The sequence below is a fragment of the Desmodus rotundus genome, chromosome 2, assembly GCF_022682495.2.
Source record: "Desmodus rotundus isolate HL8 chromosome 2, HLdesRot8A.1, whole genome shotgun sequence".
Lineage (NCBI taxonomy): Eukaryota > Metazoa > Chordata > Mammalia > Chiroptera > Phyllostomidae > Desmodus > Desmodus rotundus.
In genome coordinates, this window is record NC_071388.1 from 23029613 (window position 1) to 23317970 (window position 288358).

Sequence of the window (288358 nt, forward strand, 5' to 3'; positions counted from 1 at the left end):
CAGGAAGAGGAAGGGAGGGAAGTGGTCAAATAAACACACCCTGATTTTCTTCTCATACCTTCATGGTCAAAGAAGAGAGGGAGTTAACAAAAATGTCTTTAAAGGTGGGTGACCCCAGAGCAAGAAGGTTTGTTTCTAGTTTCTCTAGACACGGGCTGAGACAATTTCAAGACATCTAAGAGAGTCACAATAGCCAATATGGAACCACCCAGGCAACACAGTAGAAGTGGCTAAAGGTAACATCTAAGCAAAGAGAGGGTCCCAAGAATCCCTTGGCTTCTGTGTGATGTGGAAGGATCCAGAAAGCCTTACGTACCCTAACGCAGAAATTGAAACCACAGGCCTGCTGAGGTTGTGGTAGCAACAGGTGGGACCACCCCAGCCTTTCAGGGCTGCTGGAAGCTGAGGTGGATATTAGAGAATTTGCAGGGCTGGCCTGGGCTAAGATGGAACCACTTGACAGAGGAAAAGCCCCCCCGAGACCTTCAGCTCTGACCACTAATGTCACCACTAATGTCAGAAGGTATGACTGGGTAGCACAGGGGACATCTCTAAGGAGGCCAGCCCTGGGACCAACTTTCCCCTTCAGCTGCCCCCAGAGAAAGGTCATCTCTGCCCCAAAACAAGTCTTAGAGGGAGTTTGAAGTTTGAACTCATTGTGTATTTATCTGGAAGGGACTGTGTAAGCCAAAGTATCTGATCGATTCTCAACTGGCGAGTCTGTATCTTTCCTTATCCCACTTCATCTCATCACCTCAGAAAGTGCATTTAGAGGCACACTGGTCAGCTCAGGGTGCCATAGCAAAGTATCACGGGCTGGTGGCTTAAAAAAACACAAATTTATTTTCTCATTATTCTGGAGACTGGAAGTTCAAAATTAGGTGCCAGCAGATGTGGTACCTGGTGAGAACCCTTTGCTTCTCACTATGCCCTTCCTTGGCAGAGAAAGAGAGAGCTCTGGTGTCATTTCCTCTTGAATAAGGACGCTAATCCCATCATGGGGGCCCCACCCTCATGGCCTCATCTAAGGCTTCCTATGGTCTCATCTCTAAATGTCATCGCAACTGAAGGCTCGGGCTTTAACATATGAATTTTGTGGGGGAACCGATTCAATCCATTGCATGGGGCTTGTGAGGAAGTTTATATCATTTATGGAAAAGCACAATCTCTTGGCATGTACAAATTAAAGTGTGCCATTAAAAAACCGGTTGTACTACACGTGTATATTCAGTTCCCCACCTCCTCACGCACAGGGATGGTGTGTGTGTTGGTGGAGAAATAGACTGAGAGAATGGAGGGAGGCGGAAGGGAGGAATAAAAAGAGTGTAGGAGGGAGGAAAAGAGAAAAATAGAGGGAGATGAAGAAGGAGAGAGGGAACGACCTGGAGACAGAGAGGGAGTGGGAAGGAGGGAGGAAGACAGAGGGGACGGTGAGGGGAGAGGGAGTTGGTGCTCACTGGAGCACTGGAGTGGGGAGTTTGCCAGAAAGACTGGAATTGGGGCGGAAATTGGAATTAAGGAGGGTTCTTAGGGAGCCTTGCTCTGTGATATGACACTCTCCTGCATTTCTCAAACACCTTCTATCAAGAAACACATTCCCATTCTTCCTTTTTACGTTTGCTTTCCTGCTTTTATTCTGAAACTTTGTTGTGTTGGGACCTGTGGGGAGGGAGTGGCCTTAGGGTCACACACTGTTCAAACAGTGGGGACTCAGGCTGAAATTTAACAGGCCCCCACTATTATGGAGTCTGTCTTGTATCTAATCCCATCTACGACATCCCCTTCTGTTTTGTCCCCTTGGAGAGCGTCTGTCCCTGGTGTGCCCAACAGTCACTGTGAAATGAAGTCTGATAGGAGAGCAGCCTCCAGGGCTTTCTTTCCGAGCTGGAATAACCTTGGCTTCTTTATTTTTTTTTTCTCCCAGGCTGCAGTAGACTTTCCTTCTGAATCATTTAATCGTCTTGAGCCTTCCTCGGGTTTGCCATGTGCTTCTCCGGCTAATAAGCCTGGAGTAGGGTTAGCAAATACCACCAAGTGGTGCTTGGCTCATGTATTTCTGAATCATGCTCTATTTCTTTCAACAACTTTACATTTATTTCTTCAGATTATTTGCTTAATTAAATAAACAGTCATATTTTAGTTGTGATAGTCCCAATGATTTCAACTGTTTGCTGACTTACTCCGACTCCTTCAGCCTCAGCGATGACATTGGGTAGAGGACACCGCTGCTATATGATTCTTTTCTGATAGTCTGTGTTCAGTGTAAAACTCTTAGTGAATATTTAGAAGTTTGGTTTATCACAGAATTTAGAGTGCGTGCTTACTTAAAATGAGAGAGCCTAAGTCTGTCATAAATGTCTATTTTGGTTGACTACTTGCCTAATGAGGCATAATATACAAAAATGCTGAACATTCCATTCAACCCCATGGGACAAACCAGGAATTCTGAAGGATTGAATTTCAGCATTAAAAAAACGAGACAGTTCCATACAATTAAGAGGAGACTGGAAGAAGGAAATGGTAAGTTTGTAATTTTCTGGAAAAAAAATACTAAAGGACTTTTTTCCTGGGTAGAGAAGTAGGGGAAAGAGTTTCAGAATTTATGAAATATATAAACTGACTTTATGTCTCAGGGTAGATTTTGTGGTCCACTTTAAGGCTGAAAATAATGTTTGCAAAAGTCGATTGGATTCAGTGTACTGAGGGTGTCTGTCACAGCTAAATGTTACCTAGAGAAAGCCCTAGGTATTTGAGAATATTAATAAACACTTCAGTACTCAGGATCCCAAGCACTGAGTAATCGAAGAATTGGGTTGGCCAAAAAGTCCATTATGTTTTTTCCATAATATAAAAGACACATTTTTCATTTTCACCAATAACTTTGTCGATTTGGATATCTTGCATTTGTCAACTCTCTCCCACTAGTGGCTTCTAGTGGGTAGAGGCTGGGGTGCTGCTAAACATCTTCCAATGCATATGATAGCCCCACAGCAAAGAATTATTTGGCCAATATGTCAACAGTACCAAGGAACTTCACAACCACTTTCAACACATTCGATCAGTCAGAACATCTTCTCCATACACTGCACAAATCGTTTGTGTGTGTATGTTTCAGTTGTTTTCACTTTTCTTGAATTAATAAAGCATAATACATCACAAATATTGCATATTTTCTTCATCTTCAAAATTAAAATGGCTGCACAAAAATTCACCAATTTTGATAAGTTTCTTTTAAATACATGCTGATATGACAGTTGTTAGATATAACACAATGTAACAAAATTGTTTCAAAGGAAGTTAAAGACAACTAAGCACTACTAGAGCCATCGTACGGAAAAAACATAATGAACTTTTTGGCCAACCCAATGGTTTTAAAGTCTTCCTGGAAGCGATGTAGACATTTTTTGGACAAGGTCAGAGGTATTTTCAAATATCAAGTACATTGTTTTATTTTTGACCCCCCAAATTAGAAAAATAAAGCCATGCTTAATTAAATAAAAAGTAGCAAATTTGAAAAATAGGACATGCTAAACGTCTGGATTATTTAAGAACAGTGTCTTGAAAGAATGACTGTTGTAGCTGTGTAACTTCACCTGTATTCCCTTCGGTAAATACAAGAGGAAACGTTTGCTGGGAGACAATAGCAGAGTTCATGTTTACATGATCACGTATCTCAAAATGGAAATAGAAATCTGTTGATTGTTCCAAGAATTTGTCAGTTTCCATTTGATTTATTCTTGTTAATAAGGGACAATATATTAAATTAAAGTTTTGTATCAAACCTATGTCCTAAAGGATTTAAAATAAACCATTCTGAATGACAGAGGAGTATGATGCAAAAAAAGCACTAATGAAAATGAGGCAGGATTCCAAGTGTATTAGATGTCCACGTTTGTGCATGTTACATATTAAAATAATGGATTTGTGATATCATAAACCTTTCCTTGGTTTAAGATTTTGATATTTTAATGACCCATCCAGACCCTTTCTTCATCATTCCTTGACTATTTCAAAGCCTCTGCTTCTCCACTTCCACCAACTCTTGGTGTGCTCATACCCTAGACCTTGTTGTCCCCTGGAAATACTTCACTACCACATTTTTTTCCCCTTTGGTCACAACCTTTTTCCCCCTCAAACTCCCCCATTCTCAACTCCTCTGAAATGGGTCTTTCTCCCACGCCAACCCTGGTGCTCTGCCGTAGAGCCTGTGGCAGGCTCGCTCCAGCCTCTTGTCTCCCCTGACTCACTCGGGGGCCTGGAATCTTGTCTGGGCCAGACTTGGTCCTTGAGAACTTGTTTTTAGAAAGGTGAACAGCTTTGATCTCATTGTGATGTTCTTTTCCTTAATACCTCCCTCTTTTTCCAGTCTGTTGGCCCCCCATTTCTTTTGCTTCAGCTACATGTTGGGAAGAGTGTAGGGAAGGCACAACCTGGTAACCACCTTAGGTCAGAAGTGACCCACGTCACATCTGCTCACATTCAACTGTCCAGAAGAACTGAGAGGGGGGCAGGAAAATGTAGAGGTACGGAGATATCAATGAGCTCTAACGCTCATTGGTAAGAGCATTGGTAACGCTCTTTGACTTCTACCTTGCAATTGTTTTGAGAATTAAATTTGTTAACATTGGTAAAGTATTTAGCTCAGTGCTTGGTAGATACTTTTCTCAATAATTATTTGGTATTCCAGTTCAATAAAAGTAGTCTTTCTCATTGTAAGTTGATGGATTAGCATTTTCCTTTATATTTCTGTATTTCTGTGAGTTTGTTTAATACAAGCAAAAGAGAGAGAGGTCACTTCAGACCGAGTGTATGAATAAAATAACCTTTCTGGGTCTGCATATACAACAACTACCTAGAAACCACCTCGAAACACCACCTTGTGGAGTCACATCCTGGGGCCAGTCAGCGCAGAGGTAAAACTGCTCAGTCACAGCTGGCGCCTTTTGTGGAGTTGCACCAGCTTCTAGAATATATTTTTTCCTTTTGATTTTAGCCGGGCTTTCAATATTAAGAGCTGTGGGTGGAGTATCTATCTATCCACATGAATTTTTTTGTGTCATTCTTAGTTATCTTTGCTAGGTTCCTTTTCCTACTCCTGACAGCAGTTTCTGAGCTTTTTCTATGGGTGCCTGCTATGGAGTTTGCTCCTGGTGTAGCCTGGAGTGGCCACTCTGTAACCACTGATACTCCCACTAGTTTATCCTTTAACACTGACCCTGAACATGTTGCTCTTTTTAATAATTCCATATAATCATTCTTCTACCACTTGCTTCCCAGGTTAGGGCATGTCCTACCCACAAGAGATGCATGGCACACTGGCCTCAATATCGTTTTTACTGGTGATAAATAAAAACTATTATTTTGTTTTGGAACAAACATAAATATGTTAGGGAATAGAGTGTAAACTCTTCTTAAATTTTAAATCTAGAACTGCAAGAAAATTTCTTCTATAAATTGGGTGTAACCCTTGCTCCATGTCTAGTTTGGTTTCCTTTGCATTTTGGATATAGTAGGGGAAGAGTTTAAGGACCACCACTTCTCTCACTTGCCCATCTGATTAACTTGGGCTTGGTCTTACTGAGTCTAATATGGACCCTCTTTCAGCATGGCATCTTTTTATTTTTAACCTTTTTTTTTTTTTGAAGATTTTAGTTATTTATTTTTAGAGAGAGAGAAGGGAGGGAGAAAGAGAGGGAGTGAAACACTAATGTGTGGTTGTCACTCAACACGCCACCAACCAGGGACCTGGCCTGCAACCCAGGCATGTGCCTTGACTGGGAATCAAACACACAACCCTTTGGTTCATAGGCTGGCAGTCAATCCAATGATCCACACCAACCAGGGCTCAGCATGGCATCTTCTGATAGGCCATTCCTGATATCCTTTGGCTGGATATCAGGAGTTGTGCATGGTTCTCTTAAGGCCCTTGTTCTTATTTTATTAATTATGTAGTTGTTTAACAAACACTTATAGCACTTATTAGGGGCAAAGCAATCTTCTCAGTGATAAACATGTTTGAATTCTTATAACTACTATATGAGGGAGGTACTGACTTGTGTGTGTGTAATATACACAGTTGACCCTTGAACAACATGGGGTGAGGAGGTGGTTAGGGGTGTCAATCTCTATGCAGCTGAAAGTCCCCATACAATGTTTGGTTCTAAAGTCAGCTTCTTGCATCTGCAGATTCAACTAACTGTGCATGGAAAACAGTATTTGGGACAGAAAATAGTTTTCCATCTGTGATTGGTTGAACTTGTGGATGTGAAACCCATAGATATGAAGGGCTGACAATATTTATTAAAAGAAATATTTGCATATAAGTGGACCCACACAGTTCCAACTTGTGTTGTTCAAGAGTTAACTGTACTGTATGTACATACAGGCGAATGTATACATACACATATGTGAGTGTGTGCGTGTATGCAACACTGAGGCACAGAAGTTAAACACCGTTCTCAAAGTTATACAGCCAATATAAGTTATAAACCAAAGTCGGGATTTGAACTCGGATATCACATGTCTAAGTCCATATGCTGAGTCACTACGTTATGCTGCCTCTTGCATTCACTGCTGGTTAATTTTTCTCCTCTTTAGACTCTATAAGGGCCTTGATGAGAGTTTTATTTGTCTCTATTCATCAAGCTTAGCATGAGGCCAGGCACACAATAACAGTGCTAAGTGGAACAAGGTGTGAAACTTTTGTATAAAATGTCTTTAGATGTTTTCCTAGAATATTCAAACAATTTCTTTGTTAATGCCTGAATGGGAATTCTAAGACTTCAATTTTCTTCTACACTCTGTTGTTTGATTCTAGGAAATATGTTTTAGTTGTGCCCATTCACGATTTGTGGAAGTTTGGAAACCTTTGTGCCAAGATCTGAGATTTCAGTCTGTACTCTCTGTGTTAGAGAGGCAGACTCTACCAAAAACAAACAACCTCCCCCCACCCCAAAACACCCTAACATTATCGAAGCTTTGAAAGTAGAAGCAAATGCCGCTACCTACCATATCAGCAGTTTCCCCTGGCATCTTTCCTAAGCCACAGGTCAGAAAGGTGGTTTGGGATCATAATTTTATATTCCCTGTGAGCTAAAGCATTTTGAAAACATACTCATCACAAGTGATGACTGGTTAGAAATAAATCTACTGAGTATCAGCTTGATGTAGGAGCAATCATCAGAGTTTAAGCAATTAAAACCATGTTTTTCTTAGAAATTATTTTCTTCTTGAATATTAAGCTAGGGATCTTCCTTATTTTGTTTATAAATCAAAGGGAGGACTTTTCATGAAAGCAAATTTTGACTCTCTTGTGGTCCTCGTTTTCCCTGACTGGCCCCCCTTATTACACACACACATTTCTTGTTTGTTTGTTTGTCTGTTTTTGTTTGAAATATTTTGAGAAAATATGGTCTCCCTGCAGTCAGTCCCCAGGTCCACACTTATTGACTCTAATATGACATACAGTTTTTACTGTGACCTTGAGGCAGGCTAGTAAGAAACCAGGAAAATTCCTTGGCAAGTTGAATGGGGAAACTGAGACAGATAACTAAACAAGGCCAAACAATCCACAGCCAGATAATAAATTTCCAGGTCTTATCTTCCCTAACCAAGAACACTTAGGAGCAAATGGTTTACACATTCCAGACCATGCCAGGGAGGACCTGCCCTGGTCCTTGTTTCTCTCCTGTGACATTATTTGAAGGTGAGACTGACCAGAGAATGACCCTGACCCCTCTAAACACTAAGTTTGATGAATCAGCATATTACAGGACACACCTGGAAAGCTGATGAATATTCTGTTGAGATCCTCCCCTGAGATCTCCCCTAACATTCCCGCCTTTAGAAAACAGATAAAAGCACTCCAGACAAAGAACCCAGGGTGCTCACTCTCTCTTGAGCACACCTGCACCTCCCCCCACTTCTTTCCTCAGGCATTATCTTTGCTTTCCCTCTCCTAGGCTCTAAGGGTTCCCATGAGACTTGCAACCAGGGGAGCAGTGGGCAGTAGCAGCTTGTGCTGGGCTCACCCCTCACCTGTCTCTAAGGGCCTACTTTTACCTCTGTAACTTGTTTCCTGAGTCCACCCAGCCCAGGGGGCTCACTTCTGCCTCTGTGGCTTTCTTTCCAAAGGGCCAAGGCAACTCCACCTAGGCTCACTCCTGTTGCTATGATCTTGCCTCTTCTACCTCAAACATTTCCTTTGTTTCATTTTCCTCAGCTTTAATAAACCTTAAAAATCACCTGGACTCAGATTGTGAAGTCTTTTCTGTTGGAAGTCAAGAACTCACACATTCCAGACCATGCTGGGGCAGACCCACCTTTGTTCCAATCCCTTTCTGGTGACAACCGAACTTGCATCTGATTTGCCATTTCAAAAAGTGGGAATAGTTACACATGTCTTTCTATGATTAGATAGGTAGAATAATATCAAAATTATTCATTCTCCCTCTGCTCCTCTTACCCTTGTCTGCTCTCTTCCCCTACCTCCAACTTTGAAAACAAACCATTGATATTTTTATAGTCAGGGAGTACCTTGAAGGAGGAAATACTTCTATTTCCTCTGGAGGACATTTTAGCAAATTCTGCTAACACACTAAGAGGTGTGAACCCGTCCGGCAAGGTCAAAGGTATCATATGGCTGAATTCAGACCTGAAGTATTTACTTTGGATATAAATGACCTTGTCACTGATTACTTATGATATATTAAGGGCCATGGGCTGCAGAAAGTATAAAATAAAAAGAATTTAGGGTAGTATATTTGAATTACTTGTTGAGTATTACCTGGGGTGGGTGTACATGATGTGAAAAGACAGTGCTTCACGGAGAAAAGGGAACCCTAGTGCACTGTTGGTGGGAACGCAGACTGGTGAGGCCACTGTGGAAAACAGTATGGAATTTCCTCAGAAAACTAAAAATGGAACTGCCCTTTGACCCAGCAATTCTGCTGCTGGGACTATACTCTAAGAACCCTGAAACACCAATCCAAAAGAACCTGTGCACACCAATGTTCATAGCAGCACAATTTATAATAGCCAAGTACTGGAAGCAACCTAAGTGCCCATCAGCAAATGAGTGGATCCAAAAACTATGGTATATTTACACAATGGAATTCTACGCAGCAGAGAGAAAGAAGGAGCTTATACCCTTTGCAACAGCATGGATGGAACTGGAGAGCATTATGTTAAGTGAAATAAGCCAGACGGTGAGGGGCAAATACCATATGATCTCACCTTTAACTGGAACATAATAAATAGAAGAAAAAAGGAAACAAAATATAACCAGAGACATTGAAATTAAGAACAATCTAACAATGGTCAGGGGGGAGTGGGGAGGGGACAGAGAGGAGAGGGGATTACAGGAACTACTATAAAGGACACATGGACAAAATTAAGGGGGAGGGTGGAGGTGGGGGAGGGAGGGGGGTTCGGCTGGGGTGGGGTGGAGGGATGGGGAGAAAAGGCACACAACTGTAATTGGATAACAATACAAAATTAAAATTAAAAAAAAGACAGTGCTTCACATATTCACAATTAGAATGTGTATGGACACATATTTATTTATTTATTTATGGCTTTTCTTATCCCAGAAAGGACTTAAGATTATTTACCAAACTATACATGATACAAAGAGGTAAATGAAATAGAAAGCAAGTGGATGAGGGTACTGGGCCCTCACCGAGGGCAGAACAGAGACAGGGGCCTTTGCGTGGGGAGAGACTCTGTGGTTTTAATGCCCCTGGTACTTTTGGCAGCTAAAATGAAATAATTCTTAATTAGGCCTTTGCACACATGGTAACTGCTCCTCCTGCTCAACCACTTTTGTCCTCACTACTGTAGACATAAGTTACTGATGTGAGGTCTCTTTATCAAGCAGGAGATAACTTCAGGGTCACCCTGAGAATTTATAAGTTTGTTTTGCAGAAGGAAAGAATGTCTTCAAGGTAGCTGTGACCAGCTGCGGACGCCCAGGAGTGTGATGTGAGAAAGCGTTATCTGTGACTAAAGAAACACAGACTTCTCTCTCAGTTTCCTGGAACTCTCTCTTTCTTACTTTTGTCGACATAAGAAATGTCCAAACCTGTAGAGAAATTTTATGAATTTATTTGAGTCAAACTGACCACAGTTGCTGGGACTGAGACAATGCTCCAGAAAATGGAAGTTTTACTACTTATTTTCTACATCAGAATCAAAAGGGAAGACATAAGGGGGTTACATGAAATCCATTGGTGAGAGATGAGGGAGGCGGGAGAAAGCAAAGATGAGGGGGGAATCTCTGGGATTGGGTAAAAAGTAAAATGAATAGACACATATTTCTTTTGCATTGGTGGGTATAGGACAGTTACCAGTTAATTAATGTGATAAGAACAATGAGGGGTTCTCTGGTCTCATGGTCTGGTGCTGTGATGGTGCTCTGGGGGGTCTGAAAAAAGGAAATTACCCAGTGCCATTGCTGAGGGTGAGGGTGACATCTCATGGACACATGGATGTTTGCCCTCGGTGGCTGCTGAAAATTACAGCTCCAGAAAAGTTGTCTGAAAATTTGGCAGCGGAGTTGACTTTTTCATGTGTGAACAGTATATAGGCAGTCTGCTACTTTCACACATAAAACCTCCCTGAATGCGTGAAAGAAAATGGAATACTAGATAAATACAGGGTGGGGCAAAGGAACTTTACAGTTCTGGGTGCACGAAACACAGAGTCTATTCTTCTTGTATTATTTTCCATATGAATAACTGTAAACCTACTTTTGCACCTTCCTGTATTATAAGGTAAGTCTATTTATATCAACTTAAACATAGTCTTCGAAAGAGTATTTCTAACATATCATATCTGTGTTCAAAATTTGATTTCCCCCCCCCCCCCCCTTAAAATAGCCCACACTGTCTCCTGGGTTAAGTCCAGTAAACATGTGACTACGGATGAAATCTACCGCTTTTGGCATGTCCCCTGGTTTCCATCTTTGTCTCAATAGTATTACTTTTATGAAACCTATTTTTCCACTAAGAGCAACCATTCTATTTTCCCATTTTCCACTCCTTTTTATAAAATTCTAATGGCAAAATATACTAAAACAGTGAAACTCTTTCTACACCACTACCCACTGACCAAGGCGGCTGGGCTGGCCACAGTGAGCAGCTGACTGGCCTCAGGCAGCCCCTAAATTATGGCTCAAAATGTTTGTCTGGAAGCCAAGAAGAAAATTCAGAATGTGGCTGACAACAGTTAGTTTAAGGCTCCTCATATATAATGTATGTAAAAAAGATGTGGGTTCTATGAAGTTGAATTTAGGAAAATAGGAAGTAAGAGAAGGTGGATAAGGTGGAAAAAAATAGCCTAAAGCTAACATCCAAACAATAACAACAAATGACTAAATTGTATGCACAATAAAGACTTATTGTTTAGGGTACAGGTTGCTGTTACTCAATTTCATTTTTGGGGGGGAATGAGATGTGTGTTGAGGAAAGGAGAAAAGTGAGAAATATTTCTGAGGCATTGCCATTTTAATATTTTTCCCTGAAGCATCATTCCAGTGGACAGGAAAAAGTAACAACAAATAGACGTGTAAATAAGGAGGCTGATGGAGGTGTATGTTCGTTCTGAGTCCTGGTGGCACCCAGTGCCTGCTGTGTTCCAGGCACTTGGGGCTGAAAAGACAATTGAGATTCGGTCTTTGCCATCCAGATTCATTTCCCATAATCCTGAGAGCACAAAAAAGAAAAACTGGCAGGAATTCAAATTGGATAATGAGATTTACTTTTAAAAATAAAAACCTTATTTTATATATTTGACAAATATAATATATTGTGTTTTAAACTTTGGAACCTCGATACACTTTTAGAAAAGCTGTAAGAACAGTGCAGGACAGGCCATGTTTTGTTTTCCTGAATCATCTGAGAGTCAGTGGCTGACCTGACGTTTCATTATCCCTAAATACTTCAGTGTGTTTCCCTGTAAACACACTCTCCCTCCAGAACCACAAAATAACCATCAGCTTCAGGAAGTGCACACTAAATCGTTGCTAACTTTTAATCCTCAGGTCCCATTTACGTTTTACCATTCATCCTAATTACGTACTTCATAGCACAAGGATCCTGTTCAGAACCCCATGTGGTATTTAGTTGTCATTGGTCTCCTTCAGCCTTGAAGATGTCCTCAGTCTTCTTTTCACTTTTACAACCTTGACACTTTTAAGAATCGCAGGCCAATTATTTTGTATAATATCCCTTAATTCGGGGTTGTCTGACATTTCTTCACGATGCCCTGCAGGTTGTTCATGTCGGTGGGAACATCACAGCGTTCTCTTTACTGCCGGTCCGGCGAGACAGAGTTTCGATTTGTCCATTACTAGTGAAGTTCACTGTGAGCACCTGAGTAAGGTACTAGGCTTTTCCATTGAAACTCACTCTTTACTCCCTTTGGTACTTTGAAACTATGTTTCTCATCAAGCTCCAATTCATCCACTGTTTAAATCTGTTAGGACTCATGGTTTCCTATTTTATTCAATAGGTTGTAATTATTATTTTTATTTTGATGCTCAAATCATCCCTCATTTGGTCAGTGACAGCCCCTTCAAGCAGGCTTCTATGTCCTTTTGACATTTCCTCATTATTCTTTGAGCTCTTTCCTGCTTTTTGATATAAGATATTATAGGCTAGTCTTTCACTTACCCTGGCCCAGCCCCAGAATCATGCATTCCTCCAAGAAATCTAGTGGAGAATTGTATTTATAACCTAAGATCTGGGTGCTTGGTGTTACTGCTTGGTTAATAGCTGGGCGTTGCCATTAGAGTTTGGCTGCTGCCAGGCCCTCTCAGGATAGAGAGCACACATATGATACAACACATTTGATACAAATGTGTCTTTAGACACATATGGTTTTATTTATTTGCGTATGCTTGCAAATATAAAGATACACTTGCATCTATATGCTTTTCTATATGTCTGTACCCATATGTATTGAAAATGATGAGTTCATACTGATCTCTCCAATTCCACTCCAACACCATGGGGTTCATTCTGGTTTTCTTTCCACGGATGCACCTTCTTTCTCTGGTAATGAGGAACCTGGCTTTCCATATCCTTAATTCACCCACTCATTCCCTCAATCTCCTCGTATGGAACCTATCTTTGCAGCTGCCCTTGGCCATGTGGACACTCACCTCACTCAGAGACACCCGGTGCCTGGCTGGCCCTACTCCGTGGATACTTGTTTACTCCGCTCAGGTTTCAACACTCTGTGCTGGGTGATGTCATGCCCGGATGCCCTCCACACCCTGTCTGGGCTCTCACAGTCTGTACTGGGTGGCCCTTGTAAGGACACGCAGCTCCACCTCTGACCCGCATGTGGGGCAGCCATCCTGGGAGGTCACGCCCTTGCTTGATTTGAGCTCTGACACCCTGCTCTGGGACGTTATGGTTCTCTCCTTTGAGGGCAGATGCCCACTTCACTCTGCCCTACTTCCTGTCTTCAGGATTGTGCTGTTGGGAAGGGAAAGCCAGGGGCAGGGGGAAGGTGAGGGGAGAAAAAGAAGAGTAAGGTCTATTTTAAATTATACAATTTAAAATGGAAATGAAACAATATATACAATATATTTGTTTTCCATACCAACAAGAAGTGAGGCTTTTTTCTAGGTCTTTTAAAAAGACTGAAAGATTAAAAAAAGGACTAAAAGATTAAATATGTTTTTAAATTTTACACTTATTTTTTTCTGGGGACTAATGTAATGCTGGATACCTAGACTCAGGTTTCTTATTTATATTCTTATTTGGGGCCAGAAGGGATGTCTCTTTTAATATACAATCTTTCCTTTTTTTAATATGCCCATAAGGACTGGAAAATATTGGGAATGAATAATTATTGGCGAAGAGACTAGATTGTACAGCTATTGTAGTTCAGAATAAGGGCCAGGATTGCTCCCTCTAATCACGTCTTGCAATTTCGCCCATAGGCATTTATTCTTGTCTTTATCTGTTGAAATGCATTGTAAACCTTATTAATTTTATCCAGATGGAGTCAAACAGTTATTTTTTACTCCATTTTGCCATTCTATTGAGGTAATTACTACCAAGTGATCAGTGATTGAATCTGAAAAAGTACATTTAATTATTATTAATTGAAAAACCACTGAGTTAATTAAACTGTCTTAGGATATTATACTGGAAATTAATTGAATATGATACATCTATCTACCACCGAGAAATTATATTTGAGGGACATAAGATAGGAGGAGTAATTCTTTCCACATAGATAAAAAGACACACTAAATGCTCATTAAAAATATTTTCTTAATATTTGAGAGCTGAGATGGCTTGGGAGAGATAAATAACAATTTTATTTATGCAAATTCTTATATGGCAAAGATCTCAAATTAATTAACAAAGTTGGAAAATCCAGTGCTTTGTCTGAGAATCTTAATATCTAGCCAATAAGCTGGATTTTAAAAATGTGTCTACATCGTCAGTTTTTAATTTTAATTTTTGTAAAAGCTAGTAATGGTCAGGTTAAATTAAGGTAAATAACATAAAGTCAAAAGGCTTAAAAATGGCCACAAGCCCGTTCCTTTCTTTTTCTTTTAAAACTGAAGAAGCCAAGCAATTTTCCTAAATAATAATAGAGCATAAAGTACAGGTTTTCTGTCTCCGACTGGCTTAGCCTTGCATTGTTCCATGATTCTGGCTCAGGATTCCTGCTAACCATAAATGTGGAAGAAATGCAGGGCCTTAATGCAAGCCATGATTCTGGAATGACTGTCCCATAAATTCACAGATCAAAAAAGAAGTGAGATGTTTTGCAGTTGGTAATGCAATGAGAGGGTCTGAGGGGTTTTTGTAAGTAAGTTACATGCCTCTAGGGAATACAGAATCCAGGAAGCTAAATTACTCACTGAAAAAGAAAGATGACCAAAATACCCAACTATACGTTCAGTGATTGACCATGACCTTCAAAACACATTTCACTTTTCTTTACATGAATGCATGTTTAAATACATTAAACAGAGTCTGAGGGCAGTTTCAAGAATGCAGGAATCTTTGGAGAGCAGTGAATAGCGGAATCAATAGGAGCAAACTGGAAGAGCCTGTGAGCAAAGATGAAAAGAACGAGGTCTCTGGAAATCGTCAAGAGAGAAGATTCCCGAGCACTGAGTGGGACCCCTGTTTGAGTTCTGAGAAGATAGAAAAGCAATAAAGTGTTGAATCAATAGGAAAAGTATATATAGTTTTCTAAGAGGAAGGAACAACACCTTTGCTTTCAGAAGCAAACAACTCTGAGACTTCAAAGAAAACCTTTCTTTTCTGTCTTCCTTTTTCATTATTATTATAATTTTTGTTTAAATCTTTAAGAACCCAGTGACAGAACTGTTTCTGATAATAACATAGTGGACTTTGGGAAGTGCTGCCTCATGTCCACTATGTTGTCTGTCACCTGCAACTTCCCTTGTAAGTCCCTGCCCACCTCCGCAACCCCTGGACCATTTCAGGCAGACTCCATTCTAAAGCAATAATGGAATTTTAAAAGCTTGCCTGAGAAAATGGAGTTCTTTTACATTGATAGAGCTTAAGGATCTTAAACATAGGAGGGAAGGAAGGGCTGTGTTTCTGAGCACTAGTTTATGTCAAATTCAAAAATACAAAAACATGGGGCCCATTTCACAACAATTTAAAACTAGTTTAGGAGATAAGGAAAGGCATAGATGGGAGTAGCTGCGGCCCCTTCAGCCTGGGCCTTGGAAAGACCCAAGGAGCAGACCTGAACCCAGCTGAAAGCTTCAAGTTCAGCCTGGTCCCTGCTGAGCCCAGCCAACTTGCAGACTCAGGTAGGGGTGTGTGAAGGATTTTCTGTAAGTCGCTGACTAATACACTATTTCACAAGCCGGCTCTCAAAATTTACTTCTTAGTGTAAATCCCGAAGATCAAATGACATTACAAATGACATCATCATCCTTACATATTTCTAATGTTCTTTCAAAATAAATAGCCTCAAAGTCTCCAAATTATAAAAATAGAATTTTATCCTAGACTGAGTTATGCTTAATATCACTTAAACATTACAGCTCACTTTCTTAGTATGATGGATAAATAAACCATACCTGAACCCCCAAATCTAAAACTTGAAATCATTTACCTGCAGAAAATACATTACCACGCAGCCATTATAAAGGGAAGCCAACACGCTGGGTTAACTTAATTCTCCACCTACTCCACCCCTGCACCTGAGCAGCTGAATGTGGAGAGAGGGAGCTGGTCGAGAAACTCCGCTCTCCTGGCTGATCTCACTTAAGATCTATTGTTACCGCAGTCCGACGGTTATACCACCCGTTTATGGTAAGCAGTCTTTTCCTTTGTGCACAGGGACTACTTCACATATTCTCTTCTCCTCTAAGACCACCAACACGTTTCCCCCTGGCCTCACTCTCAGCTGATGACACTGCTTCTTAGTTTACTGAGAAAATAGAGGCAGCTAAGAGAAATCTACCTTACCTTCCCACCTGGAACTCTACCAGCCTCTCTGTCTGAACCGTCACCCCTCCTGTTGTACCGTCCCAACGGTCTCTGGGCCTGTATGGGACAGCGTCTCCTCAGTGCGCTGACTCACCGGAGCCCGTCCTGTCCTGCCTCTTTGAGAACTTTGCCTCTGCAGTCACGCCCTCCCCTTTCTGGACCATCAGTTTTCACCGCTCAGAGATAATCTTCATCAGCATACAAATGTCTCTTATACTAAAAATCTTCTCTTTATCCAAGTTCTACCCCATGGTAGTTGTTCATCGTAAAACTTCTTTAAACAGTTGCCTGTATTCACTCTCTTCACTTCATCACCTCCCATCCTCTCTATGTAACTCACTGTAGTCAGGTTTTTGTTCTCACTGCTTCATTGACACTATTCTAATCAGTCACTAGGGACTTCTGTGCTGCCAAGTTCTTGGTCAACAATATATGATGTTGCTGATTACTCTTTTTTCCTTGAAATACTCTTTTCACTTGAGTTAAAGTTCACCATCTTCTTTCAGTTATGTCCTACTTTACTGGACACTTCCCCGTTTTCTCTGCTGACTTGATCTCATCTCCTAGGACTCTAGTTGGAGGTCTAGGAGACAGAGCATCCTTGATCGTGTTTGCTTATTTGTCACACCCTTTCTAGGTGATATTAACCAGCTTCATGGTCATCTATCTGTAGATTAATTCCAAATTTGTATCTCTCCTAAGCTCCAATCTCATACACCTATCTGCCTACTAGTCGTCTCCACGTGTATGTCAGGCCTCTCAAACCAGACATGTCCAAGGCCAGACACTTAACTTTCATGACCTGCTTCTTCCCCAGCCACCCTCGTCTCAATAACTAGCTCTATTCAATCAGTAGCTCAGGCCAAAAACCGAGATGTCATCTTGGTACTTTTCTTTCCTTCACTCCCCACATCCAATAAAAAAACCTATTGGATCCACCTTCAAATGATCTGAAATCTGACTACTTCTGACCACTTCCCACGATCTCCGGGTCCCTTTTGGGTTCTGCCAATGGCCGGCACCAGCAGGACAGCAGGATGACAGTGTGTGGGAACCGAGAACGGCCAGGGTACTTCTTCCCCACTCCCTCTTTGCCTCAGGCTTGTGTGTCTGGCAGTAGCTGTACCCCCACAACTTCAGGGAACCCTTCTCCCTGGCTCTGCTGGCACCGGGCTCTTCTGTGACTCTGTTCCTTCCTCTCTTTGCCTCTTTAGTCCTTGAGACAGTACCTGCTTTCCTCTTTTGCCTTGCATCCCTCTGTAAACAGCCGCTTCATTGAAGTCTCTTCATGTGAAACAACTCAGGATAAAGTTTTTCTCTTGCTGGGTGGGATGCTGCTGATCGACACACCATCTAAAATACCATTTCCCTCCCTTTTTTACCCCACTAACTATATTTTATAGTACATACTATTAAATAAAATTTATTATCTCTTTCTTTTCTTTTTATTTTCTCAGTTCCCTCCTCTAAAATGTAAGCTTTCCAAAAGCTTTTCTTTCTACTTTCACATTTGTATCCCTAGACCTTAGAGGAATGGCTGGTATACAGGATCATGTAAATATGTTCCTAGGAAAGATGTTCCTGACCTGTTATTTTTTAAAAAGCAAATTGAAAAAGAATATTATGGTGTGGTTCTATTTAAAAAAAAAATCTACCTAACGAGATATGATAACTAAGTAGTAAAAAGAAAAGTGTGGAAGCATATAAACCAAAATATTAACAGGGGTTACTCTCCAGGAAGTAGATGGCAGGGTTTGGTTTTAGCTTGGGACATGTCTGTATAGTTTGCATCTGCAGGACAGCCCACAGGACCACTGGAGACCTACACGAAGTCTGTGGGGAAGTCAGAAAAATTCGTGTCCCCACCGCAGGGCAGACAGAGTCCCGCTGGCACTAGGAGAGCAGATTTTATCTGTCACTTCTCATCATTTCGAAAATACAACTTTACCTGTTGGCTTGGGGAATAAATATTATTTTTTAAGGCCAGAAAACATTGATTTAGATATTTCTTTGCCCTCAATTTCTTTTCCAGCCCCTCTTTTACATTTTTTTTTGAAAAATTCTTGGTATTACAGACCCAAAGTGAAGCATGTTAATAGTCCCTATGACCTTTTCATGACAAAGCAGAGCCAATGTTCTGAGTGACAGGGCTTACTAAACAACTCAGTTAAGCAGTGGACAAAAAGCTCATAAAACCAAGCTGGGAACTCAGTGTTAACAGCTGAACATAGAAAGCTATTACAATATTTTTAAAAAAATCACAACTTAACAATAAAGTAATACAGAAACTGAAAATTTATCTACTTCTTAAACCTGGAGGCGCTGGCTGCTCAGCAACCCCACAGAGGGGTCATGAGTGGTGAGCGGCAGAAGGGGCCCTGGGTGTCCTCTGTGAGCCAGTGTAATGTTGGCAGCAGGTCTAATTTGATTTTGGCAGATCTCATTGAGTTTTGATGACTTGACTCCTGATTATGCAGCCAACTAACTATTTTGGAAAAAATGGGTTTATGGGAACTTGAAGGCAGAAGCACCTAATTAGGCCCGATAGCTTTTCACACCTGCAGAGCTAGAGTAGGTGCCACAGAATCTGGTATAGTCACCTAACATAAAGAAACAAGACTTTGACATTTCCATTTGGTTCAGCTCGGTCAACTCCAGAGGCGTCCCTCCAGGTCAGAGTTGAGGCCCCTGGCTGGTGCCTCGTGTGTGGTGTGGGGAAACCGCACCTTATTGCCTGGGCTATGTATGTCTTGACACCTGCAAAGTTGACCAGAAAGCTGAATAGCTTGGGCTGATACTGGACAGTCGTGCCTGACAGGGGACCAGAGAGAGTCTGCAAAAAGACCACGGGAATCTGGTCCACGGAATTGGTGATGGATGGTGACGTGTGCGCAGTATGACAGCTTACTTGTGAGTTGTCTCTGATCTGCCCTGCCACCTGGTCACGAGCCTTGCACTCTCATATGTCCTTCATCTTGCATCCACCTTTGTTAAAGCGTGAGCCACATAGGTTAGAAGGGCCATGTATTTTGAAAAAAGTGAGTTCATATGAACTCAAATGCAGAAGCATCCAGGTGGACCTTAGGGTAATGGAGTCAATTGTGCCACTGGTCTTAGAGTGGCCGATCTCTTCTTTTAGATTCTCTATGATCACAGCAAATGCTTTACAGATGGCACCAGTGGATCTCTCCAAAGCAATGATTCTCTCAGGAAGTTCCCTTCCGAGATGTCACATGCATTATTCTCCCCATGCATCTTCTTAACCACTTCTCCTCTCCCCCATGATTCTGCCAACTTCCTTTCCACGTAATCTGCTTCCAGTCACACTAGAGTCCACTACGCAGTGCCTGAGGAGTGGGATCTGGTCAAGTGGTTAAACGTTTGGTCACTGGTGGTAGTAAAGGCCAATACTGTGGGCTCAGAGTGACTGAGAGGAAAGGAGACAAGAAGGGAAGGAAAAGGTAAGATTCTAACACCATATAAGGGATAGCCTCATTGAAGGTCACCTGCTCTAGCTTTGTTTGAGTGATAAACTGTGTGTAAAGTTACTGAGGTTTGGGAATTGTTTGTTACCACAGCCTAAATTGGCTTATCCTCCCTAATGTGCTTGCTTGTAAATATTGTATAGTTATATTGCTTGTACAGTGTTACGTACTTTGACAATAAATACTAGTCAGTTAAATAAGTTGAATGAAGAATGAATTTGACATTCAATCAAGAAACTCATTTAACTGTGGGAGGAGACCAGCTACGTTAGCTCAGTTCAGCAAACACTTATGAACTGGGACTGTAATGTACATTGGGGATACGAAGATGAGTTAGATACAATTTCTAATCTGAAGGATTTTGATTGGAATATAAACTTGGTCAGGTTTATTACTGTCAAGGTGTGGGGGACCTTGAATTAAAGACTAAATAATTTTATTTCATCTTGTAGACAATGGTAGGGGGAGTGTCAATGGATTTTGAGTAGGGAAGCACTACTATTAAACTATTATTCATTTTAGAAAAATTAATCTTCTGATGGTGGAGGAGGTACAGGAAGCCCAATTGAGAGGCTATTTTAATAATCCAGGTGTGAGAAGATGAGCACCCAGGCTACATAGCGAGCGCGCTAGTGAATGGAATGAAAGGGCATAATCAGAAAGGAATAAGATTAGAAAATAAAAACAGGATATTGGGTATGTGGGGGGCAAGGAGGTGAGAAGAATGGCTTAAGAATGACTCCCAGTCCCATGTCTGTGTCTGTGATGCCACTGGGGGAGGTTGGAGGAGGTAGAAGACAAGATCCTTTACATGTTGAATTTGAGAGATGACAGCTCACATGCAGGGAAATAGACTTAGGGGCAGTTTGTGAAGTGGGATCAGATGGGACTTGACAGGGCAGAGTTACAGTGTGTGGTCACACTGGAGACGAGGAGCGGATGAGGTGAGGTATTTAAGAGAGAGCTTGAACAGAGAGGACAGCACAGGGCTTTGAGAGAAATCCACATTTGGGGACAGAAGAATGGGGAAGAGTCAGCAAGGGAGCCTGGGGAATAATCAGAAAAGTGGGGTAAATAGCACGGGTAATATTTATTGAGCACTTACTATGTCCCGAGAATTTTACATGTGTCCTCTTATCTAAGCCTCACAGCGTTCCCTGGGAAAGGAGTTATCCAATTTTACAGATGAGCAAACTGAGACTGAGAGATGTTTAAGAGTTTTCCCTTCAGGTCAAATAGCTACTAAATAGCAATGCCTGTTCTGCTTGACAACAAATTCATATCCTTAACCATTGCAAAATGTCAAATGATCTCAGTTTTACCAGTACTAATGCATAGAAAGTTGCCACTGAGGAAGGGCTGACCACCAGGCCACATGCTGTAGAGTTCAAGAGGAATGCTGTTTGAGAAAAGTCCTTGATTTGATGAACAGGCAGTGACTGTTTGAGCAGGACTGTGGAGCAGGAGCCCCAGTGAAGGCAAAGGGGTGGGTGGGTGGAGTCACATGGAAGGAACTGGTGGAGACAACCAATCAAGAAACGTCTAGTGAAAGGAACAAGGGAAAGGATTAGATCCTAGAGGGATATCGGGGCTAAATTAATGTTAATTCATTTTCATGTGATTATTTCCAACAGAGAGAGATCACTTACAGACAAAATGAAATGATACAGTAGAACCAGAAAATGAAGGTTTCACAAAGAGCGTGCCGACAAAGTTGGTAACTTTTTGAGGAGAATGGAAAGACTGGGATCTAAAGTCTGGGGCCCACAGGGCCAGCTCTGGAAGGGAGAGGAACAACGGCTTGCTTCAAGAAAGGCCTGCTGAGTGAAGGTATTTATTTAATTTATTTGAGTTGACTGAAGTTTCCTTTACTACACTGATCCCAAATATAGCCAGTTTTAATTTAGATTAGGTCAGAGTTAAATTTTCAAGTTATTAAAATATCTGAGAGTTTGTGAAAATGTGAGGGCTGGTCTTTAAACTTATAAATATTTGATTTATAAAACAAAATTATAATAATTCTTCCAAGTTATGCTCCAGAGTCCTTAGTACTTTATTTTAGGAAACAACTGTTCCTTCACCTGCTGAGCTCACTTCCAGTGCCTGCTCTGTATTCTGACTCTAAAAAAACAAAAAAGAAAAAAAGAAAAAGAAAAAAGCTATTTAATAACATACTCATTTTGAATACATCTCCTGTAGCTGTTTTTGAAACCATTATTAAAAACACCTTTGTATCTTAAGTTTGTTTTGGCAGCTTTAAGTCACAATATACAGATCTGCATTGTTTTTGTAATAACTTATTGGTTTCTTATATAAATTCCAAGGCATGTGTAAGAGTCTGTCATTGCAACCCAAATCAATTCTTTTTCTGAGCAAACAATCAGAAGGGCTTTAGGATGAACTACACGCTTAAACATTTAGTAACTCCCCAGAAAATTAGTGAAATAAAGTGTCAAGAAGTCGTCCCCTCTGTATGCCAACTAAAGCCAGCCTTGAGGAATGTCCTTGGCTTTGGTAGGATTTAAGGAACACGAAGATTGTTAGGAAATTCTTACAAGATTTAAAAAGGAACAGGAACATGCTACAAAAAAAGTAGGAAAGGAATTCAGTACTTTTGTCTGAAGTAAGTTTCCTCATAAAAAGGAACAATAAATGTAATTTAATTTGCATGACTTTTTGTCCACTGTGGTTTATTTTTTTGCTTTTGTTTATTTATTTGCTTGGAAGGTTTTGGCTGGTGGGCCCTCGGACTAAGGCCCAAAGAACTCTGAGCCCCATTACCCTTGACCTGCCAAGTGGTGCAGGGAAATTGCATCTTTTTATATTTGTGAGTCTTGGGACAGAAGGGATTATTATGCCACTTACATTTTAGGAAACACTGAGATTTGAAATTATATTTCAATAGTCCTTTTGTTTTCTGAATTATCTGACATTTGATTTGTTTTCTTAATGAGAAACAATTTCTGTGAAAACATGTGGACTAGGGATAAAGAAACCAGTTCTCTGTACCCGTAAGTGTTGAGAGCTGAACGGACACCTCCTGATGACGACAAGGAAGGGGCTTCTCCCTGGGGTGGGGGTGTTGGACCCCACAGGCTCTAAGGTTCTTCACACTCCAACAGCCCCTGACACTGTGAACTGCTGCGCCCCTTACTTGGAAGAAATTGGTCTTAGAAGAAATTCTTGGCTGCTTTCCATTCTGCTGGTGGCTTCTTTATACTGGAACCTCAGTGTGGCAGTGTTGGCTGCAGTGGAATGTGATTTGTATTCACCCGAAGCTGATACAACAGCAGGATTTCAGGAGACAACACCATGACAGTGTTGCTGAGAACATGAATATGTAGCTGAGGGAGTTTGCGGAGGAAAAGCATTAGGCAACCCTGTATGAACGGTTTCAGTGAGGTCTGATTAAAATGCCCTCATCAGTACTTAAAGCACGCATACCCTAGATATTATATTTAATGGTTAATTTTTCTAGACAGACATTTCCCATCTGTGGTTTTGGTTACATTAAAAAGATAGGCCCAAGAGGAATGGCGGGGGGGAATGGGGACAACTATTACTGAACAATAATAAAAAAAAGATGGGCCCTATTCTGATTTTTGTTTTTATGATCTGGTTTGATAAACAAGATCATTGTTTTTCTTTCTTAAGAGAAAAGACATTGACCATTTCCTCCAAATTATAATCGCTCTGAATTGAGAGGGAACAGAACACTCCCAGGGCAAGTCTGGTGTGTAGAAGTAGATCTCTGTTAAGAACAGTGCAACACACAGTGAGTTCTTACTGACTGCACGAAATCCCAGCCTAGACAGACACAGGAGGGGGACTCTAATATAAAATAATGAAAGAATAAGGTCAATTTCTACAAAGTAACATGAAAACAATTGTTGTCATAACTCCTGTGTAAAAATATGTGCATGTATATAACTATAAATGTGTACTATCCTGACAAATATGTATTATTCTGACATACGTGCACTGGTATTTAAAAAATAAAATAAGGCAAAAAAGAATTCAAAAAGAAAAGTTAGAATTTACTATTACTCAGCCCCACCTCCATTCCCAGGGAGGTCTCATGGAACAGTTATTCCCATAAGCAAGTAAGCCTGTCATTTGCTTGAATACTTTATATTTTCACATTATTTGAATACTTTATAAGTCTTCTAAGTTTTCAGTATTGAAGTGAATGCTAATGATTTTATTGATCGAAAAACAGGTGACATACATTTCTTTTTGTTTGATGCAAGCTTTAAAAAGGTTTGTCCAGGAGGCATAAGGGACTATGTAAACACAACATGTCTGATTATCATCTGACAGAAAAACACACAGGGAAGTTCCCGGATACCCAGCTCCTCTCCCCATGCCCCGCAAAGTTTTTCTTTGGAGTAAACACACGCAGTATGCACTGGGTTGGGCGTGTAGGATGAGGAGACTGTCACTTTGAGAAGTGCTCTGCCGGGCGGGGTTCTCACAACAGGCCCGGGAGCCAAGGCCTCTGCGGGAGCCGGTTGCTATTCTGCCAAGTAGGTGACCAAGGCCTTGTGTAACCTGGTGATGGAAGCACGTGCTTGAGGAGGTCGAAACCTGTCTCATTAAAGCACATTGACCAGAACTCTCCACACCTCGGCAAGTACTGGAAAAAGTACTTGGGAATGGTCCTGCTCCTGTAAAGTTCACACGGCCTGCGACCCATTCCACCCACTCTGCTCTGTGCCTCCCTCTGTCCGCTCTTTCCTGGTTCCCCAGCTTCCAACTTGGCTGCAGTTGTTGCCTCCCAGCTGTTGTCTCTGGTATGGCTGACCTGGAGGGTGTCTTCCGGAAATGCGCCTCCTACCTGGTAAGAATTCCCCCTCGGGCATCATCCCGATTTCACCTCCAGGGTCCCCAGTCAGACAGTGGGGGCAAGACACAGCACGTGCCCCCCACCCTCACCCCTGGCAACCTTGGCTCCTTCTCTATCTAACTCCCCGCTGGGGAAGGGGACTTGCATAAAGGGGAGCATGGCAAGAGGGGTACAGAGGCACCAGGAACATGCCTTGTGTGTGAACATTAGCCATTTTTATTTCTATCAAAAGAGAGAGTCTGATGGTTAGTTTTGTACTTTGACTCCACTACCCTGAGGGATGCCCAGTGCTGGTAAAACATTATCTCTTGATGCGTTTGTGAGGGCGTATCTGGAAGAGATTAGCATTTCACTTGGTAGATGGAGTAAAGAGATCCACCGTCACCAATGTGGAGGGACGTCATCCAACCCATCTGGGGCCTGAAAGGAACAAAAAGGTGAAGGAAGGATGAATTCTTTCTTTCTTCTTGAGCTGGGATGTCCATCTTCATCTGCTCTCGGACATCAGAACTCCTGGTTTCCGGCCTTCAGACTCCAAGACTCACCCCAGCAGCTCCTGGTTCTCAGGCCTTCAACTTGGACTAATTTACACCACTGGCTTTCCTGGTTCTCCAGCTTGCAGACAGCAGACTGTGGGACTTCCTGGCCCGCACAACCGTGTGAGCCGATTCCTATATAAATCCCCATATATCCTATTGGCTCTGTTTCTCCAGAGAACCCTGACTAACACAGAGGGTAAGCACTCACAGAAATGGTTCCTCAAATACTTCTGAGAATGGATGCACCAGAAGCATTTTACCATTTTAATGGATTTTAAATTTTCTTACATTTGCCATATGCTTTATTGTTCACAAAACCTTTTATGTTACGGTTTTGATTATTGTGAAACAAACTCCTGTGGAACTCTTCAATTAATTATTTTTCTTATTTATTTACACTTTTTTCTCCCCTATTTTAACGGTTCCGAAGTTGGGATGTGTCTTACAATTGTCATCCACTGGGAATGACCGGGACCGGATACCACTCAGGCTCGGTGCCAGCTCTTCGTGTTTTCACTTCAGTTAGTCACGTGACAGTCAGCACTACATGTGTTAACTGATGTTTAGTAGGTCTTTAAAAATTATGTAATTTGCCTTTGAAAAAGGTAAAGTTATTATGTATACAGAAAAGCACAGAAACAGAGGATTAGGATAAAATGTGACATTAGTGAGCCGAGGAGCCATTTTTGGAGGAACTGACCACAGTTCCATGTGGTGTTACAAAGCAGCTGCTAAATGTTTTACCCAAGAAAAAAAGTCGTCACCGTGTGGACAGGTCCGCATTTCACTGTGTGACTGACCCACCTGTCACATACCACGTAAAGTACCTAAAGTCAGAAGAAACTGCCAAACCCTTCAGATGACAGACAAAAGACATTTTGAAGCAACACACTACTCATTGGACATTATTAAGGCATCACATCATAATCTCATTGGCAGGATTTTTTTCCTTCCTTACTGGAGTGTCATTACCTAGCACCTGTTAAGTTAAAGGTTCTCTGCTAGATGCTTTTACCATTCTGTTCCATCTTAGCTCAACTTAGACGTGAGAGATGCACATTTTGCTCAGGTTGGTAACTTAGTTTGGTAGAGCTAGGACTTGAATCCTCATGTATCCATGCCCAGATCCTGTGCCACCTTCTCTAGATTCCACAGTCCTGGTAGAAATCTCCCTGATTTGCCAACCCCTTTGTCTTTCAGAAGAATCTTTGGGGAAGATTGGAACCAAAAGGTCTACACACAAGATGATATTTTAGGTTTTTCTTGGTTCTTCATCTGAAAACTTAGAGTTTGGGGATGGGAAATCCTGATGAGGGCATTTATGGAATTTACTTCTCTTCGGTGCACCTGGAACTCGGCTCACGTAGCCTCCTACCCCATCTCACAACTGTTTCCTGAAGTGGGAAACACTTTTCAACCAGGTAATCGTTACCTGTGCCTGAGGATGTCGCAGTCAATGGGCCCCTAAAAAGCATCTTCAATTTAAAGTAGGTAAATTGAAGATGATCCAGGAAATGTGCCTGAACATCAACAGCTAAGGGTTTTCTAGAAAACACCATATTAGAAAAGTATTAAATATTTATTTTTACCAAATTCCAGATTCTCAAGAAATAATCAGATGAGATTCTCACACAAACATTTATATTTCCACAGCTATCTGGGTGGGAAAAATAATTAACATGAAATAAAAAATAAAAACCACTTGAATTTTTGTCCATGATTATAATTGTATTCATACCAACATTTTTAAAGTTTTACACATGTTTAGAAAAGCGGTTTCTTCTTAGATCAGGATAGAGAACGGCAGCCCTCCTGGGAAAGGCCAGCCTGTGGTAAGCCAGCTGGGAACAGGGGTGGAAGTGCCAGAAATTTCAGTGGGAAGCTGATGATTCTGAAATTCCTGGTGTGATTCTGAACCCAGAAGAATTTGCCTGCATTTGAAATTAATGCATCATGATATAAAAACAGAAAGATCATTATTTAGACTTCACACATTTACTTCTTTTTATATCCGGTTCCAAGGCTCTGAGAATTATGTTATAAACTAGAGGCATTCCATTAATTAAGTAACAAGAGCTTTGTAACAAGCAGCAAAGATACGTGTTACAAAGATACTAAACTGAGCTGGTAGGACCATTCTCTCTCCTTTTTTTTTTTAGGACAGCATTTAATGAAAACAGAATGAGTACATAACCAGTGTTTTTACTGTAACCTCTCTGCTATGAAAGGTTCAAGCACATTATTGGTGTTTCAATAACTAATGACAAATGCAATGTCACTTAATGTTTTATTTCTATTCATTAGTTACCAGTTTTTCCTAATTGATCAAACCAGCTAGGGTTACTCCCTGACTCTTAAGAAAGAGATAGTAGATATTAAAATAATATTTAGAGAATCATTTATAACTATTCCTGTTCTCACCCTTTTCCTGCCCACCTTCATAGGAGGAAGGGTCCATGTAGTCCACGGTAAATCACTTATTTATACTCTGAATGTATACATTAAAATTAAATTTGCCATCTGCCCCCTCTCTCAAACTGTTGCTAGAAATTTCCTATCTCAGTGGATGCTGCCATCATGCATTAAATTTCCCAAGAAAGCATTAGGGGTCAGAGAGTCCTCCCCATTCCTCCACCCCAGCTCCACCCAACTCTCCAGTGTTGTCCGTTTTACTGGTTCAATATATTTGTCCTGCACTTTCATTTTCCTCTGTCTCCCTAGCTACTATATCAGTCCAGGTGCTCACCATCTTTCAAGACCCTGCCAAATCATCTCCCTGCTCTAATGTGTGATATACCTACAATCAATTCTTTATATCACTATCCAAATTATTTCTTTACATGCAAATCTTCTTAAAACTTTATTTATATATTTATTTATTTATTTATTTATTTATTTATTTATTAGACAAAAGGGAAGGGAGGGAGAAAGAGAGGGAGAGAAACATCAATGTGTGGTTGCTTCTCACGTGCCCCCGACTGGGGAGCTGGCCTGCAACCCAGGTATGTGCCCCGACTGGGAATTGAACCGGTGACCCTTTGGCTCTCAGGTTGGCACTCAATCCACTGAGCCACACCAGCCAGGGCTTCTTAAAACTTTTTAATGATGTTTCTCCATCTTAAGGAAAAAGCTCAAGACCCTTAGCATGGAACCAAACCCTTTATGCTGTGGCTCTGCAGGCCTGCCTATCATGATTCTGCCCCATTTCCCAACAGGCCCCCTCTGGTCCAGCCCTAGGTAAGGACTCACTGTTTTGCAAATGGACCATGTTCCCTCTCTCTCCTTTGCTTTTGTGAGGTGGTTCCCTCTACTGACCATTTGCTCCTTGTCTGCCTACAACATTCCTTAGTTCTTTAAGGCAAAGCTCATTCTTTGACAACTCTGGGAAACAGGGAGGGAGCCCACACTGAGTTCAAAGTCAACTGCAGTGGTGCCTTCTCCTGTGTTTCCCCAAACCTCCATCAAGGTACTTGCCAGCTAGCATTTTAGTTTCTGTTGATATCTCTGTCTCCTCTGCTACACTGTAGATTCCTTGAATGGAGGAGTTGGGTGTTCTGTTTTTGTCTTTCTAGGCCAAGCACTGTGCCTGTTGCTTGGTAGCTGCTCCAAAAATTGCTGCAGCATAAGGGAGCTTAATCTTTTTTCATCACTGCTGAAAACTCTGCTAAAGCAAAGTTATTTTCCCTTTGTCTTTCTGTATTCTAAACTTTTGTTGTTTAAGTCTAATTCATCTATAAAACAAGCAGCAAAACACTTTGTCCACCTTAGCCCCTTCATCTTCTCCCTTTTGTTGAAAGAATAGTCCAATTATTGCTTTTAATGCCTAACCTCCTGCTGATTTTTCAACCCACTGAAATCTGACTTACTTTATCACTTCAATGAAATTGTTTTTTCCCCAATGATATCAATTACTTTCTAATTGCAAAAGTCATTCTTCATATTAAGTGATTATTCTTGACAATTTCACATTGTTGATCTGTCTCTTATATCCTGAAAACCTTCCTTATTTGGCTATTGTGATATCATTTCCCCTGGTCCACGACATCTCTGAACACTAATCAGCCCACCAAGCCTGCCTTTGTTTAAGTGCTGGGTGCCCCAAGGAAGCCCTTATTAGGTCTTTTGCCTTATTTATCCTGAGTGATTTCACCTCGTTCCATATATTCAGTGACTATCTATATATCCAGTGAGCCCAAATTTTGACATTGAGAACTCTATTTCCCCACTAGTAATAATTTCTGTGTCTCAAATGCCCTTAAATGTTATATATGAAAGGTGCATTGTTTCCTTCCTCAACTGGCCTCTTTAATATATCCTATCTTAATGAGTTAGCAATAGTCAAGGTAGAATTAAGGGTATTGATTACTGGTAATCTTTCTCCAGGTTTCTATACTAAATCACATAGTTAATAAATTTTAAGGAAAAAAAATTATCCTCTATGTATAGTCCAAGTTAGCTTTTGTATCAGCTATCTATTGCTACATAACAAATCACCGCACACTAAGCAACTTAAAAAAGCATATATTTATTATCTAAAAGTTTCCACGGGTCCGGAGTCCAAGCGTGGCTCAGCTGGGTCTCTTGCTCAGGGTTTCGTAAGCTGCAGTGAAGGTGTTGGCTGGGTCTGGGCTCTCGTGTGAGGCTCAGGATCCAATTCCAAACTCACGGTTTGCGGATTGCTGGCAAAACTCGTTTCCTCGTTTCCTCTGAGCTGTAGACCTCACCGCAGCTTGCTTACTCAAGACCAATGGGAGAGAGTCTCCGACTTGTTTTTCCTCTTTTAAAGGGCTTATCTGATCAGGTCAGGCTTACCCTTTGAATAAACTCAAAGCCAACTGATTACAGACTTTAATTGTATCTGCAAAATCTCTTTACCTTTGCCTTGTAATGTTAACATAATCGCTGGAGAGACCTGTCTATCTCTTTTGCCATATCCTATTAGTTAGAAGCAAGTTACGGGTTGCCCCACACGGAGGGGAGAGGTTGTACCAGGGTGTGGGTCACCGGGAGTCATTGTAGAGTTCCGCTCACCACAGCTTAATTCTTAAGAAAAAGTATGGATAATGGCAAAAGCCAATAAATGTTTCTAATTTGGAGGCATTAAAAGGTTGAATACAAAGAAGAAAAGTACAGGATTTTAAACCTCAAGTTAAAAACAAATAAAATGAAATCTTAAGTATAAATAGGAGTGGCACATATTTTGAAGATGGAGAAAATGGTTTCCTGTGCTTATCCTAGCTTAGACCTAATGCTGTGAGTGGGAGATACATGAAAGTATCTAAACTTTAGATCATATTATATAAACCAGAAAGGAACAATCAGATAAGTAGCTCCAAAGACAGACATTTAATTACGTAATTATGTAACTGGCTTAACTATTTAATTATGGTTACTGCATTTGCATTAAGAGAGGATAAATGTAATAATGACTATAAGTAAGTTATATGGTTTTCCTCAGTGTCCTAAATTTGATTTTTCCTAATAGTTATTTTTTCTTTTAATACTTTTAACATGCTGTGGTTTTCATTGGAAATGGCTAATCTTTCCTCAGGATATGTATGCAGTTCAGGCATCTTTTAAAAGTGTTTTCTTGAAATGTATGATGACATAGCCGCAGAAGTTCCTAGATCCCGACTCTCCGTGTTCTGGCCCCATCCCACCTGTAGCTCCTTTTCCTTACTTCATGCACCACCCGGATGTTCTGAAATTAATGCAATGCCATTAGGGTATGAAATGTACTAAGAATCCTGCTATTTTTGGGTCTTGCTTCTGAGGAAAAACTCTTCCACTGGTATTTAGTAAAAAACATGACTTGGTGGATTTCTATCTTTTTCTTGACATTGGTAATGATATTGCAATGCCATTGTACACAGACGGTGTGAGGTCGCCTTGCAAATCCCTATAGGTATGTGGTTACTTCTCTGCTTTCCCTCTCTTTTGCTTGGGCAACTGCCACATTGATGCACTGGAGCCACTCTTCTGCATTCTTCTCATCCTTGGCCTTGAAAACATAGGTTTTATTGTCTGTGAAGATTTCAAAAGCCCGAGGGAGAGAGCGATCCCTGCGTTTTCTGGCCACAACTTTCACGCTCTGTACTTTGCTGAGTTCTATTGGTGAGTCATCAGGATCATCTTTCTGAAATGCATATGGGAAGTAAAAAACATGAGCTGGTTCCCAGAGTATGAAAAGACCTCTGGGTACTGGAGAATTTTCCAGGAGGATCAGAATCCTTTCACTTCCTATGGCTCAAGAACTTTGCTATTTTGGGCGTTGATGTCTCAACAACCTGTTAGAACAACGAAAGAGCGAGCGATTTGCTCTTTGTTATTGTATCATAAATTGGCACGAGTAGCCAATTTATAGAAGTTACTGTATATTGCCATGTATGATGTGCACTTTTTTCCCCAAATTTTTGAAGGGAAAAATAAGGATGCACATTATACATGGGTAGTACTAATTCTGTATCTATATAAATGTTTTTAATTCTTTTATTTATGCTTATATGTTAAAAGTGTGACTCTAGAAAGCAATAATGGTATCTGTATGCAAAATAATACTCTGGAATATGAAAATTTTATTTTGTTTCTAAATATAAATAAATTAAAAATTGAATTAAAAAATTTAAATGAAAGATTTTTTTTCCTGAAAGTTTGGGCCAAAAATGTAGGTGCACATTGTACGCAGCAAAATATGGTATACAGCAGGATTGGGAAAAATGCTTAATTCATCATTCTTTGATTTTATCTCATTTTCTATTGATATTAACACTGTATTAATAGAGAAAGATGCAACAGTACAATTTGGAGCACTATTAACTCAGAATGAGATAGTCCATAAGGCATGAAATTTAATTTTACTTTGTGCTATCTCTGAGAAAAGGGTATTAATTGAATAAAAAGGGTTTCAATGTTCAAGTAGATCAAACTCTGTTTGAAACTCTGTGGAACTTTGGAAGCATGATTTGTCTACAAACATTAAGTGAAGAAATGTTTAATGACTTAGATTTTTCTTGCATCAAAGCAGAAGCCTAAGGATCTCTACAACACAGGTCATCACAACAGGCTAGCATGCATAGTGTTAAGGGATCAGATACTTCTTTTAAGCAACTTCAGGTCTTCAACATCCCTGAATCCATTTTGTCTACTGGATAATGCACCTGTGGTTGAGGATCCTGTCAATTCCCCTTTCCCATCTTTCCTACACAATTTCCCTTGTTTCACTTTGCAATGAGAAGACACCCTTCTTACTCATCCCAAACTTTCTATGGTATATTATGCAACTTGGAAATATCTCAAGAGCAAGAAACAAAAAACCAAAAAAGCAATTCAGAATATTGATGTCAGGAAAGCATTCTTCAAACAAGGTAACATACTCACTTCTCATCTATTTCTAACAGCATTTCACTTTTATATGTTTAATAATTAATAATATAATAATACATTCTGTATTATGTATTTTATCATTTATGTATTATATCATTTATGTATTTTCATAAATGATATAATATTTTTAAAAGATAAAAAATCTTAACATTTGGACACTGATGGTCACAAGAAATTAAAATTAAATTTTAATTTATATTCATAGTTTTATTGCAGTGAAAAATGATAGGGTGATTACAATGAAATGCTGTGGGAGAGGTAGAACAAAAATATGATTTCAGAGAAAAAAATGAAACAATGTAAATATTTCTACTTAGAAGAACTGATTTTAAATTTTTAAAAAATTTTATTTATTTATTTACTTTTAGAGAGGGGAAGGAAGGGAGAAAGAGAGGGAGAGAAACATCAATGTGTGGTTGCCTCTTGGATACCCCTTACTGGGGACCTGGCCTACAATCTGGGCATGTGCCCTAGATTGGGAATCGAACCAGTGACCCTTTGGTTCTCAGGCCCATGCTCAATCCCCTGAGCCACACCAGCCAGGGCAAGAAGAAGAATTAATTTATGTAATTTTTTAAATGGATAGTGTAGGTGTCAAATTGCTATGATATTTTATTTCAATGGTTACATTTAAAGGAAATGTGTAATCTTTTTATTTAAAGCTGACAATATTCATAGTTCAACAGAAACTGCAATTGTGTAACTGTTTAAACTTATGATAAAAGGGTGGATACAAGTTAAAATGCTGTAGGGTAATATAGATCTTCCAACATTCCTTTAGGGGGTGTATAGGATAAAGTTTGAAGATATCTGTACTAGACAATCCTTTGCCAGCTTACTTTGGTTTATGGTGTCTGCCAGTAATAAAATGATATTTTTGGGGTTAGTTTATAATGCAGAAATTGATACCGATCAAGAAAGAAATGAAACCATAGTAATCTAAAAAGGGACAGTGAGTTAACCAAGATAGAAATGGACAGGAAGTCAAAGGACACCACTGCCTAGCTGGCTGGTAGAGATTAAGACCTTAAGAATGCAATGGTGTTCTTAACAGTAGAAAATAATGCTATGGTCTTTTAGTTTTTATTTTAAAGTGCACGTTTTTCTCATTTACAAGAAAGGCCCTTTACGACATGGCTGAAGCTTTGGCTAGACTGCTAATCACTGCCTGGTTGCTGTGTGCCCGGGGGTGAAGGTGATTTCGCTGTGGTCCTCATACCGCATTGTACTATTTCCCAATGTTCGAGCCATATGTTTCGTCAGATTTCGGGAATGTCAAGCCATTATTTCCCGATAAAGATGTTAAACAAGTCAGCCAATTATAAAATAGCTTATTCTTTAAACTTTATTAAAAAGCTCTGAGTCAAGAAGTATTAAAGGTCATTGTTTAAGTTCAGGAAAAACACTCTTTTATACTGACTCTGCTTTGTCTCAAGGGATCTGAGAAATCACTACATCTTAGCTTCTGTTCCTGATTTCTTTACTAAACCCAGGAAATTCAGATGGCCATTTTTAACACTTTAAAAATGCTTCAAGGTGAACCTATGCTAAAAAAGTTTCTTAAAATCTCGAATAACTGTCTAAATTGAATACACCATTACCCTTCTCTTTTAAAAAGATATTTGTCTACAGAAAAATCCATCTGTATATTTTATAATACACACAGATGAAGAAAGTAACATGAATTCAGAGTAGGTATCATCCACGTCTCTTTTTTTACTCGAAAAGTTAATATGAAGTTTTATTGATTAAAAGAGCACTGATCAGAATTTGTCAAATTCAGATATACCATTCTTGATTCTTGTTGGGTAATAAATGCAAATAAACTTTATAATGGGCACTCCAAAGATACAATGCATATGTATGCTCTCAGTGCATCATAGTTTTAAGAAATTTAACACCTTTCATTAATTAATTCCGACACAGTCTGGTTTGCCACTGGCTCTGCATTTAGTGAACATGGGAAGCAGGGCTTCGGTGTCAGGCTTACTGCCCGAGCCTGACTCCAGCTTCACCCTCTTACTGGCTCCATCGTTGGTCAAGCCCATCAGTCTCTTTGAGCCTTGTTTCCCTGTCTGGAAAACAGCAATGGTAATAGTGCTGACCTCACAGGATTGTGACAGGCAATCCAGTGGGCATGTGATAAGCAGTGATGAGCTATCATTATTATATTTCAGAATAGCCAAGAAGTAGGTCAAGATTTCATTTCCCCTGATCCTGAATGAGTAGAGGTTAATGATAAATAAAACTGCTTTGACAAGAAGGGGGTGACTTTACATTGTTAGTGGGAGATAAGTTTCTCACTGAAAATTCAGAACACAGACTTTATTGAGCATCCTAGTTCAGATGGAAAATTCTATTAAATATTTATTAATTCTTTTAGAGTCTCATTTTGTTCATTAACTGAATATTATGGGAATGAAAGACAGTAGTCTTTTTTCCCTAATCAAATTGAACTTGTTGATTTCAAAAGTTACTTAAAATAAGTCAGCCTTGCCCTGGCTGGTGTGGCTCAATGGATTCAGTGCCGGCCTGCGATCCAGAGTGTCACCGGTTCAATTCCCAGTCAGGGCACATGCCTGGGTTGCAGACCAGGTCCCCAGAAGGGGGCATGCAAGAGGCAACCACACATTGATGTTTCTCTCCTTCTCTTTCTCCCTCCTTTCCTCTCTCTCTAAAAACTAATAAATAAAATATTAAAAAAAATTAAATCAGCCTTTATTTCTTCTTCCCTGCCTAAGCTCCCCCTTCCTTAGGTCCCCATGTCTAAATATAATCTGTAGTCATAAAAGCAATCACTGTCCAAATGATGAGCCATACATTTATGTAGGGGATCCACGAGGAAACAAGAGGTACAGTATTTCAGTCAAGAGCAGTTTATCTTCTACAACTTTAAGTCAACAAAACAGTCCCCATAATAAACCTAAGAGGCGTAGTGGACTAGCTAACATAGAATTCAACAGAATAGACAGTGAAAGGAATGTGGGTAATAAAATAACACTGTAAAATTGTAAAATGGAGGAGGAAAAATATATTGGTATTTTAACTCAAGACAAAATGCCTACCGAGCTGGTTGGTGCCAATCAAGACCTTAAAAATGCAAGTGTAATAACAGAGGAACTTACAGACTTTCCTTTTTGAAATAGAAGTTGATTTCCAGCCAGAGTGAAATAACGGGTTTTCCACCTTTTGATGAACTTCCATCTGACTTGCTTCTCTTTAAGTTTTCCTTCTATGAGAGGCTGGCCATCTTGATTTACAACTGTTGACGGTAACAGAATGATCAGGCCATTTATTTTCCATTATTTATTTGGCAATTGATCAAAAGTCAGAATTGTCCAGTGAACCAGAATCCAGTACGCATGTTTGGAAAGAGGGCTTATAAATTATGAATTTTGTTAACCTCTCCCCCTTTGTCCCTAAAATAATGTGCAGTTTAGATATGATGATGGGAAAGTGTTGAAAGACCTCATAGAGATTTTCAAAAGAAATACAGTTCACAAAAAGAGCATCTGGTTAGCAGTTTCTAAGGTTCATCCAGCCAGCCAGCTTTTCTGTGCTTCTTAATTCCTTTGCTTCATGATATTCTGTTCACATGAACTGCCTAGAAATATAACTTCATAAATAATCACAAACCAAGTATATTTAGCTATTTGGCAGCAAAAGTCAATACAGTGCTCCAAAAGACATGTTTTCCTAAAGCCATAACAGCTGCAAGGCAAATTCACCCAGTTCTTTTGAACATGATATTTCCACCGTCTGGAACACACATACTCTCTTCACTCTCCATATTCCCATCTTCGCCTAGTCAACAACTAATCATGCATGTTTCAACTCCAATGTTGCTTCCTTTGGTAGACCTTCCCCAAACCCAGACCAGGGTGGCTTTGCCTGTTATATGTTCTCATAGCATCTGACATGTTTCTTTTATATCTGGCATCGTCATCTGTAGATTGTTATTGGTGTTTATCTGATTAATGTCTTCCTTTCTTGTTTAACCAAAAGCTCTGTGAGGGCCGTGTGTCTGCTTTGTTCACTGGTGCCTCACCAGGCAAAATACGGTGCCTCACCAGGCAAAATACAGTGCCTGGCAAATAACAGGGAGTCTGTAACTATTTGCTGAATGAATAGATTAATTTGACATTGAAGTAGAGTGTATATGATTACACATAGTCATAGAATTAGCAGATCTGTTACCACGTCAGAAGTTTAGATGTCAAACTGAAGAATTTCATTTCTTTAATCAATAATATAATATTCACTCTTCAAATTCATATAAATACACCTGATTTCTGGGGAGTATGACAATATTTACTTATGTAGATTTATGTTCAATTTTCACAGCACCTTGAAAGTGATCAAATTTGTTTCTATCACTTGGAAATTTGGATAGTGCCTGTTTGACCATATGAACATAACTGATCCTTCTTATCCTACCATTTCTATTTTCTCATGTAGGTTGTCCAAAGTATCTCAGAGGAGGATTTGTCCACATTGACTGCATTTTCAAGGTAAGAATAATGAAATGTGTAGTTTTCATAAACAAAGTTCTAATGAGGCTGGTTTGGCTTCTTTTTCCTTGTCTAATAATTATTCAACTGGATTTTCATTGTCAATCCCAAATTAAATCTAAACAGAGAAAAAAATCAAACATATTGTTTGATAGTGATGGGGCTATCATAAAAATAGAATGGAGAGTGAGTGAGTGACTTGGGGTTGGTACACATCCATTTGGGTGGTCAGAAAAGGGCTTGGATGTTCAAGGTGACATTTGATCTTGAGACGTCAGTGTTGAGAAGTGACTCCTATCTCCTGAGAAGCTTCATGGTGGTTAGCATTGTGCATAAGAGAGAATGGGGAAAGCAGGAACTCAAGAAGTATTGACACTCAAGTCAGGAAAATGATTTCAGTGCTCTGCTTTGTTTTACTAGGAATCATCGGACTCAGACCATTCTTTTTCATTTATTTATTTGTTTAGAGAGAAGGGGATGGAGGGAGAAAGGAAGGGGGAGAAACATCAGTCGCCTCTCCTACACGCCCCCACTGGGGAACAACCCACACCTGTGCTCTGGCTTTTTTCCTTGTGGGATGACACCCAACCAACTGAGCCACAGCGGTCAGGGCTGACACAGATCATTCTTAAAACTAGTAATGTTCTTTGCAACATTAAATTTTCCATCAACAAGGGGCTTCCTCTGGGCAGCCTCTACTCTGCAGTTACCTTAGGGAAAGCACTTAGGATGCCAATTCTTCTCCAGGTGCTCTGCTGTGCAAGAGCAGGAGCAGCCTCACCCAGTGTCTACCTGCCTGAGCTGCCGTGTTCAGTGGGTGTTTACTAACAGTGTGCTGTGCTGTGGAGTCTTGAATGAAGGCTACAGCTGCTTATCTGGGAAGAGGAAGGAAAGTTCCAAGGGGAGATCTAAGAGGAGAGAAAAGGAAACAAAAAACCCAGCAACAACAAAAAACCCAAGCCAAGATTAGATTTAATAAAATTTTAACACCCATTTCTCATGCTTTCCAATTAGAAAAAAAATTGCTAATCTAACTGTAATGTTCAAAGATTTTGAATAAAGTTTCAGAAGAGTTAGATTTGAGTCCTGTGAACTAGTTTTCTGATCAGCAATGGGAAAAAATAATAGTTTTCTCCTGCTTAACAAGGATGCCAAGAGATCAAAATCAAAATGGAGAAATTTATGTGAGGACACTAGGTAAGTGGCAAAGTCCTCCCCCCACCCCATCACTACTTTTATTAAAGACTTTACTTCACAGTTTGTAATCACATTGCTTTTTTCCATGGTTTTCATGGAAAGATGATCTAATGCAATGCCACGTACTAAAGTTTCCTGTTTTAGTTTTCCTTATTTATTCAAAGGAGCATTTGAAATAACCATGTGATTTGAGCTGCTTTGAAAACATGATTGATTTAGGTAATATGTAAGCACGTGGGTTCCTCTGGATCTGGGACAGGAGATTAACTACAAGTATTTCTCCTCAAGGCAGATCTGAATGTTTCAATTGAAAAGTACATGTCAAAAGTTTTTGAGGAGCACTTGGCAAAGTAGTTGAAAGGATTGTTTGAGACAAAGCAGGGAGGGGATATTATACCCACATACCCACATGCCCATAACAACAGTGAAGAACTCCAGACAAAACGGTAGGTTCACTTGAGAACAAAGGAAAAAGGACTGCAGAGAAATGCTGCAAAGCAAGGGCTTTTCATTGTAGCCTGGAGAAAATTAACTCCTGAAGAAAATTAACTCCAGGAGAAAAGTCCATGGAAAGGGTTTTAGGAAGGAAATGTTAGCAGAACTTTAATGTAGCTACATGTGAGGGCTCTAATTTAGGCATCAGAGTTAGCTTTAGATAATTCTGTAAAAGCCAGGTTATTTGTAGCTGTAGGATTAATTTAAAAATAGTTTTGACAGGCAAAAAAAAAGAGAAAAACTTAAAAATTTTTGCAGTTATGCCTAGCATATGCATGACTGATCATGTGTCACTTTAATAGTCTGTTGTCCATCGCACATCTTTGTAATCAATAATTCTTATATGATATCATAGTCTCTTCATGGGTAAAACATGGAACTAATTCTTTCTAAGCATGATCACACTTCATTTGAAAGATGCAATATGCAATGAGACCATGAGGGACTGAGCATGTGTCTGAAACTACCTTGTATGCATGTAATGCATACAGGATATTTAAATATTTTCTCACTTGAAAATAAGCACATTATTTGATTGAAAGCACCACAATCTGGCTAAGACATTCTCCACCAAGATGGATCTACTCCTTTCTTTAATTATCAGTTGGCTCAAAAAACTATGGAATATTAAACTGAATTATTTAGTGTGATTGGAACCCAAACTGTTACCATTTTTATCAACATTAAAGTCTTTCAGAATGCTAATACAAATGTTTGTATAGTAATTGTATTTCTTTTTTTAAAAAAGATTTTATTTATTTATTTTTACACAGAGGGGAAGGGAAGGAGAAAAAGAGGGAGAGAAACATTAATGTGTGGTTGCCTCTTGCATGCCCCCTACTGGGGACCTGGCCCATAACCCAGGCATGTGCCTTGACTGGGAATCGAACCAGCAACCCTTTGGTTCACCGGTGCTCAATCCACTAAGCCACACCAACCAGGGTGTACAGTAATTGTATTTCTTTTGTGCACCAAGCGTTGAAAATATTTGTTAATAAAAGGTGAATTTTGATCATTTTAACAGGAAACTGGTGAAGAAGAATGAAATAATATCAGACAGACATCTGAAAGCTCAGAAACTCCATAGCTGGAAGAGTAAGGCAATAAAGAATATCCCTCTGTTCCTCGGTCAACAATCCAGCCCTCCCACACACACCTTTGAGCATAGACAAGCTGTAAGGCGCTGTGCTGGGATCTGAAGCCCGGTTCAGAGGGAGACTGAATTTTTCATCTTATGGGGAGATAAAGTATTTTACAAATTCTACAGCTCAGTGTAGATAGAGTTTGGAGAATGCCACCGGAGAAGTAGAAGCCAAGCACTCAAAAAAGGAAATTCTGCTTCTAGCTGTGAGGAGGTAACATGGGAGTGGGGCCCCTGCTGAAGAAGGAGAAAGAATATTCTAGGAAGAGCACAGAAAAGGGCTGAGGTAGCAAGAGGGATGTGTGAGGGAAAGCACATGAAAAGAAAAAAAAAACAAAACTAAACAAGCTGGAAGAAGCCATGAGCTTAGAAGCAGTTGTATTGGAACATAGTTATGAGCTGAAGGCTGAGGGCATGAGGGTGATTCATGGTTTCCTAGGTGTAAGGTCCAGGAAGGAGACTAGGTATCAAACAGTCATGGAAAGGTCATACTGGGCTTTATTTGAAAGTTCTTCTGAAGCCCCATTAGGGAGGATCTTGCTTTTTTTAAGGACCGAGGGGCCTAGGGCCTGTGAAGGTCCAGCCAGCACAGCTATGCAGCCTCATGGACCCCAGATGGGATCGGCTATATTTCATGCAGGGTCCTGGCAGGAAACAGATGGCACCTTGAGCTGGGAAGTTGGGTGAGTTAATAAAGGGACTGTCTACACAGATGTGGGCAAGGTATAGGAAAAGCACCGTGGTACTCTGGGCCCAGAAACTATGAGGAGGCATCATAAACACTCCTCTGCCTGAAAAGGGAAAGGTAGAGAGAACACTTAGCATCCAGAGGCAGACCTGTATGGAGAGAGCTGCCTGACAGGAGCTGTGGCCATGGGCAGAGGACACAGTCAGCCTGCAGTGACCAGGCAGAGAAGAAGCTGGGAATTAATAACCTGATCTCACTCTTCTTCTCTCTCATCTCCTGTCCATATCCCTGGTGGTTGAATGTAGCTGAAAGCCAGAGATAGGGGGACTGGAACACACAGGAGAGGTACCTACCTCATAGTCTAAACTGGGGTGTAGGAAGCATGAAAACCTCCTGGGGCAGGTGTTGACTGAGCTAAATTCTGAGGGACATGTAGCAGATTCTGAAGACAAAGGGAGGAAGGGTATTCTAGAAAGTATAATCATGCAAAGGGCCAAGGCTTACAGAGGGGGTATCAAATGCATTTTAGGAACTGTCACTCATTCTATGTGATGGAACCTAGAGGGACTTGGAGAGCAGGAGATGAGGCATGAGATTCAAGGAGAAACCAATCCTAATGATCCTTGGACATCAGGGATGCAGAGTGGAACCTAAAATTTTATAATGTAACAGAATGAAAAATAATAATTTCTGTAGTTACACACCTCCTTTTATCTCAAGAGCATAAACATTCATCAATTCAAGGTTTCTATCTTGTTCTAAGATTTCTTACAATTCTGCATATGTCTTTGGCCAAATTTAATTTATTTAAACATGGCATGTTTTAATTCATGTTTAGTCCTTATTATAATAGATCATTTAGGGCTGTACCTGAAACTTTCTCTGGTATTGGCCTATAGGTTATGGGGCAAGGGCAGTGCCTTTGGAGCCAGATGTCAGTTGAAGCCCAGAGGTTGCTACTTAACAGCTGACTGGTCTTGTGCAAGTCACTGAGCTTCAGTTTCCTTGAGAGTTGTCGTGCTTAACAACAGGGCCACCAAAAATGGCTGTGCAGATTGTTCACTGCATAGGAGCACTCAGCCAAAGTGGTGAGTAGGGGCTCAAAGTCAGCCCGAATTTTGCTCCCAAAGCCATGCACCTCTAAGTGGGCTTCAACCACCATAAACGAAGGCATATACAAGTGCCATAAAAGCTAACAGTGGCCTTGCTTAGCGAAGTGCCTGGTACATAGTATTATTTACTATTATTTATTTACTATTAATAAATAGTAGTTACTATCATCATGATCATGATCATGATCATCATAACATAAAATGATCATCCTCATCCTTTTATTGTGATGATGAACAGTTAGTTTTTATACATACCCTATCCTCACAGCTCTAGGACAAAACCCATCTCTCTCCCTCCACTCTAGAATGTAATGGAACATGTATGAAAGTATTAGGCATGGCAAGAGAGTTTAGAGTGAGACGAGAATGCGTTCAAGGTTCAAGGACTGAAGGTTTTTAACTTCAGGTGTGACAGGCAATTCAGAGTCCCCAAAGGGAGATAAACTCCTGTTTTTGAGTAACTGATACGTTTATTCACCAAGACTTCCATCTTCAAGCCAGTCCAATGGGCTGGGCTGCATTGGGAACGTTTTTCACTCTCTCTGTGGTTTATCCCTTTCCTCCAGACTTCCCACTTGTTCTTATGACCGTAGATAGTGACCCCCAAATAACTATTATTCATATTGCACACCAACTTCCAGATTCAGAAATTCCTTACACTGTGAATGTTCTGGCTCATGCAACTTTGTTTGAAAGCATTGCATTGGGCATAAATATCTCACCATTAACACTGTGATCAATCTAACTTATGATATTTTATTTCTTAGATATTCTTTCTCGATTGTGAAAAATAAATACCTTCAAAAGAAGACAAATTCTGAAAGAAAAATTATAAATTTCACACACATAGGTTTTAAGTAAAAGTTGAGAAAAAAGACGTCTGGCCAAGATGTAGGCATAGGTAGACACACTTCACCTCACTGCACAATCATAAGAAGAATTACAACTAACCTTAAAATAAAAAACAACTTCCAGAACTGCCAGAAAATTGAACTGCATGGATGTCCAACAACAAAGGATTTAAAGAAGAAATATTCACCCAGACAAGTAGGAAGGGTGGAGATGGGGAGCCAGGGCAGAGAGGACACGGTGTGGCAGTGGTAAGGTGGCACTGGAGAAGCAGCAGTGGTGGCTGGTGGAACCAGCAGTCCCACATTCATGTGTGGTAGATAAAAACTAGGAGCAATATGTGGGGAACAAGAGATCCCAGCCTAGGATAAAGTCTTTAAAAATAAAAAAAACGGGGGATTGGGATGGTGGGAGAAACTGCTGGTCTCTCAGGTGAGTCTGTTCAGAGGGTCCCCATGGTCCTAGAATGTACACAAAGCCACCCACTCTGGGAACCACCACCAAGGCAACAGCTAGAGGGGTGCCAGTCATATAAGGGAAGTGGGTGAAGTGACTGGAAATGGGACAAGGGCTGAGCAAGTGGCATTATTACCTCTCCAAGCCCTCCCCTACGTATAGTACCACAAAGCAAGTGAAGTAGGTTGCTCTGTCCTGGTGAATACCTAAGGGTCTGCTTCTTACAACGTAACAGGTGTGCCAAGAGAGGGAGTCAAAGCAGCTCTACCTAATAAACAGAATCAAACAGAGGGAGGCTGCCAAATTGAGGAGACAAAGAAATATGGCCCAAATGAAAGAACAGATCAAAACTCCGGAAAAAGAACTAAGCAAAACAGAGATAACCAACCTATCAAAAGCAGAGTTCAAAACACTGGTGATAAGGATACTCAGAGAACTCACTGAGTATGGGAAGCACATAAGAGTAGAAAGGAGGAGAGAATAAAAAAACTCTGGGAAATCTCCAAAAGTGTCACCATCCAAATCATAGGGGTGCCAGAAGGAGAAGAGGAAGAGAAGATATTGAAAACTTATTTGAAAAAATAATGAAAGAAAACTTCTCTAACTTGATCAAGGAAACAGACATACAAGTCCAGGAAGCACAGAGAACCCCAAACAAGTTGGACCCAAAGAGGACAACACCAAGACCCATCATAATTTAAATGACAAAGGTTAAAGATAAAGAGGGAATCTTAAAAGCAGCAAGAGAAAAGGCGACAGTTACCTACAAAGGAGTTCCCATAAGACTGTCAGCTGATTTCTCAAAAGAAACTTTGCAGGCAAGCAGGGGCTGAAAGAAGTATTCAAAGTGATGAAAAGCAAGGACCTACAACCAAGATTACTCTATCCAGCAAAACTATCAGAATTGACGGGCAGATAAAGTGCTTCCCAGACAAGGTAAAGCTAAAGGAGTTCATTATCACCAAGCCCTTATTATATGAAATGTTAAAGGAACTTATTTAAGAAAAGAGGGAGATCAAAACTATGAAGAGTAAAATGATAAAAAACTCACAACTATCAACAACTGAATCTAAAAAAAAACAAGAACAGAAGGGGTAGAAGGGGTAGAATGGTGGAAAAGTTACAGGGATTAGAAGCATAATTGGTAGGTACAAAACAGACAGGGGGATGCTAAGAATTATATAGGGAATGGAGAAACCAAAAAACTTATATGCACGACCCACGGACATGAACTAAGGGGAGAGGATTGCTGGAGGGAAGGGGTGTACTGGGTGGACAGGGGCAAAGGGGAAAATAATGGGACAACTGTAACAGCATAACCAATATAGGATACTTAAAATTTGAGAAAAGTATGTCTTAAAAATTTTTTGTCTCTTGAAATCCCTACTTCTGGGATTTACAACTCCTATGTAGTCTGTGGGGAATTTTTTTGTATGTATCAAGAGTCTCAAATTTACTTTAATTTCCTCCCATGTTTTTACTGATTTGTGTGTGTATGTGCCAGTTGTAATAAAGCCAACTATGATTACAGAGAATATGTTTAAGGAGGGATAGAAGCATTAAATGAGGAGGTCACAGGAGCCACATTTAGCAGACTGAGCGTCTGTGGTTTTTGAAACCACCAAGGATTGTAATGAATGGCATGTTTGTTACGACTATGCAGGCAGTGTTTTCGAGTGCCATACCTTGTCAGCAGTGAATAAGGGAGGAGGCATAACCCAGCATAGATTCTGTAACATCCTACAAGATGCTGTGGGTCCAAAATAGTACAGACAAACTTAATTTGACAACAGATCCTTGAGGGTACTTTTACATGGGCCTGAATGGCTTATTTTCTCAATAATTTCATACCAATCAAAATGTGATATGTTTTCCAGGCTTCTCTATCAATCATTAAAATATTGATCTAAAAAGTCTCAGAGCTCCTATTTTATAAGCCTGTGGAGGAATGTTTTCCAAACTGTTCTGAGGGCCACCTACATTGGAATACCTGCGGGCTTGTTAAAATGCACATTCCAAGGCACCACTCCAAATTCACTGGATCACAATTTTTGGATAGGGTGAGGTACCCACCTTTTTAAACAAGATTCCTAGATGATTCTTATGTAGCTCAAGAACTTCTAGGAAATGATAGTAGCCTCATGATAAATCACAGTAAGAGTGCATATAATATATAAAATAATAAAACTGGAAAACCAATAGTGGAAGAACATTTTTATGACCTTTTCATGAAATTAAACAATAAGATAGCAGTCTAAGATCATAGGCATGTCCTTGGCTTAAGTCAACAGAGTTACAGAAAAAAAAAATGCTCAGAATCAATAGAATTTGGCTTGTTATATCATCTGTGAAACAAAAATTCTAAAGTCACCTGCCAAGAAGGTAACCTATTCAGTAGTTCTGAGCAGTAAGTATGGTCACTTTTGTGCTTTTATGGGAAACTATCAAGGAAGATTCATCCAGTCTTCCCAAGCAGTGACTGATAGGGACCAAGGGGAAAAGATCAGGGATGGTGGAAATGAATGGAGATAATTGTTCAATCTTACGATCGACCGTTGAATAAGAAAGAGTTCTACACACATTTCCCATGTTGGTCTCACATTGTCATCTCATTAGTATGACCTCATGGATAGGTATTACAGGCAACATCTGGCCATAGGGTTTTAGGCAGTTTCAAATGTGGAGTGCTTTCCTACACTGTCTGCACTGTAGAGCTTTCCTCGCACTGGGGAAAATAGATCTGACATACTTGTTCCATAAGCAGGGTCACCCTGTTTGGGTTATAAAAGTTGAGCACATCTTACCCATTGTCCTGCCTGCCTGTACATTCTTGTTATTTTAGAATATTCTAAGGTGTTGTCTACAATGCTTTTGTGAAATCAGTTTACGCAAGTTCTATCTGTTGTGGTTGAACACTTGGTCTCAAACCTTTTAACAATAAATAGAAGTTTTATGATGTCTGCTTTGGAAGGTTTATCTATAATATATACACCATTACACTCTGTGTGTATTTAATTATATACATACACCAGAATAGCTTATTCTCTGTTAAATAAAACAGATCTGTCATAATACTTTTCAAAAGAACATGTATAAGAAGTTATTGTTTATATGAAAAATATATTTGGCACAAAAAGTACACTGGAAACATCACCATGTGAATATGTTTATTTCTCTTAAAATGTATCACTGTGAATTCATTAATTTTTTTTGTCAGCACTTGCCTAAGAAAAGTTTTACTGAAAATTTTCTGAGAAGATACAAATTTGGATGTTCACTTATTTGGTAAATATTTATTGAGCATGTACAGTGTGCCAAGGTCTGAGGATGAATGAGGGGAGCTTCCTTCATAGAACTTGTGTTGACTGGAGAAAATAGACATTCGTTAAATACTCACACATTAAAAAAAAGATGTAACAAGTGTTATGAGGAGAGGTATGAGGTGGTTTGAGGATCTTAGTATTGGTTAGGGAGGTTGCAGAAGGATTCCCTGTAGCAGTGAATTTGAGTTGTCATGGAGAGGGTAAAATCTACGTTAATTAACTAGGTGAAGATGGGCAAAAGAGCACTTTGGGAAGAAAAACAGCACATTCAAAAGCCTGATGATATCAGGAAGAAGTGTTGTGTGTGTGGGAAACTGAAGGAAGGTCCTTCCCACCAGAGCAGAGAGGAACAGACAGCGCATGGGACAAGATGAGGCTCGGGAAGTTGGGAGAGGCCATTGCAAGTGAGGCTGTGAGGGGCATGTTATGGAGTATGGTCTTCAAAATGAGAGCCATGGGAAGCTATTGTAAGGTTTTACGTAGGGGCTGGCACAATTGGGTTCTTGCTTTGAAGAGATCATTTTGGCTGAGTGTGGGAGGGAGATCAGAAGGGTCCAGATGAACTCAGTTAGGAGGCTATTGTCTGTATTTTAGGTATAAGGTGATGATATTTTGCTCTAGGGTGATGGAGAGAGACAGACAGAGCTGAGAGCAATTAAGAAGGTAAAATCCACAATATCAGGGGGTAGACTGGCTGGCGATGAGGGAGAAAACAATGGGTCTCTGGCTGGTGCAACAGAATAAGTGATGTTGTGTTTACTGAGATAGGAAATTCTGAAAGAAGACCAAGTGGTTTTTAGGACAAGGGTGAGACAGTCATAAGTTTTAATTTAAATGAACTGAGCTTGAGGTGCCTTTGAAGCAGTCAAGTAGTCAGTGGTAGACAGAAAGCTGGAGTGCAGAGGAGAGGACTGTAGATACACACTGGGGAGTTGTCCATCAGAGTGGTTACTAAGCTGCAGATCCAGCAGAGATGGACTGGGGAGAATGTGTGCAGTGAAGAGAAGAGAGATGCTCTGACAGTGAATAGCTGGACAGAGGAAGGTGGGCCTGGGAAGGAGGCTGAGAAGTGCCTAGAGAGTCAGAGAGACAGCAGGGGAGTGTGTGTTGTAGAAGCCAAGGAAGAAAATGTTTGAGGAAGGAGGAAATGGTGAACAGAGTTGAATGAATGCTGCTGCAAGGCAAGTAACTCAAGTACTGAAACATCCAATGCAGGGGTGACTTGCATGACTCTAACAGACATAGAAATAATGGGCTCAGAAGCCAGATAGAGAGGGGTTGAGTCAGAGGTGAAGGAGGCAAGGTAACGCAGAGACTGAGCATTGACAACTCGTGTGGCTTTACAGAGGAGGTGAGAGAGAAGCAGTAGGTGAAGAGAAAGGAGAGGCTAAGTCAGTTGAGTGTTTAGAAGCCAAAAGGAGGATTCGGTTGGGATGGAGAAAATTGAATAGAAAAGAGGGAAATGGTAATCTGTACCACAGAGTGTCTGAGAAGGTAAGAAGAATGAGATCCAAGACAAAATATGACCACCCTACTGAGATATTGGATGACTTCATTCTCAGTAGCGGCTAAAAGCACCTCTATGTGTTTTTACATATGTGAGTTCATAGTTGAAAAACAGATTTCATTTCTAATGTATTTATATAGGTAAGTAAAAGATAAGGATTACTCTGAGAGGTGATGACTAGAGCTTTTAAAAATGTATTTTATTTTAAAAACTACATGCAAATTTTTAAAATCAATGTCATCTGAAGCCTGTATAGTATAGAGACTGATTCACTCACTGTAGTCTGTCTGATTAAGCATGCTTCTCCTCCTCCACATATTGGCTTGACTCAGCTTACTCTCCAAGTAGGGAAGACACATTTCCATGCGTGATGATTGGTTTGTAGATAAGCACAGAGTGACTAGTGCTTTGCTGCAAGTATAAGGCCTATGCGATACTTTTACCCTATATTATGATAAGACTGTTGATCCATTATAGAAAGGCAGAAAGATTAGGAAAGTGATGTTGGAAGAAAAATAAATGTAAACCCTTGAAGGGTGCTAGGTTACTGATCTGAGCGTATTTCTCATTGAGGCTCACATGTTATTAGCAAGCATACTATAGATTCTATGTGTATGTATGAATGAAAATCTTCTATATAACATCAAAATTGGGTATCCATAAAGTGTTGAAACCTTGTACACAGCAAACATTTTCTCCTTATAAAAGTTTATTTTGCAAAAGATGTTAATTCAAATTTAAAGTTCAGTAAGATTTTTTTTAATTATGAGAAAAATGTCAGATTTTAAATTTGCATTTCAAAATAAATCCTATTTTTTCCATAGTCATCCTGCTACTTACATGATCCATGAAATAATCATCCATCTGTCTGCCAAATACTTGTTAAACACTACTGTGTGCAGGCACTGGGTAGGGAATACTCCATGGTTCTTCCTTCTCTAGTTTACTGTCTTGTGGGAGGGATGGATGGCAACATGCTGTGCACACTACAGAAGTGTGGGCAGATGATGGAAGGGACGGAGAGGAGAGAATTTATTCTGCTTGGGAGTGGTGTGTCCACGTGTGCCGGGGTGTGTGCACATGTGTGTGTGTATGTTTGAAAGATTATATATATATATCTCCATATATATATATATATATATATATATATATATATATATGGAGAGAGAGAGAGAGAGACAGACAGACAGACAGAGAGAGAGACAGAGAGAGAGACTGATTTAACAGAAAGGAACGCCCATATCAGAGAGGCATATACCATTGACATGGGAAGGGGAGCCCTGGCTGGTGGCTCAGTGGATTGAGTGCCGGCCTGTGAACCAAAGGGTCACTGGTTTGATTCCCAGTCAGGGCACATGCCTGGGTTGTGGGTCAGGTCCCTAGTGGTTGGGGGCATGTGAGAGGAAACCAACTGGTGTTTCTTCATCACATCAATGCTTCTCTCCCTCTCTTCCTCCTTCCCTTCTCCTCTCTCTGAAAATAAATAAATAAAATTTTTAAAAAATATGGAAAGAGGGGAGAAGGACAAAGATTCTAGGATAATAACTTATCCGAGCTGTTAAGTGTGTGTTTGTTTTGCCATAAAGTTATCCAAAGTATCTTTAAACAACAAACCGAGGTTCTACGTCATCAATACATCTTCAGGAGTCGCTAACGGTATATAAACATGGAACGCCCTACGCAGGTACTACACTGGTTTTGGTGCTCAAACAACATTTAGCATGTACGACAATGTTCTGACACATGGTGGGAGGGAAGGCATTATAACACAAACCCCGCCGTCGCATAAATCCAAAATGGGTTTTCTTTGGTCACCTTTAAAGTTTTGTGAATACTGACACTGAAATTAGATGGAAAAGTTCCATATGAATGGACTCACAAGGCTATTTGTGTCCTACAGTCTGGCCCTCAGAGGTCATTTAGCCCATTCTCACATTGGTGTCTGTAACGGAGGGTCATCTAGCCACACTGAAGATGTCCAGGAAAGGACAGCAGCAAATCTCCTTACAAAGGCTTTTCTTATCCTGATATAGTTTTGAAACCATCTCTACTGGCCATGTGATATAATTAATGGATAGCATACTCTTACAGCACGAATATTTGACTTTAAGTTCTAAAGAGGAATCTTGATAGCAGGTTGTCTGGCAAAAAAATGCTTTCATTTTATTTTATAACCGAAGGAGACTTCCTATGACAATGACATTCAATACCTAAAAATCGAATGACTCAGAGAGTAATCATACTCGGGAACACTCAGATTTGTAGAGGAAGGCACAAGCGTCAAAACCGAGCCATCTCTAAGTTAATTTTTGTAGGGTGTAAGAACAAAGGCATCCCATGTCTCGAGGGACATGAGAGAAAGTCATGACCCAGTTTCCACTCGTCCTTTTAAAAAATGTGACTGAAGAGAAAGCCAGATGTGTTCCAGGATGGCCAGCTGAATAATTCTTACTGTTAACGCACACCAGCAATTCTAAGACATGAGCACGACTGATAAAAGTGATTTGCTTAGTTTTCCAGAAATAAATTCTGTGCTGTTAAAACTACTTGCTCAATCTCCGTTCTCCTGTTCCTGTGGGGTAAAGAGATTGGCAATGAACCCTAGCAGGCAAGAGTCCCAGGATTCTTGAGTTATTTCAGTAGTTTTCTCATCTCCTCTGGACTTTTATAAAATGATTATCAGAAACTGAATCAGCAATTGGAAGGGCTGGAGATCGTGTCTAATGGAACTGTTGCCCACGTGCAGCGATGACTCGCACCCCAGTGTGCAACGCCCCCGCTCTTCTTTAACTAGAATAAGTTGTCGGGAAGGTAGACCACGCGCTGGTCTTTTCATGGCCAGGAAATGGAGCAATTGTTTTTGGAATTTCCAGTATTCCATGTCCTTAACTTGGATGTGGCCTAGAGACTGAAGTTTCAGGTTCAGGAGAATTAACCTGGATTGAAATCCTCCTTCTACTGCTTAGCAGTTGTGTTACCTTAGGAGAATTACATAACCTCTCTGTGTTTCAGTTTCCTCGTTTGTAAAATGGAGTCAGTGATGATAAGAAAATGAGAAAAATGCATGTGAGGTTCAGCACATGGTTAACACGATAAATGCCAGCCATTGCAATCTTTTTAGGGCCTCTGCACTATTCTAGCATTTAGTTTCCTCTGACTTCACCTGCACCTAATTGGATAAAAATATATTTTATTGACTACCAGATATTAAACTCTTATGAATTTCTGTGTGTTGATGGTGGAGTTGGTGGGAAGATGAGTAGGATTTGGTGGAGCGATGAGACTTTTCCCCGAAGAGGGGAGTGAATTTAAGGTGACTGTGTAAGCCAGCCGATTTGCTGTCGATTTCTGGAGTCCAGTAGTTTAGTCTACACTCTGTTAAGAAGCATTCACATTTTAGGATGTCTGGTTGAAGTTCTAATTGCCTCATGCTTTGTTCCTCATTTATGGAATAGCTGCAAATATTTTATTTATTTATTTTACTTTTTCATTGAATTTCTTGGGGTGACACTGGTTCATAAAATTATGTAGGTTTCAGTTGTACAGTTCCATAATACATCATCTGTATGTTGTATTGTGTGTTTACCACCCCTGCAAATATTTTTTAAGTGCTGGAACAATGAATACTTGACAACAATTTTTGTATCATTTGTCAGTACCTTAAAAAACAAACAAACGTACAAACTCAAATCCAGTGTCTTCAGCCTTTTGTCCTAGACTCCAACCCTACTTCTTTAGACCCTCCTCCCTGAGGCCGACAGGACGTCTGGACCCTGCGTGGGCACTGATAAAACCCAGAGCAGTAACAGGACTCCGGCACAGTGTCCAGCACTAGACAGGATGGGAAGTGAACTTTAAAAAAAAATTTTTTTTTGTGGTGACTTCTCTCAAGGAGGAAACAAGCACCAACCTCCGTTTATCAGATTCAAAATGTACTGGGTATGGAATAGTCATGTATTTGACATGATTAACACATAATTACAATCTTGAAACATCATATTTTAATATTCAAGGCTTTGCCATTTCTAATATTCATTTTTTATTCTTTCATTCACTTGCTCAACAAATATTTATTGCATGCTAAAAATATACAAGGAAGTATACTTGATTTTTCCATCTATGCCTTCTAGGAGACACTCAACCTCACCAAATGCGCATTGCATAAATAAAAAATAAGATGCAGGTACTCTGCTAGCTGTGTATAACCAAATCACAGAATATTTATTCCTATGTCCTGATCACCTTTAAACTTACAATTCAAGCAGGACATGAATGCAAATATTATCTCCATTAATAATATGTGTGCCATCAATGTTTTGTTAGACCTTTCACTTAGATTAAATACATAATTTATATGCTTATATAAAAATAAGGAGATGAGATTAACAACCCATATAAACTTTTCAGGGATTCAAGAGCTTTTGGTGAAAATATTAATTTAAAATAGGATTTCTCTCTGGCTCAAACCACCTTTCATGTAGCGAAAGGAAATGAGCAAAGAAATCCAAGCACACTGAAGGTTTCAGGGCCAAACATTTTGATTCAATATGTTCTGCTGTAAAATATTTGGCCTTGTTTGAATTTTTATTGCTATATGTTCTCAGTCTATATTTAACGGTGAGAAACACAAATAAGAAAGAGTGAGTGTGCAAAATATTCTTTTCAAGTGCATGGCAGTGAATTTGAGAAAACATATATTAAAGGAGCACTTTGTGTTTTTAACTTTCAGTGCCTTTCCTGAGGCCCCCCTTGGCCAGATTCAATGAACTGTTTATTGAAACAAGGACTCAGCTTACTTGGAATGAAAATTCTGAAGGGCTTCTCAGAGCCACCTGATAAGCACCTTACTTTGCTGTGCTCTCAAAATTTCTTTTAGGCTCTTTTCATAGGTGAAATTAGAAATGTTTATAACGGAGACATTCAATTCCCCAATTCCTTATTTGTTTGAACTAACTTTTTTTAAGTCACCACTCAAGGATATATTTTTATTAATTTTTAAAAGATTTTATTCATTTATTTTTAGACAGAGGGGAAGGAAGGGAGAAAGAAAGGAGAGAAACATCAGTGTGTGTTTGCCTCTCGAGCACCCCCGACTGGGGACCTGGCCATCAAACCAGGCATATGCCCTGACTGGGAATCAAACTGGCAACTCTTTGGTTCTCAGGCCAGCACTCAATCCACTAAGCCACACCAACCTGGGCTGTTTCTTATTAATTTTAGAGAGAGGAGAAAGGAAAAAGAGAGAGAGAATGAGAGAGAGAGAAAAACATTACTGTGAGAGAGAAACATTATTCGGTTGTCTTCCATCCTGTGGCCTGACCAGGGATCAAACCAGCAATTTAGGCACGTGCACTGACTGGGGATTGAATCCGCCACATTTGGTGTACGGAACCATGCTCCAACCAACTGAACCACCAGGCAGGGATCAAATTAACTGCTTAAAAATTGGGGTGTTCACTCTGGCATCAGCTCTATCCTGATTTTAATCAGCCAACAATCTGTGCCTTGCAAAGGCTGCGTCCTTAACTGCCAGCTCCTTCCATCCGTACCTTTTCCGTGGGGTAACACATTTTAGTTGGTGCCTCCCCTCGATCCCCTCACATCCCCATCAGGCCAAATAAACACACTTTATTTTTCTATTCAGCCTAAACATCTTGGCAGTTAGCAAGAGGACAGACTTGTCACAATGGGTGATCTCTAAACTGCACAAAATTCTAAAATGAAAGGCACAGGTACAGGGGTATAATCAACAGTTCTCTAGAGTAGAGGACGGCTCATCTACAAAGTGGCTTTAGCGTGACCATGTTTTAACACTGCTTTCTTGGTCTGCACTGCAGTTTCATTGGTGTCGGCAACTCTGTCCTCTCCGAGGGAAAACCTCTGATGACATATTCCAAGGACAGCGTAACTTTTGAACATAGGCTTATTACCAAACAATTTCCACTGGTCAGAGTGGGGCCAGTGTAACCAGGAAGCAGAAAGGTGAAATGGTTAAGAGTGTGGGCCCCGAAGGCAGGCTGAGTCCCCATCCTGACACTGTGAATTCATTACCTGTGTGACTTTGGGAAGTTATCAAATTACTCTGTGCCTCAGTTTTACCATAAGTAATGGCTGAGATAATATTGATACTAACCTCAGAAGATTTTTGTGATGGTTAAATGAGGTATTTGATGTTTAGCACTGAGCTTGGCTCATATTCACTAGCAATTACTATTTTTAGGGAAGGAAAGTTGACTAAATTCCTTGGGCGGCAGAAAGAAAGGGGGAGGATGAGTAACCAGCTATGAAGTTATTCCTCAAATAATTTCTTACTCTTTAAGGAATTATTTTTACACATTTTAATTGTAAAGCAAAAGTGTAAGGGATGACTAGCAGATGACCCATTCAGTGTGCTCATTCATTCATTAAGTGTGGTCTCATTTCTTAGAAGCTCTGGACAGAATGTTTCTTTTTCTCCAAACCTTGTGTCATTTGGGTGGAAATTAAGGTGGTGCCAGGGCAAAACGGCCAGACCTGCTTTCCTCACAGCTACGTATGTAAGGTATTGTTTCTCTTGTTCATTTCTGGTGTATGTGTCTTTCCCTTTCAACATTTCTTTTTCTCACTCTCACTTGGGTGAGATACCTTTCTCAGCACAAAGCAGAGGCAATCAGGCCCACTTCTGTGCGTTGTTACAACTGAGGATGTTTATGCAAGAAGAGGGCCAACTGGAACAGTGGCGCTCATAGATCCCTGCCAATCCCAGGGGTGCACACGATTCTTAGCAGTAAGGGGGTGTCTCTCACCGGTTGCTTTTTCAGGGTTGTTGCACATGAAGCATTGCCATGCTCCTGCCGCTTCACTGAAGCCAAACACGTCAAAGAACCTCACTTCTTCCAGATGGAGCTGTACCTGGTCCAGATCCTGTTTCAGGAACACAAAGCACAGGGAGCATAAGCTGATGTGCCTGCTGCATAGGATTCTGAAACTGGAAAGGGGTCCTCGAAGCAGGAGGGCCAGTGTTCAGTTCTAGTACTAAGGATGAGGAGGGAGTGTTGAGAAGACCTCTCTCGGTCCACTATGGAAAGAGCAGCATCTCAAGCTCTTTCAAGGGAGTGCTCTTAAATGCAGAGGGCAGTGAGCGTGGGCCCCAGGGCTGGGCACCATGGTAGGTGGTGATGGGTCAGAGCCTGAAGTAGCCCAGAATTTTCTTGCATCTAGTCACAGTTCCAGAATTTCTACAAAGAAGGGACATCTAAGTGGCAGTGTGGTTGAGAGGAACACTATTGGGGGATTTGTCTTTTAAGTACCCTTTACATGAACATGAGAATCAATTATTCATATCAAAAATTATTTTTATTAGGTTGGTTGTGCAGAGGGCTGGTGGAAATTACAGAGGAAGGCTTAATCCTTCAGTTTTGGCTCCAGTATTGTTTTAGTAGTTTGCTTTATCTTAAAAGTATATGCAAAGTTTGCATTCTATTCCATAATATGGCTGTATTGGTCTTAATGGAAAATAATGTCTTAAATTACTTATCAGTAAATTAGTTAACTTTCCCCCTCAAAATGGTTAGTAGAATTGACACACCAAGAAGACGGCCCATGTTTTATGAGCCCTATGGCATTGTGCCAATGTATTCCTAGAGAGAGAGGTTCCATTACATTGTAAATGGATGGAGAACTATTAGCCTAACCAAATTAAATAGCTCTACTGTCCTCCTGAGGCTTCCCTATTATGTAAATGACTTTTATCCTCTGCTACAGGGTGGCCAGAACTGCACTCTTAAAAGGTTGCTTTCCTAAGAGGAATTTAATGTCCTTGCTAGACTTGTACGTGCCCAGCCATCTTAGGTGTTTGTCCTCTGTTGATCTGTGATTTTATTTCCTTTTCTTTGGTCCATACACACTTACCTTCCACCCATAGTGACAAATCCTAGTATGTCCAAGAGCTGAAGGATGGACTGCTTATGGTGGATCTAAAGTACAGAATGCTTGAGTGGCTACCCACATTCTACCCCAGAGTTCTGGTTTGCCAGGTCTACATTTCTTGACAGAAGTGAGAAGTATGTTAGACTCTAAGCTCCTTGAGGGCAGAAATATTCCGCCTTGCTCACAGTTGCATCTGCAGAGTCTAGTCCAACATTGGGAATGGAGTGACACCATTGGTTTGCAGGCCCAGTGCAAAGTTTACTAATGGACTATACAAATGGCAATATGAGAATTTCAACGGGATCTCTTTTTAGGGAACATTTACATTCACTGGAACAGAAACACAATGAAGGCAGGGGTTTTTGTCTGTTGTATTGGCTGTTATAACCTCAGCACCTAAAAGTACCTGTCATATAAGCAAATGTTAATAAATACATGTGGAATAATGAAAGACATAAACTGGGACTAGAAATGAATACTTTCAAACATCTTTTATTAAGACTATTATGGCTCGTGTTCTTGGATTGGACATTTCAAAGGCTCCACATGCTGAATACAGCATTTTTGAGTTGCTAACGTTTAATAGCATATTTCAGGCATTCCAGTAGGCTTGTATATACACAATGTTGTTTCGACAAAAGTGATTTCAAATGTGTTTAATGGAAAAAAGGAGACTTAATAAAAATTTTTTAAAGCATGTTCCCAAGATAAAGACTGAAGAAGCACCTGGGAGTTTTGTAGATTTCAAAGGATGAAATCCACATTAGAATTTATGGGGGAAGCACAGATGTTCATAAATATCAGTTTCAAAACTGCTAAGTCTCTGAAGTCTGTACTTAGCCATTGGCATGCAAATCACCTCCCTATTTTCCACACAATTTAAGTTCAATTTTTCATTCAGCACAGACACTGATAGCAAACAAAGTGCTTAGAATAATACATAAGAGTTCTTTTATTTTTCCTGTTCTGAGACCAGAATGTCCCAGGTTGTTACCTATAATCCACCTTTGTCCTGGTAAGGAGTTATTTAACAAGTTTGAGACAGATGGAAGCTCTGCCGCAGTGTTCACGTTCTGAAGTCAAGAGCAGGTGGTTACAAATCCTCCTTCTTCAGAAGATTTAGGTGTTGTGCAAAGGGAACTGAGTGAAGAAGGTAGGTGGTAGTTCTACAAACCATAGAAATTGGCACAAACAGCCAACTTGAACAGAGAGACGGATGAAACACAGAGATCTAAATATTGGTAGGAAATCAAAGCAAAATAAATCAGAAAACAAGCAAACACAAACCAACAACTAGTGATATATACATTTTTGAAAATGTGACCTCTTGATATGTTTGAGGTCATCACTCCTCTGACTTAATCTTCTTTACCCTCCTGGGTTCTGTAGCCTTCCCAGGCCTTGCCCAAGAATTTCTGTATGGCTTCTTTTTTTTTTTTTCAAGACAAGAGCACTAAGACTAACTCGTTTAGAGAATTACAAACTTCCTTTAAGACAGACTCCAAAAGAGTAATACAAATCATTCATGTCTAAAGTCACTCCCTGAGTATTTCATTTCAGTGGGATTATAGTGGACAGACCCTAGAGCGACCACTTCCCCTCTGTCCCCCAATAATTTCCGTCTCCTGGTGTTCATCCCTTTGGATAGTCTCCTCCCCTTAAGTGCTGGAGGGATCTGTGTGTTGCTCCTAACCAAGAATATGGCAAAAGTGACAGGACATCAATCCCACGATTACCATAGTGTACACACACATGCACACACACAAACCAACCTGTCTTGCTAGATGCAAAGAGAGAGTGCCCTCCTGGACTTGAAAACGTAAGCTGCTGCGTTGTGAATTGCCCATGGATGGCAGGGAACTGTGGGTGGCCTCCAGGACATAAAGGTGGCCTGCAGCCAACAGCCAGTAAGAGTTCCTGGCCTTCAGTCCTACAAACCCCAGTAAACGGTTTCTGCCAAGAACCTGAGTGAGTCTGGAAGCAGACTCTCCCCATTTAAATCTCCAAATGAGAACATAGCCCAGGCAATATCTTGTAGCCTTGTGAGACCTCGAGGTAGGCACAAGCAGACTCCTGATCCAAGGAAACTGTAAGATAACAAATGCATATTGTTTTAAGCTGCTAGGTTTCTGGTAATTTGTTATGTGGCATTCAGAATCAATACTGAGATTGTGCCATGAAGAAGGGTAGGCCACCCTGTTGGCTGATTCTCAAAGAAAACCCTGATTCTGCCTAGAGGGGGCACATTCTTCCAAGTGCACTCCAAATCATGGCTCAGTAAAACCTGAGGAATATGGAAGTCCAAATTATTTCAGCTGACTTAAGGAAAAAAAATATTTAATCATAGTAAGTATGCATTAAGAAGCACTTTTTCTAATAAACACCATCTAATGCAAGAGGAATAAAAGCCCCTGGAGGGAAAATGATGTTTTTAAGCAGCTGATTAAATGAGAGTTCCTCCTGTTTTAGAAGAAAATCACTAATGAGGGCGGGAACTAGGAAACTATATAAAAAGTCCTGTGTGAAGCCTCTTAGGGGAAAATTAAGCCAGGCAGCACGGAAAGATGAGAGGATATTTACAACATCATTTTGATGACAGTGACGGCATGAGTCAGCGCTGTGGATTCCATACAAGTGCAAAGTGGCCTCTGGGTGCTATAATGTGGTCTGCGTACTGTGAGAGGGCACCGAGAAGCAATTTTCCAGAAATCAGTGAACGCACACATCTGGGAGAAGTTTGGGTTCTGGCACATTTAAATTCTGTTCTAAAGTTATTTTTGCACAGATACTCACGTAGCATCGCCTCACGTGCTCTGTGTGCCTGTGGTTAATGGGATCAACTCTAGGCACCTACTTTAGATTTGCTTTAAGAAACATGAACAAGAGGTTTTTTAAAAAAAATCCCCAATATTTGCATGTAATGGTAAGGCTTTGTGTCATGATGGCTACTCCTAGTGCATATATTCTAACTACACAGAGTCCGGAGTGTGAAATAAATTTATTGAGGGAAGAAAATTAATGACTCGTCTTTAGATTGTTCACCTTTATATCGCTTCTACTGTCATACATACAATGTGTGGGCATGGTGTTATAAGAAACACTGCATGTTAAATGAATATACTAGCAAAAGGACTCTAGAGAGAATTGATGCTACAATTTAATTTTTAAATTTATTTCAATTTTTGAAAAATACTGTAATTGTCTTTAATTCACAACATGAAGTCTTGACAGCAACTGGAGTCAGGAACCAAGGATAACAGGGTAGAGGAGATGCAGACTTGTATCCAAGGAGGTGAAAAGTGATTCACTGGATCCACAGTAGTGCTTCCAGAGGGAAATTGGGATACACGGTTATTTGTGTTTGCTTGGGATTATTATCAAGCTTTGTCTGGGGTGAATTCTTTGGCCCTCAACTGGATTAAAGCACCTTGGCAAGAAGACTGATTTATTTTGTAGCTTCTGAAAATACTTAGTATAGCACTTTGCCCATAGTAGATGTTCAGTAAATTTTTACTAATTGAGACATGTAGACTTTATCTCTAAGTTATACCAACTGTAGCATTTAGGTTTTCAGTTTTCATGTTTGCTCAACTATGACCATGAAGCTCTTTCAGAAGATATTTATTTTAAAAACATATACCCACATTTCTCTGTGTATTATGGGAATTCATTTTATTTAATTGTATAAAACAAGTTTTTAGATTAAAATGTTAGTAATTGAAGAAGAATGTTTGGCTGATTTCATCAATATGGCATGCTGACTTCATGTTCTCCAGATTCTCAGCTTCTCTGCATCACCAGTTCTCAGAAGGTGTTGGCAGCAGGAATCCCGGGAAACTTCTAATAAACACCAGATACAGGTTCCACTCTTGGAAGCCTGAAACTATACGTCTGTGTTTGGGCCTGGGAACCTGCATTTCTAAATAAGCTTCCCCAAGTTTTCTGATATGCACTGAATGGGCTGACTGGGAAACTAATCCTACACCCTTGGGGACAGATGTGGAGCTGGCTGATCCGTCTCCATGAATTGGTATTTGAGAGATTTGTCAGTCCTCATGGGCTTATGTTCATACTTTACCACAATAGGTTTCATATGACAAAATATATGGTCTGGTTGCAAGACCAAAAATTCCATTCTTAAAAATCAGAGATGTTAGTATTCCAAATTGTGCAATAGAGAAGGGAGAGGTGAAGTGTGAAAATTGGACTTGTTGGACCTCTGAAACTTGGCAGAAGGCTGTGCTGTGTGGGAGGGAGGTGAGGCACAGGTGGGAGACAGGCCCTAAGTGCAGGTAGCAAGAGAGCTGATCTGGAAGAACTCAGTGGGTTTCGGTATCCATCCTGGGTGCTACGCATGCGCTATGTTGCACTGCGTCTCCCTTTTCTATCCTAGGTGAATAGGAGAACTCTAGGTACATGTGCACGTCTGAGGGCAATGTGGCAAGCTTCTTACCATCACTGGAGGTCATGAGACAGACCTGACTGTTTTCCGAGCCTTTGAGTCCCAGTATGTTGGGAGGAACTGAATGGCTTCTTGGCAAGTCGTGGCAATTCTGACGGTGGGGCCAACTCTGAGGGGCTGGAAGAAAGCACTGGCCTCTGTTTGATTCATTTCAGAGAGAAGTTCTGAAGAACTCTTTCAAGAACTAACAGATATGATAGAATCTTTGATTTGGCTCAAAAAAGTCAAATTATCACACTCACCTAAGGATAATGAGAAAATAATCCGATTACAGGATGTGGACTGTAAATATGACAAGAGTTTACACAAAGCAGTGTATAGAAAAGCTTAGATAAGCATGTGAGTTGAGTAGAAAATAAAGGTGTCAAACTGAGTCAAGTTTCATAAGTGTTTGATAATTTCTTTACGAATACAATTAAAAATATTAAAAGCAGCAAAATATTTTTTTTTTAATCAAAGTAGAAGCAAGGACAAGAGATTTTCAATGTTGAGAATGTCAAGAAAACGTTGACATTTCTGTATTGGTGACAGCAGTAAAATGCAGTCAGTCACCAGAATGGCTGGCAATGAAAGCCAGCAGTCACACGATCTCCTTTCACATTGGAAAGCAAAGAGCTGAGGTGATTGTTTTTTCTAACGGACTGGGGCTGCCTGCACTTCGTGACCGTGTATTGAGTATCTACTACAACGCTGCACTACCACGTGCTCCTACACAACAGAGGCTGCTGATTGGAAAGAGCTCATTGGCGGGCTTTCTTTTTCTTTCTTTGGAAATCAGTTAGTGAGATAACCATGCTTTTCAGCTATGGGGATTATTCCATTGGGGGCAAGGTCCCCTCTCTTGTCTTATTTTTTTCTGTTTTATCCCTGACACCACTCTCATTTCCGGCCAACTCCTTCCACCTCCCCTTTACATAAGTTTGCACTCTTTTGAGTTTGATATATGTCTTTGAACAAATATATTCATATATTCTTGAAAAATATGTAGCAATGTTTAGTGTATTTTTCATTGTCCCAAATGATGTTATGCCACAGACTGCCTTCTATTTCTTGTTTCACTCAGGATCTCTACCTGGTATTATATGTGTATTTATTAGTTGCTTCTACTGTTGCAAAGTGATATCATAGTGTGCATCTACCACCCACCCCATTTTATCTAACTGTTCCCCTAGTGATGGAGGCCAAGGGCACCTCCACCTTTGCACTTACACGAACCATGCCAGCAATGACTATCCTCATACATGTCCCCTTGCGGATGTGAGCAAGAATTTTTTTGGAATAATCATTCAAGAGCAGCATTGCTGGATCATACGTAGGTGTGAGACTAGAGAGGAAATATTTTAATGTTTCTGCACAATTTGGGTTTTCTGAGCAAATTTTACTGAAACTTGGGACCTGGGCTAACAGCACAAGCTTTAGAAGTTAATTTATGACTGATTAGAAGTGAGATACCATCTGGAGAGATTTCTCTTCTCTACAAGTACGAGTTTACCTTTGAAGGTAGGGATGAGACCCAGGATTTGGGGACATCCCTGGCTGTCATGCTGGAGACACTAGTCCTATCCTCCCCCGGAGAGATTCAGGTATATCTCGAAGGGTAGGAGTAGGAGCAGGGATTTGTCTTCCCTTCCTTCAGATGAGTGGGAACAGCTGTCCATCCCTATTTAAATACCCAGATTCACATTTTCAGGGTTCTCTAACCATGATACAGACCCTACGATGTACAGGATGATATCTGGTTCTCAGTGTTGCCCCAGGCAACTGAGGCAAAGGGAAACTGGTGAGATTATTTGTTGTAAATAATAATAATGATAATAATCTGCTCTGCTCCAGAAATCTTGTTTGCCTGAGACATTAAAAATTTAACATTATACACATCCTTAACTTCACCAGGTACTGATACATTGCTTTCCAAAAGGGCTGTCCAATTTACATTCCCATCAGCACAGCATGAGGTTTCTGGAATAATTACCATCCAACAATACTTTCCTATGTCTGAGAAAGGCTGACTTTTTGGTGACCACAGACATATTGGTTTGATTGCATTAGGGGCTTGCAGCAGTCTCCAATGACTTCTTAAACCATTGCTTCTCAAACCATGGGAAAAATCAGCCAGACTTCTGTAGCAAGCATTGTATTTCTGTCCCCTTTTTATTGCCTTTGCTATTACAAGAAGCATTCCAGGTTTTGGGAATTAGACCACTGTTTTTAGGTACAATTATTTTTAATACACTAGTACATACCAACATTTGGCCAGGGTCTAGTTGTACTTTAAGAACCGTCATTTTATTGCTGTGTAACTTGGCGCAGTTACAAAGAGGAATCAAACTACCATGACTCTGCCATGGGCTGAAGAGAGAAGGCATTTCTCCCCATGGTGTGGGAATTTCAAATGTCTCGTTTAGTCATTCAACAGATGGAGCACAGCACGAGGCATTGGTAAAGTAACAGTGATCAAGGCAGACATAGTAAGTTGAACTACCCCTCAGCAGAGAACTGGATAAAGTGAACCATGGTCTACTTACACAATGGAACATTTTACAGATGCTAAAATGAATGAGCTAACTCTACCTGCATGAACAGATATACTTCTAAAAGATAATCTTAAGCACAGAAAGCATATCGCAAAATATATGTAAAAAATATAACACACGTAAAATTAAAAAAAAAACAGTTCAAAAACATTCATGGAAATAATACAGACCAACCTTTGAAGAGTATTTGCAACAGTGTTCTTCTGTTTGTAAAGAGAAATATTTGAATTAATAGGAAGAAATGAAAGCACCTTTTCTATCTTGTGGTTGGAGCATCATCTTTCTTCACTGCTCTGAATTTGTCAGCTATTTCTGAATTTAACAAAGATGAAAGTGAGGCAGAGAATACAGTTCAGTGAAGCAAAGAGTCTGGTAGGGGTTAGAATCTGTGAGAAAGAAAAATTCTGCATGTGTTGGGGGACTCTCTTGGTACCCCTAACATCTCTTGGAGAGGAGACCCTTTATTTTGCCTGTATGAGCCTGGCCTTGGGGTTAAGGTCATTAAAAGACCATTTCTTTCTCCTGATTTTTGCATTTATTTCTGTTGTGTATGTAGGCCGGTGCTGCATATTAAGGCCTCTTTAAATCTAGCTCTTCAAACTGGGTGATAAAGAAGTAAGCATGAAATGTGAAGTGTTTGAAATATGTTCTGTTGTCCGGTTTTAGAAAAGAAACCAAACCTGCAGCATGCTGACATCCAGTTCTATCTTAGTGTTACAGAGCGGGGTAAATGACAGAAGTAACCCTTAGAAATAAGATTTTGTTTCCCCTGCAGAGTGGTGTGGAGTACGGAAGGTGGTCTCAGGGCCATGGGATCCGAGTTTGAGCCCCGCCACTGTCCTGGACAGCAGGTCTGGGGGAATATCTTCATTTCTCAGAGCTTGCAGCGCGCTCCTCAATCTGTGAAGTGACAGCGACCCCTAAGCTGTCTCCTTTGGAAAGTTTTTGCCCCAAATCAATTCATGGTAATTACACTAACTATAGAGAAATAATACAAAGGAGTGATAATGATGATGATTTGACCAAAGCAATCTAAGAAGCTCCTTTTTATGTAGTGTATTTTTGTCTCTTAGCTAGATAAATATATGCAAATCTTTCTGAAATGAATGACTTGTTTAAGAAACACTGCTGTTAGGTGCCCTGAGAAACATATTTCATTTTCTAAAAGCAAATAACATACTTATCTGTCTGTTTTTGTTAGTGTGTTGTCAAACCTAGGGATATTGAGTGTAATGAGATGCAAACATAATAGGATGTAATGCAATGTGAACATTTGAAAGGGGAATAATGACTTGTGCATGTTTGATGGGGCCATAATGAGATGTACAAATAGAAATGCACATAGAAATGTGCATGGGTAATGGTGTAATGAGATGCATAAATGGATGGGTGTAATGATAAAGGCATTTAGGGGGATGTAATGTGATTTATAAGTGGAAGCATTAAATGGGGAGGGTGGAAAGGGCAGGTTGTGATAAGAAGCAGAGAGAAAGAATGCAGTGCTATGCATGAATGGAGGAGCTAATAATATGTGCAAGATGAGGATGTAATGAGATAAAAATGGAATGGCATAATGAGGTTCACAGATGGAAGGATGTAATGAGCTGTGCAGAAAGGAGGGAATAATGACAAGCATAAAAGGAAGGATTTAATACTATGACTAAGGAAATGGGCATAAAAGGATGTGAGGACTGAAAGGAGGAGCAGGAAAAAAGGAACATTGGTGAAGGGATGGGAAATAACAAGGTGGGCAAATGGAGCACTCTAATGAGATGCTGAAATTAAAGCATGCAATGAGGTGTATCCATTTAGGGAATAATTAAGATCCATGCATAGGACTATAATGAGGTGCCCGGGCCTGGCCAGACACAGATCATAGCATTCAGTTTTTACGAAGGAGGTGAAAATGGAAAAAAATTGAGAGCGCAGAGCCACAAGATATCTAAATGGTTACAAATCCAGGAAAGAGAAGACTAAACAGGTGATTTAACCACAGCCTCAGAATTTATGAAGTAATCGTTCTATAGGCGCCATCTGGGGCACTTGCTCTGCGTCAGGTGCTCTGTCGGGTGTTTAATCAAATGGACCATCTCATTTCCCCTTCTAGCAAGCCTGCGAGGTGGCTGGATTAGTTCCTGGTTTATGGATGAAGACTGTGATACAGGGAGGTCAACCAAATTGTCCAGGGTCCCAGAGCATGTCAGTGGTGGAGCTGTGACTTAAGCCAAGTCAACTAGATTCCAGTGGCCTTTGTCTCTCTTCTGGTGTGTCTGTAGAAGTAGTCTGTGCCACCTCCTGCTTCCGAATCACCTGGATCACTTGTTAAAGATGCCGAGTCTCAGGCTCGCCCCAGCAAATGCCATTTGCAAGATCCTCAGAGGCCCTGGAAACTTGCATTTAAAGAAGCTCTCCAGGGAGACCTGCATGCCCTAAGGTCTGGGAACTACTCAGCGAGACCAGCTCTAAAGTGGGGGTATTCTAATGCTTCCCATTAGCTCTGGTGAAGAACTCTGAAGAAAGGGGAATATGTTTGGCGTGAGCTACTTGGGCTGGCTGCAGGGAGACTATAGAAGGAATTTCCAGACCCTGGCATGAGGCACCAGATGATTCTGTGCACTCTCGTTAACAGAGAACTTTAAAAAAAGGCCCCTTCCTTTCAGACTGGTCTTCAGTAAGAACCCAAAATTATATTGAAAATAGTATAAAATACAAAAAATATATTGAAATTAATTAGACTCTAGGAAATGTTTGTTTATTGAATAAAAAAAAAAAAGGATCACTCCATAGTCTTGTTATCCCTCAGGGCTCTGAAGAGGGTAACGTGTCCTTAGAACCTGAAGTTGGCCAATCGACATGCAACTGTCAGGGTTCTAGAAATAAAAGCAAATAGTGTCACTGTTCTCTTTCCTGATATGTCTAATATTGAGATATTTAAATTGCTATAAGTTTTTTGCATTAAAAGCCCAGAATTTATGTTTTGAAATGAGTGTTAAACTCGAACGACCACTCACAATTTAGTGACACAGCCTCTGCTCAAAACATTTTCAAAAGTCTCTTTTGGGATTGTTTTTAGAGTATATTCATGAGCCACATAAGAAAATGTGTCATTATTTTAGAGAAACCCAGCTTTTAACTTGCAAAACTATTACTCAGTTGGAGTAGTCTCCTTTTATAATAGGCCTGGGTGGGCCTGGATAAATTTTTGGCTATGGTGGAAATCAAACTCATTTTCAAGAGGTGGCACCTTTGCCTTTCCTTTGTTTGGGGGATTGTTGTGGAAAAAGTGCAATAAAATAATATTAGTTACCATTTATTGAGCACTTACTATGTGCCAGTCACTGTTCTAACAATTTTATATGTATTGTATCTTCTAAACCCCATAAAATCCCCTGTGAGGTGAGTACTAGTTCTTTCTGCACTTGGCAGGTAAAGAGGACGAAGCAGAGAGGATATTCATAAAGAGCTGGCAAATGGTAGGGCCAGGATATGAACTAAGGCCCTAAGTTTCTAATTACAACACTTCCACTTTGCCTGAAAAGAGGTACTGTTTATTCTAATAGTTTAGTGCCCACTGTTTCTAAGTATTCACACACTATCTGTGATCACATTGAGGGGAAAAGAAAAATATTTCCTTACGCACTGATTGTTTAAGAAAAGAACCTAAACCACTATTGGATTAGAACAGACATTTCAGAGGAACTGCATACCTCTGTTCCCCCAGGAATAGAGTTATTTTGTTAACTCTTTTCTAAAGTTTTTTCCCCCTGACTGATGCAGAACATCTGGCTGACTGTGAAGGAATGTTCACTACAGTAGTAAAATTGACATGCTTCATTATAGGACAGTCTGGCCTCTGTAACATGAAGAAAATGCAATGCATGTGATAAACCAAGATGTAAATAATCAAGAAAATATTTCTTATGCCGATTTTAATTTCTTTAAAAAAGCTTATGTTCAACAGAGGTACAGTATATATGGGTCATTGTTGGGGAGATATTACTAGTGTATATCAATTAGCTTGGGGTAAGGGTAGCAACTTCCTGATTTTTCAATGGAGAATGGAACTGTCACTTAGGTTCAATGTGTTTACAAAATTGTGCGCCATCACTTAATACAATGAGTTGTGTGTAAGGAATTGTTTAAATGGAGGGCCCTATAGATTGTTATAATGTATAGCTCTTAAGGGGAAAAAGTAAATTCAAATGGAGGTAGAGACAGTATTTTGGGAGGCAAAGTTTAGAATTTGGCTGAACTTCCATACTCAGTGGTCCCAAGCCATCAATAACAGTCATGTTCGTAAAAGTCTCCAGAAGACGTGTCAGTTCTCAAGGACTCTTTTCACCTTCGAGCCTCTCCCCTCACGTTAATCATGTTAATCCCAGTGGAACTATTATGTGGCTACAGGGGAGGAGTGCGAGTCCACTGATACTACATAAACTGTGATAAAAATTCGTCTTGTGCTTAAGCTAATACTCTCCCAGTGCTACCTAGTGTTGCAAGCCTAATGCATGGAGCATGGTGGAAACACGGCCCTGGTCACAGTTAGCCTCTCTCCCTTTGCTCGGCTGGCTGTCCGCCTTAGCCTTGGCCAGCCTCGTGATAAATGAGCTTGTGTCCTTGTTTCCAAGGGGAATAGCAGAGCATCTGTTGGGGGTGGAGGAAAAGTAGAGGGTTCTTGTGAAAAGAGGCTCAGCACAAATCCATCATCTTCATCATTTAGAAAATAACTTTTTTCCTGGGCTCTGAAGAGCATCTTTCTGTTTTTCAAATCAAGTTTCCTACGTATAGATTGTTCTTTAGCATTTTATATCTTTCCTTTCGGTCTGCATCCTAAGCCTTGATCCCCTCTCAAACACAGATCTTCCCTACCTCCTTGAAACCTGGTACCACTTCATTACCACTGAATTAAAAAAAAAAAGAAAAAGAAAAGCTTATTTTAGCACCCTAACAGCTGATCACTGCTGGAAAAAACCATATTTCCATGTTACTTTAAATCTAACATCTCAGATCCCAAATGAGTGCTTCTCATTGCCTTATGGTCCTGCTATTTTTCTCTAGTAAGTTCATTCATGGTTGCTTTCTCTAAGAATATCATTTCAGACTCTCATTCCTCAAACCTCCCACATTCTACCCCTCCTTTCCCTATCCGACTTTTAGCTGATAGTCTCACCTCTTATTTTTACCAAAAAGCTGACAAGCCAACCAAAAGAACTCACTTACTGTTCCACCATCAAATCCACTCACTCTGGGTCTGCATGCAGTGACTTTTTCTTCCCATCTGCTTATCATTTTCACTCTCTCTATTGCATCATCCCAACAACTTACAAACATGCTCTGGGGTTTCCATAGGAAACCATCTCCATACTTGCTCCATTACCAACACATTCAGAACCAAACTTTTACAACAGCTCTCTACATATGCTGTGTTTCCTTCCGTATTCTTTTCTTCTCATTTTCCTCCACCGACTCCTGTTTGCACCTTGCCCTTAAAACTCCATTAAAACTGTTCTTTCCAAGTTTCCTAAATGGGTGGACATTTTTCTGTACTTGTCTTCCTTGATCTGGCTGCCGAATCCCAGCTGTGTGTGCCCTTTCTCCTTCTTGGGCATTCTCTTAATATCTGTGACCTCTGCACTTGCTGGCTTTCTTTTGTCTCTTGGCTGCTCTCTGGATTTAATCCTGAACTGCGGCCTTTTCCTCTCGATGCTCTCTTCCAGGTTGCTTTAATCTCCCCAAGGCTCTTTCATCACCTCTGTGCCAAAAATGTCCTCATTTATATCTTTGTCCTAAACTGCTTCACATTTGCCTGCTAGACAATTCCACTGGAACATCTCAGTAGGTATTTTAAATTTAAGATATTCAAAAGCCTCCCTCACCCTAACCCCCCACCCATTAGCTTGTTACATCCCTTTTATATCCAAAACTGATACTGATGTGTCATTTATTTCATCCCAATTAGGGCCATCCCAGTTAAGCTACGCTCTTCTCTCATCTGGGTCAGTAATTGTCTCCTTCACAATCTCCCAGATTCTGCTTTTGCCACTTCTGATCTAGTCTCCACACAGTGAGTGATCATTTGAAGACAAGCTGGGTAATGTCTGCAGCTCAAAACTCTGCGGTGACTTCCCAGAGACCGCAATAAAATCTCCGCTCCTTGCTGTGGCTTACAAGGCCAGAGGTCAATTTCCCCAGGTGAACTCTCAACTTGCCCTTCTTCCAAGGCTGTGGGAGGAGAGCGAGGTCCCTCCTGGGCGGGCTTGGCCATCCACAGTGATGCCGGAAGAAGAAAATATTAGAACTTTCACTTTATTTTTCATCTCATCCTTTAACATTTCTATTTTTGAATATGTTTTATAATGGAAATGAGTATAATAATACATGGATATAACTTAGAAGCAAATAAATAGAAACATTGAGGGTGATTGCTCAGAAATATTTTCTGATGGCAAGTGTGATTTAACTTCAGAGGAGAATGCTCTAAGATGCCAAGGGTTTGCCTTGCTTTTCTTATTTTTTCTCTCTTTTTGGTTTTTGATCTCAAGGTCTTTGTGCAACACATTCTCTTTGCCAGGAAAACTCATCAGACACCACCTCAGAGAAGTCTTCCCTGACCACCCAACGATGCTCCTTTTCATCACTTCCTTTGGGCATTTTATGTTTTTACAGTCACCATCAGAGTGGAATCATTTGCTTGTATATTACTACTGTTTCCCTTGGGACAGGGCATGATTGCTTATGTTGGGTTTCTCTACACGGTACTTGGCAGAGAGTAGGCGTTCCCCCAAAATATTTTTAACTGAATGATTGAATTTAGGGTCACTTTTACTATGTCACTGTGATTTTTTTTTTGTCTCCTCCTTGTCATTGCTGACGTCATTCTCTTTACAGGGAACCATTTTCCTCTTTCTTTCAAAAACCCAGACTCCATATTTTAATGCCCAGTCTCCTAACTGGCTCGCTCCCCTTGGGATTGTCCCACATATTTACATCTGTGCGCACATCTGCACACACGTCCCACCTTCAATCTACCCTCCCAGCCCCTTGCTTCCAGTTTCCTATCATGAATGGCATTCCCATGGAGATTACCCTTTACTCACTGAATTTACCCTTGGCCTGGCTTCTTTGGATAGGCTCTTATTCACACATTTGTTTAATCTCTTTTCCTCACCTTTGGGTTTTAGATACTGCCCATCAGATTTTCCTGGTTCTGAGCTCACAGCCCAGGACCCCCTACCTGCCACCCCCCCAACCCTGGCCCTGGCCTACCCCTCATCTAGGTGTCTGAGATCCCAGCCTAATTCCTATCACCCCATTCCCATTTTGCTTGCTCTGAAAGGGAGGATGGACACAGCTGACTGCTCTCGAACACCATGATTCACGCTGCTCTCCCTTGAGGCTGGCCTCCCATACTTGACACTCACATCTCGTGTGCAGACTTACATTTCTCATGAGGATTTGAAGAGTGACAGCCTTTATAATAAATAAGCATACTCCTTATTTACTTCCTCATGCATATTATTTATTAGTTAAAGCACTGTGCTAACAGTGTGTCTCAAAACATTGACTCTCAAGCCTCGGGAGCAACAGAAGGCCTCCTTTTGTCCCACACAGGATTGGGGCTTCAGTTTCATTTACGCTTTGACACTACTGCCAGTTACCCTGAGAACTGTCAAGTGTGTTTGAAGCAATGTGGACGGAAAACAAACCTCCAAATGTTAGCCAGATGGGCCCGCTTTATTTCAGCAGCAAATTTTAATTTTTTTTTGTTTCCATAATGGGCATAGTTTTGAGACCTCACTTCTATGGCATATTGAATCTCTCCAGGCTTTGGGAACTGGAACATGTGTGTCAATAAAGGCGACTTGGCTCTCAGATTCCCGTCCTTTAGCAATTACCCAGTCAGCTTTGTCAACCGCCTGGTCCTCTGCTGATCAGAGTGCCTCCCCGTCTGAAAGGTGGAACTACTAATCATATCTGTATCATAACTCCAGGGAGGCCATCCTCCCCATTTCTTAAATAAGTCAATGGCTTTTCTATCCTTTACAAAATCCTTATTTTATAATGAAAATTGATTATCTTAAAATGGAATTTTCTTTAAGTAAGCTGCTCATTTACATTTCCTTACATAAAACAGTATAACAGTATAACTAAAAGTGGTACTTCTGTCACAATATTTTTTCCTTGATTATAAGAGAAATACATACTTCTTGGAGAAGATTTAGAAAATACCAGTCCCATCAACCAGAGCTAACCACTGCTAATATTTTGGTATATTTCCTTTTGATTGTTTGAATGGGCAATCCTCCAAATAATCTTTACATAAATAATTTTGTATATTGCAATGTGGTATTTGACATAAATATTGTTTCATGTCATTAAACACTTCCCATAAACATGATTTTCATAGTTCCTCAATTCTTTTCATATGGATGGATATATTACTTTAATTCTCCAATCTAAAGAAATATCTCTATCTCTATATTTATATGTCTCTGTCTAATACTATAATTCCCCCTTCTTTAGACATTTACGCTACCTACAAATCACTGTACAATAGTTTTTTGGTATTTGTATCTAAAGTTTTGTATACATTTCAGATAATTTCTTTAGAACAGATTCCTAGAAGTGAAATTTCTATGTTAAAGGATATGAATATTTTTAAGACTCTTGACCAGCATGGCTAAATTGTTTTTTAAGCATGTTGAAATAATTTACACTTCAAGTAGAAATGTGTGAAAGTGTCTCAATTTCCTTAATCTAGCCAGCATTGATTACTGTCTTTTAAAAAATGAATGAAAAAGGGTCATGTTATTTTATGGCCAGTTTTTGTATCTTGACTAACAACGAGGCTGAATACTTTTCCTGGACTCCAAGTCTCACGTTCCTATGTCCTTGGGCCAGTGCTTATTAATTTGAAGGAGCTTATTGAAACTTAAGGATATTCAACTTTGTCTTTTATGCTTGTTATACTATTTTCATTTAAGTTATTATATAGACAGGTTTGGGTTTTTATAAGTTTAATATTTTTGTATAGCAAATCTATCAATCCTCAACTCTTATATATTACTTATAAGTTGAATTACATTTTTACAAAAAGAAAGAAAAACATGGACAATGGATAGTGTAACAAATACCCATGAACTTCCTGGGTAAACTTGATAAATACTCATTTTTTCCTTCTGAATTTTGAAATTGAGATGCAATTGAGATCTTCTTAATACCTTTTCCAATAACATTTTCCTCACTCTTTCCCCTATTTCCTTATTATCCAGAGACAACACCATCATGAATTTGGTGTGATTTTAAATATGGTGTTATATTTTGATCACAAGTATACGTACCCATACATAATGTATAGTGCTGCTTAGTGTTTTAAAAATTCAAGCAATCTCTCATACTATTCATGTCATACTCTTGCAACTTGCTTATTAAAATTCAATATTATGTTTTCAAGATTTATCCTATGTTACTACCTAAAGTCTAATTAATTTCCTTTTATTGTCTGTATAGCATGATTATACCACAACATTTTCCTTCTTTCTTCTACTGATGTACATTTTCATTGCTTCTGATTTTTTGGTGCAAACAGTGCTCATTTAACATCTGTACATGTCTCCTGGTGCAGGTTTGTGACAGTTTTGCTCAGAAATGGAACTGCAAGATAATAGGATGCAATGAATTTATAATATAACCAGCTATTGCCAGATTGCTCTTTTAAAAAGATTGTAAAGGAAAATTTGTCTTAAACTTTGTCTAGAACAGAACATTTTTGCACATTATAATTACAAGAATTCCTTGTGGAAAGAAATGAGCATCTCTGTAAAATGCTTAAGCTCTGTTAAGAGAGAATTTAAAAGTTTTCATGGAGAGGAGATAAATACATGAGGAAATGAATCTGTTAATTAACTAATAGGGGTATCCTTTGGGGGAATGGTTAAGCATTTTTAAAATAAGCTTTAAATGACATTAGACTTCTGGAAAGCTACTTACTCACCTACATTGACTGTGAACTAGCTGTCTAATTTAATTATATAGAATTATCATTATATTAATAATAATTATATAATAATAATTATTATTATATTGTCTAATTATATATATTGTTATTACATATATATTTTTATGTTTGAGTCTGATTTAATTATTACATATATTTTTCTCAAGTACTTTCTTCTAAGTTGGTAAACATTTTATTCTCATCTGTTATGTATAAACATTCTCATTTTTTCATGTCTTTGCAAGACTTTTATTGCCACAGTTTTTTATTCTCACCATTTTGATCATTGTAAAATGGTGTATCACTTTCAAAAATTTAAATCAACTGTTTCAATAATTTTTAATGAGTCTAAATATCTTACATTTTTGGTCATTTGAGTGTCCTGTTCAGTGAATTTTCTGTTCATGTTCTTTGCCGAGTTTTCCCTTCAGTTGCCTCTTCTGTGTTGATTTATAGAAGATTTTTGTGAGTTACGTATATTTCAAACACCTTCTTACAGCTTGTACTTGCCTTTTAACTTTGTTATGGTGTGTTTTGTCACACAGAAATTTAAACTTTTTATGTAGTCAAATCTGTTCATATTGCTTCGTGATTTCTGCTCAGTCAGGTCTTAAGAAATCCTTTCCTATCCTGAAGTCCTAAAGGCAACCTTTGGTATTCTAGTTCTAAGGTTTTGTTGACTACCTTTAGGCCTCTGATCTATCTGGAGTTGATATATCTATATAGTGTCTGGGAAGAATCTAATTTTATCTTTTCAACTTGTAAAGTCACATATCCCCATACTATTTTAAAAGTATTTTATTTTCTCCTTACTGATTTGAAATCCTCCTTTTTTATCTAGGAAGCATGTATATGTGCCTGGGACTCTTTCTGGACTCTGTTCTCTACAGTTTATCCCCGCAGCAATAATCATGCTCTTATAGCTTTAGAGTAAGTGTTATTTTCCTAGCAGAAAAATTTCCTCTTTGTTCTTTTTCAGAATTATTTGGGTTATTTTTAAATCTAGGATTAGTTTGTTAACCTCCAGAAAGAAATTTTGTTGATATTATGATTGAAAATGAAATGGAATTTATATTTTAATTTGGGAAAAAAATTTTATTTGTGTGACAATGAGTATTGTCGAGTTTTAGCTATGAGGAGGGCATATCTTTGCATTAATTTGGGTTTTTAAAAAGCATGCTCTTATTAATATTTAAAAATTCTTCTTCATCAAAGAGTTCCCCATCTTATGTTATTCCTTATTGATTTGGTTGCTGTTATAAATGATGTGTTTTTATTGTATTTCTAATAGTTATTATTCATATTTAGGTTTATTATTGATTTTGTATATTGATCTTATAGCAATTAACTTCACAGATCACCCTTATAAGTTCTAAATCTTCATTAGATTCTTTCAAATCTTATATACAAATAATTTTATTGTCTGTAAATAATTTTTCTCTTTCTGTATCTCTCTCATTTTTCTTCTTTCAATTCTTATTCCCCTTACTCGCTTTTTTTGACTTTCTGTATTGGGTACTACAATAAAATGTTAAATATTGGAGTTCCAGCTTGTCTAATTTTTAATTATAGAAAATGCTTTTACAATTTCTATATGTACAAAGTTAGGTCTAGGATTTGGTATCGAGTTTTCTTTTTCTAGTTTTAAAAAATTTACTTATTTGAAATTTTATTTTTTTATTGTGGGAAGAACACTTTTTAATCTTTATTGTATTTCTTCCATTACCATTTAGTCCCCTTATACCACCCATACCCCCAGCAATCACCACACTGTTGTCCACGGGAGGAACACAGTATAAGATATACCTTCTTAACAGGTTTTCAAGTGTACAATATATTGTCATTGATTATAGGTATGATGTTGTACAGCAGCTCTCTAGAGGTAAGGCATCTGACTTGACTAGGTTTTTTTTAAAGGGCTTAACTTCTTTTATATGTAGTTAATTATACATTATACGTTAACGTATTATATGTGTCTATTAGTGTCAGTTTCTGGACTACATAGTCTATTCCATTTATCTGTATATTAATTCTTGCCTTAAAAGTAGAATGATTTAATGGTTATAGTTTTTTATAGTATGTATTAATAATTAGGAAAGTTCTCTTTTATTTTTTTCTCTCAAAAATTTAAAAACTAGTCTCACCTGTTTATCCTTTTCCTTATATTTCACCATCAAGTCACAAAGTATCAAAAAACACTGCTAGAATTTAAAATGGAGTTTAGTTAACTTGTTCATTAACTTAGAAAATATTAACATCATTGTAATGTTTGTTATTCTCAACCAGGAACCTGGTATGTCACTATGTTTATTCAAGTCTTATTTCTCTCCATTGCTCTGTGACCTCAAGAAAGCTAATTAATCTCTTTTCTACTTAGTTTACTCATTTGTAGAATGGGAGTATAATGTTATCTATCTCAATAGCTTGTTGTTGGAATTAAGTGAAATAATTAGTATTACAAGCACACAACAATGATTGGCATATTCTAAATGCCCAGTTAAAGTTAACTATTATGATGACAATGAATATTATTAATTCTAATAGTTTTTTTAATTCTCATATTATCTGTGATCAACATTATCTGAAGGTAACATTGATTTTACTTCTTTCAAGTAGTACACTCTTTACTTCTGTTTTGTATTCTATTTATTCAACATATTATTATTATTATTATTAATGCCTACTATGAGCCAGACATGCTCTTTAAATACCCAATATGCTGTACAAACAAGACAGACAAGATCCCTGCTTCATGGAGCTTATGTTCTCATGTTGGCTGATACTTTTGGACAATACTAAGTAAAAAAGATTATAATGGGTATTTTGGTTTTATTTTTGTATGTAATAATCATCTTCAGTAGTTCATCACTAATGATAATTTTTCTTATGTTATAAGACAAGTATTTATCATGCTAAGAAATATCTAGTTATTGACAGTGCTCATTCATTTTATTTAGTCAACACATGTCACGGAGTGCCTATTGTATGCTGGGTGACGCTCTGGTGCTGGGTGTACAATGACAAACATATACTCTCATGGGAACACAGTCTAATTAGGGAGACATACCTTAATAAGATTTTTATGTAAAATGTGTGATTATTAAAAACATGTGTTGAACTTTATCAAATTCCATTTAAATATCTATAGCTGATAATATTTTATTATTTAAACTATTGAACTATTGAGCTGAATATATGCATTATATTAAACTTTTCTTTGTTTCATAACCAAAACAATATTATAGCATTTCAGTATAATAAGGATTTTCATGATTGTACTCCTGCATGAGACTGGTAAATGGTTTGCAAATAATAATTTGAATTTTATACAGTAAATTCTTGTTTGACATTGGGAGAATGTTTTTTGATAATGTTGGTCGGATATAATTAGAAGAGTACAATTATTTGAGAGACTCTTCTTTAGGTTTGTTTTTCTGCCTCTGCTCTGAGCCTCTCTTCATGCATCTGCAACAGATTTGAATTTGTGTTCTTTTTTGTGGGTGGGAGGGAGAGAGAGGGGGAAAAGGAGAAGGAGTGAAGGAGAGAGGGAGAGAGGAAGAGAGGGAGAGAGGGAGAGAGGGAGAGAGGGAGAGAGGGGGAGAGGGAGAGAGGGGGAGAGGGGGAGAGGGGGAAAGGGGGAGAGGGGGAGAGGGGGAAAGGGGGAGAGGGGGAGAGGGGGAAAGGGGGAGAGGGGGAGAGGGGGAGGGGGGAGAGGGGGAGAGGGGGAGAGGGAGAGGGAGAGAGAGAGAGAAAGATAGATGCTGGCTAGGAATCAATATATTAGCTAACATTTTACTGAGCGATCACAGTGGTGGCCATTGTTCTGAGAGCTCTCTATATATTAACTCGTTCATCCATCAAACAGCTGTATGAGGTAGGCAGTACTGTTGTCATCTTTGTAGAGGTGAAGAAACTGAGGCACAGAGCCAAAGGCCTCAGAACTGGAAAGTGGCCGAATCAGGTTTTAAACCCAGGTAATCTGACTTCAGAGCCAACATGCTTAACTACTCTGGTAGGTATATGAATCAAGATAGGTAGGTTATGCCACCATAACTAACTAACATCAAAACTTAGTCTTTAACAAAACAAAAGATTGTTTCTTTCCCATGTGAAGTGTATGGTGGGTCTGGGTGGCTCTCCAGAGCAGCAGTGCTCTGCATGGTGGCTTGGAATTCTAGGTGCATCTTCTGTTCTGTGTTCATCTTCCGGCAGCTCTACATAACATATGTATCTACAATTACCAGGTTGGAAAAGGGAGGGAACTTGGAGAATAACATACTGGCTTAAGCTTCTGCCTGGAGTGACACATCCCTTTTCAGAGTTCATTGGCTGAAGCAAGTCACACGGGCCAACCCTTACTTCCAGGGGCAGGGAAATGTAATCTTATGTGCCCAGAGTAGACAAGAACCAGTTATATTGTTGACAGCCCTGATGTCACTGTGGTATGAACTTGTACTCTAGCTCTGCTATTGACTTGCTATGTGACCTTCAACAGATCCTTGTGCTTCCAATTTTAACATCTAGAAAATGACAACATCACTTTATTCAGTTGGTACCCATTATATATTGAGTGCCTACCATGTGCCAGACACCCTGGGACCCTGGACAACAATGGTAAACATGGTGCAATCCCTGCACCCAAGCCATCTGCAAGTTAATAAATACCGTACTGTTGACTTTCAATTCTAAAATTCCAGAATTTTATTAAAAAGTAGCAGTAATAACAAGCCTTCTAGCATTATGTTCTAGAGACTCAGCCATTTTCTCAGGAGTGTCCCCCTTTCTGAATCCACTTAGCTACAGCATCCACTCCATCGCACAAGCGGATACACAAACGCTCATCGTTTTCCAACTCTAGCGTATGTATATGCTGTACACATGGTAAAAACCAAAGCAGTCTTTAGACCATTCTCACAGCGATTTTGAATTGAGTGGGCACAACACTTCATGAAAAATAGAAGCAAATCAGTCTGGTTGGGAAATACGCAGGCAGAGAACTTTGCCAAACATTGTACATTCCAGACAGTAAAGGTTTTTTCTGTTACTTATGACTAAACCAAATTATAAAACTTTTGAAAATTTGAAAACACTTTGCTTTACAGTTAATTTTCCCCTAGAGGACTATTTATTGGTCTCAAATAGGAGAAATATGAATAAGTATACTTATGAGCATGCACAACACTGGTCTGCCAAGTTTTTTTTAAATCTCCTAGGACTTGAAGTGGCTTGCCAACTCTTAACTTACTAATTGCCTCTAGTCAATATACAGTTCACAATGAAAAATTTGTAAGAATTTGAGGAATTGTCTCTAAACATGATGCACCAGCTTAAAATTTGAATGAAATATACAGAGAATTCCATTCTACTTCGCATTGGTGCAATTGTGGTGTTTCCTTCAGTCTTTAATACCGCATTTCCAGTTCTTAAACCAAAACCAAAAAGTAGTGACACAATAGTTGAATGTGTCTTACTCTAAATAAACTTCTGGTTAATCACACCCATTTCCCACTCTTTTATAAGACTTTAGCACTTCAGAGATATTGAGTTAGTTTCACAACGTAACAGTTTTTGTCTAATTTGCTACTCATTTGTACTTTGAACTTATTTAATATTGGCATGTTTGTTCCCCTTCTCAATAGTAAAACGAGGACCAGACCACGATCATATATTCTCATAACCTTGATCATGTGTGCTCATTACCTCTGGTTTGCTCAGTAAGCATCCAATGCTTCTTTCTGGGTTTTTTTGAAGGCAAAATAAGAATAACCAAGATTTGGGGTATGGCAAGGGCTTAGAGACGCTGGTTATGTTTACTAAGGAGAGATCAATAACCATTCTCTATCCTCATTATGCATATTCTCTTCTCCCTGAGTAATCCAATCTACCGTCATGATGTCAAGTGCTACCTTTTGTCTCCCAAATCCTCATCTCCAGTCCTGGACTTCCTGAGGTCCATTTCACCACCATCGCCACCTGGTTATCTACACAAAGAACTCAGACTCAAGATATGTGAGCCAGAATGCTTTATCTTCTTTCCCCACAGCGGCTTCTTTTTTGGTCTCTCTTTTCCAGGATGGTGCCACCTATTCAGCCATGAGAGGCACCTGGAGTCATCCTTGGTTTTTCATCTTCCTTATCAGGCACCAAGTCCTGTTGATTCTACTTCTTTAATCATTCTTGAATCTGTCTTCTCCCTACAACTTCCAGCTTTGAGCTTTGGTTCAGGTCTTCACATCTTACCTGATTACAGTACCAGCTTCCTAAGTAGTCTTCCTGTCTCCAGGCAGGTTTTCTCCCATCTTTCTCTCCATACCCAGGCCTGTGACTTTCCTCATATGCAAATCTGACCACGTCAGTGTATACCCACTTCCAATTTCACTCTGTTGGCTGGCTGGGTGTAGTTCCACATTCTGGTCCTCTCCAGAATGTGGAACTTTGGGGCCTGCTTGGGAGGTCTCAGGTCACTATGTCCTGAGAGTTATGTTTGTTTCCATGCTCCTAAAATGCTCTGTGCCTCAAATCATCATTGCCTGCCTCAGCAGAGCTCTTTTGCCCTGACCATACTCTCTTCCTTCTCACCTTCATTTTTTTGCTTTATTGTGACTGCAGAGGAAAAGGGATGAGAAGTATAGAGGGAAGAAATGAAAAGCATTGAAAAGCCTGGAGCCCAGCTCCTTGACACTCTTTCCCTTTCAGTCCATGGTCTTCTTTTGTAAAATGTTTTCTACTGCATACTGTGTGTATAGTTTTTGAGTAGCTTTGAGTGGGCTGTATCATATCAGAATTTGAGCTTCAAACAGCAGTGTCAAAGTTTAGTTAAGCTACTCCATTTTGTTTGGCTGAGCAGCCTGTGGGAGCCTTAAACTGACACTAGCCCCCTAAAGCAAGTGTGTGTCCCGAACAACGAGCTGCAGAGTCACAGGCAAATGCAAATTTCTGATGTGACTTCCCCAACAGCCCCATGATCAAGTTTTCCCTGCTTCCCAGGCCCTTCACCTTGGGTACCCATTTAATACAATTTTTGTGGGGCTTAGGTTTTCTTTTCTTTTCTTTTAGGTTTGAATTGACCAATCTGACCTTAGCTTGGGAACCCCAAAGCACTCTCTCCACAGACTCAGATGAAGGCATGTGCCCCAGGTCCTGCCTCCCTCTCTGTCTGCACCTTCCCTTAACCTCTTCAAGTGGCTTCTCAAGACCTGCTGTGTACTTCCTCCAGGACCTGTGAGTAATAAACTTATCTATTTCAATTTCTCTTGTGGTCTTTTGTTGAATGGGGCTCACCATCTGGCACCCTGCACGCCACCTAACAAATCACGGTTTAGCAAAGTCACAATAGGTGGTGACCCTGTCTACTGATCTCATCTACCCCAAGCCCACTGTATGACTTAATAAGTGATTTTTTTAAGTAATAAAGAAGAAGGTAAAAGAAAGAAGGAAAACATCGAACTGTTGAGAAAAAGGCAGACTGTTTCAAGATAATCGTGAATTTTAGTTTCAAATAACATATCCTGGGGAAGAGGCATTTACCTTCTGCTGCGGAAATGTGGACTCCATCATGGCTGTTTCAAAGCTGTGAGCACCGGCTGCCTGGGTCTTCTCCCACAGAGATCTGAGAAATTGCACAGAACGACTCTGTATGGACAGGGGCTCTGGAAACAGGCTCTGAAAGGGCATTAATGAGAAAAACATGTTATCTCTTGTCACAACAATATTGTTTGATTGACTACAATGCACTATTTGGGTTTGGTCTGAACTTGAACATGGTTTAAATTTAAATAAAACAACAAAGAAACCCATCTTGAAGATCAAACATATGATACATTTTAGGCTTTTTCTTTTTTAACAGAAAAATTAAAATTATTGAAAAGGATTTTCAAGGCAGTTGATATTGATCTCTATCAATATGCCTAACCTTTGTAACATAGTATTTACTTCTATCATTTCCAAAGCATGTTCCCTAATTGGAAAATGATTAATATAAATATTCATATTTATTGTTCAGAGCTCTGAGAATTAAGGTATAAAATTAAATCTGAAGCACAAATATCAGAGTTGATCATAACACTGGAAATTAAACAACTGAGTATTCATTTTGCACATATTCAAACATGAACAGTGTGAGTGGATGTGTGGGAAACAGAAACACTTTTAATCCTGAAATATATAATGAGTGAATATTCCTAGAGCTTTAAGATATTCTAAGGTTTAGATAATAAAATCATTAATGTAAAGAAAATCACACATTTATACCTATTTCATTCAAGCTAATGAAAATAAAATTTTCAAAGATTTAAATTGTATTTGTGTATTTACTAATCAATTCTGTGTTTAATATTCACTTACATGTTTTGATGTTATACCTATAAATGTGAGAAGCATTTGAAGTCAAAGGAAAAATTTTATAAAAACAGAGCACATAAACAAAGGGAATCAAATATTATTTCTATACATATAAAACCATAGGTATTATATTTTAGATCGAGGTGTGATAAAATAATGATACTGGCTTATAAAATCCTATTTTCTTTCACAATGATCTCCAAGAATTGACTTATGAGACTCTCTTGGTAGTTTGTATATGAAATGTTTCTATTTAGTAAATAAAAATTAATACATTTTTCCCAGAAATATATCATTATTATCATCAAGATGGGCTGTTTTTTGTACAGAGTGAGGAAAAATCACTCTGAGTAAGTGGTCCACAGATTAAAAAAGGCTAAGAGCCAGTAACAGTTAAATTGATTATGCAACCATAATGTGGACACACGTTGGAATTTCTTGATTATTATCAGAAACTTATAAGCATGTGATTTTTTATTTAAAGAAAAGCAGAGCCTGATTTTATTAATCACCAGCCCAAAGGAGCATTTAAGCTGACATGAGTAAATTCGAGAGCTCCATGAGTGTGTTAAATTGACAGAGAAGAGCGTCTGGCCTAGCATACAAGATTGGGTTTATAATTACCAAGTCAAAGATTTGATTTTTATTCAGATCTTTCATTGACAGTGTGAAGTTGAAGCTTATCCAGACCATACAATATTAAAGGTGTGGAAAAGAAAAGGAATCATTACAGTAAAGTGAGCAAAGGAAAAAAGCAGTATAAACATGCTTTTTGGTGATTTTGCTTACAGAGAAAGACAAAGAACCAGACTAAGTCAATAAAATAAGATAAAGGGGCAAAAATAAAAGCAAGTTTCCCTGGTTTGTTTTCAGAAAACTGACAACTGTTAAGAACAAAGCCAAAGATCAAACCAAGTACAAAATCACTGGTGAAAACTATATGAAAACTGTAAGTAAAGAAAAATAAGGTCATTCTTTTAAGAAAAGGAGGAAAAATCAATGCTGGTTTTTTTTGTATTCCAATACAATTTGATTCACATCAAAATGTGAGTTGCTGTAAGATATTAGTAAGTCTTATTGAAAAAGATGGTAGTCTTAAGACTTGTCTAAGCTGTCTCTTTTCTTAATTACTATAGTTCCATTTTATGATATATTCAGCTGCCTTTATTTATAAAAAATATAACTATCTGGTTGGTGATTTTTGTAGGGGCTATTATAAAAATATTTTATTAATAGAAAGAAATAAACTATCTTACCACTTGGCGTAATTTTTAAGCATCTTATAACATTTGAATTGTGTTCCCCCCCTCCTGCCGCTGTCTTCCCTTACCTGACTGCATCCACTCATTTTACTTCATTTTTTAACACATTTGCAACAACGAAGAGGTGACTAGATCAGGAGACAGATAGTCTGAATTCTGCCCTTTGGTTTTCTTATCTGTAAAAATGATGTCTAAGATCTTGTCTATTATTAACACTTTATACTCTATATACAAATTTTATCTGAAAAGTTAGTGCATTTAAGAGAAATATTCCAAATAAGAATCTCTTTTGATGCTAAAGTATTTGCATCAAATTTTGTATTTAATCTTTATTGTATATTTTTCCTATCACCATTTAGATCCCTTATACTCTCCTCTCCACAGCAGTCTGCATCAAATTTTTTATTGTTAAGTTGAAAGTTCCTCATTATGTAATTTTGCCTATATACATATATTTTGTGGAAAAAGTAGCAATTGCAGTATTTAAAAAATGTCAAAAAGGAATTATGGACATACAAATTAATTGGAGACTGGAAGACTATAAATAAAGTCTAGCTCTACATAATGAAAGCCATACCCCCAAATAAGTTTTTTTGGTTATTTGTTTAGCAAAAAGTATTTTCCCTTTAATTCTCTTTTTTAAAAATAGATATTAATAGGGTTGGCCTCCTGACTAGTAAGTCAGGGCTTTTTATAAGGAAAATATCCTAAAATATAAAAAATCCTTATTAAAAACTAGTGATGAAATGTGTATGTATTGCTGTTACCTACATATCAAGTTTGGTCAAAGACTAATTCAGTAAAAATGCTCATAAACTCATACCGCATGACTTGTTAAGGGGCCACAATGACCTGAAATCACACACACCTGCTGAAACAGGAACATGATCTGGATCCATGGCTGAGGCTCTGGGCTGATGAGAATGAAGCTGGACTTGCTGTACAGGCAGTAATGGCCCTTCAGAGAGCAGGTGAAGAACAACTTGGCTACACAGCTTCTAACAGAGTCTGGAAACAAATACACATACGTTGAACATTTGATTCTTCTCCAAGTTACACTTTATACTTCAACACACACACACTTTTAGAAATACATTCCTCAGTTTTCAGTCCGTCAACTAATACTTCCAAACAACTGTGTATTTGGGAGTGGCTCCATTTCATGGAATGCAGATTTAAATGCAGATGCTTTTTAAAAAGTTGTAGTTTATCCCTTTTTTTGTAGTTAATGATGCATGAGGAGTCTCCAAGGAAGCTCACATGGAAGAGATAACTCTCCAATCAAACAGGAGATACTGTGTCATTTCCTTCTGATTGGGTACCTGGAAATGATAATCTGGGAAGAATAAGCAAATGGATGGAGGACACCCAGGTATCTTTTGAATGGTGGTTGGTACGTCATGAACCAGGGATACTATTCACTTGCTTGTGCAAGGGCCACACAAACAGCTTCTGGAATAACTCTGACCAGAGGTGAGGCTTCTGTGGACTGTCCTGGTCTGATTTGAAAAGGTCATTTCATCTTGAAGAGCTTCAATAAGGAAGCTTAATGAGATCATCCTTTAGGGACAAGAAAATGGGGGAGGATGGTGGTGGTGAAGAAGAGTGGAAGTGGTGAGAAGTTCTATGTAGGAGGAGCCATTTAATCTTTATAGCCCTACAGGATGGGCATTATTATTTCTATTTTTAAAGATGAAGAAACTTAGCCCTTTTGAGGGTCACCTTAGCGAACCACTCTGCCTCGTTCAGCAGTGTGACCTTGGTATATGACACACAATATGTGCTCCACAGAGAATATCAGGATGAATGAATAATGCCCAGGGATCCAGGAAATATTGCTGAAGGCTGCCTAATCTGTGGCAGAGGCAGGACGGGAACTCAGCCAAGCTGATGCCATGTTGGAATGCTTTAGGCACCACCATACTGGGGATCTTAGGATCTGTAGTCCTATTAACAGTTCATGGAGTATTTCTTGTTTCAGAATTAATATGACATTTTACATGAGACATTTTGAAGATTAATAGATTCAGCATGCCCTACTATTAAAAATGGAAATGGGAGGCTTCTGGCCAAGATGGAGGTGTAGGTAGACACACTGTGCACAACCAAAAGGAGGACAACAACAAATTTAAAAACAAAAAACAACCAGAAATGACAGAAGATCGAACTGTATGGAAGTCTGACAGTCAAGGAGATAAAGAAGAAACATTCATCCAGACCCATAGGAGGGGTGGTGAGGACCTGCAGCAAGGCAGCAGCTGGCGGACCCAGTGAGGTGGCGGACTGTGGAGCAGGGTGGGCAAAGCTGCAGCTGCCCGGCGAGGCAGCCGCTGGTGGACTGGGTGACAGACCCCGCAACCCAGGGCTCCAGCGCAGGGAAATAAAGCCTCAAACCACTGACTGAAAACACCTGTGGGGGTTGAGGCAGTGGGAGAAACTCCCAGCCTTACAGGAGAGTTCTTTGGAGAGACCCACAGGGGCCTTAAGCGTGCACAGGCCCACCCACCCAGGAATCAGCACCAGAAGGGCCCAATTTGATTGTGGGTAGTGGAGGGAGTGACTGAAATCCAGCAGAGAGAGGAGCAAGTGCCCTTGTTCCCTATCCGACCCCTCCCCCACATATAGTGTCACAGCACAGTGACCAGTGTTACCCCGCCCCGGGGAACACCTAAGGCTGTGCCCCTTTAAGTAACAGACACACCAAGACAAAAAAAAAAATAGCCCAAATGAAAGAACAGATCAAAGCTGCAGAAAAAATTCAACTAAGCAACAAAGAGATAGCCAACCTATCAGATGCACAGTTCAAATCACTGGTAATCAGGAAGCTCACAGAATTGGTTGAATTTGGTCGAAAACTAGATGAAAAAATGAAGCCTATGCTAAGAGAAACAAAGGAAAATGAACAGGGAACCAATAGTGATGGGAAGGAAACTGGAACTCAAGTCAATGGTGTGGACCAGAAGGAAGAAAGAAACATCCAACCAGAAAAGAATGAAGAAACAAGAATTCAAAAAAATGAGGAGAGGCTTAGGAACCTCCAGGACATCTTTAAACGTTCCAACATCTGAATTATAGGGGTACCAGAAGGAGAAAAGGAAGAGCAAAACATTGAGAACTTATTTGACCAAATAATGAAGGAGAACTTCCATTATCTGGCAAAGGGAATAGACTTCCAGGAAGTCCAGGAAGCTCAGAGAGTCCCAAAGAAGCTGGACCCAAGGAGGAACACACTAAGGCACATCATAATTACATTACCCAAGATGAAACAGAAGGAGAGAATCTTAGAAGCAGCAAGAGAAAAGAACACAGTTACCTACAAAGGAGTTCCCATAAGACTGTCAGCTGATTTCTCAAAAGAGACCTTGCAGGCAAGAAAGGACTGGAAAGAAGTATTCAAAATCATGAAAGGCAAGGACCTACATCCAAGATTACTGTATCCAGCAAAGCTTTCATTTAGAATGAAAGGGCAGATAAAGTGCTTCTCAGATAAGGTCAAGTTAAAGGAGTTCATCATCAACAAGCCCTTATTATATGAAATATTAAAGGGATTTATCTAAGAAAAAGAAAATAAAAAATATGAACAGTAAAAATGACAGCAAACTCACAGTTATTAATAACCATACCTAAAACAAAAACAAAAGCAGACTAAGCAAACAACTAGAACAGGAAGGGAACCATAGAAATTGAGATCACATGGAGGGTTATTAACAGGGGAGTGGGAGGGGTAGAGAGAGGGGAAAGGTACAAAGAATAAGTAGCATAAATGGTAGGTAGAAAATAGACAGGGGCAGGGTAAGAATAGTATAGGAAATATAGAAGCCAAAGAACTTATAAGTATGACCCATGGATATGAACTATAGGGGGGGAATGTGGGAGGGAGAGGGTGTGCAGGATGGAGTGGAATGAAGGGGGGGAAATGGGACAACTGTAATAGCATAATCAATAAAATATATTTTTTATAAAATAGAAAAAAATGGAAATGGATAAGAGTTTATGAAAAGTGTATAGGGACCCTAATAAGTGAAAGAGTCAGTCCCTGATTTTGTGTTTCAGGGATCAAGTGTGAAGGTATAACAGGTGTTTCAGGAAGAGTTTGGAAGCTTTCAAGTAGAGTGGCTAATGAAATCTTAATAATATTAACAGCTTTTTGTGATTCTGAAATTTTGGTATGAAAGACAGCTAGTTTTCAAGAAGTTAATTGTTTTGGGGAATTAAACAAATGTTGGGTTGAGCATCTGATATCCTTGTTTAAAATAAGAAATTATTCCTGCATTCTGGGGGTGAATGGATCACAAGATGTAAAGAGAATTTGAAGGTTCAGTGGAAAAGACCAGGAAGCCTGGCTCTGAGAAATAAAGAAAAGAAAGAATAAAAAATAGGAAGAAAGGAAGGAAGGAAGGAAAGAAGGAAGGAAGAAAGGAATGAAGGACAGACAGCAAAATAGAATGCAGCATAGTATTGGCTTAAAAACACTGTATAAGAAATTGTTTGACAAGGGTAATGAAAAATATATTTTGGCACTGATGCTCTGAAAAATAGAATTTAAATTATTCTATACTAGAGAAATAAGAAACCAAGTATATCATAAGAGCAACCCAAAAGTGGTACTTGAAATAAACCTAATGTATGTAGACATCGAGATAGCAACATGTTTTGCTTTAGTAGAAAGTTTAAAAGCAAAGTTCTTTTCTAAGAACCCAATGCAGTGGTGTGTCAGTTGCAAGCTGGACTTCAGGCCTCTGCCATGAAAAAAAGGTTTTGTCTATTTCCTTCACTGAATTCTTACTGATCATTCATGTTTTCTTTTGAAGATGAACATTGCTTTGATTTATTTACTCAACCTGGTCTACCAGCTTTCTATACACAAACCACAGGGGGCCCAGATCACATTAAATTGCCAAGCGGGTAGAGGAGAGACCTTTAACTTAGAAGCATACACACTGGCTGGAAAAATAAATCAGTTCTGTGATAGAAGGTTTCTGTTAATACTTTTAGTAAAGCTGACCTGTATCAATATTTTTCTTCTCATTTTTTTCCCAGAGCTTTCCTGACTTGAAAAGTTTTCCCCACGGTATTAACATTTAGTTGTTACTTTTTCGCTGTAATTTTATCCCTCCTATTCATTCAATGGTAGTGAATGGTAAGCAGCAATAGATGGTTGTTGAATGAATGAATGAATATCACAAACTGTGTGACAGCAAGAGGGGCCATGATGTGGACCCTACTCGTAAGAAGCTTACAGCTCAATAGGAGAAATGTCTATAAACATCAAGAAGTAACATTTATAAAAAATTGTTTTAAGTCCATGAGATAATGAAGGGCACACTATAATGACCACTCAGAGAAATGAGCAGCTTGTTCCATTGGGGAAGAGATATCTGAGGTGAACCCTAAAAGATGACCATGATTTTGAACTTAGAAAAAGTGTGAGGAAGACAAGCATTTTAAATGCAGGGAACACCCTAAAAAATCACACAAGGCATGAGTGTTCGGGGTAATTCCAGGTAGTGAATTTAGTACATATGGGTTATGAAGATTTGGTTTACTCAGACAATTGATACCCAAAGGGTTGCTTCTTTTTCTAGACTTATGTGAATTGAGGGAAGCTCAGATGGGAGAACAATCATTAATAGTATCTACATAAAATTGTCTTAAGTCCATGAAATAATGGAGTTTTGGGAGGAAAACCACGGAGGTAAGAGTACGTTTCATAAACATGACTTATGACTGTTGATGTTGACCTTGATCACCTGGCTGAGTTAGTGTTTACCTGTTTCTCCACTGTAAAGTTACTCTTTCCCCTAGCTTTGCACAGTGTACTCTTTGATAGGAGGTCACCATGTACAGCCCACACTTAAGGAGTGGGGAGTGTACTTCACCTCCTTGAGGGCAGAATAGCTACATAAATTATGTGGAATTCTTCTGCACAGATTTGTCTCTTCCTATTCTATCAGTATGCACTTATGGATATTTATTACAACATTCAGTACTATTTCATTTATTTCTTTTTGCTCTCATTGTTCTGGCTTTGGCCATCAGTGGTTCTTTCAGTTGGCTCCTGTGTCCATTTGATGTGCCCCCATCATTGTGTGTGGTTTTTTTTGTTGTTGTTGAGTACTTATTTACTTTTCTCCTGTATTTAAAATGATCCTGGATTTTTTTCTTGAGTACTTATGTATTTTTCTCCTGGATTTAAAATGATCTGGCTCATCTTGCATGTTTCCTGACTCTGTCTTAGAATCAGCTGTTTCTCCGAGGAGTTCTGGTTCCTTTTGTTGGAGAATGGCACTGGAAACAAGATCTGGGTGCTGGGTATGCTAGCTGCTACTGGAGTGTCATTTCCTTGGCCCTCTCAGCTAACAGAGCCAGGAAATCATATGTGTACACTAATACTTGTACGGACACTTCTGTAGAATTTTTCTATATGCAACTATCAGCATCTATATTAAGCTAAGCAGAAGTTCATACCGATGACTTCAATTCTAGTTCTTTACCCTGTGGATAGTTTTAGCCTTGCTTATCTATAAATCGTACATCAACAGTGAGAAGCCTGGCTCCCTTTCTGTTAGTATTTTTATCTCTGTGCACTATAGAAGACAGAGTTTCTCTTTCTCTCTCTCTCTACCTCTTGGTCCCCCTCCTACCCTCTCTTTCTGTCTCTTTCTCTTCCCTCTCTCTGCCTTCTCTCTCCTCTCTCTCTGTTTCTTAAAAATCTTTGTGTATTTTGCGTCTACCATAGTGGTGCTGGGCATAGAGAGGCTTCCTTCAAAACATAATAATAATATTTTATTACACTCTTTCTGGTTCCTTATGGAGTGCAGAGATAAAAACAGTAGGATATTCTCATGAAAATGAGATATAGTAATATAGTATTAATTTGGATTTTGAAATTTTATCTCACTTTGATCTACATACTCCACATGATCATATCTAGCATGAAAGATACAGCTATTTATTAATGTGAACATTTTTTCTCAGTTTGGACACTTGTATTTTAGTTGTATTCCAGATGCCAATGATGTTGTGATCTTGGTAAAAAAACAAACAAACAAACTTCTATATTGTTTTGTGGTTGTAAAATGCTAAAAGAAACCAAAACATTAGAAATGTAGAAAGTATACCAATTAACATTTTGGAAAACATTCTAAAATTAGAAAAAATCTTAAATCATGAGGTTTCAGAAAGGAGTTATAATTTTATAATAATATTTTATAATAATATATAACTAGTGGAAATCTTAATTAAGGAAAATCACAATCAAAAACAAAAATACGATTTTAGTTTAAATATATGTGTGTGAATTACTTACAATATTAGAGAATGTTGATGTGTGGAATAACTAATATTAGTGTTTACTTCTATACCAATCACTCTGTTAGGAGTTTTATATAATTATCATTTCATCCTCATAGTTATCTATTATCAGCTCTATTTTCATTTAAGAGGTTAAATGGTCAGAGAGTTAAGTGACCTGATGAAGTAAGATGCAGAACCAGAATCTGGACTCAAGTTCATCAAAAAACAAGACCTATCTTTTTTCACAAAGTAATACTACCTTCTCCACAGTCACATTGTCTAATGGACTTGAACTTGCCTATAATTTCTGCGAGGACAGGATGGACAATCCAAAATAAATTGTCTATCTTTAACAAGACCACATAAGTTGTTTAGCCCTAGAAATATAACCCAAGGCATTAATGTTTATGCAATTACTATATAGTCAGCAAAATTCACTAACCTGGTAATAGGACAAAACTTTTTATGTCTAAAGAGCCACGGCAAGTCTATAAAGAGAAGCTCTTTATAGGCCTCAATAAAATGGGAATAATTGGCTCCTTTTGTCCTTAAATATGGTAGGAGAAGGTAGGGGGGTGTTGAAGCCCAGAGGAAATAACCAAAATGAATAGGCTCAGAGTGCCTTGGAGGTGAAGAAAGCTGTGGAATTAGGTAAAGGGAGGGCTGTGGTGTTAACTTTCATGGCCTGTGATGCTCTGGTATCAGTCGATAACTGTGTATATTTTTCTACTTATTTACATAGGATCTGAGAAATACACCATTCTTCTTGGGAGCCGAGACACATAACTCATCTCACAGGGTGGTCACTTCTATATAATCTATGCTATCATACACTTTTTATTTAGAGATCAGTGCCTTTCAAGAATAAAAATAGAATATGGCTTTGGGGTTTTTTATAGCTAGTAGAAATATCAAAGAGTTGGCTTTATTTTTTGGAAAAAGGAGTGTGAGCTCTTGTTTTGGATTATTTACCAAGCTGATGCTGTGCGAGTACTCCCACTAAATAAGGGTCACATAAATGTATCTGGCTTGTTTCCCAGGTTTTCCAACTGAGCCATTCTTCTCTCATCCAAACTGAACTTCAGTTCAAACAGGAATATTTTGCTGAAAGTGCTAGATTGAAGGTATTCACACATTGAACACGTAAAGAAGCAATAAATTCAGAGAAGGTGTTTGGAGGACTTAGCAGGAAGGGAGCTAATTTTATGACTCTTTACTTTGTAGGTGTAGAGGTAACAAACTACATTGAACCCTTATGAAGCAGGTCTTGCTCCCCCTGTTTTATGGAGTAGGAAATCTCAGTATCAAAGTTCCAGGAAGCAAATGAGCTGGAATTTGAATCTGGGTTCCATAGCTCATTCTCCTTCAAATGGATCAGAAAATGAAGGTTATAGAAGCACCTCAAAAAGGCAGTATGGTTCACGGGAAACATCCTTGGCCCAGGCACCAGACACCCAGGGCCGGAGTGGGTAGACTGTTATTTTTTCTCTCTGTCCTCTTGCTTCGTATCTTTCACTAAAAGCTAGCCTAGAACGTACTTTTTAAAATTTCACATTTTTATTTGCTTATTATCTTTTTCTTTTTAGATTGTAAGCTCCATGAAAGTAAGGATTTTTTTTACTGTGGTTAAAATAAATGTAACATGAGATTTATCATTTTAGCCATTTTTAGGTATACAGTTCAGTGGTATTAAACACATTCAAATTGTTATACCATCATCACCACCATCCATCTCCAAAACTTTTTCATCATCCCCAACTGACAATCTGTACACATTAAATTATAACTCTCGAATTCCCTCTTCCCCCAGCCCCTGGCAACTGCCAATCTATTTCCTGTCAATGAATGTGAACACTCTTTAAGTACCTCAGATAAGTGGAATCATACAATATTTAATCTTTTGTGTCTGGCTTATTTTACTTGGCATGGTGTCTTTAAGGTACATGAATGCTGTAGGATACATCAGAATCTCATTCCTCTTTAAGGCTGAGTAATTTCCATTGTGTGCATACACCACGTTTTGTTTACCCATCTGTTCGTCTGTCATGGACATTTCTGTAGTTTCTACCTCTGGTTCTTGTGAATAATGCTGCTATGAACATGGGTATGCAAATAGCTCTTTTAGTTTCTGACTTCAGTTTTTTGGGTATATTCTTGGAAGTGGGATTGCCAGATCAAATTCTACATTTAATGTTTTTGGGGAACTGCCACACTAGAATGTACTTTTTAGCTCTGAAATTCTGTGATTTGATGAGGAGCTATGGAGGCACACAACGAAACGTGTCTGTGATGACTCTCAAAGCAGGGCTGGGTGTTTGCCCAGGACTTGCTCCCAGCACTCCATACAGGACAGATGGCAGGGTCTGTTAGGGTAGATTTCCTCCTTCTGCTCCACACTAGCCAGACAGGAACCACTGAAGCCATTTCTTCCATCTTCCATTTAACTCTTCTTTGATGTATTTCAAAGACATGGAATTCAAAATACTGACCCAGAATGAATAAATAACACTGCCACTTAATTGTGTACATATCCTAAATTAGACAGAAAAAAAGTAGGAGGAAATGAAACTGGTAATTTGTCTGATGATATCTTTTCCAAAGTAAGTAAAATAAAACATGTTTTTGAAGTCAACTGTAAGTTACAATTTGGGGGGAAATGTAGAACAAGTTTATCACTCTAAAATACTTTTTTCCTTTAAAATATTTTATTACTTGTAAAACATAATAGGAGTAAAATACTTTTGATTTTACCTGAAAAATGGAGGAAGGTATCACAAGCCAGTGTGAATCACTTACTAAGTTTTAATTCCTCATGAATCGTGAAATATATTTTTGTCTTAGGCTAAAATTTTATGGTCATTCCCAAATTAAAGTTTAGGAGTTTTAAAAAAATTATCTCATTCATTTTGATGTAGGAAACGAAGAAAAGAAATTCCAAGGTAAAAAAAATTAGATTGTCAAAAGCAAAGATGATTTTCTGAAATGACTGTTTGAAATCAAATCAAACAAGTCTTCAAGAGTAGACATCACTTTAATCATCTTGATGTTTCCGGGGCTTGGTTCTGCTGTAGGTTCCCAGAAATGTGAGTTGTTGAATCAATGTGTGCTTAAGGAAAAACTACCAAATTTCTCATGTGATGAAGCAATTAGGGCAGGAGAGCAATGAGAAAAAGGACTGTCTTGTTTTCACTAAGTACTATTTATGACATTATTGGTTGAGAAATACACGGTCCCTTCTGAGGAGCTGGTTGGCCCCTGGCCACATCACATGCACATGTGTGCAACATCCTCACCCACAGCAAAAGTACTCGTGGCAAAAATTTCAGGCAGTTGTTAAACAAGCGTGCAGATGCTTTTGTTTTGAATCATCAGAAAATGACATCAAGTTATTTCACAAGTGATTACTTTAATAACGCAAATAAAATTCTGAAAAGCAAAGGGAAATTTGGTAATTGTATATTCAGAAATGTGCAAACCATAGGTGTACAATGTCTTATTATTTGGAAAAACAAGTCAAAATTATGTATTGGTATATGAACACGTATACAAAGTCTGTCTGGAAAAAGTCCAGCCATTGTTAATAGACAAGAATGGTTTGCATGACATTGATTTAACCTGACAGCCAAGGAGAGCAGACTGGAAGACGCATATGTGAACAATGACAACTTCACTGTACTAGTCAGTGGGGGCAGTAGATGTCATTGAGTGAGTATGTGTACTGTGTGGTTGTCGCATTCAAAATGACTGAGAGAGTAGAGCACCAAATCTGCATCGATTTTGCGTTAAGCTTGAATATTCCACCATAGAAACTATTCAGATGATTCAGAAGGCTGCAGCTATGGGCAGCTGATGATTGGCAGCTTCATGATGACAACATGCTTGCTCATGCAGCATGTTGGACACCTTGGCTGGATACCTTCTGGACAGACCTCGTATTTATATAAGTGTGTGGGGAAAAGGGGAGGCCTGAGGTTCAGCTCTCATGAGTCACCCTTGCCTCAGTCATGAAGAGGAGAGGAGGGAGAATTCGAGGAACTCACTGGACAGGTATTCACAGAAATCACCATGGGGGTGAAAAGAGATCTGCACGGTGAACCGCAGAGAGAACAATCTAAGCTGGTCCCAGAGGGGCCACAGTGGGTGCTGAGGTGGAGTCACGCTGGCCAGCTAGGGCTATGGTCTTGCCACGTGCGCAGTGCCTGGATGGTAAGTTACACCATCCTGGACTGCAGCTGGAAGAGGGTGGTCACACAAGCAAAGGACATTATCCTTTAGGTAAGAAAACACTCCCTCCTTGTCCCCACCCCCCAGGCACAATGCTCTTCTACCAACACAAGGAATCAGAACCCACTTTCTTATGTTCCCAGCTGCCACCTTCAGGAGACAAAGTGTGGGAGAGGGTAAAAGAAAACATTTTCATCCAAACGAGAAATTGTTTCTTAAATGTACTACATGAATGATTAGCTGGTATTAAATTTAAACTGGGACTCAAAATTTCGCCCCTCACAACCCTGTGTTTAGTTGCTTATGATGAGTTCTAGACAAAATAATGGTTCATTTTCTCTGCACATGTAATTTGTAATGTAAAATTTTGTAATCTTACAATAGGTAAAAAGTAATGATAGAGAATAAAATTTCAGTGAATAAGAAGGCTCAGCTGGAAAAATAAATCTGGCCCTAAAGAAAAGTTAGTCTTAATAAGAGTCAGGGGAGAGCAAAGGGGAGAGGATGTGGAGTTGGTTGAGAAAGAGTCTCAGACATTTTGCGCATGAGGGCTGACACCTAATCACACTCAGTGGAATGCAGTGTCTCTTGGTGCATGTGTGATTGGTTGTATATTAAGACTTATGTTAATACTGTTCAGGAATTGTACCAGCTTGTGGGTTTATGTTGCTATTGAAGAATGAGATTTGCCCATTAACCTTCAGCTAATGGAAAATCGTGCATGGTGCCCTATCACAGAGACAGAAAAACCCCTCCCCTCAGAAGCCATTCTGAGCCAATGGCTTTGACACCACATCCAAAGTCCAGTGTGCTCCAAGGTGGTGGCTAAGCACACACTCTAGAGCTAGACTGTCCTACTTACTACTTTATGTCCTTGGGCAAGTTACACAAACTCTCTGTGACTTAATTGGGAATAGTAACAGCATCTGCTTCTGAGGGTTGATTTGAGTCACCAAGCCTCTTGGGTTGCCTGGGGCTTGAGACTTCCAGTGCTAGACCTGGGTAAGTCCCGGGCAAACCTGGAGGAATTGGAATTGGTCCCCTCAGTTAATGTGAATGTAAGATGTGAGCTTCCCTGTCAGAAGTGTGCTCGGCACAGAGTAAGCACTTGGTAGTGTTTGTTATCATTATCATGGTCTCTATTACAACTGCTACTATTGTATATGGAAAAAGGAGTGATCCCTCAGCCTGGTGGAAGTACTTGAATATTGCCATAATATTGTTTTCATTACAGAAAGGGGGCTATATAATAACCTTTGGAATCTCTAGGTCTTTTAGTGTCCTGAAATTTTCACCTAATTGTTTATTTTATTATAAAAAGAGGTTAATACAGAGATGACCCTGAAGTGCAGGCTGAAATAGAATTCTTCACCATGGAAATAAGTTTCTCTGGGGACATAGAAGAAGATGTAGTGAGAAAGAAGATCTAATAACATTGCTTGAAGACATCCACTTGGTCTCTCTGAAATCCTCCCAAGTCCTCACATTCCAGTCAGGAGCAAGTGAAACTTTTATGCTAATGTTATTTTGAGGCTCAGAAGCACAGAAATGTGTTGAGAACACCACTAGGAAGCTCTAAGGAAAGGCTTGACATTTTGCTGTATTCAAAGCATTCTAAGTGAGAGGAAGACTTTCTTACAGCAGAATAAGGAAAAATAGCTAACATTAACTGATTGGTTTTTTATTTTGGACACTATTCCAAGGTCTTTATGTATGTATTGCCACTTAATGCTCACAACAACCCTATGATATAGCTACTTCTAGTTTAGAGGGAGAAGCTGAGGCTCAAAGATGGTAAATAATTTGTAATACTTAGGTTAAATAGCAATTAATAACAGTTGAAGTCAAAGAGGGATTTAACTTATATCCAGGCATTTTAATTAAGGAAATCCTATTATAAATTGTGTATCACTTTCATTTACACAGTATTTAGAAATTTGTTGATAGTTTTGGTTTTGAATGAGATTTTGATCTTTATAGTACAATTGGATGAGTTATGGGGTACATTCCCATTCATGCTCAAACCTCTCTTGAGGGAAGCCCATGTGATTGACCCATGATATCTCAGCTCAAGGTATTACTGTGCCCCTGCGGGAACCACCTAAACTGGTAGCATAGCGTCAGGGAAATAAGTCAAGGAAACAAATGGCTTCTGTCAAGTTAACTTTGGAAACTAGAAAGTCTATAGTAGAAACGAATGTCATAATTATAAAAATATTTTTATATAAATTAATGTTACAGGACAGAGGTCAGTATATCTTTGAAAGCCTTAGTTTTATTTATTGCATCTTTCGAGTTGCATTCGAGTGTAACTTGTTTCATTCTTAGGTAACCTAAAATCCAGGGATCATGGCGTTAGTCGTCATAATTAACACAAAAGAGAGTCAACTTTTTTACTCATTCTCGTTAATTATTTCTACCTTTATTTTCTTATTTCTGCCTCTCTAGGCAGAATTTATATCATAAAATAGAGTAGCAATGTTATTCAGCTTCTAAAACCTCAGCTTTCTAGTTGTAAATTTGTAAATAGCTGGTAACATATTTTGTCCCATAGAAGAAGACACAAAGGCCTATTGAAGAACTAACATGAGAGTCAATAGAGTTGAATTTTCCCTGCCTCAATTGTCTATTTCCCGATGGTCCATGCAGTAGCATGAACTTTGGGGTGAGAATACAACCCAAATGTATTGTCAATTTTTTATGTTTCACTGAAAGCTCTCTGTTGTGAAGGGGAATCTGAGAATCAGAGAGCCAAGATGGGAGGTACTGATGACCCAGAGCCTGTGTGAAAATGGTTGAGATATTTAAAACCTATCTATATATTGTGATAGCTTCTTGCTCATAGGAAATCTCATAGCAGAAAACCATTGGGCTGGTGCCCCCAGGAGAGGACCTTTCCCATTCATAAATTCACAATCATCTGAGCCACCACACTGTATCTGATATTGTGTTGTATGAAAATACTCTACAAGGAAACATATTCATTATTATCGAGTCCTGGCCTGGTCTCTTGGATTGAAAGAAGTGGCAGCAAAAGAATAGGTGAGATAGATGATAAGGAGTCTTTCCCAGGATTTGGATGGCAAAAAAGCAAGAAGTAGCTAATGTGCTAGGTTTCCATAAACGCTTATGAGGAGCCCGAAGTGGTCACATGCTCCAAGTACAAATACCACAGAACTTGCCATTGCCTATGACAGCCCTGGCCACCTATCAAGAGCAGCAATATTCTATGGCAGGCTATGCCTGAGCCACCCCTAGAACCAAGGGAGGCAGACCTGGTGGTTAACCAGGAGCTTTGTCACCGCTAATGTTACTGGGCTGGAAATAGTCTGGGTTGGGAAGAACAGAGTGAAGATACATGAACAGTAAACAACCAGTCCTTACTTTCTCCTCACTGGTTGGACCCACCCATGTCTTCACTGGAATGGAAGCTGGCTCTGAATCCTGCGTAGCTGCTGCCAGAGCCCTCCCACTTGGAGACTGGCCCAGTTCTTGGATTTCCCTGTGTCTACTTGAATGGACTATGCTGGAAACATGCCTTTGACATTCACTTGCTGCCAAGAACTGCATCTGTCTAAGAGCTCTGGTTGTCCTGTAAAAGTCATCCTTTTAGATATGACTTTAGGCTTTGTCTGCAAGGCCACTTTTTACAGCCACACAGCCTTTCCACTGCAATAGTCCTGGGGGTGTCATTCCCATAGACCACCCCTTCTTGAGTAGCCAATGCAGAGGCCCTGCTCATCCAATGCATGTGAGCCACACTCCTTGGACACTGTGATTTGGGATTGCATGGATGTGCCCAGAGTAGGCTGGCATTCTATTCTAGTTAGTTTTTTCTCACCCATGACTTCTTACCCCTGTTCTCTGTTCTTATAGTAATCTTTATGTCTCTCCACCTCCTGCATGCTTTGTGGCCAAGACCCTACTTTACGACTCAACCAAACCTCACTTAGCTAAATAAGTCTAGCCCCAGGAATGAAAGACAGAGGGGAAGAGAGACATTTGAGAAACTGCATGTAGCTCTTCTTCCAATAGATGGAGACTGCAGATGGCCATAGAATGCCCCTGACCAGAGCCAAGAGCCTTACAGAGCATGGTAAATTTGCACTGATAAAGAACTGTACTTGTTGTGGTTCTCTTATAGCATGTGTGTGTTCGATGGTAATTAGGCAAGTAAATAATAAAAGCAATAGAAATATGACTTTACTATTTATTTTTACTATTTATAGACTTAAGTAAAATTAGCCTATTCTTTAAGAACTGAGATTTTATCAACATTTCTCTGAGAACCTCAGGACTTGTGGCCCCAACCACATCAGCTTTATCATCACAGGATGAGATCAGCTCTACCTACAGCTCAGCAACTCACAGGGTAGATTCTGCTGCTGGACACCTGGGAATCAAATCTTGGGTCTATGGTCTGTGTGCCAATTGTGTAATCTGGGGCAAGTTTTGTTCTCTGTGTCAGTTTCTGCATTTTAAATTTAGGAATAATGATACTTCAATCAGGGTGGAGTAAAGAATTTAAAATCACGCCTAGCATAGAGTGCTTGCTGCTACTAGTAGCACAGAGGGGTCAACCTACAACCGCACTACAGGTGTGTTTGTTTAGGGAGTACCTGCTGCTGATTAGTATGGCGCTTGTCGAAGGATGTGCGCTCATGTGTTTTTATTATAATATTCATGACACAAAATTTATCATTTTAACTATTTTAAGTATAGCATTCAGTGGCATTAAGTACATTGATGACATTGTATTACCTCTATCTAGTTCCAGAACTTCTTATTTACTCCAAAGGGAAACCCCATACATGTTAAGCAGTTGCATTCCCCTCTCCCTAGCCCCGGATAGTCACAAATATGTATTTTGTTTCTATGGCTTGGCCTATTCTGGATATTTTGTATAAATGGAGTCATATAATATGTGGTTTTTTGTATCTGGCTTCTTTCATTTAGCATAATGTTTTCAAGTTTCATCCATATTATAGCATGTATTGGTATTTCATTCCTTTTGATGACTGTATAATATTCCATTGTCGGATATGCTACATTTTGTTTATTTATTCTTTCATCAATGGACATTTGGGTTGTTTTCACCTTTTGGTTTTTGTGCACAGAGCTGCTATGAACATTTATGTGTGTGTCATTGTTTGAACACTTGTTTTCAATTTTTTTGTTGTATAACCTGGGAATGGAATTGCTGGGTGATAAGGTAATTCCATGTTTAACTTGTGGAGAAATGGTCATATACAATTATCTCCTTGTCCTTATAATGCCCAAATTTAAAAATAAAACCATCATATTAACTGTGAAAGCAGATGTGCCTGAATAGTGACACCTGTGGTCCCTTTCCTGGTCCCCTGATTGCACAGACAGATGAGTAGCAACCCTTACAAAGAGTGCTCAAATCAGGGTCATGTCTAATTTGGTGACTGACTTCTTATAATTATAGAAAAGGCTATGATGGTAACATTGTTCATATTTTTATGTTAAATTTAATGTCATTTCTAATATTTCCAGGAATTTAGCCAATATTCCCCCCCAAAATGAGAATAATGAAATCATAAATCATGAAACTAATTTAAAATTGAACTTATCTTTATGTGTCTATTTGACACTTTCATTTCTTCTGCAGGCAGGGACTTTCAGGTTCCCGCTAGGAGGAATGCACCTTCCAACAGCAGTGTTTAGTCTGACTCAGTTTTAGAGGGAGGAACCTGAGCACTTATCCCATCACAACACCTCCGGGGTTAGGTCGTTCGGAAGAAGTCAGCTTTTCCTACCATGCGCTCGTGATTTTCACCAAATCCAAGTTACATGTCCAAACAGTAAGAATACAAAGTAGTCAACATCAATACAATCAGAAATAAGGCTGGGATATTTTTATAGAAGCTAGCATAATTTGTTGATGCAAAAGTAATTTTGGAATTTATGTGAATTTGAAATCAAATACATACATATGCACGCATGCATATATATAAATATATATATACATTTTGCACGATGCTGGTCTAGTTGATTTCTGGCAACAACACAGAGTCACTTTGTGGTCACACTGAGTCAGTGGAAGCCCATGTGTTATAAATAAACATTTGGCTCTTCCAAGCAGAGATTTATCAAAAGTTGTGCAGAGGCAAACAAGGCAGGCAAGCTGTGAACCCCTGCAGGTACCATTCCATGTGCTACCAATTACTTGACAATTCTGCACAATGGATAACAGCAACCAGATTTGGGGCACAGAAAATTTTAGGACATTTCATTATTAAACTCTGCGAAAATGGGTCTGTTTACATTTTTTCCCTCTGAGGAAAGAAGAACAGGTCTAAGATTATCTATATGTGAATCATCTACCTCACCACTCCCTGCAGTCGTCAGTCTGAACGAAGACTTTCTGGTCCAGCCACCAGCCAATAGCCTCCAGACAGAACTCTTAGGACTGTGATACATATTTACCCAGAGGTTTGACTATGTCAGATAGGTTGGTGTGAGAGGCAGGGTCTTCCAAACAGTATATATCAACTGTCTCAAACTCTTTGAAGCTCTTGCAAGAAGTAGCCTTTAGCAACTCCTAACCAAGCCTGATTTTCCTAGGATGTCCACTAGGGATCTGTTGTAAGCTGATTTCACAATCATGTGTCTGATGTTGGAAAACTAGGGAACATCTTGTTTCATTCACTACTGTTAAATGAGGTTTCACTGAATAAAAAGCAACTAATTTTGTGCAGCCAGTTCTGAGGATATACCACGAATCTGGAAGCTGATCTTAGAACATAATTCTTGTCTTAAGAGAAACCCAATACTACAGCCTACGAACATGACCGAAAGCCTCTGAGGAGGGTATTTTCATATGCACCATACTCTTAGAGCATGCCTTCTGAAAGACGCTACAGATTACTTCTCATTGATGTGGTTGCTGTGACAATATGGGTACATTTTAAGCTTGAAGAAGTTGATTTCATTTCTTATCCTGCACCAGAGAAATGTCTAACATAATCATCATTATTAATAAATATTTTGGAGATTTATCAAGTATGGGGTATTAGGTTGGGTACTGAAACTATAAAAACACTCATTGAGAGTCTTATAATTTAAAAAGAGACATGAGGAATATATGATTACAAAAATAGCAATCCAAGGTAAAGTGCAAGATTACCAGGAACTGGAATCACTGAGGACGTAAGACTGGATTTGGACTGATGAATGGCAGGTCCAGATAACGGAGTAGAGGGCCCCTAGGAGAGCAACGGCATGGTCAAAGGCATGGATGTGGGGACAACAATGGCACATCCATAAAGGCCGTGTGAGATAGACAGGCAGCAACAAGGTGTGAGTGCAAAGTCGAGTCTTGACTCTGCCATCTATTGGTTATGTACCCTTCGATGGGCTATTCGACTTTCTAAATTTTTCTCATCCATAAAATGAGGACAATAATAACTAGATTGCTGGGTTTTCACTAGGATTAAACAAATAATTGATTCAGTTATTCTTTTATTCAATAAATATTTATCAAGCACTGTAAAGAGTCTCAGTAAAGTACACTAGTCTTAAAAAAGTGACCTATTTGGAAAGAACAAGTCCATGTGAGAAATTACTGAAGCCTGACACCAGAGCACAAACCACACCCAGATACAAGCAGTAACCACCATCAATTTACAGCCCCTCAATACCAGTGCCGATACAAAGGCAAACCAAGAGCAGAGACCAAATGATGGGCTATTTCTATTATTTATAATATACATATTTCTTTGTTCACTAATTTGCAAGTAATTCCCTATTTTCTCCTTAATTTGTTTTTAAAGGGCAATGGTTAGCGGGAAGACGGTAATCAAAATAAAACCTGTGAAAATAAAATCCAAGAATATCCAGACATGCAAAGGTTTGGGGTGATTGAGCTCCTTATAAAGATTCATTTTTTAAGCATTGGGAAAAATAATTATTAAAAGGGGTTCAATATAAAATAGACATAGACTCAGGAATTTTCAAAAGATCATTCATTCAACGGGCATTTACTGAGTTCTGGCAGTGTAGACACTGGATATGCAATAGTAAGTAAAGATGTGCTACCTATTTTATCTAGTGGGGGAGCCAAACAATAAAAAACAATATGGAAAAATACAAATATGATAATTCCTATGAAGGAAAACAAACAGGAAAAATACCCCTCTCCCTGCAAACAATACGGGAACAGATAATTTAGATTGGGGTTGGGGTCAGGGAGGGCTGCTCTGAGGAAGCAACTTTTGTGCTGAGACTTCAAGGACGGGCAGGAGTGAGCGAGGTGAGGGGTGCAGATAAAGTGGTCCAGCTCTGGGCCCTGGGGTGGGAAAGAACCTGGACAATGGGGCTGGTGGACATAGTCCTCAAAGACCTCACCTGACCTGGCAGCTTCTTTTTTTATTTTAAAATCTGTATCAACCTTGATAGATGACTTCAAAGCCAAGTTGGCCTGGATGACTTTTAAGACCCACTGGCAAGTCTTGGAAGAGAGCTTTGAAAAATATTTCTGGCAGCAGGGGTAGTCTACTTCCCAAGCATCCATAGAAGGATGACTTATAAAAGGTCCCCCAGCTTCAAGAGATCACATTCACACAAAGCAAGTCACATCAGACCAGTGAATTCATAAGAAATGATGTAACTATACTGTGCTCTGAGAATAAAATGGTAATAAAGAGTGAAACGAAAGGTGGTGAGGTTAATTTTATTTTCTTTTTAAGATTATAACTCCTCCCACGTACCTTGCCTGAGTGAGATGGCCAGAGGTCTTCCTGCTCTTCCTGCAGGTCCAATATGGCAAGTGCCCATTTCTTGCCTCTCTTTGGGTCTTACTGAGGAGGCCCTTCTCCAAATGCAAGTACCACTTAGCACAAATCCAAGGGTAAACAGCTGCAGGTTGTCTGCAGGTGTCCTTACAGATGGTCTTGCACACACAGGTGCCTTAGGAATCCACATTAATGTAAGATCCAGCAGGCTGGAGAACCCGATGCCACCATGAGCTAACAGCATCTAGTGGGAAGTGACAGCAGGGGAGGCTCATGGTTCCTTGTATCTCATGCTTTTCCTAATCCATGTAGGGAGGAAGAGCTGCTGAATTTGATTTGAATTTTATGTTCTGTCAAAATGGAAAATTGGTAACCGGCCCTCTCCCCTAATCACCTTCATTGATATTATGATGCTCTATGCTCAGTGAAATGCTCTCTGAGAAGCCAATGTTGAAAAGCCCAAAGTGTGTGAATATGGGATGTTAGGGGGTGTTTGTTCTCTGGCATTCTCAAAGAGAGTAGACCAAACTAAAGACTGAGAGGGATGTACATGGGATAAGGAAATGCAGATACAAAGAACTGAGGAAAGGAGACAGAACATCAAAGAGAGGGGGAAGATAGGAAGATTTATTACGGAGGAAGGAAGTCAAATCAAAGAAAAGACAATAATGTGATGGTGGTGGTAATAATCCAAGTAGTCTAATTTTTTTTCACTCTGAGTAGAGCAAATAGGACCTGAATATAACTAGCATCTGCTTTGGGACAAAAGAGAGAACAGAGGACACCAAGTGTCTGACTCAAAAACTCAGTCAACTTCGCATTTTTTTTTCTCATCAATTTTTCAAATACTCTTCTGGGAAAAGGAGATGGGAGTTATTGGCTCAAAGTCAGTAGAGCCTGTTCTATATGACCTAGTGGCCCTTGAAGTGTGCATCTGTCACAACAGCGTGCACCGCTTCCTAATGCACTGCCTGTGTCTGCGGCGCTCACACAGGGCCATGGAGTGACATGCCCCAAGAGCCCACCAGGCACACTACAGCCACCAGCCTCCTCCTGTCTGCCACCTTCTCCTGTGGACAGAGACCCAGACAGGAGAATCAGCATCAGAAACCTTTATGCTGTTTCTCGTCTTTTGATTCTGTGCCCCTTTCTTCCTTGCAGGGTGGAATCTCATCAGTGGGTACAAAGAACGACACTCCAAACATGAGCAAATGTTCCCTTGGGTCTTAGAAAGAAGGCTGGAGGGAAAGGGTTTCAGAATAGCCTAAGAGCAGAAAAGTACTGATGCTAAACTGCTAGTTCTTCTTTGCACTATTCTCATTCCAAAAGCTTGCTGAATACCCAGTGTTTACAGTTGGAGTCAGGCCCCCACCCTCACCCCCACCCACTTACAGGGAGGAGTTTTAGAAATCAGCTATGTGTGGCAGCCCAGACAGTGAATGCATCACGTTAGCACCCAGTTTGCACCCCTCCGGCACTAGGTCACTAGATAGCGGCAGACTGTACAACATTCACCTCATGTGGTGCCTCTCTTGGACCACAGATGGTATTACAGACACTCTTTACTACCAGGTTTGCATCTCTTACTCTGTCAAACATTTTGACCTATGGACATGAACTATAGGGGGGGAATGTGGGGGGGAGGGGGGTGGGCAGGATGGAGTGGAGTGGGGGGGGAAATGGGACAACTGTAATAGCATAATCAATAAATATATTTAAAAAAAAAACTGATTGTCTAGAATAGGACTTGCTAAACTACAGCTCTGGGCCAAGTCTGACTCACTAGCTGTTTGTGTAAATAAAGTTTTATTGGACCACAGTGATGCTCATCCAGTTATGTGTTATCTGTGGATGCTTTTACACTACAATGACAGAATTAAGTAGTTGTAAAAGAGACCACATGGCCTGCCTCTGTCCAAAAACTTTTACTATCTGTCCTTGCTTTTACAGAAAACATTTGCCAACCTCTGGTCTAGAATGCAAGCCAATAATAGTAATTAACATTGTGAGACTTGATGTAAATATTTTTCTGTATTTCAAAGATTTTTTTTAAATGTTAAAATTTTGGAATTACTACATTTAATCTTGGTGTCAAAGTAAATGCCATGGGAAGGAAAGAAATATATTTTACTAAGTTACGGCAAAAGAATACCCTTTTAAAGAAAGGTACTGATCCAGATTCAATATCTAGTGTCCATCGGAGCCAGTGAGATAAATGTTACTCATAGAGGGAGGTCAGACAATTCCTCACATATTATATTTAAAAAGTATTAGTCTCCTCTGCTCTTCCTCCTGGGCTGGAGTCAAGCACTGGACTCTGCACTGGGTGAGCAGGTAGAAAGGCATCTATGAGCTCTGATTGCTCCTTTGATTCTGGTCCATTCACTGGGGACACACCACCCTTACACTCTCTCTTTGAGTACTCGTGCCTCCAGACTCTCATCTGTCTGGAGAACTTCAGCCCCTTCTGTCTGGAGGAAAGGGAGATAAGATGAGAATACAAAGGAATGCATTGCTCATAGAAATTATTTCATTGTATAAATGTACGATGGGTACTTAGGTTGCTTCCAGCACTTGGCTATTGTAAATTGTGCTGCTATGAACATTGGGGTGCATAGGTTGTTTTGGATTGATGTTTTCGGATTCTTAGGGTATAATCCCAGCAGTGGAATTGCTGGGTCGAAAGGCAGTTTCACTTACACAATGGAATTCTATGCAGCCTCAAGAAAGAAGGAGCTCCTACCCTTTGCGTCAGCATGGATGCAACTGGAGAGCATTATGCTAAGTGAAGTAAGCCCAAAGGGGAAAGACAAATACCATACGACCTCACCTATAAATGGAACCTAATGACCAAAACAAATAAGCAAGCAAAACATAACCAGAGACATGGAAATAAAGAACAAACTGACAGTAATCAGAGGGGAAGAGGGAGAGGGAGTAACAGGGGAAAGAAGGGGAAGGGTCATCAAGGAACATGTATAAAGGACCCATGGACAAAGCCAAAGGGGGGTAGGATTGAGGGTAGGAGGTGGGGGTGGGGTTGGGGCAGGGGAAAGTGGTGAAGGGAAAATGGAGACAACTGTACTTGAACAACAATAAAAAAAATAACATTAAAAAAAATTATTAACCCTCCTGCCCAAGAAGGTGGTGGTGGTGTAGACTGTGGATTAGTAAAGAGAAGGGGAATTCTCAGACCCTCTGTGGTCCCTAACCCTTATCATTACCCTATTGTGGGTAGATTCAAGCCCAGCTTTATCTAATATGAATGAGTGGAGAGGCTCACCCACATCTCCCTGTACAAACCCGGCCCACACCAGCTGATTCCATGATTTCATGTCAAGGTATGTTTTGTTTTGTTTTTAATGATATCTGAGATGGAAGGAAAGGAGTGTGACCAAAACCAGAAAAAGACTTATTTTTCTTCTTCAAAAGTCAGTAGGGTCATTATGATAACAATCTGATACAGTTCGCTTCTTAATACAGCAAAGGTCATTTTTGATGAGATTTCTATTATCAGTAAAACACCGCATAGGGAATCAGAAGACTTTGCCAAATCATATCTTGATGGATAAATGAAAGTGATTTTGAAACACATTAATTACATTGCCTTAAAATGTGCATGAATTCAAAAGTTAACTATAGCAATGCTTGAGTGAAAGCATGTGGGAATTTCTTAAACCCCAAGTGTTCGGGAAACCAGGTTCTATTTTGAACTGACGTGGGGTCCCTTCCCCATTAGGGTAATATAATTTCCAGTAAAGGTATTAGCAGATAGTACTCTAACAAACCAAGGATGGCAACAGGTTATTGTTTAATCTTTTCTTTGTAAATTTACTCATGTTTTAGTCCTTTAAATTTTCAAATAAATACTTTACTGTGTTTTATAGTAATTCGTATAGTTACTGAATTACTTTAAGAAGACAGAATACTCTTCTTGTCATTGCACATAAATTAAAAATATATAATAATATAGGGAATGCAAAATTTGCTATGACAATATTTCTGGAAACATTAACAAACATCGTTGTTTTATGTATATTTGATTTGGAGTTATGACAAGATGATCAGTATCAATGGTGTAAGAAATGCATAGGATGTCTATGTTTGTCTTGATTCTTTTACTGTGGATTCAATTGTTTATAGAAGTTCAAAGGCTGTGTTCAAAAACAAATGAACAAAACCCCCCAGGGTATAACTGTATTTATGAGCTGGTATGATGATAAAATAAAAATTCAATAGAAAGATATGATAAAGATGTAAGAATAGTCTTCATTGTTTATGTTTAGTGGAAAAATTAGCTATTACTTAAATATTTCTAAGGTTGTTTTTAAAAGAACTTAGAAAAAGTCATGTAGATTCAGTAAAGAAAAGACAGTCCAAAGTACAATGAATTCAGTTCCTTTTGAAAAGGAATGAGGGCCAACTAATTGTTAAATATCAGTGATAGGTGAATTTACATATAGATACTTATCTCAAAACCAATGTTTTGAGTTTAGGAAAGCTTACTTTTTTTTTTTTTTTTGCTTAATTTTAATCCTCTACATATTTTAAGGGAAATGTAATCCACATGTTTTGAACTCATTTACCCAACATGGCTAAGCATGATTAAATAGCACATTTGATACTCGTAGTTATTCTGAAGCTGTTAAAACTCCCTTCCTTGAGGAACTAAAGCACGTACATAAAAAGTCAGAAGATGACACACTAAAAATTCAAACATATAGAATGAGTAGTTTCTTGTCTTCCAAGCCAATTATCCCTTCTGAAAGCCCATATCCTGAGAGAAGAAGCAAAGGACGATGGGAACCACAAGTTGAGTGCCATGAACAGTCCAGATGACTGGGCCTGAGTGTCCTTGAGACATTCCTTTATTAAGAGGTGATGACTAAACAAAAAGTTAATTAAATCACAAATTCATCATAAGGAAGAAAATTATTTTCACTGCTTCTGGGACCTGCTGGAATGTCTCATTTCTGTAGTAGTAGTGCTCCTCAAACTGTAATATGCATATGAATCACCAGAGGGACCTTGTTAAACTAGATGTTGATTCAGTAGGACTAGAATAGGCCTCGGAATCTGAATTTCTAACATGTACCCAGGTGATGTCAATGTTGCTGGTCCATGGACCGCATCGTGAGAAGCAAGGCTTCTCAAACCTTAGAGTTTCTAAACCACTCCTGATATTCTGGGTTGGATAATTCTCCATCCTGGGGGCTCTCCTATTTGTTGTAGGCAGTTTAGCAGCATCCGCTAGAGGCCAGTAGCCCCTGACTCTCCTCCCCTAGTCATGGTGACCAAAATGTGTCTAGACATTACTCAAAATTTCCAACCTGGGGACACAATGCCTCTGGTTGAGAAGCACTGCTCTGTTGTTATACTTAGTGGTTACACGTTTGTTGCATAACATAAACACCTCTTTTGATGAACCAGCTTCAGGGAGTACAGCAGTCATGAAGTAAATAAATAAACAGCTTTCTTTTTTTTCTCCTGGGCAATTATCATACTTTTATTTATGGACACTGTGGACTTTTAACTGAGTTTTGTTTCCCTCCTTACTGTGGCCACTAGGGTGCTCAGAAGTAAATCTGTAAACCACATTTAACAATTGTGAACATTTTCAGATATGAATTTCTGAAAAATAACTGAACTACTAGATTTGTTTTATTCTCTATGTTTGCTCTCCCCCCCACATTCAGAGAATCATCTTTTTTATTACATATTTTTATAGGATCTCATATACAGTTTGAAATAAGATTGATTTCCATTAAGTAAGGTAAACCAAACAATTTGAATAGAAATAGACCAGCTAGGACAGGCACAATGCATTAATTTGCTAATCATATTTGGTCATTTACTATTTGATAGATAATAATAAATTTGGGCAGATAGTGAGGCACACCTCAAAAGCATTAAACAACCTGGCCTATTTTCTCCCAAGAAACTGTAGTGAACTGATGAATACAGATGACTGGAGAAAGAACAAGAAATTAACATGGAAAAGGTATTTTTTAAAACTTTATAATGGAGATATAATGTTAGCCATAGAGTTGAGGCTGAAGAAGAACTTGGCCAAATAACTAACATTCTACTTTTGCCAGTTTTGACATAAAGCACTTAGAAATAATTAATTTAGAGCATAAAGGACCTTAAAAAAAGGACCTCAAACAATGATCCAGCTGACTTTTCTTCAAGTTTTTTTGAGCTGTATAATTCCTGGTTTAAACATTTATCAGGAAGGTCAATGTGTAAACCCAGCTAGCCCATAGCTGCTCTATGGGGCGGGGGGGGGGGGAAGGAAAGAGGGGAATTCTAGGCCCTTTGAAGAGGCCTGGAAGCTCTTTAAGGAGCGCAGGTTGAAAACCCATGACCCTGTAATATGCTCTTGGAATAAGGGTGAGGAAGTGGTAGCACAAGGAGATGCAGAACCTGTTTGAGGAGCTGAAACTGCCCGAGAAGAGTTGGGACTGAAACTCAATCATAAAGGCTTTAGTTAGAAAGGACGCTTGAGAGTCTGGAATTTTCACCTGGGTCAAAGTTACCAGCATCTCTGTCCAAACCTTTAAAATATGCAAGTTTCTCCTTCCCTCTCCCCTTCTCCTCAACCCCCATCCTCAATCTGATTCTTCAGAGAAAATCAGTGTAGTAGTTATTGTGTTTCTTCTAGAACTCTCCCTCTCCTTTTCTTTGTCCTGGTTCTTCTTAGCCAGCTCCATTTTTTTTTCTTTTATCATAGCACTTTACACATTCTAACACCACACATAGTTTACTTGTTTATCATTTCTATTATTTATTGTATGTCCTTTCCCACTAAACAGGCTCTGTGAAGGCAAGGAAGAATATTTGCCTGTTTTGTTCACCAATGTTTCCCAAGTTCCTGGAATAGTGCTGGCAAGTAGCAGGCACTCAGAAATAGTTGTGGCATGAATGAATTAATGAATGGAGAGTAAATAGCCAGGTTGAATAAGCAGAGCACAGAGAATTTTTATGGTAATAAAACTATTCTGTGTGATACTCTAATAGTGGATATATCCATACAATGAAATATTACTTAGCTCTAAAAGGAAATGATCTCTGAAGCCATAAAGGAACATTAAATGCATATTAGAAGTGAAAGAAGCCAATCTGAAAAAGTTACTTAGAACTCAGAACTTAGGAAGTTTGATGTGTGAAGCAGAATCATACTCAGAGTTTTTGCAGTGATGTTATGTTTCCTGCATCTGTGGCTCATTTTAATGGTAACATAATATTTTAATGGCTGTTGGATAATTGATGTGAAAAACTTATCTGAAAAATCATTATTTTCTGTAAAACAATTTATTATTAAAAGTCTGCTGAATCTTTTTTTAAGGAAATAAAAAGTTGTGTTCTATAATTTCATACTGGTCTCTAATGTGTCCAGGCAACAATGTGGGCAGAGGAAACCTAACAATTCGGTGTCCTTCACTAACTCTTTTCACGTGATCCACGTGCGCCTGCCAACACGTGACACAGGCTCTGTCCGCTTTAGATAGACTCATCTAAAGTTCGTAAACACGCCCTTCTCTGAAAATGGCTGTAACACAAATTAATACCTGCCAGATTATCAAGTACCAGGACTCTTGATCGCCAACTATGTAATTGCCTGGTTTTGGAAAAACATTTAAAAATCTTTCATCATCTGAAGTTTGATGGTTGTTGTGAAACAAATGAGGAAATTGCCTTTTTTTCCTTTTCTTCTCTCTTATCAAAACCCTTTACCTAGTCATTTAATCTCCTTTTAGTTCCCTGGACACCAGCTTTTCATCACCCACAGTGCTCAGAAATATGGATTTGTTCGGTTTTTAAATGACATTTGATACTATCCAGGGACCATTTTGTTCCCCTAAAGGGCATATACTGCCAGTTTCATAAAGCAAGTAAATGGAAAAATAACATTCACTGTCTTGAAATTTGGTTTATGACAAACTGGATCTGAATGTGCCCTTCTGTGGGGACCATCCGCACAGGACCAGCCGGGACAGCACTGAACGCTTGGGAGTAAAGACCATCTCTGAACACAATGGATAACTGATGATACTCTCTGAGTACAGGCTTCCCTAAAAAGGGGGAAAATACTCCTTTCAAAATAATACAATTAGAAGAAAATATTTACGAATATGAAATGTGCCACAGTAAACTACTTCTGCTCCTAAAAACCACCCCTTTTTATTCTTCTAATTCTTCTGTGAATGGGCCTGTGTTAGGGAGATATATTGAAATGCACCCCTGTGCATTTTTGTTCAATTTATGTATATACTTTTACTTCTGTTAATTTATTAGCAAGGTCCCTTTAAACCTACTAGGGACATACTCAAGGTGGACACTATGTTAGGGAAACTGTCCCTTTCAAAGTGTTTGAATGATTCATTTCATTTATAGGCAGATAATCTCTCCTGAATTTTCACAGAAAATGGCCCAAAAATGTACATGTGCTTACCAATTTTACTTTAAGCTGCTTCCTAGTTAAATAAATATACGTCTTGTCTGTAGATAAATGTCAGATAAACCAAGATGCAGATAAACAACATACCCTTTTATCCAATAGCATCGTTAAGGTATTTTTCTTTACTTATTTTACTGTTCAAAGAAAATTGAATTTTTTAAGAAGGAGGAGTCTTTGAACATATAATTAATGAGAAGTAAAGTTATTTGGTGTCCTCTAGAGGGACTTTGCAACATGCTGCATTGTGAATTTAGGGGTGTAACATGCTCACCAGTGATGTGATTACCTGCCTGGACCTTGCAGCTCCTTTTGGCTGGGGAGGAAGCGTAATCTGGTGTTCTCTGAATAGACTAATCTGGAGTAGGTCTTTTTGAAAGGATCTGTAGGTGTTCCTTGTTATTTGGGTGTTTCTCCTGGGTATTGTCAATGACTGCAACCAGGATATGTATGGCCCGAGAAAGCAAAGGGGAGAACCCAGTCTCCGTTATATCTGTCTGCTTTTGACTAAAATTCACACTTTGGACAAACAGGAACTGATGAGTAAGGTAAAGTAATCCAAGATAAAATTCAAAGGCCAAGAAAAATTCTCTAGAAAAGTTTTTTCCTAACAAATGGCACCAAGGGCTCACTTCAATGACATGAGGCTTCAGGAAATTTGTAACATCTTCCTATTTGCTGTTTTTCCCTCTCAAATTGTGAGGAAAAGCTTTAGGATTTGTCTCTGCCTCTAAATCTAACATCTCTCCCCATAGTTAACTAATCCTAGTCCCGTGAGTAAACCAAACTATTTTAAAAAAGAAAGAAAGAAACCTTCCCCAGAACCATTAAGTGGGTAAGTGTTACCATTATCATCCCCCAGATCGGACCAATTGAGCAGGAATAGGTCAGAACCAGCCTTGGCTTAAGCCCCTTTATCATCCCAAGATGAGGTTGGATTTGAGTACATGCAAAATTTCAGTAAGGAAGCTTTATTTGTAATTAATTATGAAAACAGCTTCTGCTGCTTGATATTTACAATGAACTTTATTTTACTTTTGTATATTTTTGTATCTGTTCAAGTCAGGAAGAATCAATTCATGTAGGTCTATTAGAGAAAGGACATATTACTAGCTTTGAAATTAGCTTTCTGCAAGTCAGGCTTGCTGATATGCTCTACAGATGGGATTGATTTGCACCCAATCGAGAAATACTTCAAAGCTAACAAAGCAGCATCGATGAGTTCTTGTAAGCTTTTATATCACCCTTTATGGAACTTGAGTGATGAGCCAGATTTTCAAGAATTCGTTTCAATGTCATGCTTTTTTTTTTTAACCCTAATCATTTTTGTTCACATAAATGAATACCAGTGATTCAGATTTTTAACATGCCCTTTAGCAGATAAACTAAATTCCTTTGGTCTTGTAAGTAAATATAACCAGGCAGTGATATTAGACCATCACTGCATACGAATCCATAGTTTGCAGTGGCTGGCAAACCTGCACCCATGCCAGGGGCCTCTAAGGCCCCGCAGAGAAGTACTGACTTGGGGATAACAGGCTCTTTCATAACCAAATGACACTGCTGACCCAATCGCAGTAAGACCTGCGGTTTGACAGGTTTCCCAGACATGCTGATAGATTTGTGCTGATCTCTTTCTGCGCCGTATCTGTGCCCACTGTGATTGATACCATGCAATAAGAAGATGGCTGACTGGCGCTGAAAGAGGTATTTGTAACCTTGATTATTCTGCTGTACTGTAACTACTGAGGTACCTGTTCCTTTAATACAGTTTATTACCAAACTGTTAAGGTGAACCCTATGAAAGTGATGTTTTCGTAGATCAAAATATAGGAAGTTGAAGATCAGTTTTGGCATAGGATTCTAACCAATACCAAAAGAACTTTTTTAAAGGGTTTTTTTTTGTCATGTGTTTGTAGTATGGTCTTGTAACACCAGTCTAAAATTATTGTTAACATTTTGTTGTTGCTCTTGTTTCCTGCTGGTGATTTGTCCTTTTAACTTTAATGCTGTGGAAGCGATTTTTATGCTTCTTCCCTTTGTTTCTTGATTACTTTGTATAATTTAGCAAGAAAGACCAAATATCAACAACACATTGTACACCAATAACACATTAAACATAACAATTTCCAAGCCTAAATCTTTCTTCAATACATTTTTAAGGAAAGAAGCATGACATCATAGAGCCGAGTGAACTCATAAGAACAAGGAAAAATTGTGCCAACCAGATGACTGCTGCATTTCGCTCATTCAAAGCAAATTGTGTACACAATCCCTGAAATAATAACAATGTGTCCCCTGCAGTCAGCATGAGGCCTTTCTTGGTGGATATACATACAGTGAGTCATATAAATCTTCCATCCCTCACACATATATCTGTGCAAGGGATTTCCTAGAAACGTCCAGGAAATTATAGAAGTATGAATGAATTACAAAGTATCAACTTAAAAATATACCTACTCAGTTTTAGGTCATCCCTTATAGGAAATATCAAAAGAATCACTGCTTTTTTTCTTTTTAAGTAAAGATGATGGATTCATTCAATATTTTTAAAAAGAAAAAACCCAAGTCACCTAGTTAACTTTTGAACTCCCAAAATAACTTAAGGCAATAAGAAATATCATGTGTGTTTGATAACTAGATGCTTGAAGTAACTGCAGGACTTCTTTACATTTTCACAAGATGAAAGTTAAACAAACTTAACTCACCTTATCTTTAAACTAAAAGCAAAATAACAACACAAAACAGAAACGATTCTAGTAGATGGAAATGTGGTTAACTTTATATTTCTACAGACTTCTTCTGTCAAAATGGGAAAGTCACTTAACTTCTCGTATTAAATTCTCCAGCTGTGCCTAAATACATAGCTTATTAGTGCAATGGGCAATGGTAAAGAGTTTGTGTTAGTTGAGCTTCATTGATTTTAGCTATTCCCAAGTCTTGGTGTACTTAATTATCCAAAAGTTACATTGACTGTGAGCAATAGCACTTTTATTGTCACCATTTAAAAAGAGTTTTAAGGAGACTAATCAATAAATTATTGTGTACACCTTTGAAAATCTCAGATTCCACACAGACATGTTAAATAATAATAGTTGTCATCGTCAAACCCTTGAACCACCCTCCCTCTCCTTGGTTAGCATGAGACTATATTCTTTCCTGTTTTGGCGTGGGAGAGGGGTAGAGAGTAGACTAGGAAAAATCCTCCAGTTCCGAAACCTGGAAAGGGATGATGGGCAGTAGGTGGGTGACTATGAATTGGATTCACCATCTCAGCTGTGATTCTTTCTGGAACATGGGCTCCATGGCTTTTTCAGTGAGGGCTGTAGCCTGTGAGAAGATGTCATGCCGAAGGAGAAGCCTAGGACTTTCATCTAAATCCCGGTGAAGAACATGCCTGCCGCTTAAGTACGATTGTCAGAAAGATCTAATTCGCTCGACAGTGCCTTGGAGCCACCCAGACCTGTTTAACGCACAACCAGAGGGTGAGCCTGCCCTGGGCACCCTGCCATTTGTAGTGCCGGTGTCTCAAACCCATCACTTTTCCCAGGGACAAAACTAGGGCACAAAATGAAGGAGGCACCAGAAAATTTCATAATCAAGATAAATAATATTTAAAAAATTGAAATTAATACCAAAAATCCACGATGAACAAAATGTCAAAAGCCGTAAATAAAGACATGATCAGTGTCACCACTTGCCTCATCTCCAACGTGGCTCGGCAACACATGGCTACTGATCCAGTCCTCGCTTCAAATTTTACTGACCTTTCTGGGCACCTCCCTAAAATGTGCACCCAAGAGAAGTGTTGAACCCTGACATCCTTTTCTTACTTTGTCTTTTGTTTTCTGACCAGCTCACACTCTCACTGGCTCCTGGCTGACCTCACCTCCTGACGATGGTGTTGCTCTTTTCTTTCTGTACTCCAATCTGCAAGAGGTCCGGGATTGTGTCTCTTTGGGTCATAGGTGAATCTCACACAAAGCTCAGTATTTAGCACAGCACCTGGCACTGAGTAGCTGCTTCATAAATGTTGATTGAATGAATGGAGCTCAAAGCTATGTTTAGCTTCCTTGCATGATTATGTAGACAGAAAAATGCCTCTGGCTGGACCCCTACCCTAAAGCCTGTTTTGGGGGCCACTGACCTCTCTCTAGGATTTTCCTGAATACTAGGGACAAGGATCCAGAAACAATATATCTTGAATTTCAAAAGAATCAGCGACACACAAGTAGATTCAACTAGAATCAAAGAGATGATTGACCTTTTTGGGGGAAAAGTAACTAAAACAATGTAGGGGGGTTTCAAAATGATCTATTTTGCAAAAGAGCGAGAAAATGCAACTTATGTCATTTTGAGGGTTTTTTTCCCCAGTGGTGTCCTAAATTTCTCACCTTTGGGGAGTTCAGAGCACTTACCTTCAATGGTACACTGATCAGGGACTGGAATCTTCTTTCCGATTTCCACAGCGTATGCTTTCACTTTACTGAGGTTCTTCTTTAAGTACAAGTACAGCTTATCTTGGTATTCTACAGGACTTCCAGTAGTCTCTAGAGTTCCTTCCTGGTAGTTTTTTTTAACTGTTTCTGGCAGATTCTCGGATTCTATATGTATAATACTCGGGTGTGAAACTGAAGAATTTCCCAGCTGTGATCCATCAGTGTCTGCCTTAAAAGGTGACTTATTTCCTTGGCTAAGTGAGTCTATTTCTGAAAGAGAGATGCTGGCTGGTATGTCTCCGCTCTCAACAACTTCCCCGTCATCTGAACTCATGGCCTTTGTTAGCACAGTGTGCAAAGCCAAACTCTTTGACCTGTAAGACAAACAAAGGGAAGGCTGAGACAGTAGAGAGCTACCATTCATTGCCAAAGAAAAGAAAGAATAACAGTGGGCAAAAGTGATTTCCTCCTGAGTGTGAAATGGAAAACTGATGCTATTAACAGATTTGATAAAACATAGACCACCTAGTTATGTAATAAGCCAAATCTCTGAAGATCTACACCACCTCCCAAAACAAAGATTTAAAATCAATCTCATGGCACAACTGGCTGGAACATGGTGGACTTACATAAGTTATATTCTTTTTTCTACTTCAGCTTTTTCATCAGAAGTTAGGAGAAGCTTTTGATAAGGCATGCTCAATATTAGCACATCTATAGAATTTAAGAAGTGTTTTTTAAAAATAAGCCATAGGTTTGTTTCCCATTTGTATTCTTTCTGGTTTTTTTTTTTAAAGATTTAATTAATTTATTTTTAGAGAGGGGAGGGAGAAAGAGAGGAAGAGAAATATCAGTGAGTGGTTGCCTTTCACATGCCCCCTACTGGGGACCCGGCCTGCAACCCAGGCATATGCCCTAGACTGGGAATTGAAACAGTGACCCTTTGGTTTCCAGGCTGGTGCTCAATCCAGTGAGCCACACCAGCTGTATTCTCTTTTTTGAAAAGGGAACTTCTTCAGATAATTAAAGCATTGTGAGGGCTACTTCATTCATAAAAGGATGGAACTTTGAGTGACTATAGGAGAAGATACTTAAAAATCACCCAATAGCAGTGTTAAAACAAAAACTAGCAGCAAACATGAATTATACACTTTGAAAACCAGCCAAGCAAAATGTATACCTGCTAAATCTAATTCCTTTTTTTTCTTCGTTGGAGATGTGGCCCAAACTATATCTTCTGATAGATCCAGGGGTATTGCTCTCAGCATTGACTTTGTCTTCAAAAGCCTGTATTTTAACTTGGAGCTTTTCATGGTCTTCATTTTCAGCTACAGGGAGCTTGGTTCTTTCTAGCTTCTCAGGGAATTCAATTTCAGTGCTGGTTTTTCTCCTAAAGGAATAAAAGCCATTGCATTAGATGCTGGTCACATATACCCTTCAGAACAGCATTGCTCTCTAGCTGCTTTTTATTCAAAACTAAAAATGTTACCTGATAAATTTTTATTAGTCATTTAACAAATATTTATTAACAACTATGAACATAGGTCTTTGAAATTGTTTCTATAGCTTATTCTGCCAAAAGTTTAGAAACATGGATGTTTATGTCAACTTCATATTAGAAATACTTTGAAGGATTCAGAGAATAAAAAGCAGTTTTTATGGTCATCTACCATGTTCTGTTTAGCTCTTCAAAAGTAAGGCTTTCATATAAAATTTGTGCCAGACATTTTCTAGAAAATGTACACGCGCTAATCTGTTTGTACTGAAATTGATAGAATAAGAACATTTCAAATAGACAGTGTAAACTCATGGTTCTGTTAATTTTATGCAAATCAATGTGACTCTTTCATCTCACAAAGCAAGGAACATCTTACAGAATTTTAATATGTTGGATAAAAGAAGTTTTCCATGAATGATATTAATAGTTCTAAATATCTTCAATAGCAGACTTTATAAAACACTCTGTGGGTCCTTAAAATTACCTCCTTTAAGGCAGAGGCTATTTGTGGGACACCTTTGAAAGGGCAAACACAGTGCCTTAAATAAATAATGTTTTTCAGGAGCTACGGATAAGCTGCAGAAATAGCTCACGGATGCTCACCAAGGTGCTGAGTGATTACAGAAATGCAGTCTGCATTTACCCTCCCTAACCCGCCTTCTGACATGAGTCCGCCTAGAGCTACTTTAATTTTTCTTTATCACGTGGGGTTAGTATTAGTTCTCTTTTTTAAAAATATAAACACAAGGGTTAATAATCCCTAGAAGTCTATTCATCGAGCTGGCTTAGTGATTCTGTTGGTTTGTCTGTGTGTAATTTACTTGGCTCTTCCAGCATTTTTCCTAGAGGTCAAGGAAAAGCCCTCAAACTTACAGAAATATCCTGACTTTTGCAAACATATGACTATTTTTCCCTAAGGGCCAAAGTAAACCTGGCATAGTATTTCGGTGAGGGTGCAAAAATACATTTTTTTAAAATAGCACTGCTTTTCAAAGAAAAACCAAGGCAAAAGTGCTGATGACAATTTTTTTCAGTTACATTCCACCCTTTCTTGGGCCATGTCTCTGATGGGCACTGGGGAAGGCTAGTTGGTAGGGTTGGATCCTGCAGCTTTTGTGGCTGGCCAAGGGAGGGATCCTGGCCTTAAGAGAGGGTTCATAGTTGGGGGTCCTCAGTGGCCAGAATCCCCCGTTAGCCCAGCCAAGGAAACATGTTAACAGTGCAAGCTGGGAAGAAGAGCAGATCATCCATTAGGTCACCAGGACATTGTTTATCGTCCAATAAGCTATTTGCTGAGAAAATTTAAACACATTTTTAAATATAATTTTATAGGTTACCTATGGTTTTTTCATACATAAGGCAAAATTTGTTACCCATACCATGCTTGACTGAAACATACATGAGTTGATTTCAGGAATCGGTACATGGCAATAAGGGCTCATCACGAACATGTTTCCCTTTCTGGCACATGTATGATGCTGGCTGCCCACACGCAGATGGAGGCTTGGACATCTCCTAGCCAGAAATGGTCTCACTTCCCATTATGGATGAAACCAAGATAGTGCTGTTATTGGACCGTATTTTACAAACCTTGATGATTACCAAGGTTAATGTCAACAGATCCAATAAACCCTCTCAAGATGACAAATTTGGGGGGTATTTATTTTCTATCCATTTCTCTGATTCTTTATATTTAAAAACTGAAATGTGAGTAGGTTCCAAAACATCTGTTTCAGAAATTGCTATAGCTGTGATTATCAAAACTTAAAAATTTGTAAAGCACCAAGTCCACCCCAACACACACATATCAGATATTGAGCGCTACACAAATTTTTAAATCTCAAAACAGGAGAGTTGGTCAAGGAATAATTTCTCATGAATTTACTAGTTTTCTCTTTGTACCTAAAGCTCTGGGCTGTAACAACAGTTAAAATAATAGTTTTATTTGGGGTTGGGTTTGGCCAAAGGAAAGTACCAGCAGGACCCTGGATGGAAGGGGACGGGCAGGGCGGTGAGTCTCCTGGCCCCCTCCCCGCCAAGGCGCAGTTTCCCTCACCCAGGCCACAGCTCGTCTTGAAGAGCATGTTGGAGAATGTAACCTTTTTGTCTTTTTTTTTCTCGAACAATCTTTATCTCCAGTGGCTGTGAGTGGTCCCAGTGATTGTCCCTTATTGGTCACTGTGTATCTGTGGGGGCCTGGAGCCAGAGGCCACTACTGTTTCTTCCCATTGAGCCCAGGTAGCAGGGAGGGAGGTTTCAGACTCCAGATTCTCTTCTTGCCATCTTATTCCCCAGCCTCCTTGGGCCCAGTGGAAGCAAGCGGTGGGGGCCCTCTGCCAGCTTCCTGAGCTCTGGCTGAAGACCGCTCCTCCAGCCCTAGTCAGGGACAGGAGCTGAAATGGCGGTCACCGGTTGTGCCTAGGAGTGGGGGGGGGCCTGAAATCCAGGTAAACTTTGGCCTCAGGGGACACTTAGTACCCTACCGGCTGAGAGGGGCCACTGTGTCACCTGTCTGTCACTGCAGTGCCTGAGCTAGAGGCGGAGAGGTGAGTCCTTCGGAGCTTCCCGGCCAGCTCTCTGTCCTGCTCTGGCCCCTTGGCTCCCTCTTTCACTTACCCTTTTCTTATTCTGGATGATAAGCCCTCCTCTAATTTAAGTCTCTTCTTGTCTCTTTGGGACTGCATGAAAAAAAAATAGTATTGCCTCCTCCCACACCCCCCGCCTAAAAGAACCATCAAATTTCACATGATTACAGTAAATCTTCCTAGATAATTGTATTGGATCAATTTCTGATTTGTTTAATAAAATTTTCTTACTTACGAAGATCTTTTATCTGTTGTACTCTTTATACCAATTTCCCCATCTTTGAGAGGGGGACCATAATGCACTTAACTCATGGGGTTGCTGGGAAGACAAAATGAACAGAACCAGGATGAAGACCTGTTCCTAGCCCATAACAGGCGATCAATAGACATTAGAATTGTATTATTATTATTATTAATTGCTTTTATTATTGTTGTTGCTTTGGCATTTAATCTGCCCTGTCTGTACCTTGTGTTAATGCATGAAGAAAGCATCAGTGGCTGAGATACAGGCTGATCAATATTCCATATCCCAGAGGGAAGTGACATCCCTGGAGAATGCAATGGCATCAGACTTCAGGAGAGGATAGTCACACCGTTCCCTTTCCCTGCCTGGTCCCCCAGGACCAGGTGGTTAGCAAGCTGTGGCTCCAGTGAGTCGGAGCTCTGCTAGCTGGGGGCATGACTTCCTTCTCCCTCAGGCTGTCTATCGCATGCCTTGGGGCTTGAGAGAAGTTACAATTTATCCCTGGATGTCCACCAAGAGGGTAGGGCAGGTGTCTCGGGAAGTTGGGGGGTAGGGTTGCCAGCCTAAATACAGGATACCCTGCCAAATTTGAATTGCAGCTAAATAAAAATTTTTGAAAATTTTTAGTATGTCCCCAATGTAATACACTAAAAATGTATTACACTATACTGAAATGATTTTACTGATCATGAAAATGATTTGTTCCTTATCTAAAATTTAAGTGGATGTCCCATACATCTATTTGTTAAATCTGGCAACCCTAGTCCTGCTAAACTCCTGCTGCTTGGTGGGCGGGACCTGTACTGCCTGTCTTTGTTCCCCTGTGCCTGCCCCACACAGGTACTTGAAGTGTTTTTTGAATAAATGAACTCAGACTACCCTGGTATCTGAAGCCAGCCTGCCAGCCCTACCCCCACACTCCTGAGTTCTAGGAGATGCTCATGAAGTGCTGGCTACTCTTCCTGGTCCATGGGAGGTGGTATCATTGGATAAATATCAAACGTGGAGAGAAACAAGGGGCAAGAACAAGAGCAAAAAGAGAGATTTGCCAGAGGGCCAAATAAGAAGGGTGGAAAAGCAACAATAAAATGTCTGGGCCAGAGAAGTGGTCTCTGGTTATGAGGCTGGTGACTAGAATTCTCACCGCAAAGACTCTCTGTTATACACAGTCCTTATTGTTTTCCTGATTTGGAAATTTGTATAACACAGGAGGCAGGGGACAGGGGCAGTAATGAAGAGTCGCCGAGGCAACCAAAGCTGCAAGGTTGGCCAAAGAGAACTTTCTCTCACCGCCATCATTCCCTCCGCACTGGTCACACAGTTTTCCTGGCAGGGAGTTAGGGCAAGTTACGATTCCAATAGGTTGGAAGCTCAGGAAATGGTAGATAAAAGTCTGCGCTTATCATAAACAGTCACTGCTTCTTCCCCTCTTGGTTTTTAAATTTTAAAGATCTGGAGAGAATTTGTTCACCAACAAAGGCCTTTTCCAGAGATAAACTCTGCATTCCTTCTAGAGCAAGGAAATGCGCCCCAAATGTGAAAAACTGGTGGAGCCATTGGTCCTGTTTGGGGTGGGGGCCCGTGGGCTGGGGTTGTTATTTCTTTTCCATTTGTCACTTCTAACTCCAGAAATAATTTTACGGAAACCTTTGTCAGAGTTCTATAATCCCCTAAATATTAACTTGGCTTTAACTCAACATGCCGCATTACAAGGGGCTCAGATGATTTCCAGTCTGAACGATTTCTGGTCTCTGTTGCCAAAGTCAAGTTTTTAAAAATACCTCTAGGGATGCCTGGAGGAGGCCTAATTACCTCCCCCTGTGTGAGCGGGACTCCCCTTGGAAACAAATTGGTCCTTGGGCAGCTTTCTGTTCTCACTAAGCTGGGAGATGAGACTGTAAAGCTGGCAGGCAGGGAGAGATTGGCAGCCTCTCTTCCTGGCTCCTTAAATCAAAGAAAAATACTACTAGTTAATGCTTGATGAACTTGGCTTACGGTCCCCGCGTCCAGGATATGTAATCCTGCAAAGTTAACCTCGTTAAAAGAGGAGTGGGAGGACATAATGGATGAAATCCACTTGAGAGCCCTCAATTCTCAGGATGCTACACTCCTTACTCTTCAACAGTTTCTTAGGTCATCAGTCATCATAACAATGACAAGGACGATCGCCCAGCCCCGCAGTGCTATTGTCTGTTTTGGGACTGCAGTGAGTAATGCTGCTGGACCACTACACTCACATACTAAAGAAAAGGACAATGATAAGTCTAGGCTCTTGGTACTCTATCCTGGCTCAGACCTGCTTGATGGGTAAGAGCAGAGACCAGCAGGAGCCCAGTGATACAGGCTCCAGAATGTGGTCATGCCACGGGGACAACTTTGCTCAAATGAACTGATGATGTTTTATTTCATTCACACAAGGTTTTCAAAAGGGGATTCAAGAGGAGATGGTTGTGGGGGAGAGACCTGAACATGGCTGTACAGGGAAAAGACCTGGGTTCGTGACTCCAGTATCCTGTTTGTCAGGCATGTGGCAAAGCTCTTTATGATTCCATGTCTCACTGTTGTCATTGAACAATGGGATTAATGACACTGCATCACTAGATTGCTGAAAGTGTTATGTAAGATAATGGATTTGACCATGTAGCCTATACAGAATGGGCATGAAAAAGTCAAATGGTAAAAACCTGGGTGGCTGTAGCCCAGTGTGGACATTCGATACTAAAAGATGGTGGCTTGTCCTTGTGACACCAATCCTGGGAGATGAGCTGCTTCTGCTCAAAGCCAGGGAGGCCTTTCCAGTCGCTCGTACCCCCGCAGCCTCCCACAGAATGTGCACTAAAGGAGAGGAATCCTCCCTCCTGGGTAACCATACAAGAACTGGGACGTGGAAAGAGTTGATTTTTTAAATTTCTCTACTTCATGTATAAAGTCTGAGCAACTGCAAACATAGAGAATTCCAATTACAATAAAAGTTTTAAAGCTCTGATATGAGAAAATAATCACTCAAACGCAAATGCTGTTATTTGCTCACTTTTCATTCAACTAACGTGAGGGGAATGGGACATGGAAAAACCGTGAGCCAGAAGTGCAAAGCCCCTGCCCTTGCTACTCAAAGTGGAGGCGCTGGACATAGCATGACCTTGGAGACTGCTGGAGATGCAGAATCTCAGGGTCCTCCCGAGATCCACCAAATCAGAATGAGCCTCTTAACACAATCCCCAGGCATCCCACTGGCACATGCAAGTTTGAGAAGCACCGGCCCAGGCAATAAAAGGCAGAATCTGAAGTGGACTGGGGCAGAATCATTTTCCCTTGATCAAGCAAGGATTTCCGTCATTCTGCCGGGAGGTGAGACTTAAAACAACGTGGGCAATATTTGGAGCTGGTGCATGGTAAACTGCACGCAGTTCCCAGTCCGAAGTTTTGTCATCCTCAAGACTTCCAGGTCTTGTCAGTTTTGAGGCAAAGCTATCTTGTCAGTTCTTGCCACTGATAAACGCTGGTTCAGACGTCCCCCAGATCTCTAGTCAAGATCTCTGAGACGAGAATGGGCAGACTGGATGAGCAATAGCCTGAACAGAGGCCGCTGGACCCTAACGAATGGCCATCTGGATGTGGCACAAGCCACAAAGGCACCTGTGAGTTGTAAAAAAGTAGTATAAAAAAGGAGTATAAAAGGAGTATAAAAAAGTAGTAATCAGGGGTGAGAACTGTAAAATCAGTACGCCCCTCTTTTTCTAGCCTCACTTTACAGTCTGGGAACACGAGCCGGTGGCAGGGGCTGGCCGTGGGGATTGAGGTGGCGACATCTGCGTAAAAAGGAACACTGGGCCTGGGAAGGGCAAAGGTTAATATGTGGCACTATCCAGCTTTTGAGGCTGGAAGAACAGGAAAATGGTTAACTTTTCCTCTGTGGTGCATCTTTTCATAGACTCCACCCCAAATATGACATCCTACCTTATTTTTAATAGGTAGAATAACTACCCAGAAATGGAGAACTATGGTTAGTTAAGCACACTGATGACTGAGCTGGAGTAGAACTCTACACATGACCCTGTGCGTGTGGACAATTCCTGGTCCACCTAGAATTCAGCATGTACCTGTTGTAAAATCTGGCTGACAGCCTTCAGGCTGCCAACTGCAAAAAAGTCCATCTTTTGCCTGATAATTATAAACATGAATACCATTAACAACTGTTTTTCCTTAGCTGAGCCATTCATTCTAAATAGCTGTATCTAAATCATGGCTGTCGTGTTGTATTCATTACCTTCCACTTACTAAATCTCTTTCTTTAGGTCCCAAAGGAAAGTTTGGGGAGCAAAATATTAATTATTAAAGAAAGTTCTGAGATTTTTCCAGGCTCAGCTGCATTGAGGATCTAATATAATGCTTCTCAAACACCCGCCTTTTGGCTTTTTAATTTTCGTGTGTCACAGGCCAATATTTTTGTAAAAGACAGTAAAAAAAAAAAGACAGCATTTTATTACCAGAGAAATAAAATGAGTGAAATAAAGACATCATTCATGTATATGGGTGTTGCAGCAATGCTAAATTGCTACAAAAGTTCTAGACTCTTATTTTTAAAACTCTGTAATAATCTTGGTGAAGGCTAGTACAAACAGTTTGCAGATGGGCGGTGGTTCACGAGCTACACTTTGAGTAGCTGTGGCCTGAGGGACATGCAAAGTGACATCCTCTACTCTAATGCCCACCTGAGCAGGGTACTGATGCTGTAATATTTACTGAGGGCTTTCTATGCACAAGGCGCTCTCTGTTCTAGTCTGCCATGTGTATTGCTTCTCCCATAACCCAGTAGGGCGGGCCCTATTACTCTCTCCATTTACACGTGGAGAAGCTGAAGCAGAGATGCTGAGTAACTTACTGAAGGTCAACTAGTAAACCCAGTATTAAACTCTGCCTCCAGAGCAACATTAAACTCTGCTTCCCAGGCTTCTCCCACTACCTCTCAGTAGGTGTTTGGTTAAGGTGGCATCTGAATCTACCTCCAGAATAAGTAATACTTATGGCATAGGTGGTGAACACAAGGCCTATGGGCGGAATCCTGCTCTCCACCTTGTTTTATCTGGCCTGGCACTTTGTTTCTACCTGGCAGGAGCACTGAGCTCCTTGCCCCTAGTTAAGGAGTAGTTACATTTATACAGTCCTAAAATTACATTCAGCCCTTTGAAGGCAACTGTGAGGCTGATGTGCAGCTCCTGGTGAAAATGAGTTTGACACCCTTGACTTATGGGATTGGGGATAGTGCTGTAACCAACCGGAATTATTTTACCTTAATATCTCTGAGTAAAATCCTGTAGGAATGGACACCAGAACAGAATTGACATCTAACCATGTGATCGGATTCACAGTGATCAGATCTGATCTGATCTGAAACATGAATTCTGGCACCCCCTTCAACCAAACCTGAAAAGATGCTCAAAACCCAGGAAATGTCACACAAACAGCGACCTCAGAGTTCAATTATGATGGATACAAAAAAGGAACAGGGAGCATCAGGGAACCAAAATAGCAAAGAGCTAGATCATGAGGATGAGTAAGAACTGTTTTAGCCTCAGCTGTCACCTATGCGGAACCGTTCCAGGCGTGGGAAATGTGGCCCAGCCCCCACTCGGAAAAGCCAGTGGGGAGCGAGGTTGGCAGGCAGGACCCACGCCCACGGATAGGTTCTCCCGTGGGGATTCAGGCCTGCATTGTACCTAGATTGCTATGAGACTTGCTCTTGCTAAAACTCCCTCTCCCTGAATTGAGGCAGCAAATGTTTACTGAGTATCTTTAACTTCCTAAAATCTGAGCTAGACCTCCCAAGTATGGAGCATAACCAGTTGACCACTTCTCCCTTTACATTGCAAATATCCTTCTTTGATGTATTTAGCAACATCCTCTCCTTTGTTGTCTGTAAAAGATAACTACCCAAAACAAACCTATGCATAGTAAATGAGGACCATCCTTGATGTAAGGTGCCTAGAAAAACAATAAAAGCCTGTCCAGGCAGGGGTCGACTCTCTCTTGGGCTCTCTCTAGCCCTCTCGCCCTCCACAGGATTTCTGTAGTCCGTGTGTATTTAGTTGTCTATTGCTGCCACAACACCGGATCCTGTGGGCTGGGATCCGCAACAGTCACCTCTCCATAGTGGCTGGAAGGGTCAAGTGCTTCTCACCTCTCCCCCAAAGCACACTTTTTCTTTTCCTCCAGGCTAAAGCTTTGGTGTTCCTGTCTCATATGTAATGGGAAACCAAGCCATAGGAGCTTGATGAAAAGCTGTTCTCCTTTTCGGGTGTCTCACATTTTGAACACTGCTGTGTTACAGGAAAGGGGCCGGATTCCCCTGGAAAAGCTGTAACTGTGCCACTCACCCTCCTGGCAGGGCTGCCCTGCCCCCACCCCAAGTCCTCTGTGTCCACACTTGCAGAGTCAGCCCCTCTGGGGCCTCACACTTCCTGGGCTTCCTTCATTGTCTCCAAAGCTGGTAATGATGTCTCCCACCTATACCTCTTGCTGAATTCCTGAAATACCTTTATAGACCTTCATATCACCATAAATGCTGCTTTAAGGAAGGACAAATGGTGGAGTAAATGAACAACAGATGGAACGTAAATGGTACCACATGTCAGACTTAACCTCTTTAGTAAGAAGAGGGGCAAAGCCCCCAAACCCTTCCTTCCTTCCCCATGCAGGGAGGAGTAACAATAGGCACAGCTACTGCCACAAATGACTCTTATGATGTTCCTTTTATACAAGTGACCAGCATAGACCTCTCTAGATTGGAAAGATATACGTGTTATTTACTAAAACTCTGGCTACCTTGGTGGGGTGAAATTTCATTTAGCTTTTTCTAAGCAGGGGGTAGTGCCGACCAGAACGTCACATGTTTTTAATTATGGTCCTGAACCTCCTCGTGTTCGTTCCCTGAGCCAACACTTCCTTGCAAAGAATCAATTTCTCTTTGTATAAACATGTCTTGCCTAAAAAAGGTGGAGTTCTTGTAAGCACTTTTAAGACTATTTTCTTTCCATTGAGCAAATGTTCTGCATATTAGCTCCCTCAAGTCTGGAGGACGCTGGAGGGGCACAGGGAAGATATGTAACACTCCAGGCAGGCCTCTGAGTGTGGGTGAGTGGAGAAGCAGTTTGAGCTGTGGTAAGCTGAGGCCAGAAGGTCTCCATGGGCAGGGGTGAGTGGGTAAGACCTCATGGGCAAGTGGAAGCGAACTGAAGTCTTGGAGAAGGGCAGCCTTCAGTGGGAAGAGAGACACAAAAAGGGCTTTCTAGAAGGTAGTAATAAAGGTTAGTGGGGTACAACTTTCGGAAGGAAAAAGCAAAAATCACCCTTAACATTCCTTTAAATTTCCTTTGAATTATCCATGATGTGCTGTGACCACTATACATCTCATCCACACTAAAATTTGGGATCCATTGAACTAGACTGAAGCAAGAAAGGAAAGGAAACTCCATGAGCTTGTATCTGGGCATTTACACTATTGCCCACTAGGAACTATCATGGACTTCCAGGGGAGTAGGAATCAGGTAGAGAATTTTATTTTATTTTTGCCTGTCCTCAAGGTTTACTCCATTATGCCTCTGTAATCCTTACATATATTTAAAGACTTTCTTGCTGTGAGGATTAAACAATATACAGTAAATGACCCCAGCACGGAATCTGTCATGTGGTGGGAGCTAGTTAAAAGCTTGATCAGCCCTGACCGACGTGGCTCAGTTGGTTGGGTATCCTCATGCAAAGCGAAAGGTTGGCAGTTTGATTCCTGGTCAGGGCACATGTCTGGGTTGAGGGTTCGGGCCCCGGTTGGGGTGTGTTCTGGAGGCAACCTATAGATGTTTCTCTCTCACATGGATGTTTCTCTCCTTCTCTTTCTCCCTCCCTCCACTGCTCTCTAAAAAGAAATGACTAAAATCTTATTTAAAAAACAAAAACAAAAACTATCTGACCACCAGACACAGTCTTCCTTGCAAAATTATAGAGAAGAACTTCACCCCCCGCTCTCTGCAACTTCTGTTGTGGACTCAGTATGGAGGCACCATTCTTAAGCTCTTGGATGGTGCATTCAGGGACTGGATATGACCCAGAGTTAGGTTCTGATGTGACTCCCAGGATGTCAGGATGGGAACTCTGGAATGACAGGTTGCAAAGGGTCTCACAGTCTGCAAAGGGTCTTTGCAGGCCAAGTCGCTTGTCTGTACATTAGGGCCATACATCGACTCAAATCCCTGGCTCTCGCTTGTCATCCATTTCTTTATGTTCATTGCATGAAACTTCGGAAAACCAAAACTCTGGGGCTACTCCAAGGAGGGCAGATTTCCTGGAACCCTTCTCCTGTGAACATGATCTCCTTATTCTGTTTTCCATTCATTCTCTCCCACACAAAGTTTTATTTCTTTCCCTCCATCTGTCATCTCTTTCCATGTATACCAAAATCAGATTTACCCTACCCAATTGATTTTGACTATAATTTACTTTTCATTCTCCTTCCTAGTCCCCCTCCAAGGCCTGATTCTTAAAAACAAAATATAAACACAAAATCTCACCACCACTACCACCATCACCACCAAAATAACAAAAACAACATACCCTTCATTTAACTGAGCCAGAGGTTTGGGAAAGTTTTCATCACATGCTTTGTGTTAAAACCTTTCTTATAAGCAACTTTTTCTTTTACAACTTTGATGGCTTTGGCTAGGGCGTGAAAGGTGGATCTGAGGGAACTGTTACCTTGCTCCTGAAGTCCCCACTGTGGCCTGGGACTTGGGGCTCCGCAGGGACCCTTCCTGCTCTCTTTCTGCTTTCCCCTTGTACCTTTTCCTACTGCCATCCTTTCTCCCTAACGTTTCTCATTTCTCCTATTTGCTTCCCACCTCTGCCTTCTTTCCACAATTTCCATCCTCAAAGTTTCCATCCCCAGCTGGGGCCTGAGCGGAACCTCCTACTAAGACCACCTATGACAAATTGTCCCCACCTCCGATGATGCCTGATTAGAGCAGCCTCCCTGGCGCCACATGCACTTGGCAAAAGCACCTTCTAGTCTCTGATCAATGGATGCTCAGGCAGCATACAGTTGCCAGAAGTCACCTTCTCCTTCCCCAGCTTCTCCTGGGTCCTGGCAGGCAAATGCTTCGAAGGATAGTGGCTGCCCAGAAGACTACTGAAGGCTCACACAGTTTCAAATGGTATCGACCTTTTCCCTCATTTCAACACATTGTTTTAATCCACAATTGCTGTTATCCCCCTTCTGCTTCTCCGGAATTAATTTGAAAATCTAAATGCTTTGCTTGGCTGTCCTGTTCTTCAGCCTCTGTTGGTTTATTATCTAGATATAAACATTTTTATGTTTACACAGGAACAAGAAAGGTGCAAGTGTGCTTACTTGATGTATTTATTAAAGCTCACCCAATTCATTCAGAGTCATTTTGAACAAAAAAGGCTCCTATCTGCTTCAGTTTTTCCTTCTCTCTAGGATGCTAATTGTTTTTCTTTGGATAATCTTGTAGTTTTGGCCTGAAGTCTAAAATCTGGCTTGCTGGGCTGTGTGTTAGATTTGTAAATTAGATGACATCTGTTTTGAATTTTATCATCTTTAATTTTCTTTCGAGCTCTCTTCACTTATTTATTTCCTCCCCAATTGTAAGGATCAGACTTTGCTGGATGCTTTAGACAAAAGTGTTGACCTTTCTATGTTGAGGGGCACGGATTAAAATTACTGAAGCTAAATGGTCACAATGAAGGCTATTCAGGGAAAAGATGTTGGGAGAGAAGCCTTAGCAACCAGCCCAGAGAGGATGAGCAGTCAATACAAAAGGCTGGCTGTCCACATCAGTATCCTGAAGTTCCCACTGAATAATTATCATCGATTAGAAGGAGATTGACAAGGAGGATTGAACTGGGTGAAGTATTTTGATTTAAAGAGGTTGAGGTGGTGGCGATGGCAGTGGTGGTAGTATGTGAGGTGACTAGTGACCTTCTATCTCTTCACATTTAATTTTCCTCAAAAATAATAAAGTGAGGAGAAACTTAAATGCATTCTCATACACGAAGACTCATATTTTGATAGTGAGACCTTATTTTTTCCTCCTATCTACATACCTCCTAAATTCTTCTTTTCATGGGGAGATTGTCTATTGTGTATTGGATTGGGCTTACTTATTAAGGATTAATTGTCCTGTTAGAATGCCTAATGTAGAACATGTTTTCCCTTTATATAAGCCTTTTTCACGCGTATAATCTCACAGATGTCAGTTGGCCTCTCGCAACTTTGCATTTGTAGAGGCAACAGAGAATGGGTTAACGGCTGGCCAGAACATGTGCCTAGTTTTCACATCGGATACGTATGTCAGGCATCACTGGCAGAAGAAACAGCAGGCCGGCTGTGCACCAAATGCAAAATGGCTCCCCCAAACACCAGCTGTAGAAACTCTAAACGAAATTTCCAAAACCACACCATGAAAATTGGCCAGCAGTGATTTTGTGCTTGCGTATAAATGGCAAATCACCCCTTCCTGAGGCGGGGTCCGGATTTCTTGGATGCTCCTATGTTTGGGCTGTTGCTAGGCAGGTCATAGGTCTGTGAAAAATGCTACTTTTGAATGTAATACGTATATGGCAGTGGTTTTCAACTAGGGGCAATTTAGTAACGTCTGGAGACATCTGTGGTTGTCACAACTGAAAGAGAGGGTTGCTACTAGCATGTAGTGGGTAGAGGCTGGGTGTGCTGGTGAATATTCTATAATGCACAAGACGGCTTCACAACCAAGAATCATTTAGCCCAAATTGTAAGGGTATCAAAGCCAGAAACCCTGGTAAACAGGCATCTACAATGAACGAGGCAACAATAGATTTTCATGTGCTCAATCAAAACTGTGATGTTGAGAGAAAAAGGTAGTTTCAATTTGTCTTCCTTGGATGAACAACTGTTGTTGACTTTGATGACCATTTTGGCCAGATAATATTCTCTGTTGTAGAGTGCGCTAAGAGACCCTTCCAGACTGGCTCCCCTCCTGCTGCCTCTTTTCTTGGTTATCAACATCATCTTCTAAGTGTATTCAGTCACTCAAACTCATATCTCTGGATTTTCATCCCTCCTTCTCCCCCTTTCCCTCACCATACATTTTACTAGTGATCAATTACTCATAATCCCGAGCTCTCTCATTATAATGATCTACCCTGACTTCTTAAGTTCCCCACTACCAACTACAATTGAAGGAGCCTATTGTTAAGTTTCCAGCACTAGCATCCTGGCCACTCTCTCCCTCTTGCCAGCCTGCTCACTCAGTGCTCCACAATGTTAGTTACTTCCTCATTCACCTAGTACTTTGGTGAAAAAAAATATTTGAGTGCCTACTACCTGTTAATTACTGTGCGAGGAGGTATGATCATTCCCCGGATTAAAATCTTTCCAAGCTTCCATGTTGCTTACAGGACAAACTCCTTGCTTCTTGACACAGCGTGTAAGACTTCTGATAATCTGCCTTTGACCTAACTTTTCAGCTTACTCTCCTACCCTACACTGACGACCTTGAACCGGTCACATCTAACAAATTGGTTTTCCTTAGTCCAGGACACACGCTCTTGAGCTCTTTTATCCTTGCACGTGAGGAGTGTCCTTTCTATTTGCAGGGTCCTTTCTACTCCTATCTGGGGTACTCTCACTCATCCTGTGCAACCGGATGCTTAGCACATGGATGCTACTCAGTAAACATGGAATGAATTTAAATTTCACCTTCTCTGTGAAACACTCCTCAATTGCCTGGTATGCCTCTCATGCTCCTTAGCTCATTGTATGCACTTCTGTGGAAACCCTATCACACGCTCTGACTGTGAACCCCTTGAGTGATGGTGTTTGAAAGTTCCCCATATTTAGAACAAGTTCTTGTGAGTGTCATAATTTACTGAGAAGTCACTCTAGGTTGAGACAGTGTGTCTGGCTTTCTTTAGAAAGCTTAAAGCCTACAAAAGAAAGTGTAGCTGTCTATGCTATGCCTCCACGGGTTCAGAACAGATTCCTGAGTCCACAGTAATTCCTGCTCACCTGCCACTTCTGGGCTTGGTGGTTTCCAGTTGTCGGGTAAGGAGCTTGGCAATGGCAGTGAAGCTGTTGCTCATGCGAAAGATGTCTCTGCTCTGAGGACCCAGGATGGAGGAGAATGTGTCTGTGATGCTCTTAATCTCCAGCAGGAGAATGTGGTGGAATGAGTGCTCCATGCTGGCCAGCTGACTCACCAGGAACGGCAGGCAGCTCCTGGCTCTCTCCTGCCAGGAACAATGAAGAACACGTACAAGCATTGGTAGGAAGGTAAAGTACGACAGCCACTATGAAATAGTGCAGAGATTCTTCAAGAAATTAAAAATAGAACCACCATATGATCCAGCAATCCCACTTCTAGGAATACACCCCCCTCCCCCCAAATGAAATCATTATCTTGAAGAGATAGCTGCACCCCTATGTTCACTGTGGCGATATTCACAGTATCCAAGACATATAAAAGTGTCCATTGACAAATGAATGGTTAAAGAAAATGCAATATTGAATACACACATACATACACACACACACACACACACACATATATAAAATTGGAATATTATTCAGCCATAAAAAGGACATCCTGCCATTTACACAACATGGATGAGCCTGGAGGGCATTATGCTAAGTAAAATAAGCCAGGCAGAGAAGGGCAAATACCACATGGTATCACTTTTCATGTGGAATCTGAAACAAACAAACATTCATACAAACTGAGATGAGAAAAGGGGTTGCCAGGGGCTGGGGATGGGGGAAATAGGGAGAATAAAAGGGTACAACCATAGTTATAAGGTGATATGGTCTGAGGGCCAAATGTATAACATGGTGACTACAGTTGATAACACTGTACTGTGTAACTGAAGTTCCCTAAAATATGTGGGGTGATGGACATGTTCATTAACTCAATAGGGGAATCATTTCACAATGTATGTGTATATCAAGTCATCACATTGTACACCTTAAATACCTTATAACTTAACGTGTCAATTATACCTCAACAAATTGGGAAAGAACAATGAAGAACAAAGGTCTATATTTTAAAAGAAAATCAGGGTCTCGTGACCTACAGATGCCAGTTCTATGGCAGTTTACTTAGACAGTTGGCTGAAGCTAAACAGTAAGTTTCATTCATAGTGCTTTTAAATTGGCTTCTTTGAGGTTTAAAATTTTTTCCTGATCTCCAGGAAAACTTTTTTAAAATAAAACTTTTTTTCTGTTACCCCTTTCTTATAAATATGTAAATAGTTTCGTTAATCTATTTTGCCTGGTCCAAACCTCTCAATCGTCATTAGTAATCTTACCCCACACATCTGCCCTTCCCAGCTTTATGTCCTTCTCTGGCCAGTCTCCAAGCCTGTGACTCACTAACTCTGTCTGCACAGGACAGGCCTGGTCAATGGTACCCCTGGCCCATCCATCTGTTGGGTGATGCCATGTATCAAACCGGTGTCCAAAGTTTACCTCCTCTCCACAAGGCATGCTAACTCAAAATCCTTTTCAGTGATAGATGTATAGGTTGAAATTACTCTTCTAACCAGGAGTTCCCTCTTATCCCTTGTTCTAGCATTTGAAGCCTTAATTTCTTTCAAGATGTAATTCCTGTCAGTTACTGTCCTGTCTCCTCCATGAAGCTGCCCCCATGACCTCTGCTATCTGAATTTTCACTGCATTATAGACTGTTTGCAGACAACCTTATTTAGCACTCGATCATTTGTTTACACTTGCCTTTATTCAATGACCAAATAGGTGCTGCGCGCCTGTAATATGCCTGTGCTAGACTCTGGATGACAGAAGTGAATGAGAATTGGTCTCTGCCTTAGGGGCCCGAGATCCTCCTTCCATTTATAGTTCTCTAATGGTTACATGTACCAGTCAAGTCTCCTAAAGGGGCTACTTCTCAAACATCAATCATCTGCCTGGCACAGAACTGAGTTGTAGAGTCTATACCCAGTGTGTATGTCTCGGTTTATTGATTTAAGCAAACTTACATGTCAAAATACGACCTGAAAAATGGAGTATAGAGTTGCAAAGGAACCTGTGCTCTATAAGAGATATTTATTACAGAACAGAATCAAGCAGTGAAGTTCCCTACTCTTTAATACTTAACTTGATTTTCAAAGATTCCATTACACTGGAACACATATTTTGGGGGAAGTAGAATACACGGCTCAACAGCTAATTGAAGAGATAGTTATTCATTAAAGGATACAAATATTAGGTGAATGAAAAATAGGAGCAATGGAACAAGTTCCTGAGAGCCTGTTTTATATTTGTCTCATAAAATTGCCAGGTTGTAGAAAGACACCTAAGTGCTCTTGAGATGTACATAGAGGTATACATACCTCCACATAGTTGCTTTCATTCATGCAAAGCTCCACATGTGAATTCATGGCATGCAATGCATCACGGGGACATTTTCTATTTTCCATTTAAAGGCAAAACCTGGACGTGGGGGTCCCTACTATATGCCTGCCACTGTTGTAGAAGCCAGGAACACAGCATTGCAGAAAAAGGATGAAAATACGTGCCATCATAATGAGGCAACAGATAACAAACAAAATGCACATGTAAAATATATAGCGTGTTGGATGGAGAAGTGAGCCTGAGAAAACATGGGGCAGGACTGGGAGTCCCAGGTAGGGTGTCAATGTTAATTAGTGTATGCAGGTGAGATCTCATAGAGAAGGTGACACATGAATTTAACAAGGCATTAGAATCTAAACCCAACATTTTCAGTAACCATAGAGGATAATTACAGTAAACATCACCCTGGTCAATACAGGGAGGACAGAAGATGTAAGAACTGGGGCACGGGAGAGGTGACATTTTCTTACTGAGAACATAATTTCAAATTTCAAGTAACTCCCTCAGCTTCTGATTCAGATTCCTCTTTAGCAGCTTTTTTACGTGATGTCACAAACATTTCATTTGCTTTATCTAAGTGTCACTGTGGTTTCATTAAGAATTCTTCTCATTGTAAAAATTAGCAAGTCCTTTCTTTAAAGCATTCTTCTTCCTACAGGTGAAGATGGCTGTGTGGGTATTTGCTGAAATCAACACAATTCTGGACGATCTTCTGGTGGTTAAAATGAGCTGAAGGGAAAATTAATCACAGTGCAGGAACAAGAAAAATCCTTGCTCTGGAACTAACATATGAAGCCAAGCCAAACTCACATGATTTTTTCTGAAACCTTGGAACATGTCCATATACCTTTCAGGGGTGACAGATATAATTTTGGATTAGAAAGTGTGATGTTAGGATAGAAGGGGGTGGGGAGGTCCTGATTTCTTTCTTGACTCCGTGATGTTTTGTTTTGACTGTGGAGCCAGTGACTGCATTTTTCCGTCACCCCACTGTGGGGACAGGGTCAGCAGCACCTGTATGCCTTAATCGCAGGCCTGACCTTGTCCCCTCTGACATAAATTAATTATTTGTTATTTAAATAATAATAGTTGACTCACAGAGAGCCCTTAATCTAGGCGACAAGTCTATTGTACACATTTTTAATGTATTTATTCATGTATTTCTCCCAATATCGCTATGAGGTAAGTCCTGTGATCGGTGCCATTTTGAAAGGGGGAGCCTGAGGCACAGGTAGAAGACTAACTTGCTCAAAGTCACAGTGCCCTCTCTGTTTCTACAGCCATGTCCTTGCTGGCTCTACCCTAACCCCTCCTGTCAACAATTCCAACCCACGCACGCACATATTTTTCCACTCCTTTTTTCTATATCTTATTCATGGTCAGCTATGTGGTCCTTTCATTTCATTAGTTTTGATTCAGTGATATAAACATTGTAAATACTCTTTGTTGTGGGAAAATACCCCCAGACAGGAAGTAAATAAATACATGTGGCTGGATGTGGCCCACAGGCATCAAGCTGCTGATCCCTGAGCTAGATTATATGCCTGCAAAATCGCCTTGGCCATTCCATTCATTTTTATCAGTTTGTTTGCTTTTGTTCTTAAAATACTGCTACTCTTATAAACTCCCTGTTATTCTTTGTCAGGATAGCAGAATGTAACTCAGAAAGTAGCCAAAAATGAAAGTGGGGGTGCTTGGTTATGATGACAGTAATTTCCCTTTATTCAGCATCCACTGCATACCAGGAACTTGGCATACGCTTCCTCACTTAACCCTCATGACAACCTTGCAAAATAAATATCAGGGTGTGTATTGATGTCAAGAAGTCCAATCACCTGACCAAGATTACACAGGAGATGGAGTCATAGTGACAGAGCAAGACTAAATGAAGACCTGCCGGATTTCAGAGTCTGAATGCTTCCACTTCGCCTGGACTGACAAAGACCGTTAGTGCAGCCCTGTATGCCACAACCTTCCTCTCTCTCACACCCACAGCAGTGTTACCAGTTGGTTACAGTGCTCTTCTCTGCTGGACTCTCCTGTGACCCTCCTCAACACGATTCTCCTTGACAGCGGGCCTCAAACCTGGCTGCACATTGACACCACCTAGGCAGCTTTCAGAACAATGCTAATGTCTGCAACCTCCCACCCCCTTTCTTATAGAATTTCATCGAATTGGGCATGGTCCAGGCAAAGGAATTTTTAGACCTCCCAGATAATTCTAATGTGCAGCCAGGGTGGAGAATGACTGGTCTATACAGAGGTGGGCAAAAGTAGATTTACAATTGTGAGTATGGGGAAACAGAGGGTTTATTCTTGTAAGATGATCTACTTATTATTATATTATTTATTATTATTATCCTATTTTTGCCCACCACTGCATAGAGTCCCAAAATGCTAAAATTTTGAGAATTTGCTGATTTAGGAAATGTAGGTTTGGCCCTAAAATCTACACTTTTTTCTCTTCTATCCTTTATCAATTTACAAATGAGAAATAGAAAATAACATATTTAGCTGCCTGCATGAAAATATTTTATCCAGCATCTATTATTCTTGCTTTTTATTGTCATTTATGGCTTTTAAAATTTTATAATGACAAAATCATTGTACTTCTTCATAGTCCAACTCTTTGAAGTCTCCACACACCAGGGTCACTTGTGAGCGCCATTAGAAATGTAAATCGAGAACCAAGATGGCGGCGTAGGTAGACACACTGCGCCTCCTCGCACAACCAGAACTGACAGAGAATCGAACAGCAAGGGGGACCAACACCAAGAAAATAGAAAATAACCATTCATCCAGACTGGTAGGAGGGGCGGAGACGGGCACCGGGGTGGAGAGGACTCGCGTGGCTGTGGCGGGACTGAGACTGGCGGAGTGTGGGACAAATGGCGCAGGCAGTCCGAGCACTAGCAGACCCTGCGGCCCCACATCTGCACAGATAAACCGAGAGGGCCGGACTCAGAGTGGCGGAGAGTGGGGCAGGCAGAGTGGCGGGTAGCACATTGCGGCACCAAATTCGCCCACAGATAAACCTGACGAACGGCGGGCAGAGAAGCAGACCACTGCGCAACCCAGGGCTCCAGCTCGGGGAAATAAAGCCTCAAACCTCTGATTGAAAGCACCCCTGGGGCGGCAGCAGGAGAGACTCCCAGCCTCACAGAAGAGGTTGTTGGAGAGACCCACAGGGGCCTAGAGTGTGCACAGGCCCACTTACTCGGGAACCAGCACCAGAGGGGCCCAGTTTGATTGTGGGTAACGGAGTGAAAGATTGAAATCCGGAGGAGAGTGAGGCGGGCGCCATTGCTCCCACTCGGCCCCTCCCCCTCGTACAGCGTCACAGCTCAGCGACCAGCGTTACCCCGCCCTGGTGAACACCTAAGGCTCCGCCCCTTAAAGTAACAGACGCGCCAAGACAAAAAAAAAAAAAAAAATGGCCCAAGTGACAGAACACTTCAAAGCTCCAGAAAAAATACAACTAAGCGAGGAAGAGATAGCCAACCTATCGGATGCACAGTTCAAAGCACTGGTTATCAATATGCTCACAGACTTGGTTGAATCTATTCGAAAAACAGATGAAAAAATGAAGCCTATGCTAAGAGAAACAAAGGAAAATGTACAGGGAACCAATAGTGATGAGAAGGAAACTGGGACTCAAATCAATGGTGTGGACCAGAAGGAAGAAACAAACATCCAAACAGAAAAGAATGAAGAAACAAGAACTTGGAAAAATGAGGAGAGGCTTAGGAACCTCCCAGACGCCTTGAAACGTTCCAACAGCCGAATTATAGGGGTGCCAGAAGGAGAAGAGGAAGAACAAAAAATTGAAAACTTATTTGAACAAATAATGAAGGAGAACTTCCCTAATCTGGCAAAGGAAATAGACTTCCGGGAAGTCCAGGAAGCTCAGAGAGTCCCAAAGAAGCTGGACCCAAGGAGGAACACACCAAGGCACATCATAATTACATTACCCAAGATTAAACGCAAGGACCTACATCCAAGATTACTGTATCCAGCAAAGCTATCACTTAGAATGGAAGGGAAGATAAAGTGCTTCTCAGATAAGGTCAAGTTAAAGAAGCTCATCATCACCAAGCCCTTATTATATGAAATGTTAAAGGGAGTTACCTAAGAAAAAGAAGATCAAAAATTGGAACAGTAAAAATGACAGCAAACTCACAGTTATTAACGCCCACACATAAAACAAAAACGAGAGCAAACTAGGCAAACAACTAGAACATGAGGGTTGTCATTAAAGGAGTGGGAGGGGGAGAGAGGGGGAAAGGTACAGAGAATAAGTAGCATAGATGATAGGTGGAAAATAGACAGGGGGAGGGTAAAAATAGTGTAGGAAATGTAGAAGCCAAAGAACTTATAAGTATGACCCATGGACATGAACTATGGGGGGGGAATGTGGGAGGGAGGGGGGTGGGCAGGATGGAGTGGAGTGGGGGGGGAATGGGACAACTGTAATAGCATAATCAATAAATATATTTAAAAAAAAAAAAAAAAAAAAAAAAAAAAAAAAAAAAAGAAATGTAAATCAACCGTCAGGGTTTTCTCAGCAGACTGTTGGCTTCCGTAGGAGCCCCCAGAGGCCTGAGTGGCCCAGTGGTGCTTAGATGCCGGGGAGTGTGATGTATTTGCTCCATGAGTCTCTTTATTAATGGTGGTGGGGTTGCTAGCTCCAGATCAAAAGTTGAGGGGTTTGTATGGGTCTATCTTCCCACCCCTTCTTCAGCTTTGAGAATCTCTGGAGTAGGGGAACTAATTCTTTTCCATTTGTCCCGGGATTTCTCCAGTTTTAGCATTGAAAGTTCCTCATCCCGGGAAAGCCCTCAATCAAAGGCAAATTGAAACAGGTGGTTACCCCACTCTGGAGTCTGTGAGTAGGTGGGAAATTATTTCACCTTGGATGACTCTGCTCAGTAGACTCACATTGCTGGGGACTATAATCATGTATTGTCTCTCTCTCTCTCCCTCTCTCTCTCCATGTGCGTGTTCATACACATAGTCAATTATCGTTGTTCATGGCAGTTATGCTCTAAAAAGTCACTTTGAATACTGAGTTAGTAAATACGGAGGCCTTGCTTTTAGGAAAAATACAAGAATACATTCCTACAAGCCTCTGGTCACACATTTTCATGAACTCATCAATACTAAACTTTGTTTTATGTGTTTCCATTACTATGTGTTGTTAATTCATTAAAATTGAACTCAGAGCCAGCAGCATAAACAAAGCTTATGTATCACATGAATTTACTCCACAAGGCACATCACAGCCTTCTTGTACTTAAGAACACTAGAGAACACTTTAACACTACATTTGTGGGATGTTTTAAACAGTGAAATCACCAACAAGGAGCACAAAAATGAGAAAAATGTGGTACTAAATAGGCCCCCCAAACAACAGACACTTGTTTACAAAAAGAGCTGAAACAAGAAGGCGGGACATTGGCTTGCTGGACCTCAGCTGGGAACCTCTGCGGTGGGCAACTCAGATTTTTGGCTGCTCTGTGCATGCCTGTGAATGGCCTCACAAGTGTCTCCAGTATTGATTTGGGGTTACAAACACACTCTAGTGAATAGGTGAATTTGCAAATATGAAATCTGTGAGGTGGATAGAAAGATAGATAGATGGATCAATCAATTGATCTCAGATCTTTGTGGATATCCTATAAAAGAAATATCTGCTTTTATATTGGTTGGTCAGAGTTGAAAGACATTCCAAACGGGAAAGTCATATCTACAGAGTAGAAAGATATTCTAAACTGTTAAGACATGGCTTTGCATTAAGCCATTACTATCATGTTGAGTTCAACTTTCCCGAGGTTGGGTGGAGTTTGGTTTGGGTTTAAGCCTCCAGCACATCTTCCAGTTGATCTTTCCCTCTACTTTCCACCAAAGGCAGACTCCGTATTGCCTTTAATCTGAGACTTTCTTTCCTTAGCAAGTTACTACACAGTTGTCCCTCAGTATTTGTGGGGGATTTGTTTCAAGATGATCTGCAGATACCAAAATCTGAGAAGGATTAACTTTCTTATATAAAATGGTGTAGTATTTCATATAACCTATGCAATCCTCCTGTACACTTTACATCATCTCTAGATTACCTTATACCATGGAAATGCTATTTAAATAGTTGTTATACTATTGTTTAGAGCATAATGACAGGAAACAAAAGTCTGTACATTTTCAGTACAGACACAACCATGGTAGGCCTGACTACACAGAACACATCAGCAACAATGGAACATTTTAAAAAATATATTTTTGATCCACAGTTAGTTGCAGCTACAGATGCAGAATCCGCAGATACCAAGGGCCGAGTGTGCACCCAAAATCCATGCAAACTCTGTTTTTACCCAATATTAATGCTTATCCTCATTATACATTATTTTGTGTACATGACCCTACTCGGGTGTGCAGATCGAAGACTGGTGACAGCAGTTTGCTTTTTGCAACCCAACTGTCGACAGCAGAATATGAAAAATGTGGGTAACATAAAATATTTTGAAATCATTTTTTTCTTTCTTTGTTCTCCACATGAAACAAAAAAAGAGGTTTTAAAATAATGACTTTTCTTTTTTTTTTTTTAAAGGATCCATTTGGTTTGGGACACTGAGTTACAGAGTTCTCACTGTATGAGAACTATAATTATGAGAAAGCCAAAGAGACACTAATCTGCCAATCCTTTCAACTTAGATCCTGAGATGCCTGGTAAAACGTTTACAAAGTGGTATTCCTTTGGGCACGTTGAAACCTGCTTTATTTTTGGATCTATTTGTGACTAGGTATTTGTTACCATTAAAAAAAAAATAGCCCTAAAGTCTTTTTCTCTTTTTCCACCAATCTTAACAATTCAGTTTCCATTAGAAACAGGTATCTTCCATTAGGGCAGTCTTTTGGCTACTGGAAGCCCTTCCTCTACTGCTCTTCCTCAAACAGGCCCATAAATGTCTTTAAAACAATTCAAATGTTACTCCTGTAAAACACTTCCTGACTTTTGCAGCCAAAGTTGGTCGCTCTTGTCTCAGTGCTAATCAGACCTCTGATGTATTTTCATGCCAGCTCTGACATCTCTGTCTGCAGTTTATGTGTCCATTTGTCTCACTTTCCCTGGTGTGCCCCTCAAAGGCTGGGTACCTTCATACCTTCAGGGCTTGGCACAGAGCAATATTTATTGTTGACAATCACTACTAACACCCCACCACTTCTGCACACAGCTCTGGAACCATGAGGTAGAGAAAGCTAATACTTTTCAGCAAAATAGGACTTTTTAATCTTCCTACCTCCTTTTGGGGGAATGGCTGTCCTAACAGATTTATTTGGTATGGTTGGATTTATATTGAGAAAAACTTGGAATGATTTTTGGCTCAATGGTTTTATTAGCTGTATAATTCTAAGCATCTTATTTAACCACTCTAAGCCTCAGCATCTTCATCTGTAAACTGGAGTTAGCAATTGGGTGGCAGAATCTTTTGATTACCTCTCAGTAGTCACAGCTTACCCACTCACCTTCTTTCTTATGAGTAGAACCTCCATCCTGCCATAAAGTGTAAATGACAGCTATTCAATTTCTCAGTCTTGTCTGTAACTAGGAGATGGGTACTTGACTGTATCCTTGGTTGGACCTGAGGTGGTTTTCTGTGGCAAGAAACTGATGGAAAAGATTTTCCCCCCAAATAAAGAGAGGTACATGGAAGGACATGTGCCTTTTCTTTAACCAGACATGGCTGTGTCTACATCACATACTGCCTGCATCTGTGGCAGCCATTTAGTAAGCATGAGGGAGCATATTTATGGGGCCAAGTCAATATACTGAGGATGGTGGAGAGAGGACGGAAGAGCCTCGTCATCAAGGGTCCTTGGTAACATTGACACTGTACAACTTTCAAATGAACCTTGAACCCACCATGTCTTCCAGACTTCTTGGTATATTAAATAATAAATATTCTTATTATTGAAGTCAGCTTCAGTTGAGTGTGCTATTACCAAAGTCACCTTAGCTGGCACAAATACTTTATAATACTGGTCTGAGGTGTAATGAAATAACACCTATGAAGGGCCTGGCATAGAGCAAATGATTTTTTTAATCAATTGGTATTATAAGTATTATTTTTCATATTATCTGAGGACACCAGAGCTATCAATGAATTAAAAAATAAACCACTTGGTAGAGCCCCAGTATTTATTATGAATAATTTTGTTCTCAATGTCAGGCATACTCTTTGGCCCATAGTAAATGGTTAATGGATTTTTTTACATTGTGGAATATATGCTACTTGTGAAAGAATATATATGAATATATTTAAGTGACGACATAGAACATGAGCAACACCACTGAAGGCATCTGTGTGCCCCTCCCCGTGTCTCTCTTCCTCCCTCTGAGCACCTTCCCTGGAGGTTTGCTTGATTCCTGTCCAATTTACACTGGAAGACTTTTGGTACCTCCTGTTCTGTTTGTTCTGAGTTTGAGCATTAACATGTAAAACAACATGTCAAGTATTCTATTGACAGAAGAGTTTAGAGTCACTCTTTTTAGAAAAGCCAAAATGATAACTGAGTCAGGGCCTTTAGAGACCTGCCGGCTCTGCTTTTCGGTTGGGGTCAGCGGGTCTGCCTGAGCCACGCGTCATATTTTCCCATCCCAGCTGCTGCTCAAGCCTCCCTAAACTGCTCCCAGTCTAGGGATTTATAGCTCTTTCTTCTAGCGATCACCCACATTGTCCCACTGCCTAAACTCTCCCCCTCCCTGGGAAAACAGGAACGGTTAGGCTGTTGGCTTTCCTGAGGCTTTCTTTTCTGCAGGTAAAGTACAATTGGCAAGTAAGAGACTGGCAAGGCAGGTAAGACTACTGGCTGTTCAAATTGTCAATAAATGTGATCAATATTCATGGAGAAAACCCCACCCTCAGAGAACAGAAATGTGACAGTGCCATGTGAGCCCTCCCAGCTGAGCAGGTGTGGGCTGCGTTGTGGTGGGAGCAGGATGGGCTCAGAACCTTCTTTGTAAGTTTGAATCCTGGCACTCCGACTGGCCAGTCAGGGACTTAGGGCAAATTACTTATCTCCATGGCTCAGTTTAAAGATTGTATTGGTTTATTTGTTTTTAGAGAGAGGGGAGGGGAGGGGAAAAAGAGAGACAGAGAAACATTGATGTGAGAGAAAAACATCAATCAGTTGCCTGTCATATGCACCCCAACCGGAGACTGAACCCACAACTCAGGCATGTGTCCTGACCGGGAATTGAACCAATGACTCTTCACTTTGCAGGAAGACACCCAACCAACTGAGCCACACTGGTCAGGGCCATGATTCAGTTTACAAAATGGATTAATATCAGTGCCTGATTCATGAAGTCACTGAGGATTCAGTAAGTTAGAAATGTCACATGGGAATGCTAAATAAATGTGAGCTATTATTACCTGAGTGTCAAAAATACTAAATGCAGATATATTTGAATTATCACAAAAACTGAAAGGAGCTATCTCAGGCTACCTATCCCCTTAATTTTTTCCTAGTTAACATATTTTGTGAATTGACAAACATTCAGAAGTTCTAGAAATGTCCAAAATCCCCAAACCAGCTCAGTATTAGCAAATATGGGCCAATATTTTGGTAACATGCCAAAAAAGTTTACCTGAAAATGAAATATGCTCATCTTACTGAGAAAGCTTATTTCCTTTTTTAAAATGGAACATTATTGTCGAAACACTACATAACTTAGGATTTTCTTAGAGACCTGAACCCAACTTTAGCTTCTTATCTATAGATAGCTAGATCTTTTTCTCTGCAATTATTTCCCAATGTTTTCATTTTTTTCTTGTGTCTGAAGTAAAATTATTCTACTAATAAACCTATTTTTTGTTTTTGTTTTTTTGCTTTTTGGGGATTTAATTTTTATTGTATTTTTTTCCTCATTACCATTTAGTCCCCTTATAGCCCCCTGCCCCCATCCCAGCATATTGTAACATTTTCAATCCCACAAAAAGTTATTGGCATAGGCAAGGCAGTAATGGACAAGCTATCTAGTAACCTATAAATTCTAAAATAAATATACAACAATTTTATTCTTCAAAAATTATGCTACCCAAACAAGGTATGCACTTCTAGCCTTAAAATATTAGCATAAAATATATGCAAAATGCTTGCACAGTAAGTAGTCATTAAATGTTATTTACCATATTCAAAAGCTAAGATTCAATCATTCTTTTTAGAGAATATTGAAAGAGTAAGCTCCCTGAGATCCATTTTTTGTTGAGTAAAGTAGAGAATAAATTAAAAAAAATAGTTAAAGTCTCTCTTAGGCAGATAAACCTCCAATTTTGAGCTGATTTTAAAAATAGCAGTCCAAAAAGTCACATTCCTCAATTCTTTCTTTTATCCTCTGTTTATGCCTCCATTTTTTTACTTATCAGCTCAGAGTAATTGAACATAGTTTTCTTCCCATTAGTAAATAAAAATGCTATTAGAATTGTAAACACACTGTATTTACATATTCTAAATGATTATTTAGTCAATGTAAGTGAAATAAGTTTCCATTCTTTCCTTAGTATTTTTGATTCAGTTTGCATGCTTTCAGGAACTCATAGTTTCTGTGGGCACATAGGAGAGTAATAAATCATGCCTAGTAGAGCAATACTGTCTAGGCAAAACAATTTTAAAAATAAGTCGCAGTAATAAAAGTCTAGAAACAGCTGATGAAAACAGATGTATCCTTTGTTTTGAAAGAGCCTCCAATTTTGTAACATGGCGAAAATCAAGGGTTAGCTGGACTCAGTTCAACTCTAAGCATTTGGCACAGAATGCTAAAGTAAATCCCACCCTGGTAAAAGGAAACACAGGTATAAGTTTGTATTTACAAAGCAATAATGACTTTTGTTTAAATGTGGAACTACTGAGTCCTCCTCAAAAAGATGTTTGTATAAAATTGATTTAGGATTTAAGACAAAAATCAGAGGATGTGAAAGTAGCTTACCATTACTATTGCTATTGCTATCTGAGACAATAATGTAACCAAATAAATTATGATTTAGCATGATTTATTTTTTAAAGGGCAGGAAGCTGGATACAGTCTGCTGTCAAATAGAATTTTCCAATTTTTCCCAAAATAGCACTGTGACCACATTTATGTTTGAAAACCCAAATCTCTCTCCATTTGTGCTGAGAGTTTATTTCCCAACATCTTTTATTTGCTTTGACTTCCCAAATTCTTACAGACCTTAAAGCTTGTAGAAGGCCATCTAATTAGAACTTTGAACATAGTGTTATTTTGTGGGTTGATAAAAGATTTAGAGGTCCTATAGTTCGCGTTTACTCTCTAAAATCTGGGGGCTTGGGAACTTAGCCTGTTAAAGGTAGATCTTTTGTGTGAGCTCAAGGGACCCAGAATGAATTGTGCGGAGCCAGAATTTCTTCTCCCGTCACACCATGGTCCCCTCATGTAAATGACCTCTCATTGATTACCCGGAACAATGGTTCCACTATTTCTTTCGCTTCAATTAAGCAAACCTTTGAAAGACCATTGGGGACTTTAGCAGTGAAACATTTCTAGAGAACTCAAAGAAGCAGCCCATCTTTAATTACACAATATATGTTTAGCAAATGTGGTGTAATCACAGAATGATAGAAAAAAGTAACCACAGAGCTTCTGGCCCAATCAAGGAAATGATTTTGAAGAAGGATACTGATTATGGGTCCAAAAAGAGAGAAAAGAAATAGAAAGAAAGAACCAAGAAAGAAAGAGATAAATTGTGTTTGAACCTTCTGCCAGGGGGGGAAAAAAGTATTTTGTGCTCATTAACAATATGGTAAGATTTAGCTCAGTCAAACTATACATCAGCTACAATGGAACTTTCCATAATTACTCTTATATTATATAATTTACTCATTATGTAATTAAATACAAGATGTCTATCTTTGTTTGCACCTACTTATTTTCTTTTTTTTAATGCTTAGCCCATGTTTATTTTTTAAGTTTTTAAAATTATATTTTATTGATTATGCTATTACAGTTGTCTTGATTTTTCCCCCTTTGCCCACCTACACCCAGCACCCTCCATTCCCTCAGGCAATCTCTCCACCACTGTTCCTGTCCATGGGTCATGTGTGTAAGTTCTTTGGCTGCTCCATTTCCTATACTGTACTTCACAGCTGCATGGATGTTCTGTAGCTGCCTATTTGTACTTCTTAATCCCCTCAACTCTTCACCCATTGCCCCACACCCCCCACCCATCTGGCAGCCATCAAAACGCTTTCCGTATCCATGATTTTATCATGGTTCACTTTTCAATAGATATGTATATTTTGCCATTTTATTGTTCATAGTTTTGATCTTCTTACTTTTCTTAAATAAGTCCCTTTAACATTTCATATAATAATGGTTTGGTGATGATGAACTCCTTTAGTATTTTCCTTGTCTGAGAAGCTCTTTATCTGCCCTTTGATTGTGAATGATAGTTCCACTGGGTAGAGCAATCTTGGCTGTAGGTCCCTGCTTTTTACGAATTTGAATATTTCTTGACAATCCCTTCTAGCCTGCAAAGTTTCTTTTGAGAAATCAGCTGGATGTCTTATGGGAACTCCCTTGTTAGTAGGTAACTAACTGCTTTTCTCTCGATGCTTTTAAGATTCTCTATCTTTAACTTTTGGCATTTTAATTATGATGTGTGTTGGAGTAGGCCTCTTTGCATCCGTCTTGTTTAGGACTCTCTGTGCTTCCTGGACTTGCAGGTCTGTTTCCTTTACCAAATTAGGGAACTTTTCTTTCATTATTTTTTCATATAGATTTCCAATTTCTTGCTCTTTCTTTTCTGCTTCTGGCATCCATATGATGCAAATGTTGGGCCTCTTGAAGTTGTCCCAAAGGGTGCTTACAGTATCCTCATTTTTTTAAAATTCTTTTTCTTCTTGTAGTTCTGATTGGTTGTTTTATGCTTCCTTATGTTCCAAATCATTGATTTGATTTTTGCTTCATCTACTCTCCTATTGTTTCCATGTGGATTGTCTTTTATTTCAATTAGTGTATCTTTTGTTTCTGACTGTTGAGGTCCTCACTAAGTTCCGGAGCATCCTTATAAACAGTGTTTTGAACTCTGCATCTGATAGATTGCTTATCACCATTTTGTTTAGTTTTTTTGTCTGGAGTTTTAATCTATTCTTTCATTTAGGTCATGTTTCTTTGTCTCCTTATTTTGGCAGCCTCCCTGTGTTTGTTTCTATGTATTAGATAGAGATGTTTTGACTCCATTCATGTCAAAACTTGGTAGTATGGCCTAACGTTGTAGTTCTTTATGGTCCAGTGGCACAGCCTCCCCTATCACCCAAGCTGGGTATTGAGATGAACCCATCATGTGAGCTAAGCACATCCTCCTCTTGTAGTTGGGCCTTGGTTGCTGTTGGCAGAATAATGGGAAGGATTTACCCAGACCAGTCAGCTGCAGGGACTGGCTATGACCACTTATCACCAACCTCTGCCCTCTGTGGAGGATCAGCTGTGCAGGGACGGGGTAGTGGTGCTCTGATGTGGTCTGTAGATGTCCACTGGGTCCACCGACTGGGGTATCCCAGATGAGACAGGCCACCCGTGTCTTGCACAGGGCCACCCTGTCTGAGCTATAAAGCAATCTGAGATGGCTACTTCTTGTGCTGGACTTGGAGATTCCCAGTCGAAGCCAAGCTGTGGATCTAGGCTGGCAGCTATGCTGGGCCTGGGGCTCACTGAGGCCAGCTGTTGCTTATTTGAGAGCGTTTAGGAAGTTGTGAAGCATGAACCAAGAGCAGTCATTCATATGGAAAAGCCACTGTTAACAGCTTTGGTGGGCCTGTAAGTTGGGTGGGGCAGAGTCTCAGGGGGATCTCCAAAGTGGGTCTAACAGTGTTAACAGTGTTAGCCAGTGGAGTCTCAGATACAGCACCAGGCTGAGAGCTCTGTGGGGGGACAGCCCAGAAAATGGACAATGGCCTCTGCTCACCTTGATGCCAGACACCTCAGCTTCCCCCTACATGCCACTTGTGCTCCTCAAGCCACTACCCCAGTGCCAGAGCCCAGAGGGAGTGAGTATGAGTAGGTGAGTCTGTGTATGCATTCTGTAAGAGGAACAGCTTGGGGCTCTAGAAGTTTCTTCCACCCACTCAATCCCCTCTGGTTATTGCAGGCAGAGGTAGTGGGGACTTATCTTCCCTATTTACCCAGGATAGTCAGCTGCAAGGACTGGCTGTGAGCACTGACCACTACCTTCACCCTCTGTGGAGGATCAGCTGTGTAGCAGCAGGATGGTGGTGCTCTGATGTGGTCTGAAGCTGTCCACTGGGCGTGTAAGCTCTGGGGTTTCTTGGGTGGTACAGGCCAAGGTCAGCCACTGCCTGTGTTCTGCCAGGGGCCACCCTGCCTCAGTTATAAAGCAATCTGAGATGTCTGCTACTTGTGCTAGTCTTGGAGGTTCTCAGGTGAAGCCAAATTGTGAATCTAGGCTGCTAGTTCCAGGCCTGGGAGGCCAGCTGTTGCTTGTTTGAGAGGATTTAGAAGTTTTGAAGAGTGATCCAAGAGCAACCATTCATATGTTAACAGCTTGGGTGGAACCACAATTTGAATGGAATGGAGCCTCACGGGATCTCCAGGGTGGGACAAACAGTGTTAGCCAGGTTGATGGAGTCCCAGATAAATACAGCACTAACCTGCTCGGTCTGTGTCTCTGTGGGGGGGGATGGCTCAGAAAAGAAACAATGTCCTCTGCCTACCTTTCTGTCTGGGGGAAAGCTGTGTCCCAGCTCTTGCTTGATGCCAGACACTTTAGTTTCTCCCTGTATGCCACTTGTGCCATTTAAGCAGCGACCCCAGTGCTGGAGCTCAGAGGGAGTCAGACTGAGTGTCTTTGTGTATGTTCTTTAAGAGGGACTCCTTGGGACCCTAGAGTTTTCTTCCACTGAATCAATACTTGCCGGTTTTTGCAGCCAGAGGTTATGGGAACTTATCATCCTGGCACAGGAACCCTGCGCTGGGGGGCCTGGTGTGGGGCTGGGACTCCTCGCTTCTGAGATATCCCTCCCGAATTTTTATCTACCACATGTGAGTGAAGGACAACCCATTCTGTGTCTGCACCCCTCCTACTAGTCTGGATGAATATGGTTTCTTTAATTCTGTAGTTGTCAGACTTCCATTCAACTCAATTTCTGCGGGCTCTGAGCAATGGTTGTTCTACATTTTAGTTGTAATTTTGATGTGGTTGTGAGAAGAGGTGAGCCATATCTGCCCATGCTGCCATCTTGACTGGACAGCTAGCACCTACTTATTTTCAAAAGAAATAGCCAGATTTTTTCACAGTAGCTGAGATATAATACCCCAAATATAAGTTAGACAGAAACATTTGGAAGAATATTATTTCATTACTTATAGGGGACATTGAAATGGAAAAATGCAGTTTGCAAAAATGTAAACCTTGCTTGAGATTGGCAATTTCCATAGCTAGGAGAGTTTGATATAGTTTTTGTTGGTACCTTGACCCCATCCCTCCAATGTTACCTTTCTTTGTTCCCGGATTTTGCCTTGGGTTTTCTTTTCTCTTCCTCTTCCTCCTCCTCCTCTTCCCCTTCCCCTTCTTCTCCTTCTTCTCCTTCTTCTCCTTCTTCTCCTTTTTCTTCTTCTTCTTCTTCTTCCTCTTCTCTTTTTCTTCTTCTTTTTCTCCTCCTCCCCCTCCTCCTCTTCCTCCTCCTTCTCCTCCTCCTCCTCCTCCTCCTCCTTCTTCTTTTGCTCTTATATCAGCTATGTTTTCATTGTGAACTGTCTTAACTGCTTGCTGGAAGTAAGTAAGGTAAAAATATGCAAACAAATTGCAACTAATAGTATGGGGTTTTACAGCCAGGGTATGCTGAAAAGAAAAATTTTCAAATATACTAGCCTGGAGAAAACATTAATTACCTTCAAAATTGCCTTCTACCCAACTGGGAGCTCACTTTTATGTAAATGGTGGAAATAAAATAAAACAGCCTTTTAGGATTTCTAGATATGATTGCACTGAGATCTTGAATGGACTCATGTTTTGTCTTAGTTCTTTTAGGCTGCTATAACAAAGTATCACATACTGGGTAGCTTATAAACAACAAACATTTATTTCTCACAGTTCTGGAGGTTGGGAAGTCCAAGATCACAGTGCTGGCAGATTTGGTGATTGGTTGCATGGAGGAAGGGGACAAGGACACTAGTCCCATCCATGAGGGCTCCACTCTCATGACCTAACTACCTCCCAAAAGCTCCATCTCCTAATATCTCACCTTGGGGGTTAGCTTTCAACGTACTAATGGTAGGTGCACATCATACCATTGTATGGTTTAATCTTGCCATTTCTCAACAGAATAACAGAGGAGTTAGGTCATTGTGTCTACTGTTTCCATTGTGTCTACTGTCGAGGTTAATATTGACTTCAAGGTCATTCTCACTTTCTAAGGGAGCCTGTTTCCTTCAGGAAATCTTTGTAACTTCTATTTCCTCTCATCACTCTCCTTTCCTGCCAATTTAATTTGTGCCTGCCAGTCATAAAGAGAAGGAGTTGGTAACCAAAGAGTGCTTTAGGAGTGTGGAGCTATCATTGAGAAGTCGGGCTCTGGGCAGTGTTTTTTATTTATTTGGGGGAGTGGTTGGGGTGACACTGGTTATTGAAGGGCAATCTTGCTTTATCTAGTTCACTTATGTGGAAGTAGCTACATAAGAACGTCTCTTCCCCATGACAAACCAAAGCAAGCAAACCATACTGGAAAGCAGAAAACCAATGGAATTAGCCTACTGTCATTGCCAAAGGACACTCAGAAGGAGGAAAAAAATATGAAGATACATGATGATTGTCTCCTCAGCATTGCATTTGGCCACACATTTAATAAATAAAATACATTTTCTTTTCAGCTACCTAAAGCAAATATTCTTGAGTAGGTTTAGTTCTTAGAGCAACAAACAGAAAAAATGTAATAATAAAATCAAAGAATGAGAGTATGTCAGAGCTGGAAAGGACGTTGGGCCTTGGTACTCATTTATTCTGGGCAATCTGAGGCTCTGAGCAGCATGCTGACCCCACTACCCAAGGTCACCCTGTCAAAGTCACCAGGGTAAGATGAACCACAGACTTGAAAACACCTTTTAACTCCCAGTCCAGTATTTTAAATGAGGAAAGGGACATTTGCATGAGCTAAGGACTGTAGCAGGAAGAATGAAGAGATCAGTAGGAGTTTAGCATAACCCAGGGATTTCTGCAATCAACTGCACTTAATAAATAAAGATTTCAATGATGTGAGATAGTTAGGAAAGTTTGTCTTCTATTTCTCTGGGTGAACTGCCAGATACTTGAAACTCTATGGGCTCTACATAGCCCTGAAATTAGGAAACATTGCCTAGATCGTTTCCATTTATTCATGTTCTGGGAACATTTATTTTCCACTCATCTCAAATTTATTTGTCTTAAATAGCCACAACTACAACTATTCTTTTATCAACTTTAGATTTATTTATTACTTAACAAGAAATAAACTGATGTCAAGATACCCTTCTCAGTGTAATTTTGTATGTGTTATCTACATGTATTCATGGTTAATGCTAAGAACTATAATAACATGAACATTTCAGTGAGACAGTTCACTGCTGACCAGCCAACTGTCAGATACACCTTAGGGGATTTAGCTGAGTCCAAGCCAATGAGTATCAGGTTCCCAATTGCTAGTCACTATGAAATAAATTCAGGCTTAAACTTTTGGATAAATCTCTGGGGGATTCTAGAGCAGATAAACCCTGGAGGTCAGGGCTTAGACTCTTGACAATGCCTCTTAACACTTTCATGTGCATACACATCACCTGAAGATCTTATTGAATTGCAGATTCTGATTCCGGTTCCCAGGTGATGCCCAATGCTGCTGGTCTGGGGACCGCATACGTTTGTCAGCAAGCAGACTGACATGTCTTGAAAACAAATAACCACCACCCATGACTGGGACCCAATGCCCATAGATTTCCTGACCCTCCCCAATCAGAACCTGCCATGTTACCAGCTGCCATTTACTAATACAAGACTCAGACGCTCACTTAAGTTTCCGTCCCTGCAGAGCAATGAGTCCACAACAATCTGTGGGCCCCCTGCCATCAGCCCATTGCTGGGCTGAGTCGTCAGGAGTGTGAGGAAGTATGAAGCACACTTCTGTGGATAAAAAAGAGGCCACATACTAACCCTGACAAGGTCGGGGGAGGCCTGCATGGTGGCCTCAAAAACTCAGAAACTAAAGTAACCACATAGGATGGTCCAAACATAAAAATTCATAACTAAAGGTGAATCATGGCAGGTACTCATGTCCTAGGCCAGGATCTTCCTTAACAAAGGTCAATCTTTACCTTAACTGAGCCTGTGTATGGTGTTTTTGCATCTATGATAACATACCTTTGGAATGTCAGAGTAACCCCCTTTTTCCAGACCGCTTGAGGTACAATCTCTCACCAGAACCCAAGACCACAGGACCCCTGATTGTCATCTTGTTCCACGTATATCATCTCTGTGTCCTGTAAATGCTCTATGTTAACTATCCTGTACCCGCCAATGTGACTGAAATATGTGTTCATCCATTTTACTCTTTACCCACCCCCAGAGATTTCCACCCTAGTAACCTACCACCAATGGATTTCATGTAACCTTCCTTAAGTGTCCTTCTTTGGTTGCAATGGATAAAATAAACTGCAAAACTGACATTCTCTGGAGTATTTTCTTTTTTCTGAATTTATTTTTATTGTATTTTTTCCCCCATTTTACTCTTGCTTCCTGGCAGTTGTCAGTTTGGCTCGAATAAACGCATAAAAATTCCCTATAGGATTGTCATGTCTTACATCAACAGTTCTTTCTTTCCCACTGCTTACAGTGGGCTGGGAGTGTGTATGTTCATATACTGAATGAATTGAAAGCAAACGTGACCAGAAGAAAATCAGGTGCTGAAACTCCACGTTACAGATGTATACTTTCAAGAGTTCAGGGCAAGGGAGATTGCATTTGCTGGGGTGGGGGTGGGGGGTAGGTATGGAAATGCCTCCTCCTTGGATTAGGCTCTTTGGAACAGACTGGCCCTAAGATGATTTGAGTACAAATCATTTATTTGGAAACTGCAGGAGACCAGTAAGCAAGTGAAGAATGAGCCAGAGAAGGAAAGTAGCTCAGAAATGATGCCTTTGAGTTCTGGGGAAAGGCTATCTCATTTGGGATTGGGAGTGGGGTGTGAGGGAGTTGGGGTATAAGTACCCCATCATTGGTTGAGGGCTGCCGGGGCCGTGTTAATTCCTCACACATCTCCTGCCATGCATGCTAACAATGTGGCTTGCAAAGCTGGGGGAAGCCATAGGCAAAGAAATGTAGATGCTGGTAGTTGGAAGTAGCAGACTTACACCAAGTGATTTAAGTCTGAGGGTTGGGGAATGAGGGGGGCGCAGGCAAAGACTGCTGCTGCTGGCTTAACAGAGCTGTAGGATTTGAACTGGAATTAGCAACTACTTCACCCTCTCAACCCTGCTGTGGCCAATGGCCGGTTGTCCTTTCTGGTGAATCCATAATTCATTCACCTCTTGAGCTCAAGGAGAGAAGGGGGAGTCACTAGGTGGAAACTTTCTGCCTTTCTTGGGGCAAGCACAAGCCTACTTCCCTCATGGCTCCAGGTGTGAGAAAATCAGATTATGCCCCTTTGGAGAGAGGAAGATCAGATGGGTGGAGACCAGGCTGACCATCCTTGGTGTGAAGTTGGCTAGGCAGAGGCTCCTTCCAGGTGCTGCTGCTTGTTGCCTGAGAGCGCTTTGTGGACTTGGTCAGTTGGTCTCAATTGCAGTTGATAATTAAGACATTGTTGAGAACTGTTGCAACACGTAACTTCTGTAACCATTACTTATACTCTAGCTTTGCAACTATTTGTGGGGACAGTTTGTCCCTTTACTCAGCTCTTTACTTTCTTAAAACTGAGGTACATAGTATTCACTTACTTGTCTGCACCATAAAGGGAAATGAAATATTGTTCTTAGGTCACTTGGGTGTCAGTAATGGAGTGAGAAGGTAGAAGATGGGAGCTGTTACTGCTGTTATTTAGCTAGGAAAGAGAGCAAGGGAGCTCAGAAGGAAGGAACATGCACAGGAAAAGTCAAAATGGCACAGAGGGAGTTGTTGGACCAGAGGGACCTGTCAGTCTAGCCCAGGGAAAGAAGGGGTGAATTGGGAGGTAGGCCCATCCAAAGCCAGTGGAAGCTTAGGAAGTTTATTGGTCATTTTGAAAGAGCACCTGGTCTGTCCCATACCTAAGCTAATATAATCCCAGGGGAACCAAGATGTTCTCTCTTTTGCTCATCTGGTGATGCACTTGCCGTTCATTCATGTGCTCTCTTGCCTGGGAGCAGATGACCACAGGGATCTGGCAGCTGCTGGGCCCACAGCAGATGGTGTGGGCTCCAAGAGGACTAAGTTCTCCCTCTTGCCCAAGTGACCTGCACTCACCCTGTGTGAGCCATGGCCATGTGACTCCACACACAAGCTCCAGGAGGAGGGAGCCTGAAATGGATGATAGTGGGAACAAGCTAAGCTACCTGGATGGTCATTGAGACTGCTTAGCAGCTGTCTGCAGGCTCCAAAGGACTGAACTTTGATATGAAGCAGAAAGTCTGGACACTGGCTTTTGTTTGGCCTCCCCAAGGACACGGTTGGCCTTTTCCCATGGCAGGACACAGGGAGATGGGATGTTGGAAACCCAGGGGGCAGCTTCTACCATAGAATAAACCTTACCACACCACTGTCTCCCATGCATGGGTCCTTGGAATGCTTTCCCTGTGATTCTGTGGAAAGACCACATTCGCACCTACAACAGAACTATCTACTAATCAATGAGAAGTTTCATAACCTGGCCGAATCTGCCTTCCAGCTTCATCCCTCCTCCTCTGCATTCAGTGCTGCAGGCACACGAAACTTCACTGTTTCTAGAAGACTCCAGGCCTTTCCCCAATATTTTGCCCTTGCTTCCTTGGTTATCCTCTTCCTCCTTCCCGACATAATCCCATTAGCCAACAAACCCAGTTTATACACATCCTCAAACTCCCCTATGCTGGGTTATTTACTTGCTTCGTGATCCAGCTCAGAAATCAGGAGTAACAGTCAGCAAATTAATTTTGAACCATCTGTTTGTACACCTTTCTCGTCCCCATTCACTGCGGGACCCTCTAGGGCAGAGACCATGTCTTTCTCCTCTCTCTGTTCCTGTCACCAGCACTGGGTCTTGCACCCCAAAAGAATCTGCAGCTCAACTCTGTATCATGGAGGGAAGGGGGATATGGAGAATTAGCAGTTATATGAAAGCGTATTTTGTATATACTCAAACATTTTTTTCTTCCTTTACTCTGTGCAAGAGACTTATTATTAGAATTACTTACAATTAGCATGTAACCTTCTTAAAATATAAAAAACAATAAAGCTGTTTTCATTTTGAGACAAAAATAATCGTCCCTAATTGATGGCAATTCTATAGTACTAAGCAGTAGCTGCCTGGCTCCAACCAAGGCTTGAGAAAATAAATCCCCAGTCACTGAGTTTACCGAAGTTTTAACTAACTTCACCATCTTTTGGGAAACCACAGTTTTTAAATCATAGCTCCTTCCTCTTGTAGAATGGGCCCCAGATCCTTTCGTCTTGATTTGTGAGTAAAAGACACAAATTGTCTATCTAGCTCCTATTTTGCAGGATGTTTTTTTGCAGTCAGGATGAGGATAGTAATGTGGTTTTTAGTTGCTTTTGTCATTCTCTTCCTTTTCCCCCTGAAAGTGTTTTTGTAGAAGGCCTGCCGGATGTCACAGAAACGCGACCTGGGCAAGATGTGTGTCACTTCTTTACTTGAAAAGTGTTCATGACTCTGAGCCCAGAGAGGATGTAATAAACACGCCCTGGTGCTTGGCCAGCATATCTCAGCCAGTTAGAAAAACAAGGCGGAGAGCACAGGATTTAACACCCACCCTGGCAGCGGCTGCACTCAGAGGGCACACACCATTTGATTCTTCACAGGTGCAGACTGTTGGACTGCAGCTAAGGAAAACAAGGGCCATCGCATCCTTCCACATGCCATGAGATCATTTGTAAAGAGCATTTTAAAGCGCCTCCTTTCTATTTCCACCACATAGGTCTGCTGCCCTGTAGGTCTGGCATGCGGGCAAAAAATGAATATGGAGAATATGCCACGAACCAGTGTGCCTTCTAATGAGACTCGGTTTTAATGAGGATTTGACTATTAGGCTAGGATTGTTTCGATTCATCTGAAACTTAAGCAGACGGATAGAACACATGAATGCAGTTCAGCTTCTCAAGAATTCAAAGCCGTTTCTACAGGTGTCTCTTTGCCACGCTGACCTATGTCAGGAAGGAGAGATGTAACAGCTCCAGTTGTTACAAGTGGGCCGAGCCCACTTGCACAGCTGAGAGAGTCTGGTGGGTGAAGAAAGTCATGAAAAAGAAGAGTAAAAGCATCCAGAATAGAAACATTCTATTTTAATTCTCCATGAGAAAAGTCAGTCTGGCCTACGTGTAATTTAAACCTCTTCAGATTTAGTTAATGAGAGTTTTTAAAAAATGCTACAAACTTATTCGTGTGGTTTTTATAGGTGGGAAGCTGGGCTTCCCACCTATAAATTTTTACAAAATGTGGCTTTATTATTGTTTTTGTTACTCTTATTCCCCTTAGGAAAAATGCTGTGCAATATAAATATAAATGAGACACACATAGATACAGTCCAAGACAAAAAATTACACATAGCAGTTGTTGCCTAAAAAAGAGAAAGCATACAACTACTTCTTTATCCCTTTAATGATACATGCGCTTACCTATGGTACCTCATTTCTTTTTCTGTCTGACCTTATTTTGACTTGTACCATGCATACCCATCTATTCATACTCTTCCCTTGGAGAAGCAGGGAAAGAGCAAGCCAGTTACCTGGTTGCTGTCTTCTCTAATTTGTCTGTTAGACTTAAGTTTCAGCCCATATCCAAATACATGCAATGAGAAAGCCTGGAGCAACAACTCATCGGTTACCCCAGAAGAAAACTTTCCTGCTCTTTGGCCCTCCCATTTTCACTCTCCATCCAACAGATAAGCATTGGCTGCCCACACATACTTGAAAATGGCCTGTGAGTCACTGTATAGCTTCCTATAGTGACACAAGAATTTTATGGCTATTAAACATGTTTTTATGTAAATTAGGGCAAAAAACATATCCTGGAGGTAATTTGGGAGATAGAGAAAATAAGGATCTGTAGGGTTATTTTTTATTTTATACAGCGTCCCTCTGCTGGGTGTAATGCAGATGGAAAAACTGTGATGCAGCTACCAAGCTGCTGAAGCAGTTTGCCCACTCGAATGGGCCCTGATTTGAAAGACTTGAAAGACGCACAGTCTGGTTCCCTGTAGCTGGCCCTGAACTTCTTACACCTGGCTTCACACAAGCACAGAAGGCGAAGCATACATCCCTTAGTAACTTGTGTGATTGATTCTGATTTGAATCCACCCCTGAGGCTATCTCTGGTCTGCATACTCCCAAGAGACTGTTCTTCCTCTTAAGGATCAAACAATACAGTTTGCCAGAGCCAGGCAACAAGGGAGGATGGAACAGTGGCCTCCATTAGTCACAGATTTTGTATTTCAAAAGTTGGAGCAAGCTACTCAAAATTGAATTAGTTTTTCTCCATTTCCAAAATCTTTTAAATCTTAGCAACAAAATCATTTGATACTTGGTACCCCTGAACATATCTGAAATTTTTACTTTGGTGTCAAAGAGAAAAATATTTAAGTTAAGTTGTTTCAGATGAGGCCAGGATAGGATGAGGAGAGGATCTTAGGGCTTGGAGTCACTGGGGTCCTATTGAAGCAGGAAAGTTGGCATAGGGAACAAAGGCCCCAGGCTCTACTCCACCCCTCCCTTTCTAAGTTGGAACACTGGGTGTGACTTGTAGCTAGATACCTGTCTCCTGTCCATTACTACCCTCCCAATTTCCTGGGGTGAGAAACAGTCGAGACAAACAAAACTACTCTCAGCCAGAGTTGGCAGCCATGCTGACCTACCCTGCAGTTTTGAAGCCACTCTGCCCTACAGATCACCATGCCACCATGCACAGAGGAAGGACTGAGATGAGAAGTGCTGACAACTATCACCTCCCACCTCCACAGTCAGAGACCACAAACCACCCTGTTTCCTCCCCTTGCCCATAGTTGATAAAAACCTCCACCCAGACACCCTCAGTGTGACTAGCAGTCTGAGTTCGCCCACACTTCCTTCTTAAGTGTGTAATGTCACTTTAATAAATTAGCTTTGCTAAACCTCTCTGTCTTGCTCTTAAATTCTTTCCTGCACAGTGACAAGAACCTGGACACAACCAGTGGGTTAAGGCCTCTTTTGACCTCCCCGTGAGCCCTCTAGCATTACTATGACTGTATTATGTGCTAAACATTTCCATCTCTCATATATTCTCTTGTCCCTTTATCTTACCATAGACCAAACTCTCTAAACAGAAAGTGGTGGGGCCCTTTCAGGGCAAAGTTCTTGCTGCTCCCTCTTTATAGCTGTTTCCTCCTCCATAGGTGTCCAGGGCCTCATACTCAACTTCTGCCCTCATGCTCACCTGGCAATGTACTTCAGTAACTTCCTGTTTCCTTTTGCAAAGAGGTAGGTAGAAATACACATACATATATATCATGCCTGTTGGTTTTGGTCCTTAGGAATATGGCTGCACAACATTTTTAGAGAGTTGAATGTGTTCACTCAAATTAAATAGTTAATAGCTGCTTAGACTACTATATTTCTTCTTGGAACATCCTAGCTTTAGCATTCTTTAAAGTTAAAAGAAGGACTTTCTAAAGGTCACATTCAGGCATTAGAAACAAATAACAAGGGGCATTATTCTTGAGTAAAGGAGCTTGACTGACAATTATAGGTAATTACATCAGGCTTATTCTAAATGAAAGAGAATAAAGGAATCAAAGAATATCAACCGGAGGGAATTAAAGTAGTGTAAAACATCATTTTTAAGAGAAAAAGGCCAGAGAAATGAAATGACTTGACAATCTGCAACAGAGACATTCTTTGCCCTCCATCATTCTTTCTGCCCTTCTCTCTCAACTAGCTGGGCACGTGGCCATCCACATCCAGACTACATGTTCCAGCCTCCCTTGCAGCTAGGTGTGGTCATGCACAGCTTTGTTCTCTTTAGTCAATGGAATATAAACAGTAGATTGTGTTTGTCTGGAAAAGTCTTTCCCCCTTACACCTTCCCGCTGGCTGAAATACTGACTTGAGAGGTAAAGATGAGTAGCCATCTTGGGCCATAAGATAGAAGCCATGTGCTCTCTGGTGTGCTCAAGGATGACAGAGCAACAAAGTAGAAAAACCCTGAACTTCTGCAACATGAAGTTCTAGACTGACTGCCTTCTAGACTTCTTTACATGCAAGAGAAATAGATGTGTATCTTTGTTTAAGCCACTGTTCTTTGGAATATTTGTGTTACTCTCAGCCACACCTAATCTAAACTGCTTCCAGTAAGTAGTCTGGGAAGGTTCCCAGTAGTTTGGGAAGGTTTTAACTGAGTAGCATGGTTTGATGGAGGATAGCAGGTTGGGTGATGGGTAAGGTCTGATTCTAAGTTTAAAAGAGAAAAATGCTTTAAATACTTGATGTCAAAGGATCTCAAATACTGAACCACAAACAATTGCATCAGAATTACCCTGGCAGAGGGTCCCATAAATCCAGAGTGCTGGGTCCTGTTCCTGGAGATTGATTCAGTGGGTATTCTATGGTGCCCAAGAACTTATATAATTAAAAAAGTTTCTCATGTAATTCTAATATCTGCACACATTTGGAACTATTTGCTCTAGAATTGTTCTCTATGGGGAAGCTGAATCAGAACCACCAAAAAATTTTTTTACTCTGTCCAACATAAAAGCATCCATGGACACATGAGAATTGGAGATTGGGACAGGGGGAGAGACAGAGACAGAGACAGGAAAGAATATTTTAATATTCTGAATTCTGAAATAAGTGATTTTTAATGTTATTTGGATCCCCTCTCCTTTCTGCTCCCATCTAGTAAAGTCACACAAATGTCACCTAACTGACCATTCTCTCTTAGATTTGCTTTAGTTTAGAAAAACCTACAGTGACATAACAGTTATATGGCCAGTGTTTGGGTTTTTTTTTTTTTTTTAGTAGATTAGAGTTTCTGTGGGAAGTTTAGTCATTTCCAATGTGCATTACTACACTTTAATGAATCATGAATGTATTTGTGACAAAAAGAGCACCATTAAAGTACAGCAAAAGGACACTTTTTAAAGATTCCAGGGCTTCCCACATCAGAGGCTGAAATTTTTGGTCCATGAAAAATCTGCAAGGTCAGCAGATTCAAACAGCTGTCAGCTGAAGTTGGCCTAAAAGCACTTGGGCACATAATCAGGTTCTCCTGGCAACAAAGGTGGCAACGGCACAGGAAAGTGTTACCAGAAGGCAGATTGTGGCAGGCGTGAGACATTCCGCACAGCAATGAATAGAAAGGGATTAGACTAAGCAGCACGTCCTTACTAAAGTAATCCTTTCACAAAATCCACCCACTTGCTGACAGGTGCAGGCTGCTTGGGAGCTCAGCTCTCCCACCTTTGGGGAAGTGAGAACAGAAAGCCCTCCACCAGGAGGAAGGCTAGCATTCACTGGGCTCTACAAATCTCAGCAGAACCCAAGATCCATTTGAACACAACATTTGAAAAGAGAGTTGGGAATACCGAAGACCTAATTCCAGCTGACTCACCAACCAAGCAGGTTTGAGTCTGGGTAAGTCACTTAACTATTCCAGTTTTTAATTTTCTCCTGTGCGGAATCAAGGGGTTGAACTTGATGAACTATGAAATCTCTTTTAAGAGTTGTACAATTTTATATTTACCTTGTAGGAATCTATAATATATGTCAGTGGGTAAAAGTAAAAGCTTCCATCTGTTGATTATACATTCACCTTTATTTTTAAAAGATAAAAACCCTAAATCCCAATATCAAGCCATCTGACAGACAGGCATGTGTGTGTACACCTGCACGCACACAACCTTTGGAACTTGAACTTCTGGAAACTTTTTCTTAGTCGCCTAATCCCCACAAGTTCTGATGGCATCCTGTTGTGCTTGCTAAAAGACCCCATTAAGCAAATATTTAGGCTAGGACTTTTAAACATCCACACACGCATTTCACTCTCCCAAGTAACATCATCTAGAGGGCTCAAAACATACTTTGTACACACCCCTATTGACAGGATGGCTATGGACTCTCATCAATAATGGGTATTATTCAGTGCTTACAGATGGCCTCCCGGGTTACGCAGACCCAAGGCCAAAAATGAGATAAAACCCTTTTATTGGTTGTTGTTATTAAAACGTGTTCTTGAACCTGTCATAGAGACATTTTAACCTTTCCTTTTTCTCAGGTGATACTCCAGCAATGATATCCTTGCTTCCTGAACCTTCCATGTACCCCTGCTACAATATGCCCTTGATCCAGAGGGCCGCTGTCCAAGCAAAAGGTTTGAAAGAGAAATGGGAACTCTCAGAAGTCCGGGAAAAATGTGTAGGTCATAGAGCTTCAATGGAGGGAATGCCAATGGAACTCAGGGAAATGGAGAGAGAAAAACATGCCAAACTTACTTCATCCACATGCCCAACAGCTCCATAAATTCTTGCCATCTGTCCAATGAGGTAGGGGAATCGCTCACCAATCTCTCTCAGCATTGGAAGAAAACTGTTCAAAGCCACTGGTTCATAGCCTGCTATCTCTATGAGGATGTTTAGGATGAAATCATTATGGGTGGAGTCCTTCAAATGCCCAATTAAGAAAGGAATACACTTCTGAACCACCTACAAAACAGAAAGAGAGAGAAACAAGGAGGAAAATTAATTGGAGGAATATTCCAAGGAGGAATATATCAGAATCCGAATCAATCTGATATATTTTTGTATTAAATCTGAACTCAACAGATTCTGAGATGATTACTCTTGTTGGAACTGAAGCAAATATCCCAAGTCTGGAATTTTAAATTTACAATAAAAATTAGAGGCTTCAGTTTCTTTTCCTTTTAATCTGTGCTTTGCTACTGAAGAGAAGTTTGTAAGTGCTTAGATGTTTCTATTCATAAATCAAGTTTTGATGTGTTAGGTCCTCAGAAGTGTTATATTTCCTTCCAGCCACTGTGAAAGTGACAATTTAAAGGACAAAGTATGTAAGAGATCCTTGATGACTGTAATCAAAGCCTTCAAATTGGATTAATATGGTTTAGAAACATTTGATAATAAAAATAAGAAAGCAGAAAACAGCCCTTATGTTTTCTTTGGTTTTCCATTTTCATCAGAAAAATGTAATGAGATAAAAAATTATTAAAGTAAAATAATTTCTACTATACTCCCAATACCCTAATATTTCCTTCTGTATTTTAATGGTTTTATGAATAGAAAGATGCAATCATTCATATTAAGGAAACTGTGAATTTTTTTGTGGGACAGTCACTATGTTAATACATAGACATGTTGCCTATTGATAATTTAATAAATTGTTTTGTCTGCTAAAATAAAAGACTTAGAAGAGATAACCTGTGGAAAACTAAACAATATAAGCAAAAACTATTTTTCTATCCATACTTCTACTAATTTCTTATGTTTGTTGTTGGTTTGCCTTTTTAGTTTGTTACTTTTTAGGTAAGATAAACTTGAAATGTAGCTTCCAGTATTAAAACTGAGTCTGATGCACAGCTCAGCCGGCTGAACTCACCATCCATCCCCTGTGCCCCAAACCTGCTTTCCCCACCTGTCTAGGCACAGGTGTCTCCTTTCTCCATAAGTGACACCATTATCTGCTTGGAAACTCAAGTCAGAACTCTGGGACTCATTCTTGATGATTGACTGTTTTTCCCTCATCAGCAAACTTGAGTCCTATTGACTCCACCTCCTGAGTATTGCACAGATCTGTCCACTTCCCTCATTTGCATTCATCCGTCCATTCGTTCATTCACAAATGTTTATTGAGTCCTTCTTATTTGCAAGTTACTAGTCTAGGAGCAGGAGTTACAATTGCTCCTGCCTTCATGAAATAACTCACTATCTAGTAAAGGAGACATTTTAGTGAAACAAAAAATTATAACAGAAATGAATATAAATTTTATTAACAAATTTCGTGCAAGGAAAATACAGGGTGCTGTGAGGCTGTTCCAGTGTCCCAATGTAGGCTAGGGGTCAGGAACATCTAAGCTGAGACCACTGATCCAATCACTCCGCATCTGGCTTATTCCAACAGCTTCCTAACTATTCTCCCTGCCTACAGTCCTATCTACCCAATCCCTTCTCCACACTCTGGCCACAACGGTGACCCTTTCCTGCTACAATACTTCACTAATTTGCCATTGCTCTCAAGATAGAGGCTTAGCATACCTTTTCTGAACTGACTTTACCCATCTTTCTAGGCTTATCTCCTCACCCACCTATTCTACTCTCTCCTCATTCAGGACTCACCATATATCACACACTTCAACCATGTTTAATTTTTTAAAGTTTTATTAATGAATTTATTTATTTATTTGTAGAGAGAAGAGAAGGGAAGAAAAAAGAGAGGGTGGGAAACATCTGTGTGAGGGAGAAACATCAATCGGTTGCCTCTTGTACATGCTCGGACAGGGGACCAAACCCACAACCCAGGCATGTGCCCTGACCGGGAATCTTACGGGATGATGCATAACCAACTGAGCCACACTGGTCAGGGCTAAAAGTTTTCTTGACCTGCTAAGTGTTTCCTTGCATCTGTGATTTTACTCTTGTTATTCACTTTGCCTATGATTCTCAATGCCCCAATTTTGCTGGATAACTCCTTGTCATTCCTGAGGCCTCAGATTAACCATTATTTCCTTAAAAAGCCTTTCCTTCTCTCAGCCAAGTGCCCCTGCTGAAGCTCCAGTCATACCCTAAATGTCTCTGAGAAGGTCCTTTCCATGATTTCTTCCTATTGCTGGTCTAGACGTTTGTCTTTCAGGCGGGACTGAAAGCTCTACGAGGTCAAGAATCATTTCTATTTTGTGTGCCATTGTATACTCAATGCCCAGCACAGAGCCTGGCCAGAAGGTGAGTCAATAAATATTTGAGGAACACATCACAGAAAGGCACGTGTAAATGATTTTACAGGTTAACATTTGGATAGTTCCCCATATATGTGAATAGTTGTACATAATGTTTAAACATATATACATCATGTGCCATATACGGCATAATGAACTGAAGCATGAGTAAAATTATCCCACATGTAAATTTAAACTTTACATTCATATCTAGTACTTGTGGAGGAAAGGGCTGGTCTGATTTTAAATGGCACGGATGAATGAACAGTTCAATAAATGCTGTCTGTGCATCAGGAGCAACTGTACGTCCTTCCAGAGAAACCACGGGAGATCCCTGGCGTGTACAGCAGCAGTGTCAGCCAGCTGCTCCAGGTCAGGGCAGGGCACTCAACCCGAGGCTTTTAGGAATGGAAAATGCTTACACATTTCCTGCCCCATCCTATAACATTCCACTTCCCAGTCCTTCCTCTTCATGTCCTATTCCTGGAACACCAAGGTCCCTGTGACATGTGCTTCCAGCCATGCCAATTTCATTTAAGTTCCACTCATACACCCCAAGTCATGCAAGAGTATATTATATCTGTTGACTCGTAAAGAAAAACAAAAAGAAAAAGAAGAAAAATAAGAACGAGAGAAAAAAGGGAGAGAGGAAGAAAGAAAGAAGGTTCAAGGCAAATATATACACCTGACCAGAGCTGAACGCATAAAAGAAGCAGAGAAGAGATGCCCCAAACAATGTAAACAAAGTGATATCAATTTTACCAATTGGACGAAAGTTGATTACTTGCTATAGGTTCTTGATAATTCAAAGTTTATTATAATGGTGATAGGACAGGTGGGTATTTCTTAAAGTTTACCATACATGTGATAGGGAAGTGGTGCTTTGGGCTTTAGATAGATTATTCTTGAATAAGGAAGAATTTTATTTTTCAAACACAGCGGATTTCTTTAGTCTGGGCTCTTCAGTGCTTTTCTCCAGGAGCTGCTTCGGGTCTCAGGAAAAGCCTGGCCTTTGCAGAGAGCGGAGTGGCCCCTCAGACAATACAGATGCCTGGCAGACAGCAAGCTGGCATGGCCTTTGTTCAGGCCATAAGCCCCGTTCCATGGACCACTGGAAAAGCTCTCAAACCGGCCTCATAGCCTAAAGTATCTCTGCTTCCTGTTCAGTCCTCGCTGCCATCAGAGTCATGGTCCTAAAACCCCACCCGATCGTGTCCAGACTTCAAAGGTTCCCTGCAGCCAATGGCCAGAGTCCCAGTGCCACAGCATTCAGGGTCTTCACTGATGGGCAGATCTGCTGCCTTTCCCCCCACGCACCCTCCCACTCAGCAGCAGGCCACTGATCACTCACAGTGGCGGGAACACAAAAAGAATCTCATACTTTCAAAATCCATCTCAAATAGCTGTACTTCTAGGAAGCCTTTCCTCCAGCAGGACCGGGGGCTAGAGTACATCATGGAGGCCCGAAGACCACACACCCAAATAATCAGTAGCTTTTAAAAAAATGTTCTGTCCCTTACCTGACATATATATCTTTAAAGCAATTTTTGGCCTCCATAGAAGGAACAGGAAGAAATGATGCCTAGCTCCCATGCCTTTCCGCTCCCTGCTCTCCCTACCCCTCCCTGGCTTTGCCCTGCAAGGAGTCTCCTGTGTGTGTATGTGGATACTGCAGCCCACATATGATGAGCTCACAGCTTATCTAGGCCACCCCTCAGGCCTGTGGGGTCACACTGTTGGCATGGCCTGTCCTTGGGAGAAAAGACCCAGGTGACAGGCTTGTACAGGCCCTTGGAAGCAGGATGGAGATATGTACAAAAGGAGTCCTCAGTTACTTGGACTGTGTTTAGTAGGTAGGGCAGTAGTTGGGAACTAGGAACAGGTCCAGACCAGAACCCTCTAGAGCAAGTAGCTGAGGGAAGGGTCCTATCCCTGGCTTCTCTGGTCCTTCCTGAGCAGAATTGATTACTGCCTTTTTTTTTTTCCTTCCATAGCAGTGTGCTGACAAGTTTAGTACCTTGTCACTGAACTGAAGAACTGTAGACACATCTCATCACCCAAGCTATGGGCACCTTGTGGGGAGAGCCATCTGGAAACATAGCACCCTAAGTGTTTCTTCCTATAAAAAGACTTGGAGGATTCTCTGGAGCTTCTAGCCATGAATCAGAAACCAGGAACTGCCTATCTTCACCTAGAAAGGATGGTTTCCTGAGAAAGAGATTCCCAGGGGCAGTGATGACGGAAGGCAACCCACCTGCCCCACCAGCCACACGGAGGTCCACAGACGTATGGCTGCTGAAGAAGCTATGCCATGTTTGCGATCTCATGGACTACTCAGCCGTACATAGAGAAGATGCTTCTTTCAAGGGCCAACTGTTGACCGTCCAGCCCTTGAAAGCCAGGTTATCACCAGTCACAGAAGGTGGGTAGTGAAGGCGGCATTCAAGAGAGCGTGAAACTGTCCTGCCCGTTGCCCTCATTGGAGAACCCAAGCTACAAGTAATTTTACCTCCGAGTTACAGAGCATTGGTGCCGCTTTTATGCAGAAAGAAAAGTTCCACTTTAATCCAAATTTCACAAGGTCAAAAACCTCTTCATTTAGCTTCCTGTTTTATCTGAAATTAAACGAACCAGACTGTCATCAAAGGCCTAGTCCTCATTTCTGATTGTTGCCACGAATTTCACTCTCTCTGTAAAAACCCTTTCACTGTATTCCTCCCATTCCCTTTGCCTGCTGTCTAGTTAAGGAACAACACAGGAGAGAGGCGGTGAATTGGGCGCTCTCTGGCTCACTGCCTGTGCATCTCAGGAGTCAAGGGTGAGCTCATGCAGAGCTGATGGCTGAAGGAGGCAAGCAGGGGCTGCTTTAACACGATGGGGAGTGTTGATGGGAAACAAAGGGTTGGACGGTTCTCACGTCATAACCTCTCCCCACCAGTTAGGATCCTGGCACGTGGGGCGCCCAATAAGAATCCCGTGTATAATACACACATCTCTGTGGTGGCTTCCTAAACCCTTGCTTCTTCATCCTGGCATCCGCACTCCGCACCCACAGCACCTGCAGGAGTCTGTACTCACTCTCCTCCTTGTTCGGTTCAATCCTCTTCCTCTTGTCTAGCTCACCTTTCTGACTACCATCTTCCACTGTGGCCCTGGAACCGCCATTTGCTTGACCAGCCACAGCCTGCAGCCTCATTTTTTTTTTTTTAGTGTTCTGAGGTCAAAAGATCTCACTGGCTAGATTTAGACTGGGTTTACGATGCAGTTTGGGCTGACCTGCAGGGCTTTGGGAGTTACCTAGCCGGGGTCAGCCTGCAGAAAAAGGAAGCCAAAGCCAGGAGTCAAATCTGAGAAACAGGAATAGAGAAACTGTTCTGTTCAACATTATTTGAGCCTCTGGATCAAGCCTCATGTGAAGGTTTTTTCCCATCACAATAGTTAATAAATTCCTTTTATTGTTTCCACTACTGTGGGTTGGGTGTTCTCTTACTGATATCACAAGCACCCTAATTACTGTATTTTGCTGTGTACAATGTGCATTTTTTGCCCAAATTTTTGAGGGAAAAATAAGGATGCACATTATACATGGGTATAATGATTACATACCGTGGGTATAAGAATCCCATGTATAATGTGCATAAGAATGTGGGTGTGCATTATATGCGGCAAAATACAGTATTACAATCTTTTACTTGAATCCAAAGAATGATAACTAATTTGCTAGTTGGAAAATCAGCCTTTGCTCTCAGTGCAGGCTGATTTCCTCAGGCATCAAGGCAGGCAACGGTCTTCCCCTCGGCTCTACCTGAGAAACCACAGACTCCTAGGGCTGCATGGCCACACTCAACTTGAGTAAAGCTGTCCTGAAGTGGCTACAGATCTGCACATTTGTTGTGTTTTGTTACTGTACCTGTGATAGTTACTTTTGTGTGTCAACCTCACTGGGTCAGTGGGTGCCCAGATATTTGGTTAAGCATTATTCTGGGTGTCTGTGATAGTGTTTCCAGATGAGGTTGGTGTTTAAATCAGTAGAATGAGTAAAGCAGATTGCCCTCCCCCGGGTGGGTGGGGCTCATCCTGTCTGTCATGGGCCTGAATATGACTGTTCGAGCAAGGACATAGGTCCTCTTCTGTTCTCAGACTGGGACTTGGACCATCAGCCCTCAGGTTCTCAGGTTTTTGTACTTGCATAAGAATTCACACCATCAGTTCTCTTGTTTCTAAGGTCTTCAGATTCAGACTTGAATTACCTCACTCGCTCTCCTGGGTCCTCAGCCTGCAGATGGCAGATTGTGGGACTTCTCAGCCTCCATAATCACATAAGCCAATTCCTCATAATAAGTCAGAAACGCACACACACACACACACACAAATCTTACTGGTTCTGTTTCTCTGGAGAACTCCAAGACAGTACACAACTTCTGCCATCACCTCCTGACTTTCATGATTCTAGAAAAAGTGGATGAGCACTTTCATTAAAGACGGTATAGATAGAGACATGAGAGAGTTAACCTGAAGTGCCCATCCTGTTCACATACCCCAAGACATGCCTGGCTGTGTGGACCATCAAGTACATGATGTACTCTTTACCTCTGGTTGCTTTCTCTTTGCAGCTACGTGCAAAAGCCGTAGGAGGTGGTATTGTTCTGGTTGTTCCAGCTGAGACATCAAGGCCAGGAGTTCTGTCAGGTGTCTGTTAATTGGATGAGGCTGTTTTTCATACACAGCAGGTAACACCCTCAACAACATGGCGTTACCTGTTGAAAAAACAATAAAGGGAATGATGACTTTATCAGTCCATGAGCACTAGAAATAACATTACTGTCAGTGCAATAACCTTTGCACTTACACATTAAATAGCATGAGCTGATGTCCACGTCTTCTGCTGAGATAACATTGTACAATACCTTATGCTACTTATTCAGAAAAAAGCACGAAAACAAGTAAAATGATTCCATAAAGAGAATATTTTATGAAATAATCAGTATTATTATCTAATGAAAAATTTTCCTGAGTAATGCACCATGGGGAGAGAGGAAACTCGGACAGTAATCAGACCACACCCTTGAGAGGGAAACAGCTCTGAAGAATCGCTGATGAGAACACTTGGATGCTGTTTAAGTAAAAACTAAGCTGCGTCATAAGCATGAGCCTAAATGAACTGAACAACAGAAAATAAAGTGCAGAGGAATGTATCCACATTCCCGAGAAATACCAGGCGCGTGAGTTAGACAACGGACGTATGGAAACTATGCCTTATTTTTATGAAGAGTTAGGAAAGTAGCAATGCAAATTTAAATTCCCAATTTCTGCACTGTTTCAAAGGAAGTTTAGAGTCCGCTTGTTTGTCACATGTGATTTGCTTCAAAGACATGTATGAACAACTGGATTTAAAATGGCAAAATCTCAAGAATAAATATTACATAAACTAGAGGGATTTATCTGCAAACAACATATGGGAAACATCTGCCTATCACTTTATGGTGTGGATTTTTTTTTCTCAGAATCCTCTCAAGTACTGAACTGTCTCAGGAGAACTGGTTCCTATGGATTTCTTGAACAAGAATTTTCTTGCCCCTATTTACTTTAAATTTGGCTCTGTATATAGAAAATATACACAGAAAGAATCCCATAAACTGTGATTACACATATGTAGACCTTTATTAAATGGCAGGGATAAGCCCATATATAAAGGACATTTAGACGTGAGAATAAAGAAAGGAAGGTCAGTATTTTCAGAATGTCAATGACTAAATTTAATGAAAGGCTGGTTCTGGATCAAACTGAATGTATTTGAGTGACAGTAAATCATGAGAATTTTTCACATGTGGTTCATAGAATTAGTCTCAAACAGATTTTCTCAGATGTCCATAGCGTACAAGATGTTGGAAATATTCAGGGTTTTCTTTGAAAGAAAATGTTATGTCCATTGAGGAATATAGTTTTATTTTGTTTATTTATACCAAGGGCCTTTCCTTAAAAGATCAGGAATTTTGAATGTACACAGAGCACACTGCATCACAGAGTTAGTTACGTAGAAAAACTGATCAACTCTGAAAAGGGTCATGAACGGGACTGTTGTTGGAATCCAAGACAGGAAGTTGGAGCGAGGGTTTTCGGTACAATACTCCCCAAAGGCCCTGGGAGCCTCGAAGGGGAAACCCCCAGATGAGTCAGTTTTCAGCTGACATGAATTTCGATCAAATAATACAAAAATAAATGTGTAAGAACTTTTTTGAGCTAGAAACTGATGAAGACACTTTGTAGAAATGAGTAAGACATTTTTTTGAGTTGGAAACTGATGTAGAAATTCTATAAATTCCATGAATTAGTACATTCTTTTTAGTTATGAAATATTCCAGACATTAGACAAATGCAGACAATAGTATAAGAAACATCAGTGCATCTACCAACCAGCTTTGTCAAAACTTAACCTTATGCCACGATTGCTTCCCATCCCATTCATTTCTTCTTCCCCCAGAGGGAACCACTACCCTGACGTTGGTATTTATCATCTTCATGAATGTTTTTACACTTTAATTGTATGTGTATGTATCAATAAGCATTTTTAGTATGATTTTGCATGCTTTAAATTTTATATCAATAGTATCATATTGAACATATTTCTTTGCAACATGTTTTCCCCCCACTCAACATTATTTTGAAGTTTTATCTCCAAGAAGCTCTCCATTTATTCTTACAGCTGTATAGTATTCCATTGTATAAATATTCAACAATTTATTTATATACTCTATGGTTGAAAGATATATTATTATTATCAGTTGCCTTTACTAATAGTGCTGTGATTGTTATACTTATTTCTTTGTGTATAAATATCTACAATTTCTTTGTAGATCCTCTCCAGGGCACTGTTTCTGAGCGCAGTCTGCTTGGAAATTACCCGGGCAACTTGTTAAAACCCAGATACTGTTTCAGCAGGTTGAGGTTAGGGATGGAGAAGCTGATTTTTTACTAATTTCTAAGGTGATGCTGATGGTCCTTAGACCACATCGTTAAGTAGTAAAGCAGCAGGTATGGCCTTGGGAATTCAGTTTCTAGATCTTCTAAAATTTCTTTGCAAAGTGGTTGTAGTAGTTTTCTATTGCTACCAGAAGTAATTACAAAAAAAACTCAGTAGTCCAAAATAACACAAATTTATTATCATATATTTCTGTAGTGCAGACGGAAGGCTGATGTGAGTTTCACTGGGCTACAATTTGGACGTTGGAAAGGCTGGGTTCATTCCTGGAGGTGGTAGGAGAGAATCTGTTTCCTTGGATTTTCCAGCTTCTGGAAACCACCAGCAGTCTTTGGCTTGGAGGCCCCTTCCTCCATCCTCAAAGGCATCAGCATAGCATCTCTCTGACCCTGCTTCCCTTATAACACTTCTTTCTCCGATTCTGTCTGCGGCCTCTCTCTCTTCCACTTTTAAGCACCCTTGTGATTACATTGAGCCCCTCTGGATAATCTAGGACTTTCTCCCTATTTTATATAACAACCTTAATTCCATCCTCAGTGCAATAAAACATACTGTGTTCACAGGCTATGGGGATTAAGATGTGGGCATCTTTGAGGAGACATTATTCCACCTGCCGCCATGATTATAACAATTTACCAGCATGTTTGTGTTGCTCCACATCCTTGCAAACATTTGGTCTTGACAGACATTAGTTTTTTTCCACTCTGAAGGGGTGTAAGATGATATCTCATTTTTTGGTTTTAATTTTTATTCCTTTAATTACTTGTGAAGCTGAGCACCCCTCTTTACATGTTTTTGGGTCATTTGCTCTCCCATGATTTGGCCATTCATATCCTTTGCCTATTTTTGATTGGGATATTTGTGCTTTCTTATTGATTTGTAGAAGTTCCTTATTTCACCTAGACACTAATTTTTTCTTTATCAGTTTTAAAGTTGCAATCTTAATCTTGTTGATTTTTAAAATTGCTTTACTTCATGGTTTATTTTTGTTGTTGTTGTTACTGAGAAAACTTTTTTTACCCTGAATTCATTAAAAATTTTTCCTATATTTTCTTCTAAGAGTATTATGATTTTGTTTTTATATCTGTCTTTAGTCCATCTGGAATTAACTTTTGTACACATGAAGAAGGGTTCTCATTATATATTTTCACATGTTTATTATAAACAATGGTCCCATTTATTAAGTAGTCATCAATTGCTTCTCTTCTGATTTGTAATACTTCTTTCCAAAATAAGCTTTCCCATGTGTCTGGGTCTGTTTCTGGGTATTTATCATACCTTCACCAATTACACATTTTCTTAATTACAAGTAACTTGACAATAAATCATTATATCTCAAAGGGAAAATTTATTTATCTTGTGCTTCAAATTCTTGTTGGCCCTTTTACATAAATTTTACCATTAATTTGTCAACTTCCTTGAAAAACTGGGTTGGGGTTTTACTTTTTCAACTTTAAATGTATAGACTAATTTGGGACAACTTGGTGAAATTGAGCATTCCCACTAAAGAACATGATATATCCTTCTACCCATGTAGACTCTTTTTTGTTCTGTCTTTCAATAAAATGTTATAATATTAGTAATATATGTATCTATTATTAAATTGATTCATAAGTACCCCATAATTGCTGTTGCTATTGTAAATGAAAGCCTTTTTTTTAAAGAAATATATTTTCAGTTGCTGCTGGTATAAGAAAGCAACTGCTTTTATGTTGATCTTCCACTCAGCAAAACTTGCTCAGTTCTCTTATTAATAGTCTGCTTTTAGAGTTTCTTAAGTTTTTCATGTACGGATAATCAACTCAGAATAATTGATGACAACTCTGTTTCCTCCCAACCTCATTCCTTATGTGGCTTATTTTTGTCTTTCTTTCTCCAACACTTTGATGAACAGGATTGGTGTCCATGAGTATCCTTTTGTTATTCCCGTTTTCAAGAGTATGTTTCTAAGGATTCACTATTTAAGTATGTATGTATGTATATGTACCTATAGAGTTTTGGTATTTATGTTTTATCAGTTTAAGTTCCTGTTTCCTAGTTTGAACATGAATGAATGCTGAATTTTATTAAATAAGTTTTCTGCATCTGTTGACATGACTATATTTCTCCTTTAAACTGTTAATGTAATAAACTGATAGATCTTCTAGCATTTAATCAATCTTGAGATCTTGAAATAAACTCAGCCTGGTTATGTATTTTTATGCATATACTGCTGGGTTTGTTTGGCTTATGTTTTATTTAGAGCTTTTGCATCTTTGTTCTTAAAGGACACTGGCCTGCACTTTCTCTTTCTTGAACTGTCCTTATCCCCTTTTGATATCATACTTCCTAGACATATAAAAAAATTAATGCATTTCTGCACACCCTATTCTCAGAAACAGTTTGGACAAGGTGGCAAGTATGAGTTCCTTGAATTTTTTTATTAAACCTGCTTATAAAACCTGGGTGAAGCTCTATTTATTTCAGGTCAAACTTTAAATTATGTCATTTGTTTCAGTATCTTTTAGCAGTTCTTTTTTCTTTTTTGACATTTGAGCGATCAGTTATGACTGAAATGGACTTGGTAATGACAGAGGTATGTTAAAATCTCCTCCCAAAACTATGGATTTGTCAATTGTTCTTTATAATCTGGTCAATCTTGGGTATATATTTTTAAAACCTGTTTTACTAGATAATTATGACATACATTCTTGTTACTGCTTCTTTTGTCACAGTTTAATTATTCTCTTTTGCCTGAAATTCTCTTTTTGACTGATAATACAGCCATGCTGGTTTTCGAGTGGCACATGTTCGGTGTATTCTCCCCCAGCCCATCCTTAAATTTGTTTGTTACAACATTTCCAGATTCGAATGTTTTACATATGGCTCTAGGAAGTAACATACAGCTTGGGATTTAAAAATACATACCTATCTGACAACCTTTGTCTCTTAACTGGAAAGTTTGTTTTATTAATACTTATAGTGATTATTGGTATATTTGGATTTATTTTTACTACATTATGTTGTGCTTTTCATTTATCTTGCTCTATGTTTTTCTTTCCTCCTTTACTTATTTCTATTGACTAGATCATGGGTTTTTTTTGTTTGTTTGTTTTTAATTCCCTCTATCCCTTCTATTTGGATGTTCTATTTCATTTTGATTTGGGTGGTTATTCTTAAAAAGAGAAACATTCTTCGACTAAAAAAGCAAAATTAGTTTCTCTCTACCATCCTCCTGAACAATGAAAGGATTTTAGGATAATGTTGAAGAGGATATTTTGAATTATTTTCTTAGCTTTTGCTTCCAGTTCCTTAATACTCTCTTCAGCTTTGTCTACTTTGCCATTTAACTCAATTTCTTGAGTTTTTTAAAAAATTCAATGAACTTTTTTTTAAGTTCTAGAAGTTATATTTGGTTCTTAAAAAAAATCCACCTAGTCTTTTTCTTTTGATGTCTTTTTCTTTGTGTGTGTGGGGGGGTTCCAATTTCTTCTTGTAGATCTTAAAAAATTAAAACACACTTATTTTCTAGCGTCTAGCTGATATTTTTTGAGAGAACAAACTTATTGGGACAGGCATGTCTAATACTTTTAGGTTTCTGCTGATTGCCATTTATAGAGGATTGCTTCTTCAAATGTTTAAATATTTTTCATTGTGAATTTATTTTTACGTGGCAGATAGCATACCTTTAAATCTTGAGCATGTGAGAGGGTAGGTCCCAAATCGCAAATTCTTAGGGACTCGGTGGAGCTCCAAGAAAGAGAAACATGCTGACTTTTCACTTTCTGGCGCTAGGGCAGAGAGTAGGGCTATGAGCTGAGAGTCTGGCTTTAGATGAGGGTCTCACTTCTAACTCCCCACCCTGGCTTAAACTTCGCTCCCACGTGGTCATGAACATGGCTGTTACAGAACCAATAACCTCCCTCCAGGCTGCTCCAGCATTAGCTCTGGGGCTTACCCTTCTGGTTTTGGCTGCTCCTCTACCTTTGGCCCCTAAATATTTCCCTTATTTGGGGGGATGCTTATTTGTACTTTAAAAATTATTATTATTATAGCCCTGGCTGGTGTAGCTCATTGGATTGAGTGTGGGACTGAGAACTAAAGGGTCGCCAGTTTGATTCCCAGTCAGGGCATATGCCTGGGTTGCAGGCCAGGTCGCCAGTAGGGGGCACTCTAGAGGCAAGCACACATTGATGTTTCTCTCCCTCTCTTTCTCCTTCCCTTCCCCTCTCTCTAAAAAATAAATAAAATCTTAAAAAAATAAAATTATTATAATTGAAACACATTTCTAGGTGTTTTGTGCAGGAAAACTTTCGATATATATAGACCTCCATATACTGGCAGAAACAGGAATCCCTAAATTTACTGTAAAAACAGGATGTTTGACTCTAAGTCTAGTGGAAAAATATAATTTACATAAAATATTAGGTTATTAAAAACATACCTAAAATCAGTTTATTCCACTCCACCAGCTCTTTCTCATTTTAGGTTTAACAGTTTTGCTGTGTTGCCATTTAACAAGCGTGTTGTGCTGGGTAGCTCAGGTGGTTAGAGCATTGTCTGGATTCACCAAGGTTGTGGGTTAGTTCCAGGGTCAGGGCACATACGAGAATCAACCAATGAGTGTGTAAGTGGAACAACAAGTTGATGTTTCTCTCTCTCTTTCTCTCTTCTTCCTTCCATCCTTCCCTCCCTCCCCTCCTCTCTAAATCAATAAAAACAAAAGTGTGTTTATACGGTATAGTTGCAACTCCATAAGGATTAAAGATGGAATAACTAGAAACAGACTTGGCTTCTAGAGCCATAGAAATTCAAAGTTGGTTTATCTGGGAATCAGCGAGGAACTTTTCGTGGTTTAGACCTGCAAAAGTGCTTACAAAGGAAAAGTGAAAAAAGTTTTCTACACATAAAAGGTTGTGAAATAATAAAACCTCAGACAATGCTGAAATGGTGATCTTGCTTTCACATCTCTATGCCTGCTGAATTATTTCTCCCCCTAACCTAGCTCCCCGTTCCTTTCATCCCTCAGTGCTACCAACTGAAGTTCCAAGATAATCCTCAGGGGCAGAGTCTTAGCCCAGTCCACCCCCTCCCCCGCCCCCCAACCACCGCCCCTTTCCCCTCTGACCCTCCTCCAATTAATCTGACTGCAGTGCAAACCTTTGTAGTTTACTATTGAGCAACCTCCAAGTCTCCCTCGCCCTCCCACCCTGCCCCGTCCCCCTCCCCCTCAAATTCAGGGGAACTCCCGCTATGCAGTGCCACCGGCATTACTCATTCATCCCCATTCAGGCTTCCCCAGCATTTATTAAGGGCTCTCTGCTCTTGCCTCTCACTCTCATTCTCCTCTGCTCAAACTCTGCTCACTCCAGAGGCTCGCGCCTGGTCCCCTCCCGCCAGCTGTGCGAAGTCGCGGAAGAACTTTGTCTCTCTCCAGCAATGCGTCTCTATGCGATTCTGCTTTGCGTTCTCTGGTCTGCAGCGTGTGCCGAGAACTCGGATGACTATGAGCTCATGTATGTGAATTTGGACAACGAAATAGACAATGGACTCCATCCCACTGAGGAGCGTAAGTTCATTTTAACTGTCTATTTGCTAACCCTACCTACGTATCCACCTCTTTGGGTCTAAAAATCACACATATATTTTGTAGCCAATGAAATGGGCTAAAAAGTATAGTCTGTTTTGCAAAAGAGAAGCATTTTAAGAAAGGTTTCGGAAAGTTATTTCCGTCACAGATAGATAATGGGCTGAACCGTATGGAATAAATCGCCGACGTTTGCCTGTTTTGAGCTACATGAAGGGCAATTTCATAGAATTCAACTTAACATATACCTGCACGAATGGTTTCTGTCATTCTCAGATGTCTTCACGCTGTTTCTTCCAGGTGTCCGTAAAGGGAGAGGGGGTGCTGGGATGGGCCATAACTTGGGACCACCTAGGGAGGTCAGCTTTTTACAGTGCGCAGCCAAGGAAGGCCTGCACGGGTTGCTAATATGTGTGTGTCCCGCGCTCTAGCCACGCCGTGTGACTGCCGTCGGGAGCATTCCGAGTGGGACAAGCTCTTCATCATGCTGGAGAACTCGCAGATGAGGGACGGCATGCTGCTGCAGGCCACCGACGACGTCCTCCGCGGCGAGCTGCGGAGGCTGCGGGCAGAGCTGGGTCGGCTCGCCGGAGGTCTGGAGAGGCCCTGCGCGCCCGCAGCCCCGGCGCTGGACGAGCTGCTGCAGGCGAGCCGCGACGCGGGGCGAAGGCTGGCGCGCCTGGAGGGCGCGGAGGCGCGGCGCCCGGGGGAGGCGGGGCGCGCCCTGGACGCGGTGCTGGAGGAGCTGCGGCAGACGCGCGCCGACCTCCGCGCGGTGCAGGGCTGGGCGGCTCGGCGGTGGCTGCCCGCAGGTAAGGACGCCGGCCCAGCAGGGTCGCCCCTGCGGCTTTGTTCTTCGAGCGCGCGTTGGGGGAAGCCAAGCAGGCAGTCCTCCCGTGGAGGCTTGTATAGGGGAAACACACCCCCACCCCTCTATTTCTCCACGCACGTCCACGGGGCAAGACACACTGTGCGAGGCGGGAAAATTGACTTTAAAAAGTATTCTTCAGTCCCGAAGAACCCCGAAAACAGCTGTGGACCAGACCATCGTAGTCTCTCGAAATAGGCAGGGGCCCCGCGCTGACAGCGGATCCGCCCGGTGTAGCAGGGCCCTATTGGCCGGTTGTAGCCGTGACCCCGCTAGCGGCCTCGCTTCCCTCCGTCAGGGATTTCCACTGCTTCTAATTTTAGCCGGTCTCTCGCTTTAGGGGAGCTCTGGTTCCCAGCGCTATTTCAGGGCCCAGCCTGATTTTTAGGGACGTTTTCCAATCCCTGGGCCAGCCTCTCCTTCCCTCCAGTTCTGAGCAAGACACTTGGGGCTGAATCTGATCTCAGGAAGGGTTATGGCATTCCTGAGGGGCCCCCAGCCCCCGGGGTCTGTGGAATTAGCTAGTGGAGGTCCCAGGGTGGACTCTTTGGAATAAACGGGCCGCTGAGGTAGTGTAGGAGCCCGTTGGTATCCTGGGTCCCACCCCAGGGATTTGGGGCGGGGGTGGGGGTCAGGGTCAAGCAGGAGAGAAGTGGTTCCAACCAGATGCAATTTGTCAAAGTCCCAGGTGATATTCCATGCATCTCCAGACGCGTGTGGGCCCGAGATAATACATTTTAAATACATTGAAAGAAATAAGAAGATTTGGAGCCAAGTAACACTCCTTTGTGATTCAAAATTTCTAGGAAATGGTGATGCAACAATCCTTTGTGGGTTACATGTTAGAAAATCAGTGCTCTGGATCAGACAAAATAACTGCCCTTTTCCTAAGAGTCTCAGAAACTGAAAAAAATTACAGACAATGCCATCCTTCCCTGTATTTCCAACAGAATAACTTACTGGTTGGAGCATGAGGAAAATCATAAGCGTGTGTGAGAGCACATTTCATTTAAATTATATAAATTACACTAGAATATCAATCTTTACTGAATATTTGAGGATTGTTCATCAGAACTAAACATATTTTCTTAAATATTCAGTAGGGCTTTAGAGAGCAGAAAAGCATAATATCAAATATACAATAGATCCTCAATTTAAGTGATAGAGACAATTTATAATTTTGTGGCTATTTTAATGAAATTTCTTGACTTTTGCAAACCATGTAAATTCATTGTACATATAATATGCCTGAAAAACTGAAGAATTACACTAATTTTCACCTTCACCTCTGCATATTAGATCAGAAGAGGGATATATTTCTGAATTCTAAAATGTTAATTTTTTATTAAATCCAATAATACGTTTACCCACATGCTTTGATTTCTCCTCTCTTGGTTTCCTGCCAGCTTGGCTTCTAAGGGATTCCTAATCATTCTGTTGTTGGCCTCCGAAGAACCTGGTTTTAATTTTGTTTGGTCTTTGATAACATAATCAGAAAAACCTATTAGTTAAAAGCCATTTCATGAGAGAGTTTCTGACATTTTAAAGAGATATCAAGAGCCTCAATCACTGGCCCCCAAAAGAAACCAGATAAAGCTTGCCAACATGCAGTTGCACTCGGTGAACTCACACAGCCAGGGCGGCCTGCAGGGGAAGCTGGGCCTTGGAGAGGCAGTGAAGGAATGCTTTGGAATGCAGTCCTGCCTGCCTGTGCTTATTTAAACAGGAAATCAGTTCATTAGGTTGCAGGAGGCATGCTCTTGAATACTATTTTTCTGAAACATTACAGGGAATATCTCAAATGCCCAAACATAATAAGATCTTTTGTTCTATGATCTCTGTTTGATTTATTTAACACAGCTAGAGAAGCAAAAATGCACCTACCAATTTCATTTGAAAAAAGAATCAATGTGTCATTAAAAATTAAGTTTTAAAAAGTCTTCAGAAATTCAAATTATTCAGTGAAAAAGTTAATACCAAAGTGTGACAGGGCCAGATTTGTGCTTTAGTATGGTAGTTACTTTTATAGAATGTTATACATCTTAATATTTTTTTGGCTATTTACGTCTGTTTAATTTTTTTAGGACAGAGCCTCGCCCTTAGCCACTTGCAGGCATTTAACTTAGCTTACCACACTTTGCATGGGTGTTTGATTCCTGTAGGTTCTGTCTATTCACCAGTTAGTGTTTAAGTCTTCTGGAAGTTTACTTTTCAAAGCTATTTTATGGCAAATCTTCCTTAGATTGTTATAGAGGGAATGCCTGGTCCTAGTTTATATTAAATAATATTTCTTTATCTGTTCATTTATATGTATATGAGGTTAGAAAGCAGAGCTCATCTGTTAAAGGTTTTAGCACATAGTTTCCCAGAGACACCCAGAAGGTCTTCATTTCAGCATTTCCAGCCCCCTTACCAGACATGTGATCTGCAGAGGGGTGTTCACGGAGCTCCCAACCCCCGAGACTGAAAGTCTCCTTCCAAGTGCTCTTTAGCAGAAGTATGTTCTCCAACAATCCCCTTGGAATAACTCACTCATCCTTAAAGTTTTCTATTACTGCTTAAATAGTATTTACAAGCATGAGAACAAAGTAAGAATTTTTAAGCATATCCTTGCTTTACACAGCTTTTCCTGAGTGCTACATAGTTGTTTCTTACTGACTTGTAGAATATTGGAAGGAGAATGGAAGGAAGAACCTTTTACAGAAAACAGTAAAGCTTGGAGAGATTAGTGGGCTCATCAAAAGCTACACAGCTTACTAGTAGTACAACAGAGTTCCAGCTGTTCTAGCCAAATCCAGGGGCTCTTCTACCATTAAAACGCAATGCATTGTGCAGATTAAGGGTGTGGCCTCTGCAACCAGAGTGCCCAAGTCCAAACCCCAGTTTTACTACTTACCATCTATGTAAACATAGCTCATGTACTTAGTGCTCTCTGACTCAGTTTTCTCATCTGTCAAATGGGAATATTAAGACTATCTCTTAGAGTGGATAGGAGGATTAAAATGACAAAGTGTTAAGAACAGTATCTGGCACATAGTGAGCACCTAATACAAATTAGTCGTCCCTATCATACATTGTTGCCTTTCAAAGATAGTTTTCTACAAACTTTGCAAAGTTTACAAATATCTGAGAACATGTGGTATATTAAAATGTATTCAGTAACAACATGACTGTTACTAGAGTTTTTGTTTAAAATGAATGCTAACAATAGCTAAATGAGATGAGCTAGATCCAATGAATTTTACCAGTTTTTGTTCTAGAAGCTTGGTGAAGTCAAGGAGAAGGAAACCAGTTTGGCTCTGAGTTCTTGGAAATTATGGTGTCATTGTTTGAAGTTAATGCATAGTGATTCAACATTTTTGAAAGAGCTGTAACAAAGAAAAAAGTTAATTGGGAGGGGAAATAGTTATTAAAACATGATTGTCATTATTTTGTGGTTTGGGCAATTTGGCTTCTCTGCACGCCTTCTCCTCCATTTAGATGCTTCATTGAATGAGACAGTTGGCTTTCCTTGTTCCCGTTTTCTTTGCTCTACGGAGAGTACACTTGAGGCCCCTCAAGTCGTAATGTGATACTGCATATAATTTTCAATTGTAGTCATTAAAATGCCCATGCTAAAATACCTAAATGCCAGAATCATTTCTGAATGGCTTCGTATTTTCTTTCATATTCTTCTTCTTGTCTTGCTACTCTAGGTTGTGAAACAGCGATTTTATTCCCAATGCGTTCCAAAAAGATTTTTGGAAGCGTGCATCCGGCGGCACCAATGAAGCTTGAATCCTTTAGTGCCTGCATTTGGGTCAAAGCCACAGATGTATTAAACAAAACCATCCTGTTTTCCTATGGCACGAAGAGGAATCCATATGAGATGCAGCTGTACCTCAGCAATCAGTCCATGGTGTTCGTGGTGGGTGGAGAGCAGAACAGACTGGTTGCCGATACTGTGATTTCCCTGGGAAGGTGGACCCATCTGTGCAGCACCTGGAATTCAGAGAAAGGGCTCATGTCCTTGTGGGTAAATGGTGAACGGGTGGCCACCACTGCTGGGATGGCCACAGGTCACGTTATTCCTGAGGGAGGCATACTGCAGATCGGCCAAGAAAAGAACGGCTGCTGTGTGGGCGGTGGCTTTGATGAAGCACTCGCCTTTTCTGGAAGACTCACCGGCTTCAATATCTGGGATCGTGTTCTCAGCAATGAAGAGATAAGAGAGACTGGAGGAGCCGAGTCCTGTCACATCCGGGGAAATGTGGTGGGGTGGGGAGTCACAGAGATTCAGCCACATGGAGGAGCTCAGTACGTTTCCTAAGGGTTGTGAAACTCTACTTGAAGCCAAAGAAAGAAACATTTTAAACATATGCCAGTTGGGAAGGTCTAAAAACCTCAATGCATATTAAGAACACTTGAGACTAATGAAGGAGAGAGTTGAGATCAATCTTTATTTATCTTGGCAAAACGCTGAATAAACAGTGGAGCAAAGACATCGGAGAAGGCTTTTGGGGATATTGTTACTAGACTTTCTGCCACAGCGCTTTCAAATTAATGCGGTGTCTTCGTCAGATAAACTCTCAAATAATTAAAAAGGACTGTGTTGTTGAACAGAAGGACAATTGTTTTACTTTTCTTTGGTTAATTTTTTTTTGGCCAGAGATGACTTTTACATTGGAAGAATAATAAAATAACATTTGTTGGCCATTGTTCACTGTTATTGGCATGTCCCTTATTATTAAAAATGATGATGAAGCATATTTATACTACAATGTGACTTAACAAATACAAATGTAGTTTATGTGTTATAATCAAATGTCACTTTTTGGAGAAGATAGTTATATAAGTTATATTGTAAAATGGTTTTGTATTAATTTTATTAAAACTATTTTTGTAAAGCTCTACCGTAAATAAAATATTTTATAAACCTAGCCCCATGTCATGTATTTATATTTAAAAGATTTTGGAGCAACTCCACATTTTTCACCTAAAGTGGGCAATGGGTTTCAGATACTAGTCTATTATATAAATAGTAAGAGTTAACATTATTAGAAACAAACTAGGAAGTTGTTTTGCTTTGGCTTTATGTATATCGTAATGAAGAAATCTTGACTACATCGATTCATCTCGCTGGATTTAGTTTTTGCAACTGAGAAATCAAGAAGTCAAAACAATAGTGATCTGTCGGTCTCTTCCAGTTTGATGGTTCTATGAGCATATACGACTTTCTGCCCTGTGTAAATGGGAAAAACATGAATTGCGGGGTTCCGCAGGTACATATGACACCTGCAAGAGATGGCTTAGGACTGTCACTTGGGAGATCTGAAAGTCTGGAAAAGAAACAATGACTCCTGCCCTTAAAGCACATCCCATTCTCATACTGCACCTGGAGGAGAGGACGGGCCAGCCCCTTCTCCCTGCAGCTGGGGCGGTAACTCTCTACCACATTAGCGCCCTCCTGTGGAGGTTATGTGAGCCTGAGAGAACACAAAGCTGCTTCTGAATGTCCGTGGAAAGTGTGGTAGAACCACAGTGGTGATGTGTCCACCTGAAGATAGGGCCTGAACAACCACAGGTCCTAACCAGTTCACGACGTTTGGAGAATTGGGCCAGGAGCGATTATCAGAGAACCTTTTGTAACTAAATAGCTTGGTGTCCTTAGACAAGTTATTTAACTCCTCTGGGTCTTCTCAGTAAAAGGAGGGAGTTGGACTCCTCCTACCTCTTAGCGATAAAATTCCAGGAATCCAGGAATCTTTGAGGATGCTCATGGTGTCAGTTATAGTTCACCCTACTTGCAAGACTCACAGAACCAGGCTGACGGCTCTCAAAGAAAACTGCAGTTATGAGGGCATAAGCCAGACTCAGACCCTGGGAGACTGCATAATTCAAGGTTGCAGGCGCAGTGGTCATAGGCAAATCCCTGCTGAGCTATCGCCTATGTGAGTTGAATGCTAGGCTGGAAGAAGAAATATTGGACTCAGCTTTAAGCAGAGAGTTTGGCATGGTTTCAATTCCTTTCCACATTTCAGCATGAATTATGTCTGTTCTAGAGACCCAAGATGATGCAGGACAAGATATATGCAAACTCATATGCTGACAAGTTAAATGTAAGTGAACTTTCCATTTTTTACAGGAATCACATGTTGAGGGCAGAGAAAAAAACAAATAGAAGAGACTAAAGTAATGCTTGGGTTACAAATGTAGAAATTTCATTTACTACGGTAGTTAAGTTTGGATAGGTGTTCCAGGAACATCTAATTGTTCCCTGGTACTTATTTTCCCTCTTTCCCTAAGTAACAGAATTCTGGTTTCAATGACACATGTGGCCACTCAGAGTAAAGTCTGTATTTTACAGCGTTAATTACAGCTAAATGTGGCCAAGTGACTATGATCTGGCTGACATGAAATATTGAATGTGATTCTCTTTCCCTTCCTCCTTCTCACTGATTGGAATACGGTAACAATGGCTGGAATCTCAGCAACCATCTTAGACTGCGAAATTCAGTGTAACAATGTAGAGAAAGCCTGGTTCTCCGATAGTGTAAAGTTTCTTTGCCAGCCCTGAGCTGCCTGTCCCTGGACTTCTTTCACATGAGAGAAAAATACACTTCTATCTTGTTTAATCCACTACTGATTGACCACCTAATCTAATCCTTATCCAGTAGAGCAATTCTTTTTTAATTAAAAAAAATAGCACTCTATCCCCTCAAAATGCTTGCAGACCTCCTACGTTCATTACAGCTTTCTTTATAACAGCCAAGATCCCGAAACAGCCCAGGTCCCCACTGAGAGACGATGGGTCAAGAGATGTGACATATATTTACAATGGAATATGACCTGGCCATAAAAAAGACTAAAATCTGTTCATTTGCAACAACATGGATGGACCTAGAGGATATTATGCTAAGTAAAATAAGTCAGACAGAGAAACCCAAATGCTATATGACTTCACTTACATGTGGAATCTTAAAAAAACAAACCAAATCAAAGAATTAAAGTAACAAAACAAAACAGAAACAGACTCACAGATATAGAGAACACACTGATGGTTGCCAGGGGTGGGGGGATGGACAAAAAATGTCCATGGGATTAAGAAGTACAATAAACTGCCAGTTATAAGATTAGTCACAGGGATATAATGTATGGTATAGGGAATATAGTCGATAATACTGTAATAACTATGTACTGTGCCAGATGGGCACTAGACTTAAACATGGTAATCACTTCAAAAGATGTATAAGTGTCTAATTACTATGTTGTGTGCCTGAAATGAATAATATATGTCAATGATAATTTCTTAAAATTTAAAAATACCTATAGACTATACTTAGAAAATACATTTTATAAATTCTCAGGGAGTTGGTTGGTTATCTGACTTTGTTTTTTTACTAATAGAATGTAAAGCGTTTTAGAATACATAGTGACAGTGAACAGAGACAGTAAAACTGAGATAAAATATCTAAAAAATTATTAGTATGTTGGTGTAGTGTAGTACATCTATTCATTGAAATAGTTATTATGGGCATCATATTATGGCATAGTAAAATAATTGTGCAAGATGGTTCAAGTTATTAGGAAGAAAAAGTATAATACATTATTTGTGTATAAAGAATAAAATATTATACGTGTTGCTAGGGTGACCAACTGTTCTGGTTTGCCTAATATTGTCCCATGTTTAGCTCCGAGTGTCCCATGTCCCAGGAAACCTTTAGGTTCCAGGTGAACTGTGACAGTTTGTCACTCTAGCAGATACATAACTCTGTCAGTAGAACAACTTTTTTTTTTTTTGCAGTGATAATATATGAACAAAACAGAGTTGATATATTTTCCTTGTCTATTATAATATAAACTGTTTTTTAATTAAGTATTAATTCCTTTAAAATATATTTAGAACATTTGATCACTAAGAATTTAGAGCTTGGTTATTTACAATTATTTAATTAACTTCACTTTAACAAAGAATTCGATTTGTAAACAAAGAAGAAATTATAATTGAATTTAATTTCATCTTGTTAAATTTTATATTATAAAGCTCTTGAGAGAAGCTTATGAAAGTGAAATATTTCCTAAACTATCTTTTAGCCACTTAAGAAATAGCCCTCATGAAGTTAAAACTCTTGAAGTAATGTATATGTTCATTTAAATATTCTTAAATTTATTGAACTCCAAAACAGATTGCTGACAGTGCATTCAGCTTCATAAATTTGGAGTGTAGAAGAAAATTTCCTGGGCTTGGGGTCAGAAATCCAGCATTCAAATCTTACCACCATTACCTACTAACCATAAGAAGTTGAGACCGCTAACTAATCTTTGAGTCTCAAATTAGCCACAGAATTAGGGATAGTAGGACTTGCCTACCTTGCTGAAGGGTTATTATGAAAATGACAGAAAATGGAAAATGTATCTAAAAGTGATTTCTAAGCCATAAAATAACATTTGAAATAAAAGTTATCTTAAAGATGTTTTTCCAAGTCATTCCCAGTGAGTTAAATAGAAAATAAGCAGACAAACAAATAAGTATAAAGATTCCCTTACATTGCAGGTAACTCAACTCGGAGTTCAGCGCCTGGATGCGGGGCTCTGAGCTGGTCTTATTCTACTTCATAGCACCATCTGCTGGTAGAGTTGAAAAGGTGCAAATTCTGGCCAGCGCCTGATCCAAGATTTGGTTAACAGCTCAGATCCTTTTCTGTTTCAAAATACGTCTCTATTTCTTATTCCACATTTGGGTTGGCTTTTTACATTATATATAATATTTCCCTATGTATATAAATATTCAGGTTAAATATTCTTGTTTAAAGATTTTATTTATTTATTTTTAGAGAGAGGGGAAGGGAAGGAGAAAGAGAGGGAGAGAAACATCAATGTGTGCTTGCCCCTCACATGCCCACAACTAGGGACCTGGCCTGCAACCCAGGCATGTGCCCTGACTGGGAATTGAACCAGTGACCCTTTGGTTCAGAGGCCCGTGCTCAATCCACTGAGCCACACCAGCCAGGGCAGGTTAAATATTCTTAATTAGATTGTTAAGTCAGCCATTTTCTAGAATATTTGATTAATAAATTCTTTCCCAACAACCTGTAATATGGTAAACTTAAAACTTTGTCCTTTAAGAATAGTTGTATTATGAGTTGGTAATAGCTAAGTATCTCCTAGGGATTATTAAACTCCTCAAATGGATATGGTTCTGCCTTCAGCATTTTAATGTGGGCCTGGCACATGGCCTATGATAATTATGATGACAAGGACGACGATGATGATGATGATGATGATGATGATATGAAGAGGAATATAGTAACTGTGATGAACTATGGTCTGGCATTGTGCAAAATACATCTGCCTTATCTACTTAAGCTTCACATCTCCTGTATGTGGTACATATTAGTACTGCCATTATAAATTGGGGGGTGTGGTCAATTGGCTATCTCATTTTCTTTGGAAACAGCTCACTAATCAGTGGTTTGAATTTTCTCTTGCATCCAGAAAGAAATGGAGTGAATTCATCATAATTAACTAGACAGTCTTTCTTAGGCTATTGCCAACAAGTCAGAAGGGAATTTGGACTCTTGCTGAGACAATATTACATTTTCTTTCCTAACACTTTCTACTTATATTTCAAACCATTTGTGGTCATCTAGTTGCTTGTGCCAGCAGACCCGGTAAAAGGCATATTGACAGAGACAGAGTGTTTCCTTATTGTGATCACTGACTCAGAAATGCAAAGGAAGGGGCACCAGCGCTCTAGTGCTGATGCCAGCGGTGCGCACTGCATCACAGAGCTCCAGCTCAAAATTTGGAAAGGCTTTCTTTACAAGCCCTCAGATAATCACTTAGAGTTGGAGAGACCCTAATTTCAGGGGTTTCCAATAATACTGTTACCTACTTGGGTGGAAAGATAAACATTAGTCATGCTTTTAAATTCTAATACTGGACAGGTTCTACAGAGTATCTTCACATGGCAAAGAGCAGGCCTGGAGAATTACTCAGAGCCCCTGAAAAGCAACTCTCCCTCTCTGAAGAGGTTCTGATGTTACAAAATATGAGATTACTATTTAAGCAGAAAACAAATTCATTACCCAAGAGACATCCTTGTCTTATTTTTTAATTCTGGAAAACATTCAACATTTTCCCATCAACAATCATTTTAGTTAAAGGTTTTTGTATAAATATCTTTTATTGGATTAAGAATGTTTCCCTCCATTGCTAGTCTGCTGATTTTTAAAAAATCATGAACAGACTTTGCATTTTACAAAAGAAGAGATTTAAAGTTTTCTTTCTTCACATGAAATTAATCTATGCATGTTGTGATATGGACAGTTGTCCCAGAACCATTTCTTGAATAGTTTATCCTCATTCATTATGAAGATTCCCCTGCCTTCTGCAATTTCCATATATGCATAGATGTGTTTCTTGCCTCTTTATTTTATTCTATGGGCTATTGGCCTGTTCTTGCACAAGTGCTACACTTTTAAAAATTTATTGATTATGCTATTACAGTTGTCCTGATTTTTCCTCCTTTGTCCCCTTCCCCCCAGCACACCCCACTCCCTCATGCAATCCCCCCACTATTGTTTGTGTCCATGGGTCATGTGTGTAAGTTCTTTGGCTACTCCATTTTCTATACTGTACTTTACACCCCCATGGCTACTCTGTAACTAACTATTTGTACTTCTTAATTCCCTCACCTCTCACCCATTTTCCCACACTGCCGTCCCATCTCTTTGTCTTTAACCTTTGACATTTTAATTGTGATATGTCTTAGAATGGGCTTCTTTCCATCCATCTTGTTTGGGACTCTCTGTGCTTCCTAGATTTGCATGTCTATTTCTTTCACCAAATTGGGGAGTTTTTCTTTCATTATTTTTTTCAAATAAATTTCCAGTTTCTTACTCTCTCTCTCTTCTCCTTCTGGCACTCCTATGAAGTGAGTGTTGGATTGCTTAAAGTTGTCCCACAGGCTGTTTACATTATTCTCATTTTGGGGGATTCTCTTTTCTTCCTGTTATGATTAGTTGTTTTTTGATTCCTTATGTGTCCAATCATTGAATTGATTCTCAGCTTCATCCACTCTACTGTTGTTTCCCTTAAATTGTTCTTTATTTCAGTTAGTGTATCTCTTGTTTCTGGCTGGATATTTTTTATGCTGCTGAGGTCCTCACTAAGTTCCTTGAGCATCCTTATAAACAGTGTTTTGAACGCTGTGTCTGATTGGTTGCTTATCTCCATTTTGTTTAGCTCTTTTTCTGGAGTTTTGATCTGTTCTTTCATTTGTGCTATGTTTCTTTGTTACCTTGTTTTGGCAGCTTCCCCATGTTTGTTTCTATGTAGCAGCTCTGGCTGTTTTGACTTTGTGTCTTGATAGTGTGGCCTAATGTCGTAGGTGTCCTGTAGGGTCCAGTGGCACAGCCTCCCCTAATACCCAAGCTGGGTATTCGAGGTACACCCTCTGTGTGGGCTAAGTACATCCTCCTCTTGTAGTTGAGCCTTGGTTGCTGTTGGCAGATCGGGCAGTTATGCTGAATTTCATCTCAAGAGTAATTGCCTTCCTCTTCTTCTTACCAGAAGCAGGAGACAGACAGGCAATTTGTAGACATGATAGGATGTGAAAACACAATGCACAATATCCAAAAATCCCTGGCAACACAATATCCTGTATAGTATCAGTTGTTTATCCCCATGATCTTGTGGCTGACTTGGAGCTGTGGCTTACTGCCACTGCACAGCATCATAAAAATATCACACTACACATGGCTAGCCTGGGAGAAGATCAAAGTTCATAATTCAAAGTTTGTTTTCTACCAAATGTGTACCACTTTCATGCTATGGTAAAGTTAAACCATTGTAAGCTGGGTGTAGTCTGTACTATGGTTTCACAACATCTTGATATCTGGAAATGAATGCCTCTCCCTCCTTCCCAAACTTCCCCATTTTCTCCAGAGTTGTTGTGGCTACCTCTTCCAGTGTATTTCACTTGTGATTTTAAAATCAGCTTATCATCTTTCATAGGAATCTTTGTGGGGATTGTATTAAAATTTCATTGCATTTATTGATTAACTTAGAGAAAATTGACATGGTTGCTACATCAAGTTTTCCCATCCATGAACATAGTTTATTGCTCTATTTGCTTTTTTTTTGTTTATTTACTTTTAATAAAATTTTATGATTTTATTTTCAGAAGTCATATATCTTTTTCTCTAGGTATCTTTTATGTTGCTACTTTATTATTTTTAACGTTACATTTTAATTTGTTATTGGTGTATAGGAAAACAATGGTTTCTAGAAATTGACCTCATTTTTAGCAATTTTTCTGAAATTTCTCTTATTATGTCCAAGAATTAACTAGAGAGTTTTGGAATTTCTGATATAGGTAATCATATGTTTTAGAAATAATAATTATTGTCACTTTCTTTCTGATTCTCGTAGCCAGGGTTACATATGGTCATAGTGGATAAAAGTTAATTTAGTGGCATTCTTGTTTCATTTCTGACTTTAAAGGAATGCTTCTAATGTCTGGGAAATGTCCAGCCATTGTTAATATAATGAGAATGGTTTGCATGACATCAATGTAACCTGGCAGCCAAGGAAAGTGGACTGGAATGCGCATGTGTAACAATGAGACTTCACTGTACTAGTCAGTAGGGGCGGTAGATGCCATTGAGTGTGCATGTGTACTGTGTGGCCATCGCATTCAAAATGACTGAGAAGAGCAACAAATCTGCATTAAATTTTGTGTTAAGCTTGAACATCCCTCCACGGAAACTATTCAGATGATTCAGACGGCCACAGCTATGGGCAACTGGTGACTGGCAGCTCCACCCGACAATGTGCCCACTCAGGCATCACATCTCGTGCAGAGTTTTTGGCAAAACATCAAATCATCCAGGTGACTCAGCCCCCTTACAGCCCAGATGTGGTGCCCTGAGACTTGTGGCTTTTCACAAAACTAAAATCACCTTTGAAAGGTAAGAGATTTCAGACCATTGATGAGATTCAGGAAAATATGATGGGGCAGCTGATGGCAATTGGGAGAACTGTGAGAGGTCCCAAGGTGCCTTATTTGAAGGGGACTGAGGAGTCATTGTCCTGTGTACAATGTTTCTTGTATCTTGTATGTTCTCCAATAAATGTCTCTATTTTTCATAGTGTGTGGCTGGATACTTTATGGACAGAGCTTCATATATAGTAGTAAAACATTAGAAGTATATAATAAATATGCTTTTAATCAGTTTAAGACACTTTCCAAAATTTTTAGTTTGTAAATTTTCTTTTTCATGAATGGGTACTGAATTTTATGAGATGTTTACTGATCACTTGACTTTCCCCCCCTTTAGCCTTCACTGGGGAATTCTGTCTTGAATACTATTCTTGCATTCCTGGGATAAATTCAACTTAGTCATTATGACTTTTATAAAATGAGGATAATAATTTCTCCCTCATAAGATATTGGGAAAATTATATGAATTAAAATAGCAGTATCTAGTACAGAAAAATCACTCAACAAGTGTGTACTATTTTTTTCTTTAAGCATTGCAAGAGCCATTTTGCTAAACTTTTTATTTGTGATTTGTGTATCTATGTTTATAATTGAGATCAGTCTGTATTTTCCTTTCTTTTATTGTTCTCATCTGGTATTGATATCATGGCTATAACCAGCCCTGTAGGATTAGTTGGAGAATGTACTTCTTTTTAATTATTTGAAAAAGTTTAGATAAGATTGCAATTATTTTTTGTGTATTTGTTCTGATCAGTCTATAAAACTAAATGGGACAGTTTTTGTTTTTATTTAGTGGATTGATTTAAAAATACCAATTCAATTGCCTCATGTGATAAAGAAATATTCAGGTTTTCTATTTCCTTAGCTCTCAAGTACAAATCAAGACAACACTCTGCTAATGCCTTTAATCCTTTCTCCAAAAGGAAGAACCTTGCACAATGTCCTTGTTACCAGGAGGGTTCAGAGGATGCAAAACAGACAAATGAAGTCTAAACAAAATGAATAAAATAAATGTGCTTACATATAATGTAAAAGCAAACACATTGGGGATGCAAGCATTGCCTGGTAACTGAGCTAAATCATATTTAATGTCCCAATCTAAGATTTTACACTTCTATAATTCTAGTCTTGTTAAAACTCAGATCAGGCTAAACAACTGTAAGCTTTAACATTTTCTGTAGAAGTAGAAAAATGGAAGAATGAGGATGCAGATAATACAAGTCAAGGAGGACGTTCTAAAGGGGAGAAAACTATAGGTAAAGAAAAAAGAAACCTTTCTGGTGTCTTCTAAGGCCGTTTGGAAGGATATGTAGATGACACAAATTTCCAGGGCAAAAATCTTACTACTCAGAGATGGCAAGATCACTTCTGCTTTGAAGCTCAAAGTTCGATGTGCTCGTGGGATTGATTGTGAAGTTTTACAGACATATCTGTCTTATAAGCCTAAACCCTGAAATATGTAGCCCTAACCTTTTAGGTCAAATTGTCATTTATTTTATGGTAATTTTCATTGTGCCAGATTAAATAAGCCAAATCATTTGTTTATTTCAAATGCTTGCAGTGAATTAAGAAAGTGTATTTTGCATTTCAAAAGATTTCTTTGTCACTGAAAGTGCATTTCAAAAAAAAAAGTCCCAAATACATGACCTAAGTTCTTGGCAGCTACAAAGAGACATTTCTTTTTTTTTTTTTCATATATCAGTTACTTATGAGTCTAACTACCATGGATTTAAAATGTGTGGTGTGTATAAGTGTTTGTAATTCCTATAAAATTTATTCCAAATATGTAGCCAAAGTGGTGAAAAAAACATAATTGTTTTTCCAGACTTTTAGCAAATTTAATAAGTATAAAGTGAAATTAGCAATTCAATCCTGTAGCCAAGAAAATGATACTGACTAGTAATATTGATGACAAATCTTTCCAGGGGAGCACAGGGAGAGTGATAAACTTCTGCTGCTGTGGCTGGAGTTCAAACATATCTGGGTATCTGGCAGATGATTGGGGTGGCTGGTCAGTTGTCTGGGGGCTGGAGGTGGGGGGCTCTTCTTGGCAGTGCCTGGTACAATAAACAGAACCTCGGTCCTTGGCAGGCCGTAAGCATTTTGAGAACTGGAGGATGAATTTCTCGCTAGCCTGACGCGGGTCGGTAGTGGAGCCCAGGGACGAGGCAGTTTTAGAAAACACAGAAGTGTCTATGGACCACAAACTTGGTAACACAGTCTGGCGCCGAGAGCAAACAGCCCCGTTCTGGGGCCTCTCTACCAAAATGCAACACCACGGGGAAATCCAGGTGTTCTCCCCGACCCTGCCACATGGGATCAGCGGACTGAGGACTGCTGGCTCCTGATCTTCAAGTGGAGCAGCACAAAGGGCACGAGCGGGTAGTGTGGAATGGGGTCTGCTCCCGGGACCTCGGAGGCAGTCACAGCCACAAAGTTGGCTGGGCCCAGGGTGCCGGGGGGTGTGGGGAGGGGGCCACCACAGTGTGCCATGCTGGGAAGCCTGGACAGAACAGCAGCACCCGCGTGTGGACGGGTCTGGACACCTCAGGAAGACAGCGCATGCAGGGCTCCTGTGGGGATGCCAATAAGTCTGGGAGCACTTTACAGGGGGCTGATGTTCTACTCGAGCATGTGGGGAGGGGTATTAGTAAAATGTAGGCCCAGAGACTCGGTTTTATTGGTGAGCACCGCAAACCTTTCAGTGCATAGTAAATAATACTATATATTTTTCTCATCCCAAACCCCCAAAAACATGGTTCCTGATTTGAAACCAAAGGACAAAACCCAAGACAAAGAGAGTATTTTGAGTGGACTAACTTGTTTTCTTTCATGCAAATGTAAAACAGTTAACAGGGTAACTGTTCACTCCTGGTCTGAGTTTTTATGATAGTATTTAACACAATTACGAATCAGTCCCCAACATGTTCACATTTATGAAGTCTTTACACATTTTCCTGCTTTTGGAAACCAGAGGAAGAAGAGGTTTTCCATCAGCCACCAAGAGCAGAGGGACATTTTTCACTCAGTGCAGACGGACAGGCTCACCACAGTCAGTGCATGAACAAGGTGAGGAGAAGCACGGAAGACACAGTTCTCCAAACTGGGAGATGTAGAGTGAGAGGGAAGCTCACAACTTACCCAATGAGTCCAAATAAGTCATCTGCCCAGGGAAAAGACACAGACTCAACCAGCCCAAGTAACTTCACCTATGTTCACAAGTTAGCTACTCGTAAAGCAGAGAATCTAAGGAACCCCCCAATACTCTAGGTCCCACTTTCCACAAACTGAAAATACTTTGAAATGACTCCTACAACATTTCCCTGAACTCAGCCTTCACACCTTACCTTGGAGTATGCTCCTGACTATCACCTCCGTGTGATCAGCCAGAAGGTCTGCCTCGGTGATTGCAGCCAGGGACAGGTAGTTGGACATATTCCTGCAGAGTTCCTTGTTGCCTCTGTGGAGGAATTTCACTGCGATGGGGATGGCTAATGCCATCACTGGGGGCTGGTTGTAATTCTGGGGAAATGCGAGAAAACAACATATACTAAGTGGCTCATTATTCATTCATTTATTCACTCATCCAAAAAAATACTTCTTGAGCTAAGCTCTCAAAGTGCAGCTGTGAAAACAAAGGCTTCACCCTGTTTTCACTGTATTTGGGAACTCTTGTTCTTATCAGGGAGACTTAAAGGCAAACAGACAGTTGATAGCATAGGCTAATGAGGGCCATGAGAGGCAAAGTTCAGGGTACTAATGGAGCAAAGAAGGAGCACCTAATCCAGTCTTGCAGGGGGTGTCAAGAAAGACTTCATGGAGGAGGTGAGGATATCTTGGTTGTGACCTAGTGGATGAATAGCAGATGGCTGGGTGATGGCAAGAAAAAGAGTGGACAGAAGGAAAAGCACACGTGGAGGCGTAGAGGGGCGAGAGAGTTTATGCATTTGGGGAACTGAATCGTTCAGTATGGATGGAGTGTGATACATGTGGAAAAACTGGGGCGGGGAGGTAAGAGAAGGGGCTGGAGAGGTAAACAGGGGTGTAATTATGAAAGGTCTGGCATGGCATGCTAAGCAGTTTGGACTTGATGGTTAGGGTGATCAGAGTCACTGATGAGAAAAATAACATCAGATTTATACTTGAGAAAGCAACCCAAGGAATGTTGAAGAAATTGCTTTCTGGCTATCTGAAAAACTAAAGTGTCAGCTCATGAGATTCAGGAGAAAAAAATGAATGAACATAAGTAAAGGAATTTTGGACCCTAAAATAATTCCCTTCTTGATTTACTTTGTGACTGAACTTCAATATCTTATGTATAAAATAATGCTATCAGCATTTAAGTACCTTATTTGGGAATAATATTTGAAAAATACAAATTGTTTTCTTAAAAGTGAATGGTATGTTTTCAATACCTTCAACCTTTCTTTTTTAAAAAAAATATTTATTTTTAAAGGGGGGAAAGGGAAGGAGAAGGAGAGGGAGAGAAACATCAATCTGTGGTTGCCTCTCATGTACCCCCTACTGGGGACCTGGCCCACAACCGGGCATGTGCCCTGACTGGGAATCGAACCAGCAACCATTTGGTTCACAGGCCTGTGCTCAATCCATTGAGCTACACCAGCCAGGGACCATCAACTCCACCCCTGACTAAATATAAAGCAAAACTCGCATAGAGCACAGTGTGTTCAGGAAGCTGACATTTTATTACATTAGAAATAAAAAGTGGTTGTTTTTCTCTAACTGTAAAAAGTGCTTATATCTTTCCACTTTGAACTATCCCCTCTAATACCTCCCGCAATTCTGGGTTTTTGGTTGGTGTTCAGTCAATATTTGTTTAATTAAATAACTAATGGAAAACATAAATCTATTGTTACAGTTGTCACTGGGAACATAATGTGGTAGGAAAGGAGGAGAGGGTGGGGGATCCCACTGGCTCTTCTACCTCTCACTGGCATCATCCAGTGACAGCGATGGCCCAGTAAGAGTCCAACACCCTAGCGCCATTCGTTTTCAGGGCCAGTTGATGGGACAGGTGAGTTGTTACACACTCTTTAGCAGATTCCAACTTCCACAGCCATCATCTCAGGTACTTCTCATGAAAACGTTTCTGCTCTTGACTTTAAGGGTGGTTAAATGACTCAGACATTGACCAGAGAATCACATTTCCCTGGTCCAAATGATGGGTTCAAGGATGGGCAAGTTATCCAATTATAATTACAGAGCCGTGAAAGGGCTCTGTGAAAGAGATTCTGTTTTCTGATGGATTCAAAGCATTGAGAATGGAAGCTTGAGTAGCTGCCACCATCTCATGACCTCAGAAGGAGAGAATTTATTTGAGTTTCAAGGCAATATTGATCTATATGAGAGATAAGTTTAGAAAAACCGGGTCCGGGTGAGATCATCTGAGCCCCATGCATAAGGCCATGCCTTAGGCCAATTCTACCCCTAAATTGTTTTAAGTGAGCCAGTTAAGTGTCTAGTACTGAAGTTTTTATTTCCTCCCAGTCCCTACAAACAAAAACAGATAAACTCTGATAAACCCTTAATCCATTCCTGCAGTTTCACTCAAGTTCAGGACTCAACCTGACTTCTGAGCAGAGAAAATAGATATTCGACAACCTAATCTGACATCACACCATTAAGTCAGCCATATTGAAAGCTCTGACCCTATTTCTTGTGACAAATCATGCTTATATCGCAGTTTCACTTACTGGTTTCTGTCCTAACTTCTTAGAGTTCCTAACACTATAAAACTATCAAAAAGACATGGCCTACAGCCTTACTTCTCCAATACTAGGCTTTGCCTTTATCTTCCTTGGTGAATTTAACTGGGGCCTCATCAGACTAGACTATTACTGATATGATGAACTGTGAGGACTCCCCGAGAGGCTGGCTGCTCCCCTCCCCTCACTTCAGCTTTGGAAGTCTGAGCATGTGCTTGGTCAGCCACCCAGAATCCTTTGGATCCACTGAGGCTAACTTACACCAACAGATTTCCAAAAGGCTGGTGGACAATCAGTCATGCCAATCTACTCATCCAGTCAGGGTGTCTCCCAGGTCACACCTGGGTATCCCTTTCACAATATTAGGATATCAGGAACCAGGTTACTAACTAGAACCTCTACTCACAGGTGCAAGATCTGATCAGAGCAAAGAAGAATCCTGTGAGGTATTTCATCTGTGCCATGTGAAACCTAACCAAAATAACACTCTTGCACTATAACAAAATCACCGGCATTAGTGACCGGAACTTTATCAGATTCAGTCTCTACCCCCTAGGCAGAGCTGGATAAACGTGTCAAAATAATGACTCCACGGTGAGCATCATCTTTTTGTTGACTTACTCTGAGGGCACGTAGTCTTTAGGAAGGCCAATTCATGTGTCCATTTTCTCCATTATGATCATATTCTACCCCTGCTTCGTTGAGGTTCTATTCATATTACCTCACTTAGAACATTAGATGTTTTCCAACCCCCTCAATCCTACCTATACAATTTCTTGAGTTGTTTTTATAGACAGCCAATTTCTCCATTATGCGTAGACTTTTGTGAATTTAACTTTTAGATGACACATTTTTGTTCCTGTGATGGCAGGTCAAAATCCTCATTTTGAAAATAGAACACAATCAAACAATTCTTCTCAGAGCTCCTTAGAGCTTCCAATGAACTGCAGGCCCATGTTTATTTTATCTACTCTGAGTCTTTAGCCAAGAACAACTTGCCGCTAGAGAGGTACACAGCTTCCATTAGAGGTCTACGTCTTCAAGCACATTTACCTGTAACTTGCTAAGAAACCACAGGTAGTGGCATTGGGAAGGACACCTCAGGTGTTTCCAACTAACTGTGGACACAGGCAGGCACAGTGAAAGGTCAATGGAATTCAGTATTCCCAGCAACTAATGATTTTGCACTTCGGACTTGAACTAACACTTGCCAGTAAATGAAATAACAGGCTGTTGTAGCCAATTTGATCATATTCTTTTTCCACAGTTCTAGATGTTCTTGAGGAAAAAAAAGCAGGCAGTTATTAAAGTCTGTAAAGTATGGTTCCAAGGGAAACATATAAAATTCCCTAAAAATGTGTAATGTCATTATTGAAAAAAAACTTTAACACACTCAATTTTCCTGTTTTCCTCCCACAAAGGCCATCTAAACATCTCTTAAATGACAGGAGAAGTGAAACATTATGCAAAGAGCAAGCAGTTCATATAAACACTAAGGAATTGCGACCAAAGGCTCACACAATCTCTAAACAGTGTCTAGACAATTCCTTGTGTATCAAGAAGCCATGGGCACTGCTGACAGCAACAGGATGTGAGTAAGGGGCTGGGAGGCCAAGATAAGGTTGGACAGACGCGGGCCCTGGGACCTGATAGGTACTATACAACCTCCTTTGCTCTCAAGTGAAGCTAAAGGAGTTGCTAATGCAGTAGATCTCAGGCCCACACAACTGTTTTATCACTAGGATTCTTTGAATCATGGGAATGCTGATGGCACATGTGCCAAGAAAGGCCTATGAATACTCGTACAAATAAACCACATTAGCAGCAGCTGTTAACGCCAGAGTCTATGCTAGATCTTGCCCCGCAGTGCAGACGTGAGCATGTTGGTATGTGTATCATCTTACATACAACTCAGTGCCCAGTACTCAGGAAGCAAGTCCAGTGAAGCACAGGGTAGAAATAAAGACGTGTTCACGGGGACAGTTATAACTCTCCGGAGAAGCAAAACAAGAGGCCCTTGTTCTACAGATGCCAAGAATTATATTTCTTAACTAGATTAGCACCAATTTGAGCTTTTGGTGGAGATTTTCCTTTGAAAATGTACTTTGGGAACATTTCCCAGTGTTTTAAAATTGAAAAGAATAAAGCTAAGTGGAAGAGATATTTATCTGACGTGATAGCAACTAAAAAGCTCTTTGGCTCTCAGGCCTTGAATCCAACTAAGAGCTGTAAAAGAGTAGTCTTAAGAAATAGTAAACATCATTTATTAAAATAGTTATACAATGGTTATTCATCCAGCACCATCGATCAGATAATCAAACGAAATTTGAATTTACATATAAAATGCTTTGTTCTTAGTAGCATGGATATAGGTAAAGTCTATATGGCACACACCGTTCAGCTTTCCCAGTGTATTTTCTGATATGTAATAAGAGAGTGGGACTCAGGACCCTGGGGGTGTGCTACAGTCTCCTCCCATTTCACACCACAGCCTCATGTGGCATTAATTGAGGAACAAGTACTTTGGCCCACTCTGGGAGCAGGGTAGCTGTTGCGGAAACCAGGAAACAATCATGTCTCTTGAACTATTTGTTCATTCATCCATTCACTCATTCGCTCATCCAGTAAATATTATTTTGAGCACCTCCTGTGTGTCATTCACTCATTCTAGGTGCTGAGACTACATTAGTGAATAAAAAGAGCTTATATTTGGGGGGTGGGGAGATAGGCAATGAACAATGGCTGTAACACATAATTAAATTAATAGCCTCTTACCAAGTGCCGAGTGCTATTTGTGTCTTCAGTGGATGATGCCGATGATGACACCAATCCAAGTCAATACTCATGCAGCAATTTCTGTACCCTAAAGATTTTATGTCTGTTTTTAAAATGTCTATTTAATCCTGACAACAAACTTATGAGGCAGCTACTCTTGTCACTTGCATTTTACAAATCACAAAATGAAGGCACAAAAAGATTAATTTGCTCAAGATCGCTAAGCAAGTGAACGATAGAGCTGGGTTGCCTACTGAATAAACTCCTACACCCACACAAGCAGCAGTCCTGCCTCTAAGAGTTGCATTGGAAATGCTCTCAAAGCTGTCCAAGGTACTTTGCACACAGTGCTAATCAGGGGCAGATTTTGAATTCTCATGGAACATTAACTGGGGAAGAATAAATAAGAAAACTGAAGTATGGAATCAAAGAGAATGGTCAATGGGGTCCTTCTAAAGAAGAGATACAGGTACTTTCTGATTTTCCGACAGTAGATTTGGGGATTATTCCTATTCTTCCCTCCAGATAACCCCCTTGGGCAATCTTCCTCGTCATAGGGGTCCTCAGCAGTGTGAGCGGAGGTGAGAAAGAGATCAAACGCAGAGCCGAATTGACAACAGCTCGGCCAAGTGGTTTGGTTGGAGAAGAGGCTGAAGCTGCCCTAGAATTTCATTCTAGTCCCTCGCTGTGTCAATGCACCTTGAGGTGTCTTTTGATTTTTCTTTTTTAATCCTCTCCAGATTTGGATTTTTCCTGGACTGTAATGTGCTTTTGGAGGGCAGCTTCCCCTTCATAATTTTTCCAGGGGCAAAGCAATGGGCATTGGACAACTCTACACAAAAACCTGGTCAGAGGGAGCTGTGGTTTGAAATAGGCACTTCTGGATAGTGGCTCAACCACACAGGGTGATTGCTTTTGTAATAAAAGATGCTCTTCACGAGCAACGAGTTTGCTGTGCCCATTTTCCAATTGTCAGAATAGAGGTTTAGAGGGATAAAATGAATGATCTCTCATTTATATAAGCCAAATAGCGTCTGACTATAAGGCCCTCAAGCTCTGAAGCTCTTTGCTATTCCACCTCTCAGCATCTCCCAAGGCAATCAGAATGTGAAACTGGGAGGTGATCTGGTTCATTGTTTGTTTTCTAGATGACAGTTTGAGAGACTTGTCTAAGGACTCAGGATGGTTTGTAAAAGATGCTTCACCCAGCCCCGGCTGGTGTGGCTCAATTGATTGGAGTGTCCTCCTGTAAACCAAAGGGTTGCAAGTTCGATTCCTGGTCAGGGCATAAGCCTAGGCTGCGTGTTTCTTCCCATATTGATGTTTCTCTCCCTCTCTCTCTCCCTCACTTCCCCTCTCTTTAAAATCAGTCAAGTTTGTCCTCACCTTATCATCCATGGCAAGAGAAAGCAGCACTCAGAAGTGCACGCTGCATACCTGTACTGATTTTGTACTGAGGAATGTCTAGAGGGTGAATTCTGGGATTTTATATTATCCTAAGGTTAATTTAGGGACCAAGGAAAGAAAGGATTCAATACAGGAATTGGCAAAAGTAGGTTTACAGTCGTGAGTGTATGCAACATAGTTTATTCTTGTATTAAAATTTATTAATTATTGTGTTACTTATTTGTACAACTGTGAATCTACTTTTGCCCACCATGTACAATTACTCATTAAAAGAGGAATAGGAATGGTCCCTTAGGGTAGGTTGGAGTATAGGTTGAAAAAGGTAATTTTGGGGAAAATAAGACAAAGCTTTTTTGTGTGAATGAACATATTTATGTTTACAATGACAGTGAAGTGCCCAGAAAAAAAAATCGAGTGAAATGGGCAAGGGCGTGGAAAGAACTGATGGGGCCCTGGCCTGATGCTGGGGTTGCTTATCTGGAGAGAAGGGGTGGATAGAGAGGAAATCACGCTTTTTTTTTTTTGGCTGTTGTGCAAGCTAAAAATGCTAAGGATGGATTTTGACAGTTGATCTATACTGAAAAAATAGCATAGAACATGACTCATCTGGATTTATACATGATTCCCACAAGAACCCAAATTACAAGTAGGGTAAAATCACCTTTTCAGTATTTACTGCAAGCCACTAGTTCTCCTCAAAATTGGATGAAAGCTAAATGCTAGTGCTGGGACCACAGCCTTGCCTGTGGTTCTGGAGCTGACTTTCTGGGGTCACATCCTCAGGGGTGGCTAGGACAAATCGCTGACCCTTGCTGAAAGGCGAGTTTCCCTTTAGGGCTTCCTGCCTTCCACTATAAAACCTTCTGCCTCCCTGGAGGGCACACTAAGGACACCCTGTGCCCACAGGGTCTCTACAGGCTGGTGTTCCTTGTCCTTTTCAACCAAGAGGCCTATCCTTTTGCTCTTTTCTCAATCTCTTCCTAAAATATCAGTGCTTGTCCTCAGGACCTTATTCTCAACAATCTTACAAACTCATTCCCACTGAATCACTGAGTGCTTGACCAGCAGTAAGTTTAGCATTTTTATTTCTCAGAAGCATTTGCTGCTTTCTCTCCCACCCCACACCCAACTTTTGAGTAGGAGACATAACCCCTTACCTGGAATGAAATATCCCTTTGCATTAAGTTTAGGGCATTTGGAATGGTCAGCCTGTTTTTCTTATGTTGGTCTTATTTCACAAATCTGGACTTTTGCACAAGCTGTTTTGTTTTGTTTTTTTTCCTGTCTTGGAACATTCTCTCATTCCATCAGTGAAATTCCTAATTACTGTCCAAATGTGATCTCCATCCAGAACATCTTCCTGACTCTCTAGACCTGCACTACCACAGGAGCCACTACCCATGGGAAGCCCCTGAGCACCTGAGAGGTTGAGTACTCCAAAGTCAGACACGCTCAAACACACGCCAGATTTATAAGATTTAGTATGGGCTGGCCAAAAAGTTCATTTGTTTTTTTCGGTAAGATGGCTCTAATAGCACTTAGTTGTCTTTAACTTCACTTGAAACAGCTTTATTAGATTATACTGTGACAGCTGTCATATCAGCGTGCATTTCAAAAAAACATCAAAATTGGTGGATTTATGTGTAGTCATATTAATATTGAAGGTAGAAGATAATATACATTTTTAGCATATTATGCTTTTTTATTTCAAGAAAGGTAAAAATGCAACTGAAAAGCAAGAAAAGATTTGTATAGTATGTGGAGAAGGTGCTGTGACTGATCAAATGTGTCAAAAGTGGTTTGTGAAGTTTTGTGCTAGAGATTTCTGGCTGGATGATGCTCCATGGTTGAGTAGACCAGTTGAAGTTGATAGCAATCAAATCGAGATATTAACTGAGAACAATCAATTTTATACCATATGGGAGATAACTGACATATTCAAAATATTCAAAATATTCAATTCAAAATATTGGTGAAAATGAAAAATGTGTCTTTTATTTTATGGAAAAAGTCATATGAACATTTTGGTCAACCCAATATTAAAAAAAGTAAAATATCTCATTAATTTTAATGTTGATTACATGCTGAAATAATTATATTTTAGATATACTGAGTTAAGGAAAATATATTACCACAAATCAATTTCATGTGTTTCTTTGTACTTTTTAATGTTGCTACTGGAAAATTTCAAATGACATAGGTGGCTCGTGTTTGTGGCCTGCGCTCCATTTCTGCTGGGCAACACTGTTCTGGAGTCTAGAGCAATGATTTTGAGATTGTAATGGGAGCTACAGAGTACGGCTGATTTGTGAGTTGCTTTCTGAATGTCCCTGGAGTGGCACTTTGGAGTCAATAATCTGTTTCTGATGTATGTCACTAACATGTTCAAGATAATCAATGAAGAACAGATTTATTAGTTCTTTGTGGTTATATCCAAGCAGCATTAATCTCTCATTAATTTTATTGAAATCCCCATTTCTTCCCCTCCCATCCTTAAGCCTAGAGATAAAAAACAAAACAAAACAAAATTTAAAAAACAGTGTGATAGTGTGTAGGGTCTTTTGTTCAGCTGGCCAGTCCCTGGACTGAATATGAAGTATGCTCCAGTTACGCATAGACAACTGTGAGAAAAGAAATAAGAGAAGAAATGAAACTAATAGTACCTGCCACACACAGTGCTAGACATAGTCAGAATTCCCAGGACTGTGCCTAGTGGAACCACAATCCTGAGGGCTATTCATGTATGATGCGTTAGAGGTGGGCTGGGGGAAAAACTTTATGGTCAAATCAGAGTGGAAAATGTGGTCCTAAGCAGTTAGCCAGCTTTCTTTATTGGAGGACTTTCCAGAGACTTTAATATGCTACGAAGCCTGTGATAGCTCAAAAGGGAAATATTGAGTTCAGTGTTTACCAACTTATCTGATCACAGGATTCTCTTTGGAGAAACACCTGTCACCATCACTGGATGGTAAAATTTGCTGTAGACACCATTGCTTCATCTGCATTTTACAGGGAGGAAACTGTGGTTTAGGAAGTTAAGTGTCCTGCTCAACATTTCAATATCACATAATTGTGCTGTGGCTGAGCCAAAATTCCAAAATGATGTTTATGCCAGAGGAAAGAATTTAACATGATCAGAACTGGCAAATATTATTATGGAGAATTCACAATGCACATAGAGATACACTTAAAAATGACTGAGTTAATTCTCTCCACACATTCCAAGCTCATTGCCCCTCAGTTCAGACTCCACTCCCATTTTTAGTCTCCTTGGATGAAAGAGGTCTCCTTTTCTGTATTTTCCAATATTCCTCATTTAAATCTGGGCACACATTGCTTTATTGTTAGCTTTTCATATGTACATGTCTTATCTCTCCAAACAAGTTAGAGCTTGCTGTGGTTTTCCTTTGAACTCCTCATAGGGCATCTTGCATATAGTAAGTTTATTAATGACCAGCCTGTCTGGGTTAGCTATCGATGGTTTGTGGTATCTGTTTACAGCAGCCAAACACTACAGAAACACTGGCTCTTGGTTCAGAGACATCATGTGGTCACCGAAACAGCCAAGCCAGTATCAGAAAGCATGATGTTGAACACCGACATACCTGTAAAATGCAACTCATGATATCGGAGGCGATTTTTGCATGGGGGGTGTCTTCGTCTTTCCCAGAGGTTCTCAGGTTCTGTTCCAAGCAGGAGTCCCAGAGCGTCACGAGGGCCTTTGCATGCTTTTCAATGGACTCTGTCTCTCTGATGGCTGTTGTGATTCTGGTGATGCAGATTTCAACCACTGCCTGGTCATTGTTATTGGTTTGGTAATCCTATTTGGAAGACAACCTTCATGTTAAATAATACTCTGGAAAGTTATCCTTCAAAGGCCTGACAAAATACTGACTCATTTAGCAAACAGACATGCGACACCACGTGCTAAGAGGTGAGGTTGTAAAGCCCACTACGACACACCTTCTTTCAAGATGGGAAGCTTGTGGAAGGGGCAGAGTTGGAACCCTGCTCAGATGGGGCAGGTCCCTGTGTCACAGACACCCGGAGAGGGAGGAGCGAGAGTCCAAAGGAGCTCAATTATTCACTTGCAAGTGGATTTAGTCTTCAGGCTATTTCAGTTTCTAAGTCCATTATTTTCATTATTATTATTTTTTTTTGCTCTGACATTTCAGTAACTTTTGTGAAATGTTTCAAGTTACCTTTGAATTTCTCCTTATATGCTTTCTCTCTCTGTACACAATAGAACAGATCATTTCATCTTTTTTTTCCCAAACAACTACCAAATCCATTTTAACTTTCCCCAACTCAAATTTCCCTACATTCCTCTATTTTAATTCTTCCTCAAATCTTTATTGAGAGATGACGTGACCCTTCAAAACATCTAAATTGCTTTAATTTGGAAGTCGGTCTGACTGTGAACCGCATGTGGTGAGCTGGATCCTACACCAGCACCTGCCCTCAGATCAGAGGTGATGGGGCTCTCTACCCCACCAAGACCCAGCTCCAGCACTAGCAACCTTTTTATACTGTCACAACTAATGCTGCAGAAGCCATCTTACGCACGAAGCCCTCTCCACACTGTAGACTAATGTGAGCCTAGATTCTCCAAAAGTGGAAACTTCTGAGGCAAAGTACAGGGATATTTTTTAAGGTTCACAATACATTCTGCCTGACTATTTTCCAAAAAGCTCTTACTGATTTGTATTCGCATCAAATGGGTGAAAACATGCTCTGCCTATTGAACCTTTGCAAGAGGAAAGTATTTTTGTTTTGCTAATGTGATCAGCGAAAAACAATATCTCATTCCTGTTTTACTTGGAATTTCCTTGATCAGAAGAAAGGCTGAATATTTTGTCATGTTTATTGGCCATTTGTATTTCCTCCTTTGGAAATGCCCACTGTATTCTTCTGTTTATTTTTCCTTAGTTGATTCCTTTCTTTTTTTTTTTGTTCTCCCATGGTGCAATATCTTTTTCTAGTGAGGACATTAAGTCAACATTTGGCATGTTGCTTGGGAATGTGTCTCCATGCTTCAGTGTTTTTAGATTTTTTTTTTTTGTTGCTATTTATTGACACGCTATTTTTTAGGTAGTCAAATATGTCAATCTTTGGAGATTTTATTGTTTTTCCTTTTTTAAATTGGACATTTAAGCTATTTATGAAATATAGAGCTGAGGAAATGAAACCATCATGTATCATATGGAGGTGAAAAATACAAAAGATTAAGAGGAATGGAAGATAAAATAGGATAGAATATAAAGGGTATAAGGCCAATAATTTCTGTTGGCTTTGTTCACTACTACATTCCCAATGCCTAGAATATTGCTGAAAGATAAAAGATAAATAAATACTTGTGGTATACATACATGAATAAAGAAATAAGATTTACAGAAGGAGAGATTGGATGGAAAAGATAATATTTGATATAATATTTTTAAATTTTCCAAAATTGATTAAAAGCATAAAACCCAAAGTCACAATACACAGTGAGGATTGAGTAGGAAAATGCAAATAAAGCCTTGTCTAGAAGTGTAATAGAACCACGGACCTCCAGACACAGAGAAAACAATGTAAAGAAAAATAGATCACTGTAAAAAAATGGCAAGTAAACTGACAGTGGATTTCATAACAGCAATAGTGGAAATTGCTGAGAAATAAAAAGATTGCCAATCTAGAAATTTATATCCAGGTAAGTATCATTCGAAATCAAGAGCAAAATAATAACTTTTTCAAAAAACATTGAGGCTTTGTCACTTATAGATTGTTATGGAAGGAACTTTTAAAATGTACCCTTCAGAAAATGAAAACTTGGATTCAAAAGAATGATCAGAAAAGCAACAGGAAAATATTAGGTACTAGAAGTAAACGTTGGCTGAATTTTTAAAAAATCGGTGATTTTAAAGAATAGTTTCTAGGGAATTAAAGTCTTGCTTAAGAACGGGATGGACATTAAAGTGTTCCAAGGTCCTTACAGTAAGAGGAGAAAAAAGCTATTGAATAACTTTAGATACAGTTACTGTAATTCTACAAATGTAAGAAGGCGTGAATTATGAGATCTTCCATTATGAAGAAAGAGAAAAGACTGCCAATTAAGTTCTGAGTTACATTATGCCTTACAAAGAATTCTACAAACACATAGATCGATGGTATTAGCCTCTCGTTTCTCTGCAATTGGTTTCATCTCTTTCAAGGGAATTGCCTTTTTCTCCTATCTTCAGTTGAATTGCTACTGTACTGTGATAGACCATCTTTTATCAATACCTTAGTAACAAAACGTAAGTTCTCTTTTAGTTTCTATAAAGTTCTTCAGTTATTGTTTTGTAATTTATGATAAACTCTTAGAACAGGTCCTGGCATATGGTGAGCACTACTTAAGTATTAGCTATTATTGCTTACTCAGATGAGCCTTAAACTATGTTTCAACGCAAGTCTCAACCACTTTCAAACAACTAGTATCGCGCAGTTCACATTCTCTAACTAGAATGCGATAAAATTTTAACTTAACAACAAAAAGATTAGAAAAATTGTTTGGGAAAGTAAAACACAAACTTCTAAATCACTTATGGGTCAAAGAGGAAATCAGAATGAAAATAAGAAAGTATTCAGAATTTATAATGAAAATACTATATCTCAAAAGCTTGTGGGATTAAGCTATATGGTCTTACACTTATGGTTATTAATGCTTTTATTAGGAAATAAGAAAGTAAAAAAAAATCAGTAAGCTAAAAATACACCTGAGGGGATTAGAAAAAGAATATAAAATACAACCAGAGAAAGAACAAAGAAGAAACTAGTAAACATTAATAAAGTTAATGAGAGATATGAAGATCCCATATAGATGATTAATGAACTAAAAGCTTTTTAAATAAGACAAAGCTCTGAAAATATTAATGAAAGAAAATTTCAGTGAAAATGTACATTTAAATACAGATGCAACAGAACACAAAACAAGAATAATACAAATAACTTTATGCCAATAAATTTGAAAACTCAGATAAAACATACAATTTTCTAGAAAATATTTTTACCAAAAGTGTCTAAAGTAACCCCCCACATTTTCTTCAAATAAATTGAATCTGTCAATTTTCTCCAAATAAATTAAATCAGTAGTTTAAAAATCTACTTTAAAAAACCAAAACAAGACAAATCTCATGGTACCCAGAGTGTTTTACAGTTTTCTATGAAATCAAGGAATAGATCACCACAACCTTATGAAACTCTTATAGACAATAGAAATGTGGAGAAATTTCCCAATTCATTTTATGAGACTAGTACGTGTAAGTTGATGCCAAGCCAGGGAAAGATAGTAGAAGGAAGGATAATCATAGGCCAGTCTCATTAGTTCCAAAACCCCTTAGAAATAGCAAACCAAATCAGGAAATGTATTAAAATAAATGTCAAGTTTCATTTTATCCCATGAATGTAAAAATCTATTAGTGAAATTCAGCACATTAACAGATTAAAAGGAGAAAAGATGATTTCAAAAGGGCAGAACAAGCAGTTGATAAAATTAAACAATTCTTAGGAAAATGGGAATAAAAGGAAACCTCCTTAGTCTGATAAAAGGTACTAACTAAAAGCCTGGGGCAAACATCATACTTACATTGAAGAGTCAGAAAACTTCCTTTAAAGAATGAGAAAAGGATTTCTATTATCCCCTGCTTATTCAACATTATTCTGGAGTGCTAGTCAGGACAATGAGACAAAGAAATCACATAAAAGGCAGAAGGATTAGAAAGGAAGAAACAAACCCATCATTATTTTAAGATAACGATTATATTCTTAAAAGATTCCAAAGAATGTGTTTCTCTGATTCTAAAAAAACCTAAAAACTCTTTCTTGGCTCCCTAATGCTGTGTAACTGCCACCCCATTTCTCTGCTCTTCTTTATAGGAAAATGCATTGTCGCTGCTCATTCTTTTCAGATCTTTTCCTCCTGTTTTGTCTTTAACAGCAATACGACTTGCACCCCTACCGACCCAATGATAGTGCTTTTGTCAAGTCACGTGACCTGCAAGTGCTTGAATGTAAGGTCAGTTCTCACTCCTCATCTCACTAGACCTATCAGCAGCATTTGACACCACTTTCTACTTGATACAGTTTCTTCACTCGCCTTTCAGGACATCACGCTCTTTTGACTTTTTCCTCCTTCCCTAAACTTTCTCTCAGGTCTTTCCTGGTCCTTTATCATCTCTGTGATTTCTAAGAACTGGGATCTGTCTTCGGACTCTTAATTTTTTCTATGCCCCTTCCTTTGGCGATCTCATTCATTCTTAAGGCTGATGACTTCCAAAAAGATAATGTCCAGCCTCGACTTCATGCCTCACCTCTAGATTCACATATCCAGCTCTCTACATGGCATCTCCACTCAGACATCTGACAGCCCAGACTTCACATGTCTACAGCACAACTCTTGATTCCTTCATACCCTCCTTCCCTAATTTGTTCCTCCCTCAGTCTTCTTCATCTTACTCAATGACAATTTTATCATTCAATTTTTTTTAGGCCAAAAATCTTTGAAATTCTCTCTCATTCTCTCTTTCTCTCTCCACACCACATCTCTGTCCACATCAGTAAATCCTGCTGGTTCCACCTTCATAAATATATCCAGAATCTGAACACTTCTCACCACCTCCATGGCTCCATGGTGGTCAGTCTCTGTTCTTCTTCATCTGTATTATTGCAGAATGTAACTGGCTTCCCTAATTCCACCTTTGCCTTTCCACAGACCATTCTCAAAATAGGAAAAGGAAAGTTTGTGATGCGTTTGTGTTACTTTCTCATCAGAGTTCCCAAACGGCTGCCCACGGCCCTGTGTGATCTGCCTCCACTTGCCTTCTGTCCTGTAGTCCTCTGACCTCCCCACCTTGCTCCCTCTATTATAGCCACACTGGCTTCCTTGCTGTTTCTCAAAAACTCCAGGCTGCCTACAACTTTAGGGCCTGCGCACTAGATGTTTCTTTTGCCTGAAATGATTTCCTCCAGGGATCCACAAATATTGGCTCCCTCACTTCCAAGTTTTGCCTAAATGCCAGCTTCTCAGTTATGTCCTACCACCTCTATCCTATTACAAATTCAGAATTCTAACCTCTCGTCCTTCTCCTCTGCTTTATTTTTCTACACAGCACTTACTTACCCTTTTCTAATATAGTATTTTTCTTATTTATTTTATTTTCTGTTTCAAGCAGTTAAATAGATGATAGCAGACATTTTATTTATTTATTTATTTATTTACATCTATTTTGCTCAGTCTTGTATCCTCAGCATCCGGTCCAATGTCTGCAACATTGTAGGTTCCTAATATATTGGTTGAATACATGGAAAAGTATAGATAGATTATTAGTATTAATAACAGAGTTACATGAGTCAGCTAGACACAAGGTCACTACACAAGTGGTGTTTCTGTTATAACCGCCTTAGAAATGGTTGTGAAATACAGCTTTTAAAAAAAGGATGCCATTTATAATATCAGCTAAAACATAAAATACTTATACATTGAAACAAAGATATGTAAGACTTTTAAGATCCTTATGAAAAAAATTATAAAACTTTATTGAAAGATACTTACGAAGAGCTAAATGAATAGATATACAAGGTCTATAGATAAGACTCCACCATGAAGATATTAATCTTCTTGAAATTAATCTATAGACATAATGGAATTCCAATCAAGATACGGCAGAATTATTCATAAAACTCGAGAAGCCTAATGTAAATTGGTAAAGGACAAAAACAAATGAAAGCACTTTTAAAGAAGGAATTGGGGATACTTGTCCAGCAGATATCAAAGGCAAAAGAAGGAATTGGGGATACTTGTCCAGCAGATATCAAAGGCAAGCTACATTTGGAGTAAGAGATGTATAACATGCATAGGTGACAAAGGAGTATTACAGAAATATACAAAAAGCTCCTTCAAATTAATAAGAAAAGATGTATATTTAAAAAATCTCCATTAAAAAATTGAAAGAAAAAAACCCAACCATAAATAAGTATTTTACTGAAGAAGAGAGCCAAATGACAAATAGCAAATGAACTTATTTTTAAAATGGTCAGCCACCCTAATGAGGGGATTGCAACTTCTAATAACAATCGCTCACCTAAATTGAAAAACATTGTAGAAACCTGATAAAAGTAAGCATTGCCGAGGTAAAGACACTGGAACACTCGTACATACCAATGGGAGAGCAATTTGGTGGTGTATCAGAAGGTTGAAAACATATAAAGACCCCAAACCAGTCGTTTCACTTTGAGTTGTGTACCCTAGAAATACCAGCACGTTTGCCCAAAAGGCTAATTGTAAGAATGCTCACTGTAGCACTGTCTAAACAGTAAACGTCCATCAGACGAAGAATGGATAAACAAACTGGGCAGAGTCATGTAACGGAACACTCTATCCCACTGAAAACAAGTGGATTGGAAATGCATGAACCGACATAGCCAAACCTCAAAAACATAATATTGAGCTTATGACTGCATTTATATGAAATTTAAAAACAAGAAATATAATACTACAAGCAATTTTAATCATGATCATGTAACAAAGAAATGAACACATGCATAAATAAATACCACAATCAGGATATTGGTTGCCTTTGGGAGAAAGGGGAGAAGAAATGGAGTAGAGATTGACATACATGTGATTTCAATTTTATCTAACTGGTTGAGCTGGGTGGTGTTTGAGTGCCGAACACTGGGAGATAGATGGAACAACCAGGCATGGGCCATCATCATGGGGCAGGTGGAGGTGGGAGTGGGAGAATGAGACAACCTCACCTGAAGTAGTGTGGGAAGAGAGCCAAGGGAGTAGAAGAAGTGATTATTAGGTAAAGGTATTCCAGAAAAGACTTCACATGAAAAGACTTAAAGTCACATTGGGGAACTTTGAGAGAATTTTTAGGGCAAAGTCCCATTTTCAAAGCCAAGGACAAGGACAGAATATTTTTCAGCAGTACTTTGGAGAAACGGATGGAAAAACAGGGCTTGAACTGCAGAGTAGAATCTAGTGAGTTTCAATTATTTTGCGAGTGACTTTAGAAGAAGGATTGGGGGCTTGCTTACCAAGTTTTCAAATCTACAAAGCTAGGAATGGTAACTAAAATAATGGACAAAATCAAGATATTTTTAAAAAGGGATGGATATCCTGGAAGAAGGACCAAAACACAAGAATATTATTGCAGTGGTTTAAGATGTGACATAATCCACTCAAATTTTTTTTAAAGTTATCCAATTACGTGTCTTGATTCAACCTGCGGATCTTGGCACATCACAGGATAGAGATGGCCAACTATCTGATGTTATCATTGAAAAGAAATTTTAGAAACAGAGTATCTGACCAGGATCAGCAGTTATTCTAAGCAAATTGTTCAAGTACTGGGCAATGATAAATTACAATAATAAATTAGGAAGATGCCAGGGGAGGTTAACCAGAATGTTGAGAATGCAGGCAGTACTTGGGAACTACAATGAAGCATCCTCCAAGAACTTGAAAAAAAGATTGTCCTTTTAGGATTAAACAGCAGCAACAACAACAAAAAAGTTCACTTGTGTAAGTGGAATTAGCCAGGTACTGGGTTAACCCAAGGCACTATATGTACATGCGTGACTTCATAGGTGAGTTAAATATAATCTCTGGGCGGTAGAACTGACATGTGATCATTACACAGGAGGCAGAAGCCTAATAAATAGTAACATTCCTTGTCTGGTGAAAGACTGGGTAAATAGACTTGGAGAGAATAGCATGGAGCCCACAAGAATTCTAAATGACCGGAGTTTTAATTTACATTGTAAATCAGTAAGTCCACATTCTAATTTATACTTTTGAGTCTTGTGTTTGGATAGCTTGATTTGCATAGCATTTCTCACTTACTGACAAAACTGATTTTCTAGACCTGACACTAGAAATGTGAGGTAGTGTGGCCTTTCCCTGTCATAGGCCCCTTCCTTGACATGGAAAAATACGAGAGCACTTAGGATGTTTAGCTGGGAAGAGAGAAGCCAGAGGTGAAACGGATACCCTTCTTAATAGGTTTAAAGGTCTTCTTGTAGGGGTAGAGGTTAGATTCTTTTGATTGTTGGGGCAAAGAAAAGAACAGCACAATGGGTAGAAAAGACAACAAGGTTTCATCTGGCTGAAAGAAGTAACAAGCTAACAATTTCAACGGTGGAACAGCTGTGTTTTTTGTCAGTTAGGATTCAGTGGTCATAAGCAACGAAGTCTAGACACTGTAGTGAAATACTAATAATAAAGATACAAGGTAGCTCACAGATTTGAAGAAAAAGCTGAACTGTCTGCCTCAGAAGGACAGTGACCACAGCAGAGATGGTGACAGAGGGGCAGGAACCAAAGGACTGCTTCTTGGGGGCCCCATCATCACAATAAATCACCTTTTGCTGACTTCTTTCCAAAATTACTGGGAAATAAATTCTGGTGGCTGTAGTTTGGGTCAGATGTCTCTACTTCTTTTCTTCCTTTTCCCCATGCAAAGGCAAGGTAGGGAGTGTTGACTCGAGACCCTATCAAGGCTTCATTCAATGGAGAGGGGAAATTTACAAAAGGAAAATTGTCAAGCAGAAAAACATCAAAACTATGTGCTGCTCATCATTGCAAGTGCAGAAGGGAAGGCCACCTATTTGTTAGGAATCCTAAAGAAGAAATTTCTGTGCCGAAAGGAAGTTGGAAAAGATGATTTAGGAGATCCCTTCTAGTTCTAACAGGAAACTGATGAGTGGGATTGATTACTGAGATCCAGGGTCATTAGGAAGGAACTGATGAGGAAGGTCTGGTCCTGTTCATCAGGGAAGGATAAGATGCAGCCAACAGTGAAGGGATGGAGCAGGTATGCTGGTTCAGTGGACTGATCACTGGCGTTGGTCATTGAATGTCATGGGCATTGAGGCATCATCAATAGGTTTTGAACAATGGAGAGACATGTAATAAAGTCTGGTTTAGGAGGTTTAATCTGGCAACTGTTAGTAGAATGAACTAGACAAAGGCAGGATCAAAAGCAGGAGATCAACTATTCTGAGGGCCTGAGCCAGGGTTATAGCAGCAGGAAGGGTAAAGAAGGAACAGATAAGAAGCATTTCTCTGGCAGTGTCTACAGATCACAAGGGAAGAGGGGAGTGACAGAAAGGGAGATCTAGGAAAATGACAGTGTAATTGAAAGAAAGACGCTAACTTCTAATTGAGGTGCTGGGTATTAACTACCATGAGCTTGAAGCTTAGAGAGAGAAGTCAAGCCTAAACGCATACATTTGGGATTCCCTCAGGTAGAAACTGCACTTGAGGTTATATAAATAGATGATTTTCTATAAGGACAAAATATAATGCAAAAGGGCAATTATGTCTTTTTAGAAAGAAGCAATCACTGAGAACTGGAACCATTAGAAACAATTGAAGGAATAATGAAACTTAAACTGTTTTTTAAAGGAATAGAGAGGGAGAAGGAATTCCACAAAGGGACATATTTAGAATTGATTAGGAAATTTAAATATTGGATTGAGCTGAATGATTTAAAAGTTGGATTAAGCCCTGGCTGGTGTGGCTCAGTGGATTGAGTGCCAGCCTGCGAACCAATGAGTCGCAGGTTTGATTCCAGGTCAGAGCACATGCCTGGGGACATGCAGGTCCCCAGTGGGGGAGCACGCAAGAGGCAACCACACATTGATGATTCTCTCCCCCTCTTTCTACGTCCCTTCCCCTCTCTAAAAATTATAAATAAAATCTTTTAAAAAATTGGATTGAGTTTCATGATTCTGCTAAAAATGATTATTTTTATTTTGCTACCCATCTGCTCTGTGCCATGGTTACAGATAGAGAAATGGAAGAAGTGAGATATGAGAGAAGATAGTAGATGAAGAACACAGGAGAACTACTGATTTGTAGACCTGCTGATCTGGTGGGATGCTGACTGGAGGGCTTAAAGGTTGGCCAGTGCTCCTGACGGCAAGGGACCTGCCAGCCTGAATGGGTAACAGTGGGACATGAAACAGACAAAACTCACCAGGCCTAAAATTCTGAGTTTAACATCTGTGGGACAAAGTAACTAGTGAAGGGAACAACAGCAAAAATCACTGACACTAGTGACCTCTAGTGGAAGAAGTTTCAATATATATAATGCATTTATTATAGCTAATAGATATTATAAGTAAGATGGTATTCATTATAGCTAATTAATATTATAAATAAGATGTTTATTAAAATTGTATATATGTGTATATGCTATTAGATTACATGAAAATCAGTGGCATATTCACCCAATTTATTTCCAGAGTATGAAGAATGGGGCTGCTGGAAATAGCATATAAATCTTACCCAGAAAGTGGCAGTGTACCAGGAATACTTGGTGTTCTGAGCCAGACTAAGTTGATTAATGTTCTGGAGAACATGTGGACACTAATTGCTGTTGAAGGCACTACCTGAGAAAAGAAGAGTGACTTCGCTGGTCACTGGGGGAATCTGGCATGTTAATGGCAGCCAGCAAGAGAACGTGTTGACAGGCTGGAGGAGGAAGCTGCACTGCTTGCTAGCGTGCCTTTTAAACATTTATTCTTTATAACATGGAAGAAAGCTGTTATTTCTGAAGTGCGTACACATTTGCTAATTCGGTATTTTATGGCTTGAGTCCTGTCCCTTTCCTTTGCCCCGTGGGTGTTTATGCCACAGGTTGGCAAATGCTGTTGAGCTGCGAGGATGTGAGAGGATGCTCGGTGGCCTTGGCCTTTGAAACGGGACCAGCCTCGTGAAGGGTCCAAGCCTGATCAGGAAGGTCAAGGCCAAAGCGCACCACATCCAACCCCTTTGGGAAGTACTTTCAGAATCTATAATCTCGACATTGAGGAGAAGCAAAGGAACAGGAGGGTTGATAGAAATTTTTAATTTGTCTGATCACACTGGGGGCTAATGATTGGTGAGGTGAATTAAATGGTGGAGGAGGGGAATGTAGAAAAAGAAGCAAAGCAAAGGGAAAAAATACAGAAGCTAAGAGAATCAGCGTTATCAAGCCCTGGGCAACTGTCACTTCTGGCAGCAGAGTGATGGTTGTCCTTGTCTCACATTACTTGCGTGGCAGGAGGTGTCATCCTGCCTTCTTTCATTATTCAGCCTTCAGATCGGCTTTGTTTCCTGATGCCATTGCGTAGCTTGGCAGGTCTGCTTTCCCCCGGATTTGCTCCCTCTCCGCTCCCTGTCATTCCAAGGATTTAGAAATAACCCTTAGAGGAACCTTTTGTGAAAATTCCACTCTGGTCTGCAATTTCCAGAGTTCTGATCTCTGTGAGTGGGCAGAGGTGGCCTGGCTGCCCCCTGTCAATGATTTTCTGGTGCTAAGCCTTAGAGGCCCACTAGACCACAGAGCAGAGTTAACAGTGATCCTTCCTCTTTCCCCTGTAAAGATCTGTTCCCCCAAGATTAGCACAATTATTTGGCTCTAAAATAGGTCATTTGAGGGGTCTAGTCTAAAAGGTAGTTTACTTACTGAAGATGAACTAATTATTTTAATTTGCTCCAAAGCTTCTGTCAGGCTGTCTTCAATCTCAGAGTCATCTAAGGAGAAGAGGTCCCCAGCTCGGGAGAGGTCTTTTTGTCCTAAGACCAGTCTGAACAGGTGATGCATGATGAGGAGTTTGATAGTCAATCGACTTTCTGTAGGCCCAGGGGCATGCGTCCCAGTCATCAGAGGTAAGTATGACAAAAACATGTAGCAGGATGTATACTTTGTACTCCTGGAAAGGTCATTTTTCTCCAGACTTTGAGGTCTTTTACATTCTCTGCAAGAGAAACAAATGACACAATATAGCCATTAGTAGAAAAAACATGACCTCAGAATGTGAACTTGGTGCCCAGCAGAGAGAAAAAACATAGACCTTTGGAAATGTGCATGATGAAGTGAGTTTCAATCTTTTTCATCTTGTGCCACAAATAAACTAATTATTAAAATTCTGTGGCACACACCACATATATATTTTACTGATCTGACAAAAAATAGGTATAATTTTGATTCATGCACACCAGACAGCTATTGTTTTGTTAGCTGTTGTCATTTCTTTCTTTTTGACAGGCTAGGGGAAAAGAGGTCAGGGCCCCTGACTAAATAGTCAGGTATTGCATGTTTTACATTTTTCTGTGACACCCCAGTGTGCCTCTTGCAGCACACTGGTTGAAAATCGCTGGCATAGAGTAACAGATTCTGGCTTGATATCTTCAAATGAGATCTTTCCTTATTCTTGCCTCAAAAAATCCTGTCAAAAATTATTAGATTTCTCCAGAATTTAATCTGAGCCTTAAAACAGCCTAAATCCCACAATTATTTTTCTCTTTTCTATCTAATTCTTTTATTTCTCCATGCCATAAGGAAATAAGTGGACAAGCAACAAATATGTCCAACGCTTGCCAGATTTTCCCTGAACAGATTCCCATGGAAACCAAACAGACAAGGGCAATGAAAGAAAAGAGAGAACACAGGAAACATCTTTTAGACCCACTGCCTGGTTTCCTCTCTTTTCCGGGACATGGAAACCAATGCTTACCTCCCTGGTGGGGCTTCTTTGCTAAACTGACCACGGAAGCTGCCTCGACCCTCAGTCCAGAAGTTGACCTAAATACCTGCCCTATTCTTATGGACTCTCTACACAAGTATCAGTGAAATAAAGGACTCTGCCTAGGAGCGGGTGGCTAGTTAAATCTTGGCAGAATGTGAGCATGAACTTGAATATTGAACTTGAAGATGATAACATTTCAATGCAGGCTAAAGGAGAAGGGCTTTGGGATCAGGCAATCCTCCCTCTAGTCCCACAGCTGAAATAATAAACTCCCACTGTAGTTCTCACTCAATTAACAGTCCAAAGAGAGTAGGGAAATAGTGCAAATTAAATGTCTGATTATTCTCATCAGTTCCCTTCTGGGCCTAATAAAATCATAGACCATTTGCACTGTAGAGACCTTAGCAATCATTTAATGGCTGGGGAGGTTTAATGACTTCACCAAGGCCCCGTGGTAACTGTGGCAGTGCTGTTCTCTTAATTTCAGGCTAGTGGGCTTCCCCCGCATTATACAGATAACAGGAGTTATCTCATACACACAGGTAATGTACAAGTGCAGCCGCCTGCACAGAGAGTAAGAACTGAGAGTGATTTATTTAATATAAGCAATAGGCCATTCTTTCTAGCATTTCACTCTGCTTGCTCCCCATAGAATGGGTGTGAAAAGAAAGAGGGGAGTCTCTTGCTTCCTGGGCCATCTAAGACACCCCTTCTGAGCTGTCACTGTGGGAGTATTTCTGTGCTAAATGCAATTTTCAAGTTTAAAGATACATAGTCTCTATGCAATATGGTCTCTAAATACAAGCCAAATCTTTCAGCAGACACTCAAGTAAATAAGCTCTGGGTAGTACTCCCAAAGATGCTTTCGCGGGCCATTGAAGGGATTGCAAGGGTCATATTGCCTACATGCAACTTTTACACAACCCACCAGCTTTAGAAAAATGACACCCAATATTTATATATGCTTGTGTGTGTGCCAGGTACTGTCTAAATGCTTTGTAGACATTAACTCATTTAAGTCCCATAATAACTATATGAAGATATTTTATCCCCATTTGACAGGTGAGAAAACCAAAGCGTTAAATAACTTGTCCAAGCCACACAGCTAATAAACTAGAGAAATAGATTTTGGATCCAGAGTGCTAGGTTCCAAGTTCATAACCATTGTGGTATGTTGATTTCATGTGAGGCTACTATTAGGAGTAAAGGCCCTCAGAGCCTTAGTAACATTCGAGGATAAAGAGATGGGTAAAGTCTTAAGAAAATGAACTCCTCTTCCCTCCTACACTGACGCTGCATCCCTACCCATCTATGCCCTGGGGTTTAGGCCAGCCAGAGAGCAGGAGAGCTGCAGGGAAGAGAAGCTTAGAGGAAGAGAAGTGAAGGAGTTTTGTAGGGAAGGTTTAGAAAGAGAGGAGGAGTTAAGTACTCCTACAGAGTAGTTTACACCCTGGCGAATTGTGGAAGGGTGAAATACAATAGCAACAAGAAAAGTTAGGACAGTTTTTTCCTGAATTTTCCCTTTAAATCATTCTTCCACCCCCCCCACCCTGCCCCCCACTCAGATATTTATAGTGAGAGAGTCTCAGCGAAATCATATTCAGGAAGACAAGACATGGGCTGGAAATGAGTTCACCTTGACCAGTCAGCTTGTCGGTCAGCATCTGGCACTTTCTGAATCAGATTCAGCTGCCCCACGCATATCAGAGCCAGGGCTCCGAGAAGGAGCCGAAATATGGTCTGGGGGAGAGGGGCACCCACAGGCTTTTTCTGAGCATCTTCTTTACTCTCCAAATGTACCGTGACATCAGTATGGAGCCCACAATCAAGCTTTCACCTTCACCTGTTACTCCTAAGTGTCCATCATGTGCAAAACATTATTGTTCAACACACAACTGTACATGGAAACTTTCGCACTTCTAGGGGTGGGGCAAGAAGGGATGCGACTTACACCATTCCACAGTACAGAGTTGACCCTGCGAAAAGTCGTCCGCATGCTGTAAAAGCAAGTTTGTGGAAGTACAAGGGAGAGAGAGATCGTTCCTAGGGAAAGACGATAAGGAATGGTTTTGTGGAGGAAACGGTGTTGGAGCCAACCTCTTAGAATATGTTTCATTCAATGCACATGTCCTGAGTATGCGCTAAGGCAGCTTCTTGCCTGGGGGCCAAGGTTCAAATCCCAGACTGGCCACTCAGTGGTTCGGGGACTTCTGATTCACACATTTTCCTTCCCTGAGCCTCAGTTTCTAGATCTGCAAAATGGGGTTAATACATGCCTAGTTTATCTCACCAGATTATTTTGAAGATCAAAGCTGATAACACACGTGAAAGAGCCCTTTGTGGAATAATGACACCGACCCTCGGCGTTTCGTGAGTGTTAACCAGGGGTCAGGCACTCCTTCAAGCACTTCCCAAGTATTGAGCAACTTAATTCTCATGACAATTTCATGGGACGAGACACTGATGTTCAGAGAGGAAAACAACCAGTCCAGGGCACATGGAGAGTGAGCTGCAGAGTCAGGACTGAAGGCACTTGGTCTTCCCAGACAAAGCCCACTCAGGGCTGTGTACAGTCCTATACATGACTGTGTGTGATAATTATTAAGCTGCCTCCCTTCCCATCAGTCCTCATTTAAAGAACATCCCACATGCTACACTGCGCCATCTTTCCTGGATAAGGATCAGCAAGACACGTTATTTATTTTTCAGCAGCTTGGGTCAATGTTTTGCTCCAGTGTCTGGTTTCTTTGAAACAACAGAGAAGGTCAGAGCCAGATCACATTCTTCCTCATTTCCTGGGAAACCCGCTGTCTTTATGAATGTCATAGCCCTGTGGTCTAAATGCATGTGGACAGAGGCACCCAACGATACACACACATGCACACACATATGCACACATGGGTGCACACTCAGATACTTTCTATACATGAAGCTCTTTGCTAGCCACTTTCTGCTCTTAGTTCTCTGACCAACCCTGCAGGTTACAAAGAGGAAACAGGACGATGAGATTAAACATCCTGTCCGAGGCTACGCACAGAGCCAAGATTCACATCCAAGTAGGTCAAAAAACAAAACACTGGCTTATAAAATTCCTTCTTACTCTCAACTTTCACTCTCATAACTCCCTTTCCTAATGTTACGGGAGCCTAAACTGAAGTCCACATTCTCCTTATTTAGTATATATTTCTTAAGCAGGTATTGGTTGACAAGCCAGGTTTCTGTAAGGAGACACAGACACCCCCAAAAGAGAAATGATTCTGCACCAAGCTGACACATTTCAGGGAGTCACAGCTCTCCCTCCCGGCAAACTCAGTTTACCTGCGTGCTAGTCCTCACAGGCGCGCTTGCGGTCACTTAGCTGTGTGTTTTGAGGCTGGGAGGGAGATTCGGGCAGCGGGCTCCCAGAGCACAGCGAGAGGAATCCACTCGGCTCAGTGAACCTGAAGTTGATCATTGTGGTGCCCGGTGCCGGGTGAAAGAATTCACGGAATGCAGCCCGATGCCACCGACAGCTCCAGAGCCGGTCAGGTGACAGGCTGCACCTCGCCCAGTGGAGAGAGAGTTACCTCTGAGTGAAATGCTCTGTTTCCTGGGGCGAAACATAAAGCCTGCTCCAGTAAAGTAGGGCCGTTTGTAACAGAGAAAACAAAACTCCCTGTGTTCATGAAAATCTATACTTGCCCTGGAAAGAATGGGGGGGGGGGCGAAGAGCCACATAGGAAACACAGTTTCAACAGCAACTCAAGCAGGTGACTGGAATGGCTATTGGGAGCCATTTCACAAAGCGGGGAGAAGAGAGAACTGTAACTTAATTAACACTTCCCTCCCTCTTGAGATTTCACACACGGGAGTTTGAAACACTGAGAGTTTGTCTCATAAGAGCCACAGCTCCTGCAGAAGTGATTTCCACCATTTTCATCTCATGGCTCAAATAAACTAATTCCTGAAATTCTGCAGCATACCAAAAAATATATATTTTTGCTGATCTGACAAAAAACTAGGTATAACTTTGATTCATTCACACCAGATGGCTATTGTTATGTTGGCTGTTGTCATTGTTTAATTTGACAGTCTAAGGGAAAAAGAGGTTAGTGCCCCTGACTAAATAATTTTAAAAATTCTGCATGTTTTAAAAACTCTTGCAGCACCTTGGTTGAAAATCGCTGCTCTAGATTAATACTGTTAAAAGTTTAAGGATGCAGGAAGTTGCTAATAAACAGAACAAACTTAAAAAAAATGCATACAGCAGGTTCTCAAATGATGTCCTTTCATTCAACATTGTTTTGTTATGACATTGAAAAAAAAATTCGAGTCCCAGCCGGCAGACACTGTGTGTGGAGTATTCAAGTTCTCCTCACGTCCGCGTGGGTTTTCTCTGGGTGCTTCGGTTTCCTCCCACATCCCTAAGACGTATACGTGAGGTGAATGGGCTTGTCTAAGTTGTCCCGGACTGAGTGTGGGTGTGCGTGTGAGCACCCCCCAATGGAAGGGCGTTGTGTCCAGGATAGCTTCGGCTTTGCATCCTGACCTGCAAGGAGAGACTCCTGCCACCGAAGACCCTGAACTGGAAAAATAGGGCTGGAAAATAGTGATCTGACTTGTTTTTATTAATCTTTCTTAAGTGTAGATATAGTTAAATTTATTTCAGTGTTTATTATTACAAGTGTTTCAGGTATTTAAAAGCTTGGTATATTTTTGTGACCACAAACTCAACTCCTGTTTACATCAATTAATCTATATGGAAAATTGGTTTTGTTATACCTCGTTTTGCTTAAAGTTGCAGTTTCCAAGAACCTGCTGATGATATCAAGTGAGGACTTACTGCACCCTCTTTTTCCCCACTTCATTTGCTAAAAGATTCGTCATAAAAATCTACTTGGACCAGATATATCAATTTGTATTTTAAATATTGCAGAGAATATGTATATCTTGCTTGACCTGTTGACACTTCAGAGGAGAAAAAGGTACTGAAACCCTCTTTTATGGTTTCAACAGTTAACAGTACGTTAAAAAAAAACACACCATGTTTTTAAACTGTGTAATTCTCTACCCATATTTTGTCTGTTCCTGTAGTGGGTCTACTGCCCATAAAAATCACCCATCTGCTGGCAAAGTGTATGGGAAGCTGTGCTATAGACGAATTCCTGTGTGTGATCACAGAGATGTGGACATCATGGCGGTCTTCCCAGAGTGCTACCCCGCAAAGGTGTGTGGTCAGGTAGCCACACGCCTGCCATTGAACCAGGTCATAGGCTCCAGGAGAATGACCTCCTAAACCTTCCTAGACATTTGGTGATCAATCGTATTTTTATGCCATCAACACATGGAGAAATGTCCCCTTGAAGAGTTTCTTTGATAAAAATAGAGCATCTGGTCACCTGTGAGTGGGTGTATTCTTTTACTGCTAACTTTTCTGGCTCACAGATAATGATAGCAACTCTTCTTTTAATGGATAATTTCTATTTCTTTAGCATTTCTTCATTTTTCATCCTCTATTCTTAATGGTTCTCATCACTAGATTTTATCTAATTTTCTTACATTTTTAAAGGAGTGTAGGGTCCAAGCTTGGACCTATGGGCCTCCAATTACAAGTGGGGACCTGGACACAGGAATGCCATTGCCTGCTGTGTGAACCCGGGCAGATTGATTAACCTCCCTGAGCCTCAGGTTTCTTATTCTCACCTGAGGGTTGTGATGTGGGAGGTTTACTGAGATTATGTAAAGCATTTAACACAGACCTTGGCAGATAGCAACCACCCAAGAAGTAACAGCAGTCACATCCTCAATAATATTACTCTAACAGGTCATTCTCCTGTTACCATGTCCCCATGCCATCCCTTTTACATAGTGATGCTCTGCTGTACAGCTACCTAACACGGAGTGCGCGTGTTAAAGACGCCCAGGTTCCTCCCTTTGTGTCATGTTTATATCCTACTCATGCTCTCCCTCAATCTTAAATCTGGGTACTTCATGACCTATCTTGAATGTGTCCCTGTTTATTTTTTATTTTTTATTTTTTCAAACCTATCTCGTTCCCCACCATGGCTAAACAGTAACAGTGAGGAGGGAGTGTATGATTCCCTTCAGGACACCAGAAGGAAAGTTCTTTATGGCTTTTCAAGGTGACCTACACTCGATGGATGCTAATAAAGCATTTTGCTGGTTTACACTGTTACACATCGGTAGATTCTGCTAAATGAAAGTACACGGAAACTCAGGAAGCCAATACATTCTGAGGAAATCATCCTCCAGCTTCCATCTCTGGGTTGAGATGTTCTCTGGTTTCTTCCCTTCTAGAATAACAATATTTATTTACACTATGCTTTGGACAACATTACCGTGCATCAAAAATTCTCATTTTATTCACCTGTATTAAAAATTCCCACTGACTGATATAGACCCATGCGGGTTCTAAAAACTGTCAATAAAGTTCTCAGATAGATTTTCCCTGGAAAGAAAAGGATTAAAGATTCTTTTCAAGGAGCATCTTTTTCACACAGTGTGAAAGAACTACAGGCGTTCCCATGGGAATTGGCCGCATACATTTCAGCCCTTCCCACAAGATGTCTATTGTTCCAGGGGCGTCTCTCGGTTTCCTCTGCCACCACATGTTGCTACACTTCACTTCCACTGAAAGCCTCTGAGGCTGGGTTATTCTGAAAGATGCTAAAGAACTCAGCCCTTGGGCTTTTTGCTAGGACTCATACAGTCTAAGTTTGTACTAGGCCTGTAAGCATGCAAAAAAAGAAAAAAAAGGTTTGGTGACTATTTAGGCAAGAATGCAAACCCCATATTTAAATTTGAATATGTACTGCAACTTATTGAAACACAAATAGATAGGAAACATTTTTCTTCATGGGGAATGTGGGAAACATCTTCAAATCTAACCAACTTTCTAAACCAAGAATTTGTGATCTGTCATAAGGATTTCATAGTGTATCCACTTCACCTGTAAAACTGGGGTTTTACAGGTCATATTTGCTCTGGAATTGATACACTCTTGCTAAAAATTTTCATTCAAATTTTATGGGTCTATTTTTCTAGAAAGCATACCCAAACTCTCAAATTACAAGAAAAATTCAATGTTAAATGTATCTTTATTTATATTTAAATTCCATATATCAAACAACTGCACAGTCAATTCAAATAATTCCTTAAGTATTTTTTCTATCCTTTCAGTTGAAAACATATATAAATATCACGAAATCCAATGATAGACTCCTATAGCACTTTGAAAGGACAAAATATGTATTCGAAAGAACAAAAAAGTGGTTAGATTCAAAAGTGCTTAGAAATTATGATTTCTAAGACACCTGAATGATGACAACAACAAACAGTAACAGTGACCGCCCTGCTCAGGGACTATAATAATGCTATTGAATTTTCTTTGAAAATTACAGGCAGGGTCAGTTTCTTTGCTGGTTGCAAAATGTTTCTTCAGGGAAACAAAAGCATGAAAGAGAAATGAGCCTAAACTATTATGGAGTGAAGAAAAAAATGCATGTCAAAGCACAATTTTCTGCTCCTGAGACCTAGAGACGTGTTTTAATAACCTACAGAGAGGTGGCCTTTTTTTTTTTTTTACACTAATAACTGAAAAGCCTGCATACATGGCTAGACACACAACTCCCACAACACTTCATCTGCATAGTCATCCAGCCCCTGGAAGTTCCTCTGCCCAGTTTGGGAAGCCCACTGCTCCTCTCACAGCAGCCTCAGACATTTACTTTAATGAGCTTTTGTTTTTGCTGAACAAAAGGACAAAACAGAGGATAGCCATACCTCTTAGCACAGGAAACTGGCCATCATAGGAAAGGGAAGGCAAAATGCTCGATCTGTAGAGCAGTTCGTCTGGAACCCAGGACCATGCTCAGAGGCAGCCCGGTAGCCCCTGTCCCGTCCAGTCCTATTGGCTGCAGCTGAGCTTCCCTGTGCTGCTGGTCAAGCCTGTAGCACTTGATTCCCTCCCCTGGACTCACCGTGTGGAATGGGGCAAATGAGTAACTTCTCTCTCCCAAACTTCTGCTTAGAGCTCACAATTGGCACAAAGCTTTACTTATTTCTACAGGAGATTTATAGAAGCTTCTTGGAGCAAATCAGTAGTTTGAAAGAATTAGATTTGCCTAACAAATTTAACTTCTGTTAATGAATAACTCACTTCAAGGAATGAAGGAAGTTTTAGGTTAATATCAGATGTGGGGCCTTTTATCAGGCAGGCATCAGTAAAAAGGCTTGGGGAGGAATGGAGAGAGGGAAGTGGTGGAACAAGATAGTGTTTAAGCCAAATATGATAGAAAAAAAAATACCACAAGAGAAGTAGAATGGCTAAAGGAGCAAAAAGTCTGAGTATGTGGTTGGTATGGTTGATGAAACTCTGAACAACTAAATGAAGCAGTAGCAATTTTTCCACGCTAGCAGCGTTCCTTCTTGCGCCCGTCTAAATTGCTAATTCATGTCCTTTTACCATCCAAATATAGAACTCCTCCTTTCAGGCATAATACACTAGGGATCCCTTCCGAGCAGTCCTACGTCTCCTTATATCTCTATCTCTTTTAAGAAGAATGCTCTTCAAACCTCTAATGCATAAATTAATTGGTGGTACCCAGTGGATTGTTATATGCGGAGGCTCTTCTCTCCCCTTTTAAGTGTATGACAAGGGCTTTGGCCCCTTATTGATCTGAGGTTTTGCCCACATGTAGAGTGATAGAATATTTCTGAGTCACTTCTAACTAGCTTTCAGTCAGACTAAGCGTGTGCATGTGGTGGGGAGAGTAAGACGTACAACTGGAAATGTCAATATTTCCGTGTCATTGGCAATCATGCTGACATGTCAATAAATTGCTGGCTCAATTAAAAGGCATATTCATGAGGTAAAAAGGACTTTCTTTTGTGTTTACCACCCAACATCCACTTATCCTACTTCTTGTAACAACTGTACCCAAGTTTCTCTTGGGAAACGATGTTCTTTAGGCAGAATTGACTCACAGAGACAGGTTGGGTCTTAGCCACTTGGAGAAACTGCATCCCTCTGACCATAGTGATTGGTCTCGGGGAGGCGTGTGATCCCTTCCATCCCAAGGAGAGCCATGACAAAGACGAACGTTTGGCTCGGATGGGATGGAGTCATTCCTGCTGGATGGATTTGATGACAGGAAAATATGAGGACTGGTTATTCTTGTCATTTGGCCACCAAGAAACCAAATCTTAGTGACTTCATTTGGGACCCTTAAACTAGCTACCGCTGAAGTTGATGAAGATCCACCCTTCACTGTGTCAATTCTTTACTAGCTTACATAATTTTAGGTTGGGTTTTTCTGTTATTTTCCATTAAAAAAGTTTTACCCGACAGAAGCAACGAAACTCAGGTTTGTGGGAAGGCTCTTCTGGGTCCCCACAGGGCAGCTCCTTGCAAAGGAAATGAACGAGGAGACTCATTAAGAACCAACTATGATAAATGAGTGCCTCTAATGACAACCACAGGCTTCTACCCACAAGCAGTAGAGGCCGGAAAGGCCTAGGAAATAATGTAGCCATTCAGTGTACCTTAAAGTGGGACTTTGCGAATTAATTCTTCTTAACCAACTCCATGTTCACTTCTTCAGTGCTTCCACTTTAACCACCCAGACTTGTTCGGCGGTTCTCAGCCACACACGGTTTGACCTCAATAAACCTGATGGTGGGATCCATCCATGCATGCACAATTTTCATAAATTCCTTTGGGTAATTAGTTTCACAGACTATCGCTCTATTTTTTTCCCCCTCTGCTCCTGCCCCAACCCTATCCTTGGAAAATTGGAAATAAAGAATATTCTGTTTAACCACAAAGTCAGACTAAGATGCTTCATTTACAGCGATGATATACATTCAAAAGCAACTTTAAATGGGTAAATTACGTATGAACACAGAGTTCCTGGATGATTTCATTTTCTGTAAGTAACTTTTCTCACCTGTGACAGTCCTCCAGGTACACCATTTCTGTGTTCGGCCACCAGCTTTGCAAGAGCCTATTACATACACAGAAAACCTCAGAGATATCCAGGAACTCTCTGGAAAACTTGAGGCCCAGAGAGCTTCATTGGTACATTCTATACAACACTTAAGAAATAAGCAATGCCAATTGTATACAAATTCTTTCAGAAATTTTATTTCACAATAAGAGGCCTTGAGAACGATTCATATATAAACTATAAATAAATACCTGTGCATGTGTGTAGTGGCGGATAGCATGCCGTCCCAGGCATGTGGCACATTCTGTTCATCCTTTCCTCTACCGATGAAGTCGGAAGTGGTATGCAGGGTTTTACAAAGAGACACGGTGTTGTTGGGGTTGAAAGGACACGTTTTTGGGTTCATCACCAGTCCTACCGCTTACTAGCCATGTGACTTTGGGCCACAATCCTAACCTTGTTTTTTTATATGTCAGGGTTCTGGGTTTTTTTTCTGTCTAAGGCAAGGATGTTAACTGTACCCACCTCCTAGAGTTGTTAGGAGGGTTATCTGGGGTAATGTTTGTAAAGTGCTTAGGACCAGACTGGAATGTAGTAAGTGCTGCACTGAGTGCTTGTTAAATACACACTAAAAGGAACATCCTTGTAAGTGCTTCCTGGTGCATAATTGCAAGAATTTATCTAGGATTCATACCAGAAGTGAAATTTCTGGGTTGGAGGGAGTGTTTGTTAAATACACACTAAAAGGAACATCTCTGTATGTGCTTCCTGGTCACAGATGCAGGACTTCGCCTGGGGTACATAGCAGAAGTGAAATAAATGACTGGGTTGTGGAGTATGCCCATTTTTCATTTTACTGAACACTGTCAGTGTCCACCCCAAACCGTCAGTGCCAACTAGTACTCCCACGAGAAGGGCGCATTTTGGTCACATGCCTGAAAACATTCAATATAGATTCCTTAATTTGATCTGTTAGATGAAAATGCTATTTTTTTGTATTAATTTGCCTTTCCAGATAAGTGATGAAATTAAACACATTTTAAATTCTGAAGTTATTCATAATTCCTCTTCTGTTAAATGTTTGTTTAGACTTGTATTCTTTCCATGGATTTGCATGGAGTGTCTTTTTCTTACTGATTTGAAGCAGTGTTTTACGTATTGTAGATACCAAGGCTTTGTCGGCCACATGGTTTGCAATTAAATTTAACTTACGTTTCACTTTGTTTTGGGAAGGGTATTTGCCATATAAAAGTTTTGTTTTAACTTAATTCAAAAATGTAATATATTCACATAGTTCAAAAATTAAAAATGCATGTATATTAAAAGGTACACAGTGAAAAGATACCCTCAATCCCCTGTTCCCCATCTACTTAGGTCCTGCCCAAACTTCGGTTACAAGAAACAACATATATTCTTTCAAAATTTCTTAATTCAAATACAAATATATACTTTATTTCCCTAATTTTACATAAATAGCAATTTGCTATATATGCTCAATTCTGTATAATTTCTCTCAGTTGCTTTAATCTCTTAATATCTTGATGCTTTTTCCATGTTGGCATGTAGAGAGCTTATTTTTTTAAAGCTGTATATTATTCTACTACATGAATATGCCATAATTTAATTTAATAATTGATATTCAGGTGAATTTGGCCCTTCTTCACCTCTAAAAATAAAGCAGTAAGTAAATAGGGAGGTTTTAGCTTTTAACATAGTCATCTTTCCTTTTATGGTTTATACTTTTTATTTCTTATTTAAGAAAACCTTTTCTACACTGTTCATAAAGATAGGTAATTCTATATTTTTTCTAAAATAGGTAGATTTTTTCAAATTTAGGTTTTAATGTAAAATTTATGTTTGTTTATAATGTGAGATAAGAATCTGATTTTATATATATGTATATACCAAATATATATGTAACGAATTTTTCTAACACAATTTTTTAGTCTGCTTATAACCCATCAATTTATGATCCCAGTGATTTATGATTTGTGAGACCAGTATCGTCTGCTACATTCCAAGTTTACATATATGTTTGGGTCTATTTCAAGAGCCTCTATTATGTCCCACTGGTCTGTTTGTTTTTCTCTGTGCCAATACTACACTGATTTCATAACCTTAGTTTTTAAATATGTCTTCATATTGTATGAAAAGGGTCATTCAAACATTGTCTTAGCAATTCTTTGACCTGTACAATACTTTGACCATATATATTTTAGACTCAGTTAATTAATTCATAGAAATGAATTTGAGATCTTGAATAGAATCAAATAGATTTGAATGGATTGTAATGAATTATATAGATTATTTGTGAAGTACTGATATTTTTAAATTTAATCTTTATTGTATTTTTTCCATTACCATTTACTGTCCTTATATGCCCTGCCCCCAAAATCACCACACTGCTATCCATGTCCACAAGTCCTTTTTCCTTTTTGCTCAATCCCTTTACCTCCTAACCTCCCTGCCCCCCGTCCCTCGGCCCCAACAGCTAGCTGTCATCTGCTCTCCCATTGTCCTTGTTAGTTCAGTTTGTTCATTAGATTCCACATATGAGTGAAATCATATGATATTTGTCTTTCTCTGACTGGTTTATTTCACTTAGCATAATGTTCTCCAGGTCCATCCATGCTGCTGCAGAGGGTAAAATGTTCTTTTTTATGACTGAGTACAATTCCAATGTGTAAATGTCCCATAGTTGTTTCATTCATTCATCTACTGATGGACACTTGGGCTGCTTCTTTATCTTGGCGATTGTAAATAATGCTGCAATGAACATAGGGGTGCTTATGTTCTTTCAAATTAGTGTTTTGGGTTCTTGCAGATATATTCCCAGGAGTGGGATCGCTGGGTCAAAAGGTAGATCCATTTTTAATTTTTTGTGGTATCTCCATACTGCTTTCCACAGTGACTGCACTAGTTTGCATTCCCACCAACAGTTCAAAAATATTCCCCTTTCTCCACATCCTCACCAGTGCTTGTTTGTTGATTTATCTATGACAGCCATTCTGATGGGTGTGAGATGATATCTCATTGTGGTTTTAATTTGCGTTTCTCTGATGATGTGAAGTTGAGGATCTTTTTACATGTCCATTGGCCATCTGTATGTCCTCTTTAGAGAAGTGTCTATTCAGGTCCTTTGCCCATTTTTTAATTGTGTTGTTTGTTTTTTTGGTGTTGAGTTTTTTAAGTACTTTATAAATTTTGGATATTAACTCCTTATCAGATGTTTCAGTGACTATGTTCTCCCATTCTGGGTTGTCTTTTTATTTTGTTGTTGATTTCCTTTGCTGTGCAAAAATTTGAGTTTCATATAGTCCTATTTGTTTATTTTTTCTTTTGTTACCCTTTCCCGGGGAGCTATATCTGATAAAAATTTTCTACAAGCAATGTCCTAGATTTTGCTGCCTATATTTTCTTCTAGAATTTTTATGGTTTCTGGTCTAACATTTAAGTCTTTGATCCATTTTGAATTTATTCTTGTCTGTGGTGAAGAAGGTGGTCTAGTTTCATTTTTCTGCACATATCTGTCCAATTTTCCCAACACCATTTATTGAATAAACTATCTTTAGCCCATAGTGTGTGCTTGTTTCCTCTGTTGAACATTAATTAAATATAAAGATGTGGGTTCATTTCTGGGTTCTCTATTCTGTTCCACTGATATATTTGTCTGTTTTTATGCCAGTACCAGGCTGTTTTAATTACTGTTGCCTTGTAGTATACTTTGAGATTAGGTAGTGTGATTCTTTCAATTTTGTTCTTCTTTCTCAGGATCGCTGTTGCTCTGTGGAGCCTTTTGTGGTTCCATAGAAACTTTTGAAATATTTGTTCTAGTTCTGTGAAATACATCATTGGAATCTTGACAGGAATTGCACTGAATCTACAGATTGCTTTGGGTAGTTTGGACATTTTAATGATGTTAATTCTTGCTATCCATGAGCATAGTATGTCCTTCCACTTTTTGGATCTTCTTCAATTTATTTCTTCAATGTCTTACAATTTTCCAAGTACAAGTCTTTTACATCCTTGGTTAGGTTCATTACTAGGTATTTTATTCTTTTTGAAGCAAATGTGAATGGGATTATTTTCTTAATTTCTCATTCTGTTAATTATTTGGCATATAAAAATGCAACTGATTTATGGATGTCAATTTGTATACTGCTATTTGTTTAATTCATTTATCAGTTCTGGTAGTTTCTTGATGGAATCTTTGGGGTTCTCTACGTACAGTGTCATATCGTTTGCAAATAATGACAGTTTACTTCTTCCTTTCCAATTTGGATGCCTTTTCATTTCTTTTTCTTGTCTGATTGCTGTAGCTAGGACTTCCAGTACTATGTTGAATAAGAGGTGAAAGTGGACATCCCTGTCTAGCAATCCCAGATCCTGGTGGTGTTCCTTCAGTTTTCTCCCCAGAATCACCAACCTCAGAGTCTTCTCAAATGTCTCTAGTCCACTCTGCCCTCCTTTTGCCAGCACCGAGGGTAAGTGGCTGCAAATGAAATTTTGTTCTTTGGCCCCTTTAAGAGGCTCTCTGCATTTCTAGCCATCTCTCCCTGGCAGACAGAAACCCTGCTGCTTTTTACAGCTGGATATTATCTGGGTTCCTTTCTGGCACTAGTGCTGTAGGCTGGGGAGCCCAGCTTGGGGTTTAGACCCCACTCTTCTCAGGAGGAACCCTCTGGCCACTGAAATATCCCTTTGGCACTTCAGCTGTTGCCAGTGGGAGCTCAGGCAGCCATCTCACATCTCCTCTGCACTCTCTACCAGTCACATTGTGGTGAAGTGCTTTCTTCTGTCCATGGTTACAAGGCTTCTGTCCAACTAGTGTTCAATTGGTTATTCAGGATGATTTCTCTACAATTTAGTTGTAATTTCAGATTGGTCCTAGGAGGAGGTTAATGTAACTTCCACTTACTCCTCCGCCATCTTGGATCCCTGAAGTACTGATAGTTTTCAATGTTAATTTATTTAATTTCTGAACAAGGTAAAATTTCTACTTATTCTAGTCCCCTTTTATGCTCTCCAATAAACAATTACATATTTTTTTCATGAAGTTTATGCACATACCTGTAGGGTTTTTCCCTAGGTGCTTACAGTTTAGTTGTTGTTGTATCTTTTTTTGTGTGTATGATTTTTTTTCCTATAATATTCTCTATTTTATTATTCCTAGTATGAGGGAACCTTGAAGATTTTGGTATATTGATCTTGTATCCACAGCTTTGTTGAATCCTATTATTAATTTTAAAGGTTTGTCTGTAGAGTTTGTTGAATGTAGACAATTCAGTCCTTTTTTAGGTATTGAGATAAAGACACTGAGCCTCCTTTTCTCTATTTCCAGTTTACCCTCTTCTGTTCCTAGGGTCTAGATCTTCAGGATTTCTACAGGGGTTTGTACAAGTCCTCTTTCCTTCCTGACAGGTCCTAGACTCTGATGTCTATTCCCTTTTCTCTGTGACTCTGTGAACAGTAATGCTCAATTTCTCAGCCTCTTAGACTTTCAGGTTACTTTTTGAATCAGAAAAAAAAAAATCCCACCAGGGAAGAAATGGCCCCAAAAGCCAGGTTCACCTCACTCAGCTTCCATCCTCCTCCACATCTTGGTTTACCAATACTATACGTCTTTTTTTGTCTTTTGAATGCTTTGAAACACATTTTTTTCCCAAACACTTAAAAAAAATTGTCTTGCCCAGGTTGCATTGCCCTCAGCAGATGGATTGGTTAGATCTATCTAGACTGCCTTTATTGGTGGCAGAAGTCTAAAACAGGTTTTTATCTGTAAAATGCATTATTTTTTTTCATAAAATCAGAAAATGAGTCTACACATGCAGTGAGAATGTACCAGAATGACATTTATGGGTTATGTTTGTACCATTCCTACAACCTTAGTTTTAAAGGTTCAAGAGTTCACTTTGTGAAGACATGGAATAAAGCAATAACGTGCTTTGAAATATGCCTGAACTCCAACTATGCTTTCCAGGCATATATAACTTGGTTCTTCATAAGTAATGGTATTTCAGTTGCCAGGAAACATCTTACCTATCTGTTTTGTCCTTGAGCCATCATAATAGATCTCCACCTAAATTTTCAAGGACAAAGCAATGGCTAACTTTCTTAACTGAAGGGGATTTCAGAAAATAACTAGTAAGGCTGATATGAAACATATGCTAAGAAGGTAAGACCATGAAATTAAATATTTTTTTTATGTTGGTACTATTGTCTTTATCTTTATTACCCTATAAAGAATGGTTTGTAGGCTGGATACAACCCCCATACCTAATGTGCTTCATTATTAAAACAACACTTAATTAAGTGGTGGAAAAAGCCAGAAACATGCTATGGTTTAAGGAAATCTCTTAGGTTATTTTCAGATGTTTCTAGTTTAGCAAAAGCCAAAGCATATTTTGTTGAGCACATTTTATTCCTATGTGTATTATAAGGAAAATCTAACCCATGTGTTTTATTTCATTAATATTTTGCCAAGTTAAATGGTCCTTTTGCAAGATATATATAATGTTAAGTTATTTTTATGAGACATTTTCCCTTGGATTAAGAATTCATATGTCACTTAAAGTAACTATACTTTGATCCAAATATCTTGTAGTTATGAAGTCAGAAACCCACAAAACTTGGGTGATTTCCTAACAGTGCCAAATTCAATATTTCATTTCTACTACTAACATCATGATTTTTTCATCACATTTGTCAATCAGCACTTTATTGAGAAAACAGCAGAGTTATTCTGTTTTTTAAGCCCTGCTTTTTGATAAATGCCCAAATGAGGCCATGTACCAATTTGACATGGGCCTCTAACTTCAAATCGTGGGCATAGATCTAAGTGTAAGGTTTGTATACTGACTGAATCCCATCTGCGGTTACTTAAGAGTGTGATGTAAGTCAGCACATCAGAGGGCTTGATGAATACTAACTTATGAGAGTGGCAAAAATGACAGGTGACGATATGGGCAACAGAAATTTTCAGTCAAAGCTGGTGGGAGTGCAAATTAGTAAGCTTCTGTAGAAAACAACTGTTATCTAGTAAAGTTTCAGATACATGTACCTTGTAACCCACTAATCTCACTCCTAGGAAGAGTCCCAGAGAAACCTGCATATGTGAACCAGGAAACATGCACAAGAAAGTTTATTGTGATGTACTAACAAAAAAAACCTAGAAACAACCTAAATATCAGTCAATAGAAAAAATCGCTAAGTCTCTTGTGATATTCATACACAATGTGATTGTGAAGAGAAATGGAAATGAATAAATTATAGTCATGTACATTATATCATGGGCAAATTTCAAAAAATGAGGGCTGAATGGTGAAAAACCGAGTCATAGTAGAAAAAATGCAGCATTATTGTATTTATATGAAGTTTAAAAATCTGTAAAAACAAAGAATTTAGTGTTTAGGAATATATACAAATATGAACACTATGAACAAAAACTATGAGATGATATAAATAGAATTCAGGATAGGCATCGCTTTGCATGGGGTAGTGGAAAGTGGAGGAGAGAGGATGTGGGAAGTGCTTCTAAGATTGCATTAGTATTCCATTTTTAAAAACTGTGTGTTTTGTACTCAAGTTCTTTTTATTCACTATTTTATACTTTGAAAATATGTTGTCACTAACATTTTATATTTATTCAACCTTAAAATTTTAATTTTAAAGTGCAATCAACATGCTGGACATACCCACTACTCCAACATACCCACTACCCCAATTCTCATGAAACTATGGCAGGAGATATATTCTGTCCAAGTTTAGTTATAGACTTAATGCTTATCTTCCTGTCCTGACTTAAAAAAAAATCTCTTTGGGTTCTTCCTACGTCTTATATAGCTGGGTTATTTCTTATGTTTTTGGATTAGATTAAATACTATCGGGCAGCTTTTGTCATTCCACCTATGTGGTAGTGATTATTCTATCAGAAAAAAAACTGTAACATGTTATAGAAGTTAATGTTTGACAAGTAAGTCTCAGTGGTGTACTGTAGCTGTCAGTGTAGCCCGCAGTACACAAGACACAATGGGCTAAATTCTGCAAGAGAATAGAGTTCAGTCAGGATAAGACTGAACTCTTTCCAGAATATAGAGAATCTGTTTATTGTGATAATCAATTATTCACAAATCTAGGACAGCCAGCCTTCTTCCCTTCCCTCCCCCTTCTCTACTTTTTTCCTTCTCTCTCTCCCTATCTCCTTCTTTCTCTTCCTTCCTTTCTCATTCTTCTCCTTCCTTTCCTCCTTCTTTCACCAACTGTATCAAATATTTGGTATGTACCAGGTGTCAAATACTCGTATATGCACTCATGCCCCGAATGAATGAATGGGATCTATGGTAGTGTATATACTGTAATGACACCTCCTTTTTCTCACTGGCACAGAATGACCCTTACTTGGTCAATCAAGTGATGCTTTCACAAATTTTGTCATGTTTGTTAGATGGATAATTGATTTTGTCTTTTTTAAATTGTGAGTCCTACAATATATACAAATGAGTATATAAAATGTATATTTCTACATATACAATTTAAGGGCTGATGAAAAGAACAATTGTGCTCTTCATCCAGCTACAGAAATAAAAGTTTACTGTGGTCATAATGTGTGCACCACCCCAGTTTTTCCTTCCTTTCCCCATCCAGAAATAATGCGCTATTAGAAGTGTAGACCGTCACTATCTTACTTTACTCTATGGTTTTATAACCTATGTATTTATCTAAATATTTTATTTTAAAGAAATATTTATTGGACCCTATAGTATCTATTCTGTTGTGACTAAGTGTTTTTCATCCGATATTTTGTGTTTCTGCAATTCACGCACAGAGCTGTGGTTGACTCACTTTTTACAGTTGCACATATTCCACTCCATGCCTCGGTCCCACTCTATCCTTTTGTTGTTGTTGGGCATCTGGCTTGTTCTATTTTTGCTGTTATAGTGAGTCTGCTCTGAACATTGTTATACATGTCCCCTGGCACAAATGTGCAAGTGTACATACTCAGGTATATACTTAGAAGTGGAATTGTTAGGTCATAGACTATGTGAATCCTCTACTATACTGGAAAATGCTTATTTATTTTCCTCAGTAGGGGTCCTGGTTTACATTCTCACCTGCAGTGGGTTAGAGTCCTTAGTTCTACATCATCATCAATAGATAATATTGCTTGACTTGTAAATTATATCTTACTCTGGTTTTAAATCACAATTTATTGATAAGCAATGAGTTTGAGCATCTTTCAATATTTATTTGCCATTCATATTTTCTTCTGTGAAATGCTTATTCATTACTTTTGCCTATTTTTCTATTTGGTTATTTATCTTTTTATTAATGATTCATAGGAGTTCTTTATTATATTTTTGATTAAAGTTCTTTTCCAGATATATGTATTTCAATATGTTCCCCAGTTTGTGGTTTGCATTTCACTCTATGACATTTTTAAATATCTTTTAATATCTTGATTTTAAGGTAGTCAAAATTATAATTCCTTTTCTTTATGCTCCGTGCTTTTTGTGTCTTGTTTAAGAAATCCTTCCCTACACAGAGATTATAAATTTATTCTCCTTTACCATCTCATGAAGGCTTTTTAAGTTTTGCATTTCACATTTCAGTCTTAATTCACATGGAGTTAACTGTTGTGTTTGGTGGCACGCAGGGCTCTGTTTTATCCCTGTATAGTCAACCAGTTGTCAGAGGATGATTTCCCTAGGAGTTTCTCCCTCCTCCAGTGACCTACACTGCCATCTCCATCCCCACCATTCCCTTCTGGAGGATGTTCTCTGTCTGAGTTCCGTGTGTTGTTTTCTTAGTGTTCAGTCTGTCTTCGCACTAACATCACAGTGTCTTAATTACCACATTTGGTAGCGCGAGGTGCCTCATCTTTTTCTTTTTCAAACTTATTCTTGCTATTTTTAATCCTCTGAATTTCCATGCACTCTTCAGTATCAGATTATAACTCGTAGGTAAATTTTATCTAAATTTTGATTGGGATATAAAATTTACAACTAATTTGAGGAACATTAATATTGATATAATATTGAATTTTTAAATCCATAGTATATTATAATTTCAAAATTATTTAGATTTTCTTTAATGTTTTCCAATAAATGAATTCAATAAATAAGTTGTACATTTTTAAAACATGTTAAACACCCTTTAAAATAACACTAATCTATAACTGATATACAAAACTGCACATATTTAACATATACAATTTGAGGAGTTTGGACACGTGCATGTGCCTTTTCATGAAACTGTCAGCACAATCAAAGTAATAGACATGTCCATCGCCTCCAAAGTTTTCCTTGGGCCCTGTGTGTTTGGTTTTGCTTTCGAGGTAAGAATACTTAATATGCGATATCTCCTCTTTTCAAAAGAACTAACATATATCATTTATTCACGTAAAAACACAGATTATGTTTATAAATTTTAATGAAAATGTTAATGTATCAGAATATTCACTGTCTCATATCCATAAGTTCCTTCCCTGTAAGTGAACCATGTGATAAGTTAACTTACAATCAGACTTTCAGTTTATAAACCTATAATGAAAACTCTTGAATCTTCTGGAAGTTCATGGCAGGTCGATGTGCTCAGTGTTTCCTTGCAGAGAATCTCTTCTAGGGGGAACAAAATTACCAAAAAGCTATGTGGTGAGTCTGGAATCTGAATAGGGGTTGTGACTGACACCAGTTGAGTATAATTGCATCAGTTTTCTTGTATTTATGGACATACCCATCAAGATGGGTAGTGAGAGAGAGTGTGTGTGTGTGTGTGTGTGTGTGTGTGTGTGTGAAGGTAGCCTGTCTCTTCTAGCCAGTGCATGTGTAGACTCTGCTAGGGTCTGCCTTCAAGAAAGAGGTGTTTTATAATAACAACACCTCATAGAATGTTTGTGAGGATCACATGACATAGCCTCTGTAAGCTGCTTACTGGGTATTTAATAAATATGTATTGTTTAAATCATGTGCATTCATTATTCCTTCTTTGTACCTTCCTTTTTGTGGTCTTTTCTGTGTTCATCATCTTACTGTCATCTCTGCCTTGGATGGCTACCCCATCTGCTGAAGGCTACCCTCTTTCTCTGTAGGTGTTGGTCTCCTCTAACTCTTTCTCTGCAGTCTGGGACAGGAGTCCTTTTGCCAGTTTAGGGAGTGTTTGCATCTCTCTGCTCTAATTTATTATTTATATATTTTAAAGTTAATTCTCAAATATCAACATTTTTCATTTCCAAGACTTTGAGAATTGTGTAGAACTTTGCTTTAGCATCTGCATGAACAGGAATTTTCATCATTTAGTGGGGAGGGCTGGCAGTGCCCAATACCCAATGTGTTGCCTGGCATGTGGTAAGCACTCAATAACCATTGTTTGAATTGATTATACCCCTCAAAAGCCCTTTCCTTGAGAGTAGGCCCTATTGACTTGACACGTGGGACAGATTTTGTAGCTGGATCTGTCTTTGTGGTGGGGACTGAATTTCCTGTGCATTATAGGATGTTGAGCAGCAACCCTGGCCTCTATACAATAGATGCCAGTTGCATGGAGAATTGTGGGGAAAAAATGTATACTGTGGGTCAGAATAGAAGATTGTGGGAGAGAATAAAGATTTGCAGGATGAAACAGGGAATTGTGGGAGACATAGGGAATAGTGGGAAAACAATGGAATTATGGGAGAGAATAGAGAATTGTGGATTAGTGCATAGAATTGTGGGAGACAAGAGATTGTCAGGGGAAAAAGAGGATTCTGGAAGAGAACAATTGTATGGGAGACAAAGGATTGAGGGAGAGAGTAGAATTGTGGGATACTTTAGGGAATTGTGGGAAAGCAATAGAATTGGGGGAGAAAATGGAGAATTGTGTAATAGGACAGGAAATTGTGGGCAAGCAATAGTATTGTGGGATAAAATTGAGAATTGTTGGACAATACCGGGAATTATGGAAGACATAGGGGAGAAGGGGACTGTGGAAGGGAACAAAGAATTCTGAGACAGTGCAGAGAATTGTGGGAAACAATGGGGAATTGTGGGACAGTTCATGAAATTATGGGACAACACAGGCTTGTGGAAAAGTACTATGAGAGAGAATGGGATTAGTGGGAGAAGCAGGGGATTATGAGGGAGAATGAGATTATGAGAGAAGCAGAGAACTAAGGGAGGGAGTGGAATTTAGGGAGAAGCAAAGAATTATTGGAGAAAATGGACAGTTGTGGGAGAAGGAGGGAATTATCTGAGAACACTATTATGGGAGCAGAGAACTATGAGAGAGAATGGGATTATGGGAGAGAATGGAGAATTAGAGCAGAAGCAGGGAATTATCTGAGAGGATTGGATTATGAAAGAAGCAGAAAATGATGGGAGAGATTAAGATTGTGGGAGAAGCCGAGATCTCCCCTCTCAACAAAATTTTTAAGTGCACAACACAGTATTGTTAACTGTAAGAACTAGTTGTAGCACATATCTCCGCAATCGGTTACCCTGCACGACTGAGACTTTGCACCCATTGAACAGCTCCGCACGCCCCAGCCCTGAGCCCCTGGGACCGCCATCCTCTTCTCTGCTTCTGTGAGTTCGACTGTCTTAGGTACTTCGTGTAAACGGAATCATGCAGGGTTTGCTTTCCTGTGACTGGCTTATTTCACTTACTTTAGTGTCCTTTAGGTTCATCCATGTTGTCACATATGGCGGGATTTTCTTGTTTCTTAAGGCTAAATGATGTCATTGTATGTATGTACCACATTTCCTCTATGCATTCATTCATCCAACAGTAGACATTTAAATTGTTTACATTTCTTGGCTATTATGAATAATGCTGCATTGAATGTGGGAGTACAGGTAACGCTTTGGCATCCTGATACCAGTTCTTTTGGATGTATATCCAGAAGTAGAACCTCTGGATCATATGGTAGTTGTACTTGAATTTTTTTAGAAACCCCCATACCGTTTTTCAGAGTGGCTACACCATTTTACATTCCCGCCAACACTGTATAAGGGTTCCAATTTTCCCTCATACTTGCCAACATGCGTTATTTATTTATTTTTTTGAGAATAGCAGTCCTAACAGGTATGTGGTAACATCTTACTGTTGCTTTGACTTGAATTTCTCTGATGGTTAGTGATGTTGAACATCTTTCCATATACCTGGTGGCCAGTTGTATGTCTTCTTTTGAGAAATATTTATTCAAGTCCTTTGTCCTTTTAAAAATTGGGTTATTATTTTTTTTCCTTTTTGTTGTGGAGTTGTTGGAGTGTCTTACATATTTTAGATATTAACTATTTGTTGGATATATGGTTTGCAAGTATTTTCTCCAATTTCACATGTTGCTTTTTCATTCTATTGTTTCCTTTGCTGTGCTTAAGCTTTTAAATTTCATGTATTCTCATTTACTAACTTTTGCTTTCATTGCCTGTGTTTTTGGTGTTATATCTAGGAAATCATTGCCAAGACCAATGTTGAGCAGTTTCCCCCCCATGTTTTCTTCTAGAGGTTTCACAGTTTCAGGTCTTATATTTATGTTTTTAATCCACTTTGAGTTGATTTTCATGTATAGTGTAAGATAAAGATCCAGTAATTATTTTTGTTGCTATTGTAAATAGTGAGAGTGTAAATTAATAACACTATTCTGGAAAACAGTGCAACACTATCTTATAAAGTGGAAGAGGAGCACACCTAGGACCTAGCAATTCCATTCTTAACTGTATCACCAAGGGAATCTCTTTCCCATGAACACTGGGGGATCTGCAAAAGCAGTATTCATTGTTCATAATGACAAAAAGGAACAATATAGTGGATAAATTATTATAATATAGTCAGTGGAATATTACACAGGAATGAAAATGAATAAACTAAATCTATGCATATTGACGTGCCAATACTAAACTTGAATGAAAAAAGCAAGTTCAGAATAATTCATATAGTGTGAGTCTTTGAAAGAAAAATGGAAGGACAGGAAATATTAGATAATATATTGCTTAGCAGTACATGCACACATAGTAAGATTATAAAGAAAGAAAAAGAAATGACAAACCTCAAATTCAGTAAAATAGGCACCTGAGAAAGGGAGGGAATGAGGTTGCTGTTGGGGAAACACAATGGCAACATCAAAAATATGAGTCATTTCTTATTTCTTAAAGTAGCTAGAGGGCACAGGTGTATCTTATTATTTTAAAAATATCCACAGGTGTGTATACATGTCATATAGCTACAGTATATATGCTTTTGATCATGCTGTACTTTATTAATATTAATAAAATTTCATTAAACATTTAATACCATTAGTTTTGGTAATTCAAAGAGTACTTTATGATTTTATGACAGCTGATTACTGTGTTAGTGCCTCAAGAGTGTGTTCTGGGTCTGAGCTTCTTTGTGTCTTTGTGTATGGTGAGGCAATGAGCTAACTCCAGTAATGTGTTTTTAGATCCCTTTGCCTGTGTATTACAAATTTTTGAAGTCACATTTTCTGATTGATCTAAGAGAGAGGGGCCTCATGCAGACATGGGTCCGCCCCCCCAGAGCAGCATTGAACAGTGTGTGACGTGTGTCATTGAAATGAAGTGTGGGAAAAAATTACCTGTTGACCCTCATCTTTTTTCTCTTCCTAGGCTTATGGCTGGAATACTTTCCTTAGTCCATCCAACAAATGAAAATGGGATAAGTGACAAATTTTGAGATTCTCCTATTATTTCCCTGGTTTACTCCTTTCCTTCATTATTCCTAATTTTTTCAACAGATACACAAGACTGTTTTATAGGCTGAACTGCATGAAACTTTCTTACTCAAAGAAAATATTCTAGCCCCAATTTTCCTAAACTCCAACCATTTGAACATCCCTTTCTGATTTTTGACATATCCATTCATCCCATGCCCTATTTTATATGTAGTATTTTTCTTTAAATTTACTTTAATTAACCTCATGTTGATATCTTTGCCCCACTCTACCAAATAATATTAGTTAAACCATGAAGTTGATGTGCTATTTCTATTTCGTCTATTATTCATGGAAATAGAATCATAACTATAATCATTTTTAAAAGTTTCTCCATATACCACATCTGACCGAAAGTCATTCTGGGTATGTCCATGTGCTACACTTGGGAAAAGTCTAATCAAATTGAGAAAGACAAAAAAAAAAAAAAGCCTACCTCTGTCCCGCATCCTCTGCCCCAACACTACGTGTTTAACAGAAGGGCAACCGGCCGCCAGCTCCAGCCTCAGCGTTCGCCAGACGGCAGGTCAGCTCCTTTGTCTGCAGAATGTTTCCCATTTGGATTTGCGTTCTGCCTTTTATTTGGGATTGCCATATTTCTGTGGTCCGCCTCATTACCGAAGAGGGTAAATTTATGCCCTGGGAAACTGACACTCCCGCAGCTGCAATGCCAGCCGGTCAGCCAAGATAAAGTAGCAGAGCAGAATTAATAGACTGGTGCTCCAAGTCCGCATTTATACATGGGCCAAGTCACTGGGGGCATGTGTGACTGTGTTAAAAGTGGGTTGTCAGCCTTCCCATCAGCATCCTGCCAATAACTGGGTGACAGCAGGCCCTATAGTCTTCTGTGAAAATCCAATTCAAATGTCTCCTCGGTGATCATCAACCACTCGGGTTTAATTTACTCAAATTCTCTACCAACTTTTGAGCGGGGGCCTTCTTGTTTTATTAAGCCCTGCTTTTTTCTTAGTGGAATAGGGCATCTCTGATACAGTTTGATTAAAGAACTTTTTTTTTCTCTTTCTTTTAGCTGCTCTTCAAGGTCAGATGGTTTAGATATTTCCAGAAGGCTGCCACTACCCCTTAGTTCTACACTTATGTACATGATGCCATTGGCAGCGGCTTCCAGGCGCATGGCTGAGTCCATTAAGACTTAGTGAAGCCTGAAAGGGAGAATCAATGTTTCATTTACATCAGAAGGCTCGACATCTCATCACATCCTGCTAGAAACAGGCTGGACAACATCTTAATACTAATCAGCTCTCTCTGACACTGCGTTCTAAGGATTGGTATTTTGAAAACCAACAATATTAGCTCTGGCCCTCCCAGCTCCTCTCAGGCAATCATCTGCCCCCTTGCCAGACTGTACAATTTGACACTCTTGTTTAGTTACTTCTCACTCATTAAACTGATCAAGATACAAAACTTGTTAGTTAATTTTTCATGCACTTGGGGGATCTGGTTGCATATTTTAATGATCTGCTCTCAGAATGTGCTGATCAAACTGCATATTTTGTTGATTTGCTGTGACATATCCTTAACCACAGTGTTGCTCGTGCGGGGTCCTGGGTGATGTGAGCTGCATCTGGGAAGCGTGGGGTGGATGCCGTGTTTGCTAATTGAGCTGTGAAGCTCCACCGAGGCGTCAATGTGCTCTTTACTGATTGATCTGAATAATAAGTATTTGGAATTTTCATATTTTGTACCTCAAGGCTCAGATAGTATCAAAACCAATATTTACTAGAATAGCATTTGTTAGACCTTTTTAAAGCACACTTTTCATTTTCAAGATTTGGTCATGAAAACGGGGTTGTCCTGCATCTCTCCCAGCCCACACACACAATAAATAAGATAAACGAAGAAGTCAGGGAGTAATTCTCAGCAAGTTCAAACAGAATGCTAACCACAGTCCTCAGCTACACTCTCTGGATTCTGCTGGTGTTCAGGGCTTAGAACTGGCTCTATGCTTTTGGAAAACAAATGTCCCAACCTTGCTTTCCCCGACCACAAGGCACTGACTCCAAAATAACTCCTGTGGGCAGAGCGGGTGCTCAGGGTGCCCTGCCAATGAGGAGGCAGGGAGCTGGGCTGCTAGGACCTCCCTCAGACACTGAGGGGTGAGGAATAGGAATAGGTCTGACCGAAACACCATGGGGAATGCGAGGGGACGATAAACTTGAACAAAAGATTGGCAAGAGGCCTCGAGGTCCCAGATCAGATTTTGGGAGCACAAATACATAATGGATTCTAATAGCAGTGTTTGGGGATTTTCTTCCCAAGTAATACTTGTCAGCCCAGATGAAGGAAAGACAAACAGGAAGTGTGAGTTACCCAGAGGTGTGAGCAGTCTGGATGGGACCTGCAGGAAGCCAATGAAGAGAGGGATGGCAGGTGCTGGAGAGAGCGCATGGGGACAGTATAAGAATGACTGAGGCCAAGGAGCCAGCCAGGTGAAGCCTCAAGGATGGGATGGTTGCAGAGAACGTCGTGGAAGCCCAATATCAATGATTAAAATCAGTAAGCTGGTTTTGTTTCATTTTATAACATCCGTCAGAATGAATTAATTTCCAAAGCTTATTGAGCTATCCTTTTGTGATATGAGAAAGCAAGAAAAACTTACCCCTTCTAGTGACTAAAGAGAGGAAAAAGGTAGGTAACTTCCAAACTGTAGTTAATCAAGATGGAATTCCCCATTCATAACTATATCACAAACATTGCATTTAATAATCCAGCTTGTAGACTTCCTCTGTGAAGGACAGCGATGGGCAGGGAGGTCCGTCAGCACCTCTCCCTGAGGCTCCTTCTGAAGGAGAGCCCGCAGCCTGGTGCGTGGCCCTCAGGCCCCCCCCCACACACACACACACCACCCAGCCTCCCTCTTTCCAGCTCCAGATTCTCAGTTTCACTAGTGCTTCTTGACATTCTCAAATACCTGAAGTTTTGGCAGCACATTCGAGGGAATGAAAAGACAAACACTTTTCTGTGTGTTTGTTTAAAGCAAGTTTCAGGAAATTTCCTGTAATTGTCCTGTTGTTCTTCTGTTTGCCCACTGGCGCCACGTCGCTGCTTGAGTGGACATGGTTGCTGCCCTGGGAAAGGTCTCCTGGGTCCTTCTAGAGCACAGCTCTTCTGGGTTCCAGTAAACCTGCGCCCTTCCGGGGCCCCCGGCTTGATTTCCCATTTCTGCCTTTGCCTGGCGAGTTTGGCCCCTGCCTCACAGCGCCCACCCGACCAGACCTGACCTCAACTGCAGTGAAACAAACTGGTCGCACAGATCGTGGAAGTCGGGACACCTTTGGTGACACACACATGGCAGATGCAAGTGGAAGCTGATTCACCATCTCTGGTATATCTTGTAGAAAAATTCAAAAATCTTAAACCTGACAACTTTCCCTGAGCCAAGAGCTTCCAAACTCTGTGACCAGTGAATGTCTGTATCTGGAAGCCATTTTAAAAAACAGAATTGCCCATGTTTTTCTCTGATTTTACAGGCACACCCTGGCAGGTAAGAGTGATAGCTATTTTAGTATAACAGTCACTATGCTAAAACCACTTTCTATACACAGTTTCATTTGCTTCTCACAACAACCCTTACCTAACAGCTACAACCAACACCTGGTAGGGCACTGCTATTCTGCTTTACAGATGAGGTGACCGAAGCTTAGAGAACAGCAAAATAACTCCCTAAAGTTGCACAACTGCTAACAGAGCCGAGCTCAGCAGCCAGGCAGCCTGAGTTCAGAGACAACCTACTTCTTTACCGCTTCACAATTCATTCAGTGGCTTTTTCATATATAATTCATCATAAATGATTCAAGTTTTCTAGAACCTGAGACTGCAAGCTTGATTGCCCCAGGCTCTCCTTCCCACCCGGCTACACACATTTCCTTATTTGATGAAGTGCCTGTTTCCTTACACAGATGTTTACAAAATGTGGTCACAAGCATTTTATTCGTTGCTTCGCCCTTGGTCCTCTCACAGGATCCTGAGTGCACCACGGGTTCCTCTGCACCAGCTCTTACTCACATCTTCCACAAGGGGGCACATTCTGACCGTGAAGCTTTTGATGTTCTTGCCAGGCTGCTAAAATACAGCCAGTGTCACCCTAATGCTTTCATTCTGTTACAAGAAATGGCTTTATTCAAGCTACACTCCTCATTGTTATTTCATGGAGGGGGATCAACAGTAAAAGAGGAAACCATATAATTTTTGTGGACTGTTTCTCCATAATTCATTCACTGGATTTCTGTGTTATGTTGTATGGAATCCATTAAGCAGGATATTGAAGCTTATGAATGGAGACCTAGTAATTCTTCTTTAATAAACATGAGTTACTTTTATTTCTTAAACTTTATTAGGCACTTACTCAAAACATTACTCAAAAATGCTTGTTAATAATATGAATGATGATTGTGATTCCGTTTGCATTATTAGTATTTCCAAAGGCCTAACATACAAAGTCTGGACTATTCTTAGAAAAGACTGAGAAAATGGCTGGCATTTGAATGTAAATCTTCGTGCCTGAGTTTAATTCCACCTTGACACTTCTCACCACGCCTTGTGAGGAAGGTAGTGGCTGCTGCCACAGGGGCCTTTTTGTGTAGCTGAGGAAACCAAGACCTGAGGAGACTTACTCAGAGCCTTAGGAGCGAGTCCTATGAGGAGCCGGGCTGGTTCTTGTTGGTTCCCCAGCTGCACTGCTCACCAAGCAGAGCGATTACCAAGAGTGAACGCATATTAACACACTTCTCACTGTCAAGTAAAGCTTACCTTGTCCTCCTTACCCGCCAGACCACTGAATGCTGGGGTCCAGCTTAGCGCCAGTCCCTCTTTCCTTCTCCGTCACCCTCTTTCTTAAGCACTCTCATCCATTTCTGTGACTCTGAAGACCATTTGTGGGGCGATGACTCGAACTTATATCTCCCCAGACCTCTCCTCTAAACCGATGACTCGTATCTAAATATCTCCCTAAAATGCCGTGTGAGTGGCTTCTTGCCATATCCAACTGAACAAGTCTGCATGGAACAATCGTTTTCCCACCACAGCCCCCCGAAAGAGCTGCTGTAGACAGATGGTCCAGGCAGGACCGTGCAGGGCTCTGAGTGACCCAGAGTTGGTGGTTACAAATCCTACAACTATAGAGATAAAGTTATGCCCTCTTCTGTGCCGCTGCTCCCTGCTGTTGGGCTATGAAAAGGAAGTGGTCCCGAGCACAGGGCGGCTGTGGAAGCAGACTTGGGGGGGGAAGAAAGCAGGTCCCTGAGAGGGACTGGTGTATCCCAGGTGGGTTTGCTCTGGGGATGGTCTCTCCAAGGCAGTTTCTCTTCTGGGTACAGAAATCTGATTCCAAGACTTTGGGAATGCTAGGCCAGCAGAAAATCAAAACAGCAACAGCAATGAAAGGAAACAAGTATATAACTCCAACTATTTAAATTTTACTAAATTAGAACATTTTTACCAAAAAAGCCACAACTAAAATATTTCTACTTTCCCCATCATTTCATAGAAAAAGGGTATTTTTACCTCCCCCACCTCCACTCCCGTCTCTCCTCCTCCAAGAGATAGGGAATCATTATTTCAGAGTACCAGCCAATTCTTTAATCAGAAGAATTGGGGTTTTATGAAAAATTTCCTACAAATCCATGTCTTTCCCACTTTGATTTGGAGCAGGGAGAATTCTTTGATGTATGTGGAAGGGATCAACAGTTGGTGGTAGGGAACCATCGATTTCCAGGGCTCCGACCCCCCTGAAGGAACTTGCGATGCAGCAGCAGGCTCACCGCTGGAAAGAGTTGTTTGTACTCGCTGTCTCCTCTCCCTCTCCTTCCCTTCATCTTTCAGTCAGGCCGCCTTCCCCGACCCGTCACTTCGTCGAAAATGGTCTCACTAAGGTGACCGTGACTTCCTACTGACCCGATGGAATGGACAGTTCTCAGAGTCTTTCTTCATCTCACTGGCAGGGGAAACTGTTGCTCAATCTCTTGTTGTTGTTGTTGTTTTTCCTCTAATATTATTACACTTTACCCCAGAGAATCGGGTTCTGCTTTTACTCACTTTTCACACACAACTGAGCCAGGCAAGATTTTAGCTACAAAATATTAACAATGAGGAGATCAATAGATGTTTTGTATGGGAAAATGTTGGAAGGCTTTTTTTTTTCTTATGTGGTAATACATATGTAACATTGCCAAGTACAATGATTTAGGAAAATGGATATGTGCTTTTTTATGATATTCTGAAGAGGGTACAATCAAGTTTTACCTTTAATTACTCATAATGAGAAAAACATACCCCAAAATGGTTTTATCCAAGCCCTAGAGGATGATTATTTTTTCCTTGCAGTTTACTAAATTGAATTTAACTACACAATTACCAAAAAAAATCAAGTTCTAACAGCACTAAAAGCAATTATTTATGGGCAATATTTTTTGTCCCCATTTCTGTAAAGATAGCATTACAACTCTTACATCTTAAGTTTATGTCTAAAATGTATCTTTGCAGCTGAAACATTATTTTCAATAATACTGACATATAAAATCTTTTTTTTTTTTGCACTGTACATTTTAGAGTTTAGCTCTATTGTGGGGATAAAACTGGCCTTTTCCTCTCTTTTAAAACCTTAAGGTTTTTAGAGCTGAATCATGAAATAATCAAAGTATTAAACACAAACTTATCCTTACTACTAACCTAAAAATTTATTCATTTAATTTTTAGAAACATTTCTGAGACTCAAATAGCCTCTTATGGAGCCCTGATCCTTGCACAAAGTAAGTTCTCAGTGTTTGTTGAGTTGAATCCTTCAAAGAGATGATGCAACATCCAAACCCTTGATTTGTGTTTTTCATTTGTCACCTTTCAGTCTGCTTTGTATTAACGTTATTTGTATGTATTTCATATCACTAATGATCTTGTTAGTTTAGTTTCTAGAGGTAAGTATTGTGTCTCATATAGTTTTATGTACTTCATAGCACCTAGGACCTTTCATGTTGCAAAGGTGAAATAAATATTTGTGCTGGGGGAAAATAAAAGGGGATGAATACAAAACCTTATGAAAACCTATAGCAAACTTCAAAATGGTGAAATGTTAGAAAAAATTGTCTTTGAAATCAGGAATGAGACTAGAAGACCTGCTACCACCACCTGTATTCAGTATTGATCACTGAACTGGTAGTATGAGAGAGAGAATGAGAGAGAGACAGAGAGAGAAATTATGAAGGAAAGAAAGAAGGAAGGAAGAAAGGAAGGAAAATAGCAGTGAAAATTAATGAACCAGAGTTATAATTGTTAACATGGATGAACCTTGGAAATGAAGTTAACTGAAAAGAAACATATATAGACCATGGATCTTTGCAGAGACTACAGTTGCTTAACCCATTCTCTACTTTCTTCTTTGTAATAGAACATCAATATTACTTAGCAAACTGCTTCCCAGAATAAAGAGGACCTTGCACTTTGGTTTGGTCATGTGATTTAGTTCTGGCCAATGAATTATAAGTAGAAGTGATGACCAGGACTTCTAGAAACTTCTTAAAAGGATTCTGCTAGGCTGCTAATAACCCTTTTTTTTGCCATTCTACCCTTTCCCTTCTTCCAGCCAGCAAAGTGAACATCATGGGTGAAACTCAAGCAATGAACTGTAGACGATGTTGACAATGGAAACAATGAGTTAGGATGAAATGGATTCTGGGTGCCACTATGATCAGCCCTTACTTCCAGATTTCTTTTATGTGATAAAGGAATAAATTGTATTTTGTTTAAGCTGCTTTCAAGTTTTCTGTTATATCGATTTGTTCCTATTTATATCTGATACAGATGTAAATAAGGTTTAAAAACATGTGATACAATTAGCATGTAGCAAAGGCATGGGAAAGCGTGCAGTAGTAAACAAATTCAGGATAGTGTTTTCTCCTAGGGTGGGATGCAGGGGGAGGAGACGAGAGGTGTATATACCATATGCATTGAGTTTTGTTTTGTTCTGTTTGATTCTTTGTGCCTTGTGTATGTCTGAAGTACAGGAATAATACCATTTAGGACTTGGGAGCCTTTGGAGCTCTTGGAGCCTAGAGAATATGGAGTTAGCATTATGGGCTCCCATTCAATCTGCCTCCCTCAATTCTCCTGTCCCTTTGGTGACCTGAGTGGGACAAACAAAAATAAACCTGCTGATTTTCTTGACTCTCTTCCTTGAAGGTCAAAACAGTCACCCCAATACACTCTCTCTTCTTTACTCTTTTCTTGCCCTGCACAGATACTCAGAGAAGACTTCCTTTAGCCAAAAGTCTTTCCAGTCTTAGAACATTTTCATCCTTCCTTTCCAAGGGTCCCCTCAGCTTGTATTCCTAGAAAAGGAGGAGCAGGAGAAGAGAGAAGACCTCTGTCATCTCTGTACCCTGGGGTGGAGTTTGGCTCTACATCACACTAAATTTTCCTTCTCTCAGGTGGCATCATTGAAAAGAGTTAAAGGCGCAGGGGCTTTGCTGTGGAGCCACCTGTTGGTTGGTGCTTGGCACGTCAGACTGCTGTCTCCCCACCATGCTAAGAGGATGGCAAATCTGTTGGGCATTTAGGAGCATGCCAAGAGCAGAACAGCTTCTGCAATGACACTGTAACAATTTCCCTCTGGAACATTTCACAAATGGGCTGATGGGATTAGACAGCATGCCTTTCTTAGAAGACTTTATAGACACAACCAGTTGTATAAAGATGAAAGTGATGTTTTAGGGCAAACGCCAAGTTGCGGATCTGAGGTGGAGAAGATATTCCACTAACCTTGTATCTACTAGGCTGTCTATTAATTTCAAATGATAAAGGGATGTCAGATTAAGCCAATTAGCATAAAACACTCTTAGTCAGCTCTGCAAACCTTCAACAAATAGCAACGAGAATGAAGGACATTTGGGGATGGAGTTTTTCCAAGGGACTATTAAAAGTGATTGTGTCTTCACTTTCTTTCATCTTGTATATTCTGTGTGCAAGTCCTAAGGCAATTACTAAGTGATTTCCTAAATCCATTCTTCTCTTGTCTTTTCTCTCCTTTGTGATGTAATGCCCTGGATATCTTTGCAGAGAAGAGACAAATGAAGACACATTCTTCTGGGGAAGGAAACACCTGATTAAACATGATATCCAGATTGACTGAGAATCCCTTGACCTACCAAGAAACTGCCATTTTTATTTTTATTTATTTTAAATTTATTTATTTTTCTTTAGAGAGAGGAGAAGGTAGGGAGAGAGGGAGAGAAACATTCATGTGTGAGAGATACAGCCATCAGTTGCCTCTCGCATGCCCCCAACCGGGTATCTGGGCAGAAACCCAGGCATGTGCCCTGACTGGGGATCGAACTGGCGACCTTTTGGTTTGTAGGCCCTCACTCAACCCATTGAGCCACACCAGTCAAGGCCAAATTACTATTTTAAAATTTCTGGTGCAGTTGTAATGATAAGATTTCCATTTTGGGTTATTTCAGCACTTAAGATGAGGATTGAAGTACAATAATGGGTGAACACTGTACAAATTGGATTTGTGTGGTGGTGATTCTTTGTTTTCAAATACACCCTTGGGTATACTGTTACAGGTCAATTTTTAAGTGTTTGCCTTATTCTTAGTTCTGGGCTGATCAGTATCTGAAGGATGGAATTTTCTACTGTTATAAGGCACGTAGGGCCAAGAACCATGCTTTACTCACCACTGTTTATCTAGTGCCTGGTCTATCGTGGATGCTCAATGACAATTTCTAAGTAAATAAATCTATATACTTCAAACAACTAAACAATGAGTGATAGTACCACATATAATAGTTACCAAAATGGGACACTGACCATAAGAGCTATAGAAGCTCCAAGAAGAGGAAGGTCGTGCTCAGAGACAGCTAGATAGAAGAAACAGAACTTTAGGAGACACTTGCATACTGGTTACAAGAACAGAGGGCATTCCAGGGAACACAACTAACATTGGCAAAGGCATTGAGGTAGACGTGAATAAAGAATATCGCAAGATGAAGAAAATAGTCTCGTATTGGAAGTATAAAGCACTCTTTTGGGAAATAATGATGTTAACAACAACACTTTTTTAAGCACTTTATACCTATTAGGTAAATTGTTTAATCCTCACAATAACCTTATGAGGTAGTTTTAAAAATGATACCAATTTTATAGATGAGGAAAATGAGGTAGAAAGAACTTAACTCATCCAAGGTCACATAGCTTATAAGTGGCACAACCAGAATTGAATTTCTTATGAGTTGAAGGTTTGTGTCTTTCTAAAATCCTATGTTAAAGCCCTAAAGCCTAATGTTATGATATTTGGAGATGGGGCCTGTGGGAGATAATTAGGTTTAGATGAGGGTGGGGCTAGTGCCCTTATAAGAAGAGACACAAGAGGACCTGCTTTCTCTGTCTCTCCCTTCCTCCCTCCCTCCCTCTCTGTCTGCCTCTCTGCACTCATCTCAGAGGAAAGACTGCGAGAAGCCATCATGAGAAGGTAGCCATCTGCAAGCAAGGGAGTGAGCTCTCACCAGAAACACTGTTAGGTCTTGGACTTCCCAGCCTCCAGAACTGTGAGAAATACACTTCTGTTGATTATGCCAGCTAGTCTGTAGTGTGTTATGGAGCCTGAGCTGACTAAGTCAGGACTCCTGCAATCTGGTTTCACAGTCCACGTTCTCAAGTGTTAGAGGATAAGAGATGGCTTCCCTTATTAAAACAAAACACAGTCATCAAGGTTTAGCCCTGGTAGATGGGAGGAAGTGGTTGGCAAGAACTGACAAGCAGTTCTGACCTACCCCATGGTGTTTTCCCTCCCCCTCAGAATTCCCTTAACATAGATTACTATTATCTTTTGGCCGGAGAATGCTCCAAAGATTTAAAGTGCTAGTCCAAGTGTAGGCAAGACCTCTTATCTTTTAGAGCCCCAAGATCAGCTGAAAATCACAAAAGGAATTGACAAAGTATGAAGTACAAACAAAAATAAAAGGAGATGCAATAGAAGAGGCAAATAAAGTTGGGCCCATATAAAGTATCGGTTTCTGATCCTAATCTGTTAAGTGTACTCTCAGGGTTTACACCAGTTGGAAGTTATTAACACTGCAGACCCAGAGGGCAGGTGGTTGTAGCCTCCTGAGCCCTGAGCCAGAACCCCAGTCCTGTGTATCAGAGCAGCCCCGCCCCCTCTCTGCCAGCCATTCAGAAATGTCCACCTACTCTGGTCCTGGCCAAGAGAGTGGTTCTTTCTCTTCTCTACTCATGACCCTTCCACAGATGGCACAATGGCCATAATAATAGAAAAATGGATATTGTTATTCAAATGATACCAGCTGCCTTTACCAAATCAGGGTACCAAGCCTTATATTCTCAACAGAAAATATAACTTTCCCACCCATAGACTCGTGAGGGGAAGGTAGGGTGGAAACTGATCACAGAGGACCCGGATAGGGTGGTCACTTCATCCCCACTGTTCACATCAAAAGTTCTACGTTTCAGGCACACTCCAGGCCCAGGTAAAACAGGGCATCCAAAATCATCCTGCACACTTAATTTTCACCAAACAATGGAGGAGACTTGGATGACTTTGGTCCCACTAAAAAATATAGGAAGATAATAATAATAATTATAATAACTACAACTAGCAGTTGTTGAATGTTTACTACATACCAGGGGCTTTCCTTAGCACTTTATGCTATTTATCACAAGAGGTAAATATTTGTATTAGTTAAGGAAATGCTCCTGCTCTAGCAAACTCCAAAATATAATACAATGGCTCAAACACAACAGAAGCTTGCTTATTCACTCAAGTTTACTATGAGTTTTTCTGGTTGGCAGGCACTTCTCCTCCAAATGGAGATCCAGGGCACCCAGGCTCTTTCCACATTGTTGCTCCTTCATTTCCAATGTGTGGCTTCCTAGGATGTTCTGGACACTGACACCTACCTGGAAAGTGAGGAAAAAGGTATAGAAGATGCACCTACCTCCAAACCACATTAACAGGAAGTAACACACATCACGTCTGCTCACCTTTCACTGAACTAACCACATAGCCCCACGTATATGCAATGGGAGCCAAGAAAATGTAGTCCTTGGCCAGGGAAGTACTTTACAGAACAATTCTACACTATGGGAAGGAAACAAGAATCATCTGTCCTTGAATACCCTTTTTATCTCCATTTTGCAGCTGAAGAAACTGATACAGAGAGAGGTTAAGCAATCCTTCTGAGATCACGGTGTTGGAGTACACTCTACTCCTTGGAAACACTCTTAAAAATTACTGCATATTCTTGGGTATTTGCTTTATTTACAATTATGGATACCTATTGCTAAATCAGGCACTGTTCAGTGTAAAGAGAGGAAAATATGGCAGCCAAATTACACTGAAAAATAAAACTTCATGAGGATTTCCCCACCCATGTACCCTCACATACCCCATCTGTTTGGAAATATGTGGTCAGTTTTGATTGTTGCAAACACTGGGGTACTACTCAAATGTAAAGACCAAGGCCAGGGTTGCCAGATGTGCCATGATTCCTGAGATAGAAGTGTCTTGTTCAAATAACCAGTAGTATCCCCGGGCGACAGTAGGCTAAGGCTGTCCCTTCGGTGGGGTGCTTGTATGTCAGTGTGGGGGAAAGATATGTGTCCCAAGAATGAACTAGTAGAGTGTTCTAGGTGGAGCATTGATTCTGGGTTGGAAGGTTTCTGCCTGAGTTCTGTCCTGCCCCTGACCAGACAGTTTAGTGGAAGTTAGGTTATGAAAGTAGCTCAAGGGAGGGATGGGATGACCATTTGAAGGGGAATAGGGAGCAGGGAGAAGATAGTCCACTTGGGAGAGGTAAACTCTATGTGGGTGGAGGAGCTGGAGTGACAGTAAACAAGGAAATTGCACCTTGTTCAGCAGAGCAAGGACATGGAGTCGACAACAGACCCTGCTCTGTGGGTGTTTCAACCTTGGATGGAAGTGTGTGCAGCATGGCTGGAAGGAGAAGTAGAAGGTAAAACACACTTAAGGAGGGCCAAAAGAATGGTTTTTGTGTTCTGAGGGTAAGAAGTCTCTTTCACCTTTTATTTATTGTCGTTCCTGATTAGATTCCTTCTCCATGAAGTGCTGGTGTGAACTGCCACTAAAGAGGGACTGGGAGTCTGGACTCAGATGATGATGATTGCAACATCTGTGGGCCAGAGAGGCATGGTTCTAAGAGCTCCCGTACCTACACACAGGTGTCTCATTTACCTACACACAAGTGTCTCATTTAACCCAGCCCCTGGAGCGGAGTCTGGCACAAGGTAGGAGGCACTCAATAAACTGTAATAGTATTATCAAGTTGTCTTATTTAAAAGGCTCTCACTGAATGCATGGAAGTCTGGGAAAAGTGGGAGATGGAGAAAGAGGAGAGGATGTCACAGTTTAGATCTAATTCCTGGCCTATAGGAACATAACACCCATAGGAGTGAGAGAGCAGGGTATCTCACCTGGTTGCCATCAATGGTCCATGGCTGGCTGTGGGCACTTTCAGGGGATGGAGATGTACAGTGAATATGTGATTTCGTATTGAGCTATTTAGGTGGGAAGGCTTTCCAGCACCAAGATGCTGCATGACTGGTTCTCTGCACATTAACTGCCCAAATAAAGCAGTAAATTTCTCAAACTTCCCTCTGTCAAGATATGAGGAGCTGCACCCAGTGATATCTGACTGCCAGAATGGGCCAGGTGTGGTCTCCTCCAAATCACAAGGGGAAAATTAAATTAACAAAATTGTCTTACCTTATAGTATTTTCTCACTCAGGTAACCTAAAGGTTTGGTGCCTGCTACAACTCGTTGGCTTGTGAGTGTGAGCAGGAGGCCAAAGGAGAGATCAAGGAAGACATGACCATTATGGGGAAATTCAGAAGCAGCAAACCGTAAGCTTGGCTGTGTTTTCACATGTCTAGCTTGTGATTTTTGTATTGCAAACACATAATTCAGGACTACGTTCTGCTAGTTGTGATGCTTCTCATTCATGCGCTGAAAATTATCCATCTTATGTTTCCTGGTGTTCTTCAGAGACATTACTGCGATGCTGAGGGCTCTGCCTCCTACGCCCGTTTGAGAGCCTCAGCTTTAGAAACAAGGAGTATAGGCCTGCTTAGGAGGTTCTGAGACCCCTTCTTGTCTGTTTAGGAAATCGCTGAGTCTCAGTTTGAGCATGGATAAATTAATAATAATTTCTACTTTGGGAACAGTAGAGAACATAGATACAAAGTATGTAAGTTACAGTGCCTGGCATGTAATAGTTGCTCCATGAATGGGCTGAATGGAGCCAAACAAGAAAGTGTCCAGTTAACTAGTATAGGAACTACAGCACTGCTTCTGACATGTACACGTGATGGAAATCATCTGCAAATCCTGTTGAACTGCAGTTTTTGATTCTGTAGGTCAGGGTTGGAGGTTGACATTCTGCATTTCTAGTGAGCTCCCAGACGGTGTTGATGCTACTCAGCTGCACAATTCGGTGGCAGGGAACTAGACTCTGGTATACATACAGCACGGCACCAGGCTGGGTGCCCAGAGAGAGGTTTGGCCAAGCAGCCCCTTTGAGGGGGTTGGTTCCAGGGGAGATCAAGGAATAAGGACAAAGTTTTCATTTGGGAGAATTTTTATTTCTATCTTTTAAATTAAATTTCACTCTTGAGTTCTCCAGGCTGACAGTTTTCTCTCCCTTCAGCTGACGTGGGTTGATCCTGCAGTTAAAGGAATTTCCAGCATTACCTCCACATGGCCCCAGAGGCTCACTCCCTGTCCCAGACAGTGGTGGGGCTCTGAGACGTGGCTCCCGTTATCTATGGGACACATATTATGGGAGGACCAGCCTTGCGGAGTCCCTGCTTTGTGCCAGGACAGTGCTGCTTGTTCCACATACATTTTCACATGTACTCTTCACTTCATAAACCTGGGAACCGAGACCCAGAAGTTGAACTTAATGAAATCATAGAGCTATAAAACGGCAGAGCCAGGGTTGAAACCAGATCTCTATCCTATCATCATGTCCATGCTCCACCCTCTAAACCTATTGCCAAATCATTTGCCTTTCTGCAGAAATGATTTTCTTATGACATTTAAGCAGCTAAGTATCATTTGGTGACTTATTCAAGGAAGCACCGTGCCCCCCATTAATTCTGCTGAGTAGCATCGGGGTAGGAAGTGGTGCCTGACTTTGAAGACGCTGAACCCGCCTGCTGTTCCCCTTGTTTGTACACTGAAAAAGAAGAACCTGTTGTGCGCCTAAAGGCGGGGGAAACTAAGCAGGCATCTGGGGGGGGGGTGGTGTAAAAGCTTCTATGGAGAAGAGAATTTAGCAAAGCAGGAAGGGCATCTGCAGTCATTTAAAAAATGGCTTTCATGACGTGAGAGCAAAAAGTTCAAAAAAGTTAAGTGCTCCTCAAACAAGTAGCAGAGATAAGATTTTTTTTTGTTTTTTAAGTTTGAGTAAACAAGATGAAGAGGAGACCAGGGTCATAATGGACCAGTTCCACTTCTCAATTTCCTAAGATGCAAATGAAACCAGCCTCCCATTCAGAAAGTAATGCCTTCCCTCCCAATTCCTCTGCATTCATGCTATACATTCTGTAACCATGTTCCCTTAAAACCAGACTTGCAAACCCCAAAGCCAACAGATTTGTAGGGTGCTTCCCTGTCTAGAAGGTAAAGCTGTTCCTTAGCTCCAACCCATTGTTGGAGAAAGCTGCTCAAATTGCCAAATCTCCCCATTTCCAAGAGAAACCCAAGTTTTCTATTGTTATGTGAAATCTCTTTGTTTTTAAATGTTGGCAATAACTTTATATATATAATATTTTATATAATATAATATTATGTGTGTGTGTGTGTGTGTGTGTGTATATATATTATATATATATATATATATACACACATACATATGTATATTAGAGGCAACAACTAGAGGCAAAGAATTATTCAGCTCCAGTCCACGTTTGACCACAGCTCTGTAGTATTATGCCCTCAAAATAGATCTTAGGAGAGAAGGATAGAATTTGAAGCTGGTAGCAGACAAAGTTTAAGACGGAGGAGGGTATAAGCTGGACCACTGCCTTGGTTACATGGCCTGAAGTTCCCGGTCTCCCACTGTCTGTTTCTGGATTGCCAGGGGCTCCTCTGCCCTGGACCCTGGTCCTTAGCCCCTTTCCTACCCAAGTGGAGCCCCAGGGCAGCTGCCCAACTTGTATGGCTTTAGATAAGGCCCTACAGCAACAAGCCAGCTGATGACCCTGTCAGGCACACGTCGTGGGCGTACATCCTATTCAAGGACTGGAATCGCTAGTGCAGAACCTTGTGTGGTGGTTGGGAGGCATGTACCTGGGCACCTTGGAATGAGGGAGAGAGGAAGTCTGTCTGCATGAGTCCCTTATGCCAGACGGTGGCCCTAGACCTGGCATCGTTAACTTCTGGAGTAGAAAAGTTTACGATGCCTGTCCTGTGTTGAGTGGCATTGACAAGTGTGTCTGGCAATTTGTACATGGCAATCAGATACCACCAGGTCTCAGTCCTGCACCCTCTTATGAATCTCAGACTCTGTGAGAGAAAAGGGGACGTAGTGTGCTATAAAATATTTGACTAGTATAGCTCAGATGAAGAACAAGATGTGAAATATTTTGCTGTGGAAATTCTTAGTCTGATACTTCTAACTTTGTCTTAATCGGTGTCTTCCACTCAACAGACTTTAGCCTACTGTTTTTATGTGGTATGAGGAAATTCTGAAAGTGCGTTCTTCAGGCAAGTAAGAAGATCAGTACAGAATTTCCAGTGAGTAGTATTACTTTTTTTGACATTTGGATAGCTTTGATCATTCATATCATGATTGCAATCTGTTGAGATTGGGTTTTATTTAGAAATAAAATAAACCTCTGGAAAAGTACTGCTGCCACAGCTCCACATCATGGTAGAGGGAGTGCTGTGGAGATCCTTACAGAAATGTGTTGACACTTCAACCGCCAGCAGTTTTTTACAATTATGAAAAGTATTAACAACAACAGCAAAATTTGTTGGGCTGCTCTGCATGACAGTGATTTCATTTCTCAGTGGTCAGTCAGAAAGCTGGACTGACCTAAACACAAGCATATTCTTTGATGCTTAATATCCATCGTGAATGCATTTCTGAGAACAACAGAATCGTGCTGGAACCACACACTAGGACTATCCGTAGGAGCCGGCTGATGGCATCGCGGGTGGTGTTTGCCTCATCTGACAAACATTGACTGGCCGTGGTGGACAGAAAGGATGTGTGAGTTGTGTGAGGTGCCTGAGCTTCATCCTTTTATACTCCTTAGAGAACAATTCAGGAGAGTGTCCAGCAGATTGAACTGAAGACTCCCATTTTCTAACAGTTTTGTTTTTACAATGAAAGATTACTGAGAGGTTGAAAATGGAGAGTCAAGTGTGTGTGTGTCTCAAAGTAAATGTAATTTCAAAAAAGAAAAATTTGATTATTAGCTTCAAATAAAATCTGACAGGATTTTATAGATAGGATCTGAATTTTCATACTAATAAAGTTGATAGTGTCTCTTAAGGTGATTAATAGCTTATTGCTGTATTTTTGTGTGTGGGAGAGTGAATTTTGTGAGAAATACAATGATGAAACACAGTCTAAAACTTTTAGGAAATTTGTTTTTCTACCTTGATCTACTCTATTCTTTTCTTTAATATCTATGTTAAAAGAAGTGGCAAAATGGTTAAAAAAATGTTTCAATCTTCAAATCCTAAAACAAGCTTGCAAGATACTTATTCATGAATAGTTTTTCCTCCCAGAGTCTGAAAGTTTCCACCTCTAAGGTCTATTTTTAATACCATTTCTTTTGATCACACTCATTTTCAAAACAAATTCTTCAGGACCTAAGCATGTAGCACTTTGATAAATAAGAGAGGCCTCTCTATTACATCATATTCCAAACCAACAATTATACCCCATGCCATCGAGTGAACAGAAAGGTAAGCTGATTTGCTTGTATGAGTTTTTCCCTCAGCATTAGCATTTTTGGAGCTAACCACTACCCCAACAGCCACTAAATAAGAGGTAAAATAAACACACAAGGTTCTCCAAATGCATCTCCTTCTCTAAACTTACAGCTCTTTTAAAGTGGTAGGATTTTCCAGGCCTTTTTCTCAATTTGGGAGAGAGTTGTAAAATACAATTTTGCTTTTTAGGAATTTAAGGAACAAATTCTATCTACCCCTTCAAAGAAATCCTCTTAAGAGTCTTAATTAGGATTGGTTGCTCTGTCTTCTATGCCCTTTATACCACTAAAAAAAATCCATTCTACTAGAAAATAGAAAAACAATAGAGGGAATTAATGGACCAAAAGCTGGTCCTTTGACAAGATTAACATAATTGACAAACCTTTAGCTAGACTGACAAAGAAAAAGGAGAAGATACAAATAATTGAAATCAGAAATGAAAGTATGTTATTAATCAACCTTACAGAAAGCAAAATGGATTAAAAGAGAATACTATGAACAATTGTAGCCCAGCAAATTAGAGAGCCTAGATGAAATGGACAAATTCCCAGAAACACACAACCAAAACTGACTCAGAAGAAATAAAAGTCTGAACAGATCTATAACAAGAGATTGACGCAGTAATTAAACCTCCCAATAAAGAAAGGTCTAGAAGGTGGCTTCATTGGTGAATTCTACCAAACACTTAAGGAAGAATTAACACCAATCTTACAAAACTCTTCCAAAATTTTGAGGAGGAGGAAATACTTCCAAATTCATTCTACACCAAAACCAAGACCAGATAAAGACTTCACAGGAAAACAGCAGACAATAGCCCTTGTGAATATAGTTGCAAAAATCACCAACAAAACACTAGCAAACTGAATCCAACAGCATATTAAAAGGATTACATACCATTGCCAATTGGGATTTAACTCAAGAATGCATGAGAGGATCAAAATAAAAAAATCAATCAATATAATTTAATATACCACATTAATACGATGGAGGGAGAAAACCACACTATCATCTCAGGTGACACAGAAAACATTTTTGACAAAATCTAATGCCCTTTCATGGTAAAAGCACTCAGAAAACTATATAGAAGTAAAGGGGAACTTCCTCAACATGATAAATGGCACTTATTAAAAACCCACAGCTAATACTCAATGGTGAAAGACTATAAGCTTTCTCCCTTAGATGAGGAATAATACAATAGTGCCTGCTTTCACCACTGCTATTCAACACTGAACTGGAGACTTTAGCCTGTGCAATTAGATAAGAAAAAGAAATAAAAGACCTTCCAATTGGAAAGGAAGATGTAAACTATCTGTTCACAGATGACATGGTCCTATACGTAGAAAAATCTCAAAGAATCCACACACACAAAGTAACTACTAGAGCTAATAAATGTCTTCAGTGAAGTTGCAGGGCACTAGATTAATTTACAAACATCAGTTGTATTTCTTATACACTAGCAAAGTACTACTCACAAAAGAAATTAAGGAAACAATTCTATTTATAATACCATTTAAAGAGTAAAATACCTAATAATAAATTTAACTAAAGCTGTGAAAACCTTGTACACTGAACACTATAAAATATTGCTGAGAGAAATTAAAGTAGACCTAAGTAAATGTTAAAACAGCCATGATCATGGATTGGGAGTGCTGATAGTGTTAAGATGGCAACACTACCCTATGTGTTCTACGGAGTCAATGAAATGCCTATCAAAATTCCAACAGTCCCTTTTGCAGAAATGGAAAAGTAAATCTCATATTTATATGGACACTCAAGGGTAGCCAACATGATATTGAAAAAGAAGAAAGTTGGAGGACTCCCCTGTCCTGATTTCAAAACTTATGACAAAGCTACAGTAGTAAAACTGTGTGGTACTGGCATAAGCATAGACATAGGGCACAGGATTGAGAATCAAAGGACACTGTAAAGGAAGTGAAAAGACAACCCACAGAATGGAAGAAAATATTTGCAAATCATATACTACCTGATAAAGATCTAGAATCAAGAAGACAGACAACCCAATTTCAAAATGAGCAAATGACTTAAATAGATGTTTATTCAAAGAAGATATACATATGATGTACAAGCATATTAAAAGCCACTCAACATCACTAGTCATTAGGGGACTGCAAATTAAAACCACAGTGAGGTAGTGCTTCACAACCATTAGCAAGGCTATAATTTTTTTAAAAGAGGAAAATAACAAGAGTTAGTGAGGCTATGGGAAAATGGGAACATTTGCATATTGCTGCAGAGAATGTAAAATAGCCCAGTTGCTTTGGAAACAGCTTGGCATTTCCTCAAAAAGTTAAACATGGAATTACCCTATGACCCAGAAATTCTAGGCATAGACCCCAAATAATTAAAAATATGTACTCAAACAAATACATATGCATGCATGTTCGTAGTAGCACTATTCACAATAGCTAAAAGTTGGAAACAACCCAAATGTCCATTGACAGATGAATGGATAAATGAACTGTGGTATATGCACACAGTGGAATATTATTCAGCCATAAAAGGAATGAAGTACTGAGGCATGCTACAGTGTAGACAAACCTCAAAGACATTTTGCTGAGTGAAAGAAGCCAGACACAAAAGGCCCATATTGTATGATTCTATTTATATGAAATATCAAGAATAAGTAAATCCACAGAGACAGAAAGCAGATTAGTGGCTCCTAGGGGCCACATGCAGGGGAAATAGGGCATAACTGCTTAATGGGTATAAGGATTTCCTTTGGTGTGATGACAACTTTGGAACTAGACAGAGGTGGTGGTTTTCCAATATTGGGAATGTACTAGAACCCATGGGTTTTGCACTTTAAAATGGTTAACTTATTTTCTATGAATTTCATCTCAATAAAACTGCTATCTTGAGGTATGATATCCATGCAATAAAATGTACCCAGTGTAAGTGGGTAGTCCATGAATTTTGACATATATACAGAGCCATAAAAATCCAATATTCCCATCACCCCAAAAGTTCTCCTTTTATCTCTTTCCAGTCATAACGCCACCTGCATGCTCAGCCTAGGCTACTGATAGTCTATTTCCCCACATCTGGGGTTAGCATTCCCATTTCAGAACTTCTTACAACTATAGTGTGTCTATTCTTTTGGGGCTAGCTTCTTTTGTTCACTATGTTATTGAGATTTGCCTATTTTGTTAGTGTATCAGTAACTCATTCTTGTTTAACCCTGGGTAGATTCCATTGTATGACTAAGCCACACATTTTTAACATCATCCATTCATAACATTTGAGTTGTTTCCAATTTTTGGCAATTATTAATAAAGCTCCTATAAGCATCTGTGCATAATTCTTTGTATGGGCAGGTTTTCATTTTTCTTAGGTAAATACGAGTGAAATTTCTGGATCATAAAGTAAATGTGTATTTAACTTTTTTTTTTTTTTGGAAAAAAAAGGCCAAACCTCTTCCTGAGTGCTTGAAATACCTTACGTTCCCACCAGCAACGTAGGAGAATCAGTTGTTCCACATCCTCACCGAGACTTCGTATGATTAGTCCTTTTAATTTTAGACATCCTCTAAGCTGTTTATGCCTACTCCCAAAGTGTGGCCTTTTTGGAATCTGCTGAATGTTCCTGGTATCCAACAAGTTCTCTCTGCCCTGCCTGGTCAGAACTCAAATGTCTTCTAGTACTATGTGAGCTCCAGTAGCGTTTCTGTTAATAGTTCCCATGTAGTTTTTCTTTCCCTGGTTGTTATTCTTTGCCTGGCCTCATGGGGTCCTGCCCTACTTTAGTTTTTCAACCAAAGACTCAAGGTGACCCATAGACAGATCTCTCGAGCTTTTCCTCTCATCGCTTCCTCCTCTTTGGAATGCTAAAGTAGGATCACTGTTCCTCACCCCCATAATAAAATGTACCTGTAATATTTTATGTACATCCCCATAAGAGGCTTAACAATAGCACACTTTTCATTAAATTTAAGTTGTATTTTATTTATGTATACAATGTATCTTTGTATCTCTCACTGGACTTAGCACAGTTTTGTACATAGTCAAAGCGTAGATGTTTCCATAATTACAAGTTGTATAGTTTGGAGGCAGAGACTGAGAAGCCTTTTCTAAGCATCATATCATCCTGCACACACATCTCCTTCCCCCATCTCACCCCCTGAGCCCAGAATAGGTAAAGCACTCACACAGAGCTCCTGCAGCACCCTGTCATAGCCCTTGTCCACCTTCCCAGCCAGACTGCAAGTTCTGTGGAGGCAGGACTCTGTCACTCTTGCCCACCACTCTATGCCTACCACCTAGCATCCCGACGAGAACATGAAAGGCAAGCAATACCTCTCGACTTTACACTGAACTTTTCCCTTCACTCTTGCCTCATTCTCCCTTGTTAATTGGATATCAGCAAAGAGTGGTTGGCTGTTTTATTTGCAGTTACTTCTGTTTTAAAGACAAGATAGTGATGGGTTTCTCCAAGTCATCCTGAAATATAAATATTCATGGGTGACACATTGTAGGAAGCAACCACGTAAGCAAACTAAAGATTGCTGTATTAGAATAAAAGCTCAGCTGCTATATCAAATACTAATAATTGCTAAAACAAAATAAAAGTTTATTTCTGCCTTCTGTCACAATGTGAGCATAAGATGGTAAAATGTGTTAGAACCATATGAGGACCCTGGCGTCTTTATTCTAGTTTTGCTGCCAACTTCAACACATGAATTAAGCTTGTGATCAAAGATGGTGTTGCCCTTGTTCCTCCACATCATCCAGCATGAAGAAGAGAATATCAAGAGGAAGATATGTCCTTTCCCTTAAGGGCAGAGAAGTCTTTGTTACAGTATTTACTGATGCGGACCCTGGCCCATGGGGTCCCTGTGTTGTGGATGCGACCAACAAATTCACACAGACTACAGAAGTCCTATGGAGAAAAAGGGACAGCATGGCCACTCTCTGAGTGAGAGAGAAGACCCCGACCTCTGCCTGGACAGGCTTTTATTGCTTTTCTGGGCACATTACATCAAAGATGGTCCTCATTTATTATGCACAGGTTTGCTTTAGGTGGTAACCTTTTACAGATAACAAAGGAGAGGAAGTTGCTAATTACTGCAAAGAAAAAGGATATTTGCAAATGCAAAGGAAAAAGTGGTTGAACTGGTTACACTCCATACTTGGGAGGTTTAGCTCAGATTTTAGGAAGTTACTTTAAAGATATGCAGTAAACATTTATTGCCTCAATTCAGGGTGAGGGAGTTTTAGCAAAAAGCAAGCCTCAAAGCAGGCTAGGTACAATGCAGGCCTGATTCCCCATGGGAAAACCAATCTGTGGGTTTCGCTTCCTGTGTGCCGACCTCTCTCCCTGTGGGTTTTCCGAATCAGGGACATTCACCATACCACATGAAACAGTTCCCTATAACTTACTAGTATTGTCTTCATTTTTTAGGCTGAATAATATTCCACTGTATGAGCATATCATGTTTTGCTTATCCACTCATTATTAACAGCCATTTGGGTTGTTTCTACCTTTGGCTATCTCAGATAATGCTGCAATGCCTACTTGTGTGCAAATTTTTATTTGAACACCTGTTTTCAGTTCTCGTGGGCACATACTTAGGAATAGAATTGCTGAGTCATATGCTAATTCCATGTTTACCTTTATGAGGGATTGCTGAAATGTGATATGTTGCCATTGGGGGTATCTTATTCTTTTCTGTGCTAAGGCTGAGGGATGATCCCCAGATGCTGATGGATAGTCCACAGTGAGTGCGATCATTAAAGAGACAGTCAGTGGCTGTAGGCAAACATCTCTGGACAGCATTCAAGTGGAAAAAATTGAAGTGGAAGACGTGCAAGCATTTAAAATACCTTGGTAATGTATTTAATCATGTAAATGACTTTGTCACTTTCACATCCCGCCTTGCAGATGTTGGGCAATGGTGGCTTTGGGTTTTACGCTCACAGATGTCCAGCTTGTTTGGACCCCAGAGTCTCTCAGCTGTGTTCTGGTGACCCGGGCTACAGTCATGCTGTCACGGTTCACGTAAGAGAAGTGAAAGAGTCAGAAGGCAAAATGTGGAATCAGTAATAGTTCACTCTAACTTGCAATTGATGTTTTATCATTTAAAAACCAACAGAACATTTCAGAGTTATTTTCAGTGGGACAAGGCATTCTTTGATCAGACATAACTGATCAAAGATGATTTCTCTTAATCATCCCAACGAATCTTTTGAGAATTTTTGGACATGGCACATTTGGATTCCACTTTATTATCTTTTATTTTAATTCCTCTGTGGGACTGAAAAATTAACCAATGGTAAATCAGAACAATTTTGGGTTCTCCAGCAAGAATGAGACTGGCAGGAAAAGCCGGACACTCAGAGGTTTCCGTAGGTGATAAACATGCCACTTTTCCTCTCTTGGCCACTCTGAAAACATGTCCCCCCCCAAATAATGGCCGCATGTAGTTCCTGTTTACTGTTTGTCATTGCAGTTGTGACCCCGTCAACCCTCAAGCCACCCCACAGGCAGGGGCTATTTTTACCTTCAGCTGCTGGCACAGAGGAGGCACTCAACATACATTTGTTGCATAGGTGAATATTATTTTTACTTGTGCTTTCATTACTGTTTCTTTAAATGACTATTTTCTTTTTTGTTTGTTTCTTCGTATGTTTGTCTATAAAACAGCACAAGAGCAAAATGTGTTTTTAGCTTTGTAGCAATGAAAGTGGCCCCATTTCTCTCCTTGGGACTGATGGGGCACATTTTCTACTGCCCCCTGGAGGCTGTAATTATAATAAGGGTGAAAATAGCTATTCCAATCTATTGATAGAAAATCAACTTCACATCCTACTGGGTACTATTTTGAGGAAGGCAGGGGGTAACCTCCCAGTTGTGTACCAGGCACTGTGCTGGGCCTTTCATGTGTGCTCTTTGTTCTCACTCGTTCCTCATAAGAAGTCCATTTTACAGATGGGAAAGTTGAGGCAAAAATAAACTGGACCAAGGTCAAGTTAGCAACTTGAGGCATTATTTTTCTAAGTCAACACAAGGTGATGTCAGTAATTTATCTGACTGATTCACAGTTTAAATAATGTCATGTGATCCATAATCTTCATAAGAAGGGGGTCTATCTCTGTCTGTTCATTACTGAGTCCCAAGCACCTGGCATATTGCAGGCATCAAGTGAATAGGGGTGTAAAATGGAATAAATTTTAAAATATGTGGAAGTCCCCAATAAAGCTCTAGGTTCTTAGAGGGCACCCAGTCAATTTCCTCCCTTGTTCCCTCCTTTACCCCCAACACCAGACCCACTTTAAGTATATTAAATAAAGCATGGCATCAAGAACTAAAATAAAAGGCCTACTTGGTAGCAGCTCACTAAAATGGCAGGGTGTGTGTGTGTAGTCATCACCATAACTAGTTCAATCAATCTAGAACTAATCCTGAATTTCTGTAGCAACCAGTCTAAAGCGGTATGACAGGCTGGCTCTCTTCAATTTACTCCCTCAGGCTTAAATTGAGCAGCTTATACAATTTATGAGGTTTCCAGAACAGTTTTGCTTAGCTGCAATATCTTGTGTGGGCAAAGAAGACTGAATTTGGAACGATGTTAAACTTGGGGTCAATGCAGTGTTCGAAAAGAAAATTAAGTTTTGCAAAGGAATGTGCTCGATGGTCTCCCAACCTGCAGTGTTAAGGGCTAAAGCAAATCCCCCACATAAAATGTGTTTGAAGGTAATTTTTTTATTGAAGCCTATTGTCTTAACATGTGGTTGTAATAGGAAAGAAACTGTGGGTTCTCCCTCTCTGTTATAACTCCACAAATGTTTTTAAATAAGTGCTTCATCAGTTTGATGTTAAGCAAGTGGGAATGATTTACCCCGAATCTTGCAATCAGATGTCTGTGTGTCTGGTGTCTCCTGATGTTTCCCTAATACAGATGTAGCAAAACTTTAAAAATTAAAAATAGAGTACAGAGGGTAAAAGTGCATGGAGCCCTGGTTGCTGTGGCTCAGTGGACTGAGTACTGGCCTGAGAACTGAAAGGTTGCTGGTTCGATTCCTGGTCAGGGCACATGCCTGGGTTGCGAGCCAGGTCCCCAGTTGGGGATATGCAAGAAGCAACAAATCGATGTTTCTCACCTTCTTTCTCCCTCTCTTGCCCTCTCTCTGAAAATAAATAAATAAAATATTGGAAAAAAAACCTGCATGGACTTCCTCTGCCTCTCTCAACCCATGGTGGATGATGGTGTAATTTATAAGATGTTCTCTTAAGTACTGAAGTTTCCTACTTAAACATAGGTTTTTGTAATTTTTGTTTGTTTGTTTGGTTTTTGGCTTTGCCTTCACATTTGCTAAATTTCTATATCTCAGGATTTCCTAGCTCCCTAAATAAGGGTATTCAATTTGATCAACACTCCTGGAAGTTCTCATGCTTTTATTATTACCTGGTGGAGTAAGAACATAGCTGGAGAACTCATGGAGAAGGAGCCCTTCTGTTCTGTCTAGTTAACAGTTTATGGACCAGTTGTTTCTTATTTTTTTTCCTTGGAGAGCCTTTCCTGGCACTGGTGATTTAACTTTTTGAATGCTCTTGTTGCAGATATATGAGATGTGATTGTTAGGATGTAGTGACTCACTCTATAGCATCTTGGAGCTATAGCTCTGGAGTATCAGCATGAATTACTCAGTTTTGCATCCCTGGCCCCTAGAAATGTAAGTGTTTATTAAGAATTTGTTGATTAAATGATTCTTCTTTCCCCCATCACAGAACTTCTGCTTGACATGTTCCTGGGTCTCTCTTGGTCACTTTGCTTTTTATCTGTCTCAGGTGCAGGCCTTTTGGCCACCTCTCTCCTGCTCTGAGGACTGGATCACCCTCCCTGTTACTACTTTTAATTTCTGTTGGCTACTGTGGCCACTAATACCACTTTTAATCTCCTCTCTCCTCGTCTACACTGTTATCCTACTTCATCTCTGTAGTATTCTCCTTTCTTGTCTGATGTGCCCTTGCAGGGCCAGGCAGCACTAGCTAGGATGGAGGCATTGAGCTTATAAAAGTGTAGCTGGCAATTAGAATAGTACTTTCCTTTCCTATAATTGATCCAGCCAATCACAGTCTGCCAGGTGCTGCCTGTGGTTTATCTTCTTCTCAGATGTACTTAGTGATACTGAGTTCTAAGTAAAAGACATTAGTATTTTTCCTGGATACCTTTTAGGGTGGAGCCACTCCAAAAACTCAAGTAGTCTGGATATGAAATACCAGGTTAAGTATCTGGTATTAAGTGTCACTGTTTAGCTACAGTGATTTCTTTCAGTGTGCCATTGAGTATCAGTTCAGTAGCTGGTGGCCTTTGTTCGCCATAGCCTTGCTTGTTTTGAAGCACCATGGGGTAGAAGCCTACAGATCTGATGTGTGATTAGGGTACAGGTGCTCCCTAGGGTATTAGGGTATAGTGTTGTCAGTGACAATACCCAGTTCTATTACTATTGATGAAGAATTGACATAGGACTTCAACAGAAGCAAAACGGTAATCTTCATTTGAGAGTCATCAACCCTTTCTTTTAGATCCATTTTTGGGGTCAGGTTAGAAATATTTTTGCAGAGTTTTACACTGTTGTTAATCTTATAACCTTCACAATGATACTATAGATGTGCTGAAGTTAGTCAAGGAAATATTTTATCTCAAAGATGAAATAGGAGTGTGCTGGGAAGCAATCTTTACTCCCTCTGTGATCTCCCAATAAAAAAAATAAAGAAGAAACTTGTACTAACTTTTTAAAATATGTCTAGAAAACTTCAAGCCTTTGGGATTTCACAGCTAGTGAACTTTAGTATGCTGGAGTTGATCAGGGCTTGGTAAGAACCAGATGGGTGAGACTCTGAAGAACACCTTCTCCCTGCATGGGACAGAGGCTGGGTGCAGGAAGGCCTGACCCGAAGTGAGAAGACCCGCCCTGTTGGCATACCTGCCCACTTGGCCCCTCCTATAGGCAGATAATTTTATGCTGGTCAGAGATGTGTTTCTGTGGTACTGAACCAGAAACTCAGATGCAAAGCAGGTAACCAAACCTATATTGAAGTTCCCTAGAAATAAAATTTAAATCTCCACTATTCAAAAACAATTTAGCATATTCGAGTAGATAGATAAGTGATTTTGCTCCCTGATTATGGAATACTATCCCTCCTAGAAAGAGATGCTTAATGTTCATTGGTCTCCAAAATAACAAGGACACAGAGAAGAAAATACTTCCATCCCAGTTTTCTCTAATGACTCCAGGTTCCCTTAAAATACTTAGATCCTAATGTATGTTTAGATTGCTCCTTAATGATATTATTCCTTCTGTGTTTCTGCTTTTATGAAACTCTTGGCATAACTGAGATGTCAGGCTCTATTTGTGGCCATGCGTCTTGTATGTTCTACTTGGAATCTTGAGTCCCCCAACTACACAGAAACATACGTGCATTATTTGTTCTGCGTGCCCTGATCAATCAAACGTACTTCTCGTCTCTTTTCATATACCTTCGAGGAGTGCTGTTGTGACTCACAACGTGGAAGTCGAATTGACTCTTGTCAGATTTTTGTTGTTGTTACTGTTTACGAAGCTCCTTTCAGCTTCGGCGGCAGAATATAGATCCCTCAGACTGCTGTCTGCGTCTGGTTTGCTGCGCTTGCATATTAACACCAATATAGTGAAGTCACCATAAATCCCACAGAGCATTTCATCTGGATATTGTGGTTGTTTCAACTTGTGAAGAAGTCACTATTCCCTTGGACTTTGCAGCGGACATAGCTTTCACGGTGACAACCTAGAAGGGACCCACTTTGGAGATGTGCCCCTTATCTTCCTGAGTTTTTGAAATCATCCATGCTTTATTTGAATTTCCTGTTGCATATGCTCTCATTTTCTCAGGTCCTAGAAATCAAAACCTCTTCCTAAAATTTCTGAATGCTTAATGGGAGTAAAATGGTATTTATCTCTAATTAATGCATTTAAATTGCACGTAGTCCAAATATTTTTACATATTGGTAAATATTTTGAAATGAAGTATTGCAAAAGGTAAAATTATATATAACGTACATAATGTATTATATATAGTTATATATACTAAGAGAAATAAATAAAGCAGTAATCAGCAACACTGCAGGCTCAGAATAAAGAAACTTTGTGAGAACAACACTTTCTTCAGGGGAGATTATTCTGGTCCCTCTCTCAGAATTTCCGTGAAGATAAACCCAAGGGTCAGATGCATACTCGGTAAGCATCTACTGACCCCAAATCCAATTTTGGAGCTAAGTGAGAGGTGCCAAGTGGCATGTAAAAGGACATTAACTGTTACCAATATTACATATAGAATACCCTTTAAATATTTAAATCTTAGTACTTTCTGATCTTGAAAGAAATGGATGGGAAGGGAAAAGTGTTATAGAATTAACTATAAATATTTGACATGTCTGGCTATCAAATATAGATATCATATTGAACCATAAAGAAAACTACAACGGCCAAGCTATGGAAGCAGCCCATGTGCCCGCCAATAAACAAATGGATGAAAAAGCCGTGGTACATATGGATCATGGAATTATTATTTAGGCATAAAAAAGAATGAAATCTTACCATTTGCAACAACATGGATGGACCTAGAAGGTATTGTGCTAAGTGAAATAAGTCAGACAGAGAAAGGCAAATACCACGTGATTTCTGTGGAATCTAAAGATCAATATAAATGAATAAACAGAAAAGAAATAGACTCAGAGAACAGACTGATGGTCGACAGAGAGAAGAAAAGTGAAGGGATGAAGAAGTACAATTGGTAGTTACAGAACAGGCAGGGCGATGTGAAGTACAGCTTAGGAAACAGAGTCAATGATATTGTAATAACTGTGTATGGTGCCAGGTGGGTCCTGGAAATATCAGGGGGAACACTTTGTAAAGTACATGATTGTCCAACCACTGTGCTGTGCACCTGAAACTCATACAAAACAATACTGAATGTAAACTGTAGTTGAAAAATTAAAAATAAAAACAGAGCATATTAGAAAATGCATATGGTAACAGAATATTAATAAGAATTTCCATAAATTGAGAAGAAAAAATAAACAAATAGAAAAATTTACACAGGACTCGAAACAGATAACTGAAGAAATACAAAAAAATAACAAATACATGAAAAATAATCTAACTGTTCCAGGAGTTGAATAGATGCAAAATGAAATAATAGACCTTCTTCATCTATCAAATTAGCAAACATGTAGGAATTGTAGGGAGCAAATTGATAAGGGCGGGGCTTATTGGCACACTCATATGCTGCTGAGTGGTTATATAAATTGTTACAGCCTTTCTGCAAGACATTATAGCAGTTTGTATCAAGAGCTTTAAAAGTATGGATTCCATATCTAGATACCTATTCTAAGGAAAACACCAGAAAAATGAAAAAAAGATGTATGTTACTCAGGAGTTTGTCACAATATTATCTACAAGTTTGGGGACAACCTAAATGCCTAACATGGCAAAATATTCTGAAACAATTTTAAAATGATAAAAATTCTTAATGAAATTAAGAAATTCTTATATAACAGTGGAGAAAAGGGCAGAATAAAATATTATATGCAGCTCTATCATAGGGGTGCTTATTATGTTTGAGATCTTCATTTATAGGGAAAGCTCTCTCCTTTCTGAGGTCTCCATGGTTGTTAACTTTTTAGCAGAGGATTAGTTACAAATAAATGCAAGTCCCTTGGTCATCTGTGCTTCATCAGATAGAAAACATCAGAAGCAAAGTTAGGCATGTTGGATATCAAATTCTAGTTAGATTGCAATGGCAGGCATCAAGAAAAGGAGCCATGCCACCTCTGAAATTCTCTGCAGAGAACACTTAGGATTAATAAATGATCATTGGTGCTCTGCCTTCTGTCAGTAAAGTGAAACTTATGAATTAATAGTTTATTGTAAATGAAACGTGGAAAAATTGGCTAATGAATTGAATGAAAATTAACAATAATATTTAAACCTACGTCCTTTGAATATAGGGAACAAATAGGGGAGTACTCTTTGTCTAACTATCTTAGCTTACTAGAATTTATAAAAGTTATGCAGTCAAATTCAAATATTATATTTCTGTGTCCTCTTACCTACTGTTATTGTACATTGAGTTTCAAAAACCAGGTGTGCTTATTGTTAGTCGGCTGGATAAAACTGGCTCGCGGTCATTTGGAACTGCAGAATGGGGGGCCCAAGGCTCACAGTCTGGATTGTCAAACAGAGCATCAAATAGTCACTTAGGAGTTCTTGGCATGAATTTTACTTTTATTTTTTTGGATGCAGCTATTAAAGAAAATCGAAATAAACTCATGACCTTTAGCAGCTCTTCATGATTTTTAGTACTTTGCTCACTAAAAAGTCCTCCCAAATGTTTTTGTGAAGCAGAAAATTAAGGACCTCATTTAACACCGGGGACTTCGAGGTAGAAAGCCTAGGAATACATCGTGTGTGAATGACAAGGTTGGGGCCAACTCCTGAGCCCCTGCCCCCAGCAGGTCCTGCAGAGGGAAGAGGCAGTCCCAGAACCCACACAACAGGGAATTCCTGAGTCCTTCTAAAGCTCCTTGCCATTGCAGGACCATGGCAAGCAATTGTGGCTGAGCGACAGCATATTTGTTTCAATTTCTTTCAAATTTAGGGAATCGGGTGGATTTATGATCTCTCCTCAATGAACAACCCAAAATACTGTTTTTGTTTTGATTTGGACATATGCATATTTAATCTCCTTTCCATATACTGGAATGCATGGGAGGGTATTGTCCTCCAACTGACCTTTCCCAAAAGGGAAACCTGAGTCTAAAAGCTGTAACCTAAAACTCAAATCACGGCCTTGGAGAAGTTTCCCTGAGAGAATTGGGCCATTCCTTTTTCATTTCTAAATGTATGTGCCTCATGCATGCATTCAGAAAGTGTGGTATCCTTGGCCTCGAGCCTCCCTCAATTTGGGGATGTGTGGATAAGCAATAATCTCTCAGTTCCAACTTGATTGGAGCCTGAACCCTGTCTCACTCGAAATTAGTTTTCAAATCCAAATGCAATTAAAAACAGATGTTTCCAAGTAGACTGAAAAAGGTTGTGAAGAAAAAAAATCAGGTTCACTGCCTTTAGAATTGGTTGAATTTTTTAGGTATTTGTAATCAACAGGGAGGGAGGAGAAAGAAGAGTTCCCTGGAGTTGGACATTTCTCCCTTCTACACTGAGCTGTCCAAGTGCTCCAACCTGTGCCTTCGGAGGGGGCGGGTTGTGACGGGTTGTGACCTACCAGGCTGGAATTTTCTGCCTGGTTCACTTTCTAATCTATTCCAGGTCAAGACAAATGGGCATCTTGTGGTAGCCACTTAATAATTCTTATTGCTGACAATTATTTTCTACATATCGAAGAAACACATAAAAGTAAGTTATTCAAAAGGACTAGAATATTAAAAATTCTTGCACAGAGAGTTTCATTTAGCACGTGCTTTAAAATTCCTTCTAAAGCTAGCCTAATGGCAATTCAGGAAACGTTAGTAAGTTGTAGAAAGTATTTTCCCCATTGAATTAAGTCCCCATTAAGGATGCATGGTTGGGAATTGGGGGAGAAAGCTTACTTGTGGACAAATAGTACCCATGAACGTTAATACATTAAAATGGATTCATAAGTTCCTCTAAGATGAAAAACATGTGTCCAATTATTGTGAGATTCACCATTCCTTACAAGTTCAGAACAGACAGTCCTCATCTCCTTGTCTTAAAATGAGTATGTCTATTTTCAGAATAAGTTTCAGCATTAAGTCTGGCCCACCATTTGATTTTTAATCTCCTCTTTTATCCCTGGAATCTCGCATTCCTGGTGCACTTTATCTTTTTTGTGTGGAATAATATCCCTCAGAAATCTTTGATGCATTCGTGAATTAAAAGAAAAAAATGAGATGTAAGTGCTTGCTCTATTCGTCATTTTTAATACATTTTGAGCCCCTTGATTTATGATTAAGCATTTCTTGGGAGAGGAGAATGTTTAAGGTGGTATTTTGAGCTCCATTTAAGGCAATTTAGTTGTCATCAGGCCTCCTCACCCTATAACCTTCGTAAGACCTTGCTTCATAAATTGGACCCAAACAATTGGCTTGTGTTTCGAGTAGACAAAGCCTTATGGAAATGATACTTGCTAAGTGTTTTTATTGGACATCTGGGTAAGAGTCAGCCTTTGTCAGACCAGTCACAGACCACAACTAGCCTGACTCCTACACCCTTGGTGGCAGTTTCTGCTTTTAGAAAAAAACTCTCTTAAAATTCTTTTAAATTGAGAGGAAATGAGATTTTGGATTCATTTTTCCCCAGATTCCTGCTTTGATTTCTGATTCAGTGGCTGAAAGTAAGGGTGTTTCCTCCACCTCTCCCTCATCTTTATGCCAAGTCTCTGAATTTGGTGCCTCTCTTGCCCTCCATGCTGCTGCAGCGCACCTTAGCCTTGGGCGAAATCTCTATGGACCAGGTTGTATCCACGTTATCGCAGGACACTGTGGCTCTGCTAAGGCATGCGAGAGCAATTTCAGGCCCTGAAGGGTTCACTTGACTTTAGTCAGCTTGAAAGAACGACTGGGATTGTTGCTACCTTCACTGCTTTCTCCCAGTCAGTCATCTTGATCCCAGCTGATGTTAGACGCCGGTGGCACTGAACCTCCTCATTGTCTCTTTGGCCCCAGATGAGAGAGAAAGGAGAAGTTACTTCAACTTCACTCCAATTTTTGATAGCAAGAGTTACTCTTTGTTTAAAAGGAATAAAAGTAATAAATGTAGTATCCCTTAGGGGTGATTACAGAATGAAAAAGATTGAGGAGCTCTCTGTAGTATTTTTTTTTTGTTAGTTCTTCCATAATATAGAATTTTTTTTTTTTTTTTTTGGTTTGGAAAACCCTTCAGCCGTGAACTTAGTTCTAGAAATTCCTGGGGAAAAGGTAGAATATCTCTTAGATAAGAACTGCAGGGACAAAGGTAGGGAAGTAACTCAGCCAAATAGGAAGTGAGTAAATAGGCAAATAGAGGAGGGAAAATGTTCAGAGTATTCACAAAATAAATTTTCTTCTTATATAAACAGAAAAAAAATGCCCATTCCCCTGAAGAGAATGGATTTGCATGTCATTCGGGGTGCTGACAAGAATAACACATCATTCTAGCATGTGGCACCCTCCCTCCTTTTATTATTGCTCTCCCGAGAGTCCCAGGCCATGTTAAATGTGAGGATTTAAGAAGTGTGCACCCTTGGAGGTGTTCATTTAACTCCTTTCAGTGGGGACACACAGCAGAGAGCTTGCTAAATGGCACAAGTCCTCCCTGTGCCTCGGTGTCACTTCGGCATTGAGGAGATATACGTCATTGTGGTATACAAATGATACACAGAATTTTTAAAATGTTGAAACATTTAAAACATTATCCAGTGACAAGCAATTTCACACATGACATCTTAGACTTGCTGTTCTTTGGAGGAAAGACCCTCAGCGAATTCAAAGAGGCAACATGGTCTTTGCTTCTGAAATTCCTTCACTAGTACCGACCAGAGAGCCAGACGCTTGAGGCACCCTAGCCAAGGAATTCCACCGTAACCAGCTGTTACCGCTTTGCCCCTCAGTTTGCTTGTCAATAATGGAAGGAGTTGAATTTCATCTTTAATAGCCTTTCCAGCTTTAGAATTATTTCTCCATACTCTTTATTCAGTTCAAAAGGTTTTTTACATTTGCTTGTTTGTTTGAATTCTTTTGGGTGTAGGGCATAGAGGAAAGCAAGCAAGCCAGGGAAGGAGGTGAGGAAGGCAAAGACTAGGGAAGGGAAACGAGTGAAAAAGAACTTGGAGAAGAATGGAAGGAAATAGGCTTATTGATAAGTAATGGGGTGAGAGAACTGGGGGAGGCGGATTAATTTCCTGTATCTCAGATTTAACATGAGGGGAAAATAGCTGATGATTTGCAGTGTAATTCTGTTAGTAGTGTCAGAGTTAATAAACCTTTTAACTTTTCCCTTAAGAAAAACATACCAGGTGACTGCACAGTTCCCGCTGCACTGCAGGCAGAGACCCTGACGCCCCGTTGGTGGTGCTGGAAGGAGGGCCTTGGCTGCTTAATGGAGGGGCTGCCCAGCGCGACAGCTGTGGCCTTTGTGCCGGGTGTGGCAAGGAACTCGTTTTCCTGAGGCTCTTTGGGTGCCTCACCATTTCACACTGCGTCCCCCCTGCAGCGTGTTCCCTCTGCACACAATAAAGAATGCATTTTCCATCAAGATTTTCTGCAACTGGCAACATGTTAGTTGATCCGAAAATCTGTAGGAATTGCCATCTCTGCTTGTAACTTTATTCACTGGTCCTTATTTCTTTAAGGTACACAGTGACAGAAAACACTGGGGTGTGCGCCGTGTGACACGCAGTCTCTCAAAGCAGAGGGATTGAGTGGGGATTAGGCCCCTTCTGTCGTGGGTAATGGTAAAATGTTTCATTTCCTAGGGGGCTGGGAGTACTACATTGATAAAGTGTGGAGTGAACTGAGTCTGGGAAAGATTGGAAAGCCTTTTCAAAATGGAATTGCCTGGTGTGAGTGGGGTTTCCGTGAACAGGAGATCAGACCTGGTGGAGTGGACGGCCTGTGAGCATGGCGACTGCCGGGAGGGGATCCCAGTGCAGACACGGTGCTGCGGGCCAGCCAGGTGATGGGGCTGTGATGACAAGGGCAGCCCTTCTCCAGACAGTGTGTTTCTGTTCGGGGATGTTGCCTCTGAGGCCATTGTCTCGAGCTCTTTGTTTAGAAAGAAGCATTGTTATTCCTCAAGCCTCAGGTCTGTCAGCTGCTGCTCGGAATTTAGCAAATCCTACAAGGGGTTCTTTGTTGATGAAAACCACACCTCAGAACAACCCTTCACTGACCCGGCAGCTTATTCAGGAGGGTCCCTCTTGTGTAAGCGGAGAGGGACAAGGAGTTGGATAGTGGGTTGAAAAACATACATAAAGCTAAGTCATCTTTAAAAAACAGGTACATACCTACCATACACATTTTAAGTTAGATACACAGTTGTGTATTCATTCAGGAATCATTTGGTATAGGAGGGCAAAAGTCTTTTCTTTGAATCTGGGTCTGATATTGGAGTTGCCTTTCACAAACCACATTTCTAATATTATACTTCGGCTACCATTCCCAGTGTTTCGTTTCTTTAAAGTTATGGCTTCATTAGAGTAGACCCAGAACTTCAACACCTGGAGAGTAATCTGAGAGCAGAGGCCCCCAGATTGGAGCTGTTATTTTTCCCCCTGACTTTTACAGTTGTCTCACTCACACGTCATTTAACAGTGCTTTTTCGGAGCTCCCTTTTGGCAAGCCTCTCCAAAGCAGCCATCTTCATTTTCATATAAACAGTTCCTTCCCTTTGCACTCGTATTTCATTGCTTCCCATAATATTTAGTTAAATTGTGTAAATATATTAAGCCCAACAGGGCATACACAATTTGGGGATTAAAAATGACTGATTCTTGATGACCTTCCAAGTCAACCAGTTAGAATAGAGGCCCAGCAGCTGCGGGGGAAGACCTGCTCTCTGTTGGCCTTCAGTGCTGGGGCCTGCGGAGGCTGTGAGTGACCGCTCATTGCAGAATGTTTAAGCGGGGGTCTTAGAAGCAGCTTGTACCCTAATAAATTCTTGCCACGTAGTGTGTGGTGTGACAGCTCCCAGTTTGGGAACAAAGGTAGAATTTCAGTTGCTGCCAAGGGTCACATGCAGTAGAAACAGCACAGAGGAGAGGAGACCTCTTTTGGCTGAAGTCTGAGTGACCAGAAAGAGGCTGTTTGGGGCTGGACTGTGTCCCCCAGAGGTTCATATGTTGAGGTGCTGACCCCTAGTACCTCAGGATGTAACCGCAAGTGAAGATAAGGTGTGTAGATAAAGTGAAGATAAAGAAGGAATTAAAATAAGGAAAAAGATGAAGGGGTTAAGAAGTATGAATTGGCAGTTATAAGAATAGGAAATGGAGATGTAAAGTACAGCGCAGGAAATACAGTCAATACTATTGTGATCACTATGCATGGTGCCCGATGGGTAGGAGACTTACCCGGGTGATCACTTCGTAAGTTATAGAAATGTCTAACCACTGTGTCGTACACCTGAAATCTATATAATCATTGTATGCCAACTCTGGTTAAAATTTCTTAAATTATAATAAATACACAAACAAGTAAATAGATAACATGAGGTCATGAAGAGAGGCCCTAATCCAATGTGACTGGTCTCCTACCCTGCGATTCTGCCACTCCCCACGCTCTGCCCAGGATGGGGGGCGGGGGGGGGGCGGTTCTTCCATGTCACTGTGTTTGTGATCGCAGGGGACCCCTCCCCTGACCCCAGCATCACTTCCTCACTTCCAGTCCCTCTGCCTTAGGGAATCTTTTCTAATCTCTGGGCCACAAGCGGTCTTTTACATAAGTGAGCATTCTCACAACTCTGTTACATTGTTTCTGTTGTTTCGGCACAAGCATCTTTTCAGTTTTTCTTTGAGGTTTGAACTTTGGAACAAATCACAGAAAATGCCTGTTTTTCTTTTTAGGTCCCATCACTTGTTCCCCAAGGCAATCGGCACCCAGTTGAAAGCATGGGGGTGACCCGAAGGAGCAATGGCTATAGGAAGTTAGACCTCCTCCGGAAGTTATGTGATTCGGCCTCAGCTGCAGTTGTGACCAGCACCAGAGGATCACAAGCTCCCGTGGTCAGTTTAAGGAAGAGCTCTGAAGAATGTTGGCGCAGGGCTCGGGGAATACAAAGCACTGAGTTAGCCAGAACATCTTATTATATAATAGCCAGATAATACAAAACGTTTACTTTAAACACACTCAGAATATAAACTTGAAGGATGAGGTGAAGGGTGTTTCTTTCTGTGTTTGTATTTATTCTGTATCTTGTTATCATTAAATCATTCTCTGACTAGTTTGCAAGAATTTCCTTGGAGAAATACTGACTTCAAGCATTATTGTTATTTTTTACGGACTATATCCTGAATCTCAGAGACATGCTTCCTTGGAATGGGAAATTGCATTTACTCACTGTAAGTTTGTGAAAGGAAATTGAATTTGATAGAATGTTTATTTCTGGAAATCATGTTCACTCACCTAAACTTGTAATGCGCACACCAGCTCTGTGGCCTCTCTAATTCATTCTGTTACTTTACTTTTATACAAGGACCTTGACTTCATTTTGTTAAAAAGCATCAAGTTCTTCACTTAGCTTTCTCCCTATAAGCCTGTTCAAAAAAAATCCAAGACTCTAAAAAAGTAGTTTTAAAGAGCAGTATGAATTTAAATTTTTCTGTACCGGTGAAAAAAGAAAATACTAAAGAAAAAACTATTGATTAATACTTTGCATTCTTCTTCTTCTACAAAAGTTTAAATGTCTTTTTAACATGTCTTAATGGCAAATGCACAACTTCAGAGTGATGTCACTGAAAGGGACAAAGAGAGACCAGAGAAAAGTCGAGGAATCGGGCACTGACATATTCAGTTTTCTAGTCAAGTGCCCAGTTCTTTCTTGGCACCTGGGTGCTCTGGCTAGAGAAGAAATTAACTTGGCAAAATTCACTCACCTAAATGCATTAGTTATGTCCTATACACCTTTGTTTGCCCTGTTATTATGTTTGTGTCATGAGGGCAGAAACTTGGTCTATTTGTTATATTCCCCAGGATATCCTACTGGAAAAATGGTAGTCACTTAATAAATATTTGTTGAAATTTAAAAAAAAAAAAATGAATGAATGGATTCACCTAAGATTTGGAGCACCCTTTCACCCTGTACTGTTGAAAGTGCTGTTAGAAAAATGTCAAGTTTTAGTACAAAGATGTTGCAGTGGGTGACATGCCAACATTAGCCATGGCTAATAAACCATCCTGCTCCTTGAAGCAAGAGCACTTTCCTGGAACTACATCCCTTACTGGTCTGATACAAGAATTCCGTACAAAGCTGGCTCTGTGTCCGCCCATTCTGAGTAAGTAGGTGGGCTCCAAGCTTGTTTCTGATAGGACACATTTACCTATGAATAGCTGGTGTAGTTTGGGTATGTGGATGGTCCATGAATTTGAATTCTGTAGGTGGAGCCTGGAGAACGGAGCAGGAAAACACTCTACTCCTTTTCGTTCCTTTCCTAGTGTATCTCCACGAGGTGGCATGTCTGCTAGGGACTGACGAAGGTGGAGACACAGCTATATGGAGTCACCATAAAAGGACCAATTCTACCTTAACATCTTTCCTTTCATGCCCCATCATTGCCCCTGAGACATTCACATCAAAATCTGAATTCGGCAGTTTAAAATGTGTTCTTTGTATTTTCAAATGTTTAAAAGTTATGGAAAGAATACCCACAATTCGAACCATTTTCCTTTCCATTGTACCACAACCTCAAAGCTGGGTATTTAAGCTTTGGTTTTATTTGGGAGAAGGGATATGTGTGTACTCCTGTATGTGTGCATTGCTTTTTGCTTAATAAAATCTCGAAGCTAAATTAACACTGATGATTTAAAATGCCTTCTCTAAGTATGAAATTCCACATCATTTCACGACTGAGAAGTTGAGCCCTACAATCTTTAGTCTCTGTTTTCTTTTGTTTTTTAACCTAAAAGGTCATTACAATTGGGGAAACTTTCACATTTTGTAATATACTATATCTATGGACCATTCTTAAAATTCAGACTAAGGAATTTTTGGTTGATAATTAGCATCATATGTGATAATAATTCATTATAACCTGTTGTTTAATTTACTTTTTTCCATTATTTTATTGTTGACAATATTATAGGTGTCCCATTTTCCCTCTCTTTGCCCACTTCTTTCTACCCCTCCACCCCCTTACCTTGGGCCATCACCACACTACTGGCTGTGTCTATGGAATATGCATATATATTCTTTGCTAATTCCTTCGTTAAAATGTTCCCACTGCAATATGTCAGCTCCCATAAATACCTTAAATGTGCAAGGTTATTTTGTATTATCCGGCTATGTGCTAGTTGACTCAAGTACATGTTCCAAGGGGAGAGAGGTACAGATGCCAGATAAGTCACAAGAGGGTGAGATCTTTTAGACTTAAGCAAACTTAGTTAATAAATTGTACATGGAATATAGGCAAGCCTCTGCAAGTTGGTATTCCGTATGGAGATGGAACCAGCATTCGCTGAAATTGAAAGGTAAACATGGGATAATACTTTGTCACCCATGTTTCCATTCCCAGGATGTTCTGATCTCAGTTACTCAAAGTCTCTATCACCAGGAAGATGACTCAATTGCCACTTCTGGAGGACCTGTGCCCTTTATGTGACTCGTATTCCTTCAGTTAAGTGAAATTAAGATATCTGAGTATTACATGTATTTATACCACTACAATGAATATTTCTAAAAGGAGATGTGCTTTAAAAGTCCTTTCAAAGATTTCCCTTGATCCTTGACACTTGCAATCTTGTTATGTTGATGCATGAGTGGTATATAACCATAACATAACAATGATTTCTGAATTGGCTGAGTCAAGTAGTGTATATAAGAGCAATTAAGACTTCGGGGGCATTCTACACTGAAATATATAGAATTTTTTAAAAAATGAACTTCCTTTTTCCAAGACTATGATGGGTATAAAGTACTTAGAATTTTGCTTGGCACATGTATGCCCTCAATGAATATTAGCTATTATCATTATAAACCATAGGAGCTCCTGTTATTTGGCAGTTTCTATCATTCTCTTGACTCGTCAAGGTACTTTGAAAGCGATATGTCTCACGATCTAGAAAGCTGGAGCTAAAAAGAATGAGCCAATCTCCCCATTTCATAGATAAGGACACCGAGGCTACATGAAGTCACATGATTTAAACAAAGTTATGCAGGTCAAGTGGAAGACCTGCAACAAACCCCCAACTCTCAGCCTGCAATGACCTCCATCAGCCCAGGTCTGGGAACTTTCAGATAGGTAGAGCCTGCAGGTGTGACGCCAGGGAAGAGCGAGCCTGGGTTAACTGCTTTACAGGAAGAGGGAAAGATCTCACAAGACCAGAGAAAGCTCCACGTCTGTCTGGGATTCAGCTTTAAAGCCTGAATTCTTGTTGTCGTTGTTTTGCTTGTTGTTGTTGTTGTTTTTCCTCTCAAACAGTTTAATAGCAAATAAACAAAGGAAAGTACCGTACTTGGCAGATACAAAATTACTTTTTGTCCATGTATCTGTTCAATTAAAACAGATTTAGTTTCCCCATTGGGACAAAAGGAAAAACACACACAAAAAGGAAGGTGATTGATTCTTTTTAAACACATACTCCCTTGCTCCAAACTTGTAACATTTTTTTTTCTCTTTTAATCCACTACACAAATTCTGTGATCAGGTCAGAAAAGCAACAAGGGCTCTTCTTGTCTTTTTTTTTTTTAAACCATTAAAGTAAAATCCATAATTTCCTACATAGTATAACACAAATTTACACAAAAAAGACATTTTCTTTTGCAAATCAAAACACTTTGGAAAAAAAATAAAATGGAACAAGGCAACATTATCTAGTGTTTCTATTTCATAATTTGTTTTTCAATTTACTTGAATTTACAAACAAAACAACCCTTTGGCAATTCATTCATCTAAATCAATGAATTGTTCCTACTCTAGATGATCAAAAAATTAAGCGATTCCAAAAGACTGTGCTTTTTAAAAATTCAGGCTTTAACAAGCCAAAGGGATATTTTGTTTGTAAATTCAAGTAAATTGAATAACAAATTATGAAATGTAAACACTAGATAATGTTGCCCTGTTCCATTTTATTTTTTTTCCAAAAGTGTAGATGAAAAAGATCTTCATACCCAGCATTACTTTTGGGAAAAAAATTGTTAGCTAGTACTTCTTAGAATGAACGTTGCTTCCCCACTCTGTAAGAGATCTGATCTAGAGAAACTGAGGACCACAGAGATCGTGTCCTGAGGTTGATTTCCCTTCTACTTTTGTTCCCCTGTGGTTTGTTCAGAGAAAAATGTAAATCTGTTGAAGTTTTGGATATTCACTAGTTGCTCTATTTTGAAACCAGTGTCTCTTCAGAATATTCTTTAACGTCAAGGGAAATTAAAATGTAAGATTGTTTCTGCTCTTTTACCTTGGGATTTGGAGTGTGATTTAGAATTTTTATTTTCAAGACATGTGATAAATCCTATTCTGATTCCTCACTTGGGCAGACAAATTGAGACAGAGTCTGGGAGATGACCAGCCAACATTCCTCTGACATTTCAGGGGACAATGGCACCTCCAATGAATTTAGGTGCAAAGTTCAGAGAGCTGTAGACAAGACATGGCTGAGAGACTGCGGTGCGGAAGGCACTTGAGTATTTGAAATTTTAAATTATCCTCATTTTGAAATTAGAACCCCACAGATAGTTGGTTTAGAATGGTTTGCCTTGGTTTTAGATTAAATTTTTATATAAAAAAAGAAAAGGTGGGGGCAGAGAAATAAATTTGCTTTTATTTACCAGACTTCCATGTGGCTCAACTGGGGGCTGTCCAATAATTTGTTATGAAGTTACATATTAAAAATGGATTCCCAAATGGAATTTCTTGAAAATAATGGGTAAAAACCTCCAGCAGTACCTCAACGCCAGGGGATGCTATAATAATTGGGAGATACCTTGACTGATGCCCTGTAATAACTTGTAGAGCAAATCACCACGTCCTCTGTTAATTTTGTTTTGTCTCAAACTGTTGACAGATATTAGAGAAACATATGCTTCCTATTGTTTTCCTCATCTTTTAAAACTTTGGTGTAAGTATAAAAATAATGACTGTCACGAACGCTTGCAGAAGAACCCTGGGATTTTATTTTATATTTTAAGAAGATATCCTAGATTTCCTAGGCCCTATCACATTCCAGTTTCTGCCACTTACTATCATGCTTGGGAGGTCTCATTATTGCAAAAATGATTGTTGCATTTCCTTGGAATTTAGGTTCTATGAATCTTTCTAATTAGTTCTTTTTCTGACATTGCAACTATTAAAAGGTCTTTGTATTATCAGGAAAGGGAAACCCAATGTGTTCTTTTAAGCTGTATCTTTTTTGTTGTTAGAAGTACCTACAAATGGATTATTATTTCTTAGTCTGCCTTTCAACATATTTCCTGACAGTTAATGTGAAATGTTTATGAAATGTTGCTGATGCTTTTCTAAAGCAGATTGCTGATGAAGCAACTTCTCCTGTTATATACAACTTTTGGACCCTTAAAAAAAACAAAAGTAGGAACAATGTCTGAGAATGACGGCATTAAGAATCAATACCAGTGATCATTAAAATAAGTCAAGACTAAAGGAGTCACAAAATTTCCCAAACGATGTACATTTTCTTCTGATGCAGGAGAAGAATAGAAGTGCCTTAATTTTCAATCAGCAGATAACTTACTAATGGACCTGTCACTCACAAAGGACAGGGAAAGATTGAAGAACATATGTCAGTGCTTCTTAGCATCTCAAAGTGGGACTCATAGAACCCCTGAAACAACCCTGCACTGAAAGTGAAGAGCCCAGAACCCAACATACTGAGTCAGAACACCTGGAGGGGTGCCTGGGAACCGGCATGGAGCAACAGTCATGCGCATTGACGGTTAGAATGATTAAGCTAGGGGCTGACATTTCCTACACGAGGAAACAGACTTGTGGGCAAATAATGGAAATCCTCTAAAGCCAGGCAGATGAACTGAGCTATAATAAAGTTCCAAAACCTTTTAGGACAGAACGACTGAAGAGGAGAAGAAGGGGCACCTTCTTCCATGAGACAGGTTTCTGTAGAGTGTTGCTCTATGTGACCCCCTCCCATGGTTCTACAGTGAAAGGTGAAGTTTTATCCAGGTGTAAACAGGTTGCCACCATCAATAGTGAGCAGTGTCTGGAAGGTTGACTATTACAGCCCAAGGAGGACAGTAGATGTCCAAAGGCATCCCAGCCAGGGCACCTGCCCTGACTCTGGTCCACACACTGCTCCCTTCTATCAGCGACATTGTCAGCCTGCTGCCTCCAGCCTAAAGCTTCATATAACCAGGATATCCCCGTTACCAGCCAAAACCCATGGAAATACGGGAGTGGGAGAACTGGACAGGGAAAAGCAGCTTATTGTGTGGAACTTAGGCTTGGGGTAGCATGGTGTAGGGGGACAGAGATATCTGGTTTCTGATCCAGTAGTAGCTGTGTGATTATTGGTGCACCAATTCCTCAGGGCCTCAGCTTCATTCCCTGGGAATGGAAATTCTCCATGACTCCTCTGCTGCATTTTAGCTCTGAGACTGATTTGATTTGCGAGCGTCAGTGTCTTATCGAATTAATTGCATGGTTGTTTAGACAAGCAAAGTCTAGAATCTCACTGGCCTTAAGCCTCTCCTGTAATCTACTCAGGAATTGAAATGTCAGCATCAGTGTCCCTGTCTTTTGATGGCATGATGGTTAAGAGAATAAGCTTTTGAACCAGGTAATAAATGTACAGTGTCAGCCCCCACTCTGTCATTCACTAGCTGTATGACTTGGAGCAGACTTCTCCAAGTCTTAGTTTCATCTTCGATAAAAGTGGGCTACTAATGCCCACCTCACTGCACTGCTGAGATTACTAAATAGCATTTGTAAGATGCCAGTTCCATGCCTGACATATAGGAAGGGTCCCGTAAATGCAGTTACTACTACTTTTTAAAGCCACAGAATCAGATCATCATTCAGAAAGACTATAGCCACCTAGTTCTTCCATTATGAACTCCTCCCTGAGCAGCACCATGATAGAAGAGGAGGGGCCACCATTTATATCAATTGCAATTTTAAAAAACACACTGTGTAATACACTGCAGGGACATACCTCACATCAGTGACATCTGGAGGGGATATTTTTTTTTAATTTTTTTTTTTAGAGAGAGGGGAAGGGAGAGAAACATCAATGTGAGAGAGAAACACTGATTCTCTCATATGCGCTCTGACTGGGGACCTAACCCACAGCCCAGGCATGTGCCCTTACCAGGAATTGAACTGATGACCTTTTGGTTTGTGGGACGATGCCCAACCAACTGAGCCACACTAGTCAGGGCTGGAATGGATCATTTTTTAACACTTCCTTCTCTATATGATAAAATTATTTCCAGTAATTATTATATAATAAGTAATAATCATTATCTTCTCTACTTTCCCTTTAGTAGTAAAACAAATAATTTAAAAAGAAGAACCAATTGAACCTTTAAAGATATTTAAATTCAGTAAAACAGGCACTTGCCAAGCAGAAATATTATACCACGCAGTTCACAGATTCCTTGCTTTAAATTTGAAATACAAAACTTCCAAGAGGTTCCACAGAAATGACAGAATTGGTGGAATTCAATCTTTGTGTCTTTGTTTTTATAATCACTGAGCAGCTATTGATTATTTTCAATCCACTGTTTAAATGCAGGAAGAGGTGGTACCACCTGGGCTGGAAGCAAAACCTGAACCAGACCGACTGTTGCAACAATCTCAAATGTGTGCAAACTTTCTCTAGAACAAACTTCTGCGGTTGGGTCCATGGTACTGGAGGAGAAAAGACGCTCGTACAACTGGCAGTTCTTCAAGCTAACTTTCATATCGAACACACACTTTATTTGAGGATAAGTAACTTTAAAAAATGAAATACTGTGAAGCTCACCTATAGAGCATTAAAACTCAACAGTAGCTACAGTAGTTCCTAGAACTTAGACTGACGAGAGATTTTGGATGTCAACGTAAGAAACGTCCAAACCTTTTTTATGGGTTTTCATGGGTTCATTGGAGCCAAACTGGCAGTTGCCAGGAAGCAAAATCTCAAAGACGACGCTCAGGAGAATGGCAGTTTTGCAGGCTATTTTATACATCAGAATAAAAGGAGGAACCGTGAAGGGGGTGGTTACGTGAAGTCCACTGGTGACAGATTGGAGAGGCGGGAGGAAGCAAAGCAGGGGGAGGTTCTGAGACTGGATAAGGAGTGAAATGGAGAGACACATACTAAGTATAAGATAGCCAACAATTAACATTTATGGCTCACAGATGGTATTTGGGCAACAATGTTAACAGTGAGGGGTTCCCTGCTCTGTTGGGTGATTGTGCATTACACAGACATTCCAAAGGTATGTTATCCTAGATGCCAAAAGACAATAAACAGGCTCAGGGAAGGTAAAGATTGACCTTTGTCAGGGGAGACACTGGCCTAGAACATGACTACCCACTGTGACTCGCTCTTAGGTAGAAAGTTTTCATTCCAGACCATCCTACGTGGTTACT

General features: G+C 40.0%; 2 protein-coding genes and 1 long non-coding RNA gene across 8 annotated transcripts; 2 read left to right on the forward strand and 1 right to left on the reverse strand.

Annotated features, from left to right (window-relative positions):
• Positions 1-27518: 27518 nt before the first annotated feature.
• Positions 27519-225505, reverse strand: VEPH1 (ventricular zone expressed PH domain containing 1). 5 transcript variants are annotated; one of them, XM_045197271.2, is made up of 14 exons: positions 225431-225505; positions 216389-216680; positions 204515-204730; positions 194349-194523; positions 169194-169360; positions 162154-162363; positions 132096-132316; positions 116894-117103; positions 115693-116087; positions 83406-83545; positions 80463-80597; positions 54820-54937; positions 35881-36017; positions 27519-31508 (listed from the first exon to the last, which is right to left on the reverse strand). In XM_045197271.2, exons 2-14 carry the CDS (start codon positions 216608-216610, stop codon positions 31272-31274), a joined length of 2583 nt encoding a protein of 860 aa, XP_045053206.1. In that variant the 5' UTR covers positions 216611-216680; positions 225431-225505; the 3' UTR covers positions 27519-31271. The 5 variants fall into 5 exon arrangements, with proteins under 5 accessions (XP_045053206.1, XP_045053203.1, XP_024416053.1 ...); XM_045197268.2 differs by lacking the exon at positions 225431-225505 and adding an exon at positions 225234-225412; XM_024560285.3 differs by lacking the exon at positions 225431-225505 and adding an exon at positions 220770-221040.
• On the forward strand, positions 162145-166701 carry LOC123479991 (uncharacterized). Of its 2 annotated transcripts, none has more exons than XR_006655838.2 (3): positions 162145-162204; positions 164522-164610; positions 166598-166701. It is a non-coding gene; the product is annotated as an uncharacterized lncRNA (long non-coding RNA). The 2 variants fall into 2 exon arrangements; XR_008426110.1 differs by having other exon boundaries at positions 162151-162204; positions 164507-164610.
• Positions 176844-182935, forward strand: PTX3 (pentraxin 3). The gene is made up of 3 exons (XM_053918049.1): positions 176844-177130; positions 177580-177960; positions 181712-182935. Exons 1-3 carry the CDS (start codon positions 177001-177003, stop codon positions 182323-182325), a joined length of 1125 nt encoding a protein of 374 aa, XP_053774024.1. The 5' UTR covers positions 176844-177000; the 3' UTR covers positions 182326-182935.
• Positions 225506-288358: the final 62853 nt, after the last annotated feature.

What these genes read in the sequence shown, in the direction of transcription:
- PTX3 (XM_053918049.1), top strand. Translation starts at nt 177,001, where the DNA reads ATGCGTCTCTATGCGATTCTGCTTTGCGTTCTCTGGTCTGCAGCGTGT. An exon ending in ACTCCATCCCACTGAGGAGC is followed by an intron (nt 177,131 to 177,579) that starts GTAAGTTCATTT and finishes CCCGCGCTCTAG; the next exon opens with CCACGCCGTGTGACTGCCGT. An exon ending in TCGGCGGTGGCTGCCCGCAG is followed by an intron (nt 177,961 to 181,711) that starts GTAAGGACGCCG and finishes TTGCTACTCTAG; the next exon opens with GTTGTGAAACAGCGATTTTA.
- VEPH1 (XM_045197271.2), bottom strand. Translation starts at nt 216,610, where the DNA reads ATGTTTTTGTCATACTTACCTCTGATGACTGGGACGCATGCCCCTGGG. An exon ending in CTGTTGGGCATGTGGATGAA is followed by an intron (nt 132,317 to 162,153) that starts GTAAGTTTGGCA and finishes TGTTCCTGGCAG; the next exon opens with GAGAGAGCCAGGAGCTGCCT. An exon ending in CAACCCTGAAAAAGCAACCG is followed by an intron (nt 36,018 to 54,819) that starts GTGAGAGACACC and finishes TACCGTCAACAG; the next exon opens with TTGTAAATCAAGATGGCCAG.